The 288,358-nt window shown below is 35.2% G+C and overlaps 1 protein-coding gene and 1 pseudogene across 2 annotated transcripts; both read right to left on the reverse strand.

Moving 5' to 3' along the window:
- Window positions 1–20,042: 20,042 nt before the first annotated feature.
- On the reverse strand, window positions 20,043–21,302 carry LOC311629341 (heterogeneous nuclear ribonucleoprotein A1-like 2; annotated as a pseudogene). Its single transcript has 2 exons — window positions 20,972–21,302; window positions 20,043–20,581 (listed from the first exon to the last, which is right to left on the reverse strand). The product of its transcript is annotated as a heterogeneous nuclear ribonucleoprotein A1-like 2 (transcript).
- Window positions 21,303–53,182: 31,880 nt separating this feature from the next.
- Window positions 53,183–235,606, reverse strand: SEMA3A (semaphorin 3A). Its single transcript, XM_084897076.1, has 17 exons — window positions 235,109–235,606; window positions 181,666–181,823; window positions 178,248–178,310; window positions 166,884–167,003; window positions 133,965–134,058; window positions 124,908–125,027; window positions 96,262–96,404; window positions 95,033–95,147; window positions 94,865–94,934; window positions 90,700–90,844; window positions 84,888–85,107; window positions 81,911–82,002; window positions 71,881–71,922; window positions 67,539–67,696; window positions 65,238–65,305; window positions 57,149–57,291; window positions 53,183–55,848 (listed from the first exon to the last, which is right to left on the reverse strand). The coding sequence occupies exons 1-17, from the start codon at window positions 235,218–235,220 to the stop codon at window positions 55,393–55,395; spliced, it is 2,319 nt and encodes a 772-aa protein (XP_084753202.1). The 5' UTR covers window positions 235,221–235,606; the 3' UTR covers window positions 53,183–55,392.
- Window positions 235,607–288,358: the final 52,752 nt, after the last annotated feature.

A 288,358-nucleotide genomic window follows, 5' to 3' on the forward strand; every position in this document is an offset into this window, starting at 1 on the left:
CCCAGCTTCCCGACCTGAGCCAGGTCTACACGGAGAATCCACTGTTTGCAGGAGACACATCTCACATCCCGAAGGATGGACTCTACAACAGGCCTGTAAGTGTGTACAGTAGTGATCGTCCCAGTGCTTTTCTAAAGAAACATATGACCATCTACTGTATATTGGGAGAAAGGGGCCTAAAGGTTTAAGACCTAGGACACAGGGCCTGAATCGATACCAATAACCCAGGTCACTCTTATACTGGTTTATGAGAACTCAGTAATGAAGTCCTGGACAAGGTCTGACTCACAGAGTGTCCACTGGGTCCAGAGCCCATCAAGTGTGTTTTTTTTTCTTTGTTTTTTTTTTTTTTTTTCTCTAGTCCCTGACAGAGTTAAGGGTGGTTTTTTGTTTTTCTTTTGTTTTTTGCTTTATTTGTTTTGTTTTGGTTTGGTTTTTAGAAGAACAGCTGCAAGGTAATCTTAAATGATATACCTGTGCCATTCTCCATGAGGACATGCTATACGTCATGTGAATATTATTTCATAGTGTACCCAAATGATAGAACAATGCATGGCTACTAGAACCAAGAGCTAGAACTACTGTCATCTCACTCCCAGTGAGGCAGCTAGGGAAGTTGGAGATTATTATTTTTTTTTTTTTGCCTTCCCACCTGGTACAGGAGTGGCGTTTGGCAATATCTATAGACATTTTTGGTTGTCACAGCTAAAGGAGTCTACTGGAAACTGTGACTTTAAGCAAAACCACGTATAACAAAAACTAATTTTACCAGAGGCTGATATAAACAAGAATTAATTTCCTACAGCATATTTCTGATCATAAAAATACCACCAAACTTTTAAATAAAGACTCAAACCACTTTTGTTATTATTTTATATATAGACTAGACTAGAGGCCCGATGCACAAAATTCGTACAAGGGGCTTGACCCTTGCAGCCATGGTGTCTTGCCTCAGCCCTCGCAGCCCCTGCTTTATCCAGAAGGTTGTTGGGCCATCCGGTCTAATTAGCATATTATACTTTTATTATTATAGATATACTTTATTGATTTCAGAGAAAGGTAGGGAGAGGGAGAGAGAGATTAAAATATCAATGATGAGAGAATATCATTGATTAGCTTCCTCTTGCATACTCCCACTGCGGATTGAGCCCACAACCTGAGCATATGCCCTTGACCAGAATTGAACCTGGGACCTTCAGTCCACAGGCCAACACTCTATCCATTGAGCCACACTAAATGGGGCCCAAACCACTTATTTATATATATATATATATATATATATATATATATATATATATATATATATATATATATGATTATTGATTTCAGAGAGAGGAAGGGAGAGGGAGAAATGGAAACATGGAAAATGAAAGAGAATCATTGATTGGCTGCCTCCTGTTGGATCCCCAGGGATTGAGCCTGCAACCCAGGCATGTGCCCTTGACCAGAATCTAACTCAGGACCCTTCAGTTCACAGGCTGATGCTCTAGCCACTGAAACAACCAGCCAGGGCCCACTTCTAATATTAAATTGAAATGTGAGCTGAATATACATTTAGGAAAGATTAGTAAAAGGAAGTTAGATGATTCTTTCCCAACCTGCTTATTCCATTTCAAGGTCTGGGTGGACAGAGTGCAGCTAAGGGAGCAATGAAGGAGCCCATCCTGGGCAGGACACCCTTCCATGGCAGGGCGCGCGCGCGCGCACACACACACACACACACACACACACTCACACTCACACTCATACACTGGGAGAACTCAGACACACCAGTTCACCTCACATACACATATTTGGAACCAGGGTTCCTAGAGAAAATCAATGTAGACATGGGAGAATGTGCAAACTCCACACAGACAGTGAGTAGCCTCAACAGGAAATCAATGATTATTTTTCTCTCATCAGCATTATCATGACACTGGGTTGACTGAAAGGACATTATCAAGGACTTGCTGTACTTTGGATTGAGAGGACAGCTGAGAGAACATCGATATCCTGATGGAGCATTGCCTTCCCAAGCAACCTTCTACTTTAAGTGCCCAATTCTCAGGAGTGCTTGGCTTAATGAGCTTCCTTTAAGGTTTAAGAGAAAATTAGATGTTAGAAAAATTAGTTAGAAATTGGACTCTTATCTACCCTATTGAGTTCTTTACATTATATGTTATTTCCATAAGATTTCTATGGAAATTCCAACTTACTAAGTGAGGTACAGAGCCCCTTAAGTCTGGGTTTTAAGCCAGCTCCATCGTTCCTTTCTACTTGAAGTGAGGTCCTTGGACAGGTAGCATTGGTATCACTGGGAAACTTTAAAAAATAAGAATCTCAGGCCCCACCCTAAACCATCTGAAGTATTTAAGTAATATCCCCAGATGTTTTGTACATAAATTAAAATTGAGAAGCTCTGAACTAAGGAGTTTAGTCAACACCCAAGTTTGTTAACCTGATGATGGACAGTCGAGAAAGACCTTGACAGTAAGACACCATTCTTTATTATGATTTAGTTGCATGTACCTCAAACATGTGTGGCTTATTAACTGTCTTATCAGTATAACCCATGCATAATTAATTAGATTTTGGGAACTGTTTATCAGAAAAAAACATCTCAGCCCTAGAATGAACCTCTGTCTGCCACATTCCCTCTTTTTTTTTTTTTTTTTTTTAAATATATTTTATTGATTTTTCACAGAGAGGAAGAGAGAGGGATAGAGAGTTAAAAACATTGATGAGAGAATCATTGATCAGCTGCCTCTTGCACGCCCCCCACCGGGGATGTGCCTGCAACCAACGTACATGCCCTTGACCGGAATCGAACCCTGGACTTTTCAGTCCGCAGGACAACACTCTATCCACTGAGCCAAACCGGTCTCAGCCACATTCCCTCTTATTCAGATTGTATTAACTGTTCTTTTGTTCCCTTGAATAGTCAAATGGTTTACTTTGTCTCTTCTCAATGTAATCTCATTAAAGTCCTTCTCTACCCATGTGTGAAAATTAATCTCAATATCCATCACTCTCTACCCCCTCACCACCCCCTCACTTGCTTTATTTTATTTACTTGTAACTGTGTGACATCTTTCATATTCACTGTCCACTCTTGCTTCCATGCACATGCGTACACACCCACACACTCACAGGAATGTAAACTGCAATTTAAGGACTTTTATTTTCCCTGGGGTATCCTATGAACTTATAAAATTGCTAATTTATATATGTACTCTGTAAGTATTGGTTGAATGCCAAGCAATATGGCAGAAGATCACAAAAGATGATTTTTTAATATGTAAATCTTAGGAGCTTTTGACATTCTCTTGACTTTCTAAATCCTTTAGGTTTATAGTTGAAAAACCTGATGATTCAACCAGTGAATGTTGTACTGCAGGAAGACTGAATGCCAGGTAGATTTTTATCTAGGGGTGATAAATAAATTTTCGTGTATATGTAATGAATTTCTTTGGAAAAATTGCATATAAATATGCAAATAACTAACCTTCATCTCTAGTGTTTTTGGTATTTGACCTGAAAACTATGAATTGTATTTAATATCTTTTTTGCTTTATCAGAATGTCTCAAGTTAAAATACGGCATGACATATTTACATAGAGAAATCAGATTATGTGCTGATAAAATTTATGTTGCAAAAATTTATCAAGAATTAGCTAAGAGAAGACCCTTGAAGAATTAGGGGATATGAAAGAGATTTCAGATACATGCCTCACTTTCAGGTAGCTTAAAATCTATTTGTGGAGATAATACACCCGAAGGCAAAGAAAATTACAGTGTGAGGTAGAAAGTGACAAATTAATGATAGAGAAAGCAAGTTACCCACTGATCAGAGAAGACAAGCTGCAGTCAGAAGAGACTTCATAGAGGAGGTGGGGTAGTGCCAATGAAATATAAACATTTTCCTGAATTACCCCAAATGAAAGCCAACTTAAGGATTTAATGCATAATAACTCTTCAAAGTTGAAATAGAAAAAAAAATGAGTAATGTAAATAAATCCTCTAATCCAGCCAGGAGGAGCATAGGAAGAACTCTGGGCGATTAATCGACTACCACAAAAGACATAATAGCTCCTATTGACTCTAGACATAAAGAGTTACTGCTCGCACAGCTTCTTCCCTTTTGAAGAGGGACACATACCTTTAATGTTTTCAGTGCCTGCTGAGTTGACTATAACTCACAGGTAGAAGCCATGTTTATGTTTCTAAGGAACCCCCAAGGGTGATGACATACCAGAATAATGTGAACGCAGCCCTTTTAGTGCTTACAGTAGTGAATGGGTTTGAGCAATGTGCATTCCAGATCAAACTGAAAAGGAAACTAATCAAAAGCTGCATGGATCGGTAATATCAATACAGCTCCAAATTTGATCCCTGTTATTCAAAGAATCTGAAAAGGTGACACCCACAGGTGTCAGGCTGGATTATGTTGCTCCCTTTTTATTAGAATTCCTATTATAATTATCATATTAAGCAGACAGTTCTTTTTAGAAACTGCTCTGGTATATAGCCAACCCAATCTATTTGCTGTACTCTTTCTTTATGACATTGTCATTTTTACCTGCTTAATTTAGAGATATTTCTTTTCTTCTTAATTTATCTTTATTGTTGAAAATATTACAGATATTCCTGCCTTCTTTTCCACTAACCTCCCTCCTCCTTACACCCACCCCTCCCAAGCCTTCATAACACTATTGTCTGTGTCCATGGACTATGCATATATGCATATTAATTCACAGTTAGGATTAGCCTCTCTCTCCTTTCCCCCCACCCCAATGAAACCAGTCAGCAATTTAACTAAAACTGAGATTAACTATACCAAAAGAGCCAATTTTATAAGAGGATATGTACAGTTTTGGATTAACAACCTATATCATCAGATTATAATTATTAGTAATTAGTGAAATATTAGGAACTGTGCTACAAAGAAGAAATTAAAGATTCTTATTTGACTCACTAAAGGCTTAATCACTAGATCTGAAATGAATTTAGAGATAACTTAATTCATTTTCTTTCCTGTGCATTTCTCTAGAAAATGGCCAATAAATTAGCAACTGCTTGATCAAGAATTACCCTAATTGTTAAGAGAATGTTTTCATTGTATAGGCTATGGGCATCTCATCCATTAGCTCAATTTATTCTCCGTGAAGTGGCTCAAAATTGTTTCTATCCATTTTTCCACATGGAAGCACTTTTATTTTAAAGACTACTCTTCAGCTATTTGTCTTCATGTTTTAGCTACATAATTGTAGCTAAATGTATACTAATATGATTTTCTTTTAAGAATATATATTTTGCTACAGTGGCTTTATTATATATATATATATATATATATATATATATATATATATATATATATATATATATATATATTGCTACAGTGGCTTTAAATGTATTCTGGATATCATTAAAAGCCTTGCCTAAAAGAGATGCATTTGGGAAAGTGCATAGAAGTTTTTATTTCCTTGGCAGTGTTAAAAAATAGGATTCTTGATGAGAATTAAAGGAGAGAGAAGAATTTAGCTCCTTCAAATTCTTTTAGACTCTGGAGTGAAGTCCCTGGGGAAATTGTAGGAGAAATGACAGAGGAGAATGAGCTTTAAAAATAACAAAATCTGCTAATTAGATTTAATTGGGGCACCTCCTTACTATCATCATAATCATCTCTCTCAGTATTATTATACACACATCACTAGGAATAATGAAAACATTTCATAGTGAACAAGCTACAAGTCTGTAAAACAAAAAGGAGATATTTTATAAAGTGTAGAAGTAGTCTTATTGCAGTTATCATAAAATCAGTTTATATTTTTGCATGTAGGCATCCTAGTGTCTATTATATAAAAATTAGAATGCATTATGTGAAACCTAGGTAATGGTGAGTGAGATTTTTACACTTCTAAACTAAAACTAGGATTTATCCTTTTTAATCAAAATGTTTTAATTCTTTTGCACAATGAAACAGAGTAATATCTAAGTCCTACAGGAATTAAGTTTGCACTAGCATATATAAAACCTTCCAAACCCAGGATTTACTTTCAGCCATGTTCTGATAACATCCCTTTGAAAATTGACTATTAAAGATTATCTTCTAGGAAGCTGAATATTTTTGGTTCCAGTACATATAAACTTGCAATAAAGTTAGAAACATTGATTGCAAGTGTTTTTATGTGTAGAGACATAGTATTTTGTCAAAATGTATACTATACAAATTTTGATTTTTTTATTGTATATTAGCTTTTAGAAATGTTACAACAGTTTCTGTAATATTACTATTTAGTACTTCAACCTTGTTAACTCTTAAAATATATTAAGGTGCAAGCAAAAGTGAAAGATTTGCTATGTTAATCTAGAAGTATTATGGTTCACATAAGTTTTATACATCACAACAGAATAGCAAAGGAAAAAAAAGAAAGAAATAATCAGATAAAGCAAAATTATTTTCTATGTTGGTATTCTAGCTTCCTACTCCATAAATGCAAAATCATCTCATTAAAAATAGAAAAAATCATGCAAAATAGATGAAGTAAAAAGCTTACTAATCTGGAAATTGAAATTTTCTAATACATTCACTCCTATAGCTATTATGACATTTTAATTTTGCTAGATTCCTTCATTTTTTCTTATAGCAACCAAACTTAAGAGGGTCTCAGTGGGTGGGAAAGTTGGTAACTTAATGGCCTAGATTTCTATTTCTTAGCTAAAACTGACATTAGATATTTTTACATAATTCTCTTTTAACACTGTCTACACTATTTGTCATGAACAAAACTTAAAAGTTATAATAAATCATTCTCTATTCAGGGAAACATGTATGTACATTTTTATTGTAGCCAGTTATATATAAAATTGTAATGATTTTTTTAATGAAGGGTGAAGATCAATTCAAAGGAAGACTACATACACACTTTGCGTGTTTAAATAAAGTTTAGATTGTGAGTATGGAATGTATTTTAGAATTAATTTTGTAAATGAAACAGCATTTTTGTCATTTTTCAGTTACATTTGGCCTATCAGTCATGTCAAGTTTGCTGTCTATTGTCATAAAAATAGCCTTTTTCTCCATTTATTAGGTGGAATAATTATGCAGGATGTGGCAAAAGTAGATTTATAGTTGTCAGTACACAAAACAGAGTTTATTTTTGTGTCATACTTATTATTATATTACTTATATTATTGATTATTATGTTACTTTTGTCCCACATTATATATGCAAAAAGATAGGTTTTGCTTTGGCCATAACATGTTGGCAGATATTGGGGCTACTGGCAGCAATATAGGTTAACCTAAACACCCCTCTTTCTACTTTATGCTATAGCACATCTGTCTTATCCAACCATCATATGGAAATTTTTATCTGAAAAAAAGAAAAAAAAAGAAAGATTTTATTTCTGATTCTAGCCTTGGTTGCATCATGCAATTATTAGTAAGGCTATTTCAGTGCCTTACCATCTAGGAAGGTATAAACAAGCAATTCATTGGTTATGGAAAAGTTCAATTCATTAGTTATGCAGAGGTCAGATTCTTTCAGTTTTAAAAGGAAATGATGCTTCATATGAAAAACACTCCAAAGATGAAAAAAATGGTCTCTTGTTACAGAGAAGTCAATATTTTAAGTCCAACAAACAGGCATTTTATACCAAATTCTTCACATTGCCTTAGAAATCTCTCATTCATAAATATAGCCATGTAGTATTATATTGCACGTAAGTCTCAGTTTCAAAGTGTTCTTGAGTTAATATTGTTTCAGCAATGAATCACTGTAGCATGTACCTTGTTCACAACTGTTATTCAGACTAATCATTTGTGGTATCACGGTGATTGCCTGACAGATTATGTGGTGAATTCAGAGGGCCTTTTCCTTGCCATCACTCCCCAATAGAGACTAGGAAACAAAGACCACAGACTAGAGTCCTAGACCACTGAACTCCATGGCTGGAAAGTGTGCTGCTTCTGGAATTTCTATTCAGTTTTGGATAATGAAATTATGCATGACCAATTTCTAAAACACAGTTAAAAGCAGATATATTGGACATGATTTCCTGTCATGTAAAAATATAGACTCTACTTTCCTTAAAATTATTTGTTAAAACATTATTATTGCTTCCTTTTTTATTATATTCAGAATCTATACAATTACTATTACTATTATTACAGTACTAGTAACAGCTGATATTTATTGTATGTTTTTATACCCCGGATCTGGTATGCATGCCATTTCTTAGAACAGTTCTATCAAGGTAGTACAATTAGTATCATCTCCATCTTCCAGATAAAGAAAAAGGAATAAATAACTTATTCCAATGTGACACCCATCAACTGAATGGCAGAGGTAAGATTTGGACAAAGGTCGGTCTGCCTTTAACCAGTAGCCTGGAAGATATTAGAAGCACCTAAGCATCCTGGTGAATTTCAGGAGTAGAGGTACAAGAGTGTCACATTGTGGCTGCTGTCAAACATCATTTTCACCATGGCCACTTGTCTGTAAATGCGATAGATCTGCATCACATGGCTATTCCTCAGGCGAAATGTCTATAACTGCCTCATATGACCCCTCATAGGTGCTAACTTTTATCAGCAGAGCAAGTATTTAATACAATAATTAACTCCAATACTACATTTTTATGGGCTTTGCCATCAACATATCAATATATGCACGAATATATTTCAATTTAGCTTACACAAATACATACTAGTGTGTTTATAGCAGAATAAATGTTAAAATATAATCCCACTTTCCATGTAAATAATGTGAGTCAAATGAGATAAATCAAGAGTGAGTGACATTTTCTTTCTCATGCGTATCAGTGTTGGTGACTCATGCTTCTGAAGCTAGAGTCAACCATGCCATCTGGTGTGCAGAGCAGGTGCTGCTATGAACATGGAGACAACAAACTGATGAACCCAGAAACCCATCATCTCAGAATTCAATCAATGTTACTCGTTATATTTACTCGATGAAATTGAAAGTCAGGAAAATATTAATTGATTTTTTTATGATAAGGAATGAAAGGTCATAGCTGTCCTCTGTACCCCTGGACATTCATGCTCATTCCCTTTTCCCCTTCTCCCACCTGGCACCACACACAGGCCTTTATGGTATCAACTCAAAGCCTCATCCAGAAATGTTTCCTCTCCCTCTGCAGATGGTCATATAGTTCTATCTTATTTTTAAGGTGATAAATTATAATAATTGCTTTATAAATGATTATTTTAAATTTCTGAAATAACTGATTCTTAGACATGGAAACATATGTGTATATAAGATTATAAATATTTTGTTTGTAATTTTTATATTTGCGTACATTAGAAATGTTATATATTTTCATTTTTGTAATGGCCATACCACATATTGGTATGATGATTGTGCTGGTTTCAGAAAATGAACTGAGAAATATTTTTTCCTTTTCTACTCCCTAGAATAGTTTGTATTTGGATAAATTTATTTCTTTAATATAAGGAAAAATTTATCAACAAAGACATCTGGACTTGGAGTTTTCTTCATGAGAAAGTTTTAAATTATGATTTCAATTTCTTTTAAGTTGTTTTCTAGATTACCATTTTTATATTTTATCCTCAAGCCTAACTAAGATTAAGAACATTAATATAAAGTGAGTGTTGACAAGTGAAACTTGAGTAAATATAAGAATTCAGGAAATATGGAAAAGGGTTTCAGTTTATATAGAAGTTCAAGTTACTGGTGCTAGAAAATACAGAAGAGTGATATGAGTATGCTTATGTTCCATTTATAATGGACACAAATTATATTTTCAAAAATAGCACACTTTTGTTTAGAAACAAATGTGCAATATCAATGGGTTTTAGCAATTTGAAGAAATTTTTTATTCTACTTTGTCAGATTATTATATACTAGTGACCTGGTGCAGGAATATTCCTGCAAGACTTCCGGCGGGCTTCCCTCCTGCCACCTCTGCCTCCACCACCAGCATCGTCTCCAGGGCCTTGCACGCTGTGGCCACCGCTGTGCACATAGCCCCACATGCCCGACCCGCCACACCTGCTGCCACCGCACCTGTCCTTCCCGCCCCACCGCACCCGCAGCCACTGCTGCCACCTTCTCTGCAGCCACTCTCGCTGCCACCACTGCTGTGTGCCCTGATCCACCGCGCCCCACATGCGCTGCCATTGCTTCCCCTCCAGCAGTCACAGCCGCCTTGCTTTCCACTTTCCTTCTCTTCCTTCTATGCTGTCTTCAGTCTTCACTCCTCCCTCCCTCCTCGTATGCAAATTAACTGCCATCTTTGTTGGGTTAATTTGAATACTTGCTATGATTGGCTGGTGGGCATGGCTGGTGGCCTTGGCTTGTGGGTGTAGTGGAGTAGATAGCTAATTTGCATATCACTCTATTATTAGGTAGGATTAGAGGCCCAGTGCACAAAATTCATGCACTTGGGGGGTTCCCTCAGCCTGGCCTGTGCCTTCTCACAGTCCAGGAGCCCTGGGGTGATGTCCAACTGATGGCTTAGGCCCACTAAGCTGTCAGTCAGACATCCTTAACATTGCCACAGACAGAGGTGGGAGAGGCTTCCACCACCTTCACTGTGCTTACCAGCCGTGAGCCCAGCTTCTAGCTGAGCTCAATCCCCCTGTGGGAGCACACTGACCACCAGGGGCAGCTCCCGCATTGAGTGTCTGCTCCCTGGTGGTCAGTGCACATCATAGTGACCGGTCATGCCACCATTCAGTCATTTGCATATTAGCTTTTTATTATATATTTTTTTTCAATTTGAAAGCAGTAAAAAATTACCAGATTACAAAAATAACCATGACAGGTACCTCAGCTCATCCTTGTAATAGACCTATTGAGCTGGTGTTTCCTGTGGTCAGCATCCCCATCTTCTATAAAATCTGTGGTCTTTTACTTTATTCCACTTCATGGAGAAGGTAATTTAAAGGGCCACAGGAAGTTGTTCCAGATCCTCCATGAGGATGATGCCATATTTACCAAGAGACCAAGCAATCAACGTGTTATCTGTCAGGGAATTTTGCTCTTTATTGACTTGGCCATACCACACTTGTAGATAAGTTCATTTACTGATTTTAGGTTCGGGTACCCCATTGCAATATATTTTCCCACAATCCTCAGCATGTAAATGGAAGCCTTGCTGAGCCTAACGAAGGTGTCATTTAAAATCTGGCAAAGGCGAAGAAACTGCCGCACCTCTCAGACTTTGGGCTCACACCATTGTTACCTCTGATCCTGGTGACAAATACCTGTTTGTGTTCCGGAGGTACATAGGAGTCACCAGCTATTCTTGCCATTCTAGCTATTCGAGCTCACTCCTGTATATACGCCTATGTTCTTTGTGATAGTGCTTAGCATGTTCACAGGTAAGCTTTCTCCTTACCTTTCAAAGTATCTTTTGGGGAACGTCTTTCTCAGGTGTTTGATTGTCAGCTCTGTGAAATTCCTTCATTTTTCTCAAGGGTTCTGGCACAGCAGGAACCTTCTTCTCATCCTCACCTTCCATGGTTCCAGCTGGAAAAGAGGTGCTCAGGGTATTTCTATATCTCAATTATCTAAATCCACCTGTTTAAAACCCACCAGTTGTCTATAGGTTCCTCCCTCTCCTCTGTCCACACACATATTAAGTAATCTATATGTATAAGGAAGTTAAATGAATGTTGTTTTTTTGCATTTTGTCTTGATTATGTCCTCTGATTGGCTCATCTACCTCTGAAAGTCAAGTATTTCCCATTTAAAATAATTTTAAGAATTTGTTTGATAGAAAGATTACCTACCATAAGTTTGCATGATTTTATTTTGAAAGTAACCATGCTTTTCTAAATCGAGCTGGCCTGAGAGAGAAAAGCATACATAGTTTTTACTTATTGAGTCCAGAATTTTTTTTTTTTACTAGGTCATTCATGAAATAGTTCCATATGCCATTGTACAAAATGATATATTTATGTAAAATTATCTGGTTTTCTTGTAGTTGGTGATATTATATTAACTATCACTTTCTTAAAGTAAGGTAAGAAAGCAAAGAATTAAAAATAGAGTATTTATATTGGTGTTATTCTCTCAAGAAAGTTTTCTTCTGTTTTGTATATTGCTTAGCATAAAAGATCAATTTAAAAATGCTTACTCTCCCAATGACATTTTTTAAAGGAAATAGAACAAAAATTTCATTTGAGTGTAATCACAAAAACCCCATATAGCTATAATAATCCAGACTAGTTGATCTTTGGAAAACTATTTATTCCAGTCATTTGCCCATTTTCATAATTGGATTATTCGGGTTTTTTGTTTGTTTATTTATTTGTGTATATATGTGCTTTTAGTTGTATGAGTTCTTTTTTTAAAAAATATATTTTATTGATTTTTTTACAGAGAGGAAGGGAGAGAGATAGAGAGCTAGAAATGTCGATGAGAGAGAAACATCGACCAGCTGCCTCTTGCACACCCCCTACTGGGGATGTGCCCGCAACCAAGGTTCATGCCCTTGACCAGAATCAAACCTGGGACCTTTCAGTCTGCAGACGGATGCTCTACCACTGAACCAAACCGGTTTTGGCTGTATGAGTTCTTTATATACTTTGTATATTGATCCCAATAAAATATATGTTTTGCAAGTATTTTTTTCCCATTCCATTGATTGTCTTTTCACCCTGTTGATTTTTTTTTTCTGTCAGAGCTTTTTAGTTTGATGCAGTCCCATTTTTTTATTTTTTATTTTGTTGCTTGTATGTTAGATGTGGTTTCCAAAAAAAATCATTACCAAAACCCATGACAAGGAGTTTCTTTTTCCCCCTATGAGTGTCATCCTTTCAGGTCTCACATTTAAATCCTTAATGCACTGACAGTAGAATTTTTATAACATAGTTGAACCGAAGTATTTCATTAAGCAACTATTTAAGTCATTAGGCACATTTGTTTTTTAGTTAATGTTCATTGGTAGTATATTTTACAAAATAGTATTAGTAAATGTAGATTCATTATTTCAGTTTAGCAGATAACTGCATTTTGCTAAAAAGCACAATCAAATTTCAATTATAACTTAATCCTTATCAAATGTTAAAAAGCTACTATCAAGTTTTAAAAAATCATTTAAATGTTTACTATGGTTTTTGTACTTTAGAATTAGTATTCTCTCCACTGTATTGTAAGCAACTTCCATAATGGGGAGATACAATATTTTTCTTTGAAATCCTGGCACCAAGCAGAGGTTAGACATATAGATTGGTTGCTTCCTGCACTCGCCCCAACCAGGGCAGGAGATCAAAACAGCAACCCAGGTATGTGCCCTTGACTTGGAATTAAACCCACCACCCTTCAGTTGGCGTGCCGATCCTCTAACCATTGAGCAATGCCAGCCAGGGCAATTTCTTAATCTTTTTACTTAAATTTAAACAAAATTCAACCATCTTCTGATAAGAAAATGGAGATGGTCACACTACTCTTATTTTGGTCTAGACCAGTGTTTCCCAAACTTCTCTCATGATGAGAACCACCTGGGGGAGTTGTTAAAATACAGATTCCTGAATCCCAACTAAGAAGTGCTAAACTAGAATTTTTGGGAACATATAGGTAGCACTTCTTAGTTGGGATTCAGGAATCTGTATTTTTCTCCACCAGGTGATTCTCATCATGAGAGAAGTTTGGCGAACACTGGTCTAGACAATGACACCTTTAATTTCAAGGACTCATAAGTCACAAACAAAAACCAGGTAGAGGCTCATTATTCTATAGGAAACCCATACTCATAGATTGAGCGATAACTAGTAGCAGAGACTGGTCTTACATAACCTAGAAAGCTGTCAGAGCTTACATGTCTCCCATTTATGTCTATCTCTGCTTATATGCTGCACTCTCCTATTTCTGTCAGTAGAATAGGCTTCTTCTGCTTATATAATCACCCCTGAGTGACTCAGTGCTAGCAGCTTTCCCCCAACATTTGTCATTTGCTTGGCACTCATTATTGGTTGACTATAGTCTGTGTTCTTGAAGTTGTGACTAGAAATAATCTGATTGGTTTCGTTCAGCCTATGAATCCTTCATCTTCTTGTGTTTATCCCAATGTAAACTAATTTAGACAACATTTAAATAGTTTTGAAATTAGTGTTTTTATTCCATTATCACCTTAGACTGACTGCTTCCTTTAACTTACTCATCTTTTTTCTCCACTTTCAAATATTTCTATCCTACATAATTCTGATGTAAGAATAATTAAGAAATAATTATAAAAACATATTTTAAAACTATATATTTTATCGATTTTTTTTAAAGAGAGGAAGGGAGAAGGATAGAGAGTTAGAAATATCCTTGACAAACATCAATCTGCAGCCTCCTACACACCCCACTAGGGATGTGCTCGCATCCAAAGTGTGTGCCTCTGAACCGAATCCAAACTTGGAACCTTTAGTCCACAGGTGGACACTTCATCCACTGAGCCAAACCGGTTTTGACCTGGTGCCATAGCGCCCCCTAGTGACTACATGTCCTTTCAAGCACTCAGACCTACATCCAGGGCTCAGACCTGCATCCAGGACCCAGACCATCAGGGCTGGGCCCAGAAGATTATCCTGGGGCCCAGGCCTCAAACTCGGAATCCAATCTTGGATCAGGGATATAGTTCTCCATCTGTGACCCAGACCACCATTCCAAAAACAAGATGTCCAAGTGAGGTGCCAGACCACCCCTTGGGGCCCAGACCTCCCTACCTGTCCAGAACTGCCTTCCAGGACTCAGACCTCCATCTGGGCTCAGACCTACATCCGGGTCCCAGACCTACCTTTCTTTCTTTCCTTTCTTTCTTTCTTTCTTTCTTTCTTTCTTTCTTTCTTTCTTTCTTTCTTTCTTTCTTTCTTTCTTTCTTTCTTTCTTTCTTTCTCTCTCTCTCTCTCTCTCTCTCTCTCTCTCTCTCTCTCTCTCTCTCTTTCTTTCTCTTTCCTTTCCTTTCCTTCCTTCCTTCCTTCCTTCCTTCCTTCCTTCCTTCCTTCCTTCCTTCCTTCCTTCCTTCCTTCCTTCCTTCCTTCCTTTCTTTCTTTCATTTTTCACAGAGAGGAAGAGAGTGGGATGGAGAGTTAGAAACATTGATGAGAAACACCAATCAGCTGCCTCTCACACCCCCCCCCCCCCCCCGGGGATGTGCCTGCAACCAAAGTTTGTGCCCCTCAACCAAATCGAACCTGGGACCCTTCAGTCCGCAGGTCGATTCTCTATCCACTGAGCCAAACCAGAGAGGAAGAGACAGAACTACATCCGGGCCACAGGCCTTTTTTTTTTTATTGATTTTTTCACAGAGAGGAAGAGAGTGAGATAGAGAGTTAGAAATACCGATGACAAACATCAATTTGCTGTCTCCTGCACACTCCCCAATGGGGATGTGTACATAACCAAGGCACATGCCATTGGCCAGAATCGAACCTGGGACCCTTAAGCCTGAAGGCTGATGCTCTATCCACTTAGCCAAACAGGCCAGGGCTAAAATCATATTCTCAAATGTAGTATTTCTAAAGGCTTACTTTATCTCTCATCCGTGCTCTCACCTTCTAAATGATGAGCATATTATTGCAAAGTGGCCAACAGTGCAGTATCTGGAGATAGAATATTTAGTTTCGCATTCTAGCTCCATCTCTTTCAAGCATTATGATCTTTGGCTATATGTGGATCATATAAGTTGCCTAATAAATATAATTTATTGGAAATGTTAAACATGAAGTAGGTGTTTAGAATATAACAACTATCACTACTATATTGTTACAACTATTACTATTACTACTAATCAATTATATTTAAAACATCAGTTTTTTAGGATTTTTAAAATTAATTAAACATGTTCAATTACTTTCTTGTAGCTTTTCTACAAAGAGTATAGAAAATTTTAACATGAGCCTCATCAATAACTTTCTGTCAACTTTACCTTTTTGTAATATTTGTCCATTAGAAAAATTCTACCTGCTGCATTGAGATTCACCCAAAACGTTTTGCCCTGTTTATCGTAAGAATAGTTATTTTCAAGGCTGCATCACTGTTTTTACCCTCTAAATATCTTTCTCATTTTGTATTCTAATGTAAATAGTTTAGAATACTCTAGGTCATTAAGGGAGGGGATTAAAATATCTACTTTTTACTTTTTCACAACTTCAATTTTTATTCAACTTATATTGTTTTCGATTTTCTTACATTAGAAGAATAAAAGAGAACTGAACATATAGCACTCCTTTTGAGTGAAAACTGTAAAACCTTAGTTGTCTATTTTGGAAGAACAGTATGGATGCCTCAAATATAAGTCATTCATGTACATAAATTATAAGCACAGAACAATCTAATCCACTGAGATAATTCACACTGGAAGCCTTGGTTTGCCTCAAATCTTGGTTTTATGTAAATGTTTATATCAAAGTGCAAATCAAGAGGAAGGTCTTTTTTAGATTAGTGTTAAAGGAGAGGATACATGATAGCTCAATTGCCGGGAATAAACATTGTCTGGTGCCTCCAGTCTTACTTCCCAGAATGGCAGTCTTCAGGAGTGCTCACTAAACTCTTTCCAGGAAGAGCTCTGTGAGAATGGCAGCTGGTGGAGAGCTGTCAGGACATTGAAATTCTTCACCTAGTCATTCCTGGAAGGAGGATTATGAAACAGATGTACGGAAACCTTATATTTACATGTGATGAGAGTAACTCACGTGGTGATGATGTAAGACTTTTCTTTGGCCCCTCTAAAAGCCTAATGCTATTTCACTGAAACAATAATATGTTGCTCCAAATAGGTAAAATAAAAGTACATTAATAAATATTTGAAATCAAATAGATGTTTTCTTAATCCCAGCTAAATTATCTTGTTATTGTTTTCTCTTTTTCTCCTTCTGCGGTCAATGGGACTTGTGTTCAGACAGGTAGCAGCAAGTTCATAGAACGCTCTTCTGAGGTCACTGAAGTAAGTGTTTTTGACCCAAAATCTCTCAAAACCCAACTGTATTATTATTGTTGTGTCTATTTTCAAAGTAGAAATAATGTGAGTGATTCTAGAAACTAATTCTTGTGATGTCTCTGGTTCATATGATACAATTTATGCTTTTGGCAGGAGTTCCTTTTATAATAATTTTAAAGAGAAATGATAGTTATTAAGCCCGGTATACTCTGTAAAAGTATTCAATGGAATGCCGTGCCAACACGTTTACAAGGCCCTCCACCCATTTCCAAAGGAAAGGACAACATCACACTTGCTTTTGCACTGCCAAGCCTGATAGCACATTTTAGACACTAATCTTCCTGGTGGTCAGTGCCAGAGCCTGTGCTATTGGATAGCACTTGACATTTAATTTGAGACTCAGATGACGAGAAACATACCTAAGTGAAGGGATAGAAGGGGTATTTATAGAAAAGGGGGATCAAACTTATCAATGTATTGATTTATTCATTCAGTGTGTCTTTCCAAAATGCCATGCTGTTTAATTGGATATTGAGAGAGGGAAACGGCAAGTAAAACAATACACTTTCCTTTAAGTCCTTGGATGCATAGGGGCGAGGGCACCCATCTGCATGATTAATATACAGGAGTGCACGGATGAGTTCCAAGAAGCATTTTGAGTAATGAGCTGAGCCCCAAACTGGCAGCCTCAGACTCTCATGTTGTTCTTACACTATGAGTGTCTCTGAAATCTCCTCTCAGGAGCATGGCTAGAAAGAATGCCAGATGGTGAGGTGGCTTTTAAATCCTATCCCTGGGTCAAAGTGGATGACCAGATCTGGAAGAAGGGTTTTTTGAACACACACACACACACACACACACACACACACACACACGAACACATATATACTTTATATATTTTAGGAAGAATAGAATCCTATTGTTTCTTTAGTAGCTCATGACTATTGTATCTATTTTCCAAGTAGAATCTTTAAAAGTTAAATCTATTATTATTGAGAGATCTATAGTTTTAAGCTTATGTTAACAAAAGTATAGAACTTCATTTGTTAGAAACATTGTGATATACAAGCTTGACTGTAAATCAAGTGATTGTTAATCAAGTGGTAGTGACAGTAAGTCTTGAAGAGTCCATATCGGTGACCTTGAATCAAACTCCTTATTATATTACAAAAATATTCAGATGACTGTTCTCCCAAATACCAATGCCTTTGGAGGCAGTTAGCCATTGGCTTGCTCTCAATATCTTTTGCAGACTTACCTTTCTTAGATATTTATTCAGTCTATAAATATTCTTCTCCCATTTATTGTACCAGTCATCCAAATCAAAACACTCTGCAATATCGATTCCCCTGAAGCATGTGGTCTGGATATCTGAAGAGCCCTCTGGAAAGAAAACAAGATCCTAAGTCAATGAAAATATGCATACTTCTAATTCATTGCTGGGATCATAAGAAAACTAAAAAAGAAATTGTAGAGACAAATAAAACAAAACAAATAATCCATAAAAACAATAACAATAAAACTAGTAAGGTAAGTGAATAGAAAACAAAAACTAAAACAAATAAATATCCAAATAAGAGTTTATGTCAATAGATTGTCAGTAAAGAATATTTCTATCAGATGTACTTTAGGAAGAGGTAAAATGGCCAGAGATCATAAAGTAATAATGAACAAAGAAATAAGTAAATGTGTAAGTAAACTGAAATATATACTGTCTATATAAGATAATAATATCATTGAAATATGTATTATTTATATAAGATAATAATAGCATGGTCTAACTTATAGATTTAACAAAAAACAAATACAATTCTGCATATTAATATCATACAAATCAGGAAAGGAAAGATTAGCATTTAAGAGTTCTAGTCTGGCTGGTTGTGCTCAGTGGTTGTGCACTGACCTATAAACTAGGAGGTTATGGTTTGATTTCAGGTCAGGGCACATGCCGGTGTTTCAAGCTCGATCCCCAATCGGGGTGTGTAGGAGGTGCTGTTAATGAATCGTAATGTAAATATCTGTGTTTTTCTGATGGTCTTAGGCTCTACAGCAGCAGTTCTCAACTAAGACCATCAGAAAACACAGTTATTCACATAATTATAATTCATTAACAGTAGCAAAATTACAGTTATGAAGTAGCAATGAAAATAATTTTATGGTTGGGGGTCACCACAACATGAGGAACTGTGTTAAAGGGTTGTGGCATTAAAAAGGTTGAGAACCACTGAGTTAAAAAGATGACATTTTAAATAATCAAAGTGTAATTCTAGAGGGTTCTAAATCAATACAATCTAGTTAATTACTTTATTATTAGGATAAATATTATAATATAGTTTACTATTACATAAAAATGAACTATCTCAATATATTTCCTCTATGGAAGAGGTGTTTTAATGTCATAAAATACAGATGGAAAGCCTCAGTTTCAGAAGGTAAAATTCATCAACCCACATGTGCCTAAAGGCTCCCTCCTTACCCATAGGTGAAGTCACCAATATTCATTTTACAACTTTCCTCCCCAGCCCTTGTTTAGGCTGCATTTCCAGGCTGGATTCCAAGAATCAGCTCACTCTTCCCATTCACTAATCTTTGAATTTGCTCCCTGTCTTTTCTTTGGGTTTAACATTGAACATTTATGGGCTCATTTATGTCTCTGCATGAGACTAACTTTATTTCACTCTTGGCTTTATGCTTTCCTACCACGATCAACACCAGTTATAGCCACCATAAAGTTCAGGTCTAAGGCTGCCAGACCAGGTGAGGGCCCAGATATTACTAAGCCAATGGAAAAGAATCCCATTCTTTTATTTTTTCAAGACATATTTATTCAGCATCATGTTCAGACTATTACTTTTGGCAATCAACAGCATGAGTTGCAAAAACACACACTGCATTAGAACCCTTTGTTGGAATGCTTTACACTTTCCACAGAAAAGAAGCTAAAATAACCTGTGATGCAATTAGTCACAAATTCAGTCCTCAAGTTTTTCCCCCCATTCACGTAAGTACTGTCTAAAACATGTCTTCTTTGTAGCAGCCAGGCCCTGCCACCACTGTGCGTGGCTGAGTTCACAAATCTGTTGTAACCTGTAGCTTCCCTGCCACTTCTCTGGCTCTCTCTCCTGCTAAGCTTTGTTGCCTGGCAGTAATTAAAACCTTCTGCCACTGCCATAGCTACTGCTGCTGCTGGAACAGCCATGGCCCCACTGATTTTGTGGTTTGGCAAAGAATTGACCTCCACTACCATAAGGACCAGGGCTTCTGCCTCCAAAATATCCTCCTCTCCTAAATTCAGAATCTGAAGATTGATTGTTGTAATTGCCAAACTTATTGTAGCTTTTGCCAACTCTAAAATTGCTTCCATCATTACAAAATCCATTATAGCCATCCCCACTGCCACCATGTCCACTACCACCACAGCTACCACCAAAGCCGCCTGGACCACTGAAGTTTCCTCCACAACCAAAGTGTCATCCCACCAACATTGTCAGAGCCACTTTGGCTGAAGCACTGGCCACCTGTTGCTTAGGGCTTTCCTTACTTCACAGTTGTGGCCATTTACAGGGTGGTGTTGCTGAATGACAGTCTTGTCCACAGAGTCCTGGTCATCAAAGGTTACAAAAGCAAAGCCTGTCTTCTTGCCACTGCCTTGATCAGTCATGATTTCAATCAATTTTCCCTTACTGTTCAAAAGAATCCCTTAGGTCAGTGGTTCTCAACCTTTCTAATACCACGAACCCTTAATACAGTTCCTCATGTTGTGGTGACCCCCAACCATAAAATTATTTTTGTTTCTACTTCATAACTGTAACTTTGCTACTGTTAGGAATTGTAATGTAAGTATCTGTGTTTTCCGATGGTCTTAGGTGACCCTGTGGATCGAGACCCACAGGTTGAGAATCGCTGCTATAAAGCCTAAGACCATCAAAAAACACAGATATTTACATTATGATTCATAACAGTAGCAAAATTACAGTTATGAAGTAACAATGAAAATAATTGTATAGTTGGTGGTCACCACAACATGAGGAACTGTATTAAAGGGTCACAGCATTAGAAAGATTGAGAACCACTGCTGATGTTCTTCAGTATCTTCTTTGATGCCACCAACAAAAGTCTTTTTCACAGTTAAGCGGCACCAGGTCTTTAAGAATCTTCTTCTGAGACAGCCCTCTCTGGTTCCACACTCTGCCATCCACCTTGTGTGGCTTTCATGCACAACCCCACATGCCTTCTCTACGGTGACATAGGTGACAGACCCACAGCCTCTGTGCACACAGTCTGTGAGCGTCCCCTAGGCTCAACATGGCTCCTTAGACTCTCATTGATTATCTCAAATCTCAAACCTCCGATAAAGAGCTTCCACAGCTGTTCTGGCTCTTTGGGAGGCTCTGATTTAGACATGACGACAGTGGGAGGGGAGAGTTTAATGATGCAGAAAAAAAGAAAGAATTCCATTATTTTAAAATGAACACATTTTAAAATGTGTTCATTAAAAAAAAGGAATTCTAAATCTTTCCTTTATTATAAATCCTTCTGGCCAGGTTATTATAACACTTACATATCATGTTCAGACAGTCAAATATGTGGAATTTGCAGTTAAACAAAGTTGATGTTGACCATACAAGGGAAAAAGATAGGTGAATGCTGGCTGAGGAGGTATTGTAGGCTGTTTCCTATACTGTCTGTGATATAAAGCAAGCCTCTTTATCTTTCTGGGACTTTTTTGATTAATTTATACAGTGTAGTTGTACTAGGCTTTTTTTTTTCTAAGATTGCAGCTTATTAAATTATATCTAGCTTTTGTATCTTTGTTAATGATGCATCCTATGTCTGAAAACTTCCCCTGAGTGGTCTGGTCTATAGAAATAACACCTACCTTTGTGTTTTAATGGCAACTTATGTGACTCTCTTAGGTTTATAATTAAATTGTCATCATTTCTTTTGCCTCCCATCAAACTGAAATCCTCTTGCTCATTCTTATTTTCTCACTGTCCGTCTTGAATTCTACACATAATGTGTGTTCATTAAATATTTATTGAAAATATGAATGAATTACAAAGAATATTTCCAGTTTATATCATATCATACAGTGTTGTTGTTATTGTGTGTGTGTGTGTGTGTGTGTGTGTGTGTTTTAATTATGTTATTTTGATCCAGTTTTGAGGTCCTGAGCAGAGGTCAACCAGTTTCTCTTCTTGAGCAGCTAGTCAAGTACGCACCTGACTATTTTCCTTGTTGGGCATGCACACGCTAGGCCACTGTGCATCCGCCCTAATCAGCTCCAGCTTTCTGTCGCCATGCCCCTGGGTGCAAAAACCCTGTGTAACCCTGCCTGGCAGCCTTCTCTATTGGGGAGCTATAACTAACAAGCAGTCCTGCCTTTCATCTATCTGGTGTTAGTAGGTTATTTCTTACCATCAAAAGGACCTTTAAATTTCACAAAACACATAACCACCCTTACCTAAACGCTATGGGTGCCAAATAAAAATAATCAATTTAACCTTTCTATTCAGAACTACAAATAAAATGTTCCTTAGAAATTGGGAATTAAAAAAAAATCTTTATTATAAAAAAATATTGAAATAATGCCCTAGAGTGGACAGAAATATGTGAAGACGACTACCATTTTTTAAAACTAACTTTGAACTCTTTAAAAGAAGTAATTATGCCATATTCCACACTTATATACCTCTTGTGTTTCTAGATGCATAATAGGAACTTAAAGACAATTACCAAGTGATTGAATTCAGGACATATGTTGATTGGTCTTCCTAAGGAAATGGTACTATTTCATGATTTCTGTGAGGACAATTTAGTGCAATCTAACCATATTCATTTAAGGTGATCTTTAGACCAAATAACATAATAAACAGATACAACAACATAATAAATAGATATAATAACATAATAAAATAGATCAAATGACAATTTAATTGCAATCAAGTTTAGACACAGTAGTATGCTATTTTAAAGTATGCCCCGGTGTTCTTTTTATTTGCAGTTTCCAGCATCTGCTGAATTTACTCTATAGGTTGCATTGTCCTTACATTTTGGCAGACACATAAGAGAGAACATATTTTCCTTACTGCCCCTCACACTCTTTGATTGGAAGGTTCCACTACTTTATTTGGACATTTTCCATCATGCTCCTTATAGTATCCATATGCTAGCTTTTTATGCCTGTTAATGTTTTTCTTTGCTCTGGGCACCCTTCCAAACACACTACTTTGAAATATGGAACTCCTTATTTAGTTATATAGCCAATATCTAAAAACCTCAACTAAGAAAAGATTTCCACCAGCATTTTCAAAGGTGCTGTTAAGATCAATCAAGGCAGCCACTCAATGAGTGTGGAAAAGGGTCTTATAACATCTCAGGAAACCATCCCATAAAGCCTCTACCGAGGAGAACATACCGGAAGATGGATACTACAAACCACCCCAAAGGGAAGCCAGCCAAGCTCAGCAGCAACAGATGGAGAAGAAACGCACTTATTGACTAACTTCCTTGTGTGGTTGTATTTATGTTTCTACTCATTGGGTGCAGATTATGTTTTTCTGCCAACAGTAAATGCTATTGATTTAATACATGTGAGCTCTGCACCGCACTGCAGCCCTCTGAAATGTAGGGATGGGAGAGAAACATAAAGTTGGTTTTCTAAGATACAGAAGATAACCCTTACACTATTCAGACACCTTTAGTCCGGAAAGGCTTATGGCTAAGGAATTTGCATATTGTCTTTTAGAAAGAAAAAAAAAAAAGGATAGACATGAAACAAAATACATTTTGGATGGAGATAAGCGATGCTGCTTCTTTTCCAGATGTCTGCCCAATTTCCTGGCCAGAAATGTCAAAGATTTATATGAAAAATTCCTTAAAAAAATGCTTACCAATGCTCTGTGAAGAAAAAGCAAGGCGCGCATAACGACTTCATCATCTCAGAGTGAGTCGTGATGAACAAGATACCATAGCATGACTGAGAAAAGATGAATTCAGAGACACCAGAGATCGGGCTCTCTGGCCATCGGCAAAGCCAGGCTGGCTACCAGGAGCAGAGGCTTTTGATCCTATGGTGGATTTGCCCCTTTGTGATGACGTCATGCCACCTCCGGCATTCAGGAAGTAAACATTTTAAAGCAACTGGCTATGTCACGTGAAAATCCAATCCCAGAGTGGCTGGCTGGAAGCCAGGGAGTTACTCCCAGAGGCATAAGAAAAGTGGCTGCAGCATATAATTTGGTTAATGCTGGACTAGACCCTGCTTTTGATGAGTTGGCAACTCCCATGACTGCTTTGCTTTAAGTGGGCTGGTGCCTGGGAGGGAAATATACCTCTGGGACTTAACAGGAGACAAGCACCAGAAAGCAATTGAAGGGCTAGGGTTTCACAAATGGTTCAAATAATGGAATCATGGAACAGAAAGGTCCTCCGTATGGGTTCCTGACACTACCTAGGTTTTAGTCTGAAAGAGGAAATCCGGTCTTCTTTTTATCTATTAATAGATCTCCACAAAAGGGGGCTCCACCCTCTTCTTTGGCGAAGTTTTAAGGTTCAATATATCAAAAAGTTCTTCCGTATGACACCTTGAAGTCTCTTTATTACAGTTAAGACCTAGTAAGTTTCTCTCAGAATATTCTTTCATATACATGTGTGTGATTCCCTCAGACTAACTCCTACATTTTTTTTTTTTTTTTCCCTCATTAGAATCACTTTCTACACTCTGAAAATTTAAATTTCATGGTGGCTCAAAATTGATCAGAATTCCATAAATTCTCAGTTCTGATAACCTGGAAAACATTGCACTCTGGTGCTTGGAGTTCCTGTTAAAGTTATGGTCACTTGCAATAAGTAATGTCTTCTAGTATACTTGACACTTTTTTTTTTTTTTTGAAATTTCATTCAAGGATATTTTTTTATTGATTTTTAGAGAGAGAGGGAAGATGAGAAAGGGAAACATTGATTGGTTTCTCATACATACCTTGACCGGGGATTGAGCCTACAACCTAGGTAGGTGTCCTGATCCTGTAATCAGGGAAGCGAACCTGTAATCTTTTGGTACAGGGGAGGACACTAAAATTAACTGAGCCACTTGACCAGGGCCTAGTCAACACTGTTAATTGGAAAGGACTATGAGGGGCTACTAAATAAACCTGTTACCCAATATTAAATGGTTATGTTACTTAAAATCACATTTGGCTGAAAGTAAGAATAAAAAAAGATCAACATATATAATTAGTATCTGGCTTATAAGAAAATATGCTGGTTTTTATGAAAGATGCAAGCTATTATTCTCTTTATTATTCAACATATAGAATCATATTTTCTACAGGTTTTCATTATACCTCAGAAACATATATCTTTCAAAAATTTTAACTGCTATAATGTGCCTGAGTCATATGCTAGCACTAAAATATTATAGATGCAATCATTTCCAAACTGAACATTTAATAATATTGCTAATAATATTGTGTGTACTCTGGGATATAATTCTAAAAATGTTTTTTCAGTAGCACATTTTCAAATCTGCCAGCAACAGAAATCAACATGGACCCTCTACTATGGTGTAATTCCCTGGGGCCATCAGTCTTCTACCTGGTGATAGGTTCATTAGATTGAATTGCTGGTCAACATGAAAAGAGCAATATTTTGTTCTTACTGGTATGCTTCTATGTATTGAGATTTGTCATTCTTGCATGGAGTGCTTCTCCCAAAACTGCCATCCATGAATTTGCAGAATGCCTCATACACTGTCATACAGCATTGCTTCTAATCAAGGAACTCCCTCCACAGCCAATGGAGTCCATGAGTGGACCCATGCTCTTGGAGCTCCTTGGTCTTACTGTGTTCCCCATCATTCTGAAGCAGCTGACTTGGTAGAATGGTTACACAGCTCTCTGAAGACCCAGGTACAATCCAGATAGGTAGAAATATATCTTAGGGCTCAGTTCAGCTACCGATATATGTACTGTTTTTCCAATAGCCAGAAATCTCGGGCGCCGGAAAAAGAGGTGAGAACGGGAATAACACTGCTACACATGGGGATCCACTAGCAAAATTCTTTCTTCCTGCTGCTGGTCTAGAGGCCTTAGTGCCAAAGGAAGGAATGCTTGCACCCATTACTCCCCTGACATAGAAGTTAAGACTGCCTCTCAGCCACTTGGAGCTCCTCATGCCTCTCATCTGCAGGCATAAAAGGGAGCTAGTGAGCTTACTGAATTTATCGATCCTGATAACTGAGGGGGAATTGGACTGCAATTGAAATAAGGAGGGGCATGCCTGAAAGGTGTTTCTCCGTACTACCATGCCCTGCCAGTGAAGTCCATGGGCAACTGCAAGTATCCACTTCACAGAGGACCGGGAATGTCCAGGCCCTTCAGGAACGAAGGTTTGGGTCCCTTCACCAGGCAAACAACCACAACCAGCTTCGCTATTTGCTGATGGGAGTGAAAGAAGGTAGTTATAAATACCAGTGTCAGCCATGTGGTTAGTTGCAGAAACAAGAATTATAATTGTCATGTCCTTATTGCTTTGTGAATATGTCTGTGTATGTTATGTGGAAAATCCTGGCCAATATAAAAATATAGGCAATAAAATGATGACAAGAGATAAAAAAAAAAACATTATGAGAATTAGAACACATACAAAACAAGAAATAAAAAAGGCAGAAAGAAGATAATTTTTAAAACCCTCTCAATGAATATAGTCAGCAAGGCATTCACAAAAGTGAGTTTCAACTTCATATTTTGACAAACACCATCATCTTTATTATAGAATATTATGCTAAGCAATAACTTTATTCAAAATTATTTAATAACAGAGAGCTTGTTTTTATGATTATAGTAGAAGATTATAGTTAATTTTATGCAGAACCAAAGGTTGCCTATAGTATATTGTATAAACTATTCTCAACAAACAGACTTTATTTTGAAATACTGAAAATAGAATCTCAGTTACACATTTTTAGGCAAACTATGTTTGCTTTCAGTGGTCAAGATGAAAAGTTATGTTTTATAAAAAAAATGAAAATTTTATATGCAATCTTAAATTAATTCCTGAATATGAGCCATATTTTTAAGCTAACTTGGGAAATATCAAATGGAAAATATGTAACTAACTTAATCCATTATAAATTAATTGAAATCATTATAAAGTATACAGAGAATGAGTCAAATAAATAAACTAAAAAACAAATATAACACATACCTGTATATTTTACATTACATAATAAATAGCAATCACTGACAATTACTTGTCCTTCTATTAGAGTGGAAAGTCCTTAGAGTGATTTTTAAAAAACCATTTGATAAACAGAAGATCAGCATGGTTTTAACTTAGCTTTGAGTAATATTCATAGTCTGTTATAAGACAATATCACTTTTAAGAGCTGAAAGCATTCCATAAAAACAGTACCAAGTACACAGATTATGTGCCATAAATTCCTAACCTTGATGTCCTTAAAGAGAAAGCTACTGCTGGGATACCAGAAACATGACTTTGGTATTTTGCCATAATTACAAGTTTTGTCTTTGGTTTATCTTAAACACATTTGACAACTTGGGTTTTTCTCTAAAGAGAAAATCTGCTCCTTGTTATAAAGTTGTAAATGTATTTGTGAAAATTTAAAAATGAAACCAGAATATAAGCAAAATATGAAAAAGTTTTTCAAAGTTGATAAAGCTTAAGTGTGCTATTTTAATTGCAATTTGGAAAGATGGTTTGGATTGCTTGATAAAACAAGAGAGAAATTATAGATTCCTCATATGGGCATATTTAAAAGGTAACTTTTTTTGTCACTTTAAAATTTATTTATTAAAAAGTTGAGATGAAGTTCAGTAAAAATTAAATATAAAACAAAATGATAGGGATGCACAGTTATATCGGTAGAAGTCATTCTGATATGCAGAAGTGAATTGTAGCAAAAAACTTTTAGATTAATACTAAAACAGAAATTTAAGAGGAAGAGGTAAATTCTGAGTATAAGTAATAAACAGACACATTTATTATAGGATAATCAAGTTATTCAAGATAAGTAAACCATAGTCACACATTTGAAAGTACTGAGGATAAAAATAATATAAAATCTACAATATGCTACTACAATGAAGAAATTGAATATTTAAGAGACTTTGATATGCCCTATAATAATTTGGCTTCTAAAGAAAAAAAACTTGGTAGACATCTCCCCAATTTGACAACGATCCTAAAAACTTTCGTGATATTAATTGATAGGCTAAAACAATTCCAATGGATGCTTTTTCTAGTATCTCTATAGTAAATTTATTACAAAATTATTGTTAAATTAAGAAACAATCAAAATGTATACAACCAAAAGTGTAAGAAAAAACATTACTAGAAGTGTGTCAGACCACTAACAAAAAGCCCTAGGCTCCCCTGCGAGGGTGGTTTTAGATCATGGCACTGCTTAGGTAACTTACTGGGTGAGCCAGGAGGAATCTGCCATAGCAAAGAGCTCTCGCTGCACATGCACCAACACCTCTGGGATTGTAGCAAATATAAGAAATGAGCGAACCAGCTACTGGCTAAACCAGGTTACTGCCCCTTCAGCTACATTCTTTGATGCCTGCACTAGTTTGGAATCAATGAACCAATTGAGTTACTAAGCAAAATAGAGACAAACTCATAAAGAGAGAGCAGGTAGAAAGCTCTGGTAGGTGAGGTGTTTTTGTTTTGCTTGTTTTTTGGCAGGGGGATGAGCAAAAAAAGGGGAGAGAGAGAGAGAGAGAGAGAGAGAGAGAGAGAGAGAGAGAGAGAGAGAGAGAGAGAGAGAGAGAGAGGAACTTCATTATGGCATGAGTTTGATTTTTCTTTTTTAAAAAATAATATTGTATTGATTTTTTTACAGGGAGGAAAAGAGAGAAATAATAGAGAGTTAAAAACATTGATCAGCTGCCTCCTGCACATCCCCTACTGGATGTGCCCACAACCAAGGTATATGCCCTTGACTGGAATCGAATGCTCTATCCACTGAGCCAAACCGGTTAGTGCAGGGATTTGGTTTTTCATTAGCTGGTTTCAGCTGTCACCTATTTTCTATTTATAACAAATTGTCCATAATTCCTTTGAAGAAACAGGACTGCTTCTTTTTTTTCTCTCTCTCCCTGCAAACACAAAAGAAAAACATTGGGTGGCTGCACATGATATTTTAGTGGGTGTGTACTTCGAATAATTTTCTCCATGATTAGTGACAAACTGCTCTCTGCACTCAGCTCTGTTACTCAGCGTCTTATTAAAATATTTAGTTTCTAAATATGATGATCTAAACCCTGAGGGAAATAAACAAATTAAAGAATAAAACGCCTATGCATGTTTCATTCCAATATTTTTGCACTCATATTACTAGTGTGTCCAGCCCTGTACTTCTTCCTTCCTTTACCTTCACCCATAAAAATGCGTATTGTGAATTATTTATTTGTCTGACCTAATACCAGAATGTTGTGCTCACTTGGATGCTTCATGAACTAGAAAATTAGGATGGCCTGGCATCCTTGGCGAACCACTAACGAAATTGGTGCTCTCGTTCAGAGCAGATGGGGAAAGAACAAGGCTTATTAGGCAACATGCACAGATCTAGCACGCGATGGACAAAGATGCCCCCAGAAATAAAGGAAATCAATTAGTATTTTGATGTGATAATAAACTCTTTCCCTATTTATTCTCATTGATCCATTGGTCATCTGCTTTTTTTTTTTTTTCAACTCTCGATCCCTGGCACTGAGATTACATTTGTCAGGAGAAGACAGACACTGAGGTATTGCTCACTGAACCTTGCTGAGGGAGTTCCAAGGTGGTAGCAACCTACAAGACATCCTCTAAAGACATCCTCAATCAATGCATTGTTTCAATTAGTTTTTGAGAGAAAGGTAGAGAGATTTCACATATATCCCCTGCCCCCAAACCTGCATAGCCTCCTTAATTATTACACCATCCACCACAGAGGTACATCTGTTATAGCTGACGAACCAACAGTGACACATCATTTTCACTTACCTCCATAACTGACATCAGGGATCACTCTTGGTAGCGGCCTGCATTCTATGGGTTTGGCCAGGTATTCATCACTGTAAATATTATATAGAATAGTTTTTAATGTCATGAAAATCCTCTGTGCTTCATCTATTCATCCTTCCTCTCTCCCTCCAAAAGCTGGCAATAACGGACTATTTTACTGTCTCCATTTTGGCTTTTTCCTGGAAGGTCATGTTATTGGAATCACACAGGTGGAGCTTTTTCAGATTGGCTACTCTCACTAATATTCATTGAAGTTTCCTCGTGTCTTTTCAGGGCTTGCTAGCCCTTTTTTAAAAGCACCTAATAACATTCCATTATCTAAATGTACACTATTTATCCATTTACGTACACAAAGTCATCAGGATTGCTTCTTTTCTCTTAGATTGTCAAATAAAAGAATGATGACAGTGTAAACAACCATAGTCCAGTGTGAATTAATAAAAAATATACTTACAACTATTTTTTGTCAGATGAGCAATATATATGTATATGTGTGTATGTGTGTGTGTGTGTGTGTGTGTGTGTGTGTGTGTCACAGAATTTTAGTAATTGGTTTATGTGTGCCATGAGATTAAAATGTTGAAATTGATTTAGCTCTAAGTCCTCATTAGAATTTGAGATTTCAGCTTCATACACTCACTTGCCTTAAATGTTTCATACAAAGCAACAAAGTATAAATTAGAAAATTGCTACTTTCAACAAATGTAGAAATGCTCTTAATGAGAAAGCAAGTTTCCCATTGCCTTTTCTCTCTCACAATCCTGTTTGTCCCCTTCTTCGCACTCACTAACTTTACAATTATTTTGTTCCCTTTACTACAGTTTGCTTCTCTCACTAGAATGCCTGTTAGAAGAGGTGTTTTACTCATAATTATATCCTGGGCCCAGCACGGCACCCAGCACAGAGCAGACACTTTTAAACAAGGTATTGAGTTTAATGCTTTAAAATAAGACATTTTATTAATATTTACCACTAGGTGGCATTTTCATTCCATCTGAAAATCTTAATCCTTGTCTTTTTAAAATTGGAGATACTGAGTACATTTTATTAACTTGGAAAGATAAAATGTTTCTGATCAATCAATCACCTCAAATTATTAAGAACACATATGCTCTATAGCACACATTCCTCTAAAATATGTATTTTATAGTTAAGCCAGCTAGAATTTAAAACACTGATCTGATAAACTATTCAAGCTTCCCAATTTAGATTCATATATTCACATATATTCATATGTTCATATATTCACACACACACACACACACACACACACACACACACACGTAGTTAAATGATATGAAATAGACATAATGGCCAAAACCATGCATCATATAGTATTTCAGTTATCTAAGAATATAGTACGTATTGGATACGATTTAATAAGAGGTGGATAATTTTTTAATACGCTAAAAATAAAGTTTTGTTTTCATAAGAGAGCACAAAACAAAGTCAATGCTCACGGTGAGGCTCTCCTGCTTGAGTTCCTGTTTCCATCCCCCTGGCCACAGCCTCAGAGATGGAGTGAGCCTGCGAGATGAGATGTTCCTTAGGAAATGCCCATGGGTGCCACAGGTGTGGAAAGGAGGTAAGGGAACAGGATCGGGCAGAGAGGAACGAAGGCTCCGGAGGCTGACAGGAGTCAACACTGCAAGTCGCTCTGGGGCCGAAAAGAGCCATTAGAGCAGTTGGAAGTTAGGCCCTCATGGCTAGCCTGTATTCCTCCATCCACCGGTCCCTGGGCGTGGACCACGGAAAGGGAGCAGCTGGGAGAGTCAGTAGTGCAGCTGGGGAATGAATCCCTGAGGAGGCTGGGAGCTGAAGGGCAAGGCCACAGGTCCCGTTTTGGAGGGGGATCTGGAAAGTGCCAGGTCTATCACAGATTCATTTTAGGTTGAATTTATGTGTAACAGTAGGTAAGTGGGGACTCGGAATGGGCAAGTATAGTTAGGAACAAAGCATATTTGGTAAAGCAAGTGAAATACTTGAATGTGATGATATATTAATAAATTAATAAATTAAGACATATTGTTACTATGCAGGCCAGGAGTTGAGAGAAAAGTGTAGTCACCTTGCATACTGAGTTTTTTTGTTTGTTTGTTTTTTAAAAATATATTTTATTGATTTTTTTACAGAGAGGAAGGGAGAGAGATAGAGAGTTAGAAACATCGTCGATGAGAGAGAAACATCGACCAGCTGCCTCTTTCACAACCCCTACCAGGGATGTGCCCGCAACCAACGTACATGCCCCTGACCAGAATCGGACCTGGGACCTTTCAGTCCACAGACTGACGCTCTACCACTGAGCCAAACCGGTTTCGGCTTGCATAGTGAGTTTTAAGTGGAACAAAGACGTTATTGAAATAGTTTAGCATTGATAAAGCTATTCTGCTCTGTTATGTTTGATACATGCCCGCTCTAATTCTAAATGTTGATATTGATGTTCTTGACTAGAGAACATTATGTTTTAAGTATCAAGAAGTTTAAATTTTTAAATAGCGGAATTTGCCTGAAGGCATTCTCAAGAAAATGTAAATAAGTAGGTGTAAGAAACAAAAACTCCCCTCTTAACTGTAAAATAACTTCCCTGGTTAATTTTCTCCATCAAAAGACATACTTTTGTCTTCCTTGCCCTCACCCCTTCTTCCCACTTCACTTTTTAAAGTAAATTTTTATTTTGTTTTATGTCATTTAGAGTGGAATAAAGTCCTAAGGAGGAAATATTTTCAACAATTCTGTAATTCTGCTACAAAGAATCGAAATTCTTTGTTTAATAACTTTGTGACCTAAAAAAGTTCAAGGAAAGCCTCCTGTATGTTCCTACCTCATTTACCAGAAGATGGCGCTCTTGCTCCTCAGCGGCTAACCTGGAGTATTTGAAACTCCTCCCACGTATCAGTCGTCTCTCCCCTCGAAAGAAGTGTAATAAAAAAGGCGCCTTCAGCATGTTTATCTGAACCCATTGAGATTCTTTACATGCAGGTGCAACTAATCCTTTCAAGATGTAATGAAGCTCAATAAATCCTCCTTTCGCAATATCTTCCCTGGTCTTTGGGGCTGACTTTGCTTTCTGTACGAAGCAAAGTGCAGAACTGCTCTGCACAAGGCTGCGTGTTTAAGCAATAAGGAGACTGCTCCATTGTCTCTTGTCAGGCTGCCTGGGACGCAATTTCCTTTTTCCTGTTCTCAAAATTAGCTGATGAGAGCAAGTTCCCAGGTGAGCATGAGTTCTCCAGATCCCCCTGCCCCGTGAAACCGGTCACCAAAGAACATGCCTTCACTAGCTGTTATTCTCAACTTTATGCGCTGGCAAATTCACTGGGGCACAATGGATTATGCTCCCATATTTCTATAGCTGCTTCTTATTATTACAACAAAGTGTTTAGATGCTATTTATTTTCCTTTAAGTTATCGTGTAAATACTGAAGTTATAAATTGGAATTTTTCAGAATTATTATAAACATGGGGATCACTATCAGCCAAGAAAGTTACAATAATATCAATCGATAAGGTATGGGTGTTAGCCCTTCAGTCACAGTTTATAAAATGAGCTGCTAATGAGAATGAATGAAAAGTAAATGCAGAAGAAGCCTTTATTCATGCCAATGATTTAGGGCTGACGTCTGTCTTCCTCCTTCAATACTCCTCAGCTTTCCTACTGCCATTGTGTTCATGCTAAAGCATGCCTCTAAGAGTTAGATATGGAAATAACATGCTGTGCCCACCTCCAGTTATCCCTCTCTATTGACTCTAAGCTAGCTGCTGAAGGGCTAACCAAACAGATGCATTTTGTCCAAAGCCACCAGCGGGATCTTGTAAAACCCTCAACCAGACTGAGTTCATTTCCTGCCTATTTTAAGATTTCCCAACATTTTCAAATTGCACATAAAATTAAAATCTATGTAAGTCTTTGTTACATTCTTTTGAACTCCTCTCTAATTTGATATCCTATCCTTTTTTAAGCGGCTTGATTTGGGATCCCGGCATGTAGCAGGCTTGTCAGCCTCAGGATCTTAGCGACCATTTCTTCTGTCTCCAGCATTCTTACTGCTCTTTGGGTGTGTGTGCCTATGAGTGGGCATCTTTATTTACACTCAAATCCCAGAATCAATGGCATTCATTGACTTTCTCTGCAAAGTTCTCTTTTTAATTTATCCTCAGTGGGTCACTGCTGTGTTGGTTTCCGAGGCCTAGCATAACAAATCGCCCCAAACTAGGTGTTCTGTTCTGGAGACCAGAAGTCTGGAAGTCTGAAACCAAGGTGCCCCCTCTGCAGGCTCTTGGGGAGACTTCTGTCTTTCCCCTTCCAGCTCCTGGTGGCTCCTGATATTCCTAGCCTGTGAAAGCATATCTCTTGTCTCAGCCTCCTCTCTCTTCCCAGGCCTTTCTCCCCTGTGTTTTCTCATCCTGCATGGATACTGGTCACTCGTAGCTTGATTTAGGGCCCACCTCAATCCAGTAGGACCTCTGTAAAAACCCTATTTCCAAATAAAGTCAGATGGATTAAAAAAAATATTTCAAGAGAAAGGGAGAGGTGCAGCGGGAAGGAAAGGAAGATATGGGGGAGATAAGAGATCAACTGAAGGACTTGTATTCATAACCAATGGATGCAAAACTGTGGGGGGTGAGGGCATGTATGGGATTGGGGGTGGGGGCAATGGTAAGATATGTACACATATAATTTCTAAATAAAAAAATAAAAAAAAGAGAAAGGGAGAGGGAGAGAAAAATAGAGACATTAATGATGAGAGAGAATCATTAAGTGGCTGCCTCCTGCATATCTCCTACTGGGGATTGAGCTTGCAACCGGGCATGTGTCCTGACCAGGAATTGAACTGTGACCTCCTGGTTCATAGGTTAACACTCATCCACTGAACCACACCAGATGGGCTAGATGGATTTTGGAGGGACATTGTTAAATCCACTATATTCACTGTCTGATATATTTCATGATTTATGTTTTGATTTCTTTATTGTCTTTTTCATCCCACCTTCCATTAGAATGTCAGCTCCCTGAAATAAGAAAAATTGTCTGTATGTTTATGTGCTGTACTGACATATAATTTCAGTAAATCCTTTCTTTTAAATTTAAATTTAATTTTTTTTTTGATTGAAGGTCAGATAATTAGCTTCACAGATAAGAAAAAGCTAAAGGAGTTCATCAACACCAAACCAATATTATATGAAATCCTGAAAGGTATTCTTTAAGAAGAGGAAGAAGAAGAAAAAGGTAAATAAAAATAAAAATTATGAACAACAAATACATATCTATCAACAAGTGAATCTAAAAATCAAGTGAATAAAAAGTCTAATGAACAGAATAAACCGGTGAATATAATAGAATCAGGGGCATAGAAAAGGAGTGGACTGACAATTCTTTGGGGAAAGGGATGTGGGGGGTGCGGGAAGAGACTGGACAAAAATCATACACCTATGGATGAGAACAGTGCGGGGGAGGTAAAGGCATAGGGTAGGGTGGAAACTGGGTGGATGGGAAAAAAGGAATAGTTATAATAATCTGAACAATAAAGATTTATTAAACTTAAAAAAAGAGTGTTGGCCTCTGTGCCAAGGGGTCATACATAGTTCTATTCTGGTCAGGGGCAAGTATCTGAGTTGCAGGTTCATTCCAGAGCCCCAGTTGGGGCTCATACAAAAGGCAACCAGTCCCTTTTTTATTTTTAATAAATGAATGAAATGCTGCTTCCAGTCATCATAGCTGAAACCCTCAAACAGTGCTGGCATAAGACTAATCTGAGGCATATGACTAAACTAATCTGGCAGATAAAGTTTCTGAGCATGTCAAACTAGATATTGGACTTTGTTGAATACAAGTAGGTAATTTTTTCTTTATGTGGCCTTTGTTTGGTTAATCTTTAGAATATCCCTTGGTTATCCCTAACTCAACATAACTTCTCTTTAGTTAAATCTCTCTCCTTCCAATAACAGTCAGTGGTAACAGAAGAAAGCTAGCAGTGGATACAGATGATATCACAACTCCTGAAAGCATCTTTGGATATCTCAAATGGGATCTCTCCTTTAACTCTTTGAGGGTATATCCAGGTATCCCAAAAAATGTATACATACACTTTGAATAGTTACAAAGACAGTGTTTATTAAAATACATTTCATTTTCAAAATTGAGCTATCAGCTATGAAAGTGTATATACAGTTTTTTTGGATACACCCTGCATGTGTTTTAAATTCCTGTTACCAATACTTATTCACAAAAGGTTTCATCCTTTGCTGCACATTCATATCATACTAGAGGAATGAAAATTCATTCCCTGGAGGGGAAGGTCCCTCAGCCTGGCCTGCCCCCTATCATAGTCCAGGAGCCCTCAGGGGTGGGAGGTAACCCGGCAATTAGGGGAAGGTGGTGCCCCATCACACCTTTGCTGATGTCACTGCCGGCAGCACAAGCCTCAGCAGGCACTGGTTACCTGAGCCTCTGGTGGCCCTGGGTGGCTGGGGGGCTGAGGGGACTGGGCACTGCCATCTTGTGGCTGTAGGCACCACCATCTTTGAGGGTGTGGTGGTCAATTAGCATATTTTCTCATTATTGGCTATGGGTACCACCATATTTGAGGGCGGGACAGTCAATTAGCATATTCCCTCTTTATCAGATAGGATGAGGAACTTTTGAGAATCCTGATTCCCAGGTAGGACCCTACCAAATACATCATAATATCAAATCCTCATTTATTGAGGTCTCAACACTTTTTAAAGAGTTGTGAATGCAGCAATGGTTGATAATCACTGCTGTATCTGATCCATTTTCTCCCCTGAGGCTGGCTCTCCTAAGGTGTCTTGTGATCCAAAAGTGTTCCTGCTTGTAGTCCAGCCTCTCTTCCAGGTGTTGCCTCTTTTAGCTTAGGGCATCTGTCTGAAGGAGGAGTGGTCAAACTACAGCTGGCCCTTTAACTGTTCAATGTTTTCAGTGGGTCTGGTAGAGGGGCAAGATTAGTCTTAAATAGAAGGGTGTCTGCTCTTTTATTCTGGGCCTTTTCACCCCCATTTTCTCTCGAATTGCCAGCTGTCTAGAGCATTGTCTTTTGTCTCCAATGCTGGAAGTGTATCTTGAGACAAACACTAATAATACAGCTTGTCTTGGTGGAGAGGGATGTGGTGTGTGGGATGACAGAGGGGCAGGAAATGTGTGTGGGCTACAGATAGACTGTTCTCTTTGTGGCACCCCAATTAGTCCTACTACAATTCCCAGGTCCCTCCCATTCCAGGCATCCACCATGGAATTTCTGAGGCTTTGCTCCTATGAAATAAAAAAAAGAAAGAAATCATACTCTTCCAAAAGTCTGTTAAGCTAACTTTCTTCTACTTGATCGAAGTTTGTCTTCTTTCAGTCTTTCAGGAATAGTTTAGTTCTGACCTTCTGAAACTTTCCTTCCCATTTCTGATTATGGCTCTCTCTCTCTCTCTCTCTCTCTCTCTCTCTCTCTCTCTCTCTATATATATATATATATATATATATATACACACTTTCTTGCAGTTCTAGGGTGTAATGTGAACAAAAAAGACTGTAGTGTGTACTCAGTATGCCTTTTGGTCCAATGCAAAGGCATGGTATCAAGCTATATATACTTTTTACTAATATATACATATTTATACTATATATTATAAGAAAATGTCTCATTCATACTCAAAGATTGCACTACTTGTTAAGAAGATTTAACATATTTCTAGTAATGCTTTAACTACAAATTAACTGATTAATGATCTATTGAGAATTTACTGCTATGTGTTTAAAACTAAACTGGAAGCTGCAGATGTAAAGATAAATAGGACATGCTTTATTTTCTCTCAAGAAACTCACCATTTGGTTAAGATGCCAGCCAGATAAAAACACAGAGGATTTAGCCAATATATAATATAATGACTGCTAGAGTAGAAGCATATTTAGAAAGTTTTTCTGCAGTTTAAAAATAATGTAACTGATGCCTTTGAAGGGTCAATATTTGATATTTGTTATTGCTTTTTTTGTGTTCATTCTCAGTTCCCTCTGTGTCCTTTGTCTGCGTTCGGGGACTCTCACTGGGAGGATAGGGAGGGTAGTGGTGCTTTGCTTAAGACTTCATAGTTTGAATCCCTTGACTTTCTATGGTCATGTTATCTGAGCACCTAGTAAGACCTTTCTAATATGGTTTTGCATTCTTTATACCATCTGGCATTGACTCTGCCTCTTTGTCCTGTGAGCTGTGTGAAATCTTTGTTTAAAATACGCCACTTTATTTTAGCTTAGTGTCAGAATGACCTGCCTGCTGCCATTGTCTTGCTGGAGACTAATCTATGTAACAGGTGCATTTCCTCAACAACTTAATTATATAGTTTCTGCCTGGGGTTACTATATTTGATTTAGAAACCATCCCATTACTGCTCTTCATATACACTTGGCCAAAATAGCTGGAGTAAAGAATCCCAATTAGATTGAGCTAAAATGGGTTTTCTTTAGCTAGATCTTATTGGAGGATCCTGTTTGTGTTTTCTCATGCATGGTACAGATGTCTCATGCTTCTCTTTATTTCTTTCTTCCTTCCTTCCTTTCTTTCTTTCTCTTTCTTTCTTTCTTTCTTTCTTTCTTTCTTTCTTTCTTTCTTTCTTTCCTTCCTTCCTTCCTTCCTTCCTTCCTTCCTTCCTTCCTTCCTTCCTTCCTTCCTTCCTTCCTTCTTTCCTTCCTTCTTTCCTTCCTCCCATCCTCCCTTCCTCCCTTCCTCCCTTCCTCCCTTCCTCCCTTCCTCCCTTCCTTCCTTCCTTCCTTCCTTCCTTCCTTCCTTCCTTCCTTCCTTCCTTCCTTCCTTTTTTTTGAGAAGAAAACAATATTTTAAAATAGTGTTATAATTCAATTATTAGTATATGAAGGTGTTAACGTGAAGTTTCCTTTTCTATCTATTAGATAATTTTGGGTGTTCAGTAGCTGGGAACGGTCAGAAAAATGGAAACTACTCTACATAATATCATTGTAGATTGCTGTGTTATTGTAACATTTTACATACCTTTCTAAAATTTGTTAGCCCACAATACTATTAAGATAATTTTATGCCTATATTGAACAAATATTTTAATATTCCTATGTTTTCCTATTTTATTTGTGCACTTAATGTGCTTATAAGTGTAATAAAAATATTAACTTAATTAGGAAGTACTGAAAAAATTGAGAGATGGTTTGAAATATTAATTTAGATCATTTAATTCTGGGTTCAGCTTGACCAAATATTTCAATAGTAAATATTTTTATTATGTAGCTAACTTCAGATGTATAGCTGGCTAATTTTCAGGGTTGGGTTAACAGCGAATAAGAAACACAATATTTTGTTTTGTTTTGTTTTGTTTTTGTTTTTAAATGAAACAGGCTTTAAAAACTTTAAAGATAAATTTAGCATACATAAAACTTAATTTTGTTGTATCATAATGGAAAGGTTTTTTTAAGTTAAATTTTACTGTTTTTAAAGTTACACCTCAGTTTTAAAATATTAGGTTCCAGAATAAATGTAATTAAGAGTAATAGTGTACTCATTTCAAAAGTAGAGGAATTAAAGTTCTTTTGCAAATATATCGCTCATTTGAAACCACAGTCATTTGATGAATTCATATAATGTTAGCCTTCTCAATGAACAAAGAAATAGGGGAATCGATCCAAATAAGAAAATATAATATTCAACTCGACTGGGACCTCAGAGACAGAGTCAGGAAGAGCTGTTGCTAAAATAACATTCCTGAATAAATAGATTGTTCATATTTCTCTCTATTAATCTGTTTTATTTATTCATTGGATTTTATATTATTTCCTTTTTCCTATCCAACAGGATTTTATTCTCTATAGCTTATGAGGAAGTGGAGAAAGGAAAACCTATTTTCTCATAATGTGGCTTCTAACAAGTAAGGTCTTGGAGGCTAAATAAATACTTTGAGGGGCAGGTTTAATTATTCAGTATTTGCAAGAATATGTATTCACTTGTTTATTTTGGTTCACCATCAATGAAGCATTATAATTTTGTGATTTATGGCGCCTACTTCACTTTTAATAAAAATAGGCGAATTTAGTAAATGAACTCAATTTGTATTCGGGATCTACACATGTCAAACACTTTGTCTCTACTCATGTCATGACAGCCTCAAATAACATTGGTTAAGTTCTACCAACTGACACTATTGTAGATTTACTATGTGTCAATTTTCCCCCCTGTAGGCTTTTAATTTGAAGAAGGACAGATGTTGAGATTCAAACTGAGTGGGATCAGTTCTCCATTAAATGGTTTCCACTTGATTCTATGTTATGGCACAACATTTGCAAGTGAAAGCTCTTATATGGTTGGATAACAGGCATTCATTTAAGTAGAAAAATGGTAAGGGTCAGTCAGCTGAGAATTTATATTATAATAACTTTGGGAGGAGTTTACTTCAGATTAAAGGATTTCAGTGTGGTAGCCCAGTTTAAAGCACACACTCATATGCTAACACATTAGATGCTCTCAATAGTTATTGAATTAGTGAACTAAGGTATACATTATAATCAAAATTTAATCATTAATAATGGTAAGAGGGAAGAGATACAGTGAAAACAGTGGGACTTTCAAATAATATAACTATCTTTAGCATTTAATTGTAGATCTACCATTCTGAGTACTTTCACCACTTTAGTTTATATATTAAAGCCACATGGGAAAGGATAATTTCAGCCACAGCTGTGGGGCTGTCTGCTTACCCATTTTAGCCTTCACACCAACACTGACGTAGTTTCCATTTTACAAAGCTATCATTACTTGTCAGGCTGATCCACATCATTAGCTGAAACTTCTTTTTACTCCTTTCCTTTGTTTTCAGTTCTAAGTTGTCAGGTACCGTCTTTGAAGGTAAAAAATGAATAGCGTGTCTTTATTTCATCCTTCATGATGCTTCAGGTGCAGCCAGCCCCAGTTAGCTGTGTCTAACCACCTACCGAATGTCACAGACTCCTTGCCTTATTTCCCATAAATAACACTTACAATGCACTGTCCATAATACTGGGCTGAAGTAAACTGACTTTCCACCGTTTACTACATGCAAGGCATGTGGATTACATAGTAAATATATTATGTATTTAAATCTTAACAGAAACCCTGTAGATATCTATTGTTGTAACTCATTTAACAAAGACATAAGTAGCTTGTTAGTAGAGGGCAAAGCCAGGCTACATCTTTCATTTCGCAAACAGTGATTAAATTCATACTCTGTACAAAGCAATCTGCTTAGAGCTAAAGGAAATTGTGAGTCATTAGATGATACTTGTTTAATAGTTGATTGTCTGCTTCATACACTGAATTGTAAAAGCCTTTAGTACAGGGATTTTGTGGCTTTTCATCACTAAATACTAAGCACCTTCGAACCATTCTTAACATACAACAATGATCAATATTAAACATTTAATGAATGAATGAACAAATGAGAGAGAGAGAGAGAGAGAGAGAGAGAGAGAGAGAGAGAGAAACAAAGAAACAAAGAAACAAAGAAACAAAGAAAGAAACAAAGAAAGAAAATGTTCCCTTGGAGTAATTATATATGAATCAGAGGTATAAAAGAAAGATATCAAAAACAATAATAACAACAATATCATATGTAGAAGCAATTTCTTTACCCAGAAATGCAAACTTGATCTAAAAAGAGGAGTTAATAGTTTTACAATATAATTTTGTGCTCATTAATTAATTTTTTCATATTTTTCCCCCAACAAGATTAGGTTAATTAGAATTTAAAATTTTCCAAAGTCCTGGAGGTAGAAGAGAAAAAGTCAAACAATGAAAGGATTTTGCAACTCCATAACACTTGGGAATTACTGCGGTCAGATCTGTAAAAGGTTTTCACTCTGTGTAAGGAATTCATATAGAGTGCATCTCCAGGGAAGATGGCAGGTGCAGGTTGGCTAAATTCATGGAGCTTTTGTAGTTTCTAGACTCATCTGGACTCTTGTAATGTTACATTCTTCAAGATAATGTCACATGGAGATGTCTTCAAATTGAAACATAAAATGTCAAGAGGAAAAGTTGCCAAGAAATTCAGACTGAGACATTTTATGACGTGAAAATAGCCTTTGCAAATCCCCCAGATAGTCATATACTGAGAGATTTTTTCTTGAGATGTTGACAGCCTGTTGATGCTTTCCCCCAGTACAAACCCATTCTTAAGATAGAAGTCTTCCTGGAGTGTATTTTAAAAAGTGGACACACTTAGCTAAATATAAATTGTACATAACATTACAGTTATGTGAAGGAAATGAGTAATCTAAACTTTTGGGATCTTTCTTCATAAAAACAAAACAATTATTAAGGAGGGATTAATAGGTATGAAGTCATAGAAACTACTAGCAGGCAAACAGAAAAGCAGAAATATAAAAAAATATTTACACAAAAACATTTTATGTGACTGAATTTGTATAAATATTTTAATTACCATGGATAAATGTTTATGTTAACTTTATACATCCTAGATATAGTGATATTTAGTAAGAAAACGACTCCTCTATAAGGAGACATGAACTCTAGCATCAAAGCTTTCTACTATGTGTCCATTTCTCCATATCATGGGCTAGGAATGCTGGATCTTCCTGAGAAAAGGAAGCTATCCCAGAATTGCTTTTGAGATTTGTTTAAAGTTTTATGATCTATGAATTGCCAAAATACATACACATCTTGTTTTCTTAATATATTCACTATTTCCTCTTTTATCTTTCAGGATAAACCCTTAATTACAGCTTGTAACGTCCTAGAAGTCAGGTTTCTGTCTCTTGTATCCAGCACATAGTAAGGACTTGATAAATAATTTTTGAGTGAATAAATGAGATACATCAATGTCTTCTGGTCTTCCCAGTGTCAATTATTCCTTAGCATATATTTCTTTTCTTTTTTTTAAAAAAAAATTACATTAATTACAGAGAGTAAGGGAGAGGGAGAGAGAAACAGAAACATCAGTGATGAGAGAATTATTGATCGGTTACCTCCTGCAAGACTGAAATCTGGGTTTAAATTACGACTCTTAATAAAGATTATTAAGAAAATAAAATATCTGTGTATATTTACTGCTTCTATTGTTCAGTTAACTGGGACATACCGGGAACTAGATTATGTTAGGAGTATTAAGACCTGGGTAGTAGAGGAATTGAGATGCCACCATTGAGTGGCATCAGGGATGGTTGCAGTTTCCTGGAACAGGTGTCTGGCCTGGCTATATTAGAATCATCTGGGATAGACTCTACGTATATCAGCAATAGTGCCAGAGTCAGTGTGGGATAAGTGCAGATATGTAGCATAGAGGCTTGGAGTCCGGTTGAATGTAGAAGAGCAGTAGGAATTGAAGGTGGGTTGCAACAGGGATATGAGACAGAACTCAGAGGAACATATAGTCGTGAAGTGCCATGCCACATTTTATTTTTCCAAATGAGTTGCCTATGAATTTGGTGATATAGGTGGAGCTGTTAGATTTGTTCTCACTGAAGTGCATATTTCTAGTGAAGGAGGTGATATAATCTATTCTATTGATTAATGGAAGAGGGAATGCAAAAATGAAGGAGGTATATAGGTGCTTGAGATGTAAATGCTGTAGGTACCCATCAAATAAGTGTAGCTTAAAAAAAAAGGATTCTATAAGTTACCTGTTTCAAATTTTGAATAGAGAGAGGTCTGTTAGTTAGTTTGGATGTGTTTGAATTAGTAAAGACAAACACACACACACACACACACACACACACACACACACACACACACATAAATAAGCAACTCTGAACAAATCATGTCCCTTTTGGGATGAATCCAAACCCTAAAATTACTTTATTTCCAGCGTCACTGGAAAGTTCAGATTTCTCAAAGGAAGGAAGGTAAACTTAGTTACTCTCCTACCTTCTTTTCCATTTTCCTTTCTAATTTCACATCCTGGTTTCTGCTCTGACTTCTCAACCATATGTAGCTCTTTCGCTTTGGCTTGGGGCGACATCCTTCTTCTCTGGAAGTGGTCCCAATCCTTCTGCTCCACCCTCTGCCAGTGTCCTTTTTTAACCCCAAAGTGGAAAGGATGAAGAGCCCTCTGGAAAATCTTGTTCTTTTGAACAATTTTCAAGGCCTTCTGACTAATTAAAGCTTTCACCACTTAACATAATGCTCATTAGATGCAAGCTACTGTCCACTACTCTATTGCGGTCAGCACAGGAATTGTCCAGTAAAGCAGTATGGATTCCTCACTGTACCTCGCCAAGAAAACAGCTCCTGTGGCTCATTGGTCTTCAAGGGAACTGTCAGAAATGTATCTCAGAGCCACACATTTGCCAATGCAGACCTGAACTGGGGTGATTATTTGCTATCAATGGAGATTAGGATTTAAAATTTTTTAGCAATGGGTTTTGGCTAATGACATAGCTGTGGATGCTATATGAGATTCCATATATGTTTTACCCTTTTATGTTAAAAATGTAAAAAATGTGTTAAATCACATCAAGAAGCTGATATTCAATGGTACAAAATTAAACGCTTATGTTTTACAGCTCAGGGACAGTAAACTCCCATATCTTTGGTAGTGACTTTATTTTGTCCGTAAAGCTGCTCAATTAGTGTAACTAACATATCTGCTTTGGAAACATTCTTGAACCTCAAATTGCCTCCAAACTCCCATTCCCCTGGCTCCCAATTTATCCTTTTCCCCCAACAAAAATGTAGGAGTCTATGTTACACATTAGCACATCAGCAGTATTTTAAGATGATTTACAGATCGCTTAAGTGAAAAGTGCACTTTTCAAACTCCATGGCCGGAAACTCCCTTGAGCTTTAAGTTAGTCCTGGCTTTCTGAAATCTCATTGACATAAAATATCCGGTGCATCAGTTGTAAATGGGTTTCTGGACATGATTTTTAATAGGCCCACATGCTGCTGCTAATCAATAAACTATTTTAATTGAAACAATAGCATAGAGTATTTTTTTTCTTTTCTTAAGGACAGGTATTCTGGTTGGTAAGAATGTATATACCTGTGACAATGGGTAGTTTAACATAGTATTTGTTGCTTTGGCATGCAACAGTGAGTGTGATACAAATAATTTCATTCCTTCACAGTCATACATGAGGGAAAAATTCAAGGTGAACTTAACATTACAAAAATATTTGTGGTTGTACAACGAATAGTAGGTATTAGTAATTTTTGCTAGTAGCAAAATGGCAGTTACTGAAACTTTTGTAAATATCCTTGGGTACTTAAGCAATGCACACATGGATTTTATTTATGATGCTTTTCAATAACCCTGAACGTGGGATCAGTTGGCTGTACTGTACAAAACAATAGTAAGACCACCCAGGATGAAGTGAAAAATAAATCTTAGAAATATATGGCATGTACACATGTGTACGCTTTTAATGTTGGTTGTGTTTTTAAGTATTGCAATTTGATGGCACCATTTTATTTAAAGGAAAGAGCCTTTGATTATTATTTTTGCTAAATTGAAAAAAAATTAATTATAAAAGGTTTTTTGGCCTGGCTGGCATAATTCAGAGGTTGATCATTGACCTATGAACCGGGAGGTCATGGTTTGATTCCAGATCAGGGCACATACCCGGGTTGGAACTTCAGATCCCCAGTGTGGGGTTTGCAGGAGGCAGCTGATCAATGATTCCTTCTCATCATTGATGTTCCTATTTTTCCCTCTCCTTTCCTCTCTGAAATAAATAAAACTAATTAAAAGGTAAAAATAAAACCAAGATGAAACTATTTATAAAGTTGAGGTTTTCATATTCTCTATTTTATAAAAGACAACAATAGCAACAACCTAAACTAGAACAGGCAGCCTCACTTTTAAAAGCTGAATAGCAGAAATATCTTCTAAGAGGAATTCCCCCACTTCCAATTCTGCCTGAATCATTGATGGGTAAATATTATTTAAAACACAACTTTCTGTAATTTCAACAAAAATCATTTTCATAATATGTAATAATTACTCTTCAGCAATAGTCTAAATCAGTGGCCAGCAAACTGTGAGACAGTCTGGCAAAATCAGTCATGAAATGCAGTAAGAATGACCTAAATCTGTGCCTTTGAAAGAGAATGAGATGCAAATCTGAAGAAATGAATCACTTAGCACACTGCTGCTGGAACATTCATGCATACAAAAATCTAAGGATTCTGACTCAGTTGTAACTCAGGAAGTCTGGGGTGGGTCAAAGGTATCTATTTCTCATAAGCTCTCAGGTGACTCCTGTAGTCCACACTTTGTCCAGATGTGTCTAGGAGCTGGACTTAGTAGCTGGTGGACCAAAGTAGACAAGATCAATAGCATCTCCCTGGGATCTCCAGGAGAGAAAAAAGAGGAAGTGAACTGGAACCCACTCATCTGATAATAAAAGTGACGAAGGGCAGTGTTCCTTTATGCTTTTACTTCTTTGAAGATCAATGCATTTTCTTTGTACTCTCACAGCTTTTGAGATTTTTCTGCTCCTTATGCTTTTAAAATGTCTTTTGAGCACTCTCTTCTAGCCTTGTAGTCTTCTGTTAAATATGTTCTGTCATTATGAGGCCAATGAGTGAAAGTTGAACGTAGAAGGCAGGCTGTGTTGTATTCAGTTCAAGACGTTTAAACATAGCAGGACTGACCAGAAGCACAGAGAAACACAGAGCTTAAAAAGATATCAAAAGAGGAGACCTAGGCCCTGGCTGGGTAGTTCAGTCAGTTAGAGGGTTGTTCCATTACACCAAGATTGTGGGTTTGAGCCCTGGTCAGGGCACATTTAAGCAACAAGCAATGAATACATTAAAAAAAAAATTGGAATAACAAATTGATATCTCTCTTTCCTCCTTTATCTCTCTCTCTAAAATCAATTACAAATAAAAACTAAAAACAAAGGAGAGATACCTAGACTGAAGACATACCAGTAAAAGAAAGTCTAGTTCACTATTCTCTGAAAATTATCTTTAGGGCTACCATGAATTTATATACTGCCCATTAAGTTTTGACATTAATGCTTTTTAAAAAAAGTTATGGACAGTATAAAATACCTTCGTACAATCCTTCTTTTTTCCACCTACCAGCTTGTCTAATATATAGAGTAGTCTTTCCTGGGGACCAGCCCAGATGGTCTCTTAAAGTTTCTATGAATGGAATAATCCTTCCTCAAAGCCTACCTTGTTATTTCATGTCTTTATGCTGCTTTTCATCAATATCCAAGAAAGTTAAAGCTGAAAAATGACAAAACTTCAAACAAAAGCAATTATTTTAAAAGAATTACCAAATAATTGAAGCCTATCAGTGTTCACACTTTGGGGACTTTTATCCTTTCCTGCCAGATCTTGAAGTTTGTCAGATTTTGCTGAGACCTTCATATTAGTGAACATCTGGAGCATGTCATAGTTTGGTCCTATTTTTTGCCTAAGAGTTTCTTTGTGGGTTTGCCTCCCACAACACATATGGTTTATTTCTTACATTTATCCTTAGCTTGGCAGGGTTTTTTGATGGCATGTCTCCTTTCATCTCTACTTTTAAAAGGAGCGATCTTGCATAAATTATTATCTTTTTAGGTGTGAATTATGATAGTGCTTTTTTTTTCATGTGTTCTTTACAGACTATGAATAAATCTCTGCTCTTACATTTTCTTTCTGTAAATGATGTCTTATTACAAGAAATATAATTTTTTCTATACTCAGTTTTTCAACTTAATTCTGTTTTTGACAGTTATTCATCAGCAATCACTTAGACTATGTCTCATTATTTTTATATATGGGATTCTACTTAATGTAATCTAGTTTATTTGAGATTATATGAAAATACTTATGTGATTTTCTGGAATATAGTTTGTAAAATAATGTATAGAGATGTGTTTTCTTTCCACACACATCTCCAGGCTTGAAAATGCTAACTTTGAAAACTAAGTACAAGTGAGTACTTTTAGTACAAAACAATTGGCTAACTCACTTTTAGAATACATCGTTTGGGGTGATGATGGTAGACAGTAGCCCTCAAAATTAGAAATCAAAAGTTGATCTAATTAAAAATTAAGGTAAATGTGTTGATATCATAATTGAATGGTATTTTATGAGAGGATAAAAGATAAACTCTAAGTTCTTTATCTTTAACTGGGTGTCCCATAAAACTTATCTGGAGAATTTTTGTGGGAAAAGGCATGTAGAAAAGTGCTTAAATGACTAATATGACTGAAATTATTGTCATTGTTACAATTTAGAATTTTTGAAATTTTCTTATATGCTCTTTTAATTTGATATTCTTATGTTAAACATCTAGATATATGTACAAAGTACACACATAAATACATAATATATTATATATTAGAAAGTAGTCATTTAATCAAAAGTACTTAGAAAGTTGATATAGCTATATACTTTTATCAAAATATAATTTTGAAGTTTGCTTCCCAAAATAATTCACTTCTAATTATTATAAATTGAATATTATAAAATCATATTAAAATAAATCAGGCTTTATAATACATATATAATTCAAAAATATTTTTTATTTTGTTTATATAATTAAATATGTGAAGAAACCTCAATTGTATCAATTAAAGTATTCTTTTTTGGCCTGAATTCAACTTAAGAAAGATGCATAAAGAAACCAATACTTTTTCTTTGATTATGTTTTTTGTTATAAGAGGTAAATTATAGACATCACTTTGAGTATTTTATAACTGAACACTTGACCAACATTTCATATTAATTAATATCTTATAATATCTTATATCACCAAGTGCCCATGTTAAGAATTGCTTTCCTAAATATACATTGTTTTCAGATGATCTAAACTAAAATAATAATTACTGCATTAGCAATTTATTAAAACTTTTGTAGATTACTTACTTCACTATATGATACAACATGTTGAAAAAAGATTCTGTTCTAATTGGATCAAATAAAAATATTTTAATCTGGTGCTTAAAATTTGCTGAATATTTGCTGTATGTTAAATCTATTTTTAAAAATATATTTTATTGATTTTTTTACAGAAAGTAAGAGAGAGAGGGATAGAGAATTAGAAACATTGATGAGAAACATCAATCAGCTGCCTCTTGCACACTCCATATTGGGGATATGCCCGCAATCAAGGTTCATGTCCTTGACTGGAATCGAACCTGAGACCTTTCAGTCTGCAGGCTAACACTCTATCTACTGAGCCAAACCAGTTTTGGCTGGATGTTAAATCTACATAAGCCATTTTATTACATTTCTCTCCTGGAAAGCTGGGATAATAAAATTATTCTACTTCATATAAGGAAGATCAATTAGATCATGAACATACCTTGAACATCATGAAGTGATATAAAAATGTAATATACTATCATCAAACAGAAGCTTTAATAAGTTTTATTACACTTCTGCTTCTATTGATTTTATTTACTATTATATTAAACTAGTGGCCCAGTGTATGGATTTGTGCACTGTTGGGGGTCGTGGCCTGAGGGGATCAGCCTGCTGTGGACTGCCTCTCATTTTAGTCAGCTGTTCATCTTGGTCTTTCTGCTGTTTGGTCACTGGGTTTATATATATATATATATATATATATATATATATATATATATATATCGATTATAATATAATACAGTGTAATATATACTAAAGTTTCTATTGTTAGATTTAATATGTTGATGTTAATCAGATAATTTTATAAAAACATAAACATTTACTTTAAACAAGTTAAAATATTACTTCTCAATAATAAATATAGAGCTACCAGATATTACATAATTTTAGTAAACACTGTCTAATGACAAAGAGGAGCTTAGAAAAAGATCACTATGGAAAAAAATTGCAGATTATTTTCCAATCTCCATTTAGGGTAAGAAGATATGTTACTTTTTGAAAGATAAGAAAATTTTAAGTTTAGGGTATTTGTTGTTGTTCTTTTTAATTTTTAGAGGGTTTAAAAAGTTAAAGGAGAAACCTTAACAGTGGCAAGTTTTTTACATCAACGACTAGACTATTGTTTTGATAAAAATGTAATGATATTGGGATGAATATTTACTCAAACTTTTCTGAGTGAATATATTTAATAATTGTAAGAATTCAATATAATACTTGATAGTTGACTTTTCCATATGGATACCAGATTTTATTTTTGATGTAGTATAATATTCACTAGATAATAATTTAACCTGCTTCCCAAACTAAATAAAATGTAACTTTTTTCAACACACATACCCTTAGGGTCAAAAGCAATGCAAGAAGAAAATGAGCAATGTTTCTGAAATTGGCAGATGCCAATAATGCAAATTTGAACACAGATGTACCATTTTTATTAAGTATCTAAATTTAAATAGAATTTATTTAATGGTATATTGAGATCTATGTTAATTTGTTTATCAGCCACTTAAAACACTGCATAAAATATTTAAAGATTAATAAAACTATTTTTTTTAAATTCAGGCAAATTAAAAAAAATCCTGAAGTGGAAAAGCTGTTTATGTTTAGTCACACAACTTTGTCTAAAAATGCTTAAGCTTCTGTAAATGTATTTATATATAAAAATGGGTTAAAACATCATAAACTGGGCTACACAAATGACATGGATTTTTAAAAATGTCTTTACTTGAGGTATAATGTTTCAGCAAAATGTACAAAGAAAGGATGAAAGTTGAGACTTTAAAACTACCCAAGTTGTGATGATTTGAGTACATTTATAAAAACTTTTACGTAGGTACTGTATAAATAAACAGTGTGTCTACAAGTATAATGTTTACATTAAAAGAAATAAAATACATTCTCTTGTTATATGAGAAAACCTTGACAGTTTAATATAATGGTGATGTGAAGTTGACAAATTCAAGATGTGGCCAGGCCTCCTCACTTTTTAAAAAAACTTTTTTTTTTTTTTGCATGTGTGTAAAAATAAGTCTTTGTCAGCTATATATGCTAAACTCTCTTGCATCATTGTTTAGCCCTGAAATACTCTATGTAGGGTAACCATGAACAAATACAAGCTTCATATTTTAATATTTTTGTTGAAATTGTTTTAAACCAAACCAACCAAAAACAAAACAAAAACCAAAAAAAAAAAAAAAAAAACCCAAAAAACAAAACAAAACTATTTGCAAATTAGCAAGGTAATGGGAACCTGTGGCTGAGCATCCTAATACTAGCTGAGCGAGGTAATGCCTAAGGAAAGTGAACTATAAGAGAAACTGTTGAATTGTTAGAGCACAGATGGGTCAACCTGATGAAGCTGTCTTCTCCCAGCCACTCATCTGTGAAATCCTCAGTTCCAGCTGAAGCGTGGTCAGTTGACCTAGAGAGGAGATCATGGCATAAAGATTAGTTTGAAGATGGTTGTGGAAACACTGACTTGTAAGGACTTCAACTGAGTCAAAATAAAAGAGCTCAACATGAAGAGGTAAGGTAGGAAAGAAAGCAAGTGGGTAGGGGGTGGGAGGAAGCAGAGTGCAGGACAACATGTGCCAGATGAGAATGCGTGATTCAAATAGAGAGCATTAAACCCAAATCCAGGAAGAAAATAAACAAATGCACCATTGACTCATAGTAGTGGGACATTTTACTTTTCTTGATGAACCACATGCTCCATCCATTTGGAATACTACTTGTTCTGAGGATAAAAACACTTTTCATGCCTCTTCTCCATCCTCCTTATTTTGTCTATTCAGATCTCCCTTCTTCTATTCATTTAGACAAACATGTCTTATATTTCAATGTATTGTTTGCATATTACTTCTTTTCTGCCTGTGGGTGCTTGCATGTTTGAAATGAAAACCAAGCTCTTTCCTTGGCCAGGTTGACTGTAAAAATGGTCATACGATATGCGGCATGGTTTCTGTGGCTTCATTCTCTCTTTCATTTATAGCTCGTCTTAACATATTAACTCAACAAACGTCTGTTTCTTTAAGTATAAGAAAATTGTTAGAAATAAAATGATTTTGCAGACTTTTTTTTTTAAAGAGAATGTTCTCTTCTTCATGGAAACATGTATTTTGTGAATATAAACATTGATTTTTAATAATTACTACAAAGTTAAAATAGAAAGGATGGCTGTCTTAGGCATCAGGCCAGCTATATTTAACACCTTACAACTCACTCAGCCATAAAACTTGCAAGATTTCCATTAAAGTTAAATCAAATGGTGTGTAAAAAGTGAATTCATAAAACAAAGATTTCAAAATGTTTTGCTATTCACTCCATGTTAATTCTCACTCATAACCTTCAGGATCATCGATTTCAATAATAAATTTGCAGACATCTGAATAAAACCAAAATGATTATGATAATGACACCTTATAGCGTTTCATCCCCATATTTTCTTTTCAGGCATCACATAAAAATATCAATATTTAAGTTAAAGGTCATAAAGTTTCACATCATCACCATAAGTATAGAACCCAGTTTGCTGATGACCACAATGCGGAAACCTGAGAGCTGATTATGTGGTCACCTGACGGGTTCTCCACATTTCCTGAACTTTATGTTCCTTGACATCATAGGCTGGAGGGGACAGTAAAGACATCTGAATTCAAATGTTTTGAAGAAATGTGTATTTAGCAACTGAATACATGCCAAAAGGAATAATTTACAGCAGCAGTTTCATTACATTTTCTTTCCAGTTTTGTAGTTCCCATCTGAAAGGCAATGATAAATACAGATATGGAACCTATGTACTACCTGGAAAAAAACATGCTTATTGAATGGGCGCACACCTCCTGCCCTTAAATAGCACATGAACCACCTTGTCACCCGGTGGGAAATCTGGCATTTTCTGGTGATGTTGAACACACTGAAATGGAGTACCTGTATAATGTTGCATTGTACACTCGTCTTTTTTTCAAAATTATTTACATCTCTTTGCCTAATGTGTAAGTAGCAAAAATATTAAGCACATACCATTGAAAATCACTAAGTAATACATAAAAATTACTATTAAATGTGCATTTACATGCATTTACATTTTACATTTCATCTCAACTGGGCCATCATTTCTCTGCTGCAAAGTACCTTTTTCCTGTCTTAAGACCACCATCATAATTTGCTCAAGGACATGTTACTCTCTTAACTTGCTTTCAACTTTGATGATCCATGCATATATCAGTCTATCAAATTAAATTGAATGGGACATAATTTTTCGTGCAACCTGTCCCCTCTCAATACACACTGGCAGAAGATTGTAACTCTAACAAGAGTTATTTACCTGCAAGTTATATCCTTAATTTTATTTGAAAACTTAGACCTGATGGTTTATAAAGACATGCCTGTAGATTTGTTAGTTTTTTTTTATTTATTTCTTTTAAAGTCTAGACTTTCTTTCCATGGGTATTTCATAATGCTAAACAAAATACATTTAGATATTGGAAGACATCCTGAAATTATTATCCCTAGCCCTACAAATCTTTTATTTTTAAAGACTAATAAAAATATGATACTTTTTGTTATTGCAAATAAATTCATTTCAGTTGCAAATATAGAATGAAATGCAACACCGTATTTTAGTACAGTTAGATACTCTGTAAAAATAAAAGAATAACTTATTTTTGGAACACTCTTTGTTCTTTGATTTACATTTCACACTTCCTCCCCTCTCTGTATGAGTGTGTTCTTCAAATAATTTAAAATTAAGATAGCATTAGAGGATGTACTTCTAAAAGTAATACTGTATTAATCAATGGAACCTAAAATGGAATGTTGAATATTTTTAGGCTTTCATTTGAAACAAGTGCCAACAAATTGTTTATTCAACATAATCATTAAAACTGTAACATGAGCTTCAATCTGTGAAAAGTTTCAGCTGATAGAGAAATTTTAGAAAATTCACCCTAGTCTGAGGTGAGAAGTTAATGCTGAGTTAATTAGAATCCCAAGACAGAGTTAGCATTTCAGTGCTGCTTTCAATAAGTAGCAATAAGGATGCTTCTTTTGCATGTTTGTGCATGTTGAAGGGCCTAGGGAGGGATTTCTGGCCAGGGGAATGCTGTGCAAAAGAAATTACTGTAATGCTGATGGTTCTACGGGCCTTGAAGTCAATGACTCTCAAGGAATCATCTTAGGACAATAAAGCAGGCAAGCCCTTAGTTAATAATCATTACCTTATTTTATAAGTTGTTGCAAGAGACAAAGTTTTACATGTTTTAAGTGTGGATTGTGTCCTGGAAAACAGTTTGTATAAAAGTCACTCCCACTGACATGAAAATAAGTCATGTTCTTTAGACAGATAACTGTCTTAATGAGAAATAAGAGGCAGTTGATACAGATGTAAACAGAGCTGAGAAATTTGCTTTTAAGATAGTGTTCTTAATATTAATGATTTCTATTTAAAAAAAATATTAGGTGGCACAGGTGTAATTCCTAATGGAATCATGAGACAGAGTTCTTATGTCTCAAGTATCGTGCAGGCAATCAAGCTTGGAATTAAGATACATTTTCTATTAATATTATATTAAGATAATGCTTATAAATTTTACGAAATATTCAGCTAATTTTTCCTCATTTATTCATTAGATACAACAAAATGTGTTTAACATATCAATTTGTTTCTTCACTTTTTTTTGGAAGGGTTAAATGCTCTGTTTTTTCCAAGGACATTATGCAGGTTAAAATTAATTTAGATAATACTTAAAGAAGAAGAGATGTTCTTTGTTTGAAACTCTCAGAAAAATAAATCATAATTTATCCATGTTTTAGGAATTAACTTCTAAAGAAGTGTATATATTTCTAAAACAGTATTATTGGCTCTCCTTCTTGCAGAACAGAAAACAAAATTTTGAGAAAAAAAAAGCAGCACAGAACTGGTATTTTTAAAGCAAAAACTATATAGCACAATAATTGTAAGACAAAAACCTACTCTAGCTTAGGAAAGAGCTAAATTTTACTGCATATTTGTCATGGTACATTTAAATTATAGTTTTAATAAAATACATCTTTAGATCAAAGCTGAAAGAAGACATCAGTAGTAGATCAGTGTATTCCATTTTTCTTCTGGATGATGGATGGTTTATGTTTTTCATATTTCCACAGACCATTTCATTTTACTCCTCCAGTACATATAAACGGGAGTGCTGGTAGACAAAAATATCCATGAATCCAACCACGTTTTGGAATATGCATCAGCTTAGTAAATCCATGCAGTTTATTTTAAAGTTTTAGTTAAATAAAATGGCTTCGCTGATGCAATTTTTCTTCTTTAGATGGCAACATGGCAAATGACATTTTTATTTCTCAGGCAAAGAAAGCAAAACCTGTACAGGGAAATCCCATAGGAAACGTTAAGACTGCTACAGGGAACATCTGTGTTCACCTGACCTCTATTACTTGTTGGCATTAGGAAGAAAGCCTGTTAGGAAAGTTACTCATGGACTTAATTTATAATTGGTGGAACTCAGTTGCATTTCCCACCGTTGTAAACATCCACATAATGCCATGAAAAAAGTTCATGTATATTGCATTTTTATTTTCCAGTTACTGTCTTAGGCAAGTTTCTACTTGTTTGAGGTTTCTAGAGGTAATGAAACTCAGACACTTCTGGGTGCCCTCTCAAATTCGTGGGTCCTCCTGTTTCTACCTTTCTTATTTTCCTGCAAATGCTTCCATTTGTTACTGTTCCCTTGGGTATGTCCTGGCCTTTGCCGGCGTTGTTTTCGGTCCCTTTTCCACACTTGTTCACAGAACTCATCCATTGTGTTCAGGTTGGGGTGGTTGATGAGCTGCATGAAGTCTCTGTACCAGACCTTCTGGCTAGGTGTCATGCTGTGGGCCATTTCTTTGGTCTTAGGGCCATCTCCATCGTCATATTTATGAAGAAGTTCTTCCAAATGCTCTGTGTCAATCACTTCCAGGGTCACTTTAAGAAGAGTTTGCATGAAGCCGTGTTCGACGGCATGACACAGGTAGTTGCCTGAATTCTTCCGCTGTAAACTGCGCAGTAGAAGGCCTTGTTCTGTCCTGATGATATGATCGTCCACTCTAATCTAGCAGAAGGAGAAAAAAGGCAGTAAAATATGTATATTTAAAAGAAATGTAATTTCTGAAACTCTATCTCTGTAAAAATATAGATTGTGTTGACGCACATTATAACACTTGAAGTCTCTGGCTTAAGAGATATGATACCATTTTCCTATCAGAAAAAAAAAAGTTATAAATTTGTCAATTGTTTTTAAAGATGCATTGCAAAACACTGGCTCCCTATGGTTTCAATAAAATTTCTCATAATTTAAAATATTCAAGGTAATGGGAGGAAAGTATAAATATATACTTTATTTTGTACATTTGAAAGAAGGCATATAAATATAGGAGACAGTTAACATTAACTATTAGAAGTGGAAACGCAGAACCATGATAGTAGAAAACAATTCAGCATTAGAATGTACATTTCGGAAGATCAGAAAAAAAAAATGAAACAAAGACATCAGCAATGGAGCAAGTAGAAAAAGGGTAGCGTCACAAGCTTAGTAAGTATTTAATTCATTTTCCTAGGTCTTAGATGTGACAGAACCATGCCGATATGCTCTTGAATATATCTAACCTCACTTTTATTTTGAATACAGTTTCTAACAGAGATGTCTAACAGTAATGAACAAAACCAGTCTTGACATTTGTGTGATGTGATTACATACTTAAAGACTGCTTCAGATGTCAAAAAAGATAATAGGATAATTTTTGCCTTTATCTTCAGATTATTTTTATAAAATTGTCTGCACATAATACATTTAAAAATAACCTGCATAGTCTGGTTACCCTTATTTAATGCTTTTAGAAAGCTCAGGGTTCTCACTGATATTTTCTATGCACAGTTCTTTATTTTTACACAGGAATAGGAAGCTCTGTCTGATCCTGCATGCTAATTTCATATGAGAGTTCATACTGGGACCTTACATACTTCATCATAAATCTACTACTCTTTTTCCCAAACCTGCCTTTCCCATTGGAGGTGGAAGTTAATGAAGAAAAAAAAAAAAAAACATTTATATAGCAGAATTAATTGAACAAAAATTAAAATCACTAGGGGGATTATTTTTTTCATTAGACAAATATATAACATAACTGCTTTATAGATAACTATAGAAAGAAGAAAGAAGATTCTAAAATATATCCCCAAATGGCTTCTGAGACAAAACTCACATTTGTTTCTCTAACTCCTAGCACAAAGCTTGTCATTTAATCAGCCTTCAATGAGTATTTGTTTAGTGAATGAGCTGTTATTGAGTGAAGAAAAGGATAAAGATTCACAGCAATCCCCCTCTCAATATTCATGCAGTTTCATTGTGATACCTCTTGTTTTCGCTCTTCATTTCGCCTCTGGAACTGCCAATAGACCAGAGCTCGCTGTGATTTGGGGCTGCATTCCAGAAAGGTGCTGCTATTTTCTACCCCATAGATGATTCTTTCTTCAAGGCTGTGGTCATGGTGCTTATCTATTCAGGGAGGAAGAAATGAAATGAGAAATGTTGGAGAAACCAACTCAACTTTTCAATGTAACTTATTTGGAAATTCAAGAGATACATTTATTGCCAAGTTGGGAGTCTTTTTCAAATTGATTGTGGATGGCAGAAATGTCAAGGATGTAAAGTTTCAGAACCCAAGTGGTTATCAAAGTAGACATTCCTTTGGTATGGATTATATAAGCCACGTGCAGATATCTGCGTACCAGAAAACAGCATGACAGCAACAAAATCTGTCACATGTCTGGTATACCTATACATTTTTAGAAGTCATGATAATCCTTTCCAAGAAATGATTTTCACCGTAAAACTCTGTGCTCTGATCAGTGGGGCCAGTTCATATTACAATATTTCCCAGCAGTCAAGTTATTCAACTAGGCCTTTGAAAACAAGATTTTTGCCTCTTTGTATTGTGTGTGTGTGTGTGTGTGTGTGTGTGTGTGTGTGTGTGTGTGCTTTATCTGTAAAAGTAAATTTACCAACCAATATTTACCTAGTATTTTACAAACGGTATGAGTTCAGGAATTTTATATTCCTTGCCAATACCTCCCAAATAGAACAGGTTTGTTCTGAAGATCAATTGGTGTGAAAAGGTTGGGATGGTTCAGAGGAAAGAAGTGCCGTTCTGACGCCATGTGGTTTCAATTGTTCTCATTTTAAGATGACACATCTTGCAATATTTTTAAGAATCAGACTAAAGAATATGGCAAGAGTCAGTAATAAAATGCAACAATAAGAAATCCTGTTTCCTGATTAAGTTTCTATTATTTTACCCTTTATGTAACCTCCTTCAGTGTGGTGAATGAAACACAGTTAAGATCAAAAGTATGACACATGGGGTGTAGGTAAAACTCATTTAAAGTAAAAAAAAAAAAAATCCTCCTTATTATCTTGTATAATCCTGTTTTCATTATGACATCCTGTATAGTCTGGAACTCATTATATTAATTTAGAAAATAATAAATATATTTTCATATGCATAGAGGGCTGACAGTAAGAGACAGATGAAAACTTTTTGTTCTCTATTTCAAACTTAGCTAGATTTTTTTATTTAAGCCCCCCCCCCCACCTTTTTTTTTGGCATCACTTTGACAGTTTTACTCTCCTTATAATCAAAATGAGGACTTTTGTCTGTCAGACACAATATGACTTGCTCACATTAGATTGAAAACTTTCCAAATCCTCCTGCCATCTGATCCTTGTGTACATGGCCGATGTCCATCATCTCTCAGTCTCACCCTGTCTAGAATCAACCTTCTGCCTCCATTTGCTATTTCCAAGGATGTCAACCTCTATTGTGTCTTTCCCTGTATTGATGGTGGTGTGAAATATAACTCTTTTAATATAGAGAAGTATCTGTCCCTTCTTATTTAAAAGATCAATCCCTTAGAAATAGGGGGAAAAAAGCAGGAAATGAATGAAATGTAAAGAAACAACATTTAATCTACTTGAAGTCATTTTTTACACACTGGAGATATATATCTTTTTCAATATCAACATTGAATATGATAGTATTTTTTCACTGATATTTTTAAGTGTGTCTTTGATTGAATAGATATGGCACACGTTGCTCTGCTAGTTTGCAAGACATCTGCTTCCCTGGATGGAGAAAAATTGAGTATTTCTGCTGGAAAGTCTTCTTTGGTTCAGGAGCTACCACAAATCATTAAATGCATTTTTATTAATTTCAGAGAGGAAGGAAGATGGAGAGATAGAAAACATTAATGATGAGAGAGACTCAATGATCAACTCCCTCTTGCATACCTTCTCCAGGGATCCAGCCAGCAACCTGGACATGTGCCTTGACTTGAATCAAACCTTGGACCCTTCAGTCCATAAGCCAATGCACTATCTACTCAGCCAAACCAGCTAGGGCCCTTATAATTTCTTGATATGTTTTTCCTCCATGACTGTTTTGGTTCTTTGTCAGCATACTTGCTTTGCTGTGTGACATTATTCCTATCTTTATCTTATATTTGTATTTCATCAAATAATTGCAAATTGTATGAAATCTATTAGTTTGTTTAACAATTATACATAACAAAATACTTATAACCCTTTAAAATATTTTCTTTGTGGTTCATAAAATATATCTACATAAAAATAACATATAATGTCTGAATACAGAAATAATCATGAATATGTAAGGTGGTATTATTGTCATGGTTGCTCTTTTAATATTTTAAACTGTTAATTCATTCATAAATTAGAATCTTTTATTGAGAATTCATACTAGACAAATTATGAACTCCTCTCCAACATCAATCCTGCTCTCCCACCAAAAAATAAACTTTCTTTTTTATGCTTCCTAGCATCTTGTTTTGCATATATCTTTAGAGTAATGTAGTTTTTAGAATTAATTATTAATCTAGTTATCTTCCTCCAAACTATACATTCTAGAAGACATTTATTAACCCTTGGCTGAAGTTTGCTGAAGGGCAAATCTAGGCAACTATTTACCCTGCATTTAAAGCTAAAATCTCATGTAACTTGGATATCCTCAAGACAGATTTACTATAGTTTTCTTCAAAATAATTTTAAATGTAATCAATTAGAAAGGGTATAGGGTGTATAACCCTGATTATACATAATGCATTGTTAAACATTTAAAACTATTAGGCCTGGGCACAAATCCATGTGCCAGTAGCTCTTTGCAGGGCCTACCCACTCTGTGCCCATAGCCCAGAGGCCCATCTGAAGCTGGGTGTGAAGCACTTGCCTCTTTCTGCACCCCAGCCTGGCCAGAGGCCCATATGTGGCTGGGTGTAGAACACTTGCCTTGTCACCATGGCAATGAAGCAAACATTCTCCAGGCCAATCATGCTGCCCGCTCTCAGCAGCTGCCCCCCAAGGACTGGGGAATTCCGGTGGCTGAGAGGACTGGGTGCCGCCATATTGTGGCTATGAGCACTGCCATCTTTGTAACAGTGATGATTAATTTGCATATTACCCTTTTATTAGATAGGATATTCTAAATTTGTTAAATTTTAGAACGTTACAACAGTTGATTTGAGACAATGTGAGAGAAAATGATGACTACTCAAGTATACTACAGAATAAAAAATCCAAATATGGGAAAAGAAGAGAAAGAAATTTGATATCAAAGAATTCAGGGTAATATCTCAAGGGACTCCTAAATCTCTAATGGATATCCTTGTTCATGAGTAATCTTGTAGGTTTCCAGAAAGAAAGCAATATCAATGTAATCCATTTAGAAATACATTTCACACTTAGAAAGCAACTGTTCTGAATACAAACTTTTGCAATGAAAATTACCAGTAGACAAGCAGGGCGTAGTTGTTAAATTTGCATAATGAGTTCTCACGGGTTGAATTGAATATTTAGAGCAAAATAATTGAGAGAGCAACAAACATTAAAATAATTTTAAATGCACCACAGTGTTTTTGAATAACACAATGTTACAATATGTTACAGCTGTTAATGACAAGAAATAATGTTTTTAAGGAAGCAATCTTCAATTAATCATTTCCTCTTTTAGTGGAATAATTTATGGAAATGAAATGGGCCTAATAAACCAGAAAGAATGGGAGGAAAGAAAGAAGTTAAATAAATTGCTTCCTTTTGTAACAACAAAAAGTCATGATATCCATCATTTGGCCAGAAATATCATATTGCTGAAGGCCTTATTTAGTATTTGATTCTTTTCCAATAAAGCAGAAACAGAAGGCATCACATTTCAGCTTTCCATTTACTTCACTTTCCATTTTAACCCCATAAATGTCTTCCGAGTTTGAAATGTTAATAATGTAAGGATCTTAAAAAAATTGATGTCATGTAGAAAAGACAAAGTTGGGTGAGTTAATGAAATGTGTTTATTCAACTATTTGGTCTCTGTTATCATTTTTGATGTCTTTCCATTTATGTTAGTGAAAAGTTGAATTTCATAAATAATGAAAATAAAACAATTTGGGGAAGGGGAAAATGGTTGTAAATTATTTTAAATATTTAGCAAATACAGTTAATAGCTAATGTACATAAAGATAAATCTAATTTTAATTGTTTATAACACATTGTAATTTTAATATTTTACTGTATAGATTTTTATCTCAATAATATTTGCTGTTAAAGTTCAAGCAAAGAAGAAAATGTTTTGTTTAAAATGCTCTTATTGGTTTTTCAGATAGGTAAATGCATAAATGGCAGATATGACCAGGTTAGCACTGCCACAAAAATACTATATTCACAACTCTGTAGACTATGAAAATGACAGAGCCAAAGATATTTTATGAATTTTGATGCCAACCAAGACATAAATTGAGCTAGTTGTGGAGATAATTGAGAAGATCGAATTCTGTGGATGTTTTTCTATGGGGATGCTAGAGGGGAAATGCAGAACAGCCAAGGGAACTATTACAAAGTGAAATTCAATGATGGCATTACACTAGAAGTTAGGATATAAAATATTTCCAAGATTAAAAAGTCTAAGATGATGTTCATTTAAAAACTGCTACTTTTGGGGTGCAGCTTTTTCTTCTCTGGATCTGTAGAGCACAGTTTGACTCCTTCTTGTTTGGTAAGGAAGGGGAGAGGGGAGGTAGTTTAAAGATAAATTAATTCAGCCCTCCATGCTCTTGAATCAAATTCAGACCGGCTTCCATTGTGTGCACAACAATTAATGCAGGGAAGAAAACATATTGCAAAAACCTGAGGTTTGTCTTTAGCCTTCTGTAGGAGGTATAAGCGGGAGGACAGGAAGAGGTGCCAGCACCTATATATTTAGGGTTTTTACTAATATCCCCCTAGGTGAAGGGCCCCTAGTGATGAAAGAGAGCCTTCTGGATGGAGGGGAAGGGGAGCTGGATTTCTATCTCACCCAGGCCAGCTCACCAAGGGCAGCCTTTACTCAGAGGGAGCAGAGCGCTGAGTGAGTGCTAAAGGTTTCATCAAGAGGAAAATTTCTTCCACTTCATTCTGCATTATTTTATATAGTCTCTTTATTAAAACCTCAGGATAGGTAAAATATAGAGTGTTACAAACTATGTTTACCATCACAGCTGGAACTGATTGTCCTGAAATGTATAATTTGGCTTCAAGTTGCCTAGCAGCTTTCAGTGAAAACATATCTTTGTGTGTTTCCGTATGAGCACAACTATTTTATTCCATGCGGGATGGGACATTAGCAAGACAACATACATGACTTAATAGGGTTGAGCTCTGGACTTTTGCTCATTTTACTTTAAGTATTGATAACACCTATTTTAAGACAATTTACTGATTCCCTAGGTGTGACTCAGCCTGGCCATATGGGTGGGTATACCTGACTAAGTTTCAAACATTTGAAATTTACTATAATCTTTGGGATATATATATATATATATATATATATATATATATATATATATATATATATTGCTTTGTCAATTATCAAACAAGCAAACAAGGAAATAAGAGGCCCTCAAAAAGGGAATGTTTTATTGCTGCAGAACTTCTTGGACTATTTTACCATTTCCTCTCATATATCACAAGCATTTCCTTAGAATTGTTCACCGCCCCCAGACCCCACCCCCCCCACATCACTCAGTAAAGCTGAAGCACAGCAATTATCTTTCCTCTTTACAGTGTGCATTCTGATGGGAGAATCAGAAGACAGCTTGATCCACATTCATTTTCTTTCTGTAGGTAAGCAATCCTATAGCAGCAAAGTTTACAGGCTTCCACCAAACTAATTTCATCAAAGCAAAACTTTAAAAGCTGGAGCACTCGCTAATGCCTAATCAATCAACAGTCAACAACATTAACATTCACAGCTTCACTTTTTAAAATGTAAATATGCCGTTGGTCAGCTTTTTCTTGTATATGTACACTCATAATTCCAGCATATATATAATTAAAAAAAATACTAACTAGGGCCCTAGCCAATTTTGCTCAGTGGATAGTGCATTGGCCTGTGGACTGAAGAGTCCCAGGTTCCTTTCCAGTCAAGGTCACATGCCCATGTTGTGGGCTTGATCCCCAGTAGGGGGTGTGCAGGAGGAAGCCAATTAATGATTCTCTCTCATCATTGATGTTTCTGTCTATCTCTCTCTCTCTCTTCCTCTGTGAAATTAATAAAAATGTTTAAAAAAAACCTGATTGGGTCTCTGAAGGGACTGGATTTCTAAACAAATAGATAAATCTGTAAAATGTTGTATTCAAACTGTATTGCATTAAAATTGTAAAATGATTTTTATATTATATTACAAATTGATTATCAGTAAAATATAAATATATGCAGCAGTCTTTGAAATATAGCATAATATCCTACATATACTGATGTTTAAAAATTATTTATTAGTTAATTGATTTACATTTTTAAGATATTTTATTTCTGTATATGATTATGTTAATAATAACAATGTATGCCAAATCATTTATACACAAAAAATAGATGTTATTTATTTCAAATCTCTTCTAAAAAACCAAAACAATAAGTATCTATGCTATAGTTGAAATATTTAATTTACTCATTCAACAAATATTTATCTACATGATATTTATTATCATGATATTGCATCTGTTATAGCCCCAGAGATAATAATGAGCAAAGTAGCAAGATACATACCAATATAGAGATTAAAGTCTGATAAAAATGAGCTCTAGCTATATTATCTTAAATCTTTTTCCCATTTGTTATTATAAATTCTCCATAGTTAAGCAAGCAGATTATTTAATATGTGAATTAATATTTCATAAGACAGCATTTCTTAAATAGTGCTTATCATAATTCAATATTTTTACATAAAATAGGTGAATAGAAGACTAGTGAATAGAAGACCAGTTTTATCGTCCAATTGAATTATGCCATTTGAAAAAATTAAGGGGGTAGGTTAATAATGCATTATATCCACAATGACAAAAATTAATAACATTGACTCAATATAGTGGTCTATTTTTCCTTTATAATAAGAATATTAGCAGACAGGAAAATCCTTGGTAATTAAATTTTGCAAGAAAAACTGATCCAAAATATAAGCTAAGTTCATGGCCATCTGTCTCCTGGTATTGCTATCCTCCAAACAACCCGTGAATGTTCATAAACCAGAGAGCAGTACATACAGGACACATGTCAGGGATCTGACTTTCAGAAAAGTAGGTTTTGGAATGCATGCTAGGGATGCTAGGGTGCTGCTTATGCAGTGCATTTTTTTTTTATTACATTAGTGAAACATAAAATTTCTATTTGCAGAATTAGTAGATCACATCCAAATTAACTGATAAACATATTAGACCTTCCTTTAAGATTAATGTAAAAGACACCAAAAAAGTTAATGGTATCATTATGTTCAATTACATGTAAAATGTTCTCATTTTAGCTATGAATTCTTCATAGCAGTGATGTCATTGATAAGTTTCCCCAGCAGAGGGAAGCACAGCTTCATTATTATTTTTGTAAAGGGTTGAACAGTAGGAAAATGAGATAGTCTACAATTTACTCCATTTTATACGAAGACTGGTTGGTATTTCAGCATTATCTAAGCACCTTGACATTAAGTAGGCTTTGAAACCTATTAGGAGGCATAAAATGAACTTGGTCCCAAATCCCCAGATCAGGAGAAGATTCTATTACTAAATCAGCGTGAAGATACCGGAATTATCTTCTACTAGACTAGGATATTCAATAACAATATGTTGGGTACCGTCAGCATATTACTGAATACTTTGAGTGACAAAGAATACTCTTTCTTCTTTGATATATTTAAATGAGTATTTTTGTTGCCTACTACTCTCACATGGCAACTGTATATGAAATCATGCACTTAAACTGGCTTCTTTTGATAATATGAGAATTTTGAGCTTTAAGTCTCATAAGTGTTTAAAATCTTGATGTGTGTGCCTTGCATGTGTGTAGATACACTTTATGTCTTGTGATTTTTATGCCAGAGTTAGCAGGTTGAAAGATGAAAAATGTTGTAACTTACCATGGTGTTGTAAGTCTAAACAGTGAGTTAATGGGTCTCCATTTCGTATATCTTGTCGTCTTGTACGTCTAAAACAATTCATTTAAAAGGTGTTATTGTAATTCTATCCCCTCTTGGGAATTTGTAATAAGAATTAGGGCGAATTAAAAAGCAAAGACTTTAAGAGTTTATCAAAAGAAATGTATCCATGACTAAAATATTTTTTTCAAAGTAGCTCATTATGCCTGTAAAAGCAGTCCCAAAGCTGATCAAAATGGAAAACAGTATACAAATCTATAACAATACGTTAAAAGTCTGTAAGTCATTGATGACAAATTTTCTTTCCTTTCTTTTTTCTACTGGATGTAATTCAATAAGGATCTAATATCTAGAAACTCCTAAATTCTTAACATCTTAAATTCTGATTCTGAGCAAAAAGCATGAAAAATAGAATAGCAATCCATTTCTTCAATAAATAGAATTAAACATTTTTTTCTGATTACTAATGAGGAAGCTTGAAAACTAATATTCATATGAATGTTCTCTTTCTCTTAACACATATTTTTGTTACATTAATAGAATTCAGTTAAGTTTAAAAGTATTAAGATTATGAATTCCATTTTTAAGTTAGTTTTTTAATTTTCTTTTATGGTTAACCTTTTTTTTTTTTTTAAATATGTCTTTTATGATCATAGGGCTATGATTGCAAACCAATTTACCTATGAAGTGAATAAAAGAAGGAAAGCAAAAACAAATACTGAAGAGCAAGGCCTTCTTTCATTAGAATAAGGCAGAAGAGAAGACAATGAACCTACCTCTAAAAGAAAAGCCAAATTTGCTATAAAAATCTAAATGAGTTTTTTCTACTAGTACTGCTCAGATCATGTTAGTTGAGTACATTCTGGGTGTCCCATCTGAACTTAGCTAAAGGTTGACCCGGAAGGAGGTTGGCTTTAGCAGTTGTGGTGCAAACAAGACTTCCAGAAAGAGGCTAAAAGTGGAGACGGGCTATGTGTAACAGACCCGAAAAGATTGGGGACACTTGCCCAACTCTTTCGGCATCTATTTTAATGGGTATTGTCTTTCTGAAAAGTTAGTTACCATCCCTGAAAAGAGCTCACACAAAGGTGATTGAGAATTTGTTACTGTACTCATAAATTTAGAAGTCCAAAGTATTTATAGATTCCTATTTGTAGGATTGGTGAGACTATCAACAGATGTTGTGCATTTCAAAATTGAGCCAACAAGAGAACTTGTGAAACAGAAACCACAAAGCACTTGGAAAGGCATTTTCTTTTTACTGCATTTAAGCTTTTGAAAAATGCCTTCACAAGGAACATATAAATGTGAGGTCTCTAAACATCCTTTACAAGGAAACATGCAGTTGGATTAAGTAAAATCTGCAAGGCATACCAAAATGTGTTAATAATAATTCCTTCAATCATGAATTGTAGGAATGCAATAGACGCATTTCAAATAAATAACACACAGCTTTTTAACATATTAGAGCTGTAGTTATGATTTTTAATCCTTATTAAGATTAGCTTAAAATTAGAATGGTTTGTTACTAAATTAGGTAATAGACATTTTCACATGGAAAGGAAATAATACTCAATTTTAGTTCAAACATGAATTCATATTTTTGATTAACATTAAAAGCCCCATAAAGCTAAATGATTTTACAAACCATAACATTTTAATCAAATACTTGATTCAATTGCTATAAAAGCTGTACATTGTTATTTTTTAAATTATCCATGGTTTCTTTAATCAATAATGCATTATCTCCACAGTAAGTTTTTTTTTTTAAATGTAAACTTCCAACAAAATCAGTAGGAATATGAAATGATACAAACATATCATCTCAATTCTGAATGTTAAAGACTTAATAAAACTTATTTACAAAATGGGTAGGCTAATACTACATTGACATTTAATATTACTAACTACCTTTCCTCTATATGGACTGATTATATGATAGATTTAAGTTGAAGATGATTTACCACTTCATTTCCCCCTGTGTAAAATGAAATTGCAAAACGTTATCACTTCCAAGTACAAACATTTGAAGATATAATTGTGATGTCTTAGATTTCCCTCAGTGATTAATTAAAACCATTTGTCCCATTACATTTGCACTCAACTATCCTATTATACATTTTTCTGATTGTTTTGACTAAGGAAAAGAGGAGGGGGGGGGGAGAAACACACCCTCCAAACCTCCTTTTATTAATTGGCAAAAAGTTGGTATACGGATATGAAGCAAGCTGTTTCAAAAATGATAATAGCAAACGTTTTGTTTACTTCCGGTATCTTTCCTACCTCTTTGCAGTCGGAAAGTAGCGAGAGCAAGAGGAGCCGTCCCAGGCGCAGTACGGGTCTCGGGCGAGGCAGCACTCGGCACAGGCTTTCCCGTAGATATCACAGCGGTGCAGGGGCAGCTGCGCAACCCCCGCCATGGAGCCAATATAGAGCTGTTGCTGTGGAAAGAATTTATTATTACGACAAAGCTAACTTGCTTTCCGAAGTTTTCTTTAAAAATGTTTATACATAGCAAAGATAAATTTATATTTGCAGGTTAAAAAAAAAAAAACATCTCATTATTGGCAGTTTCTTCGAAGGCCTGGCAAATAACGTGACCATTTAAAAATAGAGAAACATGAACATTTAAATAGTTGACTGAAACAGGTGAATTTTATAAGTATAGACCCAAGGGAAGATAAAGGAAGACAGTGATAGCGATATGTCAACTCTACCTAAATTAAAAAAAAAAAAAATTAAAGACAGTAAGACGTTGAACAATATAATGATAAACTTTTCAAGTTTTTTGGTTCTTAGTTAGCTTGTGTTTGCTTCTACTGCTCATCATTTTGATGGATCAGATGATCTACCTTGCTCTGTAATCCCGAGGCAGCAATCATTTGCTTCTGACTCCTGGGTGCCCACGTTGCCTGGGATGTAGTTTTAGGGGTTGCATTTGTGAGACGTTTTGCTCTAAACCAAATGTGTTGTCCTTGCACTACCTCCAGGAAAATTACTTTAAACATAACCACAGGATGACTTCTCATTTGAAATGTCATCCAAGAGGGAGGTCAAGTACACTCTGGCTGGTGCAGCAGACCTAAAGCTGAAGCTCAGGCCCTGTGGGCAGTGCGGTAAGGGGCAGCGAGATACCTGGATGCTAAGTCTTCCTCTGCACCAACTCTCACTGTGACCTTAGGACAACCACACTATTTTCTAAGCCTTTTCCATAAAATAAGCATGTCTAACTAAATCTTTAGAGTATGCATCCAGATAAAATGTTTAATTATGTCGTTATCCTCAATGAATTTGGAGTTACCCAATAAGGCAGAATATTGGAGGGGAGAAAATTTCCTAGTACCAACAAATTCAAGATTTCAGCACAGTATGAAAAGTACCTTTTACAAAATTGAGCCAATGTAGCATATCAGCTGCAAATTTATCTAAATACAAAATGAAATTAAATAAAATTATTTAGTGTTTTCTTCACATTCTACTGTAGTTGGAGTCATAGTTTCCTTTTTCTTGCACTAAGGGTTGAGTAAACCCTATGTAAATACTGAAATATGTAACACTTTCCATGGAAAAGATCTTAAAAATGTTTTTTTTTTTAATTTCTCAACTATATAAATAAAAAATAAGTTACAGAAAAGCTGATCTCTGAAGCATGTGTGGTCTTTTAAATATTGCAAACTTCCTGAGAGTCAGCAATGGGTATAAATAAAATTGCATTTCCAAAAAGACTTTCAAAGATGGACTACATATGTGAATAAACAAGTAAGCTGAATAAAAACAGAAGTATCTATTGGAATGAAATAAATTGTTAAGGTTATAAGGAGTATTTTTATAGAAAATAATTCTGTGCTTCAAGCTAACCAACTAATTTTATCTTAATACAAGAAAGAGAAATAAATAAATAAATAAATAAATAAATACATATATTTAAAAACATGGAAGAAAAAAAAAAAGGGAACTAAGAGGAAAGAAGAGATACAACAAAAAACAAACCATAGTGAAAGCAGTTATCCTGACCAATGTTGCTCATTTCATTCCAGTAAGTGAAAACTATTTATAGTAGAGTATTCTAGTATAGTACAGAGTATACATTACAGCTGCTCAACTTCTTACTATATTCATCTTTATTACTATATACTGACTGATGATATAAACCATGTCAAACTAAGAAATGAAAATTCCTTGGGAAGAAAAAAATGAAGTATCATCTCATCTCTCAGCTTTTCATTGAGAGACACTTAGGTTACATTTTATCTTTCTTAATAGCATCTGCAGTGTGCAATAGCAGTTGACCATAATTTGAAAAATATTAACAAATAACTTAATTCACAGAATTAACTTTCCCCCCTCCTATTCTTCATTTCTGTTTTCCAAAAGCATCATTAAAAAAATAAACTTAGATTGTATTGAAAGCAAGAAATCTCAATGTAAATTTAAAAATGAAACTAGCACATAATACTTAAACAACAATTAACTTAGTTAAAATAGGGTATTAACATTCAGAAGCATAGTTGGCATTGGTGGATAAGGACACACTGAACCATATATTGTGGTCATAACTATTTAAAAATCTATTGACCAAAATGGTCAACCCATTCAAAAGATCACTCTATGTTTGTCTAATAGCTTTTAAGAAGAATGAGCAAAATTGATACAGGTTTTTAAAAATATGGCATTTGAGTAGAAAAATAGTTGTTGTTAACTAAATAATATTTAAATATACCATATATCTTTAGGAGAAAAAAAAAAGAAAAATAATACATGAGAAGAACAGAAAACTCCAAATATGGCAACTAAAATTATTGTAATAAAAAGCTAAAGTTCATAAAATGCCAAAAATTAAATATAACTCAATGGCCAGCTTATATCTTACAATTATTCTGCAGTACTATTAATGATTTGTAAAACCAATTATGCTATCTAAATGAAATACATGGGAGGTTTGCAGGCACCATTGAGCTTAATCCAGTCACTAGCAAGCTACCTGATGTGCTTTTTCTGCCCAATTTAACATCACCATAGGCTTTCTCACTATCCTCCTTAACAAGTTGCAGGTCATAAAGCAGGAGATGAGTCCATTTATCCAGAAAATTAGCTGTAACACTGATTATCCATCTTGAAACTATTGCCTCACTCTTACAATTTCCAGGAGCTTTAAAGAAATGGAGTCACATTTTAATGATAACAAACTCCCACTATTGGAAAATAAAGACTGGGGACACTTTCTTCCAGCATGAAATTTTAAACTGATAAACTGTTCTTTGTTGTTCTTGTTTTTTAAAAATATTAATGAAATGTATTACTTTTAATAGGCAATTGTTGAGTTAGCTTTTAACCTTTTTTTAAAAACAGAAATACATCTTTATAATACTAGATACAACATAATGAAGATTGGCAATGAAACCTAGTAGAGAATAACTAACTTAATAAATCATTATGGGAAATAATATCCCAGTTTTGATTTCATCCTGTTAATCCCCAGATTTGCTTGCCAACATTGGACAATTTTTAGATGATAAGAACAGGTGAACACACGCTTATGAAGTGTAAGATAACAGTATCAAGTCAATAATATCTGCACTCCAAGTTTCTGTAAATATCTTGGAGGTTATCAATCTATTTTGACATGTATGTGTGGAAAGGATATACTCTGCTTTATTGGCACAGTACTTTAGTGTCTTGTACAAGGGCTAATGCATGGTCAGAGATAAGACAGTTCCGAAATAAGATTAGCCAAATGATTCTCATATTAAACAATTTTGGGTGTAAGTTCTCACTGTAGCGAGTGTGGGGCTCCCCATTCCATCCTGTTTTTTTTTTCTTTCTTCTTACTAGGTTATTTAATAATTAACTATTAATTCAACTCAATATTAAAACCTTTTTAAAATATAATTACCAGTTACATATTGGATAGAAAGGCTAGATAGCATTTATGGGGAAAGGGTATTTGGTTAGAAGTTAAAATTATATTTGTTTTGTACATGTCACTTAGCATTTAGAAGTCATTTGTGTTCACGTGTCTTGCCAAGCATTCAGTGTGACTGGAAAGTCTGTTAACATGCTGTCCATAACCTATGAACTCATGGAGTTTAATAACATCATTTGGCAGGACTGTTTTGCCATTATTCCTTCATAGTTAGCCAAACTAAATGTTTTCCTTAGACTATAATGCCACTGAAAAAGTAAGTGACCTTTAAAATCAAGATCTCCAAACATATATAGTCTAGTGCATGCTTTTAAGCCTATAAAGTGTACTTTGTTTATATAAACAGATAAATTAAATTATAAGTTTACACTCTGAAATATCCACCACTGTTATTTTTAAAGGAAAGATAGATAGATTAATACAATTATTTAGTAAATTATATCACAATAACCAGAAATGCTATAAATGAAAATTTACAAGTAATAATCTAACAAGTATATTTATAGGACATATATGAGATTGGTCAAAATGTGAGGGCAATGAAAATATCTTTAGATTTTATTCTACTAGTTTTTTGTAAAAACATTCTTTTCTCTTTTTTTGAACAATTGTCAATTATATGGATCATCAATATATTCATATATTTAAAACACAAATTTTTAAAAAATGTAGAATACTGGTTTTAATATATAATGATATTACCTGCTTAGTGGAAAGCTCCATTGCTGAAATAGTAGTTGGTTCCTAAAGAAGGAAAAGAAAATGTGAACCTTTGGTCACTTATAAAAGTCATCAATTAATGAACATAGAACACAAACATATGTTTTCAGAGAGAAAACTTCAGTACCCGTAAGAAGCAATATAATTGATAAATTAGATACATAAAAAATTTCATAGGTAAGGGTTAAATGTGTGGAACAGACAAGAGTGTGTTAATGTCTTTCAGCCCAAGACCATTGGGAACACACCTATACTTTATCAAGCTGGGTTTACTGCTCACTGTAATAAAGGATGCCATGGATTGCTCAGTAAGCAATGAAATGACTTACGGAGATGCTATCAAAAAGCTGAGGTAATTCTATAGTTGGGTTTCTTTATAAATCTTATTTAGAAGGAGGGAAGAACTGAGTGAGGATAAAGCAGTGGTTGGAAACAAGTAGCGGTCATTCATGTAGGTAGGATATGCGGTTTGGTCATCTTTCATGGTTTGGATACTGTTTGTATTCTTGTGTATGTTCAAGTATAATTTCAGGAAGGTCTTGTTTTCCTCTTGACTCATCAGGGTCTCAGAGTGACCCCGTCTGCTGTTGGTGTTCTGTGAAAATGTGTATGTTCAACTGGAGAACACCATGGCCTGGCTGAAAGTGTCAGGCCAACTCCTAACAACATCAATGATGAACTGATAATGTGAGGCTAGTGTCCAGCCATTGGGGGACTGTAGGAGCTCAGCTGGGATGAAAGCACTGTTGAGTGTTCTATGGAAGCCTACCAAGTTGGGCTCATTACTCACTACAGTGAAGGATGCCATGGAACTTCTCAGTTAAGTGTTGGAAAGGCTTATCTCTTTGGGGCTTGTATTAGGTGATTTGAACACATGTAGTTAGCATAAATAAATACTCTCCTTTTATGTACTTAGACCACCAAAAGGTTATTCATCTGAACTCATTAGCTTATTCCTTGCAATGCTAAGAAAGAGATTGCTTAGAGGTTTCAGAGGTGTTTAATGAGAACAAGGCTTTGTTAGGTAGGAAGAATAATTTTAAAAGGCCTCCCTGTGTAGGTGGCTGAAACAAAGTATAAAGAGCTGAACTCTGGAACCAAACAAACAGTATGGATTCCAACAGTCACTCAAACCTGGCCATACGTGTGATACTAGGTGAGCTACATAACTTCTTTGTAATTCAGTTTTCTCATCTGTGAGGGTGGTTGAGGAGATTAAATGAGTTAATAAATGTAAAGCACTTTGCAAATGTGCTTGTTTCTCTCTCTCTCTCTCTCTCTCTCTCTCTCTCTCTCTCTCTCTCTCACACACACACACACACACACACACACACACACACACACACACACACTTTTCTTGCTTTAGCCTTTCTATTTAGTGTTTATTACTATCAGGAAATACATACGAGTTCTCCCCAACCTCCCAAAGCAGAATCTGAGGTAAGCTCTTATCTGCAGGTGGAGAGTAGGAGTGAAGAATTAAGAATTGAGAGGAAGGAGGAAAAATCAATAAAAGGATGCCATTGAAGTTACCACTGAGAGAAAAATCTAAGAATAATGGACAGTGACTGCCAAAACAGCCCACTGAGGTTTGTACCAGGACAAGTATTTATTCATTCCATTACTCAGTGGACGCCCACAGGGATGCTAAATCTCCCACACTCCCAGTTGTGACTCTTGCTTGCCCTTTTGCCTGCTGTCAGAGAAGTCCTGAGGCAGAAAGAGAAAGACACACAGTGGGAATTAAATGTAGGCTGATTGGATGTGAGGGGGGTCAGCAGAGCATCTAATATGTCTTCTTAGTTGTTTGTCTGCCCCTTCAACCCCAACACTCCACCCCAACACACACATTTAGGACAGGAATTTTTATTTTATTCATGGCCATATCCCTAGCGCCTGGGATAGTTCCTGGCATTCATAAGTTTTCCATAAGTATTTGTTGAATAAATGAATAAGTAAATTAATGAATAAATCCTCTACTAATTTTCTCTTTTTTAAAATATTTTCTATTTTTGCCAAGTATAGTCTGTTCCTTCCACTGAATGTGTATATGAAATAAAGGCAGCTATCATTTAAAAAGTCCTTAATTCTGCCCTGGCTAGTATGGCTTAGTAGGTTGGACATCATCCCATGCACTGCTGGTTTGATTCCCAGTCAGGGCTCATGAACCCACACTCCTGGTGGGGAGTATACAGGAGGCAGCTGATTGATGTTACCCTCTTTCATTTATGTTTCTCTCTTTTCCCTTCTTCTCTCTCTAAAAATCTATAAAATACTCCTTAAAAATAAAATAAAAATTAAAAATAAAAGTCCTTAATTCTTCAATCTTAGCTAGAATCTCTTTAAAAATATTCTACACTCACAGTCTTTATTTGCTCATATCCCATTCAGTGCCAGTCATCCTTTGGCCCACTGAGTCTTGTCCTTACTCTAAAGAGGTTGCCTAACACCCTCAAATACAGACATCACCAGAGAACGGATCTGCTGAATGAACTCTTTCAGCCTGTCTTATTATTTCTGGGCTTCTTTTAGATGGCATTATTGACCAGTTATTTCTTCTAACTAATGTTTCAGTTTTTCTCCCATCCTTTGATTTGGAATTATTGAGAACTAAACTTGTTTTTTTTTCTCCTGAGCTTTGCACTTGCAAATTACAGCTAATGTACTAGATAAAACCTTGAGGAAACCATCACAACAGCTTATACTTAATCTTAGTGACTAATCCTGTGCACACCGTGCAGAATGTATGTCACCAGAGATATTCAAACTGCAGGAAAGGAGGGTTCATCAGACTGTACACTGCTTGCTTCCATTCTAGAAAAGAAAATTTGACCCTTTCATCTAAAAGCCTTCTAGCTGACAGTCTTAACAGACTCAGAAACTGATTTAAAATGTATGTGACCACTAAACCTTGTTTTTTCTTAGGTTTCATAGGCACGCCTCTTATTAAACACCTGATTTCTTGTTTATACCATATAGGTGTCACTTTGGGAGCCCATCTGCATCACCACTTCCTGAAACGACACTCAACGATTTAACTGAATTGATTTATTTTTCAGGACTACATAATTGAGTCAACAAAATATGAACCAATCTACCAACTTTGCTTCTGGAATGATACAGCAATTCCATATCAAGTGGATGTGCTTAGGGAATTTCAGTCCATTCCTACTTTGGAAGAATCAGCTAATGATCTCTCTGTTCTAGTCCTGGATCCCATTCCATTGTCCCCCTTAGATCATGCAGGGCATCCTGTATAGGCAGGGCCCACAGCCCCTGTCAACAGGAAGCAGTTAATGAAGACATACTGTCCTCCCTCATCAGCCATAACATATTTCCCTAAAAAATTTAATGGATGGACATTTCTGAGGGGGAAATGAGACATGCTAGTAAACCAGAGCAAGTAGGTTAGGGAAACTGAGAATGATAGTTAAACACCCAAGTAGTTTACAGGCATCTAATAAATAGAAAAAATCCTATCTTCATAACAAGGATACTTAAGAGTAAATGGTTTACATTTCTCCTCCCCAACCAGAGTGTAAATAGCTTAAATCATCCCAAGGAGACAGATGGAAGCTAAGTAGACAGGAACAGGGACCATGGGGGGAGGAGGAGGAGGAAATAAAACAAAAAATCCAAGTAGGCGAAGTTACTAAGGCACCCCAACTGGGCAGGGAAGGAAGGGTGCGTGAGGGAGACACCAGCTTTAAAATGTTTAATGTTGCTAAGGCAGGAAGCTTGCTGATACCCAATCACAAGGTAGTGAGGAATACAAACCAATCCCAAGGAATTTGCAAAGGCAAGATTCTTTGAAAGGACTAGTCATGAAATAACAAGCATATAAAGTATATAAAAAAGCAAGCATGCTCTCTCTCTCTCTCTCTCTCTCTCTCTCTCTCTCTCTCTCTCTCTCTCTCTCTCTCTCTCTCCCTCTGTGCTGTGCTAGATTCTTGGATTGATGGCAGGAGATGTGCTCCCCTGTGCCCACGTGGATTATGGCTATGAGGGCCCCCACACATGGACAATTAGACTTTAATTTAATGCTGAACTACCCCCAACTGTAACTTGGGAAGGAAGCCCTGGACACTGGGCTGCTCCTGGAACCCAAGCCACACCATTTCTATTGTAGGACTAGCTCCTTTCAATAAACTTCGGTTCCACTAACACAATTTTAGTCTCTGATTTTGCAAGACAATGAACTCGGACTAGAAACCTAACATTTTGGTGTTAATCCTGCTCAGGGAGATGGATAACAGAAATCCAATTAGTACCATTTATGCCAACCACACCCAAAGACAGATGAAGTCAAGGCAATAAACTTCATGTTGGCACATCAACATAAAGCTGATGTATTTTCTATTGAGATCCTCCTTTAATGCCTTCCCTAAATCCCAGGACTTTAAAACCCTCAAGAAAGAGAACCCAGCACTTCCTCTCCTTCCTGGTAGCATGCCCGTGCCTTTCCCTTCCCCTCTTCTTTCCCCACAGGCATGCATCTCCTAAACTCTGAGGGTCCCCAGGAGACTTACAACCAGGAGAGCAATGAGCAGCAGCAGCTCGTCCTGGCCTAACACCCTGAACCTGTCTCCAAAAAAAACCCTTTTTTTCCTGACTTCCCAGAGAGCCAAAGCAGGCCCTCTCCTGCTGCTTCTTCTGCCCTAAGCCCTTCCTTGTTTCACTGTCTCAAACTTTAATAAACATACTCTCAAAATAAGATAAAATAAAGTAACTAAATAAAAGACAACCTGCTAGAGAAATACATGAGATAAATGATTTAGAATGTAAACTAATTTTATTAGGATAATTTAAAGATTCCCCATAGTTTAAATTAATTATATTAAAAATAAATATTTTCTATAGGAATTATAAACCATAAAGACAACTATGATGAGAGAAATGTTTATCAATTTTCTCTATTCAGTGATATGATCTTTAGAATTTATAGTAGCAACAAATCACAAAAATTAAGGAGACAATTCATCATTGATTATCACCTTATAGAAGACAAAGTTGACTACCTTACTTAGTTTTGTATAATATCAAAATCAATGAACCCAAACACTGAATTTAGAAGTGTTAAAAAGAAACATTTTCCATAGTAACTTTTTTAAGTCCAAAAGTTTCACAGGAGAAATGACTATGTGATTTTATAAGCAGCTGATTTCAAGCAGACTTTCAAGGTGCAAGAAAAATTTCTTAAAGAATTACTAACAGTTTACTCTAATTGAAGTAAAAGTTAGATATATCTAAGTTCTTTGAAAATCTTAAGTAAAACTATCTAAAAGTGAAGCTGATTAACATTAATGTCATGGTCATTGAATTACATATCCACAAGGGAGATGAAAATGAATTGTTTCATACATAAATTGTAAAACAAAACAAATCTCAACCCACACCAAACTCACATTGTGACACATTATGATTTCAACATTCTTAAATTAATATCTCAAAATCCCTTAATTAAAAGAACCTTATTTATTTTTCAGACTAGAAAATCAATAACAGTTTGGAATAAGATGTACTATATACTGCCTTAGTTGAATTTGGATAAATAAAATATTAAGACGGCATCCATTTAAATAAGCATATTTTAATCTGAGAAATAGCTGGTGGAGAATATGATTTCCATTTAAATCAAAAATAGTTTCATAAGCATTTTTTCATGCAAACTGGTTCATTAGCAAATCCAACTGGTATTCAAGTGAAATTATATTAAAAAAGCATCTTTTCAAGATTTTCTATGACTGTAATTCACTATATATATATATATATATATATATATATATATATATATATATATATATATATATATATTTTAGGTATTTTAATCTAGAACTTATTAAACTTTTGCATTTGCATAGCTTTTCAACTTGCTGATCCTAGGAGAATCTGACATAGCTCCCAGGATGCTAAACACTTGGGCACTCCTTTAGAATAAATTAATAATCTAGGTTTTGGAAAGCATCGGTTATGTTTTACATTTGAATGAAAATGAAAACTCTTTCATTTACTTGTTCAGCTGTTCATGGAATATTGCATAAGTTAGGTTTAAAGTGCATGTGTTATTGATGTAACTGCCTTGCAATCCCTTGCAGTTAATAGGACTATTAATAAACCCATTGCCCTAAAGTACTGCAACTTGATGTAATCCTTCAGTGTCTCAAAAGTAAAACCCTCGAGTGAAAATCCCACCTAGAGTGAAATAAAAAATCTAAATATGTCTGGCTTTTATTCCTTTTGAATACTTTTAATGAGATATAGATGTGGAATTTCCAAGCATTTTAAAGGAGATGTTTATTGGTCTAACTAGTTAACAATAGCTACCATTTACTGGTAATCTTAATTTTCCTTCTTTATATATTTTATTGTTGACAATATTACAGATGTCTCCCATTTGCCCTCCTTTTATTCCCCGCTACCCAGCCCCTATGCCCCTGCTCCAGGTCCTCACCACCCTACTGCCCATTCCCATGGGTGATACATATAAGTTTGCTAGGGGCCCAGTGCACAAATTTGTACACCTTGAAATGAACTGTGGGCTGTGAGACTGCAGTGGGAACAGGGCAGGTCTTGGCCCATCCTCCGTGCCTCAGGCCCCCGGTCTTCCAGCAGCCCCACTCCTGTTGCCACCACTCCCATGCACTTGATGACACTGGCCCCACTGGCACCCTCTGACAGTGCAGAGTGATTCTTTCATGGTCAGTGGTTCTGTCATGGTCAGTGGATGTGAGCAGTGGGTGCTGCCCTTATTGCCCCTCAGGAGCAGGGGGAGGTGGAGAAGCCCTCAGGGATGATCAGGGCCGGTTCAGGGTGCTGGCAGCAGGTGTGAGCAGTGACTCTGGCACCAGCTGCAGGTGAGAGCAGAGCCATTACCAGCAGCAGGGGTGAGTACCAGGTGGTACCCTGGCATACGGGAGCAAAGTATTTTCAGTAACCACCAGAGGCTCACCCTAATGACAGCAACTGGTGCCCCACCTTGGTCTGGCACCCCCACTCACCTGCTCCACCATCCCCATGGCCACTACCTGCCATGTTCCCCACTCTGCTGTCTGCTGCAGACACCTGCCATATTCTGCATGCACCCCCTGGTGGTCAGTGCATATCATAGCAACCGGTTGTTCAGTTGTTCTGCCATTCGGTCTATTTGCATATTAGCCTTTTATTATATAGGATATGTTCTTTGTTTTATCTCTCTTCGTCCCCCCACCCCATATGGAGGTATGTCAGTCTGTTCTATACCCCCATGCTTCAGGTCTTATTTTGTTGGTCAATTCATTTTGTTCATTAGATTCCACAAATGAGATCATGTGATATTTGTCTTTCTCAGATTGGCTTAATTCACTTAGCATAATAAAAAGTCATAATTAAAAAATGCTTTAAAAATTATGAACTGAAGAATTTGAGGATCAACTGACTGTAACCAGCATTTTCCTAGGATCATATAGTAAATATATATAGATTTGTGATTACAATAATATTTGGAATTAAGTTTGTCTTAGTATTTTAATGTCATTCTGAATATATAATGACAATTCAAAGTCATTTCTAGAGTTTTATAACAATGCCAATTTTATTTCACTTCTTACTACCCATTAAAATTTTACTCTGAAGTGGAAATGTTATTATAGAGAAATATTTTTTTCTATACTCTGGGATGTGATGTCACCCAAATAAAAGTATCTTGGGTGTAACTGAAACCACTGGAATGTTCTGTGATTAGCTAGGGTGTTTTCCTAACACCACCCTCAAGATGGTAATGGACATAGTACTGGCTCTAATTCAGTATTTCATTTGAGATTTGGTTATGCAGTCTAGCAAGGGCACATAATTAATATGTTCTCCTGGAGAAATTATGGTAAAATTAACTGGTTATATGACATTAAATATATTTTTTTTAAAGTCCAGGAGTATCAGATACTATCATGATCCTAAATTTGTGCCTTGTCTATTTACCTTGTCAAACTACCATCTTGCTCAGGTTAACCCTTTTTAATTTTATTTTATGTTAAATAGAATGATTCATAAGGTTCACTTAGAAATAGAGAGACTGTAACATTTCTCTGCTTTTTTCACTATGTATAGCAATTGCTTTAATGTGTTGTGTTTTTTTCTCCCACTGCAAAATTAAACAAAGTTTGACAGTGAAATATTCCAATTGCTGGACCACAATGTATGTATGAACTTTGCCTGATAGAACAGAATGTTGAAAGTAAATATTTCTCTAAACTCTGCCCCAATGTGTTTTTGTCTACTTGAGGACCAAAGAAATAATAATGACAATAATGCAGAGCAGAGAACATAGAAGTGAACTGGAACATTTATCTATGAAAAGAGATCTATTCTATGTTGCAAACAATCTTTTTGTAAAATTATAAATGCATAAATACTTCTTTCCATGCCTGCACTATATTACTTATTTATATTTAATTGTTAGACTGATAAATAAATTTTCTTGTGATATCTTAAAAAATACACAAATGTCATTTAATGGTTATCATAGGTAGAACTCAGTTGTGTATTTCTCTGGAAATTGCAACATGCTAGTAACAAATCTAATAGATATTAAACATATCTGTTTGTAACCACTCAAGATTTTGTTAGCAGTCATTTAAAATCAGAATAAAATAATCTTTATTAAACTGAATTTTTATTAATTTACTAAAAAATGTACCTAAGAAGAAAAATGTAAATTTAAAATTCCAGAGAAATGGGGAATATAAATTAGCTAGAATATAGTATCATTGTAAAATTATACATGTTCTGATTCATAAAATCCCATAATATAATTAATAAAACAAATATTAATTTTTAAATTGCATGATATGAATTGATACAATTAAATGAGAAAAAACTTAACTGTAATAATAGATAATAAATTAAGTCCTTGGAATTATGATGGATAACATATAAGAGTCTGTAAGCTGTATAAGATCATGGACCATGCCCTAACGGGTTTGGCTCAGTGGATAGAGTGTAGACCTGAGGACTGAAGGATCCCAGGTTCGATTCTGGTCAAGAGCATGTACCTTGTTTGCAGGCACATACCCAGGAGGGAGTGTGCAGGAGGCAGCTGATCAATGTTTCTCAATGTTTTTAACTCTTTATTCTTCTCCCTTCCTCTCTGTAAAATATCAATAAAATATACTTAAAAAAAATAGAGCAGAACCATGTTTTTTTGCATTCAACTCTGAGTTTAAATTTGTGCCAGAATCATGGTAAATAGAATATATTTGTGTACAGTGAATCTCTTTCTATATATAAAAGCCTAAGTGACCTTTACTACTGACCTTTACGGCTGGAATGACAGGATGACCGGCCTTGAGCTGTGACGTGCACTGACCCAGACATTGCTGCTGGGCCGTCAGCCCCAAATCTGGTTCACCTGCACTCCAGACCCAGACCCAATCTTATGTTAACTTGCCTTGACCTTCTGTGATTCAAGACAGAGGGAAAAATATCTGTACATTTCGCAAAAGTGTAGGGTAGGAATCCATGACAAATTTACCACTAGTGATATAAAAAGTATTACAACTTTTCTTCTTAGAAATAATTTTATAAAGAAAATCTGATGATAAAACAATTCATTAAAACGTTGCAGAATTGTTGAATGTGTTCATGCCCCTATCATTCTGAAAGTATTTCCCTTAATAGATTCATGGAACTTACCTATCATCCCAGTTATACTGTAAAGTATGAAAGAAAAGATTTTGGAGGTGGGGACTCATGAAGTTTGTTCATTGAGGTAACTTACATAAATAATATACAATGTAAATCATATATATTATCATTGAGAAAATAAAATATGAGCCAAGAATACATTTCTCTACATTTTTAGATTTTACTAGCATTGAAAATTTCAAGGTTTATTTTGACTAGTGTCTGGCTTTCCAATTGACAAGCTAATTAAAAGGGCATGCTAGAGTTCTTGTCTATACCAAGTTTAGTGTGCAGCTGTCCTCAGGGAAAGACATACGAATGAACTTGTTAACACTTGAAATTAAGCAGCACTCACCCGAAAAACTGCCATTTCTTCCAGCAGAACTTCTTCTAAATCATGCCAAGTCTCTTTAGGAATTGAAACCACTTTAAGAACAGTTCCGACATCTTTGAGAGAAAATGGAGAAGAGCACAATCTAAATAGACCTCAACAGAGTTTGGTGTTAATGAATGGATTCAGTATTTGACCAGAAAGAACAATTTGAGCTCAGTCTTCCTTTTATTTATTTTTTTTTGTTACAGGATTATTAAAATATTCATATGCATTTCATGCAATTAAATAAACTAAAAACGTAGCATGAAACTAAAAGAATCAACTTTTTTAGTAATAAATGAAGCTTTGAAGATGATATCACCCTGAACTTGCATAATTAAAAGCACATATAATAATTACTGGGTTGAATTATTATTCTTTTTAATCTCAATTGTCAGGTATCTCAGGAAAAAAAAATACAACAAAAATAATACCAGCTTTGAAATGTCAGGTTTTTCCACTTTTGTTATGAAATCAGGGACTACTATGAAGACTTAATGAAGTTTCAAAAAGCCAAGAATGTTGTCAAGCAACAAATAATTGTTGAGTGGTTAGAGCTTCAGAGCCTGGCTGCTCATGCTCTTGTCACCTGAAAGCCTATCGTACTTAGAGGCCCCTACACACAGCTCAACAACCAATAAGTGATGATTGACAACTTTATTTCTCCAAATGAACACCTTGGATTACTTACTGCAGTGTTTTTTTTGTTTTGTTTTTTCCCCCCACAATAATTGGTTAATCAATTTTGGTTAACATTTTGATTAATAAAATTTACAGTACTAAATAATTTAAAATTCAGAAGCATAAATCATAAAAAATGATTAAGTTGAATACATTTTAGATAGATTTCAAGCATTGTTTAATTTTAAAATTATTCTAATGACAAGAGCTGTCACTTTTATTCTAAGTTGGGTTAAGCAGATATTCATTTTCCACTATTTACAGGCACATTCCTATTTCTTGATAAAATGAAGAACAGGGGGTTATTAAATTAAAAAAATTTGACTCTTCAACATTTCAATTCTAATCAGCTGATCAAGTATACTTAGTTTCAACTGGTTCAATTTAATCAAGTTTAAAGTTTAAAGACTCATTATTTGAGAAGAAAATCTTGTCAGTAAAAAATAAGTTATGGCAGGAAAAAAATTCAATGTATTCATATCACTGATAACCATTTTCAGGGGATCAATATGATGTGATATATGAGATCAAAAAAGGTTGCTAGTGTATCCCTTGTAAAGTTAAAAAAAATCTTCTTTTAAGAAGATCCTTCTATGTTTACAAGACCTTAGACTCCTTACAATACCAAAGATTAAAGGTAAGTTAGGTTAAACTACTTAGTGCCTCTGATGGGTCTCCAGTATCCAAACATCACTTTATCTGTGTTCCAGATCGAGTTTTACCGAGTAGTATTTCAAACAATTTCACACAAACTGAATCAGATTACTCAACCAGGATCAATACATTATGATGTGCTACTTAGTTAAAAGATAAAATTACTGTAATCAATTTACTTTGCTGACAGATGACCCAGGTCTTTGCTGACCGATAGCCATCCACATCATCAGACATTCAACATGCTCATGAAACTGGTTCCTTTAAAGACAGCATGTGTCCAAGTAGAATTAAAAACCCATGACTGGGTTTCTTTGGTCAAATAGCTGAAAGCAAGCTTTTGTTGAACTGACAGTGGGTGAGAGACTTCTCAACATGCTTAGGCCAGAGGGGAAGAAAAAGGCAAGTGTGACATTAGTGAACAAAATGAATTACTCTGTAGAGAGATCTAATTATAATTTGACATTAAATAATAAACTAAAATTTATAAAAAAGAAATCATATCATCTTATAATTTCTAAACATATTTATCATCAGAAGTTGATATTTGCAATTCATTGACTTTTATTGAACATTGAGTGTCACTGGGATTCTGTCATTTGATATAGAAACTTTCTCAGTCGTAATAGTAGACTGTAATGTATTGCTCAGAACCTGACACTGTCATACCTGATAACACAGGTATTTCACAATTTTGTTATAAAACTTTGAGTCATTAAAGCACTTACTCCAAGGTTGTCATTCCCCTGTAGTTAATGCAATTTTTAACCTGTTTCTCACCAAGGGAAAATAAATGTTATTATACAAGGTTTCAGTGGAGCACTCATCCTCTTTCCCATTGATTTATGTCAGCTAACAATGCTAATGGAGACCAGGAATTTATTACCCTGGAACTTGACCCTGAGTAGATAGTTTCAAATTTGTAACTGGCACTTTGAAAAAAGTATTATTAAAGAAAGTAGGGGAAAATAAAATAATATTTCATACTAGCAATGGAATTCTTTCTGAAAATATGCCTGCAAAAATTTGTTTTCTAATCATAGAAGTATTAAAATTATGTTTTTGGATTGCTATAGAAATGTATCTAAAAATGTATGTGATGATCCTATAATTCCATTTTGTTGTTTTTCTGATAGAGTGTTTTTACCCCCATTGAATGGTAAAAACACTGAACAAATTTTGTTACCCAAATTTATTTCCTGGGAGATTTGCACTATTTGGCATTTTTAAAGTTTGGATAATTTTGCATCAATTAATTCAGAAACCATCACTTAATGTCTTGGTAATTAATAATATGGTTTGAGCAATACATCTTTGTTCTAAAAAGCCACTGTCCAGAAAGAGTTATGACTCAATTATGCATATTGATTATTTACCTAATCATTAGCTTTACCTGATTATACTTATCAACTTTTGATTGAAACAAAAATTGAATTTAATATATGTCAAATGGCTTATAAAGATAACACATTATAACAATAGAATGTTCAGGTTTTTTAGTCATTTATTAACATTTAACCATACCTTGAAAATGACTATAAAAACTTCCTTTGATTCTCAGCAGATTTAATCAGTTGAATTCAATGGTTTTGAAGGAAATTTAGAGCTGAAGTCAAATATTTACCTGTTCCAATAAACATGACATCATACTGGCCATCTTCTGCATCCACTCGATCCACTACAATTTGTGTAAACTGATAATTTACATCTGTTTTGACCATTACTGGGCGGTTATTAATAGGAAACACTGGATTGTACATGGCTGGATGACTTCTTGCAAATGTTATAACATCATCAGGAAGGTCTTTGGTAGAGTCAAATCCACCAAATGTTTTGCTGGGACACTGATAAGATAAAGAGAAGGGATATTTTGATTAAAATATAGTTAACATAATTATAAATTATCTATCTATAATAATAAAAGCATAATATGCTAATTAGACCAGGCGCTAGACAGTCTTCCAACGGCTTTCCAGATGACCTTCCAGATGAAGCCCTGGCTGCGACTGTGAGAGCCAAGCTTCTTGTACAAATTTCATGCATTGGGTCTCTAGTCCTAATACATAAAAAACCCAGGGTCCGTAACGTCCAATTTGACTGAAGGCTTGACTGACCGGAAGTCGACTCAGCATTGAACTGCCTCCAGGGTGGGCACAGAGACTAAGCACTGACTGCTGAGGCAGCTGTGGATCAGGCCCAGAGAGAGGCCTGAAGTGAGAGGCAGGGTCTGATCCACTGCTTCTGTGGCAGCTGTTGATCAGCAGTTGCCTCTCTCTTATTCTTCAGGCTTCACCAGCAGTCACACCTGTTTCTCTCTGAGCCTCCACCTCTTTGATCAGGCCCAGAGAAGCTGACTGGCATAGAAACAGACCAATCAAAACCAAATTGGCCAGCAGGGAAGGTCAGTTGGGGGTAAGATCAGGCTGGCAGGAGGGCAGTTAAGGGCAATTAGGCTGGCAGGGGAGGGCAGTTGGGGGCGAGATCAGACAGGCAGGGGAGGGCAGTTGGGGGTGAGATCAGGCTAACAGAGGAGGGCAGTTAAGGATAATCAGGTAGGCAGAGGCAGTTGGGGATGAGATCAAGCTGGCAGGGGAGGGCAGTTAGGGGTGATCAGGTAGGTAGGCAGAGGCAATTAGGAGTGATCAGGCAGGCAGGCAGGCAGAGAGGTTAGGAGTGATCAGGCAGGCAGGCAGGTGAGTGGTTAGGAGCCAGCAGTCACAGACTGTGAGAGGGATGTTTGACTGCTGGCAGTTGGACATCCCCAAGGGCTCCCCAATTGGAGAGGGTGCAGGCTGGGCTGAGGGAACCCCCCTCCATGCACGAATTTTGTGCACTGGGCTTCTAGTAAATATATAAAGGGCTAAGCGACTATCCAACTGGTAGCTATGACATGTGATGACCATTATGGGGCAGATTCTTCAATGCAGGGTGATGCCAGAAAGCCATTTTAGGCCCTATCCCCACAGGCCAGGCTTAGGGACCCCACCTGTTGGAGGGATCCTGCTCACTCTGCAGACACCCTTAGATTTGCAGCACTGCCCCAGGTGCAGCCAGCTGGGGAGGGACCTTGGGAGGTTGGCTCCAGGGAGTATTTGGCCCTTCTTGCTCAGTCCCACCCTACCAGCCACCTACTAATTAACATTTTTTCAATATACATGTGCATTGGAGCACTAGTGTAATAATCTTATATAATAAAAGGCTAATATGCAAATCTACCAAATGGCAGAACCACAGGTCAATATGATGTGCACTGACCATCAGGGGGCAGATGCTCAATGCAAGAGCTGCCCCCAGCCTGAAGGCTCTGATTACATGATCAAGGCCGGCAAGCCAACCTCTCAGTCCCTTCCCTCAGCAGACTGGCTTTCATCACCCAACAGGGCATGGGGAACTGGGGGTAGTTGGCAGCAGATGTTGGTGGCGCCATACCAAGGCCCCTGCCCAACCAGCCACTCCCCACACAGATGGTGACCAGCAGCAGAAGGCAGGGATGAGTGGGAACAGCCAACCTCTTGGTCCCTCTCCCGGGCTAGCAGGCTCTGATCACCCGATGGAGAACGGGGAAATGGTGGTGGTGGGGGGTAGGTGGCGGTGGGGGTGGGATTGGCTGCCTGCAGCCAAGGAAGATGGCCCTGATCCTAGGCCAAGCTTAGGGACTATAGCTATGTACGAATTTTGTGTGCTGGGCCTCTACTATATGATATAATGGCCTGGAAATCTAAACCTCTGATCATTTTTTTTTTAAGTAAAAGAAATAATGTTAATTAGGTTAGTAGATGTAATATGTACTATGTATTTCCTAAATATATCTTAAATTTCAATGGGATTTAGTTAATGTCACCATTTCTTACCAAAAATTGCAAATGCATCTAATGAAATCAATGTATGAAAGATCTGATGCCTCTATTAGTAGCAAAACCATACATTTTATTTATGTAATACATGAAGTGTTTGGAATAGTGAATGGAATATATTAAAATTACATGTTAGAGACATTCAGCATAACTTTTTTTAAAAGATATATTTGATTCAGAATAATGTTTTTAGATATATTTGATTTTTATTGTATGTATATGCCAAAATACAAATGGTCTTTTCAAACTAAAAGCCAATATAAACTATTATTTATTGCTTTGTTTCTGGTATAACTCTGAAAAGGAACCACAAAACATATCAAAAGTACTATTTCTAAAAAGTTAGTTTAGGGATAAAAACAGGTGCTATTAAGTGTTTAAACTGCAGGGACTGAAACTGGCCAATCAGAATGGACCAAGTAGAGTAGATGAAGGCCATAGGAGTCAGAAAGGATGCACTGTAGTACACTGGCAAAATACCATCTCTGGATATAAATGCTCCACAGAAAGCAATAAACCAAAAATGAGAAAATTCAGATTTCACAGTCTCTTATTTCATTATGCAGTACAAGCACTCAGAGTACAATATCTCCAGTCTCATGCTTTTTGTCTTCCACTTAAGTAATTTCTGCCACTTAATGTAATAGTTTTGGAGCTAAAAGGAATATAGAGAAGTTCTAACAAGAGACTTAAAAGGAGAAATCAAGTCTGTATTACCTTAATGTATATCATTAATAATTCATGAGAAATAAAATAAACCTGTTTTGGAAAAAGTATGCATTTATGCATATATATATATATATATATATATATATATATATATATATAGTATATATATATGAAGTATATATACACACACACATACAAACCAGTGTAAAAGTTAAAGGATTAAGGAATTACTTTTTGTTTAAGTAAATTATAAAATTACTTATTTTATATTATAGAAATATGAAAAAGTTCTATAAATTATTAGAAGAAACGATAAATATATTTTATGACATTTTCCATTATATTTTGCTTTTCTATGACCATTTAAATATGGCTTGCAAAAATTTAGAAATGTGTGATTAAAGTTACAGTAAAGAATTTATTTTTATTTTATCCTATATTTGTGTCATTCTTTTGCCTTTCTGGGCTTTTCTTTTTGTATCTAGCATTACTTAGTTATAGGTTTTCCTTTAAAAATAAATGCCATCTACCATGGCTGGTGAGACTCAGTTGGTTAGAATGTCATCTGGAGAACTGAAGGATTGCTGGTTCAAATCCAGGTCAATACACATAACCAGGTTTTGAGTTTTCCCCCTGTTCAGGGTGTGTTGAAAAGGCACGCCCCCCTCTCTCTTTCTCTCATCACTAAAAAACATATCCTTGGGTAAAAATTAAAAAAAAAATATACACACACACACACAACAATAAATATCATCTACTGACACATTATTTAAATGTCACAGAATATTTTCACCCGTAATATAATGAAATGACAAATTCTCAGCTGCCACCTTTTGGAATTAATGAACTCAGCCAAGTAAATTTTATTCATGGAGTTAGGTGTTATCTCCTCCTGGCTTTCATCTCCTAATTCCTATGTCAGGCAATCCTTTCTGCCTTCTGCCTTTAGCACTTGGTGCATATTGCTGACTTAATTTCCCATGTTAGAACATCTCTCCATGAATACTGGGTGAGAACACAGACTCTGGAACCAAACCGCAGGCAAACTGCATCCTAGATCATATCCTTGCCTCAGTGTCCTCATCTGTGAAATGGGAACAATAACGGGGCTATTGAGTACAATATCCTATATAATAAAAGTGTAATGTGTGAATCGACCGAATGGTGGGACAACCGGTCACTATGACATGCACTGACCACCAGGAGGCAGATGCTCAACTCAGGAGCTGCCCTCTGGTAGTCAGTGCACAGGGGAGTGCTGCTCAGCCGGAAGCTATGCTCACGTCTGGTAAACCCAATGGCAGTGGCCTCTCTCACCTCAGAGTCAGTGCTAAGGAGCAGCGAGCTGGGCTCATGGCTGGCGAGCTCAGAAGTGGTGGCAGGCGGTAAGGAGTGAGGGGTCTCAGACTGCAAGAGGGATGTCTTACTGCCGGCTTAGGCCCGATCCCTGGGGACCAGGCCTAGGCTGGCAGTCAGACATACCTTGAGGGGTCCTAGACTGCGAGAGGGTGCAGGCAGGGCTGAGGCCTCTCCCTCCCCCCCAGTGCACGAATCCTGTGCACCGGGTCTCTAGTATATTAATAGGTGTAAATCTCTTAAAACAGAATCTGGCAGTAATTTCTAATTACTGTTTCTAATTCCAAATATATTTTAGACATCTTCAGATCAAATACTTTGAAACTTCCAAATAGTAGCATAATATCTAGCACACTGAAGTAATTCCAAGTTTGCTAAAGTGAACCTCACCAGAATTTGTATTTAGAATACAGTGGCATTCATTAGCCATAGAGATATAAATAGCCATAGGGATATAAAAATGTTCACCAACAAAGTAAAAGCAGTTTACTATTAAGAAATAGAGTAAATATCTTGTGCTCTTTATAAAACCTATTGGGCTTCACATAATCAATAGATATTCTATCTTGTTCATTTATTCTTCTGAAAACTTATTTATTTATTTATTTTTATCTACAAACTCCATCAGCCAGAAGTAATATTTGTAAAATGGGACATTTTTAATTGACTCATAAATAACTTTGGCAATACAGAACTATAAAACTATTAAAATAAATTATGCCTAATAAAATCATAGAAAACATAACTTACTTAAGTTTAACAGAATAAAAAAAAAAAAAACTGAGGTGAAATAAAAGTAGTGGTTAGACTTCAAATGCAAGTTTTTTCATCCCATAAAATTACTTCCTTAATGGTTCTTAGGATTAAAAAGTCACACTTAAGTGAGTGGTTCTATAAAAATATTCTATTACTTCTGCTATCATAATGAGGACGACTTCACTCATTTTATACCACCTGAAGTCTTTTCTTTTTTATCTTTACTGTAAATAAGATTAAAAGCTGATTATATTTTGAGTTCTGTCCAATTTTTTTTTTAAAGCCTGTGTATGCCCAGGGCTTCTGGATGGTAAAGGAGAGTTTGGTGGTGCAAACAGCACCTCAGAAAGTAACAGGTCCTTCTCATTCTCTGAGATTTTTTCCACATATTTTCTTTACCTACAATATTAGTTAAAAAAAAACAAAACTGTTTTCCTCCATTTAAGCCTCTGCTATGATCAGAGAGAATTATCCCAGGTGTATCCTAATTATTCCAACTCTCCATGAAGGCCATTTACATTCCGAAAAGGAAATAAATAAGCCTGTCCACTCAGTTTCTATTACTCTAAGATGATGGGTATTAATAACTGGTAAGCACTGACTAAGCACTGATGTTCATAAAAAAAAATGGTTTTAAACATGGGGTTCCATTGTGTCACAGAAACTCTTTCCTTGCTTTCATTTATAGTCTGGGAATCCTGCTTTTACATAATCTGCATTGAATATCTCAGTATAGCTGCTATTTCAAAATTTTAAGCAGACTTTTACTCTTTTTATATTTTAAGCATCCGGGCCACTTACAGTTCCTGGTCGTGGGTAGGGCACTCTTCCTTGGTAAGGCACCCACTGGTAGTTGGGACCATCCCTGTGAGCATAGGGACCAAGGAACACCCTTCTCACATCACTCATGCTGTACATACACACGGCGGACCCCTTGAAGATGTTACTGAAAAAGAGAGACAAGACAAGAACAAATTTTCCTCTCTATACAATGGCAAAGTACTGTTGATAAGGAGTTCTGACATTTTGAATATCAAAGATCAAAACGAACACAAATTCTTAGCAATATCAAGTAGTATTTGAGATATTTAAATTCATCTTTATATTTAAACAGTACATAAGAAACAAATTATGATTCTCAAAAATAGAAAACATGGAATAAACCATCTCTATTATTGTAGACTATATACTCATACCATGCATAATCTTTTAGAGGAAAAACACATACACTGATATTCTAATAAGTAACATTTAGTTTTGACATCAACTAGAAATAAAATTGTAAACTTTGGTAATATGTTAAGCCTCATGTATCATAAATGAAACCAGGAAACTTAAACAAGAAGGCTTAAGAAGTCATTTTAAAGCTGAAATGAGCAGAAAATGAATAGTCAAGGTCATATGATGTGTTATATTATACTATTTTTAACTCCCAAATCACCATAAATATTAGATCAGCTAATTGTTGTAAAGGTATTTAAAATCACTTCTTCCCAACACAGAAAATAATTTTAAGTCAGTAGCTATCACATCCTAGTCAAGGTGGGAGTATTATAATAATTATCCCCATCATTTTGCTAGACAAAAATCAGGTAATTGAAGCAAACTGGAAGTTTGCCATGAGTTGCCACAATTTTCCATTTTATTTTACTTATATAAATACATGTTGAGGGATGTATTTATGGCATGATATAAAACAGTTGTGCACATTTAAAATATGGAATGCTTATCTTTTAAGCAATCTTTCCCAGAGAAAATTACATATAAATCAGACCAAATGAAAAACATGTGTTTATAAGGTTTTATTCTACAGAAATCACTGCATATATATAATGTCTAGTGGAGTGCAAGCTTCATGAGGGATGAAAGCATGCCTGGGTTCTTTTCTGTAGCTTCAGTTACATATTGCATGACCCCTGACACAGAGTCCATCTCAGTAAATAACCGTAGAATTTAATAACAACCTATATATTGGGTCGGCAGCTAAGTAATTGCGGGTTTCACACATATATGGCTTCAGTTGAATTTTTAGGTTTGCAGACGTAGTACAAATGTAAAACACATTTTGTTATTGATAGTTGGCTATTCAGCTGTTAATCAGTAAAGAAAGTTTTTTGATCTGTTTTGTAGTTTTCGTTTGGCGTTCATTGAAAAATGAAAAATCAAAAGGAACATTTTCGTCATATTTTGCTTTTTTATTTCCGCAAAGGGAAAACGCATCGCAAGCTCATAAAAAGTTATGTGCTGTTTATGGTGACGAAGCCTTAAAAGAACGGCAGTGTCAAAATTGGTTTGCCAAATTTCGTTCTGGTGATTTTTCACTCAAAGATGAAAAACGCTCTGGTCGTCCAGTTGAAGTTGATGACGCCCTAATCAAAGCAATAATCAATTCAGACTGTCACAGTACAACACGTGAGATTGCAGAGAAGCTTCATGTATCACATACATGCATTGAAAATCACTTAAAACAACTTGGCTATGTTTTAAAACTCGATACATGGGTTCCTCACGAAATTAAAGAATCACAGTTAACGCAACGCATTAGCAGCTGCGATTTGCTAAAGAAACATAATGAAAATGATCCATTTTTAAAACGACTGATAACTGGCGATGAAAAATGGGTTGTTTACAACAATATCAAGCGGAAAAGATCGTGGAGCAGGCCAGGTGAACCAACTCAAACAACATCAAAAGCTGATATTCATCAAAAGAAGGTTTTGTTATCAGTTTGGTGGGATTACAAAGGAATTGTCTACTTTGAACTCTTACCACCCAACCAAACGATCAATTCTGATGTCTACATTGAACAACTAACGAAATTAAACAATGCAGTTGAAGAAAAGCGGCCCGAATTGACAAATCGAAAAGGTGTTGTATTCCATCATGACAATGCAAGGCCACACACATCTTTGGTCACTCGGCAAAAATTAATGGAGCTTGGTTGGGATGTTTTGCCACATCCACCATATAGTCCTGACCTTGCACCATCTGATTACTTTTTGTTTCGATCTTTACAAAACTCCTTGAATGGTAAAAATTTCAATAATGATGATGATGTCAAATCGTACCTGATTCAGTTTTTTGCTAATAAAAACCAGAAGTTTTTTGAACGTAGGATTATGATGCTGCCTGAAAGATGGCAAAAGGTCATTGATCAAAATGGGCAATACATTACAGAATAAAGTTATTTAGTTCCATGAAAAAATTGTCTTTGATTTTCTTTAAAAAATCCGCAATTACTTAGTTGCCGACCCAATATATATAAAAGCCTAAGCAACTGTGCAACTGTTTGAACATCTGCCATGTAGCTATGACACACAATGACCACCAGGGGGGCAAACACTCTGACCAGTAGAGGAAGGAGCCCGACTCCTTGTGGAACCGGCCATGGGTTAGGTTGTTGCTGGGCCACTGTCAGCCCCAAATATGCCTCACCCGCTTCCTGGACCCAAAGAGGAGGGAGGAGAGAGGGAGCCGGTGGGCAACCGGGTCCTGGGGGCTGGGTCTGCAGGAGGGGGTCTCGCAATTCGGGACCCCTCAGGGGATGTCACAGAGCCGGTTTTGGCCTGATCCCCGCGTACCAGGTTGAGGGACCCCATTGGTACAGGAATCTGTGCACCAGCCTCTAGTATTTTCATAATAGAATAGCAAATTAATACACAGATGACACATCATAGATTCTAACGTTTATTTAACCATTTTCATCTCTTGATGAAATAAGTCAGCACTGAAAGACTTGATTATGATTTACAGCTCTTAAGACTAACTCACATGCAGACATCCATCTCACTGAAGTAGAGAGGCAGAATTATTTTACTCGTTATTGAGCCAGTGATTTTCAAAGTGTGTTCTCTAAGGCCAACAGCATGGGATCACCTGGGAATGTGTTAGAAATGCAAATTCTTAGGTCCTGCCCCATTCCTACAGAATCAGAAACTGTGGGGGCAGGGCCTAGCAATCTGTATTTTGACATGCAATTCAATGAATGCTTGAGTCTGAGAACCACTGTACAGATATTAAGGAAGCAGAGAACTAGGTTAAAGTTTGTTTAACTTGGACCTCTCACATTCTTTAGTTGTCATTCTGTTTTTAAACCAAAGGGAGAAACTATTTAGGCTTGTATATCATTTTAGCAATATAGGTTTTTTAAATTTTGTTATTTTTTAAATTAAGTAAAAATATCCAATCAATTTGTAATGGCATTGATACTCACAGAATAAATCACTTTTGGATATTGCAGTTAATCTTCCTCTGATGCTATCGCAATCCCCTGCAGCATTTTACCTGCCTTTTGATTTTAAATTACTTTTCTTTTAAACATTTATCCATATAGGAACATGTATCCTTATTTAGGTGCTTGAACAATTCCAGGTAATTTAAATTGTATACTGAATGTAATAGAAAATAATTGCTCTTTGATTTATAGCAAGAGCCTTGAGGGACATGTAAAGTTGATTACCCCTTGTTGATTACTTTCTTTAAAAGCCTTGGAATCCTTATACCAGGGCTTTAAAAAAAAAAAAAAAAGGCAAAAAGGGAGGAAGAAAAAAGCAGAAAGGAGAGGGAGGACAAAGGGACAAAGAGTGAGGAAAGAAGAGGGGGTAGGGAGATGAGGAGAAGAGATAGGAGAGGGAAGGGAAAAGTGTTTTTTCACTCTTATTTTATATTATTGTAAACTTATAGAACGGATTTGCATTTTTATAAAATTCTACATTGTGCTCAGTTTTTAAAACCAAAGCTATATATAGAACATGACATACATTTTTCAGAATTATTTTGAGTGATATTTTTTGCTAAAATTTATCATTTTAAACTATTGATATCATAACTTATTTCAGTCATCCAAGAATGCACACCTCAAAGTTTAAGCCAACATTGATCTTCCATGAGTATATTTTTATTACTGATGGTTGCTAAGAAAGCACCTAAAGGACATCTATGATAAGAGGGTAAAAAAGTTATTTACCTGGAAGTTGTAAACACTCCATATACAATTGGATTTTTAGGATCCTTAGAATTCATTAGGAATATATCCTCTGTTTGAAAACAAAATGGAGAAAAGTTGCGTTTTTTTTTATTATTATGGCAAAGTCTGAGCAAACATTCTCTGTAAAATATCACCAGCGGTACTTACGAAGTTCATCGAAGTGAGTGTCAATGCCGTTTGGACCTGGCACTGAGCAAATCAGACGAGCTTTGAGGAATGTCGTCCATTTATTCACCAGACTTCTGTGCCCCCCGAAGTCATTCTAAAAGGAGAAAACGCTGGTTTTGAGAACTTTGCAGGCAAAAGCTAATCTCAAATATTTCTCTTATCTTGAGATAGATTCATAGTACAATTCCTCATATATCAAAATGAGGAAGGAGGAAATTTGAGTGACATGATACAAATACTTGTGCTTTTTAAATCATATTGCTGGCCAAATTGATTCACTCAAACTTTATTCAAGGAATGACTTACAGGGGAGGGCAGTTAGGGGCAATTGGGCTGGCAGGGAGAGAGGTTAGGGAGTGATCAGGCTGGCAAGCAGAAGCGGTTTGGGGCAATCAGGAAGGCAGGCAGATGAGCGGTTGGGAGCCAGCAGTCCTGGATTGTGAGAGGGATCCCAGATAGGAGAAGGTACATGCTGGGCTGAGGGACACCCTTCCTTACCCCTTTACCCCCCACACAAATTTTGTGCTCTGAGCCTCTAGTATATAATAACAGTTGACTTTGTCCATATTGCACATATACTGTACTACACAGTGGTAGAAGGGAAATTAGTACTGTTATCATATCTCCACACTGATACTAATTAATCCATAGGTATTGATCAATTTTTATTATACATATCTAACATTATAATGCCATATTACATTTAATTTTGTGTCATACAGTAAATAATTACTCAAATCAATTTCAAAGCTTCAAAATTATGTATGTGCATGTGTACATAGGATATTATAATAATCAATTTATAAAAACAAGATTTAATACTTTTATACTAATAATTTAGTTATCCTAATAACAAATATTCATTCAAAAATTATTCATTATAGGAAAGTGTGCTAGGTCTGAGGATACAAAAAATGTATATATTCTCCTAGGCAATGTAAAAAATTACTTCTCTAGACTTTTAAACTAAGACCGCGGTAATATAATTTTGAAGTAACGCCTCCAACCTCTGCTTGCTTGTTCGACTAAGAAGAGTTACTCATACACAATGATATGTTTTCAATCATTTTTCACCATTTAAATATTTATAATGATAATTCAAGAATTTTAGTCAGATTTCTCATTGCATTTGCACATACGTGGAAAAGTAAAAGAAATAAAATTATGATTCAACAGTATCTTCCTCAATTTATTTTTCTTCATCTCACCTTGCATATCTGACCTATTCTAGCGTGAGTGGCTTTTCCGGTGTGTTCTCCATCTATCGCATTTTCACGGAAGAAAAAATATACTTTGTCATCTTCAGGGTTGTCACTCTCTGGGATAAGGTGGGCACTAATGAACCTTGGATCTGAGAGACAAATTATAGGATATATATGAGTTCACATTTGGATGTATAATACCATTCAGTACAGTGCATTTTCACTTTCTTTTAACTCCTATTTGATATATTTCAAGAACTAATTTTGCTTAGTTCACTTTTTCCAGTATATGTGAACACTTCCTATTTCAAATGACAGTTGACATTTAATATTATTGTATATTGGTTCCAGGTATACAGCATAGGGGTTAGACCATACTAGAATTTATACGGTGCTCCCCACAACAATTCTAGTATACACCTGGCATCATACATCGTTATTCAATATTATTGGCTGTATTTCCTATGATAAACTTATATCCCCATGACTATTCTGTAACTGCAATTGTGTACTTTTAATTCCTTCACCCATTTTTACAAAGGTCCCCAACCAGTCTCCCATAAAGCACCATAAGTTTGTTCTCTGTATCATGAGTTTGTTTCTGTTTTGTTTGTCCATTCTTTACGTATTTTAAACTGTGTTACAAGTTACCTTATACATAATAAAAAGACTCATTAATTTTTCCCCAGAAAGTTAGGACTAGGTACAGAAATCAGCAGTGTGACCACATAGTTCAAATGCATTACTGGCTAAAAAAATATTTGGCAAACTTTAAGTGCTATCTAATATTACTTATGGCCATCACCAATAAGTATTCTTCCTTTCAAGCATAAGAGAGTCTAAATCAAACTACAAATTCATCTATTCTAGCTTCCAGCAAAAATTGGGTAGGAGGGGAGAAATGAGATCCACATAATACAACAATAAAAAATAAATCCTGTCATGTTGTTCCTATCTTGGTGAATAGCAATATCATTTTCTAGGCACTCAAGCCAAAAACCCTGGAGTCACCCTGAGTCCTCTCTGTCTCTCAGATTCCATATTCTATCATTCCCATCCCTATTTTCACCATTTCCTACCACACCCTTTAAGACCTGCCTCTCTCAGACCACCATTGCCAGGAATAGACACCTTATAGCCCATTTGACTCTACCTTACCAACCTGGGCCCACTTCTCCACACGACAGCCAGAGTGCACCTCTGCTATGTCACTGCTCTCTCGAAACCCTCCTATATCTTTTCAGACTATTCACAATGAAATATTAATTCTTATAGTATTCAGAAGCCCCATATGATTTAGCCACTGACACCCCACATGTCTTTTCTTCAACCGACCCTTCCTTCCCTAGGTCACTCCTAGTCAGCCAGGCCTTCCCCTTTCTGGTTCTCAAACAAGTCAAGCACTCTCAGTCCTGCCTCAGATCATTCTGGCCTGCGTATCTCTCTGCCCTCCTCTATCCTCAAGTGTGGGTTCCTATTTCTACTCAGGCCTTTGTTCAAATATTACATTATCAAAAAGCCCCTTGCTGATTACCTTAAAAGCCTTGGAATCCTTATACCAGGACTTACAAAAAAACCCCCAAAACACAAAACACTTATTTTCATTCATTCATTTTGTTCCTAAGATGGTTCATCACCTGCTATTAAACAGCTCTCGGCCTCTCTCTATATCTAATATTCATTTGCTTATTTTATTTTCTCTCTCCACCCCATGCAGTATAATTTCCATGAGAATAAGAACTTGGCATGTTTTCTTTGGTGCTATAATTCAATAGCCTGAAACACAGTGAACAGTCAACAAATATCTGTGCTAGGAGGGAAGGAAATAAAAAAGGAAAAAAACATAAGACTATCTAGATGAAACACAGAATTCAAAAAATGCTTCTGTAAATACCTGAGTTGATCTGGTTGTGGCGCATACAAACAGTATAAAATATGTTCTAGCTTCACAGATTTACTGTGTGACATACTAAGAAGTTGAGTTCCTCTCACTGAGAGCACTTAGGACATTGCAGGTATTTAAATTCTCAGAGTAATCTCCTTATACTCCCATGATGCATTATGTTAACAATGAAATATATACCCACAGGTAAGCCTCATACTTATGAGACCAGAAAAGAATTCAGAATCCTGAAACCTGATTTATTTATGTTATTGAGTCCTAGTCTTTATACCTGTGAATAATCATTGTTATCCTCTTTTCCATGCTTGTAGCCTTCCTTTAACATTTGCTCTGGGACCATGTGCTTAGTATATCTCAAAGGGCTACCCTCCGCTATCCTTCTTAGGCAAATTATACAGACTCTCCAAATAATGTAAAACATATGAAACATTCCCTATTCACATTTTAAGTTCAGTGTTCCACTGTAATAAGAGTAGGAAAATAGTAACTTAAAAATTGGAATCACTTAGCACCAGAATTTTTTACGTATATAAAATAATGTATTACTTTAACCTTAATAATTGTTTGTTTGCAAATCTGGTCTTCATAAAATTACACTTGTTCATATATATATATATATATATATATATATATATATATATATATATGGAATGTTGAGAGGAATAATTAATGTGGCAGTAGGAATTTTAATGTACAAACCAAAGAAGTATTACCTCACCGATGAAATTAGATTCCTAGAAGTGAGGTGTGAGTGTATAAAAACACAGTTCATCATTTGTCGCTCTTGTGCCTTTTTTTTTTTTTTTGAGAAAGAGAGAGTGGGGAATGGACAGAAAGAAACATGGATGTGTGACAGAAACATTGATTGGTTGCCTTCTGTACATGCCCCGGATGGGGATAAAATCCTCAACCTGGATATGAGCCCTGACCTGGGATCGAACCTGCATCATTAGGGTGTATGGGATGACACTCCAATCAACTGAGCCATCTGGCCAAGGTTTCTGTGACCTTGACAATACTCTTACTTCTCAGATAGCAGATGCCTAATTTTAAAATTGGGTTCTTCTCACCCTGTGTGTCACAAGTAGTTTATATATAAACAAATATTTTATTATATCAAATTAAATTTATTGGGGTGACATTGGTCAACATGAACATATACAAACAAATATTTTAAGCTTAAATAGTGCATGTGAAACAATTTTATAAAATGTTAACAAAAGTATTATATTATTATTAGATGATACCAAAAGGAAGCCTCAATCACATGTTACGTTTAAGGGATCACATTAAAATCCAGCTTCAGAATTTTTATTTTTAATTATAAAAACTCACACATTCTTCTGCTGTAGCCGTGGAGCAATGGAGAAAAAGTTGGTCTAATATTACCTCCCATATTAGTGGAGTTGTTCATATAAACACTTGAATAACAAATAATTTCAAGTAATTAAATCCAACTATCTTTTATGTCATCATAAATATATACAAGATAAATATATATCATAAAAAACAAAATGAATAATATATATTTCTTGTTCTCGGGAAGCTATAATCTAATAAAAGCAATGTTAAAAGCACAAAAACAACAATGCAAATAAATTGTAGATGTATAAATATTCTCTTGGTGTTCGGACATGAAAGAAGTCATATCAAACATGATGTTCACTTTCTAAAATATGTCAGGATAATTATCGCTTACAAATATGAATGCTAGTGAGAAATAATTCAAGCAACTTATGAAATACTTGATAAAAGGGTTTTCAATCCTTATCTCTCCTTCAATATCTGATAATAAAGGAGTGGAGGATATTATAGACAAATTAACAGTTTGACATAGCTTCATAGACAGCCCAAAACTAAAATTATACATGGAAAATAAGAGCTAAATTTATTAAAATAGAAAAAGAGAATATAAAAACAATAATTCAAATTTAATAAAACTTACCTAAGAAATTGAGATTATATTTTATACTAGAAAATATTCATTCTTATTTTAATAAAATAGGTGTCTCTGCATGATCTCTTCCAAAAATTTAAAATAAATATTTTTCTAATAGTTCAAGTTTAGAAATTCTTCTCTTTGGTCAAAACCTCTGCTCACTATTCATAATCTTCTTCTTTGACTTCCCCAATTTTGTCTTCCATTTTCTTGTGCTATTTTGTCCTCTTACCCCTTTCTCATTCCCTTAGACTCTTCCTCTCCTCACTGATGAATTCTCTTTATTCAATCCGAACATTCTAATCAGCCATTCTAATTGTCTTCCCTATTTCCCTAGGCCCTCTTAGCCTTATGAACATTCACTATCATCCCCCTAATTTTTCCTTTCTGTGAAGAAATGAGCTATCTAAGTCTAAGACCTCCCTTTATTTGCTACCAATCCAACAATGTATAGAGTATTACTCCAATAATAATTTTTCTTCTTCATGCAATCACTCCCCATTTTTATTCTCACTTATCAAATATTCCCTAGGCACGTATTCTGGGCTTTGCAGAGTGGGAGATTAGGGGATACTATGGTAAAACGTGTTATGTTTACTTGGTGCTTACTGTCTGTGAGAGTATACCAACAATAGAGAAATTATGAAACTGCATAAAAAGAAAAAAAAGAAAAAACCTAAGAGTTTGGAAAGAAAGCAGAGGGACGTGGAAGAGACAATCTTGCCTTGAAAGAATTAGGGAACGTTTTTCTCAGAAGATATGGCATCTAATTCAAGGCCTGAAGAAGAACCAGGAGTGTGCCAGGCACCAGAAACATCTGTGAGAAGTCACAGAAACAGCCGAGAATGCTGTGCACACAGAGGGTGATCAGTGAACACAGAGGCGGTCAGATATGACGAGAGAACCTTAAACAGTGGCCAGGACAAAAGGAGAGTGCTTTATTGTCCTAATAGCTATGAGGGAAACCCTGAGTGTTTTAAACCTAGTGATGCTATTCTCAGATTGCTATCTATTTTAAGGAGACCATTCTGGTTGCTGTAGAGAAAACAGTTACAGAGAGGCAAGAATGAAGGCAGAAAGATCAGTCTGGAGAGTGGCAAGAAATGATGGCAACATTGAGCTACATGTAAAGAAGGAGACACATGCAGGGGTTATGTGAAAGTAGAATTGATGGATTATATTCATCGAGAAGATGTTGTATATAAGGTGCAGTAGGAAAAATCATGGAAAAAAATTGAAGAAATGTCTGATTTAAATAACTGGCTGGATGGGATTCATTTATTTGGTTAGGGAACATTTGAGGAAGGATCGATATAAGAGTGGGGAAGAAAGATGAGCTTAAAATTAAAATTCTGACTAAAATATCCTATCTAGATATCTCACTGCAACTTTATTTCATCATACCAAGCAAAGAGCATAGAACCTTCTCCTTTAAAAATGCTTTTGCTCCTTCCTCCCTTTCCATTTTGGTTATTGTTAACATCAATATCTAGATATAAAATGCTATTTTACCTTAAATTGTCTCCCTCCATCTCCTACAGTTCTTTGCACTCTTAATTTATTATCAAACACATCCCTGCTACCATTTTACTACCTTTTTATTGTTACCCTCACAATTAATGTCCTTTTTAATTTACAGTTATATTTTTGCAATCATCTAACTGGCCTTCTAGATGTATTATCTATTTCTTCTAAGGGATGCATACAGCGCTTCAGAAGTAAGTATGAATGCATTAATACCATACATTATCAAAAAACAGATGCAGGTGTCTTAGGATATGACAAAATAGCATAAATTAAGCAGAGAGGACAATAATTCTGCTGTTACTCAGAGCCAGAAAAATGGCTAAGAGCAGTTATTACATTCATATATATAATATACTAAATAGGAATATATATAAAATATATATACAATACATATATATACACATACATATATATACATACATATATATATATTTATTTTTTACAAAGAGCCCATTTTTCTAGCACAAGAAGAAAATGGGAAACATTGTCAGTTACATTATTCACAGTGTATCTAATGTAGAAAATAAACGAAGGGCAATCAGTTTCATTCACAAACGAACTTTGACCTATTGTTCCAGCAGAACTGACTACTGTTCCTCCTTTAAATGCTTAGTGAACCTTTTTATCATTCTAGAAAACACCATCAATACTGACTTTATGGACATGTGGATCACATAACACGGAAGTTTGCTTCTACCTCTTTTACAACGTTTAACTCTTTTTCTTATTATCCTCATGTTCCTATTTAGTATGATAGGCATTTGTCCTATATTTGTGCACTGGTGGGGTTCCTCAGCCTGGCCTGTGGGGATTGGCCAAAACTTGCTCTCCAACATTCCCCAAGGGGCCCAGATTGTGAGAGGGCAGTTCTTGAATGACACACCCTGGAATAGGGCTCCCCCCTCTCTGGTTCAGGGTGAGTCACTTGAGAACCACAGTTGCCAAGTTACCACAGCTCAGCATCTCCTACATTGAATGTCTGCCCCCTGGTGGTCAGTGCATGTCATAGCTACCAGTTGGAGCGTCTGCCCCCAACTGGTCTGGTCTTTGCGCATCATAGCTACCTATCAGGCAGGAGGAAGGTGGCTTAGGTTTGTGTGTATAAATATATATATATATATATATATATATTTACACACACACACACACACACACACACACACACACAAAGTGATCACCCTGATAATCCTAGTACCCTCTAACACACACACACACAAAAATAGATATTATGACATTATTCACTATATTCCCTATGCTGCATTTCACATCCCATGACCATTGTTATAACTAGCATTTGTGTAGATTTTTTTTTCTTTTTTTAAGGAAGTATAACATTTTGTTGCCTTTGACATCGTTAATTAAAGCTTCTGGGATGAATCAAACTCAATACTTAGGTTTCTGGTTAAATAAATACTTAGACATTCTTATTTAAATTGCAACTGTTTTTAAGAGGTAGTACACAATAGCAGGTTTTCAAAGTCTCCTGAAATTTTACAAATGTTATTTTATCCTGGAAGAAGCTTTTCTTTCTTTTTTTTTGATTGCATCCTTTTGTGTCAGACAATGAATACAGCAAAAATCAATTACTTGTTTGCAAGTTTTCAAAATTAGATTCATCAACAGGATTAAAGTAACATAAGGCATGTTTCTCCATTGTATGAAGCTAAAAACAATGCATGTGTTGGAGGTCAGAGGTTACATTGTCCTGAAAAAAACTACATGCTTTTCAATAACTGGTCTTATCATCCAAAATTCCCCATAGAAAAGTTTTACCACTCAGACTGATCTATTGCATCACTTCTCCTTAGGATCCTAGGAAAGTTATTCAAAAGATGCTATTCCACTATCAAATGGCATGCAGAAATAAAAAGCAACCCAAACTTACTGGGTTCTTTTTCTTTTAAAGTTGTGTCTGTGGCCTATGGAAGCAGAGGATGCCTATTTCCAGCCTCCAGGTAAAATTCCTGATTTCGGAGTGGCCACGTCCATTGAAACTAACAGGTACGCACACACAGATCTTCTCATAATGTACCCAGTCACAATGCCCCCCCATAACGTGCCCCATTGCGGTGTTCTCTACTCTTGTAAAGCTCACAATCTCGTGACGATAACTTAACAAAACCTTTCAGCTTGTGCAATTAGAAAATATTTCTTGCGAAGACGTGGAGTAGGAAACCAGTGTGAATATATGTTAAAGGTGACATCAAAAGAAAGGGGGGAAAACCAATTTAAGCAAGATCAAAGTGCATCTATCTCAGCAGCATCACACTGCAATGCAAACACTGAGAAAGGCAAATACAGTTGGAAAGCATTCTCTCGTTTGGGGAGCTTAACGGGTATGCCTTTAGGGAAGAAACCTTGCCTTTGCAGGTACCGTGGTACTTTTGCAATGCCCTGAGCACATGGCAGAAGCTGAACAAATAACGTGTTTAATAATCTTGGGCCAATGCTATCAGGTGAAGCATGGAATCTGTAGTCAAGATAATAGCAATAAGCCCTGGGTAAATACACGTCTCCTTTCTTTCCCCCTTTATCTCCTTTACCACCCCCTGGACATTCTTCCGCACCTCCTCTCACAGATGGCATTTCTTGCAAAATTCACGTTTGAGTACCACCTGCCACTTGAAATAGTACTGTTCTGTCGAAATATTTTTAGCAGCTGCAAATTAAACTGTCCTTCAGGTGCAATCTCGCACTTAATGAAAGTGACACCTTGGCACAGGACATGCAGCTGCCTTTATGATTCATTTGGCAGCCAGAGCTTATTTAAATAATGAACACATTTTACTGCTCTCCGCGTTGGGATCAGTCAGAATCTTGGGTAGAGCAACATTTTGGCCAACATTTGGCAGGACCTATCCTTGCCATGAACAAGCCCACACAGTATAAGAGCATACAACTACATTGTGGAAATACGTTTTTTTTTTTCTTCCTGAAAATGAATTAAATTTAAAGGATGATTAATGAAGGCTTTTAGAGTGTCTATAAATTTAGAAGTTAGGACATATATTGGGTTTCTGGGATATAAATTATACATAGTTCATTAGAATAGAGGATGGAATGAGTGATTGTAAGCCGTCTTATGTAAATACCACAAGGACTAGTTTCACACCATGAAACACTCATTCAATCCTCTTGCAAAGCATGTTAAGAGGTTCCACAACAGAATGAGAAAACCACAAATCCACTGGGGGGAAAAAAAACACACCCAAATTACCCATCTCTCTGAATCAATTATGATTCCACTTATGAGAGTAAAAGGAACCTTTAAAAATTTGTACAGTTCTATCTATCATCTATCTATCATCATCTATATCATAAAAGACTTGTGTCCCTGATTCAGTAACGGCATCGCAACCAAACAACTGGTCACCAGGAGGTGCATGGAACACCTCTCATGGGGCGGAGGGCGCAGCAAGGTGGGCAGCATGGCACTGGTCCCCAGTTGGTGAGTGGAGGTGCTCCCACAGCAGGGGCAGGGGCGGGGGTGCTCAGAGCAGCAGGAGGAGGCAGTGCATGGAGGAAGGATGCAAGCTGGGAGCGTTGAGGGGCACTGGCCGTGTCCACGGAGATTGTGAGGCATTGCAGGGCGGGGACATGGCCTTGATGGCAGCTAGGCCTAGGGGACCCTAGATGCACACAATTTAATTGTGCACTGGGCCTCTAATATATATATATATTATTTTCTTCATATAATAACTAATAGTTATTAGTTATGACCTAATAACTATTCATGAAGGTAAGTCCTTACTAAATACATACCTTCAATTACCAAAATAATTATTCTTTCACTGTGATAGGAATCAGAGAAAACTGGGTAAAATCCAAGCTTCTCCCATCCACTAGATTTGTAATCTCAAAAAATAAGTTTATGTCAACTAACTTCAGTTTCCTTATATACTTACGTCAGAATAACATAGGTATACATGTCTGAGAAATGCTGGGAGAATATATATCTTCTTTCTCTTCTTTCTTCCCTTCTGTCTGTCTTATTTTCTTTCCTTTTACCTACCTATCTACCTACCAGTGTCAGCATATCATTGGCCTTCATAATTGCTAGCTGTTATCATAAAACTGTTTAGAAAATTTTAAGAACTATCCTATATAAACCTATGTTTTAAATTTAATTGTATACAATGGAATACAATGCTTTGGTAAAAAAGAAGGAATTCTTATCATTTGCAACAGTATGAATGGAACTGGAGAGCATTATGCTAAGGAAAACAAGCCAGTCAGAGAAAGATAAATATCACATGATCTCACTCATTTGTGGAATATAATGAACAACATAAACCGATGAACAAAAACAGATCCAGAGACAGAGAAACATAGATCAGACCGTCAAACCTCAGAGGGTAAGGACTTGTATGCATGCATATAAGCCTAATCAATGGATACAGACACCAGGGGGATGAGGGCATGAGTGGGGGTCGAGGGACAATGAGCGGATAAGGACACCTATGTAATACCTTAATTAATAAAGAAAAAAAAAGTTAAAAAATATTATTGGTAACATATACTTTGTGACTAAAAGCAAGTAGAATCAGGAGCAGTTGATGAGGAAGGAGTAAACTTGTTTAAAAAAAACCCATAAAACAACTGAGAGGAACAAATAGCAATTTAGGTAAATTGTGAAACTCTTTTTTTTTTTTTTTTAAATTTTCAAAATATTTCCAGTATCACAGCCTCAGGCTTCAAAATAGTTATAAGCTAGCTGGAGGGGAAATGGGTGATGGGGACAGCTCATCACCACATGACAGCCAGCACACCAGGCTGACAGCCACTGTGAATGCTTTCTTTCCTTCAGCTTTGCTGCACCGTGAGGGTAGGGGGTGGGGGAATCAAAAGACCTTGAATGGAACTTCCAGCACATGGGGAATGTAGGGAATGCAGCACAGAGTCCTCTTACATTCTTAGCTAACAGCCTACGCAGAGTGGATATATCATTTTTGGCGGTGGAATAGAAAAACTTCTGGCTGCCAAGGAACAGGCCTGGAAAAACTTCTGATGCTTAGCTGGCTGGGAAACTATGATCAGCTCTTGGGATAGTTTAACCCGAACAAAGTTGAAGATGAGTCATGTCAGAAAGGAGAGAAGGGCTGATTGGGATGGAAGATGAGCCTGAACGGGAAGTAAGTAATAGGAACTACAGTATTTACTGTGCTCTTTTCTGTGTGCTTTTCATACATTTTCCTAATCCACACTCATCCCAGGAGAAACCCTGACATTAAGACCCAAAGTGCAAGCTAGCACATAAACAAGAGCTGAGTTCTTTCTACAACATCATGCGGCATCAAGTGTTTACCCATGGATTTTCCACCAGGTCTACAAGTTGCACAGGCTTGTACACTATTTGGTTATTTTCTTTACTATTTTAACAAGGAACGAGGTTTTTTAATAGTAATAAAATTCGTGGGGAAAGTTACTGTTTTCTACTACTACAAAATATGTCTATTTGAATCAACCAGTCATAATCAAATCAAACTTTCCAGTTTTTCCCAACTGAAGAGGAAGTGGAAAATCTTTGGGATACTGGGCTTAGGAGAAGAAACATATGAAGTAATCACAAACATCGCTGTGGAGTGTGGTGTCTCCAGTCCAGCAGTATATGTCACATCAAATCACTAACCTTATGGTTTCCCCTATTGAGTACTGCAAAGAGAAAACGTTATCCCACCGTCATATTTTCAGCTTCATCTCCCATATCTACTTAGTTGTAATTTCTTACCAATTCTATCCCTCACACATTTTTCAGTGTATTTTTCCCTTATTTCTTTTGTTCCAATTAATGTTCTCTCATCTCTATCCTAAAATATTGGCTTGTCTTCTTTAAAGATCAACCTGCCTCAAACAATTTTTTTAAATCAACACTTCACAATTCTGCCAATGTGAATTTCTAAATATACACTTAATTATATTGATGGTTTTTCAAAGGCTAAGTAATTAAATTCAGTCTCAATTATCTATTTATTTACTTATTTTTTTAAATTTAGTATAGTTGGCATGCACTACTATATAAATTCCAGGTGTGCAATATAGTGATTCAACATTTATAAATTCGGACTCATTTAAAGTATTCAAGGTCTTCACTTAGTAGGCTCACCTACTAAGAAAAATTGCATGATAGGGGAAATGCAATTTTTCTTAGTAGGATTCCCAGAACTTTCTTTCTTAAGTGACTTTACTTATGAAAATCCTCTATGAAAAATCATGTTATTTTTCAAGACCCTTTTAAAATACTTTGCAAAGTGCATAGTGCTTTATTTAATTCTTGAGGTGGAAACTTGTCTTCTGAGTTTCCATAATATTATATTTTGTTTGTATTTCAATTAGAGTAGCTATACTTTTCCACTTGCCCGAGATTATTCTTTTTTTTTTCTCATCTGGGGATAGGTTTACCATTAAATCTAGAGAGAGAGGAGGAGAGAGGGAGAGGGAGAGGGAGAAACATTAATGTGAGAGAGAAACATGGATAGGTTGCCCAACTCATGTGCCCCAAGCAGGGATCAAACTTGCATATATGCCCTGACTAGGAATTGTATCTGAAACCTAGGGTATGACTCTGTAACCACTTATCTACACTGGTCAAGGCACCCTGGATTATTCTTCATTGTGATACAGTGTGTTTGCTCCCTAAGTTCTTTTAATTTAAATTTATTTATTTATTTGAGAGAGATCAAAATATCTATTTGTTGTTCCACTTATTTATGCATTCATTGGGTGATTCTTGTATGTGCCCTGATTAGGGACTGAACTCACAATCTTGGCATATCAGGAAAACCCTCTATTCAACTGAGCTATCCAGCCAGGGCTATTCAAGAAGCTCTTTTGAGGCATGGTTTTGTCATTAATTTTTGAATCCCCTCTATTAGAGTCGCTCAACTCAGAAGCCTGGAATTAGTCTTGAGTTCACCTTCCTCTCCATTGACAGTTTATCAATCAAAAAGTTTTATTTCCATCTCTCTATATTTCATATCTATCTGTATCCTTCATGTCTTAATTTAGGTCCTTACAATTTTTTCATCCTTTCTATAGCTATTTAAGTTTCTAGTTATCAGCATCACTTTCCTACATTTTTTTCTCTTTCACGTAATACCAAGAGTGACTTCAATATCAATACTCAATTCGTGTATGCCATCCTATTGTTTAACATCCTTTTTCATGCAATTTTTTATGGGAATGTAAAATGGTCTGAAAGTATTTTGTAAAACCAAATACATATTTATCCTGTGATTCAGCCATTCCATTTCTAGCTATTTGATCAAGAGAAATGAATATACACTTAAGTTTAGTGTACTTCATTGTATGTAAATCTTGTCTGAATAGAAATAAATACATAAACAAATATTGAACTCATATCACTACTAATCATATTTTAGAGATGTGCTGATGCTTGATATCTACTTTGATTTAATTAAAAAATGGTTGATGTATGGACAGGAATAATGGATAGACATAAAGTGATAAGTTATAGTAATGTATAAATTTGTAGCACCTAGGTGGAGGGCTAAGATGCATAATTATATAATTCTTTCAGTTTCCTGAGTATGAAAATTGTCTATGCCTCCTGAAACAAAACTTAGTTTTTCCTAACTTTCAGCAAAAGTGATCTTAGGTAGATAAAAGTATTCATGTAAATTTAAGAAAATATAGTATGTAACTACAGTATTATAGGTGGTAAAAAGAGTCATTTACATTTTTCTTCACTAATAGTTACCTTTGTGGCTCATTCTTAGAGTAAACGATAGCAAAATTAAGAATTTCAAGCATATCACTGATCCTGAAAACTGAGCATCACTTAGATTTTCATAGACATGCAAATTTGATATAGTGTAATCTTCAGTGTATGGTTTCGTTTTCTATATCTAGAAACTATGTATGTTCCTTTTACTTAAACATTATGGTCTTTGCCATCTATTCAAATAGAAACATTTTCAAATATAACTAACTATATGGTGTAGAATTCTGTTTGGAAAGTAAATTGAAAATAGCTCATCTGGCATGACTCAGTGTGGGCATCCACCTATGAACCAGCAGGTCATGGTTCAATTCTTGATTGGGCACATGTCCAGGTTGTGAACTCCATCCCCAGTAGGGAGCATGCAGAAGGCAACTTATCAATAATTCTCTCTCACCATTAATGTTTTTGTCTCTATCTACCTCCCCCTTGTACTCTGAAACAAATAAAAGCATATTTTTAAGAAAATAAATATTTAGTTTGTGTTTGTTTTTTAAAGAAAATAGATCTTTTCATATTTTGTTTTTACCTTTCTGTTTTGCTGACTGATTTATTTTTAGAATGCATATCTTCCAGCCATTTCTCTATTTTGATGAATTTCATAAATTGCAGGAATGTAGTGTTGAGCACAAAGTAGGTTTTAAGGAAAGTGATTGGAATATTAATCTAATTAAACTGAGTGGATATGTCATAAGGTCAGGACTATTTTGTCATTATTTTATAATTATCTACCAAAATGTGATCTATGTTTTTCCTCTTTTATCTTATAAATATGTAGTCTTTTTCTTTCATTTACTAGTTATATAAGAATGAAATATTCAACATTTCACTGTGAAAATTATATAATTATGTACTTTATTCATTATATACTAGAGGCTCATTGCACAATATTCATGCAAGAATAGGCCTTCGTTACCTGGCTTCCCTCCTGGCCACCTGAGAGCCTGCAAGTCCTTGCTCCTGGCCAGAGCACTGCTCCTGTAACTCCCTCCCTCTCCGTTCCTGCATATGCAAATTAACCCACCATCTTATTTTTGGTTGATTTGCATACTCACTCCTGATAGGCTGTGATCATAGTGGAAGTATGGTCAATTTACATGTTAGTCTATTATTAGGTAAGATTAGAATGACTTTTTCCATTGCAGATTTTAGGAGTTATATATACTGTCCTGCTATTTGCAAGAACACTTTGACTGTTCAACCAATAGCTATGAGGTGCACTGACCACCAGGGAGTAGATGCTTAATGTAGGAGCCGTGGTTCTCAGGGGACAAGCCCAATTCTGGGGTGCATTAACTGAGAACCACCCTCTCACAATATGGGAGACCTTGGGGGATGTCAGAGAACCAGATTCAGCCCGATCCTTGCAGTTAAAGCCAAGGGACTTCACCGGTGCATGAATCCGTGGAACAGGCCTCTAGTGTTTAATGTAAATTAGAAACATTAAGATTAATCCAACTTCCTCAATTATAATGTTTTAGGCATTTCTATAAATTTTGACATTTATTCCCTCAACTAAATGAAGCTGCAATATTTATTGATTATTCAATATATTAGGTCTCCAAAGAATAAGTTCATTCTATTAATGCAGTCATCTATCATCATAAACTGCTTTCATCATTTACATTATATTTTTGAATTATATTAAGCAAAAAATACTGTATTATTAAATTATTTGTTTTTTGAGAAGATCAGATGGGATTTCATGAAGGAAATAATCTCTAGGAAGAATATTTTTATGAACTTATAATGGTTATGTATGCACATGCATGTACACAAATATATTATAAATATATTGTGGATATTAATTTTTATTACTTAAAGATATCAATGACATAATACAGCTTTTCCCCCCCAAATTTTCTAAACATTGAAAGGTTTGGGAAAAAAGAATTATCCTTTTAATTTGCCATTTCAGGTTATGTCAACATGAAGGGAAATTCCATAGAATATGTATAATATAAATTATTTTCCCTACACACAAAATTATGCTATCAATAGAGTCCATGTTTAAAAAATAATTATGCTATTTTGCAAATACAAATTAAAAATAAATTTTGGATTTGGATGAAGAAAACCAAAGCAGCAAACTTTCACTTCCTACATGTAAGGAAAATAGAATTTTCTATTTAGAAAAGCCACTGCCCCATAGTAACAAGTAATTTATATAATCTTACCCAATCAATGACTTCACACTAAAACTTTCTCTCTTAAATCGAAAATTGGTAGAGGTTCAAGAAATGTGGTATTACCTAACTCTCTTCATTTTAAATTAGAGCACGTTTTCCTTCCCTTTGCCAGAAAGTTCATCAATTTTTTAGACAGCGTTCTTACTCTGCTATAGATGAAATAACCTCAATTAAGTGTGTATGATTTATTTTCTAAAAATTTCAGTGCTTAAGCAATGAGCTAAAAAATTCACCACACCAAAGAAATATAGTACAGGTGTGATTTAAATCTACTTTAAAAAGAAGAAAAAAAAATCATACAAGTGGCTACTTTCAATTCTTTCTCCAATACATAATCATACCTCACTAGTTGGTAAAGGTTAAAATAAAGAGAAATATATAAGTTTAAGATGCATTACATAGAAGTAATTAAATCTTTTGAAAGATGATTATACAAAGAAAATTCCATATATTTTTTTGAATATGTAAACTGAACATTTTTTTATTCTGTGAAATAAAAAGTCAATTACATAAGTGAAAAAGAAAAAGGTTCCTTTGTAATGTTTGCCCATTTCTAGGGCCTGAATTCCTAGTCAGCATTGACAGGGAGCTTTTCCTCTGAGTTGCCTCTGATTAGGCCCTTGAGTTCTAGGGAAAAGGGAATATCTTTTTCCTAAAGGATATTTCCGTAGGAATGTGGCCTGATTCTTAAAATAAAATAATGATTTAGGGATCAGGGAATATTGAGGTGAATGTTATTAAAAAGTTGCCAAGGTTACACAGACCTTGGCAACTTTTTAATAACATGAATGTTATTATAAATAGAAACTAATTATACTGGTTGCAACACCAGTGTAGCTTCACATTTCTATCATCTTCTGCTCAGAAAATGTTCTCAAAATGCCGGAAATTCAGGATCTCTTCAAAGAAGAAACACGTGTTCAACTGTGATATAATTAGCAGTTTCTATGGCTTTTGTTCTTAAGAGACAATAATAGTTTTGATTCTTGAAAATGCCTAATTATATGGGGAAGGAAATTCAAGGCAGAAAGGAAGATAATTTATAGTATAATTTCAAAGTAATTAGAATTCGCAGAAAATAATTCTTATTATAAACCTGGTGTTAATCTGTAAGATCTTAGTATCCTTTAAGAAATAATAATTCAAAGTTAGCATTAGTTACCATTTTTGTACTTCCCTAATCTCAATGTGTTGAAAATAAATAACTGCTGTTATCTTAATACAACTTCCTTTTATTTTTGATTTTTTTTCTTTTATAGGATTATATCTATGTGAAGAGTGAGGAAGTTGTCAGTTATATTTACATAAAATTTGTAATTTTTTTAAATATTGGAAAGTCTTTATTATATCACATTCCTATAATTTAAAATATAGGGTAGCAAATTTAATGTTGTAACATAAAAATGTATAATATTTTTGTTTATTTGCATTTAGTTATGTTTCTTTGTACTAAAAATCTACCTAGTTTTCATTACTGGATGATTTTTTACAAAAAGATGTTTACAGGGAAGTAAAAATCAGTTATCACATATTTTAAGTACTATATTGCTATTTATCATCCAATTTATTACTTTAAATAAAACAGCATAGCCCAGGCAGCATGGCTCAGTTGTTGTCAACCTATGAACCAAGAGAAAACCGCTTGATTCCCAGTCAAGGCATATGTGGGCTCAATCTCCAGTCTGGGGTGTGCATGAGGCAGCCAATCAATGATTTCTTCTCTCTCCCTCTGCCTTCCTCTCTGAAATCTATACAAATATGTTTTAAAAATAAAATAACATAAATCCTAGTCTAGCTCTAGTGAAAGACAGTTACTTTTTTTTATTAAACTGTTCTGAAATCAACTTTAAAAAAATGAGGCTTCTTTAAATCCTAGAAGTCAAAAAGTAGGTTTCCCTTCTTTTTAAATAATATTGCTCAAGATGTCACTGAGGCCAAAAAACAAAAACAAAAACAAAAAACAAAAAATAACAACACACACACATAAAATGCTTATAGATTTTCTATAACTATAAAGACAGATAGAAAACAACAACAACACACAACTTAGAGATTTAAATAATAAAAACCACCTCAAATTGGGAAATTATTTCATTTTGGTTTAATGATAGAAGGAAAGGTAGTAAAGCTATTTAATTTTATATTAAATAGTGTTAACTTAATTAAGATGATAAATGTTACTTAGGAAAACTATTCAGAACATGCATTTTAAAAATTCTATTCAACCATTGTTTTAAATAACCAAATATGAAATTAAAATCTTAAAGCAAAATGAAATGAATTTGCTCTAAGAATCATGATTTTTGTTAATAGTTAATTAACTTTTTGTATATTTGTTAAAGTTCAGAAACCAGTTGAAGAGACCTTATTTACTTATTTATTGGAAAACAGGCCACAGCATCTGCTGTTACTAAACCACTAAAACCCCTGGATATAAAATATTGATTTTGGTTTCTCTCCACTCCCTGACTGTTTGCCTCAAACCACCAATCTCTTTTTTGTCTCCTTATTTTTGGGATGTATTCTCCTCTTTAAAGAGTATTTATAATTAAGAACCTGTGCCATTATAAATAACATCTTCTAAAAATCTATAGTTGATTATCTATACTTTTTCTGATTCCCATATTTTTTCTTCACAACCTTTAAAAAGGCTTTCCAATGTTTTTTGAACTCTCTTATACACATATTCTCTAAGAGAAGACTGAAGATATATGAACAAAAGATAGCCTCCCTTATAAGTTGTCATCTTTTTCTATTATTTCATAGTGAAAGTCTCAGTCATTGGTTCTGGTATTGAGTTAAAGGCTGAAAATCAATTGAATAAAAAATAAGTTACATTTAAAAATGGATAGTACTGTCTTCTCTTTTGTTTTATGGGCTAAAGCACAGTTTTAAGATATTAAATCTTGGGCATTTCTCATAGCAATATTTTTTTTCCCCTGATACATTGCTTTAGGTAAGGGAAACAAAAGAAAAAAATGGAATTACATAAAACTAAAAAGATTTTGCACAGAAGAAAACTATCAAAAAAGAAAAAGACAACCCATTGAATAGGAGAACATATTTGCCAATAATACATCTTATAAGGGGTTAATATCCAAAGTTTATAAAGAACTTGTAAAACTCACCATGGCCAAATAGGAATGCATATATGTTAAATAACATTTTGCAATACTCTAACTCTGTGAAAAAAAAAAATCTTAAGTATGTACCACATCTAACTTACATTATAAAATTCAGGGTTAGATCTTTAGATATAAAAATTTATGGTATAGTCTAGGGATTTTTATTTCAGTTTGTGATCTTATAAATTTTATTATAGTAATAGTTGTTTATTGTGGTTGAGTGATGCTGAAAAAAATCTAATCAGAAAGGTATTATTAAATATTATATATTACCCTTTTCTCTTCTTCCTTTATTCCTCCCTCTTTCATCTTTCTTTGGCAATTTCATTCTATTAGTGGACATATTTGCTTTTGGAAAATATTTTATTCTCTTTCTGATGACCTATTGTTTCCCCATGTTAGAAAACATATAATAGTTTCAAATAATCCTATATAATAAAAGCCTAATATTCTTTTATTATATGCTAAGTATCCAGTCATCCATTCAACCAATCAAAGCATAATATGCTAATGATGTGCTAAGGCAGCTCAACCACTCTCTATGACATGCACTGACCACCAGGGGAGACAATCTGACTAGTAGGTTAGCTTGCTGCTGGGGTTCGGCTGATCAGGACTGAGAGAGATGGGCCGGACATGCCCTGGAGCCCTCTCATATCCCTCCCCAGCCCTGATCACGCACAGGTGGGGTCCCTCGGTCTGGCCTGTGCCCTCTTGCAATCTGGGACTCCTCAGGGATGTCAGATAGCCAATTTCAGCCCAATCCTGCAGGCCAGGCCAAGGGACTCCACGAGTGCATGAATTTGTGCACCAGGCCTCTAGTTAAATCATAATAGTCATGACCTAGCTTCCTCAATTGCATTGAAGTATAATAGAAGTTTTATTTTTGCTATTATTATCAGAATATTCTTTATGAACATCTTTTTTTAAAATATATTTTTATTGATTTCAGAGAGAAAGGGAGAAGGAGAGAGGAATAAAAACACCAGTGATGAGAAAGAATCAAGCCCACAACTCTGGGGCCTGTGCCCTGACCTGGAATCCAACTGTGACCTCCTGGTTCCTAGGTCTACTCTCAACCAGAGTCATGACCAGGGCAAAGAATATCTTTTGCTAATAAACTATGATCTCTCCAAGGACAAATAGTTTGAGAATTAATGAGAAGCTTATAGACAGTAATGATAAATGGAGTGGCAGAACATTTATACAAAATCAAGAAGACAAAATTCATAAAGACAATAAAGTTTAGGGGAGATTTTGCAAATCTTCATGACATGGGTACCTTTATCTTTGGTGCTGCCACTGCTTTCTCACTACCAAATGACTTCTCACCACTGGGCTGGCTTCCAGTCTGCCATTGTTTTGCTACTTCCTGCTGCCATAGTCCTACCTTCAGCCAAGTTTTTAAATTGCCTTTTACAAGTTGCTCTCACACAGGAATTAGAAATAAGCAAGGAAGGAAGCAAAAGTAGTTCCAGTTTGGAAAAATGTGTAAAATTAGTTCACATTTTAAGACTCATTAACAATTATCTCAAGGTCTTTCAAAGGCGACTATGCTATAATTTTCTTAATTTGGGCACTGATCTATTGATCAGAATTAGCTACATTTAACTTGATATCCCTGAAGAATGCGATTAAGCTCTCTCTTTTTTTTTTAATTAAAGGACACTGACAGAATTAACACAAGAAAGAGGTCAGTCATTAGCCTTCTTATGACAATCAGCACTATCCCAGTACTTCAATAATTTTTCAGTCAAAATATTTAATAATATTACAGGAAATAAATAAAGGTTATTGATCAAAGATCCTATACCTAATTGGTTGATCCTACACATATAAGCCCAAATTCCATTATTTGAATTGCTAGTATGACTGGAATCCTCTTTAATTCACCCCAAAATGAATAAGATTTTGCTGTAATATGACTGTTTTGTTTCCTAACCCCCAAATTCATTTATTTTTAATTTGATTTACAAAATTGCTTTCTCATCCTGCAAAGCAAGAATATAACTTTCCATAATTCTTAAATGTGCTTACAAAACACATTTGATAAACACTCACTCTATGGGTGCCAAGCAATTAAGTGCCAGTCATCAGTTTAATACTATTTTGGGCATTATTTAAGTTTGAGGATCAGTGAGATTAATGTTCAGTACATTATAAATAGGTCATAACACAATGTATATGCCCCAAACACAACTCTATGCTGGCTGTAACATAAACCCTGCCGCATATTAAGCAGAAAAGACACTGTGGTTCCCAAGTAGAATCTAAGTCTGCTGTCACCAATTTCCCATACACATTCATGCTGAGGTTTTATAAGTGTACAAATGAGGTAGCTCTCTGTAATCCTGGAATCTTTTAAAATTAGTGATTAAGTGAACAAAAGAAACCATTTTGATTTATATGAATTTAGACAAATTTATAAACATTGAAGACACATTTTTCATGGTTTCTTTACCTGTCAGCCTACATTAAATCAACAAATAGTTATTTAGCAAACCATCAAGCAAAATGATAAAAACCATGCTTCTAATGAATAGAATATATGCATTAGTATTTGTGATTCAATTTTTTTTTGGAAAATAATAATAGTACCACATATATAATGATATACTGTTTAAAATGCAGGATTTATCTGACGACCCAAAAGTGTCAGAGGGAATGGATAGATTTCCGAGAGCAGCATGTGGGAGATTGGGTGGGAGGTGAAGGGCTTTGACATTCTTAATTTGAAAATATTTAAATGCACTTAAGTGTTCCTTACTAACATTATCCGGAAAACATTTTAAGGACCCCTTTCCTGGATAATATTTTGTAATTTACATTTAATTGATATATGAAGTTTAGAGCATTTTATTGCCTTTTTGTCATGTGTAAACAACTTCGTAATAAGTATGTCACTAAGCTTACCAAAAAATCCTTTTTATTTTTACAGAAGCGGAGGAGTAGTAGGTTTATTTTCTTCAAAAGGGACAGACATTGCTAGGCAGGAAATCTGTAGGTGGAGACTCAGTCTCAGGAAAGGGTCCCTATCACTTCACCTTTTGTTCCCTTAAGCCACTTTCATTGCATTCCCAGAAATATGAGGCTGCTCAGTGAAGTGAAACTGAGCATCCTACTACATTTGCAGTGATTTGACATCTGTAGGCATTTTCATTGTTCCCTTCCTTAAAACTCTTATGTAACATTATGAGACCAGGTAACATCAACTGAATTGGTTGTTATTGTTTGTTTGTTCATTTGTAATTTTGGTTTGTTTTGGGAAATTACAGTCACTATTCAAAACACTTTGTATGAATTTACCCATACATAATCCTCATAACAACTTAACAAGGAAGAATTATTATTATTTCATTCAAAAAAGGGAACATCGAGCACAGAGAGCTTACACGAGCTGTCTATAGTTGCTTAGCTAATTTTGTTAAACTCAATTTCTTTAAAAATTTGATTATTATTTTGATACTAAAGCTAAATAAATATTTTTGGTGTACTGAGTGCTTCTGGCAATAATAATGGCAATACTCAAGTAAAACAGGACAAAATAGTGTCAGAGCAGATTAGGAAAGCAAACATAACTGGTTCACTGTATACATCTGCCAAACAAGCATTATACATTATTAATGTATTATTTTCTACTGTTTACTGTATTGTTCACATCATACACACATGTGTTATGTACTATGAATGGAGCTGCTATGCAAATGATAGCAGCAGCAAACCACAGTTATGGAGAGCATTTATCCTATTATCAGACACTATTCTTAATACCCTAAATAAACTGTTTCATGCATCCTCAGAAAACAGTAGAAGATATTAGAATTAACTCCATTTTTTAAATCATATAAGGGTGGTGAAAATAAATGAAGTAAAAGCCACAGAGATAGTAAAGTGGAAGGCTTGGGATACAAACTCAGGCACACTGACCCCCGAGCCTACAAACCAGAGTCATTGAATTGTTTCTTGTTTGACACATCTAGAGTGAAAGGCACTGTGATAAACACAAATATGCATCTATGTGTTCTTTGAATTCAAAAGTGGGAAAGGTTAAAATCTACTGTGTGGGATGATTAAATGAAAATGATAGTAAATTTGAGGACAACCAACTCTATTATTTGAGTATTGTTAGTGTTTAATATTAGAGAGGTCACTTGGAATTAGATGTCAAAGGATTTGACAGGGAGTGAAATCTGGATTCAATTCACTTAAAAACCGAGAGACATAAATGGTTTTTGAATGGAAAAGCGTTGTGATAGCCACCAGAGCTGTATGTAGGGAGCTCTCTGCCAGTGGTATCTACAAAGGAAAAGTATGGACAGCTTCTATTTGTTAGGTAGTCCTACAAAATTAATCATAAACAATAATTTATTGAGTAAAACAAATTTTCATGAGTCAACATTTCTGAATCAGGACCAATTTTATTGGTCACCTGAAAATTATAGCTCTAAAAAAAGTAGGGAAAACATATGAACATTTTATCAACATGAAAAGGCAGTATTTTATGAATGTTTTTCATCTAGGTATTATCATATTAATTGTTTAGACATAATTAAAAGCTTCCAATCTGAAAGCTTCTGCAATCTCCACTACAAAGGTATTTTTGTCAATCCTACATTTAATAAATAGTACTCTAAATTTAAATGTATTCGGTATTTCTTCCACTGAAGTGATTAGAACCAAGTACATTTTTTGGGGGGTGTAGTGGGTATGGGGATTGGTCAAAGCTATCCATTCCATTAAAGTTCAATGGCACTGCTTGCCGCCATTCAGCTTTATCTGGCTAAAATCCTTTAATTCCCCAGCCCCTGCTGTTGGGGAGCTCTAGGCTCATCACACTTAACCTCTGCCTAGGCTTCTCTGAAAGGAATTTGTTTCAGTCCATTCATAGTTTCAATAGTTGAGCAAGCCACACGCAACTGCACACTGGTCTTTTACCCTGAGCACACTAATCTGATTGTTTTTCCACTCTACAAACTCTGGGTCAACAATCAAGCTGCCGCCAGAAACTAATTAATTTGCAAACAGGCCTCTGTTTTCACAGAGGGAAATCTTTTGAGAGCCATGTCAGAGAGGCCAGGCACACCATGGTTACATGCATTGTCATGGCATCCACTTCTCTGGGTAAATCTCTTGCTTGATGTCACTGCACACATGAACCCAGATTACCCAGTCAGCAGTAAATCCCTATTGAGGTCCACTGAGCTCTGAATGTAGTGACTCTGGAAGAGGAAATTGGTATAGACAGGCTCTGAATTCATTAACTTGATGGTAAGGCCAGAGAGAAAAAAATTTAAGAACTCAGAGAAGAAAGAGAGCTGGTTTTAATTTAAAGAATTTTCCAAGATATTATCTAATTTTTATACATTTTCATTACACTTATCTAAAAGTGGGATTCCCTTGAGGGTAATAATACTCTTAAATGTTATTTTTCTAATCTCACCATTCAACTATAAATTCTCAAGTAAGTGGTTAAAAATTTGTGACTAATAGGCCATACTTGAGAGTTGTATTTTTTAGGGAATCATTAAAAAAATGTTAAAATAGTGTATCCTTACTATTTTATTCAGGTACATTTTCTTAGAGCTCTGAAAAACATAAAATCACCTTCTAAACATTGCCACTGAGCTAACTTGTATTCCAAAGTTGTATTCATTTTTCCTCATTAGTGCCATATAATTTCAAACAAAACCAATTGAGAGTGATTATGTGCCTTAGACAAACTGTGACACAGTAAGTAGGTTCTCAAAATAATATCAAGTAAAAGTATATTTGGTACATTTGCTCTTTTTGAAATAGAAAAGGCATATTTAGTTAACTTATTAGATGTGTTATCATTAGAAAATAGAATAATTTTCTGTTATATTTCTGAAAAGGTTATAGTTGGGGTGTGCATTCTTTATTGGGATGAAAATTTTTCTGCACAATAGATTCACAAGAAAAAAACAGATAACTAGTCTGTTGGATTGAGGTAAGGCATGAATATTCTTTTGTTGTTGAGATCTGGTTTTTTGTTTTTTTCAATGACAGTGCAATTTCTATATTATTTTGTATTGGTTTCAGGTTTATAGCAGAGTGATTCATTGGTATAAGTACTTTAAAAATTGCATATCCATGTTTCAGCATAATTTCAGCAAAATATGTTTATTTTTTGTGATTCTATACAGTGATATTTAACTAACAGAGTGTAATTCGTAGATGTAATTCAAAAGTTAAAAAGACTGATTCCTTGTTTTGTCTTTCACAGGCTATGAAAACCAAAAGACATTTGTGGTTGCAGTTGATGTTTTGATTAAATGTTCACTCTACTTATGTAATACTCCTCTGCTCATATAACCATAAAATAAGGCTTCCATGGGTTTTTTTTCCCCCCAAGGTCAGCAAAATACATTACTAACTTAATAGGTCAGAGAAATAATTCAAAATGGCATCATTAAAAAGCCTGATATTATGCAAAACTACATAATTCGTTTTACTTATTAAAAAAAAATCTAATTGGATATTTGGACATAGTTTATGTCTTTGACAATAATAGAATTTAAATAGTACATCAAAAGAGTTGTACAAATGGTTTGAGATTAGGTATCTGGTACTATGTAACATTAATTTCTACTCTCGTAATTTATTTGCCATCACATTTCTTGGTTTTATTTACATAAAATAGATCTTGTGGAGAAATTTGAATCTCTAGAGAACATGGAGTATCCTGGTACATGACCACAGAGGAAGCTATGCTCTTTCCAATAATTGGGCCAACCAGGCTGATATGAGTGTTACAGTGAGAGGAAGTAGAATGATGACTTGCATGCCATTTCAATTACTGGAAAAAGCAAGTGGGTTGGTCTATCCACAGGCACGATACTTTTCGGAAATCCACTAAAAGGAAACAGGTCTTCCTGAAACGGGTGGGAAGGCCTCACACTCTGGGCACTGTAATTAAGGTCTGTTTGTGCTCACTGGGCCTCGGCTCTCTCAAGGATCCGTGTGGTTTCACATATTAAACCCTACTGTGACTGCCCTTTCACCCTGGCTCAAGTACAGTCACTCACAGAATGACTCTGACAAAGCTTCCGAAGCATGCTCCACCCCAGGGAAGTGGAACAAAGGATACAGAGAAGATCCACATTTAGCGAGTATTTACCGCATGCCGATGCTTACTTAGTACTTTTTACAGATTATCATGTGGTCATTTCCCCCCACTACTATAAGAGGTAGGTAGTAGTATAATCCCATTAGAAATAAGGTACAAAGTAATGTGAAAGAATTTTACTCTAAAGACTATGGTCTTTCCTCCATAATATACAGCATTCCAATATTAATTGAAGATATAAACAATACTGAAAACAGTGTCCATCAAGTAGAAAAATAAATGTAGGCTAGCCATTCATCTGCTCTAATGGATGGCTAATATGTACAAGAACTAGGTAGTAGTATTTAAATACAAAATGTTAAGAAATCATTACTATAACAATAGCATAAACTTATTTGTGTCCTTACTACGAATAGGTAAGTGACATATTTATCTAATTCTCACATTGTTAGTAAGCCAAAACTGGAACTGCTATTTAGTTAATTTATAAAGCACAAGTAAAACATTTTGAATGTGGGCACATCATGGCAAACACATACCATTACCTCTCCTGAAATCAAAAGCAGTGACGACATCTATCAGCCTTAAAGGAGGAGCTAGTGTCAATGAAAAAAATCTTGTTTAGAAAAAGCAGTTTTTGTTTCCTCACCTAAATGTATTACTCATTCCTAATATTTCCTGTTAAAATGAATTTAAATTATCATTGATATTATTATAAAATATAAGTTTTAGTATGTAATTATGAAATTGGTAAAGTTCCATTACAATCAAGATATTTCAGGTTCTAACTCTAGACAACTGTTTTGTTTTTTATTTTTATAGAGAATAATATTTAAAAAAATCATTAAAATAGGACAACTGATTCTTCCAAAAATAAATGGTTGGGATTAATTTGAGAAAAGTAAAGGAAGTCCTGGGTCAAATTAGTTTTAATAGATCATTCATAAAGTACCTTGCAAGGTAATAGATTACTTCTGATAACACAAATGATTACACAGTCTATGCTCCTATCTCAAAATTCAGTTATTCTATGCATGAATGTATAAACATGACGTTTCTAACTTTATTCTGAAGTGGTACTTAATTTCCCAAGGTTTGAGATTCACACAGTCCCTCATTTCTATCTCAAACGTGTCTACATCCCCATCTTGCAGCAGCTCTGGTTTCTGCACCCTGTCAAATGCAACCTTTGTGCTAATTGGGTAAAATCCGTTCTCACGTTTAGTGCTGAGAGACTGATAACTGAATTCTCAGATGAACTGCACATTTGCAGAGATGAAGTACAGAGCTGCGGACAATGACTGTTTTCCCACAGTGTAAATTCTTCAGACTCAGCTGTCAACGTGTGAGTGTGTGCAGCACAAAGGCGGCTTTAACTTGATGACTTTTTTCCTCCAAGGCCATAAAAATGAAATGGATACTGTACTCGCCTTCATGTTATTCCATCTTCTAACGAGATGTTTTTTCTTGGGGACAGTGAAAGCCTGTATGCTTTTTAGAGCTCTTAGTAGATCAAAGTCTCCTTCTTGCAGAATAAAAACAAACATGATCCCTCCTAAATAAATATTTCAGTTTGAGAAGAGACCAGATAGCAACAGTGGATATTCCAAAATTGTCCTCTGGGGCTTTGGAGTTAAGCTCTTTTATAGTTTTACTCCAAAAGTCTTATTGTGATCTTGGTATCTTTTCTCTTTCTTGGTGAGACACAATTTCTCTGCTGGTCACCCAGCTACCACACTTTTACCACAGGGGTAGGGATTTGATTATATGTCAAATCTCCTTTGATTACCACAGTGTTTGTACCTAATTGAATGATCTTAAGCATCATCAACATTAAAGAGAAACACAATGGGAAAGTGATGTCAAACTTATTTGAAACTTGGGAGAGCAGGAAAAAGGGAACCTAAAACAAGTGACTTTTAAAGAGAAAAGACGTACTGCATCAGAGGCTTTTCTAAACTAAGATTGAGGAACAGCTATGGAAAGTCATCAGTAACCATTGGAGGAGCAGTTCCATGGGATCAAAGTCAGGTTGAAAGTGGATAAAGGGAAGAAAAAGTTGAGAAAAACAAGGTTCTAACAAGGCTATGCACTTAAATAGACAGGGACTTCAGGGCATGCCACGAGGAAAGGAGGTGGGTGAATAGATGAGCAATTTTTCAGGTCAGAGGAAGAGCTTTGTGGTACAGAAGATATCAAGACAGCAAAAGTAATGTAGATTAGGAAAACTTACATGAGCTCATCAATGCAATTAGGAACAAAGGCAGAAAAGTGAAATAGGGAAGGTAAGAGGCACACTAATACATTGTAAATAATGGATGGTCAGAAGTGTTGCAGGAGGGAAAACGCTGATTGAGCTTACTGTGTTATGTGTTATGTTTTGAATGATCTCTTTAAAGTATCAGAACAAAGATTGTAACAGACAACTCATTGTCTCTTGACATTTCCGTGATGCTCAGAGGTCATATTGTCATGTGTTTTCTAACAAGTCAATGAAGGATGGAGTGATTTAATGAAATTTGGGAGTTGCCCAGGAGAAAAAGCAAGAAAAACAAGTGTGGTAGAAGTTCAAATAATGAAATATTCAAGCATCTTACTGAAAACAGATGGACTATAAAATGGGACACAGGATTCTAGAAGGATTAAAGGAGAATAAAATACATACATGATATAAAAGCCCTTTAACATTTTGAAAATACTTTCAATGTGATGTGGTCATTAAGACAATTTTTTAAAGTGTTACGTAACTTATATGATGTTCTCAGGGCAACATGGACGTGTGGAGGAAAAACACACTATAGCATGAGATTTGAGATTAGATGTGGTGTTCCTGTAAAACAGGATTGGTAAGTCATCTTATCATTTTCCATTCCTCCCTTCCGTAGGCCCAGCCCAGATCTATTTCTTTCCATAGTTAACTACTGAGAAGTTTCACTTTAGGCACAAAGCAAATATTTTCCTGAATCCTTAATCTCTCTTTTCTCTTTCCCAGCTTTCTCACACCCACAGCCATGAAGTCACTACCATGTGTTTAACTGGATATTCGATCTCAAGTCATACAGTTTGAGCTACACAAAGAAAGTTTCCCAGTTACTTACTACAGTTACACCTGTTATGTGTCTATGTTCTTAAAGCACCACCTACCATTGAGCCACCTGGAATCATGCTGCTCTGTCCTGATTGGGTGATGGTGCCCAAGAGTTCGGAAGATAGCAAAGTCTCGGCCCATAAAATCAGCTGCCGTTCCGGAGTATAACTCTCCATCTGTGTTGTGACAAAATAAAACCATATACACAAACTTTAATTCAATTAAGGTCAGAGAAACAAAGCAAACAAACAAAATGCAAGTTCAGTGTCAAGAGCATGCTAAAAAGAAAACAGAAATGCTCTCTACACCATTATGCAAAGCTACTTATTTTTTAATCCTATGTCTTTGTTACAGTGAGTAGTTTATTAAATCATCATTTAATAATTTAGTACTTGACTACCATTTAGTACTAACTTTGAAAATTTGAATAAAATATGACTCAGTGGATATCAATAAAACATGAAATATTATTCTTTTCCACTATAACCAGAGACAAACTTGCAGAGTGTACACATTGTTTGCTTTTGTATGTATAAAGATACTATGATTCTAATAATCTTGTTTATGAAGATAAGGAATCATTGCAAAATCTTGCTTATAGTTCTTATTTTATGGAAATAAAATTTCTAATATATTAATTTAAAAATATTTTTTTAGTTTATTATAATTCAGAAAGTTCTAATATTTTCTTTGCCAAAATTTTTCCTTGATTTTTGTATTTTAAGATAGTAACTTGGAGAAGTGTTTAAATTTAATAGAAACTAGCATACAGTCAAAAAGAAAAAAAAGTCCACCACATAAACTCAGATATAACAGAGATGTGTTTAGAGAGGAGGAAATTTTGACAAACAGCTCCTATTTATTATAGTTCAAATTCTCTTGTTCATTGATTCGTTCCAGCTTAAACTAAATTTACTCTAGGTCAGAGTTTAATGATGGAAGACTCTTAATCAGAAGGTAAAGAATAGATGGGAAAAGAAAAAAGGGAGGAGAAGGAGAAGTTAATATTTACTGAATACCACTCTGTGCTGGCCCAGCAGTCAGGCCCTGGCTGGACACTTTCAAATTATCTCACTTAGTTCTGTCAACAACCCCATGACGTAAGGGTATCCGTATTTTACAGGTCAAGAAACTCAAGGTTGCTCAGCTAATGACTAGGCAAGTCAAGGTGAAAGTTCAAACACAGGCCCGTTGGTAATTATTATGGTTTCCTTCCTTTAAACAGAAAGTGCCACATATTAGTTCATCCAGAAAACGCCTGTCTACTTACAGTGAATAATAAGCACAGCAAAATAACAAAAAAAATTATAAATTGTTCTCCAAATAGTCTACCATAATGACAATAAAAAATATATTATCTTGTTGCTCATTTGGATATGTGAATGTTTTTTTATTCATTGATTTAAAAATATTCAGAAAATAAAATGGGTCTAGGTAAATTATAATCTAAACATCTTAATAATACTATGCCAATTTTCAAAAGACTTTGATATTTATTAGATGAATGGAAAACTTTCTCTGCATCTTCAATTATAAGTGCCTTTGGGAAAGTTTTATTAATCAGATTGCTTGTATGATATTCTTTGTTCACACCCTCAATTCTCACTTGCAAATCAGGGCTTTGCAAAGTAAGATAGACATTCTCAGTGGCCCAACCCAAATCAATTTCCTTGGTAAGACCTGTGGTTCTCTAATGTGTTTGAAAGCACCAAAACAGGCTTCGAAAAACCCTAAAGCTGTGAGGAATAGTGATACAAAGAGAACCATTGAAGAGCTCCAACTTATGAGAATGAGTTTTAAATAAATGATGATTAGACAACATATTAAGTACAAGTAATCAGTTTATTAAATAGAATTCATATGGTATCTCAATTGTCATAATATGATACCTCTAGGATTCAAAAACATCTATGTTCTCTTCACTTAATTAAATATCAAGTTCAAATCTGACTTGTTCTCACTATAACATGGTGCAGTAATATTTAATCTTACAATAAGGCAAAGAAATAATACTTTTAACCAAAGTTACCACAATAAATATAATGTAAGAAAAATAAATAATCCTGTTCTAAAAGCACAAAAATGCTTTGAATAAGCTAACTATAAGTTTCAAAGCTACTTTGAAATGTTTAAATGCCTATTGTTGCCCTAATTTTAATGTATATTCAGTCCCTGTAATTAATTATTTTTCTCCATGGGACATTTGTGTCCTCCCCAAGGTACTGTTTTATTAAAGTTGATATTGAATCATATTACAAGTATTGATATATAGATATTATATAATTTAAACTTCAGGGGATTATGTTTCTTGTTCTTTGTGAATAACAGGGTGTAAGTGTAAAATGTGTGTGAAAGTAGCCTAAAATATCATACCGATGTTAAATAATTTCTGTCACAGGACACCTTATATTCTCTTTACCTTAAAAAAAATAAGTTATGCTTATTGCTCTCTTCACTATGCTATTGATGAAAATCAGAAAAAGAGGAAATAGAACTTACCAAAAGGTGAAAACTGAATAATATCATATCAGAATGTAGTCAGACAGATCATGACTAATAGGAGGTATAATCAGAAATATAAAGACATAATTAATCATTTTTTTTTTCATTAAGCTTGCTTTCATGTGAGGAAAAGCTATAATTATAGTTGTTATTACATGTAAACTCTGTGCAGGAGAGAGTTGCAATAACAAAAACAACAGCAACTTAAGAAACTGTTACTTGGGTATAGGTAGGTAGTATTTGTTTCTCTTATTCATTTAGTTAATGATTTGTATAACTTCCAGTTATTTTTGTTATCCATCCCACAGGGGGTGGGAAAAAAAATCCATACAACTAAAGGCAGAGGAGGCATGACTGATTGATTTGTTCCTCTTTTGACAAACAGTGAAAGTAGAAGAGCTATTTAGTAGATGGACTTTTGAATCAATTTATTACTAAAAACAGAATTAAATTAAGCAATTGACTTATGAACCAAAGGAAGGTTGCAGTTTGGATAGGAGTTGCCTGCAGTTATAGAAAATTACCTCTCACCTGATTATTGTTTTTGGCAAGAGTCAGAGTGATTTCTGTGAGCTGGAGGGCACCAGATAATTGGGTGGCCAAGAAAGGCACATTCTCATAGTGTCAATGCTCAATATCAATAACTATTCCTTTACAACGGGTCTTAGATCACATTTCCCGCTGAGGTTTCTATAGGATTCTTATCAAGGATGATTGCTCCAGATAATGTATGACATATTTGTTATTTTGATGCAAAATTATAGGTGGTGGAATAACCTACTTTTACATTCTCATGAAACGGAAATATAATATCAACTCAGTGCATTTCATTTAAGATACTTGTGCATTTTCACTATATATTAAAGACTTAGTACATTTTGTGGTTCTCTGAAATGATCTAATGATATCTGACTATAAGAAATTTACTGTATACTTCAGTTGGCATATTTACAACTATGTTCAACAGAAATGCCTACTTGCCAAAAAATTTTGGTAGTTTCTAGGTCAATTATGAATTTATCAAATTATATGTTGATTTTTGAGCATAATGATAATTTCTCAATTTTATGACCATACTATGTTTACCTGGGGATCTGAAGTAATGTATTAGGTTAATGTTATCTTATGTTTGAAATGACACTATGGTTAAGATAGATATTTTTTGGTTTTCCATATATATACTAAGCTACTAGTCAAAGAACAATATTTATCCAATTTAATTAAATTTATGTATAACAAGTATACAATAATATACTCAAGAAATTGTTATATTTATTAAAAAGTGGCTGTGGATACTCTGTCCAACAAGGTTTTTAAGTCTCTCTTCAAAAAAACAACAAACAAAAAAACATAGGCAATTTAATATCTCAAAAATAATACAATGCAGAAGATACATTAGTGTTGACAGATGTAACTAACCACTCAGAAGTTGTCAAATTTAAAAGATGCTATTTGAGCACACCATTCTTTCTTAACTGGCAGCCTTTTAAACTGTCTGTAAGGAAAGCATTCTTTACTGAGATGAACAGTTTAGTGAGCTGCATTTCCACCATTGTGGAGTTATCTGAGAAACATGTGTTAGAAACAAAAGCTCATGTGTACTCTGGTCTTTCAGTTCACAACTCAAAATGAAGTGAAAATGTGGCTTAGATCAGTTAATGTATTAGATTACAATTCCTAAGAAGGGTGTGGTGAGGAGAAACAGAAGGTGAAAAAACATTTCCTTATGAAATCTAAGCATTACTAACACAGGTGTAAAGTGTGACATGGATGTGAGCAAGATCAAACAAACCTAAAACCAAGACATTATGTTGTTAACACCTTAAGTAAATTCCACTCACAGAATAGAAGAGTAATTAGAAACGGAGGAAAAGAGAGAAAGAGAGGTTTGTTTTCTCTCTCTCTCTCTCTCTCTCTCTCTCTCTCTCTCTCTCTCTCTCATACACACACACACAGATAATATCTATTTCATGAGAATGGAAGGGTATGAGAATGATTTTACATTTATTGAGCACATCTGTGCATAAGAATGAACACAGGGTGGGGCAACAGTATGTGTATAGTTATTTGTATGAAAAATAATACAATAATAAATAATCCTATATAATAAAGGCTAATATGCAAAAGACAGAACTGTGGAACAACTGGAACAACCAAACACCCAGTTGCTCTGATATGTGCTGATTACCTGGGAATGTGTGCGGAACATGGCAGGCGTTGGCCAAGGTGGAATGGTGGAGCAGGTGAGTGGGGGTGCCAGACCAAGGCAGGGTGCCAATGGCTATCATTGAGCCGAGCCTCTGATGGTTATTGAAAATTCTTTGCTCCCACATGCTGTGTGCTCACACCCACTGCCAGTGCTGGAGCTGCCGCTCACACCTGCTACCAGTGCTTGGCACTGGTCCCAATCACTCAGCACCATCAGTGAGTGCAAGTGGTGGCTGATGGCCCTAATTGCCCACGAGGGCTTCTCCACATCCCCCTGCTCCTGAAGGGCTATCAGGGCAGCAGCTGCCACTCACACCTGGCACACAGGAGACCTGAGGCTATGGTGGGAGGGGCCTGGCAGGGGTGCAGAGGATGGGCCAAGACCCACTCCTATGCCTACCACAGCCTTGCAGCCCACATTTCTTTTCAAGGTGCATGAATTCATGCACTGAGCCCCTAGTAACAATAATAAAATCCGTGTTTTGAGTACCTACAACTATAAACTTACTTTTGCCTCATTCTGTATAATATGATGGCTTTGATACTTATGTTGTCCATTAAAACTAACTTTTTTGAGTAGTTAATATGTGCACATAGTACAAAGTTATTAAAAATATAAAATATATAAGGTACAGCTGAGACCGGTTTGGCTCAGTGGATAAAGCGTCGGCCTGCGGACTGAAAGGTCCCGGGTTCAATTCCGGTCAAGGGCATGTACCTTGGTTGCGGGCACATCCCCAGTAGGGGGTGTGCAAGAGGCAGCTGATTGATGATTCTCTCTCATCGATGTTTCTAACTCTCTATCCTTCTCTCTTCCTCTCGGTAAAAAATCAATAAAAAAATATATTAAAAAAAATGTATAAGGTACAAAATTTGTCTCCCAGACTTCCTAAAGGCAACCACTGTTACCAGTTGATTTTGGCTCGTTTGTTTGTTTCTATTTCACATGTATTTCAGAATATGTAAGCACTCAGTAGAATTAGTATGGCCAAGCCATTTTATTCACAAAGAAACTGATGTTCAGAGAGGTTCAAATAATTGTCTCAATTAGAGTTAGTTAATGTAAGAAGTACCTTGTTTGCTCTAACACAAAGTGAGAGTATATCCTAATGTCAAATTATGTTCTTTTCTTGAGACAAAGCAAATTTCTAGTTAACAGTCCAGACCCTTGGAATATATATTCGTAGTAGCTTTTAGTGGTGGAATATTTATAAATTATTATCACTGGAATGCCTGGAAATATTTTAATGAGGAAACAAAATGGCTTTCAAGTTGACTATTCCTCTCAAGTCATGAAAATGTGAGATGATACTTAGTGAGAAAAATAGTTTTATTCTTTTGTTATGTTCACACATTGTTTATTCTGAGCAGGACAACAACTACTTTTAATGGAGAACTTTGTAAAAATATCATAAAATATTTAGAGGTGGGTGAAAGAAGAAATATTTAAAAACATTGGGATGATTTAATATTGACAATGGTTTTTATTAAAGGAGATTTGAAAAATTAACTTTACTAACGTGATTTTAAAAACTTAGACAGATTGTAATATTTGGGGACAATTCAGTAGTTATGTATTGCTCAGGAGATCTTCCATATTTTCTATGGTCATCAGCTTAAAAACCCATGGCATTTTGGAATGAGGTCATATTAAACCTTGATAGATTTCATAAACTTAAATTTTTAAGCTGTCATCTGGTTTTAAAGTTTATTACTAGTTGAAATTGTGTAATAGAGGGAATAAAAGAATCTGCTGCCAAACCCTTCTAGCCACTTTGTAGGTGGTGTGTGCCAAACATGACATTTTATTTCTCAGTCTTAGGAAAGGAGCAGCCCAGAACCACCTTGACAATTTCTCTTATGTGCTGAAATGAGAGGAATACACTCAAAGACTTTTGGGTTGATAGGTTTCCCCAACAGTCACTCACTAATATGTAATGTGCAGACTTCGTATTTCAGAGACAGTTACCCTTGCATGTAAGAGTTTGGGAAGTGCGGTAGAAAATATTTATGTGTAAAAAGATTCCATTAAGTTAGTAAGCATTCTTTTTCAAGCAGCATAATGGAAAAATGCCAGAAACATCTAACAAGGGGAATTAAATGTACTGTGAGAAGAAGAATTTATAGCATAGTTATAAAAGGAGCAAATAACCTCAATAAAGGAAGTCACGGCTCTTGAATTAAAATGGTGTTGCAGATATTTTGAGGGACTTTACCAAGTCTAATCTGGCCTGCATTCTGTATCTTTCTATCCAGTTGGTTCAGAAATTAATTTATATTGGCTTGAAGAAACTTCCTTGTGAATAAGCACTAAATATCTCTGAAAGTTACTCAACGAGTTCATCATCTTAGGTAGGTGAGTTCTGGACTTCCATTTAAAAGTTGCTTTTCTGAAATGCCTACTGTAAGTTTTAGCCATACATCGTCTCCTTTTCCTTTTCATGAACCTATACAGTGTTTTCCCCCTAAAGAATTTCTAGTAGAAAACGCAAACTGTGGAGTTAATATCCTTTGTGGACTTTGTGTGGTTGCATACCAAATGAACTATGTAATACTTACTTGTCATCATCCTTTCTCAATGGAATATTAAAATAAATAATCAAGCAAATCCCTACTGAGAAACATACCACACATTAAAGCTGCTTGAGGCACAATTTTACATACTGCTTTTTGAGGAAAATCTATCTTTTTTTTCTAGTATGCAGTTTAAATAAGTATAAGCTGCAAGTTTGAACAAGGGTGAATTCTTTCCCTTTGTTTAAGACACTTCTCCGATTTCTGTGTGTGCACTTAAGGAAGTCAGCCACATGTAATCACTAGGCTATCTGTGAATAGGAAAATTATAAGTGTGCTACATTTGCTGCACTTCTTCGGGTCTTAAACTTTTGTTAAAATGCTCCATAAATGGATCAAATGGACTGAAATTGTCTACATTTGAAAAGCAATAAAGGAAGATAATTCATGCGGTAGCGGTTTTATTCTTAAAAGGAAAGGGATCAGTGGAATGTAGTTATGAAGTAAACACTAGAGAACACTGGAATACTGGAAAAATATATCTTTATCATTAATACTGTAGTTAATGTGACTAGTTCTATTTTGTTGAGTAGAAAAATATTTTTAAAAAGGAAAATACTGGCAAAACTTTATGAACTTTTGACACATTAACTAATAATCCAAATACTTTAAAAGCATTTTTTTAAAATTTATTTCAGAGAGGAAGAGAGAGAGAAAATAGAATAATCAATGATGAGTGAGAATCTTTGGTCAGCTGCCTCCTGCATGGCCCTCACTGGGGATCGAGCCCTGAAGGGGAATCACAGCATGACCTCTTTGTACAGAGGTTGACACTCAACCAGTGAGCCACACTAGCCTGCCCCAAATTTACTTTATAGAAATCCAGATTTAGTATTCAAATTTCAACCAAAAATTTTATACTTGAAAAGTTTCACTATTATTTTTATTATGTTATCAAATAATTACTTTATTTTATAAAAAGGAAACAACTTACATAATTTCCACATGATTATATAGAAACTATATTCAGGAGCAAGGTAATGACCAAGTATATTTTGTATTTTAGGTTTTTGATATAACCAAAAGTTAAGAAGAAAAATTGTTTAATGATGTTAGCTTTGTTTTATTTAACTTTAGTCCATAAGTAGTAAAAAAATATGGAAAATTATTTTTTAATACAAACTAATGTTTTCTCCTTCATCTGCCTATGTCTATTTTCCTACTTCTAGCATCTCAACATCTAGCTAAGCATTTACTTCCCATCATCAATGCTAAAGGAAAAAAGGAAAGGGAAAAAACTAGAAAGGAAGGTGGACTAGATAAAAGGGTAGAAAGAGTATGTAAAATGTTTTATTTTATTTGAAAAAGAGTGGAAAATGTAAAGTAAAAAAGATGAATACAGAAGGCCTTCATCAACTCAAAGGGACACAATAAGGTCTCTGCCAATCGTACCTCCATTTAGATTGATTGTGCTGATTAAGTTTCCAAATGTTGAGAGTGTGACAGATCTTAGAACTATAATTCAAAAGACAATTTTATTCTTTCTTTTTGATTTGTCAAAATTACTAGTTTAAACACCTCTTTCATGAAATGAAAAACAAAACCATTCTTTCAAAATAAAAACTTGAAAGTTCTAGTGGAGATGTATATAGCGATTGATCCGGCAACCTCAAAGATACCATTAAACCATTTCAAAGAATCATAGTCTACATAGTAGAATCACCAAAAGAGCACTTGTATTTCCTCAATTTTCAAAATATTTGAAAATATCTCAACTCATATACTCCTAAATTAATTTATGTTCAATAATCTTGGCATATAACAAATAGCATGAAATCTAGTTATTATCTATAGAAAATTCACTTTTTAATTGATTGTCGACTACGCACCTATTAAGAGAGATGCTGTTAGCAGCTTAGGGTCATATGGACTCTTCCCACGGCCATTTTCAAAGTGTGAATCTTCCAGCTTAAAAATGTTGTCCTACAGATAAGAAAAAGAAGGATAGAATTTATTTATTTATTTCATCATGCCAGTTAATCAGAGAAAGATCATTATCAATGGGGTATTATTATTTATGTAAACAGTAATGATGTCAAAATACCTGAATGATTTAAAATCTAGCTATTACTAGCCAAAAATCTACTTTATTCAGTGATTTTTTTTTTGGTAGCATCTAGCATGTTTCAAGGGATAATGTATGAATGAAATCTAAAGACAAGACATGTCATGATAAGAGTAGAGGGATCCTGTTATCACACAGGTTTGCCGAATGGCTCTAGAAGCAAAGCATTTTAAATGACTCCTTTTATTCCTTCACAAAGAGAAAAAAAAATCAATGAATTATATTAGATGCCTAGAATAAAACAGACTATCTTATTTTTCTTTATGTTCCAGAAATGCTAAGTAGCCATAGCAGTCACTTCTCCTACTCTTGTCATTCCTACAACTTTGGGGCTTACATGCTTTTGAAGCATTTTTTAAATTACATCAGAACTGAAACGACTCTTATCCCTTTCTCTAAGTGAGAAATGTAAAACTGTATGTTTTGGGAGGTGTGCCTGAAGGTAGTATCGTTAGAACAACAAACTCACAGGGGACACGTTTTTATCACTGGGAAGTCTTCTCAGCTGACTCAAGAACCCGGAGCCTGGAGTGAATATTTGACCAGTACAGAAATATGCACAAGTTCCCAGGGAGAAAGTATTCCAGAAAGAACTGCTACGAAGTCCTCAACAAGGTGGCGACTAACTCATGCCTGAGACCCTGCTCTCAGAAGGTGTCATGTGTAGAGCTACTGCAACTTCTGTGTGATAGTAGACTGGGGGTGGGGAGTGAAGGGTGGGGCTGGAGGGGTGGGGAGGAATGCATTTCTGAGCACTCTTTTCAGAACCAGGTGCACGAGGGGATAAAGTAGGTCAGAACATGCATGCTTTTTTCCAGAAACGCATTAACTTGTCCACAGGCTGAAATAAAATAGCTTCTTTGGCAATTTCTCTAGTAGTCACATAAAAGTATTTTCTATCTCTTTAGAATAGTAAATGGTGTTCATTTATGGGACACTTTAAAATTTAATATTTCTGATGGAGCTAATGGCAGAGTTTCAAATTATGACGCTTAAAATTAATTTGGGTTAGGGAGGAAGAGTGAAATAAAAAGGAAACAAAATGTGATCCTCGTTTTTATTATCGGGAGTGGGAATTACTGATTCCATGTACTTGGTACTTAGTTATCCTCTGGCAAGGACGGTTCTTTAGCTGGATTCTCAAATTTACACTGTGTGGTAAATTATGGGGTTTTTCAGGATTGTGCCCAGTGGTAGTGCAAGGACAGTATTAAAAGGCAGATCCAGCTAGGCCAATGATTGGTTCGCCACTTAATATCTCTGAGGCACAGGTTCCCAACAATCAGTGTGGACAACTGACTTGTTTATTGAGAAAATTTAAAAGAATTAAGCAAAGCCTTTATAAAGCATCAAGCAAAATAAAAATCAAATATAATTTATTTGTATTCTATTAATACTCATATATCACTGCAACCAAAGAATATGAAAATTAAACAAACATTATCATTACTGTAAATTTTCCTAGTATAATTTGAAAGAACTATTACCTAAAGACAGTTATATTAGTCATGGAATTACAAACTTGTTTACAATATAAATTTATTACAGGTAGTTGAATATTAAGATTATAATATTAAACTTATTGGAAAATGCTAAGAATAAGCTTAGATGAACCTCTTCAGAAATATTTGGATGTATTTTGATAAAAAATTAGGAACTAATCCAAAATAAATATGCTTAGTGAAAGGTATATACTCTGCTGCCACAAATCATAAAAATATTATTAAAGTTTGTATAAATGTTTTCTTATCACAGGTTAGAGATAGCAGCAAGGAGAACTGGTGGTGTGGTTGAAAACATTGTCATAAATATTATAACTTTATTGTCCTCTTTAGGCATTTTCTAATTCTGACAAAGATGGAGGAGCTATCTCTCAAAGTATGAGACATATGATATCTGGGATCTTGTGTCCAAGTCAATAGACAATGGGAAGGTAGACAAGAAGCACTTCAAACCTGGTGTTTAATATTTGATTTACAAAGTAAAGGATTAGAGTTCATAGGAAGAGAGGTTAAGCCTGTCAGTTATGGTTCAAGAGAAGATGAAAAATCTATCCTCTGTCATGGTATCAGGCCATATATTCAAACAGGCCTCCTTCTCCTTTTCTCCCCACCCCCAACCCCCTTTCAAATGTAATTCTTACCCAAATTTCTGGGTATCTACCATGTAGTTATTATATATTCTTATATGATTCTATGAAGGGTAAAACTTTGAATTTTCTTTCCAGCCTAGTTAGTTGGGAGCCTAGAAAAAACAAATTTGGTTTTGAATAGGGAAGTAAAAGAAATTTCCCGCATATAAGTGTTCATAGTGTAAAATTTATACCCTGTACACACAGCAATGGGGTTCAAGGGTGTTGGAATCAGGCAGAGCTGGTATTTTCCTTGGCTCTGCCTTTTATTAGCTCTGGGCCTCAGGCAATCCCTATACCTTTTTGAGCTCAGATTCCTCATCTGTAAATAGAGAATAGGAAAAACTCATAAGGTTAATGTGAAGATTCACTGTAATAAATTACATAAAGTAATACTTAGTGTGCCCTTGAAAATATTCATTAATTTCCCTTTTCTACAGTTTTTGTTTGTAGTTGGCACAATAAAATCATGTTTTCTTATACTGATTGATATCTTGTGCCACAGTGGAAATCCCTGCCTATATTTTCATCATCGGAAATTAGGACATGCATTTAAAATATATGTGAATATTTTGAACACTGAAAATGCACTGAAAATTGTTCTTCCCTATATTTAAACAGGAGTCTAGTTCAAAAGCTTGGTTAAAAATCTTAGCAAATATAACATGTATAAAAATTCTCAATTAATAAGACTACCTTTTTAATATGTCTGATAAATTTAATGGGATTGATATTAAGAGACATAAATATTGCTCTTTCTGTTATCTTGTAAGACCTATTAGATATATGAAGATATTAATTTATTATAAATGAACTCTGTTTTTATATAATTGATATTTAGCATCCTATGTTGTCATATATAACATGTCACATAGAAAACTTTCCAGTTTTACTTGTTAGACCTTTTGAAATCTTATTGCTACTCAAGGATTTTCTATTAAAGAGTATTAAATAGATCACATATGCAAATAACGAGACAAAAATATCCCAAGAACAATGTACACAAACTGCATAGTTTATGTCTTGTTTGAGCTTAAATGGTTTCCATTTTTAGTAATACATGAACAAAAATCTAGCTGCATAGATTCTAATTGCTTTAGCAGATACTATGAGCATATCATATAATGATTGTGCCATATTTTAATACATGATTGCATCAATTTTCGGCAACTATTTTTAACTTTTGAGACCACTCTTTCCCCTTTGTCTTGTGGATTTCCTGAATGTTATTAGACTGAGGTGAGGTAAGGCATTAGAGGAAATAATAACTGTGCTAATGTCTAATCCAAAGTCTTATAAATTATAAACCATGGGTGACATCATGACAATATATTTCCTAAATCCCAATCTTGTCCAAGTAATAAAGTTAGGTAACAAAATCATAATTTTAATTGCTTTATGTAACAATTAAGACATAAGTCATGTTTCTAAAAGTGATAAGAGTGAGAAAATCCTACATCTATATTATAGAATGAACATTTGGGTGATAAACTATTAAAAAATTATGTAAAGTTCAATACTTTGAATTTAAAAGTATATATAATTTTTTTCACACACACACACACAAAAAAAAAATGTCTTGAGTTCCGGCTATACTAAATTATCAGTATTCCCTGGTCATATCATGCATTTTCTTATCTTTGCTAGAAACCTCTTCCTCTCCCTTGCAACCCCCGCCCCCCCCCCCCCGCTCCTGCTCAGCTGTCAACCCCAAGGTGAACTTGCTTTCCTTTAAGGTTAAGTTAAAGCTGCTTCCTAGGAGAAGTCTTCTGAAATTTCTGTAGATATAAGTTATTCGCTTCTTTTGTGCATATCCTAATTACAATAGTACACAGACAATGACTATACTGGATAAAACTATTGACTTCAGCAGAAAAGGGATGTAATAGGATCTCATTGGAAATATTTGGGCATAGTGTACTTTGCCTAAGGGAGATCCTTTCGTGGATCCAATTCACCTGAAAGTTATAGTTCCTAAAAGGGTGACTCGATGATGATCTGTGATATGCAATACTGTAGCCACGAGCCACATGCGGCTATTTAATTTACTTGGTTAAAATTAAAATTCGCATTCCTCAGTTACCCTAGCTTCTCCAAATGCTCCATGGTCACAGAGCCTTGTCAATACCAGTACAATACTGCAGAGACACACAGATTTCCACTGTCATGGAAGTCCTATTGGACAACATAGCTCTAATCCTGAATCTTATTATCTTAGCAGGAGAAAGTAGAATCAGAAATCTATGTGCTTCCAAGGAGAGAAAACTTACCATCAGATCATAATCATAGTAGAAAACGTCCATGAATTATACTAAAAACACTAGTTTAGATTTTTTATTAACCAGGGTTTATGCTAAGCAACATTTAATGATAGTGCAGATGAACAAATACATTTTCTGTATTTTCTTGTATATTATTCTTTTTTAATTTGAATGACTTTCCCCTAATCCAGGGGTCTTCAAACTTTTTAAAGTGGGGGCCAGATCACGGTCCCTCAGAGAGCTGGAGGGCCGGACTATATGAACTACTAATTCCTACTGTAACACCTTGGCTGCGCTCACTGCCCAAAAAACCTGGCGGGCAGGATCAGACTCCCCTGGGGGCTGCATGTGGCCCGCGGGCCGTAGTTTGAAGACCCCTGCGGCCTAATCTATGTAGATACAAATTTTACCCATACTTTCAAGGTTAGGTCATGACACTCAGTCCACTAGACGTTCACTGATTTTTCCTAGCAGAAAAAATGTTCGTAGAACTTGCAAAGCAACATCTTCATACCTCCTTCTAACATTTGTTGCCTTCATCATTGATATTCAATATTGCAGGTGTACTGATTTTGCTATTAAATTGTTTGGGGGCAAGAGATAAATATAATTCAATACATTTCTATCTATGGTAAGATATAGCTTGGCATGAGCTAAATCACATTAAAAGATCCAATGACAAATCAGTGAATAAATGAGTGATTGTATGATTAAGCATAAGAGGATCTATAAAAAACTGTTTCCAAGGATTTGGGAGGACACAGCCCTGGCTTCTAGGATCTAATAATTTAAGGATATGACACAGATACCAGTAAAAACATGGTTGCACAGTAGATGTCGTTCTACAAATTTCAAATACTAAACCAAGTTTTAAAGTGAGTTTCAAGAAATACGTTACTCTTTTTCTTGTTATATGTGTTACTACTAATATAATATTGATACTTGGTATACCCTTCAAAGGTACGTTTATTCTTATTATAAAAGATAAAAAATAAAACCTAATGACAAAGGATTTAACCTTACATTCCCTTTGCTTTCATATCCCTGTTCCTCTTTAAAGTTCATCAGGTCCTGTAACTCTTCACTTATCTATATAAATAAAAGGTTAAGTGTCCTTCTGTCTGACGGGTAGCTATGACACGTTTTGACCACCAGAGGGCAGATGCTCAACACCTGTGCACTGGCCATTCCTAGCTAATAAAGACAGAATATGAAAATTGATTGTCACTCCACAACAAAGATGGTGGCACCCACAACCAATAAGGAGGGAATATGCAAATCGACGTGACAAAGATGGATGTGGCTGCCCCACCCACTAGAGGCCTTTGAGCAGTACCTGCTCAGGAGCAGAGTGGCCAGGGTAGGGCGAGACACCTGCTATGTGGAGGGATGGGAGTGGAGGGAGCTATCAGAGTGCAGCAGGGCCTAAGTGAAGGTGGAAGGTGGTGGCCAGAGTGAAGGCCCAGGTCCCGGGTGCTGGAGGGAAGCTGGTGCCAGCAGCCAGGGGAAGGAAGGCATATTCTTTCATAAAACTTCGTGCATCAGGCCTTTAGTTTAAAAATGAACAGCACCACAAACCTGGAGCCAACAAACTAACACTTGTCTTCCCCCAAGTGGGACACAGGCCCTGACACCACCCTGGAGTGACACCCCACCAGGCTGCCAAGACCCCATGGCACAAAATGTGGCCCACACCCAGCCCAGCTCATAAACGGTCACTGTGGGCAACGGGTAATGACATCATGTAGCAATGCCCGGCTTCCTCTCCCTAGTGACTAGCCTCCTTAGAGTTTCTTCAGCCCAGGAACCCAACTTGCTTTTACTAGTAGCCATTTTACAGATTAACCAAATGTTTGTGAAGTGCCTTCCTGTGCCTCATCTCATTTGATCCTCATAGAAGTCTTGGAGTAGGTAGATAGGACACTTGGTAGAATCCTATTTTCTTGTTATAAGCAAGACAGGAATAGCAATATTAAAATATCCCTTCTAATTAATTTCCTTTCAATGTGCACGAATCCATGCACCAGGACACTAGTTATTAAAACTAAGCTTATTAATGAATTACCTTCCTTAATAGAGCAACCTTCATTGAAAGATACATATTATCATAGTATTTGTTTTTAGAATAAATCTATCTGATCAATGCAATATCTCTCCTGTGTATCCCACATTCCATTACAACTGGGTTGCCTGATATATATATTTTTTACTTTTAACATCTCTGGGATATAAGCAAGTATAACAGCAAATTGGAGATGCTGTTTGGGCTTGCCAGATGTAATTTTCCATTTATCAAAACACATAATTACTTATTGGTATTTTCACCTTTATACTTATTTTAGAACTTTCTAATTTATATATTTTCTGAAACACTAAGATGAATGTTAATTGATGCAACAAATACATATTAAGCTATGACTATGTAAGAATGTTTGGAAAATGAATGTGAAGTATGTAATTGTTTAATTCAAGAAGTGTATAAGGACTTATAACAACATTGAATAATGATATTACCTATGATATTATAATTTTTATAAAGTATTTGGCAGCTATTATACTTTACATGAAAACATGCAAAGTGCTATTGATAACCTGAGACAATATTCACAAAACCTTATAATGATAATACCAGTTTTTATAGATGAGAAACTGAAATAGTTTATATAGAATACTTAGAGACGTAAAGCTAATAAGTGATAGAGTAAGAATTTAATAACAGCACTTTCTCTTCCTAAATTCACGTTTTTAAGCATATCATGAATCTTATGAAAGATGTACCCTAAAATAGTAGAAAATGGAAACAGAGGAGTTCAAAACTGGAGACTTTTCTCTTTAGTATATGTAAAAGGCTTTATTTGATTTAGTTCTTGAAAGAAATATTTTGGTGGGAGATGAGTATTTCTGTGTGTGCATGTGCGCACGTAGATGGTGGGTGCAGAGTTAGAGGAGCTCATAGAGAGAAGACAGAGAAAAGCAAGGAGGCAGATTATTCTATCTAGAGGAAACAGCATGATCAAAAGCCCTTCAACAATAAGTGTAATTCATATTTAAGATATAACATGAACTTCAGTTTAGACAGTGAAAATATATACATGTATTAAGAGATAAGACTGGATGTAAATTTGGAATCAAACTGTGGAAAGTTTTCTGTGCCAGAATAAGCAATTTAGTCTGTATTCAGAAGGTGCCAGAGACACGGTGATAATTTTAGCTGGAGAACAATAGCATCAAAGAAGTGTAATATTATGATGGATCTGACAGTGATGTGTAGGATGGGTTAGAGACATACAAGCCTGGTGGCAGGAAAAGAACTATTGCCATGACCTGGAGAGGGAGGGAAGTTGGTCTTACACGGTTTAAAGGAATTTTGCATGTTGTGACTTGGTTAAATCATTTAGCTTCTTTGTAGCTCATGTTTCTTAACTTCTGTTGCATCAGAATCCCTATTGAGATTCCAACAAATCTATTAATTTTTCCCCATGAAAGTTAAAGATAACATAGTCACAGCTCAATATGTACTTATTGCATCAATTAACATTCATCTTAATGTTTCAGAAAATATATAAATTAGAAAGTTCTAAATAAGTGTAAAGATGAAAATATAATATGTAAGCAATCTTTAGAGTTTCTTGACTTCATGTAGTCACGATAAGAGGTTCCTAATTAGTTATTCCCCAGAGACCTTTGCATTTCTAACATGAAATGATTCTATCTTACTCTCACTCTGACCTTGAACATTTGCTTCTGCTGTTCTTTGTCCCCCTCCTTGAACATAAATAATAGAGATTTTCCAGATTTTTTTCAACCCATTTTTATTTTCATTCTCTACACACTAATATTTGGAACTCACTTTATTTTTACAAATTCAGCTATTAAACTTTTGCCCCAATTTCTCTGCTATTCTAATCATTCAAACGTGGGTTTCCTGGCCTGGATGGAATCTGCGTATTTTCCATAGTTCTTTCAAAATTGTGAGCTATTAAGAGTCCTTGGATCTTCAAAGGAATATAGGAGCAATTATGAATAATAAACTTCAAAAAATTACTCTGTCAGGAATAGTTATTTAACAATACACCATTGCGGGAAGATACAAAGGAAATGTAACCTGGTCTTCATCAGTGAGTTCTGAGAAATTTAAAAAATAATGCTATGTGAATAGAGCAAGTATAATTTTCTGTCCTGATTATAAGGTATCAGGCCTGCCTCAGGTCTAACTATGGTATAAGCCATATCATATTAAAATTTTATGTTTCCCTACAATAAAACAAATAAAAGTTAGGCAAGTAAGTGATTGTTGATGAAAAAAGAAATTCATTAAAAGTAAGTTCAAGGAAAAGTTATACCTGTAAGGCCAGAGTATATTACCAATACCTTCCTTTCGTAATCACTTATAGTTTTGAGTATTTTTAGATGTAGAATAATTATAATATTTGGTTTTAAATTCAATCCAAATGTAGTTGTTTGAAGCTAAAATATTTTAAAGCAATAATTATAATTATTATACTTAATAATTGCCACTATTTTATTTTTAAATATATACTTTGGCAAAGAAATGTTCCTCAGGAAGTATAGCTACAAAGCCCACTATATCATAACTGTTTTGATCAAAATGTATTTTATCTATTAAATTGAATAATAAAAATACTCCAGCTATATATATATATATATATATATATATATATATATATATATATATATATAGTTTAATATACAGGAAACATTTAATACTTTGAGCAATAAAGAATTTAAAGAAAAAATATTCATGATACATATGACCAATCTCTAGATGAATTCAAGCAGACTTTTTAAATTGAATACAGATACAGTTTTTGTTTCTGAGAAATTCTTAGGATCAAAAATGGAAATAAGGATAACATTATCAGGGCAGACAAGATTTCCATTAAGTTCATCTCCAGTGTGAACCTAAGTAGAGATGCTTGCCCCCTGGCTTCATTGATTTCCATTTTTATTGTGTCTGTTCAAGCATTGCTTTAGTATAGTGGGAATCTTACCTCTGAAATTGGTCTCTAGAGATTACATGGCTTTTCTGTGACCCAGAATTTTCCTGTTATTTGACCTTTGAAGTATATGCAGTAAAAATATTATTGTTTATGAACTATGAAATCTAGATTCTATGACCCAGTGTGCCAACTATTGATTATATGTTTTAAAACAAGTTTTTAAATCACTCAAGTGTTAATATTCTTAGCTATGAAATAAAAACACTCCACAGTATTGCCTCAAGAGTTAAATACCATAATGTATATTAACAGGGTATCATGCTATTGCCATATTCAAACTTAGTTTATTATCATTTTAATTATCATAAATACAATGTCAATGGTACAACTCTGCTTCGATAGCATGTTGATAACTCATTTGCTATGATAATAATAGGTAATATATCTTAAGCAATCATCAGCTAATTGCTTATTGGCATTTATTTTTTTATCCTTACACTAATAGGATGATTATTCTAATTTTGTAGATGAAGTAACAAGGAGGGAGGAAAAAGGACTTGCCTCGGTCACACAGCTAGTAGATAGCAGAGCCACATAACCTGTATCCAGGAATTATAAAAAAGGAGGAATTATAAAACTCTAATTTTGTGTGTGCTTGATTTACAAAACCAAGTTACTTTATAAACACATCATACATTAAAATGTTGGAGAGAATATTTCTTAACTCAACGTTGCAATGGAAATGACTATGTTACTGTTTAGAGACAAGTAAAAGGAATTACCTAATTTATAACTTTATTTTCAGGAAAATATGAAGTCACTGTGCATTCAAGTGTGTGAAAAGTTAGTATTACTCTATTCATTGTCCTTCTAGTAACAGTATGCACATACATACAATTCATACAGCTGGGTTAAATAGTATTTGCCCTCTAAATCTAAGGGACATGAATTTATCTGGATTCCCCAAATAAACAGTGACATAATTCATCTGCTTTTTGTCATCATTAAAATTAATAGTATAAACCGAGGAAAAGAGAAGGCATATGTGTTCAGACTTCATGCAGATTATAGTTTAATAAGAGCTTAATTTGAGTTTATGCAGATATCACATACCTGTCATGGTATAATTATTCAGCTATGAATGCCTGTTAACTCCCAAGGTATATAACAATGAAAGAAAAATATTCTATATTGGCTAGAATGAGAAGTTCCAGAACTTGAACAATTTACTCTAATGTTTTGCCCCAGTGAGACCTGATCAAGTAAGCTCAAAGAGTGAACCTATGCTCAACAAAAAATAAAAACTGGAACATTTCACTCGATCTTTCCATTTAATTTTAAGTCTTCTAATTTAAAAACTAGTAACTCTTATTTGCCATCTTATAATTCCATATAGCATCAGAGTGCTTTTTAACCTAAATTTTGAAAGTACAGTTATTACATGTACCAATTCTTTTTATAAATGTGTTTGTAAACACCCATGATTAGAAAACTCTGGGAAATTTTATCAATGTAAGTATGTCAATACAAAGGAGCATATGTACTGGAGAACAGTTAGAATCCGCTTTTATGGTTCCTTTCCATTTTAAGATTTTTAAATAGATACCATCTGGGAAGTAATGATGGCAAGAGAATTAACACTTTATTTATATTAAGCTTTGTTTTAGCAAAGCCTTGTCATTCAAGTGTTGTCATAATCAGAGAATGTAAGTATAAGCTTTTCTTTCAGCAAAGTAGCAAATATTTTTAAAATAATTGTTGTTTAGGTAAAGATACTATAGAAAAGAGACAATCCTGGTAATTCTTGGTGAGGATATAGATTTTAGAGAATAATTTGGGACTTGGGAAGATCCATAAAGTATCCATAACCTTCATCTTAATTATTTTGCTCTTGTAAATACATACAAATACAAAAGAAAAAAATGTAAAGCAAGAAGGGGTTCATCATGGTATTTAGAATTCTGGAAAAATATTTAAATGTGGGGAGTAGGGGGAACTTACATGCATATATGCATAGCCCATGGACATAGATAAATAATGTGGTGAAGGCCTATGAGGGGCAGGAGCAGGGTGGAGGCAGTCAAGGGGAGAACAATAAAATAAACAAAGGAGACATCTATAACACTTTCAACAATAAAGATACATTTCAAAGAAAATGCCAATAAGAAGGGAACAGTAAGCAATGGCATATCTACAAAACTGTATAATGTGGGTGTTAAAATAGATGCTTACATTAAATATGTTATAATACAGTCACTCCTCTGTATGTACAATATATGTATAAGGGATTGGTGGCAGTAGCCTGTTATTACCAAAATCTGAGGATTCAACCAGTCGCCGATAAAAAAGTCTGACTGTTCCTAGAATTAATACTTCTGTGAAGTCATTGGAAGCAATATGTAGTAATGGAACAACTATATTTAATAAAAAAAATTAAAGGAAATGCATTAAAATTTTGTTTTTAAAATTTTTTTGGATATTTTTCCTATTTTTCTTGATATTTTCTATTTTTAATATTTTATATAATGTTCATGCAGCACATTAGTAACAAAACAGGGTCTCCGTATCCCATAATCTAAGTAAATGTTTAAATTGGCAGTGTTTGGACTGAATCTGGCCCACAGGGACCCTTTATTTCCTGGACGTGGGGTTTTGAAATCTTGGATTTGAATGCCTTTCATGGGACTTAGGACTTTTTCTCCTTTTTCTTTTTTGTGTTCTCCTTTCATCTCTATATGTTACCCATATGGTCACTGTGGGCATTTGAGTTTGTAACCCTTTAAGCACTGTAATTTAATCACCATCAAATACATTGCATTTATCATCTGATATTCACCATTTTAAAGATTTATTTCAAATAAATAAATAAGAAATTCCTCAGAAGGGCTGTAGTCATATTCTCATCTCATGATGGAGGTACTATGAGAGTTAACAGTGAATTATGGTTAAAAACAGAAATAAATGGGAAAGCCGAAACCGGTTTGGCTCAGTGGATAGAGCGTCGGCTTGGGGACTGAATGGTCCCGGGTTTGATTCTGGTCAAGGGCATGTACCTTGGTTGAGGGCATATCCCCAGTAGGGGGTGTGCAAGAGGCAGCTGATCGATGACTCTCTCTCATTGATGTTTCTAACTCTTTATCTCTCTCCCTTCCTCTCTGTACAAAATCAATAAAATATATTTTTTAAGAAATAAATGGGAAAGCCACTCAAAGCAAATTGAAACGTTGTCATAGTGTCATACATCCCCATTGCTTTTCACTTAGTCTTTTTTTTATAATTAAATTGATCCATATACTCACTGCTGTTTAACAATATGTTTCCTCTTTATTAGAAAATGTATTGACCATATCACATATTTACAACTAAATTAATTATCCAGAATCCTAAAAGTTGAACTTTAAGGCTGTGACTACTGAACTCTATAGGCAGATCAGTCCTCAGAGAAGTACTCAGATCCTGAATGGCTTCTTTTGCTTTCACATTAATTAGAATAGAGACAGTCTATATTACATGTTGAGTTGACTTTTGAGTCATTATTTCAAATCTACTATAATGAACACATTAATTATTTATAAATAAATCTCACTGGTAGAAGACAGTTTCTGCTTTTATATAAACAATTATAACTACATCATCTGGAATAAATCTAGCATTTTTTATTTGATTTATGCAAAAACACTTTCTTTAGAGAGCTGCTTTATTTTGTTATTTTAAAAAAGAAAACCTTCCCCCCCCCTGAAATTTGAGCTGAGTCTCCTGTTTGTTAATTTTGCACTCTCAGATATGGCATATATTAGAACTCTATGCTTATATTTGGAGACATTCATTTTTGCCAATGCCAAGGTAGTACATTTCAGGAAAAATGGAAAAATTAGACAGTTCTCTAGTTGATTAATAAAAAGACATAACACTCATTTGCCTCAAATATCCTAATGTTTAAGTCAAAATTTCTGAACAGGAGGTAAATATGGTAGAGATCTGGTCTCAAGCATAAGTGAATTACTTTTGTCTTTATAGATACAGACTGTCAAGTAGTTTGAAAACCGACGTGTAAGCTGATATTCATTGTCGTTATCCCTGGTCAGAGATAATGCCATCAGAAAAAATAAAGTTACAGGATGTTGAACCTGAAAATGTCTATGTTAGGAGATGCCTACCGATGTGGGTTTCTGGAGGGTGTGAGGAATTAAGGATATGTCACCGGTAGTGAGGGAGGAGGCTACATTTGGAATGAGGTGTTTTTTGGCTAACTGCATCAATGGGCTGACGATGTAGATGTTTAGAAGGACCAAAGGGAGGATGAGAGGGGGTGTCCTAGGAAATGAGAACATAGAAGTAGGAGGATATCCCATTACACAGAGCTTTGAAACTGATCGTAAAATCTTAGACACTGTGCTGGGGAAACACTGTAACTCATGGGCTGCGAGAGGGCGGCGAGTGAACACAAATGGAAATGACAAATTGCCGCAAGATCAAGTAAGGAGAAATAGGAGAGGAACTAAGTTGAGGAATATTCTGAATTGTGTGCTAAATGTTCTCAATGATAGTATACCTGGGCATTTTGAAGTTATGATATTTTTTGCAGACAAAGGTCCAATAACATTTACCAGAAGAAAAACAATTAAAAAAAACATGTAATACATTTGTTGAACTACTTACATTACAAAATTAATTTTATCTCATGCATCCTGTCACATTACTCTCAATTTTTGTACCTTCCTTACTTCTTAAAAATAAGCAAGGCCGTCATTCTCCATGAATATTTTACACCCCCTTTCCCCTTTAAATATAAATAAGGCATACAAAAAAATAGATGTGCCCTGACCAGTTTGGCTCAATGGATAGAACATCGGCCTATGGACTGAAAGGTCCCAGGTTCGATTCAGGTCAAGGGCGTGTGCCTTGGTTGAGGGCACATCCCCTGTGGGGAGTATGCAGGAAGCAGCTGAATCAATGTTTCTCTTTCATCGATGTTTTTGGATCTTTATCCCTCTCCCTCCCTCTGTATAAAAAATCAATAAAATACATTTAAAAAAAGAAATAAAAGATGCATATTTGTGGGTTCTCAGGAAGACATAGCTGGTTGTTAGTCAGAGGCTTTGACCCCGTTGGTTGTTTTGGAAGAGAGAAGTACACCTGTCATTTAAATGTATGCTCAGGCCAGACTACTTGCCTTGCATACACTTTTAGTGCTTGCTTGGTAGCTTTGCCATCGTTGGGCACATTATCACTGCCCCGGTTCCCCCAAACAAGCAGCTGCGTGACATCAGAGAAGAGGTCAGAGCAATGCTGTTTCCTTGTTTCTCTTCCCCCTGTTGCTGTTGTAAATTGCCTGAGTGTGCTCTGCTTGATACTTTCATAGAAACGGAGCATGAACACCACAGGCAGAAATCCTGCTGCTGTTGATACAGCTACTGCCATCACTGCTACAGTCGTGGACTGGGCCAGTCCCTTCTCCAGGACTGGAGTTAAATCACTGCAGCACAAGCTGAGACCACAGGAAGGTGCTGGGTCCTAGGCCAGCCACTTGCACAGTCTCCGAAATCGGGGCACCTGGGTGTGAGTGCAGGCTCTGCTGCTGTGTAGTTGTGTGGCTGACTTTCACCTCCCGAAGGCTTTGTCCCATGTGACAACAGCATACAAAAGCTGCGCTATTTTTTTTTTATTATCGTCATTTTTATACCACACCATATTTATATTCCTCACAAATGAGCCGTGAGGTAGGTATACTTTTCTTCGTTTGACAGTTAAGGAGACTGCTTACGCCCCGGGGAGTACAACTGATAATTAACAGAACTGGGATCTACAGTAATAATACGCATGGCCAAGGTATTATATTAGAAGATAGTAGACGTAGCTTTCCCAGTTGTTGCTACATGAAACGTATGATTTCTAAAATCCGTAGCGAAAATGATGTGGTTTGTGTACTGAGAAAACATTCTAACAACCAGGGTCTATTATTTCTAATCTTGCTCTACCACAAGTTGTCTTAACTTGTTTCTTCTTATGCTTAAAAAATGATAACCAGGGGCTTGTGCAACAAATGATAGACCTGGGAAACAGGTTTGGATATGTAATCAGTAATTTATATAGTGTTTTCCATGATCCTACCGCCTGCCAGGGGCTGGGGCTGCAAAGCTGAACAAAACAGACCCAGTATCAGTCCTCTGGCACTTATAGTTTTATAAAGAAGACAGACATTAAACAACTACTTACACAACACTCAAGCAATGTTAACGCACAGTATTTCTAAAAGACAGTATCGTGTGAATGACAGGATGGTGACTGAACTTGGGGAGGGAGGGGGGTTGGGAATGGCCTGGCCGGAGAAAGCTCTCTTGAAAGAAGGACAGCTAAGGATAAAACAGAAGTTATGTTAGAAAAATGTTCAGGAGTCACACGCAGATTGTAGTTCATAGTTGTTGTTTTTTGTTATTATTAGTATTACCTTGCAACCTTTCCTGAACACTTCATTCCTACTCAACTCTGTTCTTGAAAACCTATTGCATTTTATTATATTCGTTCATGATCGCCGGCTTTCATCTATGTTTTGCATTTTATTTTACTCATGTTCCTCTGTGCCTTGTGTTGTTCGACTATTTTCCAAAATGACCCTATTCATGTCTTGGTCTTCTTTAAAAATAGCTTAAATATTCTTGGGCAAAAATTGGGTATTCCAGAATCAGAAATTCTATGATACATTATACATAACTACTTTATAACCAGTCATTGTTTTATGTTCCATACCATTTATTTTCCAAATGCCTACATAGTTCTAAGGGAAGAAATTTATCTTTCATTTGAAAATCCATAATTTTGCTATCATTGTAAAATGAGCACAAAAAGTATTTGTTAAAATCATTTGTTGATTATGACATTTTATGTCTCTATCTTGTAATTAGGATAAGATTCCTGTCTTATATGGTTCAATTTTATTTACCACTATCATAATGTGACATAAGTGTCATTCTCTCTGTTTTGTACACTGATTATGAATACATTTTCACATCTATTTAAAGATGTTAGAATATTTTATCTTGCTTTGACTATAAAATGTGACATATTTAGAAAAATAGTGTGAAATGCATTGATCCTATTTATTGTCCTCAACTTCCTGCCCAACGAATGAAACCACCATGATATGAAATATGAGTTTTAGATTTCAAAAATAAGTAAGCTATAATTATCCCTTTGCTAGCCAAAATACTTTTTGTTGCCCTAAATATTATTTAATGGCACAACTTTTTCATCATTTGAAAAAGTGGGAAGGAGCTTTTATTTCTTTAAAAAGCAAAGTTATTTGCTTAACATTTGGGCTCACACTGAATGAAAAAGTCATTGAAGTAAAGATCTTCCTAAGACCTGATGATGAGTCCATTTAGAGCTGTCAGGGAAAAGAATGCCACTTGGTGAAAAATTATCCATAAACTTGTATCTCATGCACCACTTTATAGCACATTTTCAGAGCGGTATGTAATTCTTCCCCTTAAATGGGAACAGAAATCTCAAGCTCATAGTTCTGTTTGCTATTCCACCTGCAGAAGAATATACGCCACACACATTGCCATTATAATAACTGGTGCAAACCTTGCCATTTCAAAAATAAAGCAAAGTATTCAACAAAATATTTTTAACTTCATAGGTACTTAACCTATAAAACTTATCAGGTATTAATATTTTGACAAATACCATATTGCAAATATTATAATTTAAAGATAAAAACAGAGCAATGAACTTGCTGATATCAGTGCATTTATAGGCTTGAAGATACCATTTGACAGTCTGTAACCTTCAGTTACTTGACTGAAATGAAATATCTATTAAAAACATAGTCATTTTTCAAAGTAGTTTAGAATTTATCATGATAAATTCATTATAAATTCATTATAAGGTACATTTTTACAAACTGATTTCTTATAACTATGCAGCTGTAAAAGTGAAATATTACATAATGTACTGTTGATGCAAACTTGATATTTAAATAAAATGTCATTTAAGCTTTTACCTTAGAAGAAATCAAAGTGGAATCAAATGTATGCTTTTATCTAAGTGATTTTTTTGTTATAAATAACACTACTTAAATTAATACTTTCAAAGTTGTAATAACTGATACTAGTGGTTATTTATTTAGTTAAATCAGAAGGATTATCACGTGTCTAAAATGTATCTGACACTGTGCTGTAGAAAGCTACACAGATAGGTAAAAAAAAATAGGCTTTTTTCATATAATACTGTATATTTCATATGTAATATGAAGAGAGAAATTCTGAACTAAAAGAACACAATTTATTATGTGGAATGCTAGATTAGGGAGGTGGAGATAGCCATAGAATGTGAAGTATTTATTGTCACAATGCAAAACTTATTCAGCACAGTGCTTGACTAGGTTCAACACATTTGATCACAAGATCACTTTGAGATAAAATGATATAATTAAGTCCTAATCTAGCTAACACTGTGGTTAATTCAATGTAGTTTCTAAAAGGCTTAGAGAAAACTGATTTACTTTGACTCATGTTTTAAGTAATATCCATACTTTTTTCACAATGAATATCCAGAAATTGATTGTTTTAGAACTCAAAAGTGAAGAGTTTTCATCAGTATTTTCTGTCTGTCAAAAGCAAGCTGTGATTTTGATGACAATTCCTTTTCTAACCTGCCAAGCATTGGAGAATTCTAAAATGCTTTATCTAGAATCTAAATCAGTAACTTGTGAACAAAATTAAATGCCATAATATTATAATGTCATTTCTCCCGATAGACACATGCAGGTTGCATTTGTACATAAGTCTGTACACTCCACTGAATTCTAATGTCTGAATCCTAGTGAGCCCACCCTCTACTCTCTGACAGCATTAGTGAGTTAATGTTTTACACCTGCCAAATGCATGCTGTTCACCAAGAGGAAAAAGGGCATTTAGAGAAAGTCAAGGAAACTTGCTCCCTGTCAAACTGCTCAACCTCTGAAATACCTGATTGTTAAGCAGGTTGTGTCATCTCCTGCCAATTACATCCTGATGGGGGAAGATGAAAGGCAATTCTTTTAGCAAAATGAAATTTGCCTTTATCCTCAGAGAGCTTTAATTCGGAGCTCAAACAATGGAGCATAGTTGTTTTTTTGTAATACTACCTTCGGTTATTATCATTTGAATGTTGGTGTGCACATATTTCTGCCTCTGCCTCCTACTTGTCTCCCTTGCCCTCTCACCTTAAAACTCCCACTTTCCTACGCTGTCAGGAAGAGGCTGCTGTTGAACACTGCTCATTATATTTATTGCTTCCTGTGTATTAGTCTTCAGAAGTGAAATGCAGATTTTAGATAAGTGTTATGAGTGAGAGCATCCAAAGAATCTTTACGTATCATATTTTATTCAGAGAATTAAATAATTTCTAATCTATTTTAACGTTAGACTAAATTAGGGCCCCAGATAAAAAATTAATAGCATGCTATTTTTATTACTATTTATTATGCAATAAATTCATTGTTAGCTCTATATGTTTTATTAAAATAGATTTCTTCCTTAATTCATTCTCTCTTTCTTTCCTTTTCACCATCTCTTTTCCCCTTCTTTCATCTTCCTTCTTTTCTTTCTTTATTTAAGTTTGGTTATGTTTCTACCCAACCATTTCTTTCCTAATTTACTACATAAGGGCTTAATCGCAGAATAACTTTCAGTTGAAGATCTATGTAAATGTTATTGAGAAAGTCTAATTTAAATATTTTCTCTACTTAAGCCTGAGGGATAAAACAATTTTATCATCATCAGCAACAACAAAGTGCTAAAATTTCAGCATAGTCATATGTTAATTTGTATGGATTATTCCTGACATGAAAGTGGGGTACATGTCAAACATATAAAACTATTTATACTGAAAAATGAGTAGCTAAACTTTTAAAGAGACTATTTAGTGTTATTTATTTAGGGTTTAAACTGGCTGGGGATTTCTCATTCTAATTTGCACCTTGTGGCTTTTTGCACAGGAAAAACACAAGTATAATTAACCCTCTAGAGATGAAGAAATGATCCTCAACATTTCAGAGTTTATGACATGAATCCTACTTGCAAATACATGTATTAGACAATTCTCTAATCCCTACTACAGAACTTACCATCACAATATATGTGCCTATTTAACTACACTGCCTCCTCACCCATGTTGCTATGAGAGTATGTATAATAGTAGTATTACCTACAATTAATAGAAGTTGGGGAAACATTCTCTAAGGAAGTAATGCTTAAGTTGAGATCAGTGAGATGGATTTATTAAACCCAATATGTGAAGGAAGATCTTTCCAGGAAACAGAAACAATAAGTACAAAGACCTAGGAGAAGAGAGACTCAGAATGAAAAGGAGCCGGAAGAGGAAAAGGAACTCCAGAGTGTCAGGATAGAGAAAGGGAGAGTGGTTCAAGGATATGAAAGTAGGGGAGGGGTCTAAGACAAAAAAAGCAGATTTCCCTAATTGCTAGGATAAAATGGAAGTGATAGCCTACCCTTTGCTTTCTGAGAAGACAGCTCTAACTTCAGTGTGGAGACCAGACTGAAAAGGACAAATAGTGGGGCTGAGGAGAACGATGGAGGGGGACATGAGTTAAGAATGTTATTGCATCAAGTGTAGCCATATGTCTGGGTGAAACTTACACCTCTGGTCTAGTGTCCAGCTAAAGCACCTGTTGTATACAGCCATGATCTTTGAGGTAAAGAGATAAAGGGTCCTCTGCCATTAAGTTTCAAGGTTAAGGTTCTAATGTGATTATTATTATACCTATGTATTGCAGAATATTCTATTACAATGATGGTCATGCTCAAAAAAGAATGTCACACGTGTGCAGACATAAAGGTTCAGAACAGCTGCTGTAATATTCAGAATCCCAGGAAGCACTAAATTTCATGATAGCAAAATTTATACTTATGACAGCATAATATGATATCGATTCTAAAAACAAAACAACCATCGTCATCAGCACCATCCTTTGGGATACAAAGACTCACCAACCAAAAAGTCTCCCAAATTTATGAAGAACTGATGAAAAGATGTTTGCCTTGGGTATTTGCAAGAGCTGAGTGATGGACAATGTCCAGGCTAATTCCATCTGTACACAGAACTGATCCATTTCAATACAACCATTGGCCCACAATAAATATTTATTTCCTTAAATAGAAAATAGACTAAAGTCTGTATTTACAAATATGTGTTCAGGCAGTCTAAATTGACTTATATTTCTTATATTACACCCATATAATTTTTCTAAGATGTTGCCATTCACTGTGGATATAAACACACTACTTAGAATATGTATCATATATAATTGTATACACAAAGATTAAATACATATATTATACAAATATTTCCCATTGAACATTTGTAGAGAACTATTACAGGAATTATAAATACTTTAAATATAAATCAAATTGCGTTTATTAGCTTTCTTTCTAAAGCAGACTTATATCTTTGTACCCATTGAGGTCTGTAACTATTAAATAACTTTGTTTCTGCAATCTATCTCTTTCCTTTCTCATGCTCTATGTCAACACTCCACTAGAATTCACCCTGTTCGTTAAACCTTTTTTCTAACAGATGTTGCCCTTTTTTCCTTTTACTCTTTCATGTTATCCTGAAAAGATCAAAGCATTCAGTCATTTCTGTCCATTGTACCCAGAGGTGTGTGGGTGAAATTTTGCATGATTGTTATGTTCAGGTTGCTTTCTTTATGTTTTCAATTACTTTCTTTGATAACATTTTATATGTGTTGATTGCTTCAAAGCATTTTAAATAGCTACTTTCATTAAATAAAAGAAAATAATGTAAAGTATTGAAATCACACTCAAATTGTATCTGTTTTGAAGAGACAATTGATTTACTCACAATAGATATATGTTACATTTGTGAAAATCATCATAAAAATTTTACCTGAAATTACATAATTTGTAATTAGACCATGAATGCATGAAGAAAAACAGGAAGACTACCATTTAAAAAAATAATTGTCTAAAAAATAAAAATAAAATTAATTGTCTAATATTTATTTTATTTTAATTTTGAATAAAATCCTTATGAATACCTAAGTCCATGGAAAAGTGTGACTTCCATATGCTTTTATATGTTTGGCAGTGAAAGTGAAGGCAATATGGTGTAATGGAAAGGATTGTGAGTTAGCTGTCAGGAGACTGAATGTAAGTTCAGCTTTTCCCACTAAATAGCTATGGAATTTGAGAATATTATTTAACCAATCTGAGTTTACATTATAAAGTGAGGAATAGGAGTTAGAGGAGCTATGCAGTAACTGTAAGCTATAGTATTTTTTAAACATGTATTTTTGAGCAAGAATTTTATGAAAGTTGTGGTCAGTTTAACTCTGAACATATAACTTTTTTAAGAAAATAAGATATCTGGTATTGCTGAGCTTTGTGTTCAGTGTAGTATTGTGCTTAAGTAGTTATGCATATATAACATTTTCCAACTTAATTTTTTGTACTAAAATATTCCAAATAAAATATTTTTCTTAGCAGCATAGTTGAAAAATAAGTCTTAGGGGATCACTGAATATTTCGGACTTCAGTAAGCACAAGGTAGAAAAGTGAGTAGGATTATTTTTGTCATTCATATGCCAAATGCAAATTTTATTTTGCTTATTTTTATTTCACCTAAAGTTGATATTAAGCAAGAGACTAGAAACTTCTGATTTCCTATGATGCACTTTATAAACTAGAGTGTGTCAAAGTCCCTCTAATTTTTTGGATGTTTGCCTGGTAAAAAAAAGATAACATTATACTTAATTATCAGCTACATAATCTATACCCACTCATTGGATAAGTTATTACACCATATTCTACATGGAAAAATATTTTTGCATATATTTAAGATACTCTGCAATTTTAGCATGAATTAAAAAAAAATCCTATTGTTGTCAGCAAAAATTTGAGGCAATATCAAAGTAGTATCTGAGCTTACTATCTAGCATGATCTAATACAAAGAATAGACATTTCTCCTGGAAATATTAGGTTTGCCTCCAAAATTTAGGCCAGCTAAGGGCAAGTAAATGTGGGACACTAGACATCCATCATTTCCAGGTTAAGTAATTTAAATATGAGGTAAGACAGCTATTAAATGCCAACAAAATATAAATCAAAAGAAGAAAAGTTTGCCAGGATAAAAGCAGTTAAAAGGAGCTTAAACCCTGGCATGTATACAAAACTGCATTAGCAAAACTAGAAAGATCCAGACTCAGCCTCTGTATAAAGCTTTGTGAAAATCTCAAATGAGATAGCTCATTGAAATAGAATCTGGTCTTGTACTTCTTAGTCAGTAACTTATTTTTTAAGTGTGTATACATAGTGTGCACTAGGTAAGTATTTTTAAATCACTAGAGAAATCTTAGTGTATAATAATGTTGAGGAGACCAGTTTAATACCATTTCAGTGGCAGCAAAAGTCACACACACAATGAATCAGTGACAGGCCTGCGAATTGATTTTAAATCCCATTAGACTCCCTTTCTAACCACTCAGCAATTCCTGAGATTGCTTTCAGTGACCAAGGATGCACAATTGAATTAAAATGGCAGATTGGAAAATAAAAATAAAATAAAAATGGAAAGTAGTCATTCTGTGAGGTTTGATATCTGACAATTTGAAATGCTATACATAAATATACAGATCTCAAAGCTGTATTCAGGTACTATTATCAAATTTCTATCACTTACATAGGAATGAATTTAAATTACTAAAATATAATAGCAAAAATGTGCAATGAAAGAAATAATTGTATTAAATAAAAATTGAAGGCTTGTGCCATTCAATATTTTAGGCAATGTTTCTTTAAATATTTGTTCTAGCTAAAATTTCTAAACACATCAATACAAAAATCAAATTTGAGTAAAAGTGAAATTATTCCTTTAAAATAGGTTAATATTTTAATATCTTTATAGGCAGAGATAACTTGATAAGGCCCGTTTACATTAAGCAAAATGGAATCAATATATGCTTATCTGTAGTTATTTGATAATTTATATGCCATATAAAATTAAGCATTTTCTGTTTATTAGAGATTTTAGAATTCTATCCATATTGATATATTGATACCAAGACTTTTCTGTGTTCTTGAAATATTGCATGATCAAAATATTAAGAAAAATTGAAAGGGCATATTTCAGTGCTAAGTTCACTTTCAATGAAACTTGGAAAACATCAATTTAAAAAATATTTTAAGAACTCTATTTCAAATATATTCATATTCGTGTTATCTATTTTTATTTTCCCTTTGGGGTAAAAATGAACTACAACTTTCTTTGATTGTAGAACATTATCACTCTCCTGTATATGAGTGAAAAAAGGAGTAGGTAGGTTTTGTCTTTGTTCGACACCTAGATTAAATATAGAGGAAATGAGTGGAAACAGAAAGTAATTGTTTATATTGGGTATCCTAGCACTTCTTTTTCTGAAACATGACTTCCTGGTTAATATTATTTACCTATCCCTTTAAAGGATTCCATGAACTTGCCACTGCATGAAATTCTACCAAGCTGATAGGCACTGTCACCTTTACAGCACAAAGAACTTAATGCTCTTTAAAGATGGTTCCTAATAATGCAAGTTGTAATTTATTTTACTTGAAATAAAATGTTTGAGCTCAGCCAGCATGGCTCAGTGGTTGAACATCGACCTATGAACCAGAAGGTCAGGGTTCAATTCCTGGTCGGGGCATATGCCAGGATTGCAGGCTCAATCCCCAGCACAGGGTGTGCAAGAAGCAGCTGATCAATGATTCTCTCTCATCACTGATGTTTTTACCTTTCTCTCTTTCTCCCCTCCTCTCTGAAAAGAAATACAGTGTTTGAGAGGGTTTAGACCTGAGTATTAATGAGCACATAATACATGTTGTTGCATATGGCAGGATTTCCTATTCTATTGTATGTATATACCAAATTTTCTTTATTCATTTATAGATGATGGTCATTTAGTTTATTTCCTTATCCTAACCATTATGAATAATGCTTCAATTAACCTGAAAGATGTTATGCTAGGTAAAATAAGCTAGTCACAGGGACAAACACTTTATTGTTGTACTTATATGAGAATTCTAAAACAGTCAAGTCAGGGAAAGAGAATAGAATGGTTGCCAGAGGCTGGGAGTAGGGAGAAATGGGGAATTTCTGCTTAAGGGTATACAGTTATGAACAAGGAATAAAGTTCTAGAAATCAGCTGTTTAAGACTTTGCCTATGATCAACAATATTGAGTTGTATAATTAAAAAATTGTTAAGAGAGTAGATTTTGTGTTAAGAATTCTGACCACAAAAAAAAATTTAATGAAAATCCTCACATGGTACAGCATCATACAACTGAAGTATAGTTGGTACACTATCGACATTCAGGCCAAATGTTACAATAGCTATGATTATAGTTTACTAGTTGTATGATGACCATCATATATGCCAACAATGAAAGTCATTAATATTAATAAAAAAATTTAAAAAATAGAAGTTACAACAGGAGACAAATTGGGCAGAATAACAAAAGATAAATCAAGCATATAATTTTCATAATAAGCTCACAGAATCAGTATAACCTACTATGCAATAATAATATTACAAGTATAACATGGCTTAGTGATTTTTCATTTAAAATCACTCTTTTTAAGTACTGTATAGGTGTAAGCATTAGTAGCCTTACAGCTTTGAGTTCACAAAACAAAGTTTAATTTTGTATTATTATTTATTAATTATTGTATTATTTATTTGATTAAAACTATAAACATACTTTTGCCAACCCATGTATATCTTGTTTTCTTTTTCATTAATTTTTATTTCAATTTTTTTTTAAAAAAGTGTGCTTAAAATTGCTTTCACATATGCATTTCACAAAATAGCCTTATCTGAATTTACAACCATGGAAAAACCACAATTTTTTGAAATGGTATGGGCGAGAAATTCACATAATTTTGCATATGATAGCTTACTTAATATTTTAGGCACAGCATAAATTCAGCTTTTTTTGCAGACTCATGAAGTGAAAATTAAGTGTGCATGGATCCCAATATGCTACAAAACATGTTTGTCTAATTATCACAAAAGAATTGAAAAACCATTTTTCCACTGAGGAGTTTAACATTGTCATCATCTCAGATGTATTTGAAATAGTGGCTTGGGATATTTGGATGCTATTTTGATTTATTTTCCAATGAGAAATTTAGGTACTACTTAGTGTCTTTCACGCAATATCAGTCTAGACTCTGATAATATCACATAATCATTTGCCATAGTCTCCAAATGGATGTATCTACCTGTCCATTCATTTTCCCTATATATACAGGCAGTATACTATCCTATTTGATAAAGAGGAAATATGCTAATTGACCCTCATGTAATTGCAAAGATGGTGGCACCCACAGCCACAATATGGCAATGCCCAGTCCCCTCAACCCATCCCCAGTCAAGCCTGGCCACTCTGCACAACTGCCTCTGGAGTCCCCTAGTCCCCTCAGCCCCCCAGCCTTTAGGGCCAACCTGAGGTGCAGGCAAGCCTCAGATGGTGGCTGCCTAGCTGCCCTGGGCCAGCCTGAGGCACAGGCAAGGCTCAGATGGCAGCTGCCCAGCCACCCAGAGCTGCCGAGGCTCAGGTAACCAGGGCCGGTTGAGGCTTGCAGTGCCGGCAGTGGCAGCACCAGAGGTGTGTTAGGGTGTCACTTTCCTCTGATTAGTGGTTGCCTCCTGCCCCTAAAGTTCCCAGACTGTGAGACGGGTCAGACTGGGCTGGAGGACCCCCCCATCCAGTGCATGAATTTTCATGCACTGGGCCTCTATATGACGTCCAGAGACTAGAACACCACAGCCCCAGCAGGGACATGCATCCTGACCAGGGGTCGGGGGCATGGCTGGTCTGCAAACCGCTGGTGCCCCAAGCTCAGGCAGGCCTTGCCCCCAGCGAGGACTGGCAGCCCATTTGGGGGTGTGGCCAGCCTGCAAATGGCTGGCTCCCCAAGTCCAGGCTGTCCTCAACCCCCAGTGAGACCCACATCCTGATTGGAGGTGTGGTTGGCCTGTAAACCACAGGCACCCCAAGCCCAGGCCAGCCTCGCCCCCCAGCAGAAACAACCCTTGGGGAATCGGCCATTGGTCAGCTTGCTGTCAGTGTCCTGACAGCCAGGAATCCATTCACCCGCACCCAGGACCCAGATGGGTTGTTTTTGTTTATTTATTAATAAATTTATATATTATTTTCATATACATTTTTCTAACTTTTTTTTTTCTCTCTGACACTTCTATTACAGAGAGAGGGCAAATAGTGATATTAAAATATTTCCTCTAATTAATTAATTCCCTTTCAATGTGCATGAATTCATGCACTAGTACTATATATATATATATATATATATAGATAGATAGATAGATATATACTGTATTTTTCGGACCATAAGACGCACCAGTTTTTAGAGAAGGGAAATGAAGAAAAAAAGATTCTGAAACAAATAGTGTCCTAAAATATTTTATGTGCATTAAAACCCAACATCACAGTCATAAACACATGTAATCAACCCTGTAAAGTAAACAGCAGCATTTCGAACCATTTTAGAGCAGGGCAAGCACACAGAGACAACACAGAGCCGGGCAAGTAAAAAAACTTTTTTTTAAAGTATATGTGTAGGCTATATTTGGACCATAAGACGCAGGGACTTTTCCCCCCCACTTCTGGGGGGAAAAAAGTGCGTCTTATGATCTGAAAAATACGGGTGTGTGTGTGTGTGTGTGTGTGTGTGTGTGTGTGTATATATATATATATATATATATATATATATATATATATATCAGTATTAGTCGTTGGGAGTACAATTGTTATTATTATGATATCTTCACCTATGGTGAAGTTAAATGTTTATGTATATGTGAGTCATATAAGGTAGACATTTTCATTTCTATCCCACAACATTACTATTAGAGTCTTGCTTAGAAAAACATGCTTCCTGTATTTTTACTAGTAAATTTTATCTCTACTGAATCATTTATCTGAATATAAATTGTTTCTAATATTACTTGGGCATTGATTGTTACAGTTAAGAAGAATTGTAGCTATAAATCTAAAGAGCCCTTGCTATAAATGCCTCCATTATGCCCTCAAATCTATTTGATAAAACCTCTTTTATCATTATATCTTTCCTTTTCACCCTACTGTTACTTTCATTGTGCCACACTGATTCTCATCACCAATCTTTGCTATTTTTACTTCCTCAGATCTCATCCTATCCAAATTGACTTCTCATACAATGCTGAGGACCAGTCTTACTCTATAAGCCTGCAACTGACAACGTTGATTGCTCTCCACTGCACCCCAAGATCTCTCTTTTTTATTCCCTACATGTACTTTCTCTTTTATTTATAGTTGGTGCAGTCAAAACACATCTTAGCAACTTATACAATGATATATCTTCATGGCTTTCTATAATGGCATATGTTGGCTTTCACAGTGAGCCTGTTCAAGATTTATAAGGGTAGGTCCTTTCCACATGAAAAGTGTAAGTGCTTTCATTAGAAATGCATGAATCTGAAGTAGACAGTCCAGAGTTCGATACAAACAAAGCTGTGACATCACATTTACCTTATCAGTATCCCAGAACAATGGTGATTTCTTTTCTTTACTGTCAGAAATAAGGACCTTACCCTTTGAGAGAGCAAGGAGGGATCTGGAGAGTAATATACTAAGTGAAATAAGCCAGTCAGAGAAAGACAGGTATCAAGACTTAAACGGCACTTAGGTCATGAGGACTGTTACTAAGAGTGGTTGATTTAAAGTTTTGTATTAAAACAAACTCTTATTCTTGGTGGAAGGGGGAGACCCTAGCAAAAGATTTATATATATATATATATATATATATATATATATATATATATATATATATATATATATATACACACACACACACACACACACACACACACACACACACACATATACATACATATTGGTTGTCATTGTAGAAAGTACCTTATAGATAGATAGTCATTAAGCTTCACTGCATTTCTTAATGTTCCTTTGGTTCTATCATAAATTGAGATCATGGCATTATAAGGGTATTTATAAAGTTAATATTCCCCAACTTTCATCTGGGTCCATCTTTCCTTGATTTCTTGCTCAGTACATAGAAGAGGCTCATTTGGAATGTGAGAATACATCCAGAGACTTCTCTGAAAAGCTATACTTGTCCTAAACACATACCATTTCTTAACAGATGTAAGTTTGAAGGGGAAATAGCATATACCATAAGCCATTTGGGAATATTCTGTCTCTTAAGGATGACTTACATTTTTCATTTGAGTGGCATGGATGCTAACAGCTTAAACATAAAACTCATCTGAACTCTAGCTCTGAATCATTCCTTCCACGAACTCTGCATGCATTTTTATGATAAACACACACATGTGTAGGAAGTATGTGACCTCACTGGCAGTTATCTGCAGTGTCTAGTACTACTGGCATAAACCCAAGAATTGATTGACACACATCTTATAGAACTAGAGTTAATTAATATGTCTATCAATTCCCAAACAGACTACAGGAAACAGAAAAATCTCTTTAATACAGCAATCAGTGACATACTGTATGTGGTCAGAAGGCATTCACTATTCTGTAAATGTAAGTTTTGAAAAACAATATTCAAAAGTATAAATATTGCTCTTATAATGCCAGGTGAGTACAATAAGATCTATTTAACTAGGCAGTAAATTGCAAACTGTTTATCATTTTTAAAAGGAATTGTTAATTTCCTCCAACAAGATCTGAAGCTCTTAAGTGATTAATAGAAGCTTTATCTACTTCAAAAGTGTCGTCTTTGTTTTGGTGGCCATTGGCCATCTGAATTTGTAAGCCCATTATGTCATTTTCTAACAATAGGTTTCAAAAATCCTGGAACTCATTTAAGACAATGAGTTATTTTAAAGGAAGAACACTGCAAAGAAAAAATGAAAGTAAAGTGTCCATATAATCTATGCTAAAAGCAAAAAAACAAAATGTCTTTTTTTTTTGTATGATAAAATCTTTTATAAAATGTAAGGACTGGACAGATTATATATGAAATTATTTACTTATTTTATATAGTGCAGGGCAGGTAACAGTAAAGTATACATATTACTTCTAAACTAGAATCTAGGACAAAGATGTGTCATGTTTTTTATCTGAAAAATCATCCTTGTAAATAAAGTTACTAAACACAAACTTCATGAAAGTTTATGAACTCTAAAAATTCTGCTCTTGGTCTGACTGCTATTTTGTTTCTTTCTCTTCCAGTGTTTTCCATTGCCCTCATTCTTTTCCTAACTGTGTGAAGCACACATTGTCTCTGTTATCAAACTCCCCAAATAGCATGACTGTTTAAATCCAAAGGTAGTATTCTCAGTATCCGTATAGATCAATTTAAAACAGATTCTCTCTTAAGGAAGCTTAAGCACTGAAAATTAAATTTCACGTCATCCAGACAAACTATCTTGATAATTTCTTTTCCAGAATTTCCTAGATAGACTGTCTAGACAGCTCCAAATCCCCTAGGTAATTGCATAATCATCTTTTCACTGACTTCCTAAACGGTCCAGAACAGTATTTCTCAATATACAGTTGCCATAGAAATGAAGCTCAGTGGAGCTTCTGAGAGAAGGCCTCTCTTAAAGGTTCTGAGCTTCAGAATTTCAGAAAAAACCCTTGTAACCTGATATTCCACATCAAAGGAGATTTAATGGAATCTTTATTTTTTTTTCAGTTGAAGAAATGGCTAAATGGCCTGTTTCCAGAACCTGTACCTTTCCATTGCCTCTCTACCCCGTTAGTCAGCAATGAATAATTAATTGATGAGTTGAGAAGGAATATGCTGTGAACTCTACTAAATAGCAACTTTAAAAAAGAAACAAAATGGACATTCTTTTAGAAAATAATAAAAATAGGGGAACAACATGTAGTATTTTAATTTAAGGTCACCAATGTCATCCAAGCTTCAAATTTTAAAATGTAGGAAAATAAGACAAGTGCAGAATCACCTGGTAACAATGAGAGCTCAATACCGTCATTTGCGTCCTCTGATGCAGTGACGTACATTTAAGAGGCAAAGTGACACTTAAATACTAACATGAAAGAGAGCAGTGGTTTTCAGCCCTGAGGTGCAAATATATATTTTCAAAATGGCAACTGATATTTTCAGCACCTGCTATCTATTAAACTCTCTGAACAACCCCATGAGGTATGGACCATTCCCTATCACTTTCTGGGTTAGAAACAGAGACAGAAAAAATAAGTAGCTTGCTCTATTTCAAGCATGGAGTATTGAATTGAGATTGGACAAAAGTCCTGCGGTCTCAGGTCAGAGGGCATGCATTTAACAATGATGGGATTAGAACTCCTTGAGTTTCTACAGCAAAAATGTCAATGGGCTGCTAGGAGGTGAATAGTCAAACTCTCACTTAAAACATAAGAACACAGAGGATTGAGCAGGATTTGTTTAGTTTTGTTTTACACACTGTGAGGCAGTCTCAGAGAGGTTAAGTAACTTCCCCCTGTTCCACAGCTCGTACATTGTAGAACAAGATCAAAGCCAGATGTAACACCATCTAACCTGTGATTGGAGCTCAGCTCTCCTGTCGCCGTTGCTCTGACAGCATGATGCCTGGCATACAGATGCCTAAAGTACAATACAATATTAGGGAATTCTCTAGAGCTATCTCCAGAGTGTTAAAAATGTGGAGTAATCACTCAAGTCCGTTTTCTAGGGCCCCTGATGATAGAAAATGGACAAATAGGCAAAGAGGGAGAGTGTATCAAGTCTTCAGTACTATGTGCAGGAAATTATTCCTGATTTCACTAATATAAAACAAGCAGTTTAAGTAAAACTGCCTTTCCTTAAAGTTAATTTTTTTCTTGGGTATGTCCTGGCCTGTATGGCTCAGTGGTTGAGCATTGGCCTATGAACCAAGAGGTCACAGTTCAATTCTTAGTCAGGGCACATGGTTGCTGGCTCAATCCCTAGTGTGTGGCATGCAGGAGGCCGCTGGACAATGCTTCTCTCTTATCCTTGATGTTTCTATCTCTTTCTACCTTCTCCCTTCTTCTCTGAGACAGATAAAAATACGTTAAAAAAAACAAACACCTTTTGGGTATGTTGCAAGTACAGTATACATGCTTGTGTGGAAGAGAAGGAAGGAGGTGGTGGGGAAATAGAGAGGCAATCCTCTAAACTGATTTGACCTGAGGGAAGTGTTTAATCTCCTCAGGCTCAACAGGAAAGTAATAATAATGGTAGGTAGTCTAGAGACCACATCTAGACATCTCTAAGGTGTCTTACTAAAAAAAAAAAAAAAAAAAAAAAAAAAAACTGTCACAACACTGTTTTCATCTCTAAGCCTTTAGGTTGAAAGAACACATTTGCATCACTTTAGGACACCTTAAAAATAATTTGGAGATCCTGAAGTTTAAGTTATAAAGATGTGGCTAACATGTAAATTATATTTTATCTTTAGGGTTCCAGAAATATCCTGGGAACAAATCCTTTATTTGTTAACTATTTCTGAATTCCAATTTGGAAGAAAACTCTGTCACAAATGATTTTCTCACTGCATAAATGCGCTTATTCTTAGGGTTTTGAGCCAGAAGTTATAAAAGGGCTTATAACGGAAGGATATTAGTAAGCCCAATTCATGAAACTACTTTTAATATTAGTAACCTTTCCTCTCAATATCCTCCTAATTTCAACTTTTACTTAAATTTACCTCATTTTAATCTCCTCACCAAATTTTCTCAGGAAGACATCTTTTTAGGAATCATAAACATATTAAAGAAACATTTTTCCATATCACCAATATAATAGCCAAAAATATAAAAATATCATCGAGCTGAGTTAGAACATGTATGAAAATAATTGAGGTCAAACATGGGAGCAGATCGTTGTGTACACGTATGGCATTCTTTTATAACCCCCAGGCAGAAGCAAACAACTGGGGTGGCAGACACCTCTGACTGAGGATGGAAGTGGAGGGGAAAGCTGGCAATAAAAAACGAAGGGGAAGATGGTGCACACACAGCCGGCTGACATCTGCCACACATGCAAAATGGATTTGACTCCGCCATTCAGGGCGAAAGCAAGTGCTTTCTTCCTTCCTTCCTCCTGCTCCACAGCTAGCCTTGAGTGATGGTCTCATTGTTTTTGCATTCACAGACTAAAATGAATAGCAGCATCTGAATGTGAAGTAGTTCTCACTGAATATGAACCAGAAGTTTAATGAGCTGAATAAATCAGTAACGATGCATTTGAATAGGAAGGGGTCAGGGACGAACAGGATTTTCTAAAAGCCAGCTTTACCTCAGGATGATGTCCAACTTCAATGTAGGTGCAAATCGGATGAAAAGCCCCCGTGCCACAGGCGTACAAGTGAGTCTGATTAAAAGCTTTGAGCACCTTGATGAAATTAGCACATTCTTTCTGTAAGACAAAAGAAAAAGCAGTGAGTTCTAGCAGGCAGCGTGCCTGAGGTATCCTCTAGGGCGCTGAGTATGACTGAACAGATTTTTTTTGTGTGTCCTTTGCATGGCATTAGTAGGTTTTATTATTCTATTGTTTGCTCATATTTTTATATGAACTGAAAACATTAAAGTTCTTAGTCTTCTGTGGGGGGGGTAGGGTGTCACTAAACAAAATATTTTGTTGTACTAACTCTTCTAATAAAAATAATTGTAATTTATTTATTCAAAGGTAGAATAAATGTAGATAACCAATCTATAATCAAAGGTACATTTTCTAGAAGACAGACAGAAAGTGATTTGATTAATCAATAAATTAGGTGAATAATACAAGGGTGATCCCCCCCTCCCCCAAAATCAGCTTTGAATTTAATTTTAGAAAAGGAAAACAAAAGTAAAGATAATATGCATTTTTTTTAAGCATGAAGTTTAATATCAATAGTAACCAATGATGATGGGCAGTCGACTTTGAACTTCAGAAGTGCTGTTGCTAGTGAGCTCTATAGACCCTAAGAAATTAGGGCCACAATCTCCTGGAAATGTCACTTCAGCCTCAAAGACAATGCAGGTATATTTAAGGTGAGATAAAGATGTTAGGTTTGGAGTGTCTGTAGGCTAAGGATGTTTTGTAGAGCAAGTATAATTACAAAGTACTTTCAGAAAGTTCATGGACATACTGAACCCATACATGAAACTCCCCGCCTAGTGAGTCATGGATTTCCCAGGGGGAAAAAGAAAAACTATTAGTGATGAGTAAGTTCTAGTCATGTTTTAGTATTATTTATAGAAGTTTAGACATGCCTGGAGAGTTATTTTCTGAATAAGATATCAGGTAAGAAAGAAAGTGGATAAAATTACTTATATTCTGTCTCTAGATTATATTCTGTCTGTAAATCCTACAGAAGAAAATACTTTTCTATGAGCAAACAGGACTATCAGTCTTTTGTCTCTGTTGAGGAAAGATTTGAGGGAAATCTCAGGTATTCATAATATAAGTTGAATGATTTTATTGTCCAAAAAGTTCAGAGCAAGAAAGACTCGATTTTAACAAACTATTTAAAATAGATGAACTATATCAATATTGTAAAAAGAAAACTCAAACTGAAAATAGCTTAAGAATGTTATACTCTACTATCAAGTCACAAATCCTAAAAATTGAATATTTTAGGAAAATAGGGGCTCATCATAGAATATATAACATCCTTTGAAAAATATACAGATGAGTATTTATGTGATCAATAAAACTGCACTAAAAAATATCCTGTTATTGATCATCCACTTTCTTAATTAGTTTTGTGTTTTTGCTTATAAAGATTTGGAATTAAGACCCAAATATGGAACTAGAAGAACAGGCAAAGAGTAAAAGTAGACCATAGTTGGGAAGCATTACAGAGATTGGGTTGGTCCTTGAAGTGTAACACTCCAAAAGTCACTCTCTTTGACATGTGACTTACAAAGTGAGAGCTCAGAATGCACTGGGCCTTGTGTAGTCAGTGGGAGTTTATAACCGAGGTGTTACAGTGTCTTGAGTACATTTCCATACCACATCTGTATTCTGTGCTTCCAGCTAATGACTGGGTCTTAACTCTATTGTCTCCAAAAAAGAAACGTGGACAGATGAACAGAATAACTGATATTTAAATTCAAATAATTGCTTCCCATCAGCACAGATTTTTTTCTAGGATGAAACCTGAGGATGTCTTATAAATATATTGTCCTCAAACTGAAGTAGAGCTATTTAAAGGAAGACATATAACTTTCAAGGTAGGATTCCTCATGCTTTCTTAATATATGCTGAGTAGTTTAGAAGAGTCACTACAATCAACATCTAATTTTCCCCACTGTTATTGCTACCTGGATCCTGAATTTTACTTGTGTCTGGTAATACATTAAAACATAAAATTAAGCTCTGAAACAACGGGTGTTTCAGGTTGCTACGGAGAAACATTTCCTAGCATTAAGGGTATGTGGATTGCAGCCATGTTTCACTTTGCGAATGGTACATTTCAGGCAAAACTGCAAAGCAGATATAACAACTTCCAAGAGTCTTAGCAGCAAACTCCCTGTTCTGTCACAGTTTCTCCTCTCTCCCCAAGAGAATAGGGCATGGATGCTTGCAGAGTGGAACAAGGCTGTGGAGAGGGAAACAGCTGATAAACTCATTTACAAATGAAGCTTTCATGAGTCTTACCCAAAGGATTTATCTGTGTTTTAAAGAAAATCCAGTCATTTGGGAAGAACTCATTTCCAGGAAAATGCTTTATTGTATCCCTTTCTTGGAAACATGTATGTGGCCGCACACTCACAAAAAGATAGCCATCCCTGATGGTGGCTCAATATTCAAGATTATATATAGCCACCTCTATCACCATATGTTGAAACCAAAAAATTGGTTGTGTGTATATTAATAAGAAAAAATGGATATTCTAATAAATAATAGTGGTAGTCCCAGATGGATGTCTTGTTCATTTTAGAAAATAACAGAATTTCATTTTCTCTGCCATGTCTTTAAAGATTCTCGTGCAACTTTGAATTCAAGACCTAATCCCATAAGTAGTACCTAAGTGCCTCCTGGAAATAAGAGAATAGACTAATTCTTCATAATAAAAAATAAAAGGGAGGAAATACTGTCCAAGCACAGATATTTATAAACACAAATAACCCATGTCACCTCTGTAACCGTTATGAATTCTAAAATCAAATTCTTTGGTTCTTATCTCTTATACATTGTGTAACTGATTGGCCAAAAGTAAATTGAAGAACTCTCAGGGTTCTTGAAAAAGATGGAAGAGAGCTACACTGAACATAATAATTTTAATTTGTTCTCTATTAACCATCAAAGAAGAACTTCTATAATGTCAACTGTTCCTCTACCAAGCAGTTAAAGAAAAAAAAAAAAAAAAAATCAATGGCAGAACCAGGGCTGTGAAATCGGGCAAATGTTTCACACCATTCTCACCAGGGAGTATGCTGATAACCTAGTCTATCTGTGCTACAAAGCAACTAGACCCACCCTATTGGCCTTAGGCCTGGAAGGATTCCTTTCATTTCCCCACTGAACTCTCCCAGTTGGCAGGAGATTGTATTGTTGCCATGCCCAGGGGCTAGTTCAATATTATTTTGAAGTGAAGGTTGAGGCAAATAAAACAGAGAGAGAGAGAGAGAAATTTCCGGGTTTATAGTGTGCTAACACTGGACTGAAACAAAGAAAATGAATTAAATACTTTTAAAATTGGCTAAAAATAGCTTCAAGAAAACTCATCAACAATCATGGAGTAGAAACATTGAATTAAAAGAACTGGACAGAGGAAGAACACACCCCCATAGTTGACAGACACATGGTGGGTAAGGGTTTGTTCTTAAAACAGAAAACCTGAATAAAAGAGTATCAATCCTGTCATTCATTTGCCTTCTTTTCCCTAGCTTACGGCTGCCAAGATTTTCCAGTGTTCCAAAACAGGATATTCACTGTATTTGGAAGCAGCCTGGACATTCCATTATAAAGAAGGAAGCGTGGCAGAAAAAGGAAACACACTTCACACATTTCTGCTCTGGGGAGACAGAAGAAGAGTGTTTCTGACCTTTTCTTGAACCCTGACGGTTCTTAAAACTCAGAATGTAATGTACTTTTTGGCATTAGACTACTGCACTGCTTTGCTCAGCACTGGCGGATTTACAACGTCATAAAGGAAATGTAATCAGTTGAAAATGAATTCATTTTCAAAACCTTGCTCCTTTTTGGGATTCAAGTTGATATACCCAGACAAATTTAGCAACAACTTGGCTTTTTGAGAGTCAGGCAACCATCCTGACCTCTTATTTTACTGAAATGTACTCCAGACCCACAGCGTTATGAATTGTTAACTCAGCCTCGAAGGAAGTAAACATAAGAGCAGCCATAAACCAGTAAACCCCAGGGCCACACCTGAGGAGCAATGATTCATCATCCTCCGTGACAAACCATTTGCACTTAATTTTATTTATTTATTTTTATTTATTGATTTTTTTAGGATTTCCAGTCCTTTTGGGTAAAATGTGTAATTTCAGAGGAATTACACATAGAGATATTAGCCTGGAAAAATAAATTAGAAAGAAAATGTCTACTCCCAGAAAATGATATAGGAGCCAAATGCACAGTGATTCAAAAACAAACATTACAAATATGTAGCACTGATTAGACTCTGTTACCCAGCCTTTCCCAGCAAGGCTACAAAAATAAAGTCCATCCATCTGTCAAAACAACTGCTCCATGCATGAAAATTAAAGGGAATTGAGGTGTTTTTAACTAACTTCCGATAATTATGCTTTTCACAAAAGAATATAATTTACCTCCAATTCCAATTACCTCCTTGCATGTTCTTAAATTATGGATGGAACAGTGAAATTTTGCTATAAATAAGTGAAAAGAGGAGAGAAGACTGTGAAGATGAACAATCTCTATTCAAATATATTCCGTTCATGATTAAATCTAACAACTTGTTCTGGTACAAATATAAATTAGCCCAAAATGAAGGGGTAGAGTACAGCATTGCCTCAGGTCAATGAACAGTCATTTAAAAAGAAGGAAAAAAAAAGTCGATATCCCATCTGCAGTTTATGTAGAAACATTTTAATGCATGATCTTGCAGCTGGGGAAAGCCTTTCCCTATAATGATGGGTGGATTCATTCCTGCAGGAAAATCCATTAATAAGCTTAATTTCTGAAGTTAATCTGTTGACTTTTTTTTTTTTTTCCTCCCTCTGGTCCATTTATTTAGCAAGCTAGCTGAATACTAGAATCTTCATTCCAAAGTAGTAATCCGTGAGATTGTTCCTGTCACTCACCTCATCCCTCTCTCTATTTAGGCGGTTCCATACTTATCTGACAATAAGGTTTCATATCTTTTTCTTTTGACACTGTGCTGACATCAGACCTTCCATAATCACGTCTTCCTAATACCTTGACATCCACTGAAGGATGTTAGAAATCTCTTCTTTAAAGGGACATATCTATTAAAACTAAGATTTCACTGTCTTCTATTTACAATATTAGCCATCTAATGTTGAACTTGTAACTTGGGTTTTTAAACAACTGTCTTAGGAAATGGTGTGTAGGCTGTTTTGTCTTTCTTGGGAGATATTTTTACCTTCACTAGTAAGAAGGATGGCATAATAAAATCAACTGACCTTTTCCACCTTAATGTTTTGTTTCAATGTGAGAGAATTTTTTCTTTAATTCTGATTTAACTAGGACAACAAAATTGGCATTATTTCACGGCTAGTTATTTAAATATATGTCTATTCATATAATCTTTAAACTTATATTAATTAAAAATAAATTTAGAGTGGTTTGAATGATGTGATAAACTAAGTAAAGACTCCTGCACTAAGCTACCAAATGATTTTACTGAAATGTTTATACCTCCAGATTGACTGTTTGTTTTGAAGTTTTACAAATTCTGCTTAAGATTTTATAAATATTTTCTTTTCAAATTACTTAAAACTTCAAAACTTGGTCAAAATTATTATATACGTAGCCACCATAGACCATGATATTAACAAAAGTTGTGCAAAGTATTTCTCTTCTATTTAAAATTTTGAATAATTTCACTTTGAAATTCCATATGGACCAGAGAAGTTGATAATTTCTCCTTTTTGGCTTTTATTTTCTTTTGTATTGTGCTATAAATATCATTACCACATTTGTATCATTCACTGGCTTTGATTGTTTGTAGTTCCTAATATGCACCTCCATAACCTTTCTTCATCTCATATTCCCAAAGTTCACGTTAAATCTATGATATGATGGTTAGTGTATCCCCATAAACAAGTAAAACTTCATTCAGAAAGATTATGAAGAGAATAAAGAAGCAAAATACCAATGACAGCTATTGAAGCTACTCCTTCCAGCAACTTGGAACAACCTGCTACCTGTGTAATGAGAAGACATTTGCCAAAATCCTGTTCCCAGAGGAATTGTTCAAACCATTCTAATGACACAGAGTATAAATTCTTACTGCACTCTAAAAATAATACTTAAACTGATGTGTACGTGAAATATGGTGTTCATTTATATCTAAATATTCATTTGTTAATGACAAACATTTGAGTTGCATTCAGTCATTTAAGGATAAAATGGAAATTTCTAATAAAAAAGGAACACAATTCAAAATCTCCAAGCTCTCTGGAAGTTTTTATATAATGTTTCTATTACAAGGGCTAGACTTACTTTGCTAATATATACTTAAAATGCATTTAAATTTGAATCCTGAGTCTAAAAGAGTTCCAAAAATGTGTTTGTGTGTGTGTGTGTGTGTGTGTGTATGTGTGTGTATGTGTGTGTGTATATATATATATATGAGACTTGATTCATGACAATTCAGTCACAATGATTACCAACGTATTTTGTTTTATTAGCAAAACGTACGAATTAAAAATAAGAATAAAACCTAGTTTCTAAGGTAATTTTAATAGTAAAGCTTCATTTCCCATATATATATTTTACCTAAGATATAAAACCAATCCATCCAATTGCTTTGAAATATGTATTTCATTTCCAAATATGAGTTACATACATAAGCTGATAAAAGCAATTCATTAAGAACAACACCAAGGATATATAGCAAGCTTTCAATAAGTGTTAGCTATTATTATTACTACCACTTTTGAATGTCAAATTAAAACTATAATCCTGTTTAATTTACCTGAAATTTACCCCCAAGTAGCAATATACTCACATCTTGGTGCACATAAAAATCTGTGCTTAGTTCTCTGATATTTAATAAATTAGGTATTCACTGGCCTTCATAAAAAATAAGTTATCTCTACCTAAAGTGTCATCAAGTTTCATCATGGGAATAATGTTTAAAAATGAATAAACTGACTATCATCTTTCATTTGTGAAATCATTTTGATTGTCCACAAAACAACAGTTGTAATCCATACTGTCAAGAACTGTGAAGGGTCTGTGATTTTTGTCTTACTTGTAAAAGAAGTTACCCTGGCACAGTGTCATGGATGCTGGCAGAAGATATGTGTCTCCTGGGTCAGAGATAAAAGACTTCATTGCAGCAATGGCAGTACTCAGAGTATCAGCATTTCTTAATGCCAGTTCCTCAAGCTCCAATTCCCTCTGGGCAGTGAGAAAAGAGCCAGGTGACACTGGCAAGTGCATTTAGTTGTGTTACAGGAGAAAAGCCCTGGGTGGAGGGAATCTGAATATTTCATAATAGTCAAAGCATACTGGAACCTGAGGGAGGCATGTTCATTTTACCGGACAGGAAACAAACCTGTCCTTTTTGCCAATGGAGACACCATCTACCTCTCAAGGCTGTTTGCAAACCAGCCTTTTGCTTCAAGAGAGACAGTGCCTTCCTACTCTCTTCACTGTACAAACACCCCTAAATATAGTCTGCCAAATAGGCAGTTAGTACTTTCTTCTCACCAGGTGCACAGAAGTGTGAGAGATCCAGGAAAAATTTTTATCCCAATAATTATAATAGGATTTAGAGATGTAATGAATCTTATGGTTGACTTTGTAGAATGAGGAGGTTATTCTAACTATCCATTTGATAAATTTCTATAAGTCCTTGAAGTCTCTAAAATTAAATAAAAATATTAAATGCATTGTCAATTTTGACCTTTAAAAAAGTAAATGAAATTCAAGGATAACATGCATTTTGGGCTGCACTGCAACTTAAGATACTTGGGTAGCATCAACATCTCAATTGCATTCATATGGAAAAAAATTAGTGTTGCTAAGGTCCTGCAATTTGAGCCAGAATAATTTGACAAAACGTTATCATCGATGATAGCATCAAAAGTAAGTATTAACAACTAAGGACAACATTATAAAAATAAATCCCTCAAGAATTTCAAAAATGTCCCAAAATTCAGGTGCATGAAATTTTACACTTTGAAATGGATCCAACAATAGGAATGTTATGAGAATCTGATTTTTTTTGTCCATCTCAGATGGTTGAGATTTTGATTTCCAATGATATTCAAAATATTTCTAACAGTCATACGGTTGCCATTTGGTTTTATGGCAACGGTGCAAAGAGAGATGATTTAATAGGATAAACAAAGAAGAGTCAGAGAGCAAATGATTCGAAACAGATTCTTTTACCAGTTTAGCATGTATTCAGTTTTCACTTGCAAAACAGGGTCAAGGAAGTTAATCCCCCAATAGGAATGTTATTGTGAATAACAAAGTGGATTTTAAGCATCAGGACTACATAAAAAATGAAAGTAAAGTGGATAATAGCAGTCAGAATGGACATATGTGGATTGCATTTATTTTTTTTTCAGGGTCTCTATTCAATAATATAGTATATTATATAATTTTTTTTTTCAAATTACAACTCTCAAGTAACAACAATGGAAAAGTTCATGAGTAGTTCACTCCTGTAATATAGAAAAACCACAACAAAGGTTTAGAATCTACAACACCAAGAAAAGAAGGCATACTGGTATATATCCTGTATATCCACTTCTACAAGAGGGGAAAATAAATTTAGATTAATGTTGTTGTCAGAAATGTCATCAGCAGCCTCAGACACATGCATGCGTGCTCTCGAGAGAGAGAGAGACACAGAGCAGGAATATAAGTGATTGTGTCTTAGGCTGCAGATTCCCTCTTTACCACAAAGTCCATCTTTGTGGAATAGCTGCTAGAATTCCAGTTGCTGACTTAACATATGTGTTTGATGCAGAACTGAGCCATGAGAAATGATGGTTTGTATCTTCCCAGCTGCCTGGGAGAATGGAGAAAGGGTTCAATTTTCTGTATGATGTTACACTCAGTGACACAATCTTTGCCCACACTCAAGGTACATAAAGTTAGCCAGTGTCTTTGCCCTGCTTTTCTTATTGTGTTTGCCTATTGAGTCCTTGCATCTGAATCCAATACTGAGAGGAGAGCACTTTCCCCAGCACTGTTTGTTTAAAGGAGCCTTATTTCCGGAGGGCTTTCTGAGAGAACACTGAAGCCCAAAGAGAAAGGGTAAACTCAGTTCCAGAAACCAAAGAGAGCACTCAAGGAGGTCATTAGTTGACTTTTCTATAAATGCTCAGGTCAGTTCCTATTTTGGTTACAATTCTATCTTGGAGTCCCGATGGCTGCAAAAACCACTCAAGCCTCATTCTTGTGGTTTTCAGCATCACAAGAGCTCTTTGAAAGGCTTCACTGTCCATAAGTCACAGCTGACTATTATTTCCCCAAGAGTGCAGAATTTCCATCCAACTGTCCACGTATCACTTCAGAAATCAGGTGTTGAATGAAAATTATTTTAAAAAATAAATAAACCCAACTCTTTATCTTTCACCTTTCTTCCCAAGTGATTATTTCAGAAATTATTAGTAAAAAGAAGAAATATGCTATTTATTTAAAAAATGTTTATCAGGGAAGAAATGTTACAAATCCCAGGGACTCAACTAATTGCTATTTTAAAATTACATTAGAAAGAAATGGACAAAAAATTGGTCTTTATCTGAATAATCCAAAAATATTCAATCAATGTCATATATCTGATTTAAATGAAATAAACATATATATTGAAGTACATAAATGAGTTTTTTTAAAAAAATAAAATAAATTTAATAAAATAAATTATAAATGCATAAAAATATATTTTGAATAATAGGTCAGTAAAAAGTAATATTAAAGAAATGGGTTATTAGAAAAACAGTATAAAACACATTTTACTATGGAAATATATTTTTGTGTTTGGTGTTTAGAACAAGAGGAAAATGCATTTTTTCCCTTAAACTAAAATATCTAAAATTTATTAAGTTTTCCTTTCATTTGATAAGAGTTATAAAAGAGAACTTAAAATCCACAATTAAATTGATTTAGTGCATAACAAAAAGGAATACCAAAAACAAATAGTCTATCATATTACATTAATTAGTTGATTTTGCAAAGATTGGTTTGGCTAATATTGCCATACCATTGGACTTTTAAATATTCACATCTCTCAACGAACACATAATTACCTATCTTTAGCATAACATAGGAAGCATGGTTTGTACATTTTCAGAATCTTTATTACAAGGTACTATAAAGTGATGTCTTAGTTCCTTTTAATTTAGTTTTATAAAACCCATAAGTGTTTTCAGTAAGCCAGGAAAATATAATACCCTTCTTAGAGAGGACACCTCTGAGATCATGATCAGGGCTACTTATACAGTACTTTGAGGATCGTGACTATATTGCAGCTGCTGAATTAACTGCATCTGGGCTCACACTAGAATCTCTCATTATACAGTACTGATAGCAGAGTTGGGGGCAGGACCAAAATAATTTCACTTAGAAACTGTCTAAGCAACATATACAAATAATAACAACAATAATAATTAATATTTGTATGGTGCATTATGGTCTATGTCATAATTTTACTTGTGATTGAGTTTTAAAGGAATTCTGTGAGCTAGGTATTATGATAACACCGGAGTAGATAAGGTATTTTTTTTTTCAAATCTCTATTTTTATTATCTGTGTGATAATAGGCAAGTTAAAATACATATATGCCACAGGACTCCAAAAACTTTATCAGAGGCACAGAGATTTTGATCTTTGCTTCTAGGATAATATTAAAAATGCTCCAAAACTTTTGAATAAAAAAAAAAAATAAGGTACTTGCTCAAATACAATGAATACTTGGGAATATCAACATATAAGGGGAAGAAAAAAAGGAAGGAAGGAAGGAAGGAAGGTTTGAAGGAAGGAAGAAAAAGAAGGGAAGAAAATGTGGGAAGTAAAAAACAAAAAAAAGAAGGAATGGGAAAAGAAAGGAATAAAAAGAAGACAAGAGGGGTAGTTTAATTATGATGGCTCAGAGGCAAAACTATTTCATATAATTCAAAAGGAATTCAAGAAAAAATAATATATTAAAGCCAATCTATACAAAGAATTGTCTTAAATATATGTGCTAAAAAATTGTATTTTGTTATCTTTGGCATATATATATATATATATATATATATATATATATGCCAAAGGGAACATAGTTTTGCTTTATTTAGGCTTGTTGGTATTTAACTTTATATAAAACTGTCAATACTTTACATAATAATAAAAATATACAAAATTAACTATCATTTTGTTTCTAAAGAGTCTTTAAACCCACAAATAAAGAATGGTGTTAAGATAACACAAGAACAATGCTTATAGAGTAATAAATTACTATATGCAATTACTAAAATTATTTAGTAGATTGATACTCACCAGAATATCTTTTCCAGCCCATTTGCATTCATCCCTTCTGGTGTAAGATACTGGCCACACAATCTAAGGGCAGAGAAGAAACATTGTTTTAGGCCAATTAAGTTCTATTAGTGTAAGAACCAACATTATCGTCTGTCAGACCAGGTTGGGGCAACTGAGATAAAGAGAGGTCCATAAAGTATTATGTACAATGACCTTTCAGTGTAGAGTATGCAGTAACTTCAGTTAATTGGCATTATCTTAAATCACTCACTGTTCATGTACTCAGGTGGCTTTGCTGTATATGAGAGCTGAGCAACACAGACATTCAGGTAGGCGATACAGCATGCCTTGTTTTCTTGCGCTTTGCTTTATTATGCTTCACATATGTTGTGTTTTTTACAAATTATAGACAAGACCCTCCACCATGAAAAAGCTTTTGGCCCATTTCATTGGGACACCTGTTTTATTATAGAGGCCTAGAACCACAACTACCATATATCCCAGGTATCCTGTAGAACTAACCAATGTGTAGTGGAAAGAACTCTAAGGCAGACTGGGGAGAGTGATATTATCTTGAGAGGAGAGGAGAATCTAGTGGAAGAGATTGATTGCTCTGCATCCATTTCCCTAATCCAAATCTCAGCATGACATATTAGAACAAACAGCTGATAGGATCAGAAAAACCCACATTAGAGAGAATTTTTTTTCCCCCCAAATAGGTAAGAGTAGCTTTATTTTACTTTCAGGAGATAAAGGGGGAAACAAAGCTGGATAGAGAGCTTTAAAAATAGTCACTTTTTTTTTTTTTACTGTAAGTAAAACCGACTTATTAAGAAATAATTGTTTGTGTTGTCATCCCTTATGTTTGGTCTTCATCCTTTCCAAAGTTCCTATATTTCATGAATACTGTGACAATGGTAGATAACCAAGGTGTTCCTGGTGGCTTAGAGGACTGTGGATTCCTTTCCCCTCAATCATATTAAAGCTTATACTGTACCTTATCTAAATTCTAATAGAAGCTTTTAGTTTCCCTTAGCAAATCCAAAGACACCTATCTGTATTGGAGCACAACAATTTAATTTTTGATATTTTTATAACAGATTATGTCAGTTCAAATATTGGGTATTTATAATGTTTTATCATTTTATAAAATTCATCTATAAATATAAATAGGTGAGTGAATATATCTATATATAGACAATATGAGTACATATCACTTTAGAATATATATTTAATGTATTTAATTTTTTTTTTTCTGAATAGTCTTAACTTGATATATTCAGTTAGTTTTAAAATTGAAAAGAGCTGAATTATCTTATAAGACAGCCTATTATTTTATAGATGAGAAAAATCATAGAGCCATAAGCCTAGGACAGTGGTCAGCAAACTCATTAGTCAACAGCGCTGCAAACCTCGGCTCCCAACCAGACAGTGTGACAGCAGTTTGCCAATCTGTTGACTAATGAGTTTGCCCGCCACTGACCTAGACTCTCGATTCCAATAATTACAGGCTGTTGTTGTTCCTTATGACTAGAATATTTCTCTGTGTCTCTTCTAACAATGAGACTTGTAATAAATAGGGGTGGGCAAAGGTAGATTTACAGTTGGGATTATACTAAACAGCTTATTCTTGTATTATTATTTTCTAAGTATTGTATCGTTTTCTGTATCAATAACTGTAAACCTACAGTTGCCAACCCCTGCTATAATGAAATAATAAATCAAAGTAAGGTTACTTGCACAGAGTGATAATGTTATAGCTCCTTCTCTTGAGTTTAAAAATCATTATTCTAGTTATAGAAGACATAATTCTAACTTTGAATCATTCCACTTCAAACATATTACTTAATTTTAGCTATATCACACTGCCTATGAAAGTAAATACAATATATTTAAGGCTTTACATCTGTTTGAATATATTTGTCTATTAAGCTCTTTGGACCCTGTTTATATATATGTATAATATATTTTAAAAAAATAAAAAATAAATACACACACACACACACACACACACACACACACCCCGTATTTTTCAGCATATAAAACGACCCCCTAATTTTACAGTTAAAACATAGGTTTAGGCCTATATTCGCTTTATAAGACTATCCCCCACTTCAAAGAAAAGACTTACTTTGCCGTAAAGATCTGCAGGTAATTTTTGTGCAATTTTGGTCTTTTGCCCCCGATTTTCGGTTGACTTTTTTTCGTTTCAAAAGTCGTCTTATACGCCGGAAAATATAGTGTGTGTGTGTGTGTGTGTTTATATTTTTAATTGATTTTGTACAGAGAGGAAGAGAGAGGGACAGAGAGTTAGAAACATCAATGAGAGAGAATCATCAATCAGCTGCCTCTTGCACACCTCCCACTGGGGATGTGCCCGCGACCAAGGTACTACATGCCCTTTGACTGGAATCGAACCCGGGACCTTTCAATCAGCAGGCAGATACTCTATCCGCTGAGCCAAACCAGTTTCGGCTGGACTCTATTTTTAATGTTCTTCAACAACTTATTTCCTAAGTATCTATTATTATTATAAACTCTATAAGAAATAATATAGTATCATAATCCTTGAGGAAATTATAAAATGATGTTAGAGATAAGATGTATGAATGTAAAGGTCAAAGAATTAAGACCAGAAATACTGAGTGAGGGAAAATGTTTGACATAGAGTATAGCATTTAGATGCAGTAGCACAATTTCCACAAAATTTTCAGTCAATGTTTATTTTCAAAACTGTATAACTTATTAACCAAATAAGCTGGAAACACTATAAAGGATAAGGATAAAACTGATAAATAGTTAGTGTCTAAGTGACCCCATATGCAAAAGCCTGAAAATTGATCTTCCAGATCAGGATTTGGCAAACATTTTATTTAAAAGGCCAGATAATAAATATTTTAGGCTTTGTGAGCCAGATGATCTCTATCACAATTACTCAAGTCTGCCACTGTAGAATAAAAGCAGACATAGACAATATGTAAATGAATGAGTATCTGTTTTCAATAAATTTTATTTACAACCACAGTTGACACACGAGATTAAGCATGTGCACAGTGATTGATGAACTATGTATTTGCTGGCAATATAGAAGTTAATACATTTATATTAATACACATATATAGCATATACATAGATACATATATACATTAATTAAATTATAACATATTTCTCTAATGGTTCAGGAATTTATTTTATGCAGGAAAATATTATAACTTTATCATTTAAAAGACAACAACTATAGTTTCTTTCTTGAATATTTTTATGGTTTACTGCAGCTATTGATTTGTGATGGTCAAATCAATGTATTATTTTTGTTTGTATCGGAAAAGATAAAGTATTAACTCAAACAAAGTTTCAGTTGTCACACTATTAGATAGCTAGAGAATTCTTGAGATGTTTTAAATGTACCACAGTGCATATATTAGAATAAAGATACCTTTTGATAATCCTTGATATTAACCAGGTTGAATGAAAATATGTGATCCTTTGCTCCAACATACAGCCTGCTTCGTTCCTCATCCAAAAGGAAGGTATGGTAATTGGAGCTGTTGGCCAAGCCATTGAAAGTGATAACATTGTTGGATTCCAGCATTTCTGCAAGGTAACAAAACAAGACATTGGGTGTTAATCTGAGGTCCTACATGAGCATAGACTTAATACATGATGATCTGGCTATAGTTAACAATCAATGATTTATCTTCATTGAACTATATAGAAGCCATTTTTCTTTAAGAAATAAGAAATATATAGAAACCTTTTTTTCATTTCATTGAGATGGGAATTATACTCATTAGTTTGCTGAAGGAAGGGAGAGCTATAGCTTGTGCACACAGTGGTTTGAAGGAACCTCTTTGCACTTAGCAATGGATTAGAATGGTTGGTATTCTATATAAAACATCTTTAATTTTACAGATATTGTTGTAAGTTCCTTTTCTTGCAACCAAATAATTATCTAGAAGAATAAGCATTAGGGCCATCAAAGCAAAGGTAGTCTGGGGATACACTATTTAACATCCTAGATTGTTTGAGGCCTCATTTTATTGCAGAATTTGAAACTTTTTGCCTTGGACAGACCCCCTGATCAGGGTACAAGGTGCCCATAATTTAGTTTGGGACAGGTAAATATCAATTCCAAGCTAAGACTACCTTCCATGTTGGTATATCCCACATAATACACAAGTGCCCTGGACCAAATTGTGTGGAAGGGGCAATGCATTTTCCCTTAAATATGCATGTAAAACCTCAAGATTAGGCCCTTCTGTGATATTAACCTTTTGTTCACTTTGTATAATATGAAAAAGTATGTGTTCATAATCTAATCTGATGAATCATATTTTTTTTTAGTAATTTAGTGGAGTCATTCAACTACTAATTCAACAAATACATATTCAGTCCTTATTATGTAAACACATAGGCATTGGCTAAGAAGTATGTGAAAGTAGAAAAGATTAGTAGAACCTTTATGGAAAGTTACACAAATGGCATCAGAGAAGCAAAACATGAAAAGAACAACAACAAAGAGAATAATAAGAACTAAAGAAGCTAATGGGGCAGGTGGGAAATTAATGTCACAAAAAGAAGTGAATAACCCTTGGAGAAAGGGTGTGGCCATTAAATCTGGCCTTACGTAATATACTAGAGGCCCGGTGCACAAATTTGTGCATGAATGGGGTCCCTCAGCCTGGCTCATGATTAGGGGCCAATCAGAGCCAGCTGGCTGCAGGGAGGGACTGGGGGAGGTTGGCTGTGGAAGTGAACTGACCACCAAGGGACAGTTCCTGCATTGAGTGTCTGACTTCTTCTGGTCAGTGCACATCATAGTGACTGGTCAACTGGTAATGGTTACTTAGGCGTTTATATATATAGATGGGACTTTCAACAGCAAAAAGAGATGTAGCAGAACATTCCATGCAGAGGACATGAATAAAGACCAGGAGGTAGAAATAAGGAAAATATAAGAGAAAGAAGTTTTAAGTATCTACTAAATACCAAAATATGCTGAATGGTTTATTAAGTAGATCCATTTAAGCCTCATAGCAACATTATGAGATGAAAAATTTCACCCCCATTTTATCTCATGAGGAATTTGATTAAAAAATTACTAAGAATATCCTAGGTCATAGAGCTGGCTTGATGTAGACTCAAGATATCTACCTTAATCTGATGCCAGAGGCCAGGTTCTTTATATCTTGCTCCATATTTGTTCTAGAATTTTTGAGAATACCAATACATTTTGAGCAGAAATGTAAGATGAATGTTTGGGAATATAAATATTGATAACTGACTGTTGGGAAGTTTGGTTACCTCTCATTGGCACAAAACTTGTCTTAGTTAATAGGCTTGTCAATATTTATATTATTCTATTTGCTATGCATTTGATTTTTTTTATTACTCTGCAGGTAATTTTATCTGCAACTATTGCTTTCACCACTGGAAGTATTTTGACAAAATTCATATCTTCTAAGATAGATTTCCCTTCAAAGGCCAAACAAAGACTTACTAGAGACCTCTATTTAGATATTGTACAGAAATCTCAATGTCTGCATGACTTAAACAGAACTCACTTCCTGTTCTTTTCTTCATTCCTGACATCATCATCTTTCTGTATATTTTCAAATTGGTTGCAAATATCACTCATCCAAAAAATCCTGCAAGCCATAGCCTCTTCATCATCCACAGATCCAATCCAGTTATTTTTAACACTAAAGCTTTGTTTAACACTATAATAAGTTTTGTATCATTTCAATTTTATTTAACACTATAACAACTTCTCCTAGAGTTTCTTTTGCTTATATACTCATTGTCACTGTCTAGTTCAAATCATCATGATTTGTTATAATTATCTTCCTTCTAAACTTCCTTTTTGAGTTTACATCAATAAATGATGTTATACACTACCAGCAAAAGAATGCTTCTACAAAACCAAATATGACTTGTTTTGGGTAAATTTGAGAAAAAGCTTCCATTGAATCTCATAGAAGAAAAATAAAGAAAAATGGGCAAGAAAATATTTGCATTAAAGGAAGAGAGGAAACAATAACAATGAAATATCAAGCCACAAATCTTTAAGAGAATATATCCAATTCAGTGAAGCCTAAAACAATTTAATATAGAATTCTGAAGTTCGGCACCCATCCACATATCCCAGGTAGGATACAATTAGGAATAAAGGGGCTACAAATTATACAACTTATATTTACAAATGCTTTATTATGAAAACACACTCTAGGAGTCCATATGATTATAAAACTGAAGGAAATTATCTATAAAAATTGAAAGTATAACTAAAGTACAAAGTCAGCATGATGATGATGACAATGATGATGATGATGATGATGATGACAATGATCACAACTAACATGTGCATGCCAGGCACTGTTTTAATGAGACACACACACACACACACACACACACACGCGATATGAATTGTGTGTGCATTATCCATTATCAAAGGAAACTACTGTATAAAATACAGTGAAGGTAGAAGTGAAAGGTATGAATATGAGACAACTCCACAGACTGTTTTTTATGGGAATTCAAAAGAAACACACCAATTATCAAAATATGAAAGAATGAAGAATATATTTTCCCAGAAGAAAATATATAAATATATAAAACATTTTGGAGGTTTTTTTTATTCAAAACAACTATTTGTAAACTCTTCCAGCTCACTCCCTCATTGTCAGAAAAGGAGATAAGAGGTTTACCAAAATGCAATGAAAAAGCACAGAAAAAAAAGAGGACTTGACCTAGCAAAGAGAGTTAATTCTGGTCGTCAAAGTTCCAAACTAATAAGAAAATCATTGAAAGACAGGAAATAAAACCTGAAAACAGACATGTCTACAGCCTAAAATATCACCATCCTCCAGGAAAACTTAATTTTACAGAAGGGTCAATTGCGGAACTTACTAATAAAGGAATAATACATTTGGGCTCCTTAATAAAAATAAATCAATAGTACTTGCTTCATAGTACAATAGCAATAACTACTAATGTCTATAGCTTAAAGCAATCATTTAACTGGTCCTCTATCTTCAATTTTTTTCAACTTTAATACAATCTTTTAGACATAATCATATAAATTATTATGAATATATTTCAAAAATGTAATACCCTGTTTCCCCGAAAATAAGACAGTGTCTTATATTAATTTTTGCTCCCAAAGATGCACTAGGTCTTATTTTCAGGGGATGTCTTATTTTTCCATGAAGAAGAATACGGTACACATTTATTGTTAAATGAAAATAAAGGAAATTTATTACCTGGATACGGTACGGTAGTACGGTAGTTGTCAACACAAATCAGACAAACTGAATCCTACAGTATCAAGAATTTACTCATTTATTCAATGACAATCATGTCATCATCTTCTGGAACATCATCATAAAAATCCAATTCCAAAATTCCCTGGTGAATTTGTGACTCCATTTCTTTCAGAATCAGTGGACCAAATCTCTCATGTTGGGGGCCTTATTTTGGGGGGATGCCTTATATTTCACTCAGAAGGAAACCTGTAAGTAGATCTTATTTTCGGAGGATGTCTCATTTTCGGGGAAACACGGTAGCTTTATTTTAAAAAAAAATACACTTTCAACTACCACCATTACTTTAGCCCCATCTCCCTAATAAAAGTTGCAATCCTGAGCCTCCTTTGGTAGCGTATATAAATCCTGTTTCCAGAATTCTACCTGAAATGTCCAGTTTACTCTTTTCTAAACCTAGCCTGGCCCCTCTTGCATCTAATTTATTTCCCTGTTAATGGTGCTTCCAGGTACAGTGAGAAGCCACCTCTCCCACAAAAGCCTCGAGGATTTGGAGGTACTACTCCATCCGCTGATCCCCCACCTGCTTTGATCAAGACACATTAATGCATGAATTGCATGCCACTCATCTGCTTGGGTATTCGGGTACCTGCTTTAGTTCTCCATACAATGTTAGCGCAGTGCCATATGATCTAATTATATGTAGAGGAAATGGTTAACTAGATAATTAATTGTTGAATTTGAGAGCTAGAAGAATCTGATTACTTCCATTAACAAAAAAAGTGTAAGTGACTTTTATCCTTAGCAACTGCACAGGTCTGATTTAAATTCAGTTCTACTAGCTCTCAGTTCAATGTGCTTTCTAAATAAATGTCTAGGAAAATGTGGCTTTAATTTTTCCCTATATTTTGTGTTGCATTATTCTTGATATTGATCAGTTTTTGGTACAAGTATATGCTGAGAAAAAAAAAGTTGCCAACAATTTAGAAAATAACTAATGCAGAATGTAATTTTTATATCTTGGAAAAATAACAATTAGTTTATATGGCATTGTTACATAAAGCAACTAACTGTTGTAAAGTGGACAACAATGGTTAATACAAACGAACTGTAATTAAGCATTTATGTGCAGGATGATTAGTCAGTAAAACTTTAGAATTAAAGTGTAGATCCTTTTCTTAGAGTTCACATTGATTTAATTTAGTGCTTCGAGAGATGGGATAGTAATTCAGAGACTGAAATTCTGTTTTTGATTCTGACTCATGTCTTAATTACTTGTAAGGCTCCTTTACAGTCAGGGTTCTGTTATCAGTCAGCTCACCAGCAAGTGATCATTAAAGGCCTCTTAGTAGTAAGCATTGTATTAGCATTAGCAAAGTGGGAAGAAAAAAAAAAAAAAGAAGGAGGAGTGTTTCTCTGATTAACACAATTGAAAGTGAGTTCTTTTTTAGACATCTTGGTCAATTATATACATGCTAGTGGCCCAGTGCACAAAATTCGTGCACTCAGGGGGTCCCTCAGCCAGGCCTGTGCCCTCTCACAGTCCAGGAGCCCTTATGGGATGTCTGACTGATGGCGTAGGCCTGCTCCATGCAGGAATTGGGCCTACGGCATCAGTCAGACATCCTTAGTGCTGCCGTAGCGGCAGGAGAGGCTCCCACCATTGCTGCTGTGCTCACCAGCCCTACGCCTGGCTCCGGGCTTCTGGTTGAGTGGTGCTCCCCTTGTGGGAGCAGACTGAATCCTAGGGGGCAGCATCTGTCTCCTGGTGGTCAGTGTGCATCATAGCAACCATTCATTCTGCCATTCGGTTGATTTGCATATTAACCTTTTATTATACTAGTATAGGATACCGGGCCATAAGGTTCAGTCTGCTCACAAATTACTATCACATTTCACATGACTATAAAAAAGCAAATGTTTTCTTATACTTAAATATTATATGCTTCATTTTATCCAGTAACAAAACTATGGAAAATATTCACAAACAGAGAATTAAATAGTTGATAAATCACTTAGTCACCCACTATCCTGTTGCATATGCCCAGTATAAACATTTTTAAAAACTGCCTAAGAAGGATTTCTTTGAATTATTCTAATGCTGAGCTAATAAGCTTCTATTGAATAAAGAAATTAAGTATTTCATCAATATTTTTCCATCACAGGACACATTTATGTGAGTAACATACTGGAGAACATATTTATTTCAGTGTTTATCAAGACAGGAATCTGTTCAACCCTTGAAGTTGGAATGTAGAGAGAAGGACACAAGGAAGCCCAGATGAATATGGAGACATTCTCAAGGATCATTCAAGTACCCACGTCAGAGGAGCATGTTTATCTGGCTCGGGGTAGGACTTACCCAAACCTTAGATTTGGCTAACAGAAGGTGTTTACTACATGTGTATAAAATAAATGAATAAATGGATTTCTGGGTAGGTGGGTAAGATGCATATGTTTATAGTGTCCGGGTGGCACAAACAAAAATATTTTCTGATTGTTAGTAAAAAAAAGTTAAAGTTGTCACCAGACAGCCTATTATAATGTTTCTTTTGGGGCGGGGGAGAAGGAAGAGAGGATATTCATATAGAATGTCAAGACATATTGTACCCCTTTAACTAAAATAGATACATTTTGATTTTTCAGGCTTCTGGCTTTACCCATAAAAGGATTTCATTGGAATCATATTCCCCTGGAGAGAGGTGGGAAGGCAATGGGAGAGAAGAGTGTTGAAAACCAATGAACTGAAACATCTCTAGATAAAATCATACAATGTGTTCTGGATATATTCAGTGACAATAATATTCTATTTATGATGGACACTATAAATATTTTTCCTAATGACTTTTTTTTTTATCTACACAAGTAAAATGGGGGAAATGAAATTACTACATAGATAATTTGAATTGTTCTAATGCTGAGCAAATGAGCTTTCATTGAAGAAGGAAATTGAGTAGTACATCAAATGTTTTTCCATTACAGGACACATTTATGTGAGAGTCAATGTGGTAGGAAGTTAGACGGACACAAGCAGAACAAGGATGATGGCCAGGTACAGAAGGTCACCATGGGTGAAAACCCTGCTGGCTTAGCAAAGTTCAAAACTGGGGAAAACAAGGACCGTGACCCCATAGTAACTTTTCCTTCCCTAGAATATGGTTGAGTGTGTGGTTTAGACCTCTGACCTTTCCTCCCCTTGCATGCCGCTAGTCATGCAGTAGACCCCTTCGGAGGAGGAGCAAGGGGCCAAAGAGTGGTCTCATGGGACTCCCATTCATGCCCTTATATAACGACTAAAGGCCCTAGGCATGAAAATTCATGCAAGAGTAGGCCTTCCTTCCCTCAGCTGGCAGCACTGGCTTCCCTCTGGCACCTGGAACCTGGGCTTTACTCCTCTGGCCGCCGGCAGGCACCCAGGACCTGGGCTGGCTTCCCTCAGGGTGGGGCTTTGACAGGAAGGATGTTGTAATGATGTCCAGTCTAATTAGTATATCTCCCTTTTATTATTACAGATTCCCTCAAGAATTAACCCCTAGGGATAACATCTAAGAACAGTTTTGTTTCAGCTTCAGGCCCAGAGTAGCAGAAAAACCAGAAAAGAGATGCCATGGCTGACATTAGGACCAGCTGCAAGGATTAATGATCTCTGCTTGGGCACCGGATGACTCAAAGATTCCCTAGGATGACACACACACACACAAAAAGCCAACATGTTTGTTGAAAATCTTTGCTCTCTCAGGGGTCATTAAATCAAGTATATGCTTGAGTCACATAGGACAGCAGACTCTAAGGATTCTGTAGACCAGTGCAGGACACACAGACATTTATTGTCATAAGAACAAATATATAATTCCGAATCAAATTTAACTTTTTCAAGAAAGTAGCATAAGTCAGTGTATTATTAAATGTCCTTTTATTCTTCATCAAAAAAAAATAAGTCATTGCTTTGCTTTTACAAAGCAACAACAACAAGCAAAATGAAAACACTAATGACAATGTTAGAATATGTAATAAATGTTGTTTAGAGTGAAATATGATCTTTTATTCTCTGCTGGACATAGCACACATTAAAAATGAGATCTTCCCCTTATTTTGAATGCAGAGATAACAGGCGTATAATTTGCCTTTAAAGATGAGTTAGGGGAGTCATATTGTGCTATATAGTTCTAATGAAACCTTCAGAGTGGTTCAATGTGAACAAAAGAGCCAGGTAACATTATCTAAAGTCACTGATATCTTAATCCTTTCACTTTACTGATACTTGTTTATTTGCGTATAAACAGTTAAAAGATTATCTCTGCCACTCACATTTTTACAACAATATTGCTATTTCTAAATTTTGTATTAAATAATTGAAAATAATTTTATACCTTCAAAATTGAAACATATTTATTTCTTCAAAAACACAGGATGGGGCCTAAACTGGTTTGGCTCAGTGGATAGAGCATTGGACTAGACCTGAAAGGTTCCTGGTTCAATTCTGGTCAAGGGCATATACCTTGGTAGCGGGCACATCCTCAGGTGTGCAAGAGGCAGCTAGTCAATGTTTCTCTCTCATCGATGTTTCTAGCTCTCTATCCCTCTCCCTTCCTCTATGTAAAAAATCATTAAAATATATTAAAAAAAACAAAACAAAAAAACACCATGATGGGTATTTTTTTCAACTTTCTCTTCAAATTAGCAAATTGTTATGAAAATAATGACCTATGAACTTCTACCTCACAAAACTTACTTTAAAAGCTGATGTCACATGTTTTGCTATATCCCTAAGTGGCAATACCTTTTTAATAAGATTTCTAAGATTTTAAAATTTAATTTTAAATTTTCTTGTAGGATAATTATTTTTTTAAAGGCATTTGTTTCTTATTAGGCTAAATGCCATTACTGATAAAACTCAAAATAAAGTGGTGTATATTTTAAATTCTGGCTTTTCCCCAATTATAATTTGCTTTATCATTTCTAACCACTCAAAAGGGAGAAATTACTTCTACTTGAAAAAAAATCTAGTTTAAAAGTTCATAGCTGAGTTTCTTTGATGAATTTAATGACTTCCACCTCATTTAGTAAATCAGAATCTAAAAAAAGCTACACTCACCCCTCTTGATAGGCTCTGGAGTTTATCAGCCCTGCTTTGCCACTTCATTAGCTGTCAAGAAGCAGTAAGTGATATTGCGATGAAAGTCTTGATTCAGGTAGTTGAAAATGCTTATTGCAAAAATAGCAATTATCAACAGATTTGAAGTAAAAAAAGGGGGTGTATCCGGAAAAGCACATCATCTAAATACATGCAGTTGGTTATCATCTTTGTAGACATCAAAGAAGGAGGGGTTGTTTGAACTATCAGTAGTTGTAACATTTATAAAAGCACACACATTGATTTAATATTCACAGCAGCAGAGTTATAATTGACCTTAAAACTTTTACCTTACAATCTTGTGAGGGCGACAAAATAATGATGAAAATGCATATATTTTTCAAAAGGAAGAGCCTTTTGAAAAAGTTGAGTTTTTAATATCTGTGTTTAAATGCATTCTTACACTTGGTCTTAAACTATTATTGTGGCTAGCCTTGTCTTAAGTCTTAAATGTGTATATATATATATACACATTGTTTTTGTTAACTAATCAATTCTACCACAAGCTTCCTTTAATGTCAATATATTATTTGAGGTTTAAGTGTTACTTTAGTGAAATTTAATTTGAATTATATAGGCTTTTATTTCCTCTCAACATTCTACCATATTTCTGTGGCTAGTAAACAGAAAACTAAGCAGGAAAACCATTGGTGTATAAAATCTTAAATAACCCAACAAAAATTAGAATATATTTTCTGGTAACATTTACATGACATTATCTGTACATTAAGAACTGCTGACTCTGTCTCCACCTAAGGAGAGCAAACATACATGTTAATGGATGGGTAATCTTACAGGGTTATGACCCATGAAGGACGAGTTTTCTTTGATGTGCAATGGAATGAAGAATTCCACCAGAAAATGAATTTGGGAAAGTATTAATTAAATCACTGTATTATACTTCAAATGAACACATTAAAGGCTATTGGAGATCTAGCTGTAAGGATTTTTGCTTAGGGAAACTATTACCCAATGATTCCCAACTGTGTATGTACACAGTCTTTTTAAAATATATAAAAGCATTTGGCTCAGTGGATAGAGCTTCAGCCTGAGGACTGAAGTGTCCGGGGTTCGATTCTGCTCATGGGCTGATCGATGTTTCTAACTCTCTATCTCTCTCCTTTCCTCTCTATAAAAAATCAATAAAATATATATTTTAAAAAAGAAAAATAAATAAATAAAAGCACTTCTACTCTCAAGGAATATTTAGGGAGACACTATCATATTAATGACAGCCCTTGATTATTAAAAAAATGACACAACTTGTTTTAAATACTTGGATGTTAAAATGTTTTAGGAGAAAACATTTGGTGGGAATTATTTTTAAATCATAGGTCATCAATCACACTATTCTAAAAACATGAATGCAGCCTAATTCCTTTCTTTGTGCTTTAGTATTATCTGCAACTTCTTTTTTTAAATATGATAACTTACTTTAAAATATTATGTTTTATTGATTTTTTAGAGAGAGAATAAGGGGGAGGGAGAGAGAGAGAAAGAGAAATGTCAATTAGCTGCCTCCTGCAAACCCCCCACTGGGGATTTAGTCTGGAACTGGGCATAAGCTTTGATCAGGAATTGAACCTGTGACCTCCTGGTTCATGGAACAATGCTCCAACAACTAGCCAGGGCCACACAAGCCAGAACTGTATGAATTTCTTTATTTTTTTGGAAAATAAAGTATGGTAAGAAAAATAATCCATATTTTCAGTAGATTATTTAGTAAATTATAGCATATATTTAATATAAATTTCCAAATTAAAGAAACATTATTTAAAGTAAACAGTATACTGAGAAAGGTTGTAAAATCAATACAACCAATATTTAATATCTAATTCATATGAAACTAGTTACTATGAATTATCTGCATAAAAATGTAGACAGTTTTCTATAATTTCAATTACATGCCTAGAACTAAAAATAAGATGGGTGTGAGATTTATTGGGACAATCACTTCGTAAGTTGCACAATATCTAATTGTTGGATTGTACACTTGAAACTAATATAATACAGTATTGCATTTCAATATAATTGAAAAATATTTAAACCTATAAAAAATATAAGTCACTTTCTATAAGTCTCAAGAGTTTTTTGGGGGGAGGTTAGAATATATATATGTACACATTTGGCCAAGTATTTGTTGTAAAATGGCATATACTGTATAACCATTGTATATTTTGTAGCATATATCTGGTGTCTATGCATATGTATGCAGGCCTTGCAGTGGGGCATATGTCCCGGTGAGGGCAGGCAGCCCTCCGGGAGGCAAAACAGTGGAAGAGGCCAGCTGCCTACTCACTGAGGCCTGCTGAGTCCTCATGGCTGTCACAGGGCTGTGGCAGTCACAGGGCTATGGCACCGGGCCTGCTTGCAGGCTATCGCTGGAGGTCCCTGTCTTGTTATGCTTTGCTGAGTGAGCGGAATCTTTGTTGGGTGGGTGGGGCTGGTGAGGGACACTGACCAGGCATTTAGGTGAGAGCTGACAAATTCTTGGCACATTTGCAGTCATTCCTCTCTCCTGACACCTGGGGCAGATGTGGTTAACTGACCACTGCATTCAGAAGCCCCACACCAGGCAGGCAGCCAGACCCTCCTGAAGGGTGAGGTTATCCCTGCCTGCACAGTGGGAAAGTGAGCCTTGCATGCACCAGGGGCTGAGAGTCAGGCCACCTATGTTAAGGGGGTAATGCCCAGGTCTCAAAGCCAGGCAGTGGCTTGGTGAGGACTAGAACACAGTCTAGGGCACTATTTACCGCCTGGCTCCTCTTGGTCCCTTCAGACCTGAATCAAATTCTGGGATTCCCCAATCATGAGTATGGGTTACTGGCTAGCTTCCTTGGCATGCTCTGTAAAATATTAAACCATGAAACAGATAGGTCTATATATAAAAGGAGAGGCAGGGTGAGTTTGGGTGAGATGCTGAGTGCATCAGGAAAGGCTCAGAGAACCATGGAATCAGGTCCAACGCCACCACCTTCTGGAATTCACTGTCCTGAGGAAGTCAGATCTGGCCCAAAGAATAGGGGAGGGAGAGGAGCTACCTACTCTGCTTTTACAAGTGGTCATAACAGTAGGAAATATTTATTCACCTAATAAAAAGCCTTCAACACACACAAATCAAAAACTACAGAACTACACATAGAAATGGGCACAAATGCACTTTTATATTTAGGTATGTCAACAATGCTTCAAATAATTGACAGAAATTGAATCTTATGTAAGATTACAGAAAACATATACATTATCAACCGTCTTGACATTTGTAGAACCCTCCATCCAACAAGAATACACATTCCTTCACCTCAAGTAAACTTGAAACATAGGACAACCTACATTTTGGGTCATAAAGCAAGTCTTAATAAATATAAATAATTCAAGTCATAAAATATGTCCTCTGACTGCAAGGGGATTTTTTTTTTTTTGTTATTGATTTATTTCAAGGAAAATTGTGTTTTCATGCTGAAGCAGCGTGTCTGAAATGCCTGAGTCCAAATGTCCACTTCTCTCTGAGAGTATTGGAATCCTTAAAACGACAGTAGCTAGTTTGATTCCATTTGTGTGCAAGACATTACATTTTACAAAAGCAGCTGTTTTTCATGGAATATGTCCAGGTTTTTTTCCTCGGGATATAAACCAGTGACCTCATACTTCCAACTCAAGACCTATCTATCAACACTCTTTCCCATGCAAGATTTTCATTATGCAGGATCCTTCCTACGGCTGGAGCAGCAGATTGAGGACTACATATAATAGTGTCTCTTTAAATTAGACTCAAATATCTTTAACTCCCAATAGACTTTCATAGCTTTAAAAATTTAATTCAAAGTTTGCAGGAGATTTTGGATGTCTTTTAGCTTTCACCAAATCTATAACTTCCTAGTCTCCAGCTTTCACATTTTAAGAAGTTGATGTTCTTTGGGCAGGTGTGCCTTATTCTTCCTAAACAATTTGACAAAAACACTTGACCTTGCATACGCCATTTTCCACTTTGGGAATTTTTCTTGGTGGAAGATTAGAAATTGTGTCAACTTGCATCAAACATTGCTTTGAGAGGTTACCAAATTTAGTCTTCTTGGTTTCAATACTTGTTTCCTCTTTATAATCATTAGCTTCTTATAATTATACTAGTGTCCCGGTGCACAAAATTTGTGCACATTAAAAGGGAATGAATTAGAGGAAATATTTTAATATTGCTATTTGCCCTTTCTCTATAGTAGAAATATCAGAGATGAAAGAATACTAGTAAAATGTATATGAAAATCTCCCTCCTGTCAGAGTCCAGGGTGCGCCGTGAGACCTAGAGTCAAGTCGCCACCCACCACTCACATGCACTTTGAAAATGCATGGGATGCAGACTCGACTAGCCCCACCCACATTGGGTGAGGCCCAGACCTGGCCGCCCCACCCCCGTTAAGACCCTCTGGGCAGGGGGCATACCCGTAGGTCCCCTGGCCCAGTGGCCTGAGGTCCCTTGCCCTGGCCAGGAGCCCTGCAGCCTCAGGTGTGACATTATGGCATCGTGTCTAATTTGCATATTCCTCTATTATATAGATAGATAGTGGAGGATGAGGAAGGCCCAAATAATATGTTTTGTGTGTATTTAACTTACAATAAAACATTTTTTAAAGCATGTGTTCTATTTGCTGGTGAGATCTGCTGAGATTTCCTTATTTATACTAATAATACTTTTTTTCTTATAGTTAAGCAACATAATATCATACATACTATAAAATATATAATGTTTCACTGCAGGTTTAAGGAAGATCAGAAAACTGAATGTTTGTTCCGAATAGCGTGTTAATTCTACACCTGATTTATGACGAAACTACTGGCAAGATACTGTGTCTTTCTTTGTCTCTGTTAAACCACATGTAAAATACCTGCAAACTTGAAAAAAAAAATATGATGTAATGTCTGAGTCTCTTTAAAGACTTTTCCTTCTGGTGTTATAATGATTCCAATTTTTCAAAGTTTCTATACAGTTCTTTCCAACTGGAACTTTGTAAATTATAACAAGAACCTTTAATTGTTTTCTTTTCTCCATAGCCTCTGGAATCAAATGTTACCAGAGTTTACATTAATGCATCAGAAGAAAAAAAAATAGAAATGATGGGGTTTGAACTTCTGACTACCTGAAGTGACAGAAGTATGCCATTTTTACTCATACCATGAAAAGTACTTAGCTACTTGGAGTGAATTCAAAGTTGAAGTTTCCACCTGTGAGCCTTAGAGCAGAAAGCGTTATAGTAGTCTTTGCAAACTTTTCCTCTGACAAGTAACCCCTGAAAGAGTGACACTTAATAAAATGCTATTGTGAGAGCTAAAACAGGGTTCTTGGATCATTTTATGACTTGAAATCTTCAAAATAATGTATTAGAAAAAAATGTTTTAGATTAAAGTTGCATAATTGAGCAAGACACCAAATATAGTTTCATTAGTTTGCTTAGTATTTATTGTCTGGATTGTCTGTAGTGGAATTATTTGTAAAATACACATTCCAATTCTACGTATGTGGCATGTTTCTGTGGGAAAGTTTGTATGTATATAGGTCTGTATACAGTGAAGATACACATGTCAAAAAGACATGAAATGTATGTGGGAATATTATGTTTTCACCAGCTGTGCGTTCTAGCCATAGGACTTTTTCCATATATATTTATTTGAATGGAAGTCATAGTCCTTCATTCTGACCCATAAAATGTTAATCCTTCCAAGCACGTCTCAATTTCTTTTGTTTAAGGAACTCTGTATAACATTAGCAAGCGCCAATCCTTACTTATAACTAACCTTTTCACCTAAAGGTGGATAAACAGACTTGAAATGTCATTAATGCATGCTAGCACTGATTTAAAATACATGTATGAAATCCTTTATTTTTTCCCCCCTTTAAATTGCCCCCCCCCTCCAAATTAGCAAACAGAGCATTGTAATTTTTAAGGTTAGTACATTTGAGCAACTGATTAAAGGCTTTATGCAATTAGGACATTTCCTGGAATATATGCATGGGCAAAAAACGTATTCTTTTGAATGACGTTAGGATGAATTCTAATCATTACATTCTTATGAAAATTAAAAGCTTTTGTTTTTCTTTTATACTTCTACAAAATCTTTACTATATGTATGTTTACTATATGTATGTTTACTTGCAAAAGTGCTGGTAAAACTATTAGCTATTGTTTTCTGTACTGCAAATGTCTATATCCTTTGAATTTCTGTACTTCATTTTTTAACTTTATTGTTGACAATATTACAGATGTTCCCATTACCCCCACACACACACACTTGCCTACCTACAGGCAGCCCCCACTATCCTTTTCCTCTGACGATCACCACACTGTTGTCTGTGTCTATGGGTTATACATGTGTGTTCTTTGGCTAATCTCTTCACCTTCTTCATCCAGCCCATTCATTTTTCTCTTATACTTCATTATTATTATTTTTTATAATCCTCACTGGAGAATATTTTTCCATTGATTTTTAGAGAGAGTGGAAGAGAGAGAGAGAAAGACAGAGAGAAATATCAATGTGAGAGAAATACATCAATTGGTTGCCTCCTGCACATGCCTGACCAGGGCACAGGCTGGGGAGGAGCCTGCAACCAACATATTATATGTGCCCTTGATCAGAATTGAACCCAGGGCCCTTCAGTCTGCAGGCCAACACTCTTATCCACTGAGCCAGTACTAGGGCTATGCTCCGTTACTGACTGGTGAAGTATATCTGCAGGAATCTTAAAGGCTTTGTATTCAGAGTCTGTGGATTGTAAATTTGTTGATGACCACACACTAACTAATATCTAATAAGGGGACTCTGAGGAGCCTATCTGCTAGAAAAGAAATAAAAGGTATATTTGCATTCTTGTGTGTGTGTGTGTGTGTGTGTGTGTGTGTGTGTGTGTGTAAATAGCACCAGCAGTTTTTTTCTGAATATTTAGAGCATATAGCTATTTCAGGCAATTTTAATATTCTAAGATATCTTTGAGATTTTAACTATTTTGGAATTAATAGCAAAGTGCACCATGGTTGCAATCACCCAGATTCAGAATGTCACAGTTCATTTTACTATGAAAATATATCACAAACCCACATACCCCTTTTAGTTGCCACTACTATCACCCTAGTTCAAGAAACTCTTCTCTTTTACCTGGACTAATGCAACAGAATCAGATAAGAATTTGGCTCGGTCATTCAATGCATTGGACATAGAATAGATGGGGCAAGCCTCTTAAAACATGGATCAGATCATGTAGCTCCTCTGCTCCAGTTTCTGCCATAATGGGGGCCAGTATCTGACTGAATCCTTCCTCCCTCACCACACTTAGAGATAGAGTGCTTTTTTGTCTTAGATGTTTAACAGATAATATAACTTTGATCTAGAATCTTGTAACCCCCTCCTCCTCCTCTCTACTTGGCTAACTTGAAACTTATGTTTTAAATTAAATGTTACTCTTTCAGTGATGTCTTTCCTGATGTGAGAATCTATAATAGGTTCCATTGTAAATTTCTCTGCTTCATAGCATTTATCATAGGGTGGAAACTATACATATTTACTTTTACCATATTTTTATTTATTGTTCCTCTCTCCAGTTAGACAATGACTTTCTTTTAGATAGCACTATATGTATGTGTGTGCCTCCTCTACATAATATGGTGCCTACCACAGTATAGGTGCTCAACAATAGAAAATGTATGTTTGTGTCACCACCTCTATTTTGTGGTAAGAATCTGATACAATCTGGGGGTTGATGGGTTGTCTATTGTATTGATTGTGATACTGGTATCATGGGTGCTTGCATATGACCAAAATCATCAAATATCATGCATCAAATATGGGTAGGTTTTGTATATAAATATTTATTTTTATTATTATTTTTTAAATATATTTTATTGATGTTTTACAGAGAGGAAGAGAGAGAGATAGAGAGTTAGAAACGAAACGTTGATGAGAGAGAAACATTGACCAGCTGCCTCTTGCACACCCCCTACCGGGCACGTGCCCGCAACCAAGGCACATGCCCTTGACCGGAATCGAACCAGGGACCTTTCAGTCCACAGACCAATGCTCTACCACTAAGCCAAACCGTTTTCAGTGGCTAAATTAATTTTTTTAAAGAAAAAAATACTAAACAAGCTGCCACTTCATATACAGTAAGATGACTTATGGGAAAACAACAACTAGAACCAACGTATTGGTGAATGTGGAGAAATTGAAACCCTTGTGTACTACTTGTAGGAATGTAAGTGGTGCTGATGCTATGGAAAAACAGTTTAGTGGTTGCTCAAAAACATAAACATAGAATTACCACTCCTAGATATATATCCATGAGAACTGAAAATTGGGACTCAAACAGATATTTGTATACCAAATATTCATAGCAGCATTATTGAACTAGCCAGCACGATGAAATAACCCAAGAGTTCATCGACTGATGAGTGGATAAACAAAATATTGTATATACATACTTAGAAATGTTTAAAATGGTAAAATTTGTTGTGTATATTTTGCCACAATAGAAAGGAAATAAAAGCTGCAACATATATAAAGTTCCATTGCTAAATGTTCTTCCATTAATCATTACATATTATTGTAATGACCTGAATTTTACTTTTTTTTAATATAAATTTTAGCATTATATGTTTTTGTTGTTGTTGTTGCTTTTGTTTCGTTAAGTATATTTTTATTGATTTTAAAGAGGAAGGAAGAGCAACAGAGAGAGAAACATCAATGATGAGAGAGAATCATCCATTGGCTGCCGCCTACATACCCCCTACTAGGGATCAAGTCTGCAACCAGAGTATGTGCCCTGACCAGGAATTGAAACATGATCTCCTGGTTCATAGGTCAATGCTCAAGCACTGAGCCATGGTGGTTGGGCCACATCAAATTTCTGAATGAATATAAAAATTCTAAAAGATGACAATAAAGAAGAAAATTGCACATATTCATTTTTGTAGATGACAAATCATGTCAAAGTCGGTCCCTGACTTAAGAGGATGTGACTTTAAGATGGGTAAAAGCAACACTCATTGATCTTTTCCCAGGTTAACAATGCTTGGTCCTGTATTCTGTGCTGATGCTAGGCAGTCCAGTGAGCTTCAGCTCCGAGTCAGACATGTGATCATGAGGGTAAACAACAGATAGTCTATAAGGTACAGAGTTGCCAGTGTTTTGTAGATATTGTGTTCTGAGCACATTTCAGTTAAGCTGGGCTTAGCCTTAATGTTTGGCAGGTCAGGTATATTAAATTCCTTTTTGACTTATGATATTTTCAACTTACAATGAATTTATCAGGAGGTAATTCCCTTCTAAGTCAAGGAACTTCTGGTTTTGGTCTCAGGGTGCTCCTAAAGTAAATTTTATGGACTAATTTTTAAAGCTGGCCATATGAGAGTTTGTAATTTTAAAAACAAGCCTGCATCTGATAAACAATGTTTTTTTTTTTTGCATATCATTAATTCAAAACATTTTACTTTTTTTTTTTTCAAAGAAATGAACTGTATCTTTAGCTTGCTCTCCCTTCTGTATAGATACCCATTAGAATAATTTGCCACGGTGTGTACTGAATAGCCACATCAAGCCATTTATCAAGGTCTTAAAGGTACAGTATTCATGAAACTATAATTCATAATTTAATGTTTGACAGTTATTATCATGATACCAATTGCTCCCGTACTCATAGAAGTAGCAAGTTTATCTGAAACTGCTACAACTTACAAGAGCAGCAAATTATAAAAAAAGACATAAAAGAAAACAACTTTTTGTAGTACTATTTTTACTTTACATTACTATAAAATAGGAGGGTCTTTTTTTTGAAGAATATTACACATAAATCCTGTTAAATAGTGAAACACTTTAGATTTCAAACTCCTACGTGAAGCTCTATCTGTCTACCCTCACTGTATTTCCAAGGGACCTGACATAGTAATTGTGGGGAAATAAAATTAGCACACCACCTCTTCACACCAGTTAGAGAAAAGCATTCCGGTGTTAAGGCAATCTGCAGTTTGAGGAATGCATTTCTTAATGATACTATAATTCAATCACAGAGTAAACTGTCAAAAAATATGGTTAGGCTGTTTTAGCTCTTGATGCTATCTAAGCATTAATGCTTCTAGTAATTTTAGGACTGAAAGACCACAATTTAACCATTAGCGTTAGATAATGCCCATGTGCAAGCTGGGTGTGGACAACTGTGCTCTAATGAATTTAATATTGTCAGTTTCATAATTGGGGTGTTTTGCTGTCTGAAACCCACCAAATGGACACTAAATAATAAATACAAAAGTCCCACTATGGAAAGCATCAAGGTCACACTAGATGGAAATAAAGCAGGCATAAAGATTATAAGTTGATCCCAAAAATGTGATTCATAATGACAATTTCTGAAATAATGTATGGCTTTTTAAATGTTAGGAGATAGCTATAAGCTCTTAATGAAACTTAGAGTAAAAATATTTTTAAGGAGTATAATGACTCCACATTTATTCTTACTAACAAAATTGTACCCAGTATTGGTACTGAAATATTTTGTGGGGTAAAAGAAAAAAAAATATGTATTCAGTTCTATCCTACGCCAGGCACTCTTTATTATATTATCCTTATAATAACTTCATGAGGTAGGTAGTTAAGCCATTTTTACAGATGGAAAAGGTAAAGAAACACAGCTAAGGCCTCAGAGCCAGCAAGTGTCAATTTAATGTTCCAACAGACCCTTATTATAGCAGCTTTTTCTGGTAGGACAAAATGTTGTTTCACATGAGTAGGCCAGGAGAATTCTTTTTGGTGAAGTATGTTTTAACTTCAAACCAGAAATTAAAATGTGAACCCACAATCTACAGTCAAACAGCACCTAGAGCACTAATTACCCCAAGCACACTCCCTGGGCACCAGAAATACTGCCTCCTCTACCTTAGGAGACCAATATCAGAAGGTTTTTACTCTACAAAACTATGAATGCAGTGGGCAAACCCATGAAGGAGGTGGCTTGAAGTGATATGTGAAGTGATTTCATTGTATAGTGTATACATTTCCCTGCTTTGGAGATTGTAGAAATACCTTGATTTGCAGAAAGAACTGCTAGATACCGATGGTTTCATTTTGGAAACGGCACAAAGCGGATGCCAGGTAGGCATGCTCATTCACATGTGAGATGCTTTTGTATACTGACTCTACTTAAGAGAGACAACACATAGGGGTTTAAAATATTGACAAGACAATAGTCAGGAGAGATATTAACATATTCTATTTCTTAAATCCTAGATGAAGCAATATTTCATACTATTAATACGTTAGTTTTTGCTTTGTTTATATGTTTATCATCAAAAACAAAAACAAGGTAGCCCCAAACTGCTTGGCTCAGCATTCATTTTAATCCTGACCCTAATTCACATGCTGAGAGTTTAACCTGCTTAAGTACACAGTACTTAACACTGGGTCTTATTGGCTTTACTTAGAATAAAGTGTTACTGAAAGGGCTAGGATATTTAGCTTCACATAATGCCAACAGAATAGTATAAGTATTATAGTTTACTAATTTATTTCTGTATTCATGTGCAGAAGCTCCTATATGCATGGTGTTTACCCAGATTATAAATTACTAAATCCATTTTTCTCTAATAAAAAGTCACTATAAAAGCAATTTGATGCTGTTATTTTCTGTGGATGACTAGTAGAGCTGATGCCACATGTACACTCTAGTAAGATTTTACAAATGTAGATGTGGGGAGGATGGCAGAGCCTGGGGTAAGTGAATGAGAGTGCCCTGCTGGAGTCAAAATGACATTCACACTTGAGTAATTTCAGGGATTGGAGTTGGGACTCCTCGTCTGATTTAGGACATGGGAAGAGGAAGAGATGAGAGGGAAACTTCCTAGCAATTCTCAGGGATAAAAATTGGAGAATGATTCTCTAAGTATAGTAATTTGTGTTTTTGGTCTATATCATTCAGGTCTGGCAATTGCTTTTTATAGAAGAAGAGAGGATTAAGGGAAAATTGAGAGATATGTTTAATTTAAAAACACTTTTCAAAATACAGGTTTAAAGTCCTCTTAGCAGGATGTTAGACTGAAAGGAAATCATTAATTTCGGTCTATATACCAACAACCAGAGTTTGGGCACCTCACGTTCTGAGGCAATGCCCTGCTGAAAAGTTCCAGAAAAGGTCTCAGCACATGGTGGCTTGGCAAAGTTGTGGTTAGGCTTATGCAGTGCCACAAGGTCCAAGGAGAATGCAGGTGCATAGCTAAGTAATAATAGCATTACCTTGTCTATAAAGTCATGCTAATTGGATTAGATTTGTTATTGATAACAAACCTGGAAACTCCCATAAATAATTAGGGGGGCAGCTGCTGCATGGAGGCTGGGATCTTGCATTAGGACTTGCATACTAAAGTCAAGGGAATACAATTAATTAGTCAATTCAATTGCTGATAAGTCCCTTATAAACTCAATTTCTGAGTATGTTCATGTTAAAGACCATTTAGCTTTATTTTATTAGTAAGCAACAAGAGGGCATTAATTATAAAGTTGTCAAAAAAAACATAAATTGTTAGAACTGTGTTTTAATCCAAAATAAAATTCCTAGCTTTTTCTACTATACATATGGTTTGTGTAGTATTTCCTTAGTCTTATAAATTATATTTAGTGGTATGTACTTAAAATCTCAAGTGATATATATATGTGTGTCCATGTGAATACACACAGGCACACACATACACACACACACATACAAACACATGTATGCCTATTAGAATATACATAAAGAAGCAGTTCAATGAGTGGTTGGCGAGAGTAAATATCTACCAAAGGGTCTAAAAAATTACTTAAATTTTTTTTTTCATTATTTTATTTAGCACTTGACTTTTTTCAACCTAACAGAGGCTGCTTATCTTTATGGCCCATCAGGCAGTCTCCCCATCTGCTACCCCTAAATCCCTGTATCTTTATCACTCCAATAAAGAATATTAAACTATCCTTACTTCATATGAATGAGTATTTAAGATTGGCCTTTAATTTTCAGGGATAGCACAATTAAAATGATGAACACTGGTGATTTCAAACTCAACATAAGTAATACTGAACACTCATCAAAGATGCATAAAAAAGAACTAAATATTTTCTGAAAATGAGATAGAAAAACAATATCATCCCTCAATAAATATATTTTATAGTAATTTTAAAAATCTGAAACTCAATAAAATGAATAGTAGAAAATATTTTTCTACATCTCTAAATTTTATAAATTTATATTGACCAATATTTAGGAAAAATTATTTGTAAATTGTGATCACCTTCTTATTGAATCACCTTTTTCATATGGCATTGAGGGAAATTATATTTATATGGGGAAATGTAATTCGTCTTACATAGTACTATTTTAACGGAAATGTTAAATCATAAAATCAAAGAATCTTTGTTCTTGTTCATAATACTGCTTTATCTTTATGTCCTGCAACAATAAATCAGAAAATAATTCTTAACCTACTTCTTATTCCCATGGTGCAATAGAATCTTCATTTTAATATATTTTCTTATACATTCATATTGAGAACCTCCAGTTTACTCAATATTTATAGTAAATGTGAGTGTGTATATGTAATTATATAAAATATGGAGGGTGAAAGATAGTAGGACAAGAAAGATGAAGCTTTTAATAGCAATGATGAGTTAATGGCTAGACAATGAATTTTGTAAACTTTATTTGTGTTTTACTGTATCCTCAAGCCTAAAACATTGCTTATTATATGTTGGGTATTCAATGAATATATGCTGAATAAACAAATGCTGCAGATGCAGTCCAGATTTTCTGGGTCATGGTGTAACTAAAATAGCAGTTTGATGTGATAATGAAAAGACAGGTAGCTTTAAAAACATAATGCATCATGTATGACATAGTAAGAAATAAGGAATTTTTCTGAAAGATGAAGGGAAATCATTGAATATGAAAAAAAAATGGAAGGGGAAGAGACCTGACCAGGATTTAGGACCAAGAAGGACATGTGGTTCTTAAGCTATCTTTAGGACATGTGGTTGAGGTGTACAGATTGCAGTTGAATAAGAACTGAAGTCATTAAAACTCTGAGTGTGCACCACACTCACAGCCTCCCTCTGAATGATAGTATCAGTATTAGCTGTCATGCTTTATATCATGTAACCAGAATTTAAAAGGTTAGAGAGCTCTGCCTGAGCCAAAGTCTGCACTCTACATGTCTCTGACATGGCCTAGCACAAGAACACTTTTCAGTAGGAACATTTTATTATTGAATCCTAACTGAAAAGATTAAATGTCCTCTCTTAGGGATTCTGAATACTAGAGACACAGAGAAATGAGTATGGCAAACACCCAGACACATAGAAAGAAAATTGTCAGAAGAACCCAAGACAGTTAAAATCGTGAAAAGGCAGAAACTATGAGGTGGAGAGTACAGATGAATTTGTAAGTGGTGTGAATAGAATAAAAGAAATGGCAACCATTTGGTACAAATCTTTCTATGTCATTTAAGTAGACAGTTTAATAATTCTAATGTCTTCATTTCCTAGTTCAAGCTTAATACTACTCTAAGATGATAAAATAAAGGTTACCATATCTCTTTTCAAATTCAAGTAAAAGAAACAAAGTATTTTTTTAATATAATATATTGATTTTTTGTGCCCCCCTCCCTCCCTCTCATGCATACCCTCCCTCCCCAGAGTTTTATGTCCATTGTTTGTACTTATATGCATGTACACAAGTCCTTCGGTTGATCTATTATCTTCCCCAGATCTTCCTCCCCTCCCCACTGTAATTTGTCAGTCTGCTTGTTGCTTTACTGTCTCTATATCTGTCTCTTGGTTCATCAGTTTAGTATTTTAATATTTATATTATTTTTGTTGAAATGGCTTTGTTTTGAAAAGCATTGCAGTGATGACTGCAATGTTTTGAAGAAGAAAATGAGATAGGGAAGTGGACCATAGGCCAACCCAACAACTAAGGGCTGCAAGTTAGAAGAAATAGGCGACAGAATCCAGTTGGCTTTGTTGACTATAGTTACTATTTTCATTCCCATAGATTATACAACCATATCTAATTCAGTAGTTAGGTACTACCTAATAATAAACAAAGGCACTCTAGTTTATGGTCAAGGATAAATCATATGTAAGCAAAATTTTGTTCTGGAATTCTATGTTCTAGTGGTCTGCAAACTCATTAGTCAACAGAGCCAAATATCAACAGTACAACGATTGAAATTTCTTTTGAGAGCCAAATTTTAAACTTAAACTTCTTCTAACGCCACTTCTAAATAGACTCAGGCCATGGTATTTTGTGGAAGAGCCACATTCAAGGGGCCAAAGAGCCGCATGTGGCTCCTGTGCTGCAGTTTGCCAACCACGGTTCTAGGCTAAAAGTCAATGAGAAAACACTGCTCCTGAAAGAAGTCAATGAAGACTAAACACAAAGGCAGGATGACAAAATAATATGTTTTTTGGGTTGTTGTGCCCTACATTCAAATAACTTCTGCAAAGAATCAAAGTAAATGAATGTGAATATCATCCTCTCCTTTCACTCACTTAGTGTATGTTGTTTTTACAAACTCTTTTGTTCTGTTTGCAGCCCATATGCTGACACAACAATCTATTTTCTATTGTATTAATTTCTAACACTTAAAACAGCAAAGCTTCTATATTGTGGATTGTTTGATTCTCTCATTAATAAAGATAACAACAGTAATACAAATATAAGTAGAAGACTTAAAAAGAAGGAAGAGACTTTCTACAAGCTTAACCAGCAGAAGAATTAAATTATGCTTGAATAAGAGGGAAATATTGTTTCTAAACCTTCAGAGAAATGAATAATGGCTATCTACTTATAGAAACTAAGTGCTTTATTAAATCAATTTAATCATTTCATAAAAAATTAGATGATTAACAGAATATAATTTTATTTTAGAATCTGATGGGAACCAACTGTAATATTTAACATAATACTTACTAGTTGACAACATATATGACCTTTCTGCTATTTGAGTTAATCTTTTTAAATATACATTTTAAGATTATCTCCATTATCTAAATTTATCAGAATATGTTTAAATTTCTACTTAGCTGTAATATATAACTATGTTTTTGAGGTTCAAGTTTGTATCACACTATACACACCCAGAGCAAAAATTGCAAGCCCAACCCTACATCATTGTCAACTGGCAAGCTTTAAAAAGTGTTGAGGCTAATATACCTGATTCTGTGCTAAGTTATGCTGTCACCAGGTGATTCTAAAATATAGTCAGTGTTGCAAACTCTACATAGACCCCAAATACATGAAATGTTGTAATAAAAATAATATATTTTGTAAATTGTAAATAGCATTCCTATTAAGTAAAAACACTTCTCAATATGGAAGAGAAAACAGGGGCATTAGGTTTCTCCATTACTTATGCTATCTATGAAAATAATGGAACATCATAAAATGTTCAAAACACTTTCTGTGGTTGCCAGGCCTGGGCCCTAGCCACACATTTTAAAGAGTAGAAACCAATGAAAAATCCTAAGCTTCTGTCTTATAATTAATATAATTAATAAGTTGGATTATGGACTATCTAATATCACTGGTTTACCATTGTAAAATGTGGGCACTGCAAATATTTATTCTAATTTATGTATCTACATAAATGCTCTTAACTGTAAGCCTTGCTGGAGCAAAATATAAGTGGTAGTGAATGATGTTCAAATTAATTATAAGTTTACTGCTTTTTAATAGGAATTATAATTTCTATTCTTCAGCTATTGAAACTAAGATTCATAAATATCAAGAAAAAACATTTTTTCAGAATTTTATTTCTGTGCTAAAAAATATACCATCTTTTTACTGTTAGATTGCAATAAATTGCCTACAATAAATAAATCACAAAAAATGACACTTTTTTGGGAAGTAAAATCAAATAACGTGATCACAAAGTGCAGTGTTGTTATTAATGCACATATTAAGATGAAATCAATGTTAAAATGAGGCACTACTCATTCCAAATGATAATAACTGCTAGCAGTTTCTTTATATGAACATTTAAAGCGTTTCTGTACAGATATTAAGATTTAAAACTGGGGATTTTTTTCAAGCTACCTTTATTTTAAAAATAAAACACCTCCAAATAATTAAAGTTCTAGCAAAAAGAGTAAAAAAAAATATGTGTGTCATCAAGCACTCTTGCTATTTCAGTTTTCAGGTTACAAAGATGAATGAGATATCAGGTGAAAATAGCTTTGTTAGCACAGCTTTGACATAAGTTATGGAAGACGAAGATACCTTGGCACTAAGTTACAATGACTCACTACCTTGCAAAGATAAAACATTTTTATACATGCGTTGTTTGACATTTTGCCCATATTCTTATTTATATAAGATTGCATTCCATTTAAAAAAATGAAAGTGACTTTTTCTGACAAACTATACAAAAAGTCTATGTAGAGTGCAACTATTGAGTTTCTCAAGGTGTGTAACATTATAATGACTTTTAAAATAAAATTCACAGGTCTTTTGCTGTAGTTTTTTTGTGTATAAATAAGACTGCACTATAGCAAATGCTATGACAATTGTGGATAATTAGAAAATGCCATCACACATTTTTCCCCTGCTATTTGCTGTATTTATATTTGTGACAACCATGAGATGAATTTGACATGTACAAAAAAAAACTTTATATAAAGTTTGCAAATGGTACAGAGCAACTGATAATTATTCTAGAATTTTGTGAATATTATGATAGACTTGTCTTCAAATATGTAATTATTTATACGTTAAAATCTTTAACTTCCTTAAAGCTAAGCATTTAATTATTGAATTTCCTTGGATGTGCACAAGTGATCCTTATGAAAAACTCTTGCTGCATAAAGAGATTTTTCAGTCTGGAAACAGACAGTGTGTGGCTTTATGTTTGCCAAGTGTTGCCATCTTAAAATCTTGACTGTTGAAACAATAACATTTTGGCTGCTTTTATAACACTCATTTACTGTTTACAGTTTGGTAAATGTGCACTTTTATAAACAGAGGACTTACCTAATTAAACTAGACCAGTGTAAGAACTAGGTCAATGTATTGTGAGCAAAATAATCCCAATATGGTTGGGTTATGGAACAGCTCAATTTTTCTCATCGAGTTCTATCGATTTTTGGCAGAGAAGAAAGAAGAAAGAACAGATGGTGGAAGAAAGGAATTGAGCTGCCTGGTGATGGAATACACTATCACACTGAATTATAAAGAAGGGTGCTCCAGTCTCCAGAATAGCTATTTCAGTTAGGGTACAAGTTCAACACATATTGCTTATTTCTGAAGCAACACAATATTTCTATAAAAAGGAACTGAGTTCAGTTTTAAATTATGATGATCCAGTGTCACAACATGCTATCGTATGAAGGAGAAAGGCCACTTTTTGCAGTTTGCTTAATGAAAAAGATAAACTGTATTTTCTTGTTTTGGTTGGAGAATGGGAAGAGATTTGCACTTACTCATTGATAATTTCAGAATTCAGATCTGAGGGATTTATGCTACTCTGACATAGGTGAAGTTTGTTTATATATGTAAATAGCATAGAAATATGTAAATTAACACATTTGCCCTGACAGAGATTAGAAAGTAGTTTACCTTCAAATACATAAAATTACTAGAAAAATTTTACTTTTGCAAAACAATAGCATGAAAATATCAATTTACTATAATATGGCAAATTAATTTTATGTTGATATTGACATTCTATTCAATTGTTTTTTATTCTTTATAAGTCTAGATAATATTGTGAACAACTGAACAGTAGCCAAATATAATATTTGTAAAAAATAAATAAAAATATCCTATATAATAAAAACATAGTATCTATACAAATTGTCCTCTGGATCAGGAGTTGTCCAAAAGTTTGACCAGGGGGCGGGGCCCGCCAAGAGAAGGGAGGTAGGCTTTGGTGGGTGATGGAGGTAGTGGCAGGCAGCCTGGAGAAGGAAGGAAGTACCTGGCAGGCAGCTGGCAGCTGCTAGGGACCCTACCAGTGCAAGAATTTCATGCACTGAGCCTCTAGTTAATATAATGAAGCTATTATAAAAAATATATAGTTCTTATACTTTAAATCACATGTGTCAAACACAAGGCCCGGGGGCCAAATCCAGCCTGCCAGGCCTTGCAATGTGGCCCGCACCGCGCTGTCATCACTGCACTCCGCTGTCAGTTTATGACATTGTCAGTTTATGACTGTTCAGTAAACCATTCAGCCCGTGATTTAGGCTGGATTTTAGATTTTGGCCCCTTCTCTGATTGAGTTCGACACCCCTACTTTAAATGAACTGCTTTGATAAGAAAAATGTATTCTGTTATAAAAGGACCAAATTCTTTTAATGCTAAAAGTTTAAATATTTTAAAATATTTAAAATATATTTAAAATAATATATTTTATTCTGCTTACATATGAACATAATCATTTTGAGTTTTCTCCATTTGCTGTACCATGAGAATAAGTAATATGTCACATCAGGCTGCTTCAAAGAAGAATAAAAAAGACAAAAAAGCAACTATTAATTTATATGTTTAGTGGTAGAGTAAAAATTTTAAATGATCAAACGCAAGATATATCTTTGTCAAATCTCAAACACTTTTAAGTATTGTATCAGAATTAGTCTATACCTTATAAGTTAACCAACTAATATATTTATTTTGTACATCTTAGTATTGTCAGGTATTAAGATTAAATGACTTTTGATCTCTAAAAGCAAAAGTGGATCACAGTCATTTCCAAGTATAATTTAGTGCAGTGATCAGCAACCTTTTTCAGTCAAAGATCACATAGTAAATATTTGACATTGTAGACTAAGATGCAACACTGAGGATTTTATATAGGTATAAGAGAGAGCAACATATTTCCACAAACTACTTACAAAACTAAAAACTTTATTTATGAAACTGAAGTTTGAACTCCATATAATTTTATATAAAAAATATTATGCATTTTTAATTTTGCTTCCAACTCTTTAAAGGTGTAAAATCTCTTCGTAGCAAAAACAGGCAGCAGGTAGGCTTTAGCCCACTGGCTATAAATTTCCCACTCCTGGATTCAATCTATTGTTTTATTTTTTTGTTTTTTGTTTTGGAGAATATCTAAGTTACAGAAAAAAAAAACATATATTTCTTTACATGAGGAAGTATGAGTCTCTTAACCTAAGTTACATGTTTCTGATATAAGTACCGGGTAAGTTTGGGGGTGAATATTATTTTGATGCCTAAATTCTGAATTCACTTTTGTCCCTATCAGATAAGATACATTTTTATTTTTTCCAATACTTTATGACTATTTTTTCCCAGAGGAAAGTATAGTGAGAAACAACTACTTTTTGAAGCAAAAGTATTATTATTATTTAATATTTTAGTTATCATCTATATTGAGTTTTTCCCTAGTGAGAGTAGTTGGCGTAGTTGGCCTATTTTTATCATATTACCATTTAAGGTATCATTACTAACCATGGAAAAAGTGAGAGCCTTCCGTTGACTCATCTGAACTATCTTTAAAAACCCTTATAAAACTTCAATTTTATTGGAAATATGTAATAGAATCTTATCTCATAAAGACAGAATATGCAAATTGACTATAACTTCATGACAAAGATGATGGTGCCCACAGCCAATAAGGAGGGGATATGCAAATTGACGTGACAAGGCAAGAGGCAGAAGGTGGCTCTGGGCCGGAGGGAAGGAGGAAGGAAGCCAGGGGAAGGAAGGCCTATTCTTCCATAAATCTTCATGCATCTGACCTCTAGTATATTTAATAAAATGGAGAAACCTGGCATTACTCAAGTTCTCAGCTCAGCTGAATAGATGATGGTGCCATACATTGGCAGTGGGCAAGAGAAGGAATTTGAGAGGGAGGAAGTCCCAATGAACTCAAATTAACATATAATGGCCAGATTATTATGATCTCTGAATGCATAATAATCAGACCATTCAGTGTATATCCTATATAATATTGTAAAAGGCTAATATGCAAATTGTCCCCTCAACCAGGAGTTCAACCAGCAGGCAGGCCTGCCAACTGCCCATATCCCCTCCTCTGGCCAGGCTGGCTGGACCTCACCCATGCATGAATTAATTTTCTGGGCCTCATATTATATCTACCTATCTATCTATCATCTATCTATCTATCTATCTATCTATCTATCTATCTATCCCGAGTGGCCAAATTATTATGTGTTCAGAGATCATAATAATCTGGCTCTTCAGTGTATATTCCTTTAAACATGAATTCAAGTTAGCACATCCAGGAGAGGCCCAGGATACAAAGAGGTATATGTGTCTGAAATTCGGAAACAGAAATACGAAATAGAAATCAAATCCTGGGGTCCAGAAACACTGTCATAATACCTAATCTGTTCCTTTACTAATCCTTTATAAATTTTTAGTTTGTGATACTTAAGGCAAGTGATTCAATTTATATAATTAAGCACTCCAATTGTTCATCTTGGCACCCCTCTAAACATCTAAATGAAGGGGCTGAATTAAAAACAAAAATATAACCTGCGGTGCCACATTGTTCTTATCACTGACTGTAAAACTGGAGAAGCCACATTACCTAAAGACAGTTTTTCTCTTTCTTCCTGAGAGATTGATGAGCCTCTTCACATTTCATAAAAACTGCTCATTTCATTTATGCTGAGAACTAATGCCTCCAATAAAGCATGTGCAATCGACTGTGACATTTTAGTCTATGATTTTTTTTTTCATTTGTCAAAAGTTTGCCAAAGCTTAGGAACCTTTAATATGAACAAGATCCAAGTTGCCAGCCATGCTATTGCAATATTTGGATGTTAGGAAGGGATTTATGGTTTATAGAGTAAATCTTGTAGAACACAGAGGTTTTACATTATTTCAACCATATCATGTAGATTTCACTTGAGATTTGCATACAATTTTCTTGAAGTCTATAATAATGGTGTGTATGCCAAAACATCTTAAGCATCAACATCAAACAACAAAATTTCGAACTGTTAGCTTTTGAAAAACCTACCTTTAATGTATTACCTGTTATTTCAGCAAACTTAATTATGTAATGGCATATGATTTAGCTCTACATAATGAAAACTACACATTATGATTCACTTCAAAATACAATGACAGATTTTATGGAAATCCATATCATTTTCTACATAAAGATATACAATGAATGAAAATCTAAAATTGAAATGAATCTTCTTGTCGCCGCCCAATTCATTTTTATATGTAGCCCATATTCTTAGAGAAGATGATTTTATTTCTTTCCAAGATTGTAGGTATTAGTGTGTGCTTTAAGGTAGGAAAAACTAAACAATCTCTGGTTAACTTCTTGGTAACAGTTTCTGAATTTTTATCATTTAAAACTCAGTAGTAATAATTTATGTCAAGAATTTTAGAACTGTCTTTGTAATTAAATTTTAAATGCCATTTTCCACTATAATTATTATGTATAATTTCATAAGTAGCAGCATTTGAATAGTGTGGGTTTTTTTTCAATCTCCTGGAATGAAATCATCTTTAATTGAGAGCAGTAATTAAAAGTAATGATTCTCCTCATATAAGGTATCAAAAAAAGTCAAATTTATAGAATAAAAGAAGTGAAAAGGTGGTAACTAAGGACTAAAGGAAGGGGAGATAGGAGGTTACTAATCAAGAGGCCTAGGTTTCATTTCACAAGGTGAATAGCAAGGTGAATAAATGCTAGAGCTGAGCTGTGCAACACTGTACCTATAGTCGACAACAATGCATAGTACACTTAAAAATGTATTCAGAGGATAGATTTAATGTTCAGTGTTCTTACAACAACTAAAGAATGGAAAGGAGAGGCGTGGTGTCAGCCAGACACCAACATCGTTTCCCTTACTCCTTGTTCTACTTTAGGCTGTGGTTTTACTTATCCATAAAAGGATGAAAAATGTACCCTACCTAGAGTGGCTGTAACAATTACATGAGCTAGTTTACACAAAATTTTAGCACTATTTCTGGCCAATAAACAATGTTCATTAAATGGTGATAACTGGTGTTACTTTTATCATAGCCATTATTTACACTAACAGAAATATAGGGATTTAAAAAAATATATATTTGTTTTAGAACTGACTTTATTTTAAACATCAGTAAACACCAGCATTGGGGAATGCCAGGCATCCTCAGTAAAAAGGAAGAGGAAGGCTGATCCCCAACCAGCACCTCACCTTAGGATCTTTGCCAACTGAGTATTCTGAGTGTCAGCTTTCCCTTGCTTTTGAGGTGTGAGGATTCACCACTTGATGGTACACAGACAAGTTTGGTAATCGTCATTCTGTGTTATTTGGGAACTCGGTTCTCAGGTTGAAAACTGGAATTATCTTGAGCACAGATTCCATTCCCTTCTTCTAGAGTCATCTGGATGACTTCAGGGCAGAACATGAAACACAGATAGATGGTTTTCGCTTTTCAAATGATAGCTAACAAATGTTCAGATTGGAAACCCACAGCAGTACTCTCACTTATTGAGCTCATTGTTTTGAATTAAAAAAATCTGATAAACATCCTATCAGGTGAATGCACATACTATTGCAAGCTAACCATGTGAATCCTCACTGTCTGGAAGTAGGCAAAGGAGCAAACTCTACATGAACCTTGCCTGCCCACAAAAGAATGCTCTGAAGTTTTATAGCAGCTTTTATTTATGGCCACAGTGATTCACCAACGCTAACAAGCACTAAATTTTCACAGCACTCCCATCACTTTAGTTGGCATGGGAAATGGCAAATCTGTGACAGCCAAAATATGCAGTTCTGAACTAAAACTCCCAATATTACCATCTAAGAAAAACTATTTCTACTTAGTTGCTCCCTTTTTAACATATATCATATCTCTTTCCTTGTTTTTTAAATTAATTTAGATGTGGTTCTTATATTTAAGTAGATACAGATCTTGGTACAAAATGCACATTAAGAGATTATTCCATGGTATGTTGTAAATTGTTGAAGCAATTTATTGATAAATAACGGTCCCAATTAGTGGGAATAGTAAGAACTTTGAGAAAAGCAGCAGCCAAGTAAAAAAGTATATATATTATCCAGAATGAAATAAAGATCTGAGGAGTGTAAATATGTCTTCTATTGGCATTTCTGCCACACAGGGCTCTCTTTTCCTGTATTTAATGTAAAACATACTATGAGTTTGATGCATACCTATCAAAAAGAAAAAAAATACACACACTTATTATCTTCTAAGATATATGAGGGCATTCATTTATGAAAGATGGCATGGCCAACCACTTGGGTGCTAGATTCAATCCCAAAATAGTCTAGAATGGTGGCTTAAAAATGAAGCATTTCCCCCTAAGGATAGTAGTAGAAAAATCAGTATTTGTAAACCAAGTGAACAGCTGTTCTTCCAATGCTTAACATCCAAGACTTAAGGGTGGTGTTTAATAATGTTTAAGTATTTCTTTAAGCATTTCATAGTATTTTGAGATCTGTCAGGGAGCAATTCTTAGTCTTCCCTATTCACTTACATTTCCTAGCCACTCCGACAATGTCGATTTGTGAACTAAAAGCAGTGACTTCAATTTTTTAGTGAGTAATTTAGTACATTCAAAATTCAGTGTGAAGCCATCTTTCCTAGTAGTGTGCATTATGTGTAGAGTGTGCAACATTGAATTTCACTAGTGAAGATAGCTGACTCTGGAAACTGGGAAAGAATGGCCCCACCTTAGCCTTCTTTCAGTATTGCATAATAATGTGTAGCCTTGGGCCATAAAATTGGACTACTTCAGTGGTGCGCTCAATTTGTACACCCAATATTTTTGGAATTGTCTTCTATTATTGGGAATACTTGGGGAAAAGTTAAAAAAAACAACAAAAAAAAAACCCTACTTCAAAAGTTAAAAGGACATGAAACATGTTCATTCAGATACAGCTTATTCTTCTGTCTGAGTCATTTAAGGAAAATAGTTAAAAGCATAGAACTACAGTCCAGTGGAATGCCTTTGGAACTGTGATAGTGAAAGAGAGAAATAAAGGGCATACACACAAGGAGCCTTTACTGTATGGAGCTTTTATGATGCATAAGTCTATTTTGATCCATTATATATCAGAAGGTCCATTATAATAACAACCTATACAAAGGTTACCTGTGTGACCTTTTATTCTTCTAAGTGATTATAATATAATATTATCTTAGTCTTTTAGCTATGGCATCTGCCATTATTGTCATCTAAGGTACATTTTTCTTTATGTTCTTTTCCTGAGCTAAAATGGGTAACATATTGTTAGGCACAATTTCAATGATAAAAGAAATGTAATGAGATTGTGAAAAAATGTACTTGTTAGATAATAACTAAGTCTTTATGTATTATATGCATGATTTTCTGTTATGTTCATTTTTTTATAAAGTACATTCAAAAAATACCCTCATTTAGTTATTATTGTTTTGCAATTCAATATCATTGTAATGCTTTAAATAATTTTATAAACTAGAGTATTTCCTGTCTCAATAAATGAGAGTTGTAAAAATAGTGTTAATATATCTTTAAGTTTCCTCTTTCTCAATCCATCTCACAGTATCTATTTGCTCTCCTTGATTCTACCTTACTGATCTGATTAACTCCTAATCTTTTACTATCTTTATAAAATTCTGGGTAAAGCATTATATCTAATGACTCCTATAACTATCAGAATGCCTAGTCATCTTGCTCTTTCAACTCTCTCTAGTTTGATATATATTGGCCTAGTCACTGCTTACCAATCTTTTCAGGAGACAAGAAAAATAATAGGAAGTCAAACACAATAATTAATATCTATACCACCAACTGTAGCCATGTTAAATGGAATGATTTAGTCAACCCAATGCTTAATACAATAAAGGGAAAATACAAGCAAATTATCTTTTCCTCTTAAAATATAGCTGTGTATTTATATAACTGCTCACACCATTATCTCAACTCTTGGCTTATCTTACTTGTGTCCTTTCTTTTATCCTCATCTCTCATCTCACTCCTTTGTGAAGAATTGTTCTTTTTCCATTCCACTTATTAATAGTTATTAGAGAAATGAGCAAAGATTATGAAGAATAATTGATCACTGAAATACTCAGATTTTTAGAATTTTGCTTACATTGCCTCACTAACTGCCACTCTTTTCCATTTAAGGTTACATTAATTTTGCTTTTCCATATTTAAGAAACAGCAAATTAACACTATTGTCTTCAGGCTATGCTTCTGAAGTCCCCCCTATTCTTTCTTGCAAAATTTTCTCATCCTCATGGGTCCAGTTTAATTTTCATTCCCTGTAAAACATATTTTTCTCATGACCAATAGCATGCCATAGCATAATTAACAAATCATCGTCACTTATAAACTTCACAGCATTTGCTCTATATTAAAATGATGCACCAATTTGCCTTATCATTGGGTGGTATTCTTTAACACTAAGTGGTGAAAAAGGGATTACTCCTACATGCTTTTTCTCCTCCTAGTCAATCATTAAAGTGATTGATGCATAGTCATACTTAGTATATTTTTGTCCATTTGAAATAAATTTGAAGTTTTAAAAGAACTTTCTGGGTTATAAATAGAATAGTATGTAAATAAGCAATAGCTCAGTGTGGATATACAGGGTGTTGCAAAAATGTATATACACTTAAACATCTGATAGCTCAATTTTGTAAATGAAATGTATTTTAATAATCATTGCCTTTATAATTATTCAAAGTGTGCATACATGTTTTTAGGACACCCTATATATATGCCAAGAACAAATAGAATTACAGTTAAAACATAAACCAAACAACAACAAAACAATAGCAACACACACACACACACACACACACACACACACACACACACACACACACAACATCCTGGTGGATGGATTTGTCTCTTGTCTACGTTTTTCATGTCCAGCAGGTTTAGTCATTGCTTCTCTGTGTAGCACCTCTATTCCCTGCCATTCTCTTTCTCCTCACAGCCCTCTATGATTGCTGTATGAAATAAAACTCCAAATGGCAGCTGGTATTTGTCTAGCAGACTGTGAAATTAATAACTCTACTTTTGAAAACTTTCCTATTTTCTTTAATAAAGTTATTCCCATGATACACTGAACTCTGATTAGTCTGCGTTGACAACGGAGAGTAAGATCCTCCTGCACAGGGACTGTGTCATTGATCTCTGCTAGTTCCTCAAAGGCCCTGGCCCAAAACATACCTAGAATGGAAGGTGGCATGCCGGGCCAAGGTTTGGAGACTATTTCTTTAAATATTGGTGAATTTTACTGAGATATTTATTATAATGATTCATTTCTTGGTCTCCTCAAGAACATTGTTACCTGAGTGGAGTTTTGTTAGTTTTATTATGAGCAAATTGGGTGTACAAAAAATATAATTTCAGTCTAACAAAATATAACCCTGTGGGTTTTTTTCCTATGGAAAAGAGACAATAATGCTTAAGTACGCATCTATAATTTATTTTTCCTTTTATTATTTTCCTCATGTGTGTGTGTGTGTGTGTGTGTGTGTGTGTGTGTGTGTGTGTCTAGTAACACTTCTCTAAATTCATGTAATTTTAATATCCGGCTTTACATATAGCAGATGGTAGAAATATTTTAAAGACATAGCACCATCATATTGAGACTAAAAGTGGCACTGTTTTGAATTTAAAGAAAGGAAAACATTTATTTTTATTATATCTATTTCCTTTTCAAGGAAATTTGATTGATTCAGGTTTATATGTTCAAAATTTATGAAATGTTATGTAGCATAGATATACATACACACACACACACACACACACACATATATATATATATATATATATATATATATATATATATATATAAATAGAGTACACTAAAGGCAAAAAACAAATTGATTTCATGATAATAAAAAAGGAGGGGAGCATTTATTTAATAAAGGATAACTGTAGCCAGCCTAACTTCCAGTTATAAAATAAATAAGTCATGAGGATGTAATATACAGTATGGTAACTATTATTACATATTTCAAAGTTGCTAAGAGAGTAAATCTTAAAATCTTCCATACCTATGTATGATGACAGATGTTAGCTGGACTTATTGTACCGATCATTTTGCAATATATCAAAAATAGAATCTTTGTGTTGTACACCTGAAACTAGTATGATGTTGTATGTCAATTATACCTCAATAAAAAATTGAAAGATAAAAAACAACCCTTGGCAAAAGTACTGTTTTAGAAATAGACTGGTATTAACAATGTCTAACTATGAATACATACATTTTACCAAGTACTTAAGGTAAAAATTATTTCCCTTTGAGTATTGCGTTCTAAAAATAATGTAACAACACTAGATAGCACTATATTTTACATTTATTTTACTTTACCAAAGGAACCCTAGAAGTTTTTTAAAATATTCATCACTAATTATTTCTATATTTAAGTTAGTATTGAAAGGCATATTTCTCTTTGTGATGTGGTTATCATTTATAACCATAGACAGTCTACATTTTTAAGCTAAAACTATACCTCACCTTCACATGTCATTTACATATACTGATTGCTTCCATATGTCTGGCATAAGGTAAAACAGTTTATGTGCATTTTAATATGGCTAAAGCTACAATGAAATAAACTTCATCTTTGTCTAGAAGACCTCAGACATGTATTCATGCTGGTACATAAAGTGTTTTCCAAAGGAATACTTCCTTCCAGAAAAAAACCTTTAAAAGCTGACTGTGGTTAATGTCACCTCCTTTATAACAACGTCTAGATTTCCCAGTCTGGCTTCCAAGTGTCTTCTGCTTAACAAAAGCCCCTTTAAGCGACTCTCAACATGTTCTCTGTTCTATTTACTAGCTTCAGGCTGCAAGTTTATTTTCTTGAGTGACTGCATATCCTCTTTCCTGCAAATGGGTTATTTGTGATCACAGGTGGTTCACTGAATTGGTCAGAAGAACTCAAACTGTATATCTACAAAGTTTAATTCAGGCTCGGGAACATATTACATAGGGATATTGTGTTAATTCCTATGTGGATTCAATACTCTTTAAGTTGTCATAAAGGATGTTGTGTCTTCATGGACGAAGTCAGAACAAAATAATATTCACGGCAACAATTACACCATTTGAAAGGATATGATGTAAGTACAGGAGCAAATAAAATAGTCATTTCCTGGTTAGTCTTACTAAATATTCAGTGACTGACTTTGATTCGTGTTGAAAACATAAATTGGAAAGTAGAGTCTGTGTGATGCTAGTGCGCCTTTCCTAAAGAAGCAGGTGCTTCTTGCTCATCTTGGCTCAGTGAGTATTCAGATCCAGGTGACACCAAAGTCCACTTGAATACTGGTATAAGGTAAAGAAGGAGCCAGGTGACCCCAAAGTCCACTCTTCCTTCATCCTCATCATTAGCTTTATGTATACTCTTAGACTCCATTGAACTTGCACTTAAAATTGTGTCAATAGGTCAGCATCAAAGCATTTAACTTCACTGAAAGGCCTTATGCTAGACTCAGCAATATGTCATCAATTGTTTACCTGTAACATTAGCTTTTTACAAAGCCTTCTCATATGTTCATTGACTAGATGATAGACAAAATTCATATTTTAAAAATTCACACTATCACAGGTCTTTGAACAAAGCACACTGCACTTACAATTGTGATTTTTTTGCATTATAATTATACACACACACACACACACACACACACACACACGGAATAGCTGGAGTGCACATGCATGCATACCTACTCTAATTGAGCAAAACAATGGAAATCTGGAACCTATGCAATTATGAATCCGCCTCAAGTGATCAATAGGTAATGGATATCTTATATGCACTAAGTAATAATTGGGCACCTTAAATGTCTACTGTCATTACCCTAATAACAACTACTATAAATAGCTATTCTTCTATATTAGAGAAGAGAGCCTTGAGGCTAATAAAGCTAATAGCATGCCAAAATCCTTACACCTAGAAAATTTCAGTCAATTCAATGCTTTCTTCACCATGCCAAGATTCTTTTATCCTCATGAAATTTTTATTCTAGCAGCAAATTAGAAAAAGCCATTAAATTTCAGCAGACTAACAAGCAAGTACTTGAATTGAAATAATAATGTACATTATCAATATATTTATTTTAATATATATTTACTAGAGGCCTGGTGCACAAAATCTGCACAATGGGGTGCCTCAGCCCAGGCTGCACCCTCTCCAATCTGGGACTCCTTCAGGAATGTATAATCCAGAACTGCTGGCTCCTAACCACTCACCTTCCTGCCTGCCTGATTGCCCCTAACTACTTCTGCCTGCCAACCTGATAGACACATACCTGCTCCCCTGTTGTCCCAGTTTCCCCTAACTTCCCTCTTTGCCAGCCTGGTCACCTGTAACTATCCTCCCTTGCAGGCCTGGTCGCCCTCAACTCACCTCCCCTGCCAGCCATCTTTGATCACATGGGGGTGGCCATCTTTTGTGTTGAAGTGATGGTCAATTTGCATATTACCTCTTTATTAGATAGGATTGATTTCAGAGAGGAAGGGAGAGGGAGAGAGAGATAGAAACATCAGTGATGAAAGAGAATCATTGATTGGCTGTTTCCAGCATGCCCCCCTACTGGGGACAAACCAGCAACCTGACCATGTGCCTTGAGCAGATCAAACCCAGGCTCCTTAAGTCTGCAGGCTGACCCTCTATGTACTGAGCCAAACCAACTAGGGCAATATATTTATTTTTAATTGAATATATGTGATATCATTTTGCTCATTCCAATAATGTAGCATTTTTTTGTTTGTTTTTTAAAAAAATATCTTTATTGATTTCAGAGAGGAAGGAAGAGGGAAAAAGAGATTTAAAAAATCACTGATGATAGAGAATCATTGACTGGCTGCCTCTAGCACGCCCCACACTGAGGATGGAGTCCACAACTCAGGCATGTGCACTGACTAGGAATCAAACTAACCTTCTCAGTCACTGGAAGATGCTCAACCACTGAGCAACAGCAGCTGGGCTAAAAATTTATTCTTTTAGAAATATAAAAATGCAATAAATCTGGCTTTTTAGGTGGGATACATCAAAGACATTTAGCCATTATCTCTGCCTCTAAAGAAAAGCAAATTGTTTGAAAAAGATGGCGTAATATGTACAATGGGGAGTCTATTTGGGAGAATGTGGTCCATAGTGTGTATTCCATGTATTAGCAGGTTAATATTATAGACTGAGGTGTACTTAAGAAATAAGTTACTACAGCATCACTAATTTCACTTCGTTATATGTCACCTGCTTAAAAATAGACTAAACTTATTCTTTTGAAATTAGTGTGCTGGTTTTTATATAATTGAGGACAGAAATACTGTCCTAGAGTAGACAGTTTTCTCTAACCTAACAGCTAAAGAGCAAAGCCAATCAGATAGGTATTAATCTAGTTTCAATTGGGCAAAACAGACACTGACTGCCTTTCTTGGGGATTTTATGCATGTAAGATAAAAACATTTTTATAGTCACTTGGACTCATTTTGCTGTTATGCTAGAAATCTTTCTCAAGAAGCTGTCTGGATTAGAGGTCCAATGACAGAGGATGTCTGCTCTTTAAGTGTGCAAAGGGAACCTGAACTCCATTCTGAATAGGCACCTTGGGAATCAAAAGAAGGCTGAGGCTCTATTGAACACAAGTAACACACAGTGAAAGTAAGAGATTCCATGGCTGCAGGCCAGTGTGTGAGAGCCCAACAGGGAGGTGGAGTCTTAGGAGTAATTGCTCTGTGTGAGCAGAGCTTCCAATTTTATCTTGTTAGAATCAAGTGCAAAGGAGTGAATCTTTGCACACCAGCCCGGGTTGGGGAGTGGGGGCAAGAAGGGGGATAGTCTATCAAAGAGTAGTGAACCCATATAATATAGTGAGCTGAAAAACAACACAGAACAAAGTCACCCTTGAAATCTTGCTTTGCTCAGACAGAGGCATTGTAATAAAGTTAAATCTGTGTCCTAGTCCTCAGAAGTTCTGAATGTACCCCTGCCACACACCGAAACACATAGGAAGGAAGTAGTATGTAACATCAACGATTTTCAGGTAGAGAGCTGTATCCTAAATTACACCTGATGGTTGGATTTTAAAATTTTATACAGAAGCATAGATATCTGCAGTTTTTCTTAAATATGACTTGCATTTTTCTGGACATGTGAAAATACATTGCTCTATGTACCAGTAGATAAGCATAAGCTACATGCCCACATATGTAGTCTTTGTGTCCTAAGAGCACAGGCCATTATGTGAGGCCCAATCTGAATTGTCAGCATTTGTGTCAGAATCTCATTCAGTATCTCAGGTGATGAGTCAGGAACTCAGCACTGCAAGCCAACACCTAGGTTTCTGGATTCCTAAAGCATTGCTTTGCACATACCACTCATTTATAAACTTTAAAAAGGTTTATCATCTATTCAAATCTAAAGTTTGAATGCTGTAACCTCTATTTTAAAATGTCCTACCAATTACCTATATCTAAACTATTTTCTGACCTTAAATTATTTTTCTGCCCATCAAATATTTCTCTACTCTGTTTTAAAAAACTAGGCTGGTGTCTGCATGTTCTCACTTTTGTGTCTTAGCCCTCTCACCTGAAAACATTGTCTGCCACCTCCTCATTTCTTCCTTCAAGCACTTCTCACAAAAAGTATTTGATGCAACCCTATCATGCACAAAACTCTGTACTTGACTAATAATCTAAGATGAATAAAGAAGAGGTGTAGTGTCAAAAAGTTGACAACCTATGTCTTCTCTCCTTCCAAATAGTAAGTTTCTTCAGGACAGTTGCCATATTATAGTTTATACCTCTTTGCCTCTTCAAAAGCTTTGCAAAGGAGATACTAAAGTCAATGTTTGTTGGAGAAAATAGCATCAGTAAGCAGCTAAAAGGATGGGAGGATGTTCATCCAGGAAGGGAAGTTCACAGGTGGGATGTAGAGAAAGGATGACTGTGTTGGAGCATTGTCATTGCTGCAAGATAAAAAGAGTTTCACTTTCCGGTTACTATGAGCTGTTGTAGCATACTCCTAGTAGCACAAATTAAAAACCTGTTGTTCTCCAATTCTTCAGATCCTTCCTAGACACAATCATTTATCAAACCTGCTTTTTTATATGGTCAATGTGCTTCATCTCCAGCCTTTCTTTCTTATTTCTATTATCATGATCCTTATTCAGGCATTAATTTCCTCATATCTGAGTAACTGCAGGACCTCTAAATAGTTCCCTCTATGCCCTAGACTCCTTTAGATCATTCATTTTTATAAGCTGACCTAAGGAGTTTGTACTTTCATCAGTAAGAATTTTGAAAAAAGGAGTAGTTTAATTTGAATTTCAGAAAGAATTGTAGACAGTTAAGAAGGAATAAAAGAAAATAATTATAGACAGCTGTTGCCATAGTAGGGCAAGTAATGATAAATGCCTGACTTAGCCTGAAGGAAAGACTAAGACAGATTTGAGAGAGAAACTCAAGAGGTGGACTCCACAGAACACCTAGCTAGATGTAAGGTAGACCGTCAATGGAATGGGCAATGATGATACTGACCTGGACCACTGGTCAACAAAATGGCAACATTCCCTAACACTTGAATAAGGGGAGAAATAAGTTTATAGAGAGGACAGTGTGTATAGTTTTGAGAGCTCGAGTTCCCTGTGAGAGATCCTAGTGTAGATATTCCATGGCTTTTGAGATGTGGAAGAGATACAGGCAAGGTACATACATGCCTTAGCAACTGGTCCCTGGACTTTGTAGCACCTTCCTAGGTGGGGACATGGACAAATGGAGAAGAGCTCTCTGGGTAACAGGAGCACACAATTCCCAGGGCTGTTAGCCTTCTGCTACTCTTCCCTTCCTAGTCGTCATGCGGGCAACATTTCCATGCCGCAAGGGTCAAGGATACTAATTTGTCCTTTAATCAACGTATTTCATAGATGTAAAGTTGGGGCATTTGGGCTGATTGTGAGAACCGTGTAGTCTGTGTATCAGGGATGATGTCTAGTTTAGATCGCTAGGGTATGTGTATATAAGAGGGCAATTTAGTGTAATTTTAAAGTGGTAAGATTACCATGCTTTAAAGAAAAGTCATTTTGTTTGTTCTTTGGTAGATTGATCTACTAAAAACAAAATAAGTTGTCGACCTCTTCTCAAAAGAGACAGAAGGGTTTTTAATTTTTGAGCCCTTGAAGCTTTTTCCATGCCCCAAGAGAATAATAAATAGGAGTTTGTTTTCAAAAAGATAAACTTAAATGAGATTTATTTAGCTAGGACAAGAAAAATGAGTTCAAACTGTTTTCCAGAGAAAAGATGGGGTGAGAATAGGGAGTTCTGGGGAAGGGTGGCTAGGATTAGTTAAATCAAAAATTATACATTTCAAATCTGGAAAGATGGAAGGTTGTTTTGTATTGGGAGATTTGTGACTTGCTCAACGTTGTGTACATTTCTGTGGAGGCAATGACACAATGAACTATGGCTTGGAGCCAAAATACCAAGAAGGCTCAATAGAAGGGCTACTGGAATGAGCATCTTGATAAATCCTAAAGTCCACTGCCTAAGAGAGAGCAGAGAACTCAGCCATGCCGCAGCGCTGTACAGTAGAAGATGCTCGGGGAAGATCAACCATTAAAGGACATAAGACCACAGACAATCATGGGTCACTCAAGACCTGACATCAAGCAGAGAGAAAGAACCTCTCTTCAAGACATTTCAATTCAATCCTATGCTCTAGTGATTGGCATTACACTTTTTGTAATTCCCAATTAAACATAACATGATTTAGAAAAATAATAATTTGAAAACAAGCCATTTTTGTATTTGTTATACACAAATATGAACTGCATATAACCACATTGATTTATATATTAATAGTTCTTTATCCTATATAATAAACAGGTAATATGCAAATAAAACCTCATGCCCTCACAAAATAGCTGCCTATGGCCAAGCTAGCAGGAGGGTTAGTAAGGGACTTTCAAATGACAGAACAAGCAGGCTGCATGAGGTGACCAGGCCTGCAGGGGCGGAGGGAAGTTATATGTGACCAGGTTGGCAAGGTGGGGGGCAGTAAGAGGCAACCAGGCCTGCGAGAGGACGGGGTTAGTTAGGGACAACCGGGTCAGTGGGGGAGGTGCAATTAGGGGTGACTGGGGGGGGGGGTGCAGTTAGAGGTGATGAGGCTGGCATGCAGAGGCAGTGAGGGGCAATCAGGCCAGCAGGCAGGTGAGCTATTAGGAGCCAGCAGTCCAGGATTGTGAGAGGAATTTCTGAATGCCGGTTTAGGCCTGATCCCTAAATCAGCAGTTGGATATCCCCCAAGGGGTCCCAGATTGGAGAGGGTGCAGGCTGGGCTGAGGACCCTTCCCCATGCACAAATTTTGTGCACGGGGCCTCTAGTCTAGTATATAAAAGTCTGTAAGTACCAGTGATTGCACTATTATGACCAAGTTCTAGAAGTAATAATTTTCAGTTTGTGTTGAAAAATACCACAATTTGTCTAGTATATTATAAAACGTTGTAAGATTTTAGTAGCATGTTTGTTCTGAAAGCAATTTATTCTTAAGGGAGCCAGAGAAACATCCTGACTGATAACAAAGTGCTAAGTGAATTAAAATATATGCAATATGTAACTCTGAGTTTAAAGACATGTGGTATATAACAAGAATACATAGTTAAGACATTTTAATATATATTCTCATTATGTAGATGACATAGGCATCTTTATATTAAAAATAAATATAATTTATAAAATAGCAATTACTTTCTGCATCACTTATTAGTGGGTTTGTTAAAGAAATAACAAGGTAAAGCTAAAAAAATAGAAATTAGCTAGGAAAACAAGAAAAAAAAAACTAATATATTTTATAATCTCAAGGGACTACAGTCACAGTCTTTTCTACCTTATAATCAATCTCAGTTTTCTTTTCTATTTTCCATTGGTTAACAAGAAGTCTAGCCAATATCGTTTACAGATAAATCCGAAGGAGAGATGGATAAGCCCAAATGATCACTGTGTCTACCATGGAAAAGTCCTTGTTAACTATGTACCACTTTTACCTTTGATTTCATTTCAGTCAAACCTAGACAAGCATACATTAAGTCCATAATGTTTCTAGTCTGATATGCTGCAGCTTTAATTTCCCCTTATCAAAGGACAGATTTGTTTTAATGTTACATTTGAAAATAGGAAAATAATATAGCTATGGCCAGCCGGCATGGTTCAGTGGTTGAGTATCAACCTATGAACCAGAAGGTCAGGGTTCTATTCTGGTCAGGCACGTGTCCTGGATGCAGGCTTGATCCCTAGTGTGGGGCCTTCAGGAGACAGCTGATGGAGTCTCCCTCATGAATGATGTTTCTATTCCTCTCCCCCTCTCCCTTCCTTTCTGAAATTAATAAAAATATATTTTAAAAAAGAACAAATATATAGTTGTATCACTATGTAATCTATATAAAAACGTATTATTTTCCTAAAAAGAAAAACAAATCACAAGGGAGTAGTTTTTGATAGTGGTAATTACCACTCTGTTTCTGCCTTCTCACATTTTTCTTCTTTCAGAGTTCACCTTCCTTGTGCCCTATTTTCAAAAGCCTTCTGGAGTCTTAGATAGATGTGAGAGGTTGCCCTCAGATATCCTACTACAGTTGCTTTATTATCCAAGAATCATCTTGTTCATAAAAAGATCTGTAACATGGCTTATGTAGGTTTGTATATTGTATGTGTGACTTAGATATAGAATACAAGTTAAAAATATTTATTAATTATGATAAAAATTTGTAAATAATTGAAATTCACATAGCTGAGGCAAACCTAGATTAATTTAAACCAATTTGCATAAAATGATCACAATAGTGTTTATTATTCTCTTAAACTTAAAGATAAAAAATTAAAATTTCTAACTCATAATATGATGACTCATCACTACTTAGTTTGAATTTGACCTCAAGTATAAATCACTTTGTTTTGGCTTTCCTCAAATATATTCCTTAAGGGTTAGAACTAGGGCTTAATTTTTAAAAATGCATCTTAATCGTTATGATTTGTACATAACATCACTCTTGTCCTATGAATACTTCTACTTTGTCACAAGTCTAAGATATTTTATAATAATCTAAAATTAAGCACTGCAAATGAATTCATATCCTACAATTAATTATAGACCTATAAGTGCACTAAGGAAATTAGCCTATTATGCATCCCCATCCTCTTAATTATATGAGATTGAGCTCTTTAACAAAGAACTCAAGATGCATTTTGAATATTCACACTTAGGCCAAGATTCCTGTGGCCATTTTCTATCACATCGACTCTCCTGGGCCAGTGGGGGCTTGGAAGCAAGAGCTGAGAATGGAAGAGGGTGGTGTTCCCAGAACATAGAGCACAAAGCCAAGGAAAGAAGAGGCTGGCTTGGAAAGGAAAAGCAAGGAGAAATGTTCAAATGCTGCTCTCCATAAGTGGGATCAAGGATAAGGGGATCCAAGGGGGGTTCTGCATTAGGAAATCTTAACCAGTGGTCATAGGGAAAGCCAAGTTTCTCCCAAAAGGGTGGACACTAAGTTCCAGTCAATTTTAGGTCTTAAATGATTGTGCTTTCCACTTTGTTTGGTAGGAGAGATTTGTGTTTTTTTTTCAGAAAGGCACAGATACAATGAGACTCGTGATGAGAAATTTTATCGTTAGACGTTATTTGGTTTTAGAAGAGTCTCGCTCACTTTCTTTTCTGGCTGTGTGTCCTGAGACACAATAATAAGGGTATGCATCGAAAAGAAGGGAACAATTCCTCAGCCTGGTTCCCAGAGTCTTCCAAGAGGGATGTATTATTGTATTTTCTCCACCTCCTGTGGGTAAACAAAGATGACCCCGATACTTTCTGATGCAGGTACTTTCTGGAATAGGCTTGATTCATTGTCTGTGGGGATACCACTGCTCCCAGACCCTTTGTGACTCCAAAATGCCTCCCTCAGGTCCTCCCCTAGCATCTAACACTGAGTCTACTTCCCCTACAATTCCCTGATAATGCATTTCATATTTTGAATCCGCATTCCTTTTATACTCACTTATAATCAGGTACATTATGCATTTAAAAAAACAGGGTGGGCCAAATAAAGCCAGAAATTGTTCAATAATGAGTGACTCTGGCAAGCCATTGAGAACGTAATGATGAAAATCAATGTAGATCCGCCCCTGAGAAACTTCCAATCTGGCACAGCAAAGATGATCCACGTAAGCAGGTTTACAAACTAAAGGTGCAATGTGATGTATTCCATAGAATTAAGCTTCATTTAGTTTGAAGATGAAGACTCAAGTGTGTGGTGTTATTTATTTATTTTTATTTTTTCTTCTCAAGACAGGTTTACGATTACAGCAGCAAATGAAGTTACTGTAAAGTTTGGTCAGCACTGTTTCTCAGGCCAGGTCTCTCCCAGCAAAGGAAACCTGGAAATGCAGGTTTAATGACTCGTTCAGGGGCTGACAAGACTCCCTAAATTTGTGGTCCCTCTAAGTTTTACTCAAAGCTTGTAGACAATCCTAAAACCAATTCAATCTTCACATTTATCAACATGATTTTATTGTTTCTTATCTTTATTCCCTAATTTGAGTATACATTGTATATTTTCTTATCCTGGGTTTGATAGAGTCCAGCTCTGTTACTGTTTAGAAATGGTGTACGAATTCCTTATTTTTACTGATGTTTATGTCTTGGCAGTAGAAGGAACATTCACTGGGGACATTTGTGTCAGATAGAATTTATTGATCTTCCGTATGTTTAATTATAAAAATAATTTAAAACAACCTACAGACCAAAAGGTGTTATTCTTTTAAAAATATATCAAATGTAATTTTTCTAAACATTATTTTACCTTCTCAAATAGCCGCTGTCCAATTATAAACAATGGCAATCACATACCATAGGCAAGCTGCCTAATTCCTCTTAAGCACACTTAATGATTTAGGCTTAAGAAAAAGATATATATAATATAGCATTTTTAATATATATTTCATACACATGAAACTGTCCCTCCAGCATTCTGATTGTTTAGTATTACTATTTCATCTGTTATTTTGTTTTATATTATATAATTAATTTCAAATGTAAAGTCTAATTTAACTAAAAATATGTTATTTACTTATTATTTATTACTTATAGCCATTTACTTTTTCTGGGTCAAACTGTACCAATAAAGGTATGCAAAGAGCATACAAAAATATTTAGAAAAATTTATTTTAATGAATGGTTATGCTTTGTACATGTTACTTCTCCTGACTTATACCAGTTTTTCCAAGCTTGGTCTCCACACATTACTCTGTATTTATCCTAGCAGCCTGCCCGTTTCCACACTAATGAAAGAGCTGTCACAAATTGCTAGTGCCACCTATTAGTGGAAGCACAGTACTGCAAATCATGATGATGTCTTTAAAAAGCACCTGAGAAGTCATGAGGTGTAAAATCCATCCCAAGGCTCTCACTTGTTCTCATTTATGTTTACAGCTGCTGGTCTTTTAAAAATAAACTTTCAGCACATGCACTAAACTTAGATACTGTTCATGGGTTTTGGAGAATTTATCTACAACTTTGCATTAATGAATCATAGATTTGTCCATAATGTTTTGATGAGTGCAATGTTTTAATCAATGAATATGTGACTCTCCATGATATATCATGATTTTGTAAATGAATGTTAGATAATGATGAATAAAATATTTGTTTTAGTACTGGTATCTCTGGAAGATTTTAGAAAAAAAAAATCAAGTATAAATGATGTTTAAAATGGTCCTGACTTGAGATTTCAAAATTCTTCAAAAGATGTAAAGGTGTGATATTCTGATGCAACTGTGATGCTTAGATGTACCACTGAGGTTTGAATGAGAAAAATTTAAATAAGAACTTTATCATACAATTTCTTATAGCTTTATGATAGCTCATGATAACCTTATAAGTTAGAGCACACATTTGAAATACAGTTGCATATGCACAATAAGGTTAAATAGATTATCTCTGCAACTGACAGTTTAATTTTATTACTAGAAGCATATTATATTAATTAATTATAATTAAAAATTTTCCTGAAAGATTTCAATTACACTAATTTTTAAATATGGAATTTAAATATAATTGACCAAAAATCACAAAATATTTGTTACTTCTGTTGTTTGATTTCCGTGTAATTTTAAAAATAAGAAAACCAAGGGAAATAAGTTACCACAGACCTACACATCTATTTGGTTAATAAGCACCGAGGTATTTTATATTGCTAACAGAAGTGGAATCTGGAAATAATTTATCTGAAGAGAAAAAGCAATATACAAAAGGTAGCGTTGGGAAAATTACCTTTTCCATTTTCAGGTTTACTTAAGCTAGTGATGACTAAATATCATTATCAAAAGTTAGTGGGTTAGAAACAGGATGGTTTTGTTGTCTCTGTTATTTTCCTACTTGCTAAAGTCCACTGTATAAATTATTATTTCAAAGGCCAATCTGGTTGGCAGCTTTAAACAGAGAAGCCACAAATCAAGAGACTTTCACTATCCCTCACTTAATCTGACCAGCAGTGAATCACCAGATGTGTGATGGAGCATTGTGTTTTGTTTTATTTTTATATTATTTTGCCAGGATATACAGGGTGAGGCAAAAGTAGGTTTATAGTTATTCATATGAAAAATAATACAATAATTCATAAATAATAATACAAGAATAAACTCTGCATTGCATACTCAGATATATTACATATATATCCCCTATATATTTTATTTTACCTGTGAGGAAATTTTTATAAGCTTCATTCTGTACTATTACATAAATATTTGAGATATCCATGAAAACTTTTCATGGACGCAAAAGATCATATATATAAAATTTAAAATATGAATACTATTTTACATCAAAAATTAATTTGTTATAAGCCAAAACCTATAGATTGCAAGGGTTGGTTTTATCAATTATTAAATATAAATATGATGTTTTATTATTTATATATATATTTCCATATTTATATATTCATACATATGTGAATGTATGTTGTGCTTTGATATAAGTAAAAAAGAATCTCTGAAAAGTTATCAACTGCAAGAAATAATAAATCAATCATATTAATTAGAGTTTAAAGTGATCATAATACATGAACAATGGCAAATAAAAATTCTGCAAATTTTACTACATAATTTTTAACTTAATGTAATCTTCTAGTATCAGACAAATATGTATCATAATTTTGATTTAACTAATAATATCATTCTTAAAGAAACTACTTGACTCTGGGTAAAATAGCTTTACAAAGTATGAAAAGAAAGACATTAAAATGTCTACCATCTATTTACGTACTATTTACTAAGTCTTCCCTACAAAGGTAACGTTAAAGACACTGATTTAACCTTTGGACCCACATGATCACCATCACATTGAGCCTCGCATGTGTCTTTGATTTCTACTAAAGCTGAAGCACACCATGTCCTGGGAAAGCTCATTACACTGAGTGATGGAACATTTGTCATTTGTTTAAAACCCCAAACCTAATTTATTTCCTTGTGATTTCCATAGCTTCTTCTGAAGTCTTCATTGCACCACATATTCCAAAGGGAAGATTACATGATATTCTTGTATTTCATGAGGAAAGTGAAATTTGACTAGTTGTGCAGGGGAAATAAACTGTTATGCACCATTTAGAAAAAGAAGCACTTTGACATTTAGCTCTAGCGCATATCTTTAAGGAAGCAAAAGCATCTCTGGGTGAATGTTTCTTGGAGATAATGTGTAAGTGACTGCTGAGATTTACAGAGTTCTCACATTTGCTTCCCCCACAAGGATTCTAAATCAGATTGGTTCAGAGGAAAAGCCAGCATATCCCATTTTTCCCCCCTAATATTATCACTTCTCCAGATGGCCCTCCAACATCTATTCAATTCCTTTTTCCTAGAAAGTAAAGAGGTGCCTTGTTAGATATCTATGTACATCCACTGCAAATGCTGCCTTCTTGTTCTTCCTCTTCTTTCTCACTTAACATAACAAATCTTTTTCATCTCCTACCAGAAAGCAAGCACAGTGATTGCCTCAAACTTTGTCTTGGCAACCTGAGCAATGAGAGAGTTAATGGTGGATCTTTGAAAACAGTGACATGGGAAATTAGAGTTGGCAGGGATTTAACTCTTCAAAAACCACACTGGAAGATGTTTAAGGGCAATGCAGTGGGTGTTTTAACTATGTTTGACATCTAATTAAGGAGGAAAAAGAAGCAGCTAAAAAAATGTCTAGTTTAGTATAGAAACAAAGTATTTATAATTGGCTACCAGACTTTTGCTTTGGCAAAACAAATGTACATGGAGAGACAGAAAGGTAATGACAGACCAATCAAATGACAAGAAAAATTGCTTGGGCCATTCCTTTTATTCCTCCTGCTGTTGTTCATTTCACAGTTTATTTTACCAAATTGACAAGTTCTGTGCATATCAATGGAATTGTTATGTAGCTGTAGGGTAGTTGTTTAGGTAAAGGAAAGCAAAATAATTATAATGGATACCATTGCTAAAAAGAGCTTATAAAGATAGTGTCAAATATATACACCTTATGAATACATACAGCTAACTTCATCAGACATCTTTAAAGCAGGTGTACATGACAAAGGTTATTCTAATTAAATGCTTCTTTTTTAAAATGCAGAGCAATATGCTACCAGGTAAGTAAGATACTTGCAAAATAAATAAATATAACTCTCAATTCTTATTCATTTTATGATTTATTTAGTACTTGGACAAGCAACTGCAATTGTAATAGATCTTTTAAATGTATTTGATGTTTTAAACTTATTTTAAAATTATAACCTTTAGCCATTCACTTCTTCAAGAAGTAGTTGCATGCAAAACTTACTTTATAAGGAATATAAACTTACATAAAGTGGACTATCAACCTGAGAATTAATTGATGACATCCTTTCAAAGAGTAAAAATAGAGAGCAAAAACTGATGCAAACATAGATGTCATAAAATCACATACCATAAACAATTTAAAGACAGCTACTAAATAGAGACACAATAGAGATTAATTAAATATTTAATGGAGTCTATATGTTTTTAATATCTTAGAAGAGTACAATTGCAATTGCTTGCTCATGTTTAAAATGCCCTCACATTTTAATAAAGAAAATATATTTCCCAAGTAAGTATGTTTTATCTAACAAGTATTAAGTCCAAATAAACACATTGAATAGGTGTCTAATTTCTAATCCAAAGTGTGAAAAATACATCCCCCTTTCCTATTTGTGGTCCTCATTCACACCAGAGCATTCAGAGAGATCATCCCCATCATGTGAAAATTAAAGAATCTGGTTGCTGGCATAAGAGCAATGTACAGTATATAGACGTCTCTGCAAGAGAGAGGCAGTAAATTTGCTTCACAGTATAGGCTAAACACAGAATATAATTGAAGCTTCTCTCTGCCCTACCCCCCTGCTCTAGAAATCTGAGAATCATAAGAAAGCAACACCTTAGGGAGTAAAACTACCTGAGTTCAAACAGTTTAATCTTAAACTCCACTTTAACAATACCTCAGTTATATAAATATTTCCTTCCATTACAAGTCACCTTCATTATTTTGGAATCCAACTTGGCATTATTTCACACAAATTTATGAAAATGTATCTAAACAAATGTAGAACAACTATTTTTCTTTAAAAACCATCATTAAAAAACAGACATGCCCATTAAACTAGAACCAAATCAAGTACTAGCAACCATGAGATAAAGCTTTTTCTTTCTTTCTTAAATTTATACTTTTTTTTTTTTACAAAAGAAGTTCACACTGGTTCTACAAGTAGGAAGTAGCCTGTCTTCATTTCTTACTGAAGTATGTATGGAATTAAACAACATTATATTCCAAAGACTCTGGCTGCACACCAATTAGCCAAATACACAGTCTTTCGTACAGTCATAACACACTGTGGAAAAACTAGTCTGTTCTCTCCAGTTTATATTCTCTTGGCAAACCACGATCTACTGCTTATGTTAAGCATCTGATTGTCAGATTCGAACAAACTGAATATTCATGATGACGATTAACTATTTAGTGTCTAAAACTAAGGAAACACAATTTGTCATAACAATTCTTATAGGTGAGGCATGCATATCTAAAAAAGGGACCATTCCCCCCTCACCCCCCCAATAGTAGTTTTAGAGGTATTTTAAAAGAAGTAGGGTCAGAAAAATTAACAGGACACATGATCACATGGACAGATCAGCATTTCCCAGGAATTCAGCTCCTCTCTGCAAATGTGATTAAATGCTCTTTGTTTGCATTTAAATTGTCATCTCAGACAGGAGACGCGCTTTTATTTATTTATTGGTTTAAAGTGCTTAAATCGTCTCAGAAACACTCAGACAGGCATCTAGGTTCCCCAGGTTAAACCAAAGGTTTTAAGGTTTGGGTTGGGAGGGAGTTCAAGGAATAAAAGTGGGGGGGAGGGAGAGGGTGACGGAGGGGGTATCGCACAGAAAGCCAAGTAAAATAAAGAAAATAAAAACAGAGACTTGCCTTTGTAGGATAATTTCAGCCTTGGCACATTGTTCTTCCCGTTCTGGTAGCTGGCTCTGGCGGTGAGCAGCACTCCCCAGAAGAGACAGGCGACCTCAGTGAGCCAGCCCATGCTGCAGGCGCAGGTCCTGGTGCAGCCTCGGGCTTCCCTCCTGTGTTGTGCGGCCAGGGAAGTTCAAACAATCTGCAAACTGGAGGTAACAGGTGACCTGGGTCAGTTTCATTCATAAAAGCCCACAAGCAAGACTTCGCTGCAGCACTCACACCTCTTCCTCTGCAAGAGTCACTGAAGTAACTTCAAAACCTCCACCAAAAAGAAGAAGAAGAAGAAAAATCCAAGCCAGGCACCGGATAATGAGGCACAACTGTGGTGTGGAAAGAGAGAGAGAGGGGAAAAATGAACCAGGGCTGCTGCAGTGGCGCTTAAGAAGCAGCTCCTTTTATCTGGGCTCCTCTGATAGCCGGTGGCAGACTCTAATCCTGCTCCCTGCTTCATTCGGCACTGCACTAGGGAAGCAGAATGAAAGGGAAACGAGAGAGAGAGAGAGAGAGAGAGAGAGAGAGAGAGAGAGAGAGAGAGAGAGAGAGAGAGAGAGAGAGAGAGAGAGAGAGAGAAAGGAGCCGTGAGCAGCCGGACTTTTCCTGTACACATGTAGGGAGGGATGACACAAGATCCCACAGACAGGTTTTCCCAACACTCCCTGTACCGGCTGACAATGGGAGAACAGGCGAGCTCAGCCCACTCCCCTTCTTCCCTCCTGTCACACACACATGCAGAAAACATCTCCCGGAGAGTACAGCCCAGCCGGGAGCAGAGCCCTCCGGCGTGCCTGTGAAAGGCACGGAGCTATAAATTTACTTTCAGGGGCAAGCGTTGTTTTATAGCCATTTTAGGTGCAATTTTGGTTTTTAAAAAACAACAACCTGAATTCGGCTACCTACACAACATATAACTCATGCTCATGCTACCTACATAACGTATAATTCTGCTGAACTTGTGCATTCTCCGTGTTGTGTACATGGACATGTAGAGATCTGCATATGTAGATGTGTGTGTGTCTGCATATGCTTCCATCAATATAACTTTAACCAGGGACGGTTTTAAGGGCTTGTTAGCGATCCTTCCCTCCTCCCTACAAGCACACTTGGCTCAGCCTTCCCGCTTCCCCGCCCCGCTGCAATCTCAGCAAAGAAATTCCTAGTAAAGCTCATTTCAACAATCAGTTCAAGACAAATATAGGTCCACGGAGAATTATAAATTACAACAGGGTATTCTCCGAAGGATACTCAGAATTTAAAAAGAGCGAGGGTTTTCCAGCTCCTGGAATGCTCTGGCTAACATTGGTAATGCATCACATCTCATTAATTAAAGCCACTTCCAGAGTTCTGGTTTAAAGGGCAGAGGACGATGACAAAGTTCACCAAAGTCCCTGCTGAGTATCAGGGACCAACATACAGAGGATATCTCTGTGTCTTCATGAGCTGGTGAGGGCTCCTAAGTTTTCTGTGGACACGTGAATGTATGTATTCAGGCAGTCATACAACGTCATTAGTTCTTTCCTAAATAGGAATACTGTCTGAGGTGTTTACGTTTCCTCTTCTATTTGTTTTTCTTTTAATTTCCCCCCCAAAGCTGATATTCTTATAAGATTTTGGGGAGTGTGATATCTAAAAGCTAAGAGGACAGATGTTTCCTTCTTTCCTCTTCACTCCCCAACTCTATCTGTCCCGCACTCTCCCCTCCTCCAAGCCACACCACAGGCACACTGGAAACACAGGAGAGAGGACTCTCCTTCAGTAATACAAAACTGTCCCAGCTGAAAGAAGAGGGTGGTCTCACAATTTAATACATAAACACACATTGGAAGTGGTTTAGTAGCCTCATAAAAAATGGTCTGAGCATTGTCATGCAGCTTTCATTAGTTAATGTCTACAGACTAATAAAGAGCATCCTCTCTCTCTCTCTTTCCTCTCTCTCTCTCTCTCTCTCTCTCTCTCTCTCTCTCTCTCTCTCTCTCTCTCTCTCTCCCTTTCTCTCTCTCTCCCCCTCCCTTTCTCTCTTCCTCCCTCTGACTCACTCTCTCTCTCTCTCTCTCTCACTATGTGTGTATATGTGTGTGTGTGTGTGTGTGTGTGTGTGTGTAGGTGGTTGAGGAGGAGGAAGAAAATGAAGAGGATTTGAAGGGAGGGAAATGGGGGGGAGGAGATGAGGGATTCTTTTTCTACTTCACTAGTTGGATTGATTCATCAAACAGATCCATATTGTATTTGTCAGTTTCCACAAGCCTATTGATCAGTCAGTATTGTTCAGAAAATAAAATCCAAAAATAATGTTGATTTTACTGATTCCCACACTTGTTACCCTGAGCACCTTTCACGCTCCAGGCAATGGATTAAGGCTACAAATGACAAGAGGCTTGTCTGTCTTCCATGGATTACTCTCTATAGACATTCATTCTGCAGAGGAATTCATGCCACTTTGGCAGAACGGGACTAATGAATTATCCTATTGAAATCTCACAAGTAATCAGTCTAAATACCTTAAATGGTTATGCCATTTTCATTAATATATATTTTAAATGTTTCAAAAATAGTCTTTCTCTAGCTCTTGTTACTTAGAGTAGGAGAGCAAGTTTATATTTGTCAAAACTTAACAGGATAAGCAAATTTAGAAATGTATCCATTTCACTAGTATAGAGACTAATCCTGACAAATAAAAGGTTGTAGGTAAAATTCAGTTAATAGAGGGTCAAAATTGATTCCATGTTGAAGAAAGACATTCAATCTGGATTTTGAACCACAAAATCAGGTCAGTCTTATTTCATTTTATAAAACAAATAATTGAAACTAATGTTAAAGCTTGGAATTTGGTAATACAGACTAATAATAATAATAATAATAATAATAAAACTTTGATATGATTACTTATATTTGACATTTGTCCTACTCTTCATTTTTATGATCCTTACATCCTTTCAGATGTTTGAATGTTTAATAAATTCACATTAACATTTACTTATCTGTATAATTTTTAATTAAAATAAAAAAAATCATAACTTCTTTAGGTAAGCATGACTGTCCTAGAATGATTAAATTATAAATTAGTAGAAAAGTATGAGAGTGTCTAGAGGTTTTTACTGTGATTTAAAAAAAGAAAAGAAAAATACAAACTACATGACTATAAAATACTTAACAAAAAGTAATAGGAATAGTATGTGTTTACCTCTTTCAGTCTTTTGACTTCGGTTAGAGTCAAATAAAGTCACTCTTATTTTCAACTCTTTTTTATTTATTTATTTTCTATAGCACCAATAGGTAAGGGATAATCAAGTTTAACCTATTTCTGAACAGAGAGTGGTGGACCTGGGTGGGTGTTTATCAGAACTTACAAAATCTGGATGCACGTGTGGTGTGGAGATTTTGATTCACCCTTCTCCCCACTCGACCCCTCCTCTGTGAATCTGTGGCCTAAGCATTGCCATGATCCAGCCTGCTCAATTTGCCATCTGAGCCACTGATTTTGCAGGATTTACTTCTTTATAAAAGTCAAAAATATATAAATTGACCTCTTAATGTTGAATTTTACTTAAATTAAAGGGAAAATGTTATTTTGTTTCTTTCTCAAAGAAATCTCTTGATTTTTTAAATTACATTATAACACACAATCTACATCAGGGGATATAATTAAGTATATTTGCAACTGCATTTCTAATATCTCCTTAAGTTTCAAGTTTTCAGATATGATTAATTCCTATGCCAGAGTCAAATTTGAGCAGGTACTTAATATGATGATCATGCTGTTGTGTACATTTCTGTCAAATTAATCAATGGTTTTTAACTCACCCCATATTGAAACGAATTACACAGACAGCAGTTTTCTGTGTGATTTGCTTGATTTCCTAGAGACATAACACTTCATTTTCACAACAGGTTAGTTAACTCTTGTATTTCAATTAAAAAAAACAAAAACTATATAGTCAGAGAAGATATATATTGAAGCATTTCTCCATTGGCAATGTACTTCTGATCTTTTGATGAATTACATAAAACCAATGTGTATAAACTACCTTTAAAGGTTCACTCTCTAATTTCTCTTTGTTACAAAACAAATTGGGATAACAATCATTTCAATTTAAGAGCTGAAATTGTTTTTTCTAATGTGTGAGGTGCTCTTCCAAGTATTTCCCCATGTTACAGATACTCAGAATCTTTCTGTGAATGGTAGGTGAAAAGATTTGCTATATTTGTGTATAAAAGAATGTAGGGAAATATGTATAGTTTAGCTGTATCGAAAAGGTTTAGTGGATTAAATGTGCCTAAAGTTCTGGTGCACTTTATTGAACACCCTTGTCTCTCCCTATAACCCCACTCCATCCCCATTTTATTGTGGTCAGATACAGTAACACCTCCAATGCCTGTGCCACTGATAGAGGTAGGTGAGCTCTTTAAGATAAATTACTGACTTAAGACTTACAAAATGAGTTGGCTTTACAGTTTTTCAAAAAACAACACGGGGGGGGGGGGGAATACGAAAAATAAACAAAACAAAACAAAAAATATATCAGCAGTCTCTCTAAGATGTTCAGTTGAGTTATGTAAAAAAGACAAAACTATATTCCTTTTTACCTAACATCTGTTATTTCCTTTTTCTTCTTCTTCAAGTGAGTGCTTCATCAGTATATGAGGAAGACTTATGATGAACAGAATTAAAGCAAATGTCATAGTCAAACACTTGCGCTTGCTCTCATATCTCACGCCGGAAATTCATTTTTAATGAGGGTTTTCCAGTACAGGGGAATCTGAACCTTTTTTCTTTTAAAAAAGGATTGTGTGGGTGAGAACATTCTTTAGAAGATTAGAAGACATCCCATTAATTGGGACAGTGAAATAGTTGATGTATTATTCCTTCCAGCCAAAATGGATAGCTATTTAAGATCTACTACAGTAGTCACTGGAAACTGGGGGTTGGCAGGTCAAAAGTAATATTTAACAAATTGTTAAACTTTTCATAATCTGACTCTTGTGAATGCTTTTTGTAGAAGCAACATGTGAACGCATAAGCTGAGAGGAGGAATTGGTAAAGACAAAGGGAATTCAATCCGGGAAGCGTCCGCGCCTCCCTTTCCCTCCCCCCACCCCATGAATACAGTTTTCAGTAAACCAAGCTTGTTCCTCTGAATTTGTAAGAGTTTGAAAAAAACAGTTGTGTGTTTTCTCTTGTGACATCAATGTTCATGACACTTCAAGGTAAGTAGGTACTTAAGATAAAATACTCCTTGTTTTTCAAATGAAGTAATAAATGTTAAAGCAATGCAGAAGGAGACCAGGCACTAACTGGCCAGCCACATTGTTTGTGCCTATAGAGTTTAAGAGAAACTTAAACACTTAAGAGTTTCAAAAATTATAGGGGGAGTTCTTTAGTGGTGAGGTGAGATGAGGTGGTAGCTTCCCTTACCTTGAAAACATGGTTTGCGGGACTAGTAGGTTAAGTTTTATTAGGGTACTAAGTTTGAGTGGGGGATGGGTGAGAAGAAAAAAAAAAGGGGGGGGGATGCATAAAATTGTGTTTATAGTTAGTATCCATGTTGGCAAAAGTGGCCAAAATCCAGTTATAGGAACATGCTTTATCATTTCTTTTAATAACTATTTTTGACAGCTTAAATCAATCATATTTTTAACATTTCAAAATGTTTTAAATATGGGGATTTTCCTTTTCCTTTTCCATCTATTTAAAGAGCTAGTTATCACTTACAGCTTCTTTATTAGATTATCTGATAAGTGAATGGGGTGTTTCTGAATATTAACATATGGAAATAATAAGACACCGAACTTACTAAAATACCTGTTTTTTCTTTTTTTATTTAAGTGAGAGTGTCTCTACCTCAACTCCAATGGAACAAGAAAGTTTTTTGAGGAAGACAAAAATCCCATTGTTAATACAGGCCAGGCAGTGAGGAGGAACAAATGAGGCATCCGTGGAATACAAATGAAATGAGCAGGTTGGCTGGTGAGTGTTTCAGGATATGAAGTTATAAGTTACTTGCTTTCAGTAAAGGTATATCACACACCTTCTCACTGAATGAATAATTAAGCAGATCTGTACTATTGTATATAAACAAAGTGAAGAAATTAGTAAGTATTGTTTAAAGGATTACTTTACATCCCACTCAGGCAAAGCAGATGCATGTAATTTCCCTTTAGTACCCCCTGAAAAGAATGTTGCACCTCAACTGTAAATTTAATAAAATCTCTATTATCAAAAAACAACCTTTTTCTTAAAAAAAAAAAGTTTGTAAAGAATTTGAAATGGATAACAACAGGGAACAGAAATGCTGAAACCTAGAATTAAAGCTCTTTAAAAGGATTTATTATAATGTTAACACCAACTGTTTGGTGGATGGTGACTCAAAAAACATAGTGCATTCTGCTTTTTAAGGGCACAGTTATCTCCAGATTTCAAAAATAAGAAAAACAAAGGAGACTTAAATTACATATTTTTTTTCATATTCTGTATGGTCTCAGGTTTTAAATATTATTTGAGCCCCCATTTTTCCTTTTGTGGCTGGGGGCGGGGTTAGAATTATATGCCAGGTTTCATTTCACCGCTTTTGCTACAGGAGCAGCTGTCATCTTATGGGAATGACTAGGAAATGGTTTGTTTATTAGTTAACAATTTTTTTTTTCATTAACAAATGATTTAGGAAGAAAATTTAACACTTTGTTATTATTCCTCAGAGCATATCCATAGAATTAATCTCTTTGGAAGTCAATCAACATAAATTCATTTTCTCATTCCTGCTATATTCATGAGAAAGAAAAAAAAAAAAAAACAGCATCCAATATGTCTAGCCTTGAATCTTCTTAAATTACAGATCCAAGGTGAAAATGGCTTGACTTAAAAGACAATATGATTATTCCCTTGCTGTTTTTGAAAAATTGCTAAATGACTTTAATAACTTAAAGCACTTAAAGACCCCCAAATATCTAACACCTTTTGAGTCATTAGAACAAATTCTCACACTAACAAATTGTGTTCTCACACAATTTATAACTCTATTATCTCAATTAAACTCTAATGCCGATTATACATAAGAAAAACACTTGTTAATTTTTTAACTGCAATTTTAAATAAAAAGTGTATTTCTCATCGTGTATCTTTATAGAAATGACATTTGCTTTTTAAAAAAAATAGAATCAGATAGTTTGGTGGTGTTATTTGGACAACCTATATAATAAAAGCCTAATATGCAAATTGACCAAAAAGCAGAATGACCAGTGTGTTCGCTATGACACACACTGACCACTGGAGGGGGAGGGGCAGATGCTCAATGCAGGAGCAGCCCCCAGCCTGTAGACCCCAGGCTAACCAAGGAGGGTGCCAGTGGGGGCCCCTCGGATTGCCCCGCCATCACCCCACAGAGAGAGGCAACCAGCACAGGCAGAGGGGGGCAAGGTCTGCAAGCAGGTGGTGACAGGCTGGCCAAGGCAGGTGCCAGCACAGGCCCCCCCATTGCCCTGCTGGTCACCCCCCAGATTGGCCTTGATCGCTGGCCAGGCCTAGGGACCTGTGCAATACGCCTCTAGTATGAAATAATTACAGAAGATTTCATGAGCTGTGAAGACAAATGCAATCCTGTTAAACAAAAATAAAGATACATAGAGAAATAAGAAAACTAAATTTGGATGAATCAAGTTAAAAATGGCAATCTATTTCTTGGGCTGTAACACAAGTCTGTAGGTGCTTGTCACTGTGTATAACATAATTTGGTCCCAGAGGTGTAATTTTAAATATATTCTGTTTCTTACTTTCAAACCCAGTCACCTTTGAAAATATTTTGCTTATTTCCTGGATCGTTTCTTTTATATTATAGTTACCCATTCAATGGGAAAATGTTTGAGAATTGCCTAGGTGCCAAACATTGTGGCTTGTGAAACAAATTACACGTTTTTTTTAGGCTAATGATAAATACTCCTGGTAACTAATGCCAATTTAACCTTGCTTTTCAACTTTCTACCGCAAGCCGTAATACCATAAAACCACTGATAAAGCTGTTTGTACCTATTTTGGACTATAGTACATTATTTATTTGTTTTATAAAAAATACATTTCTCCTGCTTTTTTCTTTCCAACAAAGCCTGTATCTGTTTTCATTCCTTCTACTAATATCTTCTACTAATATTGTGGAAGACTCTAGCTGATGACAGATTGTCTACATATTTTGTTGGATTACTCATGATTATAGACTATTGTATTCCACTAAAGTTAATCTGCCTATATCAGGATTTTGCTTTAGGGATTCAGGATATAAGATTGCTTACAGAAAAACACCAAAACCCTTGCATAATTTTAAAGAATGTTTTGTGAATATTCTGGGAGCTCTTTCCCTTATAATAATTCTATGGTGCTGTGTGCATATATCTATTATTTGCTTTATATAATGTTTACTCAATAGACTCTAATCTCAAAGAGAACAGACATCTTTTTCTCACTATTTTAAGTTCTCAGCATGACATTTGTCACAGAGTAAAATTTAACCTATTAATGGTTGAATTAATTAATTATAGAAGCAGGGAAAATATATGCTAGATATTTAAAATATTAGTCCATGAATCTCACAATTTTATTTTTTTATTTTTATAAATTTTATTGATTTTTTACAGAGAGGAAGGGAGAGAAATAGAAATATCGATGAGAGAGAGTCATCGATCAGCTGCCTCCTGCACGCCCCCCCTGGGGATTTGCCCGCAACAAAGGTACATGCCCTTGACTGGAATAAAACCTGGGACCCTTCAGTCCCCAGGCTGATGCTCTATCCACTGAGCCAAACCGGTTTCGGCTGAATCTCACAATTTTAATAGTTTGGTAGCAATAATTTCTTTACAGATAAAATTGCACTAGTTTTCTAGGCTCTCCTATTAAGCATGCTTTGTGCAGTATAGATATAACTGTTAGGACTGTAGGCCAATACAATCCTTAATGGCCATTTGTAAGCTTCCTGCCACAGGAGAACAAAAGACCAGCAAAAACTCATTGGACACCAGGAGTCAGACTATACAAGCAAAGGAATGGAAACTGTCCTGAAGGCACCTGATCGCACACCTGCATTCCATCCTGTTTCTAAGCTCACCAGCTCAACCCCTAGACCCACTGGCCACCAAAGGTTCCTGCCAGTGACTGCATATGAGAATGAAACTCTAGCTCCTGAGAGCGGTCATCATCAACCCAGTGTCCTAGTGGCTCCCTGCTGTGCCGCCCTTCCCTTTGGATATCCCGTCCCACACCCCTTTCCCAAATAAATTCAATTTTCTTTAATCACCTCCTGAGAGGCACCTACCCACATGCACCATCTACCCTAAAACTATTCACTTTTCACTTCCTACACTCTCACAATGTCTCTTGTCCTGGCTCCTGTCAGGGTGTGGATCTAACAGTAGCTTGGGAGAGAGTTCCCATCTGATCATTTTCTAATGAACCAAATAAACCTGATGAACAAAGTAGATCCAGAGACAAAGAAGGCTGGGTAGGGAGAGATTAACAGGGAAATTTATACCTATATGCAAAGCCTCCGGACACAGCAATAGTATGTGAAGGCCTGCAAGGAACAGGTATGGGGTAGGGAAGCTCAATGGGGAAAAAAGGGGGACCTCTGTAGTATTTTTAACAACAAAGATAAGTAAAAAAATAAAAATAAAAGAATAAAATGCTGTTAAAGTAAGCATATTAAAATAAAATGTTTGTCTCTCCTTCAAAGCATAAAAAATATTATTTTGTTATTTTTATCCAGTTATGTATTTTTTTTTAGATTAATGAGTTCTCTTCAGATTTTCTATACTCTCTAAACTATTACAGTAATGTTGCTAATGTAGCTGTTCAGAATAAGCATTATACAGGGCTTCCAAATAGCAACAAGTTCTTTTTTTATTTTAAAAATCAAGAATGACGGTTATAAAACTCTCAGAAATCAATCCACTACAATTGAGAATATTCAATTCATATATTATATGAGACAGAACACCTGGGTTTAAATCACATATTCCTACTTCATAGCAATATAATTGAAATGTTAGTGACTTGGTCTAGAAATAAAATTGATTATCTACCCTTCCAAAAAGCTGCTATCATATCTGACAGTGCCCAACACAAGGACATCCAGGGTGCAAGTGTTCCCAGGCAGAGTTTCCACCTCCACACACTATGGAGTTGGACTCTCCAGGCAAAGGTTTGGTCAGGCATCTGGACATCAAAATTGAATATGGGGAGGGGTTGGAAGGGTGTCATGTAGATATTGTTGGATTAAAAAAAAAATCCAACAAGGGTGAGACTAAAATGCTCTTTTGGAGAAAGAAAAAAAAAGGACTTGAGAATCACTGTAGTAGGCATATAGATGTTAGATGGAAAAGAAGAAAGGAGGATCTGGGCTGCTATTCATTTTATAGGTTGAAACGTTAACCTTTAAGTATTACAGGTTAGATTTTAACTGCAGCAAAGTTACATATGGAATGGGGCGAGTTTGTTCCTGAAGAATATCTATAATAAGTTAAGAGATGAAGAGTAGAGAAAGCAGTGGTGAGCAGAGAAACCATGGCTTCGCCTGAGACAAAGGAGCATGACATTGCCTTGGCTAATAGCCCTGTGACTGTGGGCAGCTCCCAATTAAAGGAGAGCAGCATTCCACTTCTTAACAAATTGCTGGTGATTCACTGGGCCAGATGTGGATTTGAAATCCCCCATTTTCACAGCCCATACCGCATAGAAAGAAAAGTACCTTTCATGGTAAATCAAGCCTTCAATTAGTAGAGGACCCATTACCAGCACTAAATCCTCTACATGCAAGGGGGTTTTAATAATCTAGGTTGCAATCTTCATGAGTTAGTATTTATGATTCAGAGCAAATTATTTTCCCAGATAAATGTTATACTTAACTTTAGGAAGCGGAGAAGTTTAGGTCAACAGGTGAAACACCTGCATAACTATTATGGGAATATCTCCTGCTACTATTTATATTTTAAGTCATTATGTCTCAGAGGTCAACAGCACTCTTTGGTATTTCAACTGTTCAACAAGTTTCGTTTCATGCTGCTTTCAGAACACTGGGGAATCTTGATTGGCTGGTAAATAAGTTAATTTTCCATCCTCGTGGAATGTTTTGCTATAATAATTTCAACAGGAACAATTCCTCTTTACCTTCGTTACCACTGAACATTTTCTCAAATTTACAAATGGATTCCCACAAAAATATCACTTAAGAGTCACAAAATTCATTTTAAATATCTTGATTTACAAAATAAGTCAATTTTCCTATTTATTTCTTCATAATAATTGCTAGAAGTTAAAACATAACAGCGTATGGAAACAATTGCCACAAGCTGAATGGAATGACATTTTCTGTTTTTGCATAAGTATCGATCAGTCTGTGGAAAAACTTCCTAGCTTTCCAGGCAATAAGTAGTGGGATATGTTCGATATGTTATGTAGGTTTTAAAGAAAGAATTACGTTTTACAAACCTATAAGGAATTTTAAATGTTCATCATATTATACTGTGTTTTAAATGTATTTAGCAGCACTTTCAAGCATGAATTCAATAAATGTGGAAAGCCACTTAGTCTCCCACTAAATTGAGTCTATCAGAAAGTGGTTCAGATGTCACTAATTATTTTATAGGAATAATCATGTTGTAGCTTTAAACAAACTTAAGCTTCGGTGTACTTTAAGACCGGAGTGCCAGGGTGAAAATAGAGACCCTGCTGCTGAAATAGAGAAGATTGAGTTTCATTTAATGAGATGCAGGATGTGGCACTTCAGCTATCTAACAGTGGTGGGCTGTTTGCCACCCCAGCAGCTAGATCAGATTTCCCTTGCCTCATACGATTTCAGAATAATTTCATAAAAATTACATGATTGGCACTAAAGCTTTCTTCTCATTCTGATTTATTTAAATGTTAATGTCTCTACAACACATTTATGCTTTTAAAGGGTTGGAAAAGAAATAGAAATAATCCAGCAATCTTATTTTGGTGAATTTCAAAGAGTTTAGTTGATTGTACAAATGAGAGTGACCTTTACTCTAAAGGTTTTCCCTAATTGCTGTTACTTGTTTATTTCTTGTGATTTCATTAAGCGGACTTTGTAATACTTTCCACACTTCTTTCTCTCAATTGCAAAAACGAGTGATTGAATACTGTACAAAAGTGGGTAATATGTCTTTTTTCTATGGACATATTATAGCAAATATAATAATATTTGTAAATATTGCTTCCATAGTTCATTCTATCTCTAACTGGGTTATTTCTGCTTTATATTTAATTCTCTACAAAGTTTTGCAAAATAATTTGCCCTAACTGTAGTCACTCTGACACTAATGCATTCTGAGCTATACCTTTACACTTATGTATTGTGTTTGGGGCATGATATATGTATTCATTCTGTTCGACAGACGAACATGTCTGTCTTTATCTGTGCTTTAATTACAGGGTATCTTCAATGGTGAGGCTCCTGTGGACTGCTTCCTGTGAAGTTCCTAGTCCAATTCCTTTCACACAATGGGTCCTCAATAAAGGTACGTGAATGACTTCCTGACTATTGTGATGGCTCCTGGGAGATGCAGGATGGGGTAGGCAGCAAGACACAAAGCTGGCTGTCAAAACCGTTATATTCGGGTGACCAGCAAAAACAAGAGAGGAATGAAAACTGATGGTTTTCTAAAGAACTCTGCCCATTCTGTCAAAAACTGAGTGAAAGAATTTCACATGTTCCTCAATCAGTGGAGCTTGGTTTGCAAAACAAATCACAATTAAAAAACTTGATAAATGACCATTTGCTTATTGGTTTAAAAACACTATGTTTTGAAAATTATATTTAACTGAAGACATTATGATATCCTAGTTTGGAGTATTTTTTAGGGTGATGAAATACCCTTAAATAATAGAATTTCATTAGGTATAGGTTTGACATAAATGGCTTTCGGTTGCCCAGTTCTCTGACCCATAAGCTAAATATCAGGTGTTACAACATTTAAGAGCTAAGTCTTCTTCCTGTGTAAGTAGGTGTGGGGAAAATGTGTCACCTTTTTCTGAGGATGTTGGTGGGGCTGTGGGTAGAGAGGCGGGTTGCCCTTCAAATGTTCTCTACGGGAGTACTGCCAGGAGAGAATAAGGCTTTATATGTAACGAGGACCTTAAAACAGTGAGAAAATGGAGATTTTGAAGTTAAGTCAATACTTTTCCTGCCAAGATTATAAAGCATTTAGTTTTATGTATTTTATAAATGCCCACATAAATGAATTCCACAAGCATTTCCTGGATTTCTGTGTCTGGCATTGTGCTAAAACTGAGAGTGCAAAGAAAGACACGTGAGCCCATTCCCTCCCATCAACGATTTGCGATTGAGTTGGAGAGCAAATGTAAAACTAGCCTTTTACACGTATATACCAACAATCTTCTAGATGCCATTAAATTATAGACTTTAGAACACAGACAAAATATAATTACTCTGTTTTCTTAAAGTATTTGGCTAGGCTGAAAGTAGTTTTCAACAATGTGTATTATTTTTCTTCTTGAATGATACAAACCCCTGTATGATTTCTGGCATCTCATGTAAAATTGGAACAGTTGACTTGGGCCCACTTCCTTATTCTGAAGAATTATTCTCAGATTTCAGTCTAGGAAGAAGTGATAAAGTCTATTCTCAGAAATCAGATGCTTAGGATATAGAAAACTCTGCTTACTGCATTGTATACGGGTATAAATGTAAATACTATCACCTGAATTCCATTATAAGAAATGGATACTATGTATATATATATACATTTAATGCTTTAAAATAATGTTCAACCTCTAAATAACATGTTGTTTTACAACTAATGGGCTAGTGGCTTATACATCTTGATTCAATTTCAAATATCAGGAAATTTATTTTGTAGCAACTAATATTTGCATTTTAAATTTATTTTTCTTTTGAGTATTTTATTTTATGTCTACTGGAGAGAAATGTCACTTTTTGTGTGTTTGGGTTTTTTTTGTTTTTGTTTTGTTTTTTACAAATACCTGAAATGAATATGTAATGAAATTGCAAAGCAGAGTTGAACATTCTATGACAGTTTATCATTGATTCTTTTTTACATTCCTCAGTGGTCCAAGTAGAAATGACAAGAAAAACATTTCATTCAGTATTATTAGGAGAATGTGGTATGCATTTGTGTGTATGTGCAGCCTCAGCTGTGATTAAAATACATGAATTACATTTTTAAATATAAGTAAGTAGACAGTACAGTGTGAAGAGAGAAACCTAAACTGAATCCTATGTCCAGCCTGTGTATTAACTAGTTTATGTTATATTAGATAATTAATTTGGAGCAGGGAGGGAGGCATAAGTTAGATGGACTAGTTATATTACACCTTTGGTTCTTTCTAGTACCTAATATACTATTTTTAAAAGTCAATTTCCAAATCATTGTGTGACATTTATTATTTGAAATATTAACAATATTTAATTATTTTAGTTAGAAATAAGAATGTAACTTACTCCATGTAAAATTGTAATTTCAATTGTGGAATAAAATGTAAAAATATATTATGCTAGATGCCCTGTGCATGAATCCATGCACTGGTAGATTCCTTTGGCCTGGCCTGTGCCTCTTGCATTCTGGGACCCCTTGAGGGATGTCAGAGAGCCAGTTTCGGCCAATCCCCAGAGATCAGGTTGAGGAACCCCACCAGTCGATGAATCCATGCACTGGGCCTCTAGTGTGCATATAAGATTTTTGGTTAATCTCTTCCTTCTCTCTCCCCTACTCCCTTCCCTCTGAGATTCATCAGTCTGTTCCATGTTTCCATGCCTGTGGTTTCTGCTTCTGCATTGAGCATCCACCCTCTGGCGGTCAGTGCACAACCTAGCTACCTGCCAGTCAGCCGGTCACTTAGGCTTTTATGTATATAGATAACACTCTCACATTAAAACGTTTGAAATATCTATGATTGCCACAATATCAGCATATTAATTTATTAAATAAAATGTATTTATAACATTTCTCTTATAGTTTCTGAAGTAGCAATTTGGGATTAAAAATCCAATGACATGGTTCTCATATTAAATGTAGTTGACATGATGCTGAATAATTTGGCTGAAATTAGGGTTTCTAAAGAGTGTTTACTATTCTTATCATTTGGGGAAGAAAAGTTAAATTTCTTCCTCTGAGAAGGTTAATTGAGACCATAGTGCTTATGTTCATTTACAGTGGTCACCTTTGTTTACATTGAAATATGTATATGATAAATAGGAAAACAAATAATTTTAATTTTTTAATTCATCTTATTTCAATTGATATTTAGCAATCATTTCAAGATACTAAACTACTTGACATTGAAAGAAAAAAAAATAATAAGATGTATTCTTGCCCTTGAGGAGGTCCCAATCTAGTAAAGTTACAGAAAAAGAAAACTCAGCACAGTATGCTAATTGCTCAGATAGCACAAATGATATGCATTTAGAGGCTTCCCGTGGGAGATGGTGCCCAAACTGGGACTTAAGTGATGAGTAAGAGCAGGTGAAGAAAGATGAGGAGGTCTGGCCAGGGCTTTACCCAAAGTACAAAGCCACAAGACAGGAGAGCATGTGTGAGTGCAGGAAATGGGAGCAATTTTGCTATTAACAGGGCCCAAATTGCAAAGAGGAGAAGGAGAAACCAGCAAGGGCCAATTCAAAAAGTGTCTATATAATCATGCTTGTAATTCTAATATGGGTGGTGAAAGACAACAGAAGGACTTTAAAGAGGAGAACACCATAAACAGATTTTCAGATAAATGAGTCAGGTTGCAGAGTAAGGGATATAATTACTAACCAGCATGAAGGTAGAAATGCCAGGTAGGTTTCTATTGTAACATTCTAGACCAGAAGTGACAAGGCACAGGAACAGGAAAGTAGATTGTGAAAAGGAGAGATAAATCACATAAAGGAAACAGGAAGCATCTTAGTCCTGATGAAAGGTTTGATAAAAAGGATGGGTAAGTGGGTTTTTACATGTACCCCACTGTTATTACAATGTGGTAAATTTTGTTTTATAAATAGCATAAATTATTTTCAATAATTCCTATGTTTGTGACTGGAGCCATTGACTGATTCTGGCAACAGAAGAGAAGCGGGTATTTCTGAAGAAAGAGAAGGGAGTTCAGCTGAGAACTTGTTGGTTTTGATACGATGACTCAGTGTACATTAGATTATACAAAAGGAGTTTGGTAAATTCGTTTCAAGCTCAAATTCTGGAGACAAGATTGGGATATATGTGGGAGTTCAATTCAATGCAGAGAGAAAATAATAAAACAAAACAGGCTGAGGACAGAATTCTTGATGGCAGCAAGGGGCAAGAGGACCCTCCAAAGAGAATGAGACAAATAATTAAGGCAGTACTAGAAAGCAAGCATTGTCAAGGAGACTCAGGTAAAAGCTTTAGGAAGGTCAGCCAAATGTGGGAGAGGAATTGTGGAGGCGGGCAATGCAGATTCTGATTGAAGCTGTGGGAAAAAATTCATCTCTGCACTGTGCAAGGACTGAGTGGGCACTGGGAATAGAAGCCAAATCACAGAGGGTTTTGGGAAGACCAACTACAAGAGAAATAATAATTAAATTATCTTTGGTTAATCAGCTTTCTCTCTGTCTCAAATATGAAATGAAATTTAAAATTTTTTTTTACCATAATAGAATTTTAAATTTACAATGAAAATGGACACTTCTACTGTGAACGTGGAAATTGTTTAGAACATGTAACAGTTTCCATTTATCAGCACATGGGGAAAAATAATTCTCTTTTCTTGCAAATGATTTGATTTATTTCTCCATTTGCCTTCAAGTTGTTTTTCAGGATCCTCATAGAAATAGATTCATGGATCACAATGTAATATGACACCCTTAGCTTTTATTGTAAGTTGATATAACAAATGATCTTATGAAGAACACTCAAACGTCTGCAAAACCACTATTCATTATAGTAGTCAACATCTCAAATAATGATACACATGATAAAACCCTCCCAGAATCTAGTGCCAGGAAAAGGTTTTTTTCTCTAATGAAGAAATGATATACTTCTTTTTTATCAGTCAACAGGAATGTTTTTCCCTTTAACTTTGGCTGATGGGAAGTTTAAAATGAAATTTAATGCTCACATGAAGAAACCAGCTTTTTCTAGTTTCCTAGTTGATTTCTGGAGAGTATCTTTTCCTTTCCTTTATGAGTTTTCTCATTCCATACTATTTTAATGATATTTATATGTCTACCTATAGGTCTGTATACTAATGTCCTCTTCAAAGTCTATCAGAATAAGAAGTGAAAGTAACAATAACAATAAAACTGATAATAATAAGTATTTGTGAGCATTTTATTTCACTTTTTCTTCCTTTCTTTTGAAAGTCCCTTTTTCCTTTCACACAAATCCATGCATGTATTGTTTGATAAACACATACTTTTGGTATTATTTTAATTTAAAATGTTCTATAAATTTTTCCTTTATCAATAATTTTCTTTTTTTCATACATGTAGTTCTAAGGAAAAAGATAAAATAGAATTTATTTATTGCTTAAAACACATTAACTATTAATTTATTATGCTCATATTTACTGTTTAATTATATAATTCCAATTAATGTAAATATCAGTGATGGTTTTTTTTTTCTTCTTAGATTTAGCTACACTTAGAATGTTTTGAGTTTGTAACCCAGTTCAAACTGACATTTTGACATTATCTTCCAACAGCAAACATATTTTTAATGTGTGCTGTACTTATGCCTCATTTTTCTCAAACATAATTTTCTAAGAACAGTATGAAGAGTAGGAAGTGCAAATAAAAGAATAGGAATACTATTCAAAGTTATGGAAAACTTGCAGTTTGCATATAGATATGAGCATTTTAGAAGGGGGTTTGACATAAAAACTAGCAAAAGCTGCTTCTTTTTACAAGAAATCCCAAAATATTCTAATTAGTTCTTCATGACTCATCTCAAATACCATCTTCTTTTTGAACCCTTTCCTAAAACTCTAGACTGCTGTCTGTACCTGTTTTAAAAATCAGCTTCCTTTCAGTTTGACAAGGTAGAATTATACCTTTTTTTTTTTTTTTTTACAAATGAACAAAGGAGTAAGCATACACTAGGTACTCAATAAAGGTTTCTTTAAAAGCTGAAATGGATGAAGGAACGAAGAAATATTCAAGTGAAAACTGCAGAATAATGGGGATAATAAGGGGCTGGTCTGGATTTTAATTAAGTTATTTTCTGGAAGCATTTGAAATGCTTTACATTCAAGACGATTGTCACATTTCTACAGATGGCATGAAATGGCAAGCATAAGAGTCCTAGGGAGAATTTCAAAACTTGGGAAATAAATCTGAGTTCTATTAAGCCAACACTAAATCACAGTCGTGCTCTGAAGCAGTGATGCAACATCACCTGTAAAATATCACAGGACTCCCTGGAACAGAAAGTTTAAACTGAACCTGCCTGAAAGCATTAGCTAGTGAGCATAAAAGTGTGCAAACCCCAGGAGGTAGAACAGCCATGGAGGCCCTGAGGAAAAAGACCCAAAGCCAGCATGTGGCAGCGCATAGCACTGCGATCTCCCCTGGCAGTTTGTCTTCTGAAAAGGGGTGGTGGTCCCTTTGTGGTCGCATCAGGCTCTGCCCTCAGCATGATGCCCTTCAACATCCAAGAGTATATGTTACTGCCTTCCTCTTTTCTGGCTCCAAGAAGTCTGCTTCTAAAGAGAGGCTGTGATTGTCATAAAAATACAAGCGAGCATTATGGGGTTTGTGACATTTACGTTTCTCATTGTACTTTAAAAATAAATAAGCTGCTTGATTACACAGTGATGACACACATTCATTTTTATTGCCCACAGTAAGCCAGATGCTAGACACTCCTGCATATGATAACTTTAATCCTCACAACAGTACCCTGCGATACAAGATTACCCAACCACCCCTCCCCCCCCCCGCCCCCGCCATTTTACAGATGACCAAACTGAATCCTGGGAAAATTAAGTAATTTTACATCTGACGACACAGCTCACATTGCATTTGAAAACTCTTTCTCTATATAGGTACAACCCAACTGGACTAATATTGGTATATCCTGTCAGATAACATGATTACAATATTAGCTATAGAAAGCACTTTTTTTTTATTTAAAATTCAATTGCATTATGAAACTAGAAAAACATGCTACCAGCATTGCCTTTCCTTCAAGTACATTTATAAAAATGATAGCTTCTAAGCCCTGGCTGGTAGGCTCAGTTGATTAGTGGATTATCTCATACACCAATAGATTGTGGGTTCAATCCCTGATTGGCAACCAATCAATGTTTCTCTCTCACATCAATCTTTCTCTCTCCTCCTTCGCCCCCTCTCTAAAAATCAATAAACACATATCCTCTGGTGAGGATTAAAAAGTGATAGCATCTTATACTCACAAAACTGCATGATAATGAGAGAATATTTTATCCCAACTTTTTGCACATAAGGGAATAGCTGAATTGTATGAAAGTCAGCTTCTTATCTTGGAAGCGTTCCTTTAAGCTCTGCACACTTGGACATTACTAATCAAAGGCCAAGTGTTAGTATGCCCTTTGCCTGGCCTGCTCTTCCCCAAATAGCTGCGATGTCTTTCCCTCAGCTCCTCCATGGATTCACTCCAAAGTCACATTCTCAAGGAGATTTCATTCTCTCTGACCACCCAACTTAAACCTGTAACCTTTATTTCTATTCTCTATGATCTATTTTTTCTTCATAGCCCTATTACCATCTGACATGTGCATATTACTTACGTGGATTCTGTTTTTTCTCACCCCTTTAGAAAGCATTCCTAGTGGCTAGTCTGATTTATTCTATACCCCAAGTACCTGGGATAGTACCTGGTATCTCATAGGTATTACTAAAAATTGATTAAAATTAATTCATTTTTAACACATTCAGAAGAATAGATATGAAAAACTAATTGATTCATTTTTCATTCACTCTGAAAAACATAATTTTTCTATGCCATACAGAAAACATGCAATCATTTACAGTCCAGCTCAGACAAAACTGTAGTGTCAGTTTAAAAGTATACTACTACTATGTAGAACTTTCAATTGAATTATTAAACACTGATGCACTTGAACAAATACTTACTGATGATGATCCTTCTAGTCCTCTATTTAAAAGTAACTCCTCTGGTAGTGAAAAATAACCTATCCTCAAATTTTCTTATAAGTTCATTTGGAAAATAAGTTCTTTGTATTAAGGTATTAAGAAACTCTGGCAAATATATTTTAAAAGCATATTTTCAAGATCTGACTCTTTTTCAAGTATAAATTTATACTGATAGTTTTGGTCAGATTTAAACAGCATGCCGAAGACTCAACTCAAGTTATGCCACTGAGACTAAGAGAGAAACCTTGTACAGTCACTGCCTGAGTCATGTAAGGCAGAATGACAGATGGACGATGACATACACGATGACATGGCGGTCTTTGGCTTTGGACAGAGGTCCATAAATATTTTGCACATGCTTGGAATACATGGACATCCAGTTGACAGGCTATCCAAGAAAATGCTAAAATTAGATACTCGATCTAAACTGGTATCAGGGATTTAATGAAAAGGGATGTCCGCTGGGTCCTTTAGGTCATCACACAAAGCGGTCTTCATTGTGTGTTATTCAGCATTTCCCTGCAAGCCATTTTTGGAAAAATGAAGGACAGAAAATTGAACATGAAAGGAGTGATTCTCTTTCCCCCCATTATTGCAATCAGTTTGAATAGCAGCAGATATGCGATTCATGTTCATTGGGCCAAAACAGCAGCAGCATGAATGCTAAATTATTCACCATGTTCACAAACTGTCAAATGGGGCAAATAGCCAACTATTCAAAATAATTGCAAAAAAAAAAAAAAAGATTGGCACAGCTGTAATGTGTTTTTATTGTGTATTCCATATTCTCCTGAAACCAATATTCAATGCGGTGGGTGAAATGAATGCCTCTCTTTGATAGTCTCAGATGAGGATTTTTATTTCATTCATAAGTATTTTCAGCAAAAAATAATTCATTTGTACTGTAATTTCCTGCTCTCTAATAATTTAAGAATACCAAAAATATTTTCAGATTGGTAGAAATTAGCGATAAAAATTGAACACACAAATACATGTCGAGATGTGCTTTGTCTTTTATGATTACAAGGGAACAAAGTCATTATTTCTGAATTGTAGGCTTGAGTATTTTTATAGTAATGAACATAGCTGTAAAAATTCAAGTATGTAAAAAATTCTGCTTCCATTCTGAATTTTATGTTATAATATTGTTTGCTAGCTGTCACATGTACTGCAGTGTTTAAGTGGAATGCATAGTTCCAAGAAAAACAAGAGAGGCAGGGAGAGGAAAGGAGGGAAGCAAAGAAGGAAAAGACAGAGGGAATAAAGATAAAGCCAAACAATGCAAGGTTTAGAATACTTATTTAAAAAAATATCTTTTCTTGCAATCTTAGGTATATCCTTTATTATTTTAATATATCCATGCAAGTAAACTATATTTTGAATAAATTCACACCTAAGTTTATGATTTTGAATAGGGCTTCTAATTTTCATACTTAGCAATAGTCCATTACTATTACTTAAAACTAGTCATCAGTATAAAAAGTGTGATCTTTTCTGAATGAATTCTGAAGATATATAGATGTATGATCCTAAGAGGGATAGCCATAATTTACCTAAGGCCCTTGTAAAACTAGACATCCAACTCCCTAATGTCAACAGCATACGGTTCTGCCATGATGATATGATTCTCTACAGTATTACTAATGCAATCTAGTTATTGCTATCAAAGTTCATTTTTATATTTCTGAAAAACCTCTAAAGATAAGATTTATATCAAGAAAAAAACACTAAGTTATTATTGATTCTGATACTTAGGTTCTATGCTATTCAATGATAAAGTGGTCAAACCAAAATAAGCTGAAATATGTAAAGAAAGTTAGATTCAAATTTTATACCCGTGACACTAATCCATAGCCTCTATACAAGGAACATAACATCATATTTCCTGTCCTCATACTTATGGATGAAGTAGAAGGGCATATCACCAATGATAAATATTTAGATGAAAATCCAGTCACCGAGACTTTTTCTTACACAAACAGAATAAATATGGAGGACTGGACATATAAGAATAGATTCAAGAAGGACAATCCATCAGTTGTAATATAATGACGAAAAATTGAAAATCTCATATTGCTTTCAATAATTTGGCATATCTGAGAGGTTTGAAAGAGACAGTTGCTGACAAAGCAATTTACTCGGAATTAATTTTACTTTTATTCCCAAATGTAATACCTGTGAGCATAGGATAGATTTCCCAAATAAAAGTGTACAAATTTCATATAAGCAACAGTTAATTTTAAAAAAATGCATTAGTGTCAATAAGATCTATTGGTTCTAAACTAACATTTTCAGCCTTCTTCATTTATTAATTAAAGCATTCTTTTAAAAAATGTTTTACTGACGAGAGAGAGAGAGAGAGAGAGAGAGAGAGAGAGAGAGAGAGAGAGAGAGAGAAAGAGAGAGACACCTTGCTAGACTGGAAATTGAACCAGCAACTTTTGAATACCCTGGATGACCCTCAACCAGCTGTCACACCAGGCAATATCCATTAGATAGTTATTTAATTACATAATACCTACGATGTGTGACACCAGTGCTAGGGCAATGATTCTCAAAATTAGCTGTGCATTGGTATCACTGTGGTATTTATTCAACATACAAATAGATAGAAATCACTCTGAACTTGTTGATTCAGGACCCAAAGGTATTAAGCATAATCATCTGCATTTTCAATAAGTTTCTCAGATGATACTTATGCCAGAGACACACATTACACCAATTGAAAATGATTCTGAACATAACATTTTCTTATCATAACAGAACCTTGATGTATTTTGCAACAACTATTTTTTGGCAGAATTTTTCAGCATGGCAACCTAGGAAGCAGGTGTAGACTGAGAAGAGATATGTACTTTCATTAAAATGTTGGAAACTAAAGACAGAGAAGGGAAGGAGTTAAGCTGACTAGACGAAAACCATCATAGGTCATAGTCATAGCAAACTTCACTTAATGTTTTCAGAAGTGGAGTAGAAAGAAAAAACATTAAAGAATTAAAATTGGTTTGTCACCATTCTACAAAGAGAAATGTATGTGTATGTGTGTGCTCACATAGACACTTGTCCAACATATTACCTTGGTCTATAAACTATTCTTTTTGTAATATAGAGGTTAACCCATTGACAGAGCTCAAAACTTGCTAATAATCTGTTTCTAAATATGACTATTATATTTTACATAAACTCATTTATTGAGACTATACCACAAAATTAAAAATTAGATTACTTATATTGCAAGATTCAACTCAAGATATAGTGGGTTTCTATATGTAAGAGATGGCCAGTTAGACTGGGGGTTTAAAAAAACACATGATAAAGGCACAGAAAGGGGAATACTTTATATTTATGTGAAAAGTTAAGGCTTCAACATATGCAACCAATATGGGGAATAAAGATAATAAAATTAACATGACATTTAGAGAATTTCAGATATCATGAACTTCAGGAAAGATAAGATGATATCATAGTTTTGAAATAAAATAGAAATCTTATCTTAACTGAACCCAGTTGTAGGGTTCACCAGAAGAAAACCTTGAGATTTGTATTTCTCCTTCTATTGAAATATATATTCAGGTGTACATAGAGGATAATTACAAAAATGATATCTTGCCAAAAGCAAGGATCAATGTATGAATAAAATTACACGGCCAAGAAATATCTTTAAAAGCTTCTATAGAAATATACAAAAATTAAACAAAAAGATAATAGTATAATTTACTACAACTGTACATTTTTCAGATACTAAGCATACACAAATTAGATTATCATTTCTCATGCACTTTTTTTTTTCCATTTTTAACTCAATCATTAATTTGAAGGCAATATTTGCTTTCTGTTCTTCATGTTCTATTCACATTAAGGTAAGTAATTTATACAAAGGGTAGAGGAGAACATAAAAGTGACCTATACAAGAGATGATGCTCCTAATAAATTATCATATTTTCTCAATAAGAAAGTTTAAGTTAAAGGCTCTGAACACAATTACAGGTTGCTATTTGTGAATTATAGTATTTAAAAAAATTAAGCATTGCAGTACTAATTGTATTCTCTGCATGACACAGATGAATTTAAGTTTGTTTTTTTAATTTTCCAAAATTCTCCATATTTAATTATTTATAAGAAATTGTCTGGTAAATGTATCAAATAGTAAAAGGTCCCCTAATCCTTTGCTCTATTTAGGTTTTAAAAAACAAACAACAGAATGATGAATGAGCATTGACATAGCACTAAAACATTCCCATGAAAATATACAGTAAGAACTATACATACTCCATTATACAGACAAAATGCACTCCATTTTAGCTTCTTCTTAGTCAGTGTGAGTATTCAGAGAGAGAGATTTTGGACACCTTGATCACCCTTTCAAGTACCACCAATGGAATTAATAATATTTGTTATCATATCACTCACTGGGAGGTAGATGTGGCTTCATGCTTATATGCATTTGTCACTCTTCAATTGAATAATGCCTCCATTAATACACAGACCTTTTTACCCAACAGCTGGTAACTGCTCAAGTAGAAGTTAATTGAGTCATTGGTTTCCCCTTGACTCTGTGAATGTTCGTGGATTGTGAGCCATCTACCCTGCATGTAATAAGGTAATAGTCCAATTCCTATTATAAAAATAAGATGAGCCTGCTTTATATTCTACTCAGGAATATGTCCTGGAACTCTAATTCATTAGGAGGAAGTTGAGGAATGGAAGAATCAGGAAGTATAGAACAGATTTTTTATAGCCCTAATGGGAAATATTTGAAAATAAAACTTACTGTATTTCATAGAAAGAAAAAAAAAATGCGAGTTATGTTTTTCCTGATTTGTAGTCAATAAGTGACTTCTAACATTTGTATATCATAGTCTTAGGTTCAGATTTAATATAATTCTAGAAAAGTATCATACATTTAGTAAAGAAAAAATGAATCATGATCAGGAGATCTGAGTTTGAGGTCATAGCTCTGAATATAAACAGCACATAATTACATACACATTTTATCATATCTCACACATTGTGCTTGATCTTGATATGTTATAATTTTTCCTTCTGGAAAACAAGAATAATATATCTCGAGTTGTGGTAAGAAATTAAAAATCCCCAACAAGTCCATAAGACCTCTACTGTACAAACCCATGACCCAGGTATGTGCCATGACCAGAAATCAAACTGGCAACCTCTCAGGATACAAAATGATGCTCAACAACTGAGCCACTCCAGAAGGGGAAGTTTATTCTTTTGAGAAAGTAAGAAAGAATGTTTTCAATGTTTCTTTTCTACTATTAGTGGGATGCCCTTTATATAATCTGCAAAGAAAGAATCCAGTAAAAGTGTCAGAATCCTTAAGCCCAAGTGTCCATTGGTAAATGTATGGATAAAAAAGCTGTAGTACATTTACACAATGGAATACTCTCCTAATATATAAAAACCCTGGGTTGTAATCACCAGGGAGGACCAGAGGCTGACCAACTGGAAGTCAGTGCTGGCCCCGCCCTCAAACAAGTGGTTAGGGGCAATCAGGCAGGCAGGCATAAGGGTTAAAGGGGATCAGGTAGGCAGACAGCCCCTTGCAGGGCTGGCCCCACCACACAGCAAAGAAAGAGGAATGCCCAGGCCAGCCAAGCCATTGTACCCCAGCCTGTCACCTGCAGAAGGAGACCACTGGTGGCAGGAGAGGGGGGCAGCACTGCACAGATGGCAAGCAGTGGCAGCAGCAGGGGTGGGGCCAGCTGCCCGATAGGCCCTAATCTCAGACCAGGCCTAGGGACCCTTACCAGATCGGTCTCAGATTGTGAGAGGGTGGAGGCTGGGCTGAGGGACTACCCCTCCACCCCCGACTCCCTGCCAAGTACATGAATTTTCATGCACCGGGCCTCTAGTGTGGCTATAAAAAGGAAGGAACTCTTACCTTTTGCAATGGCACAGATGGACCTGGAGATTATAATGCTAAGTGAAATAAGGCAGTCAGAGACAAGACAAATACCATATAATCTGGGGGAATCTAATGAACAAAATAGAAGCAGAGTCATGGCTACGTGATACAGATTGACAAATATCACAGAAGTGCTGGAGGGGGGAGACAAGATGAAAGAATGTGAAGGGATTGGCCAGAGAACATATATGCAAACCTCCTACACAGACAACAATCTGGTTATGGCCATAGGCAGGGGACGGAGGTCTGGATGGAGGGGGAGATGGGGCCATCTGAAATAATGTCAACAATAAAATGTGTCTAAATATTTATTCCCTAAAGATGATTCACAAATTCCTACTGTGAACTAGCCCCACAGGTGATACCAAGGCCTATTCCTGTTTGAGAAGCAGTGCTCTGAGACTGTAGAAATCATTGTTTCTGGGAATCCAGGCCTACATCCACTAGGATTTATTTTTCCATCCGTATCAACGTTATCTAGCACCTCTGATTTTAATCTTTCTTATTTTAAAATAAAGAGCTAGAATCAAGAAGAGGATAGAGAAACAAGGCTCTGTTTATAAACTGGAAAGACGGCATTCAATAAATCAGAGCTTGTGCAATAAGTTCAATGACCTTGCCTGCACCAATCATGTGCCTCTCTGTCTGAACAGAACCCTCAGGCCCGATGCCAACTCCTGGATCATCTCAGAGGAAAGCACGGAGGCTGAGACACCCTGTGTGCTCTAATCTTCAGAGATACAGACAAGAAACCTGCCTGTAAGGATGTGGGTACAACAGTACAGAATTCCAGGCAGCTGGAGAGGAATAATAGGAGAAAGTGGGAAGAATGAGATAACTTGCTGTCCACTTTACAAGCAGTCACATGAAGATTAATGGGCTAATTTCTGAGAAACACTTAAACAGTGGTGGTTGCCAAGTTTAAACATCATTATTTATTAGTTGGCTATGTGGTAAATTTCCCCAGAGAGCATGTCTGAAAGCCATATAAAAATGTATCTCCTTATTTAATTTCAATATACATATTGTATATAAGGTAGATTTTAATTGTGTGAGAGCACTGGAAAAGATGGTAAATCACCTTGAAGTAAATCTAAGCGTGAAATGATATTGCTTCAAACAGTTAAGGTTGTTCAGTATTCAAGGGGTGGCAAATCCGAAATTAACTATTAAATGAGACATTCTGTTGTCTCTCTCCCTGGAGAACAGGATTCAGGACTGTGAACATAAATTCAAAATGTTGCTATTGGGAACAAGAAAGGTGTCAGAAATCACACATTTTCCTATGGACTCTCCTACAAGAAAGACTTTAAAGAAAATGTCTTTAAATATAAAAGCTGAGCCCATAAAGCTTTACAAAAAGCAGGAGCAGGGAGAACCCAGGATTTTTTGAGAAACAGAAAATTTGTCTACAATACTGTTACAAGGCACATTTTACAGGAATAGGTTTTTATGCATAAAAATCACTTCTTCACATCCATAATTTTTTTTCAATGTAGCTTGTTGCCCAATAATCAAGAGCTTTGATATCATTATTTAAAATTAAGCATTTATTTTAAAGTGCCACTTAATAGTTGGGCAAAGATTTATAGCCAATGTTAAGGTGGTAACATCATATTCCAACTAAAAAACAAAAACTCAAACATAAAATTATTCTGCATAGTATAGTTAAACTATATTCTATAATCAATATCTGATATCTAGTCCCCAACAATAACTCATACTTGAAGCTAAAAAGAATGCAAGGTAATTTTGGCATAAGGTTCTTAAAATCATTTAGTTCAAATTACATATCATTCTATTCCTAATAGCTGTGGCATTTGGGAATGAAGATTTATCATCAGTCATTAATGATTTTAATTATAGAGATGCCATTAAACTCTTCTTTGCATTAAATATGCCTCATAGATTCCACTCTCGTTATTTGTTTAATGTTTGAGGTTTATTCTTCATAGGACAGAAAGGCAATGGAAATGAGAGCAGCTCTCTTGTACAAGGTTAATTCATGAATGAAAAATGAGAACCTTAAAATGTACTGCATAGGTTACAAGTTAGGTTTGGCAGAAAATCAGTTTTCTCTGCTCAGTTGGGCTTTTATTAAAAAAAAAATAATAAGAGAAACTCAACAGCACAGAAAAAAATACAAGTGATTGCTGTCCAAAGTGTTTTTCAAAAGAGACTGGCTTGTTCATCAGGATATTTTCAATCTCAAAGCAGGAAAGATGTGTGATCCTGATTTGGACATAAGCACTTATTCGCTCTCTCCTTCCTTTCTTTCTTTTTTTCTTTCTTTCTATCTTTTTAAAAAATATATTTTTATTGATTTTTTTTTATATAGAGAGAGAGGAAGAGAGAGGTATAGAAAGTCAAAAACATCGATGAGAGAGAATCATAGATCAATTGCCTCTTGCATACCCTCTACTGGGGATGTGCCCACAATCAAGGTACATGCCCTTGACTGGAATTGACCTGGGACCCTTCAGTGCGCAGGCCAATGCTCTATCCAATGAGCCAAACCAATTTTGGCACACTCTCTCCTTTCTTGAAACAACAGTAAAACTAAAAAAAAAAGTATTTTAAAATAAGTCTGTCTTGTGTAAGAGTTGAAGAAACAAAGTAAATTTTAATGAAATAGCTGACTAGAAATGTCATTCTCTCCATCCCCCCAATTTATTCAATTGAACTCTCATATATCAAAGCCACTTTATTATTAAATTAATTTTACTCTTGAAAACAGGACTCCTATAGAAAGGAGTGTTTTTCCAATAACTCTGAGCAAGCCACTCTATGTGAATTCTATTTATAAGGAAAGTCCTGGTGCCTAGGGGATTAGATGCTTTCTGAGTAGGACCCTCTATGTGATTTGACTTTCATGGACTAGAAAGAAACTTTCTATGCATAGAAATTCCACCATCAGACGTCTATAGAAATGTGTCCTTCTGTCCAGCTCAAAATCCTCATCTATGAGTAACTTTTTTTTTCTTAGGTATCAGGGGACTAGTAGGTGATGTGTATGTGAGGGGCAGAGGGTAGTTTAAATTTTTCACAGGATTGGTAAGAAAAGGCAACAGATAATGAGACATGAAGATAAACTCATTTAAACATAAATGCCCGCCTGAATGCTTTGACGTGAACTTCAGCTCTCCCTGTATGGAAGCCAAAACATGGCAAGGGTTGATAGGATGCAGAAATATGGCAACATATAGCAAAATGAGTGTGTGTGAGCCAGGAGTAAATGGAGATCCAAGTCATGAGTGGATTGGGAACTGTGAAGTACAATAAATATCTTACTAGAGAGAAAATAAAAATATGTTTAATCAATGTTGACCAAGATTTAGGGACCTTATGGAACCTGCACAGACACCCCACTGACCTGATATTCTTTAATTATTTGTTTAGCATTAATTGGTTTGGTTAATAAGAAATGACTTTCTTTTATTTAATGCTATATCACTGTCAACATTAAAAAAAAAATCCTATATATGTGTTAGAAATCTTCTGTTTGCCCTTTCAAGTACCCTATCTTCCCTCTTTTTGTGCTCAAAGAGCTTTTCAGTACAGGTATGAACTAGGATTTTCTGTCCTCTGGCTTCTGTTTGGGCTTTGCCAATAGGGATTACCAGCATGCGCACAGAGTGGGTCAGTTTAAAAAGATGAGGGAGAAGGAAGACCCAATGTTGATTTCTTTGTCTTTCTTCATCTTTCTCTAAGTTCTGACAACACTTCCACCTTCCTCCCTGCCACAGTCTTTGGTTATAATACAGTACCACTTTCCTTTGTAGTTCCTCTATACCCTGCCCACACATTTGTACTAATAAATTTACCTTCATTAAACTTTTCTCAAATTACAAATTTTGAGTGCCCCAACTCTTTCTTCCAGGATCTTGCCTCTTATAATATAGCACATGTATTGTTCATAACTTTCTTAGATATTTATTTGAGATTGTCTTTAATATAATATTTTTCACAATCATTTTTAACTAGCAGGGTAGGGACTCACACAAAATATGACTGGTAAAATATGGAGACAGTTGCAAAGTTGCTTTAAACTTTCTCTGTTAAATTTGCCATAAATGTTATATATTTTTTTCTAGTTTCCTTCCTTTCTGGGTAGTGGTGATGAAATCTCATTCATTCCCACTTGGTCCCACTCAAGATGTAAATCATCCCTTATAGTTTATATGCTACCTTCCACTTAATGACTTAATATCATCTTGGTTACCAAGAAGAGAGACAGACAGAGAAGAGAGAGAGAGAGAGAGAGAGAGAGAGAGAGAGAGAGGAGGGACATTACATTTACTATAACTTTTATTAGAATATTTTGTTATATTCTATTTTATTACTAGTTACTGTTGTTAATCTCTTACTATGCCTAATTTATAAATTAAACTTTATCAAAGTTATATATATATATATATATATATATATATATATATATATATATATATATATATTTAGTACTATCAATGGTTTCGGGTATCCACTGTGGTCTTGGAATGTATCTCTTGACTATCCCCCAAAGGATAAGGGGGAGCACTGTAACTGAGACAAGTATTAGCCATGGACAATTATAAGTCATTTTACAAGCTTAGTATTACTAAAATCACAAATGAAATTCACAAAATTACTGCCTATGAGTAATTTTTACTTTAAACAGCTAGTGAAATAACAGATACTAGAATCTCATAAATAAGCATACTTTTCCCCTTAGTTTTATTATTAATCCAATTTAATCTTGGATTGCTGATTTAGTACAACATGTCACTCAGCAGAATTTGGTATACCAGATGGATTCTCATTAAATTTTTTTTTTTTTTACTTTGTGGTGATTGCCATAATGAAATCTCATGGCCTCTGTGTTTTTTAATGTCTTTAAGTTCTGTATTTCTAGGATTATATCAATGTTAATCCTTAACTGAAGGTTTCCTGTAGCATGGAGACAAAATAATAAAATTTTACCTTGAGCTTTGCAATAAAAAAACTACTTGTTTTCAACCCTTAAAGTATACACATGAATGAATGAACTGGCATCACATCTTTCCCACCTCTCCCCCCTCCCCCCCCTGTTTTCGCTGAAACATCTTCCATACCTTGTTTTTCTTCATTTTCTTTTCTTTCAAGTCAATAAACATGCTAAATATCCTAGCCTTATAGAAAGAAAGGGGGATAGGGGAAGCAGTAAAGAATACCTTCCCCACTCCCCTATGTCTCCATCTTGCTATGAACCAATTATCGCCAACTATCTAGAAGTTGAGTCAACTAGGACTATCTCTAGTCATACCCTCACACATTACTCAGTCCCCAGAAGTGAACAGAACGCCCTAAGTAGGTCACTAATAAACTCCTAATTATTGTTATCATCTTATTTCAATTCTTTGTCATTTAGCACTCTTAACCAAATTAAATTTCTACTTGAACCTTCCCTCCTCTTTATTTTCCATCATTGATCTCTCACTGAACTCTAGTAGTTCCCAGATTTATTCACCCATCTCCCCCATTATCTTTGTTGACTGCATAATCTCATCATATATTTTCTTTTATTGAAACAATCTTTATTGCCAAAACTGGTTTGGCTCAGTGGATAGAGCGTCAGCCTGTGGATTAAAAGGTCCCGGGTTCGATTCAGGTTAAGGCATGTACCTTGGTTGCGGGCACATCCCTGGTAGGGGGTGTGCAAGAGGCAGCTGATCTATGATTCTCTCTCATTGATGTTTCTAACTCTCTATTCCTCTCTCTTTCCCTCTGTAAAAAAATCAATAAAATATATTTTAAAAAATATTTATTGTTGAAAGTACAAATGTCCCCTTTTTGCTCCCATTGACCCCTTACAGCCTGCCCCCGCCCCATGCCCCATGCCTTCACCACCCCATAGCTTCTTTTTATATCAAAGTTTATCCCTGGGGCTATTTTCTTCTTAGCCTAAACATTTTTTAAATGATATTTATTCTCATCATCATAACTTCTACTAATATGGATATTCTGATATTTTCCAAATTAATATCTCTAACCTATAACTCTTCTTCAAACTCCAAAACTCATATTTCTGCTGTTGGAGATATAACTACATAAATATCTTCTATGGAACTCAACTTCAACAGAGATTCAATAGATTATCATGCCAAATAAAGCTCTTATCTTTCATTTGTATATTTCCCCAATTAATATAATAATCCTGAAATTTCAGGCATCATGTCCTTTCAGTTATCCTAACTCTTGGATATCCCAGTATATTTCACCTAATCAATCGCCATACTTTTTCTGATTTTGCCGTCTAACCATAGTTTGTCTGGCTCTGCTCCTATCCCTGCCATGAAGGGGTGGTTTGGTGTCTCAACTTCTCATGATTACACTTTTACAATAACTTTAGATCTTGTAGCCTTGATTACACAGATATCTGGTTAAAAAGAAAACTTAATATTTTCTTATACAAAGTCTTTCAATACCTTCTTTTACATTTGCCTTCTAAAAAATGACTTTTAATAATCTGCATCTTGTTGGTATTTCTAATTTTATCTTCTACATTTTTCCTTTAACAGTCCGTTTCAGTTATTCCAAGATATTTACAATTTACTCTCAATATTATAATGCCACAGTGAAGTATTTATATATAATCTAATCATTTGGCTGGATTGCCATGCTGCTCTGGTTCTGACTGAGAAGCACTATTTATATTTTAAAAATCTTTTCACCTGACACTCTTCCTGAGACCACTCCTGAATCTCACAGACATAGGGAATCACACCAACCTTGCTGCATCTACATATATTTATTTGCATGTATTTCCCTATACTTCAAGGGTGTATTTACCATATTATTTTCCAAGTGTACTTTGACCTTCTTGACTATCAAAATGTGACTTAGTTGTCTTATTACATAGGTTCTAAGAACAATTTCTGGATCATAGAAGTAGCCAATATATATGCGTCTATTCACAGCATATTAGTATATATGGAAAAGGAGACAGATTACAAACTTGTGATAGTACATAATGTAGGCCAGAATAAGAATCTATGAGGTTAGACAGAGATAGTGAGTCTCCATAAAATGGAAATTGGTCAGAAGGAAGAGGAGCTCTTACATGGTAATTTTTCAGGGAGTGAAAATAATAACAAAATAATAAGCATCCTAAAATTCTAAAATAAATTCAATTTTCCCCAATTAATTTTCAAGGAGAGAATTGTTACACTATTTAAACATAATTAACATGGCATACCAGATATCCACAGGAAAGCTTCTAATGTGCCAAATCTACAAATACTTTCTAGAAAGAAAAAGAAAACTTTTGAGGCCAAAAAAGACTGGAAACTTTGAATCCTGTGAGATAAATTAGCACCCTGGGAACATTGGCCTACGCTTGCTAACTAGGAGTATGTGTTTTAATGGGCTGAGTATAGGGGACAGGAGACAAAACCAAGGCCAGGCTGTGTAGGAAATCACCTCAGATCCTGAAAAGTGATCCTGTCACTTTGGAAAAATAGAAAAATACCCTTCCCACAGGGGACTTAATGGAATGCTTACCCTGGTTTGTAGCCTTGATTCTTAGTAGAGAAAAGAGAGAAAGAAAAGTGTTGAAAACAAAATAACATAAATATGTATGTATGTATGTATATATATATATCTATAATAAAAGCATAATATGCTAATTAGACCAGACTTCCTTCTGGACAACCTTCTGATGAAGCCGGGGCTGCATCAGGGACCGGGTGGGGTGCTGGAGGGAAGCTGGTGCTCGCAGCTGGGGGAAGGAAGGCCTGCACTTGCACTAATGTTGTGCATTGGGCCTCTGGTATATATATAATGACATTATTTAAAATACTTATTAAGAAAGCTGGTATAACTTTATTAGTATCTGGCAAAAGAAAAAAAAAAGCATTACTAAAAGAAGTTCACCAAATATGAGAAACTATTTTCTATAAATATAATATTTTAAAATTTGCCTGCAACTAAAAGCATAGTTTCATAATATAGAAAACTAAAACATCCAGTTTTCCAAACATAAATGTAAAAATCCTTGGCCAAATAATAGATTTGAGTACATCCTGATGATATATTGTCCATTCAGACACTGACACACACAGACACAGACAGACACACACACACACACACACACACACACACACACACACACACAAGTAAAGACATAAATCTGAACAAGCTTGTACCCAATAACTATCTCTTTGTAAGAGCGATGCCTTCCCTTCTTTTGCAATGTTCTTCATTTTAACCCCAATATTTAGAAAAACACTGTTTTAAATTTCACAGAACTGAGAGTTTTCCTTTGTAATGTTTTCTGCTAATTTTCTTACAAAACTAACTTGATGTTTGCATTTTCATTCATTTCCTTGAAATGCCTCCAAGTTCTGTTTAATTGTAAGAGAATGCTTCACACAAACACAGATTCATGTTTCACAAACATGTAGTCATCTTCTCTGTTCTAGGTGCTTTCCTTCTCGGCACCTCAGATTCTTTCCAGGCGGCTGTGCCAAGGGTCAGCTCTTCCCTTAGAACAGCCTCTATGGCATTTGATATATTCAAGTCCCTTCTTGGAATGTACTAAGTAGAAAGCACAATTTTAATGAAGAATGTTGTTTAAGTCCGGGAAACAACAAGTTATTAAGGTGGGATGCTCTTGGAGAGCTGTTCTCTTGGAGTTCTTTTAACCTTTTCTCAGGTCACTTCAATAACTTTGTAGACTTTCTATTTCTTATTGGCTGATCTAAACTCTTGGTCTGACCAAAGATAAAAGTCAGGGCAACATGACATTTCTCAACCATACTATATTTCTTCAGTCTAATCTATCCTCTTTTTATTGTTAAAACACTCATTGGTCAAGAACAGACTTTTCTTGCACACATTTATTCTCTTGGGTAAAAAATCATGTTTCTGGTGAATACTCTAGCAAGCAGAAATGCTTTTAAACATGTTTTCAACCAAAACCACACATTCGTACTGGCTACGTGATTTTCACTACTTATTTAACCTCAATGTATTTAGTTTCTTTTTCATTAAAAAAAAAAAAAAGAAAGAAAGAAAGAAAGAAAGAAAGAAAGAAAGAAAGAAAGAAAGAAAGAAAGAAAGAAAGAAAGAAAGAAAGAAGTATTTATTGGGTCTAGTAATACTTAATGTCGTTTTAAAACATTCATTTAAAATCTTGCTTGGCGTTGACTTGTATTGACATAACCTTCAAACACGTGGTATCTACAGAACGTGTGAAGTGCAATTAACAAGTTTTGCTTGAAAAAGTTTGTGTTTGGTTTGGTTTTTGTTGCAAAACTAGGGCTAAGAAGATGGCGGATGAAGAGCATATTCGGCACTGCATGCTTTACGAGTTCCAATTAGGAAGAAAAGCAAGTGAGGCTGCAAAAAACATCTGTAGTGCTCTTGGTCAAGATGCAGTTAGCGCCAGAAAATGCCAGCGTTGGTTTGAGAAATTTCGCGAGGGAAATTTTTCGTTAGATGACAAGAGTGGTCGAGGCCGTGTGTCCAATTTTGATCAAGAAGCTCTTCAAGCTCTTTTGGTGCAAAATCCTCAAATTACCCAACAAGAGCTTGCGACAACTTTAAATTGTTCACAAAAAACAATTTCCAATCAATTGCGTGCACTTGGCAAAGTCCAAAAGTTTGGAAAATGGGTTCCTCATGAGTTGACCGACAACAACCGTAATCAAAGAGTCACAATTTGCAGTTCGCTCCTCTCTCGTCAAAACCGTTTGCCGTTTTTAGAGCAAATTGTTACCGGAGATAAAGAATGGGTGCTGTATGTTAATTTGAAAAGGCGGCCTCAATGGTTGGACAAAAATGAGGCTCCGCAGCCCACGCCAAAACCTGACTTGCATGCGAAAAAAGTGATGTTGTGTGTTTGGTGGAATTTTAAAGGAATTCTTCATTATGAACTTTTACCATCTAACCAAACCATTACAAGTGCAGTGTATAGTGCCCAATTGGAAAGGTTAGCCCAAGCTTTAAGAGAAAAAGAACCCGCGCTGATTAATCGGAAGGGCGTAACTCTTCACCACGATAACGCACGACCGCATACTGCAAGAATCACTGCTGAAAAACTGCGCCAGTTGGAATGGGAAGTTCTCCCTCAACCTGCATATTCTCCTGATATTGCCCCTTCCGATTTCCATTTGTTTTGTTCTTTGCAAAACTTTCTTCTTGGAATAAAATTTAATAATGAAGAATGCCTCAAAAATGCATTGACTAAATTTTTTTGCATCAAAATCACAAGAATTTTACAACAGAGGGATTAAAATGCTTCCTGAGCATTGGGCACAAGTAGTAGAAAACAACGGCAACTATATTGTTGATTAAATTTTGTTGTATTGTTTAAATAAATTCGATTTAAAAAAGTATTAGAAAACGACATTAATTATTACTAGACCTAATACTTCGAAGGGTTGTTGTGAGGATAAAATGTATATAAACTACAAGATATTCTGTGTGGTAACATGTCATAGATAAATTCACAAGTATGCAATATTTGCACATGACCAAAAAAATGTCTTTTTGTCAATAAACATAATTTAAATTAATGGGGGGATTTTTAGTCCAGTGAATGAAAGAGTATACAAAAACTATCTACAAGCCTTGAAAAAATATTTCATTGATAGAATGATATCTATAATAATAAAAGGGTAAAACGGTAGTTAGACAGGATGTATTCTGGACTTATTCTAGAAGTCCTTCTGATGAAGCCAGGGCTGGAAGGAAGCCAGCCTGGGTCCCGGCTGCCTGCGGGTGGCCAGAGGGAAGCCAGCCCAGGTCCCGGGTACCTACCAGCAGCTGGAGGAGGGAAGCCTGAGTCCCAGGTGCCAGAAAGAAGCCCGTGCCAGCATCTGGGGGAAGGAAGGCCTACTCTTGTACGAATTTTCATGCACCGGGCCTCTAGTCCTATATAATAAAAGCTCAGCGACCGAACAGTGGGATGACCAGAATGACTGGTTGAACAGTCATTATGAACAGCTGCTCCTGCTGTGAACCTGGGATGATGGGCAGAAACCTGGCTGACTTCCTGCCAGGCCCCTGAGCTTCACTAAATGCAAATGTTGCCTCCTCACCCCAGGCTCCTCCTCCTTGTTCGTTGCCACCTCATCCAGTCAGCTGCAGGCCTAATGAAGCGCAGCCACCATGCTCCCATAGCGGGCGGATCACTGCAGGTCATGCCACCCACAAGTGCATGAATCCCATGGACCAGGCCTCTAGTATTCAGTAACATCATAATGCTCTCATTCCCTGAACACTTGTTGCAAGCAGAGTAGATTTTTATTTCTATTTTCTTTCAGATTTCCTTATATTACATTAAATCAAGGAGTAAAATATTTTTAAAATAATACTTCTGCTGTGACCCAATAGTTTGTCTGGCAAATTCTGCCATGCAAAGATGCAACAGTGCTGCCAGACTGGTGTGGCTCAGTGATTGAGCATTGACCTATGGTTTGATACAGGTCAAGGCACATGCCCAGGTTGCAGGTTCAATCCCTACTATGGGGCATGTAGGAGGCAGCTGATCAATGATGTTTCTCTCTTATTGATATTTCTGTCTCTCTATCCCCTTCCTTTCCTCTTTCTCTACAAAAATATATTAAAAAAAACTTTTTTTAAAAAAAGATGCAAAGTTCATTTAGTGAAGCTCAGAGGCCTGGCAGGAACTCAGCATTAAGGTTTTTCCAAATAATAAGATACATGTAATTAACAATAAACTTAAAATATTATGGTATCATGTAAGTGTTAGATTCCATAGTAAAAAAAATCCTGTTCATCCCTATAAGGTATTGTAGAACCAAAGCTATGATATTAGCCTTGCTTGTTCATTTGTCTTAATACTGATCTTACAGCCATGATGCAGCATAAATAAACAATAAAAAGCAGCACAAAAATTAAATACATTGATTTGTGGTGGGGTTGGGGGTGGGGGCATTGGGTAGCAATCAAACCTTCCTTTGTCCCTAAACAAAATAAAGTCCAGTGTCTGACTTTATTCTATTAAAATTATCAATGAACTTATGATAGAATTCACTGGGCAACAATCAGAAATGGTTGAGTAAGCTATCTTTATTAACAGCATGACTAGTTTAAACCACTTTTTATATTGTGGCTTCTTAAACTCTTTTACTCGCTTAATCCACTGGTCTCCTAAGGAGTCATTTTCTCACTAATCTAAGTCCCTCCCACAATTTCAAATATCACCCTTACTGAATGATTCTCAAATTGTTATCTAAACATCAAACTACACACCTAACAACCTTCTGTTTACTGTACAAAACACACCTGAAGTAACCTTGAACTCCAGAGGAGTAGATTAGAATCATTCGTTTCGCTTCCAAATTTTCATTCTGCTGTTTCTTCAGTTTTAAATGCATCACTATCCTCTGCTTTGCTTAGATTTAAAACTCCTGACTTCTTGAACTTCCTCTTCCTTATTCTTCACAACTAATCACCTTATGTGTATTGATCAGTGGGCAAATGAGGTCAGGTTTTGGATGAGGTGCTATTTCCTTTACACTCCCAATTATATTCGCTTATTTTGGCTATTAATCACTTCTCTAGTCATTCAAAACTGCCTCATAGTAGAGATTTCTAACTCTCTCTTCCTTCAGTCATACAGTCATCAACATTACGCTGCTCAAGTTCTGTTTCTGATGGCCCCCTTTTGCGAGAGAAAAAATATTATCAGCTTGACATTCCAGGCCCTTGCTTAAAGATGTCATTTCAACCTTCCCTTGAAACTTCATATTTCATTTACAAATTATACTCATCTCCCAACACTCTACTAGCCACAAAGGAAGACAAATTTTCCTAAAATGCCTGGATTTTTCCAACTGTGATATTAATTTGAACAAGATAAAGAGTTTGACATTCACTTGGATTGATGGTACTTACTAATTTTGCACTATTCTCTTGATTGTCATATTCCAATGTCTATGTTTTTAGTCACTAAAGTGTACTACAGTTAAAACACTGCACTGAGACCCATATACAATTAAATAAACATCCTTCAGGGATTCTTTTAGAAGAAGTTCAAAGATAGTAGAGTTGAGAGAGGAAATCATTGCACTGACTGAAGTGCTCTCAAAGAACTCATCCATGAAAAGAAGATAGTATCATAGGCCACTAGATGGACAAACAGCAATGTTGTATGGAAAATACTGAGGAAGTCAGATTTGTTTGAGCAGAGGTGATTTTGGGGGAATAGTAGATGCGGGTAGCTCAGAGGCATGTTGCTTGCATTTTTAATTGAACTTGAGTACAGAACAGTGGGTAATCTACAGCATAGGAGGAAAATAGGTTTACAGTTGTTCATATGGAAAATAATATAATAAAGAAATAGAAAAGAAAATAATACAATAATTAAATTATACAAAAATTAACTCTGTTTCATGTATAATACTTACAACTGTAGCTACAGTTTAGTCTACAATATTAAGTGTAGACATATAACAGTATGAACTGGATTTGTAGAGGAAATGAGAAATGATTTGCCATATAGCAGTGAGCAGCAATGTTTCTTTGAAAGAAACTTTGATTACTGAGAAAAGAAATAACCATTTTAAGACAACTATATTATTTAAATGAAAGTATAATATTAATGTATATACTAATGCATGTTTTTAGTGTGATTAAAGAAGCTGAAATATTAACTAAAAAGAAAACAGTAGCATATCTTCGACTTGCATATTCAAATATGCTTCAATTAACTTTAAAATGTCCTACAGAAGCAAGTGGCATTTAAACTTTATGCTTCCTGGAAATTAGAATTTCAATAAGTTCTAATAATAAAAGTATGTCAGAGACTAAATGGTATGGATTTTAGGCCAAGTGATATGGGTTTAAAACACTAAAGCTAGTGTAAATATATCAGATTCAAAGAAAGAGAGAATTATAAGAGACCTGAAGACATACAGAAGTGAATATGTAGCTCATTAATTACAGTAGGATGGGTAATGGTCACCCAAAGATGTCAGGAACTGTGAATGTTACCTTAGGCCAGTGGTCGGCACACTCATTGATCAACAGAGCCAAATTTCAACAGTACAACAATTGAAATTTATTTTGAGAGCCAAATTTTTTAAACTTAAACTTGTTCTAAGGCCACTTTTTCAAAGTAGACTCGCCCAGGCCGTGGTATTTTGTGCAAGAGCCACACACAAGGGACCAAAGAGCAGCATGTGGCTCGGAAGCCGCAGTTTGCCGACCACGGATTTAGGCCCTTGAGTTATCTTAGGTGCGTCCTAATGCCATTAGAAGTGTTCTTATAAGAGAGATCAGAGAGATTAGACACACTCAGAGACAGACAGCCGTGTGAAGATGGAAGCAGAAAGAAAGATCTGAAAATGTTACATTGCTGGTTTTGAAAAATTTTGGTATTTTAAGACACTATATTTGAGGTCACTGCAATCCTAGGGAATTAATACAAAGACTTTCTAAGCACAAAGGCAAATGAAAATTGGGGGGGGGGGGGAAACACTTGATTATACAATATCTTATACTTATTTATGTAAAAAATAAAACATAAATAGCATTGCTGTTACAAATAGAACACAGGGTTAATAATCCATATATAATAAAAAAAAATTATTAACACCCTGAATTTAGTAAGGCTATTTCTAAAATAAAATAAAAATTCAAGAGATCCAAATATATATTTACAATTAACCCTGAAAAGGAATAAAATAAATGCACATAAGTGAGCTAATATTTTTGCCCCTAAATTGATAAAATCCCAAACCCTACTTATTTTTATTTAGCTTAGCAGGATATGATAAATTAAACACTATCATACTCTTCTCATAGGAGAAATTATAAGACCCTAGAAAACATCTTGATATGTATAACAATGACCTGGGTGCATTGTATCTGATTCTGTAATTTAGAGTTGGGAAAACAAAGCAATGCAATGAACTACTTACTCTTTGCTTTGTGTTGGGTAGTATCGTCATTTCCTTGTCAACATTTGGAAAATAAAGAAGTACATAACCTTACATTCTACCAATCTTTATCACTTCAGGATACAAACTGTAATTTGTGGTCTCTTTTCCAGTAAATGATAGACATAACTGACACTTAATAAATATAAGTAATCCTAAATTTCTGATGTCCATTTTCCCCCCTCCAATCATCTCTTTCTTCTTTAAATAATTTATAGCCTTTTTTTAAAAAAATGGCTAATTATATTTTCTCTGAGATAAAATGATTTAAGCAGAATTTAAAAGAATGTTAAATTCCTGATCACACCATTGTGACAAATTATGTAGGGAGACTTTCTGCACCTCCCATGTGGGTGTCTCATGCTCCAGGATATACTTCACAACAGCAAAAGGGAACTATGAGATGTACAACCTTTTGTTGGGGATTGTGGCATGTGGTCAAGCAGATTCTTTTTTTTTTTTTTTTTTTTTACCATAAACAGAATACGCACTCATCTTTTCTTAAGAATCAGCAGATCTAAATTTAGGTTCCTCTAGAATTCATCTCTAGTGAAACTGGCAAAAGATAGAAACTGCATTCTTTAGCTCCATTATCTACAAGAGTTAACATATTTTCCAGGCACATGTTTCAATAAACAGCATGTCAATGATTGTTTATAGTGGTAAAAGTTTTCCTCTAAGCATAACACCTGAAAAAAACCTCACTCTTTGATGTCCTTTTTTTTTTTTTTAATTAAATTACACAGTGTTTGTTGGGAAGGTCTTCACCTAGGAGACACTACAAAACACTCCTTAGACTTTTAATAGCCCAGTGTGCCCACTATCAGGAAGTGTAGGGCTTCAAAAAACAACAACAGAAAAAGAACTGCTCCTCAGAGTGGCTGGTCCCTCCCTTATGGGATGATCTGGGTCAGAGCAAGGCCACATTTGGCTATGTGCAATGCAAGCTCTAACCTCATGTGGAATAGGAGACCTGGGTGTGTCTATATTTGGCAAACCATGCGCAATATTTTACATAGCTCGGTTTGTTTTCCCTTTCCTACTTCTCGGGAATATGGTGCTTCTCTATACTGTATTGGCTTTCAGTCTTGAGGGTCCTCCGAGGAGCCATGCTCCCCCCTCCCCTCCTGCTAAGGTACCTGAAGAAGGCCCATTATCTAGGGAATCTTAAAAGGGGCCATTCTTCAAACCTACTCTTCCTATTAACCCTCTACACTGGAACATTCCCATTAACTTAAGGCAGGGGAGTGTTTGCTCACAGAATAGCAATTAAGATCAATCTGGAAAAGGAATTTAGTTAGAAGGGGACTTGTGTTGGTCACAGTCCAAATTTTTTTTTTTTTTTTTTTTTGCTAACATATGCAGATACAATCAACACATCCAGATCTCCCATTTCCAATTAATGTGGGTTTAGCCATTTTTTTCAGACACACAAGATTCAGGAAATAGTATGTCAATTTATTTCTAGTGCTCAAAAGTTAATCTTTAAGAATGCGATAAAAAAGTATGTCTTTAAATTAGTGATAAAGCCAAATACTCCATGTCATTTAAGAAGACATAATTCCAGGCCTGATGGCATATAATGTATGGAAATAAAATTAATTTGAGCCTGGCTCCAATTCTTACTTAAGATGTGGTCATGGGGGAATCACATAATATGTGTGTGTGTGTGTGTGTGTGTGTGTGTGTGTGTGTATTATTGATTTCAGAGACAGAGATAGACAGAAACATCAATGATGAGAGAGCATCATTGATTGGCTACCTCTTGCACACACCACACTGGGGATTGATACTAAAACCTGGGCATGTACACTTGACCAGAATGGAACCTGAGACCCTTCAGTCCATAGGCTGTTGCTCTACCCATTGAGCCAAACCAGCTAGGGTTGTGTGTTGTTGTTTTTTAATTGTCATTTGTCCCTCTACATTATATACATTACCTCTACCTAGAAATCAAATGAGATAATGAAAATGATTTTTATAACATAAAGTGTGCTATGTTTGCATAACATATTACATTGGAGTCTTCTGGCTCTGTGACTGGTTTTCTTTCTAACTGACCATTTTCAAACAAACATAAGTAATATTATTATCTCGTTCAATAAGCCTGGGTTTTCCAGCCTAATAAAAAATTATAGAGTTCAGAAGTACTTAGACAATCTTTTTCAAAGAGAGATCACTTATAATCAGTTATTGGCTGGCTACTCAGATGTGATTTTTAGCAAAAAAAACAAAATAGCATATAAAAACATAACTGAATATAAAAGGCAGTTTTTTATGTATCACTTTTGTTAGAGACATTTAAAAAAAATCGCATTTTGATTTCATTAGTGTTTTTTTGGTATCTGTGTTAAAACCAAACTCAAAATAAAGCAACATTATTTAACTGTTTAATTGCTTCCATTTTGTTTGGGAAACTTAACCTCAATTTCACCTTTGTGGCTACTGTGCAAGTCAAAAATCAAATGACGTTGACGGTCTCAGGCCCAGAATAATAAACTCTTGGGGGGCTTTAAGCCTCTTTACCTTTAACAGGGGGGACTGAGCAGTCTTCAACTTGTTTGTGTTCGCTGATGGACAATGAACAGTTTCTCTGTCTACATCTGCGCGGGGCTCTGTGAGGTCTGCTTTAGCCTGCTGGGAATTGAGAGGAGGGAGAGGCAATCACAGTGGGTTTAAAAAATTGTTCTAAAGATGACATTTGGAGGCAAATATTTTGGCCACAGGCCAATATGGGGTTTTTTTTTTTCTTTTTTTTTTCTAAGTCTAAAACAAGCTTGGCACTTTACATTTTCATTTTAATCTGCTTTCACAATCCAATATAAGTTGACAGTTCACTATTTCTAAGTAGTGCAAGCTTTCTTCAAATGGCTATCTCTACCCATAGGCTATTTTACAAATGTGTGATGAAGGAAAAATTCCAGACTTGTACTCTTTTATTCTGATTTCATCACTTGCTACAAAATCTATTAAGAATCAACTCTTATCAATTATGGAATACTTGGGTCTTACTTTTGCTTTCTGTTTAAGTTTGCAAAAACATTGCCCATGGCCCGAATGTGAGATAATCTCTTAAGTTAAATACTTCTTATTAAATGGAAATGAGATAGTGCTGGTAAATTCAAATATAACCAATGCCTTTTAAGCCAATTGTCCAACAAGAGAAAAAGTGTGAATCAAATTTTAACATAGTATGACTTTAATAACACTGTTGATTTCTTTATTATATACAACTGGCTATCTTTAATTCTATCAGTGTTATGGAACTTTGCATTTTCAGGAGCACTGGTTAAATAGAAATGGTCATTTCCTGATACAAGGTGCTATGCTTTGGGAAGTAATCAGGGGAGCAGCTGGGTTGGACTTCTGACTCAGAAACAACAGGTTAGAAGCCAGGAGGGCTGATTTACATGATTGGGAGGCGAGAGTCTGCTTCCAAGCAGATAGGAGAACTGGGAGCCAGGACACATGGTCAGAAGAACTGACTCCAGGAAAAGCAGTGTGTTCTCATTTATCCTTAAGTGAGGACATCTAAGCTTAAGTGAAGACAGGGAGACTGTTTTTGAGCCAGAAGGCTGACTCAAGAAAACTGTATTTCTTTACAACTTGAAAGGCTATCCGCGGAGCAGAGGTCCCGCAGAAACCATGCTATACATCTAGTGACCGCCCCAGTGCCCTTTAAACAAAACTCATTATTACATGACTCATCCAGTCTCACCACATACTGGGCTTCCCCTGAGCAGTAAAACAAGTTATTTTAATTCTCAGGGCGACTAGTAGGATTTCCTGGGTCACTTCTTCCACAGAATTCTTGCAAGAAATAGGGGTTCTCTTCTGATCTAGAATAAAAAAAGAACCCAGGTTTTCTCTGTGTACTCTTGTGAACTGCTAATTAGACAATGAGAGTTAATACAATTAAAAAAAAAAGTGATTCAAGCCCTGGCTAAGTGATGTGGTTCAGCTGATAAGAGTGTTGGCCCTGCACTGAAGAGTTGTGGGTTTGATTTCCGATCAAGGGCTTATACTGGGGTTGCAGGTTTGATCCCTCCCCACTCAGGTAGTACCAGAAGCTCTCTCTCTCTCTCTCTCTCTCTCTCTCTCTCTGTCTGTCTCCCTTCTACTCTCTCTAAAACTCAGTGGAAAAAATATACTGGGGTGAGGATTAACAAAACAAACAAACAAACAAATAAACAAACAAAAAATGTGATTCAAATTCCACAAAATAAAATAAAGGAATGCCAGAAAACATACCAAATACTTGTTTCTTCTGCTGAGAATAGAAAAAGTTATTTTTACATCCTGAAAAATTTGATATTTCTATTCTTACAATAAATAAACCCTTAAGTATAATATGACTTTAAGATTATATTCTATAATCTAAGAAAAATACCCTATAAGGAGTAAATTGTTATGAAACTCTTTTAATATTAAGATTAATCTACGATCAGATGCTAGAGTGAATGGAAAGTGAATATTCCAAGCAATCCTCTTCCCTGAATGTCACTGCTCTCTGTGGAGAGATTTTGGTAAGTATTGAGCAAGAGTAAGATTAGCATTAGACCACTTGACTATTACCTGCTGGTCAGGGATTCTATTTGCTGAAAAATATAGATCATATAATTTAATAGTCAGCCACAGGGGGATAGGATTGATAATCATTAATGAAAGATGAAAGATGGAAAAGCCATTCATACTCAAGTAGAAGAATACTGACTTCCATATAAAAGCAAACACAGAAGAAATGAGATTATTTTTCCAGATGTGGTAGTGACTCTGCTGTAGCATATACAACAAAATGGGCTACAGATATAGATCCATTGTTGAAAGCAAAGTCTCTTTCATAAGTTGTGCACTAGTGAGAAAAATTACTGCTTACCTATGATACTTCCTTAATTCTTGATGAATATTAATCATTTCTAAAAAAAAAACAACAAAAACAAACTTCCTTATATACATAAAATAGAAATATAAGGTCTCACCTACAGAGTAATTCACAATGACATAGAAATTTTGAGGGCCTCAGATATAAAGAATCAAGATATATTGGATGGTATGAAATAAAATACATTATTTGACTTTCTTATCCATTTTCATAAATTGCATTGTATAAACTCATCAATTTGTTTGAAAATGCTAAAAGAAGATTGTGGCTCTGAAAAGTTTAGTAAGTATTCCCTTCCTGCTTAAGTAATGTAGAAGTATGCTTTCTACAAAGGTCAATATATTTGTAAATCCAAGTTCTGGTAAAGTATACTATATGACTTTTAATAATATTAATTAAATCACACAGTACATATTTACTAAAAACCTACCATTTGTGGTTTGAAAATATGCAAGTAAAAAGACAAATCTAGCCCCAGACCTCACACTTCACAAAGTTTTTAGTCTGGTACAGAGAATGTTCAAAAAGCCAAAAAGTATATTAAGTGTCTTTCAGATTATGTATTAGTACCTGTATGTATTATATACATGGTTTATATATATAAGTAAATGTACCAGTATATCTGTATTATATATATTATGGAAGGAAGAACGGGAAAACAAGACTACTAGCTGGAAGAGAGTGTTGGACAAAGGAAGTTTTATATGGAAGATGGTTGTTGTAAAATAACAATAATAATGATCTAGTATGGAGTAACAGTTAAAGTTTTAGGAGTGAAGCTATAAAAAGTAGAGAGCTACAGGAGGAAGTAGAGAATGAGGTGCAGGACACACTTCAAACTGGAGGAAGAAAAGTCTTCTGGCCCAGTGGGTTTGGCTCAGTGTTTGATCATTGATCTATGAACAAGGTGGTCACAGTGCAATTCCTAGTTAGGTCATATGCCCGGGTTGTGGGCTTGATCCCCAGTGTGGGTGTGCAGAAGGCAGCCTATAATGATTCTCTCTCATCATTGATGTTTCTATCTTTTCCTCCATTTCCCTTCCTCTCTGAAAATCTGTCTGAGGAGGGAAAAAGAAAATTGTAAATGGTAAAATAGTTACATTTATCCATTAGATGGTAGAAATGTGAAATAGTTTTCATTTGATGGTTATTATTTTCTTCATGGCAGTAAGTGCCTACATTATCTCTGAGAGGGAGAGACGGGGGCAGAAAAAGGCTGTAAGTGAGAAAGCAAGTGTATTTTGGAGTGATTGCTGTGGAGAACTGCAGAGATGCTGATGAGGAAAACCAAGAATCACTGGCCAGCTTCAGGGCCTGGGTGTGCTGGTCATTATGAATGTATATGGTTACTATCTTTCATTGTTTTGTGACTTCCTTCAGTAGTTCTGGTAGAAGCATGGAGATGACAGGCAGTTCAAATGATCCAAGACAGGGGGGTTTGGCAGAAAGATGCAAAGGAATTCAATTGGCCTGGGAACTTAAGGTATTAAGCCTCATGGTGAATTTTAAGCTAAACAAAGAAGTTGTAAAAAATGGGGGGGGGGGGGGGGAAATGATAACAATTGAGAAAATAGGAACATCAGGCTATTGGATGTGTAGAGGAGAAAAGGCCTGAACTGCTGTACTGGGAATAGCTGAATGAGAGTGCCAGAAGGGAGGCTGTAATAGATTTAGTTGTCTCAGTCCTTCATTCCAAACCCCTCCTGGTGATGACAGGGCCCAAATGTGACTATGAGATTCAGTCACTGAAGTCTAGTCAAGTGGAGATGAGACAAAGGAATAGAAAGGGCAGGTTGTCAGCTGAGCAAACACAAAGACATTGAATTTGCATGAGATAGCAATCAAATTCAGATGCAGAATTAAAAAAAATGAGTTGAATACTAAAGTTTTTAGTAAATAGTGATAATTTGAAGGTCAGTAAAACTAACTAGAAAGAAAAAAAAGAATGAAGGGAGATAGAACTGATAGCATGACATAAAATTAGAAGGGTTTTTACTTAAAAGTGAGGTGCAATGACTTCCCTGAGAATTGAAACCAGAGGACAAATGGCCATTCCAATGTAAATTTTAAATAAAATGCTTACTTCTAAATATCTCTTCTTCAAACATTTTAAAAACACTCTAAGTTAGTGTGACAATTAAAAAGTGCATGCCTTTTGTCTCAGCTGGCCAATCTTTACAAAATAGAAATAGCACATCACCACCACAGAGTTAATATGTAAAAGATTACCAATACCCAGAAGCTTGCCTTGTGCTCTCTCCCAGCCTAACCTGGATTTATTATCATGGATTAGCTCTGTTTACTTTTCATGATGTTATGAATAGTTTGAGCATATCTGCTGGCCTACCTCCTATTTAGTATATGTACCAAAACACATTTATATGAGGTTCATGGAAGCACCATTTCTAATAGCTTTCTTTAAATTTTAATAAAGTAATATTTGGCAATTACTTCATCTATGAAGCATATATGTCTTGTTGAGTTTTATTTCGATTGCTGGAGACAAAGTCTAAGTGAAGGGTAGACCGTATTCAGAAGAAGCTCTCAACTTTCAACTTGACTGTAGATCACTATCATGAAGTGAAGTACCCGGGGACATTATGGACCTGGCATGGGCCAGCCTTGGCTCAGAGGTGGCTAATTACATAGCTGCATGGAAATTACCTCCATTACCTCACAACTATTTTGTAAGGTCCCTATTCATTTGCCCCCATGGTAGAGCTGACCAAACTGGGGCACAAAGAAGTGAGATTGTGGAAAGCTTACTGCTGTCTCCACCTAGGATTCCCATCCAAACCATCTGCACTCAAAAGCAACCCTTGGCTAAGCTCCTTCCACCCTGAACCTTGACAGTTTTGCAAAGACTGTAGAATTTTAGCTAGAAATGAGCAGGGGCACATATGGTACACTATAGAACTCTATTGAAATTTGAAACCTGAACAATGATTTAAATTTATAGTTGTTGGTGAACATCTCGGAGGTCTACATTCTCCCTTCTTTTTGGTTTAGAAAACTTCAGAGGTTGATCTCCTCTGTGTCCTTGAATTATTTCCATTTATTGCAACACTCCTAAATTTTATTTGAGTGCACATTCACTATTGGTCTAATCACGTGAATGGGAAAGAGAGAGATGGTGTAGAGTTTAGTAGCCAAACCCAAATCACTTGCAAAAATAAAAACAGAAACATTCTACAATGCTGTACTGTTGTTTTCTGGTTCTTTATACAATTGCCAACTGGTAAAATAGGCAAGACTTTTAAAATTGTACTATTGTTTTTATTGTGTTGGCAGATGAAACAATCCTACTTCTATCATTTTTTATTTCGCTTTATGTAATATCTAGAGATTTATAATCCTTTCCCAAAGCACAGGAATAAAATGCAGCATGCACATAGCATTTGGAGTTTTTAGAACACCACGTGGATTAGGGGGGGTGACAATGATTATGTGATGATGGCAACACTGCATCCAGACTGAAGTCTATTGTATGCTTGGTTTTGTGTGTTTTAACTCCCTGAACATACTTAAGTGTATACAGAATGTAAAGGAAAACTGTAAATGTGACTTTCTTTTACAAGAAATAACACGTTAAGGTAGCCTCAAGAATGTTGTTTTGCCATATTTAGGATTTGATAAAATGGTATGTAAATTTGTGAAATGAATGTAGTATAGGTAGCTACATTATATAGCCTATAAAAGTCGTGTTGTTATCAAAATGTAATGATTTATCTTTAACTTATTTATTTTTGAATAACTTATTTTTGAATAACAAAATCTATTCTTAAAACTGTGTCAAAATTTCTAATATCAGATCACTTCTCTGACTCCTAGGAATCTTTTGGGATTTTTTTTAACCTATGATTGTTAATCATGCTTTTACCTAAGAGTATTTCTTAAAGGCAAATAAGAAAAAGAAAGCCCTCGTGAATGTAAACATCTGTTTGGAAGCATTCTAGTACAAAGGGAGCTTGCTACACGCTCTGGAGTAGCAATGAAGGGGTTACTGTTTATCATACTGTACAATGGAAAAGAGAATGCATACTGGCTCTCAAGTTCAAAGGGCTTGAGGGAGCTTTGGTAACTTTATCCCCTTTAGTCACAAACTGTGAGACAGGCATATGGTTAACATCCTTTATTGGTGTTATTTTTAAACTTGTTTATGAGACATAAATAAAAAGTATTCTAAACCCTATAATGACGTTTCTCCCCAAATGGAAACTTGATTGTGATGGTCCTGGCAGTACCTCTTCCAGTTTGACTCTCTGGCAACTTTTCCCGGCCTGGGTGAAGCAGGCACGGAAGCAAAAGGCTAATGCAGTACATTCTTGCTCTTCTTTTCCCCCCTCTGAGTTTTCCCCTGGCATAGGTATTCCAGACCTAAAGAGCTAAGATGGTTGAAAGGGGATTTAGAAAACTGTCAAAAACCATTTGGGGAAGGGAGTGTCTCCACAATATTTCATGAATCAAATTTGGTAACAAGGGAATTTCATTTTCCGGCTAACTTAATTTCTGACTCTATAGCAGCTAGAAGTTTGGGCCTCCTAAATCACACAGGAGTTTAAAAAAAAAAAAAAGCCATAGGAAGTAATAAATGTCAAAAACTCATCACAAACAGGCTGGGCCCTTCAATTTTTCCCCCCAAATTTTATTTTAGTCTCTACTGAAGTTCTTTGAACATGTAACAAGTAATCCATCTGCAGTTCCAAAACTACTGTAAAGCTGGTTTACCAGGCTACCTGCTTTAAACTTACATCTTTCCCTCAGGGCATTAAGTCCTGGGGCCATAACACTTTCTGAAATACAGGTCTCCGTTCCCTTTAATTTTCCTTGGTATAGATTTAGAATGTCATACAATATAATTAGGGAACATTTAAAGCATCAAGATGCATAAACATACGGGCACTGGCATCACTCTGGAGTCATTTGTTTTCGGACAAGAATGTGGGTGTACCTGCTCTGAAACACAAATCCTCACAGGGGACAGCACGGGCTTCCTAGTAGAAATGAAACTATGCCTTGCTATGATTTTTCCCTAATCTGATTCATCAACAGTGTGTGCATTGGCTCTTCATAAATGAAACTGAAAAGCAATAAAGACCCAGAACAACATTTTATCAAGACACTAAAATTTTGCTTCATTTGGGCAAATAAATAAATAAATGTTTATATTTATAAATGTAAAGAACACGGCTTAGATGAAATAAATGTCATGACTCAAATAACTTAATAAAGAAAACCTTGTGAACACATATGAGATAAAATATGGTAAAGATTTCCTAGCCTGTTTTAGAAATATTAAATAGAATGATATTCCACTTCTTGAGCTTGTACCTTTTCTGTGACAACTCAAAAGCCATTGCAAATACTCATGATTTATCTGGCGCAGAAGAGAACAGCTCTCCCTTTAAAGCTCTGAGCTCAAGTCTTTGTGTTCAGAGCATCATTCTCTACCTTTCTTCTGACAACACTTTCTTACACGGGGTCAGGGCATGGCTGGTTCCACCTCCTTCATCATCTAGGCTCACATCCAGCACTTCATTTACTTAGGTCAGTGAGCGAATGAGAACTCGAGGTTCTCAAACTAAAACCTCTGATTATAAGCTCCTATTTCTAAAGGTCAGTTGCTGCCCTTGCTTAGTTTGGACTATTTTATTAAATTCACCTCACTTCCTGTGTACAATGGGCATTCATAACTGAATGTTCAGTAATGCGATGTTTCTACTGAGTCCTCGAGGATTTCTTTTCCACCATGTAAAAGTTCAAGGGAAAGAGTAAATGTGACATTGTAATCCAAAAAAAGATTTATATGCTGTACTTTGAGAAGATAATTCTACCCTTTTCAATATAATTCTCTCAACCTTGTGGGAGAAAAGAAAAAGAAAAAGAAAAAAAAAACTGAGACACTCTTGATTTCTACAGGATTTTATATAGTTTTAGACTGATGAAAATGTGCTCCCTTATGTTTTATTTCTTGCCATGTGACATATGAGTAATAATATTTTAAATATTTCTAGTGACAATGAATACTTGCCTCGCACGCTTCAGAGCTCTAGCAATAATTAGAATGAATTAGGCAATATTTATTTATTAATCAGTGCTACTTCATGCTCTAAGAGACAATGAATAAATGGTGCAACCAAAATTATAAACTAGGATTCCTAGCTTCTAGTCATAAATTCCAACCAAAACCTCATTCTTCTTTTTAAGGTATTGCTATAGGAAACCAGTCTTATTTCAAAGGCAAGACTCTAGGGATTATCTAAACCAGAAGGGACAATTTTTTTTTTCTTTTCTGAGCTGTGGCTTTGCCATCTGTTATATTCCCCTTATTGCACAAAACTGGTTTGTATGACCAAGAAACTAAAGTTCTGACAAATAAATAGGATATTTTAAGGAAGATCTTACATTATAGAGAGCAATTTCAATATTGAGATACCTACATTTTTACTTATATTCAGATGAATTAGTTTTTCCAAGAAGTTTAAAATAATGCATTTGAACAGTTAAAAATCATCTTGTATTTATTTTTAACTCATCAGTGATGATTACCAACAATATTTTAACTCAGTTTATGCGACAGAGGATAGGTTATGTGGAACACCATTCTATTTTTCTATTAATTCTATATAACATATTTTTTAGAGAATTCTTATGTATTTAATCTGAATAGTATACCACATCCAGGAAAAATTGCCTGCTAAAAGATGAGTAAATTTTCTCCTCCACCCCATTTATTCTGAGAGCGGAAACTGGTTCCCCGCAGCTATGCCAGATTGACTTCTGGGGTGAAAGGTATATGAGATATGTATGTTTGTTATATGTGTGTTGGGGGGAGGGGTGCTGATGGGTTTGGGGAATGTGACTTGAATATGCTACTGAGAAAAGAGGAAGAGCATGAAAATAAACAACTATTATTTAACTTTTCTGCACTAAATCTTAGAAACTTATCTAGAAAAGAAAACAGTAATATTTATGGTGCTGGGAAAGAAATGTAATCTTCCCTTGAAAGACCAAATGCCGTCCAGGAGGGGATGTAGCTGCTGTAAATGAGGACATTAGTTACGAGAAGACATTAAAGGAAGCTGTGAGTGAAGAACCGGGAGGCTAGCCCCGTGAAAAAGGAAGTGGAACACTTGGAAGTATAATATGCCATAAAATGAGGGCAAGCCCCCTGTTGTTGCTGGTGAAAGGAAGTCCTTTAGATCAAAGCTCTCTGAGGACACTAGTACACTGCCCACGTTTTTGATGCTCTGTGTCATCTGCTTACACTTTTTTCCCCAAAGATATTTTTTTCATTCTTTATTGCATCTACAAAAGATAGAATGCAGCCTAACATTTAGTTGG

Source organism: Pipistrellus hanaki, assembly GCF_964339955.1.
Source record: "Pipistrellus hanaki genome assembly, chromosome: 10".
NCBI lineage: Eukaryota > Metazoa > Chordata > Mammalia > Chiroptera > Vespertilionidae > Pipistrellus > Pipistrellus hanaki.

Bases quoted from the DNA above. Each gene is read 5' to 3' on its own strand.
- SEMA3A (XM_084897076.1), bottom strand. From the start codon at position 235,220: ATGGGCTGGCTCACTGAGGTCGCCTGTCTCTTCTGGGGAGTGCTGCTC. The intron at 96,405-124,907 runs GTAGGTGGTGCT...TTTGTCTCTCAG, and splicing joins TGATTCCAGGTGGCTCAATG to ATCCAAGGTTCATTAGTGCC. The intron at 55,849-57,148 runs GTATCACAATGA...TCCTTCTGCTAG, and splicing joins ATGAAGAGCGAAAACAAGAG to ATTAGAGTGGACGATCATAT.